The sequence below is a fragment of the Patella vulgata genome, chromosome 6 (genome assembly GCF_932274485.2).
Source record: "Patella vulgata chromosome 6, xgPatVulg1.2, whole genome shotgun sequence".
Taxonomy (NCBI): Eukaryota; Metazoa; Mollusca; class Gastropoda; family Patellidae; genus Patella; species Patella vulgata.
This window is the reverse complement of record NC_065884.2, coordinates 6,863,927-7,152,284: the sequence shown is the minus strand read 5'-3', so window position 1 is coordinate 7,152,284 and position 288,358 is coordinate 6,863,927. Positions and strand designations below refer to the sequence as shown.

General features: G+C 37.8%; 8 protein-coding genes and 5 long non-coding RNA genes across 17 annotated transcripts; 6 read left to right on the top strand and 7 right to left on the bottom strand.

Annotated features, from left to right (window-relative positions):
- Positions 1 to 20,069: 20,069 nt before the first annotated feature.
- Positions 20,070 to 24,196, top strand: LOC126824967 (uncharacterized). Its single transcript, XR_007681683.2, has 3 exons — positions 20,070 to 20,225; positions 22,400 to 22,609; positions 24,044 to 24,196. It is a non-coding gene; the product is annotated as an uncharacterized LOC126824967 (long non-coding RNA).
- Positions 24,197 to 32,625: 8,429 nt separating this feature from the next.
- Positions 32,626 to 35,615, top strand: LOC126824994 (uncharacterized). The gene is made up of 3 exons (XR_007681730.2): positions 32,626 to 32,748; positions 34,210 to 34,419; positions 35,449 to 35,615. It is a non-coding gene; the product is annotated as an uncharacterized LOC126824994 (long non-coding RNA).
- A 2,663-nt stretch (positions 35,616 to 38,278) lies between these two features.
- On the top strand, positions 38,279 to 41,525 carry LOC126824977 (uncharacterized). The gene is made up of 4 exons (XR_007681706.2): positions 38,279 to 38,296; positions 38,752 to 38,881; positions 40,407 to 40,616; positions 41,399 to 41,525. It is a non-coding gene; the product is annotated as an uncharacterized LOC126824977 (long non-coding RNA).
- An 11,781-nt stretch (positions 41,526 to 53,306) lies between these two features.
- Positions 53,307 to 57,086, bottom strand: LOC126824990 (uncharacterized). Its single transcript, XR_007681723.2, has 3 exons — positions 56,926 to 57,086; positions 54,446 to 54,658; positions 53,307 to 53,582 (listed from the first exon to the last, which is right to left on the bottom strand). It is a non-coding gene; the product is annotated as an uncharacterized LOC126824990 (long non-coding RNA).
- A 3,441-nt stretch (positions 57,087 to 60,527) lies between these two features.
- Positions 60,528 to 63,556, bottom strand: LOC126824980 (uncharacterized). Its single transcript, XR_008788584.1, has 3 exons — positions 63,424 to 63,556; positions 61,855 to 62,073; positions 60,528 to 60,773 (listed from the first exon to the last, which is right to left on the bottom strand). It is a non-coding gene; the product is annotated as an uncharacterized LOC126824980 (long non-coding RNA).
- A 1,394-nt stretch (positions 63,557 to 64,950) lies between these two features.
- On the bottom strand, positions 64,951 to 92,646 carry LOC126824937 (battenin). Its single transcript, XM_050554391.2, has 13 exons — positions 91,767 to 92,646; positions 79,324 to 79,391; positions 78,504 to 78,578; positions 77,625 to 77,677; positions 76,724 to 76,758; positions 75,250 to 75,356; positions 72,974 to 73,028; positions 72,512 to 72,654; positions 71,679 to 71,773; positions 70,111 to 70,230; positions 68,294 to 68,404; positions 66,853 to 67,018; positions 64,951 to 65,972 (listed from the first exon to the last, which is right to left on the bottom strand). Exons 3-13 carry the CDS (start codon positions 78,511 to 78,513, stop codon positions 65,911 to 65,913), a joined length of 957 nt encoding a protein of 318 aa, XP_050410348.2. The 5' UTR covers positions 78,514 to 78,578; positions 79,324 to 79,391; positions 91,767 to 92,646; the 3' UTR covers positions 64,951 to 65,910.
- LOC126824949 (putative ankyrin repeat protein RF_0381) lies at positions 86,274 to 90,151 on the top strand. Of its 2 annotated transcripts, none has more exons than XM_050554409.2 (3): positions 86,274 to 86,293; positions 87,857 to 88,093; positions 88,325 to 90,151. In XM_050554409.2, the coding sequence occupies exons 2-3, from the start codon at positions 87,916 to 87,918 to the stop codon at positions 89,128 to 89,130; spliced, it is 984 nt and encodes a 327-aa protein (XP_050410366.2). In that variant the 5' UTR covers positions 86,274 to 86,293; positions 87,857 to 87,915; the 3' UTR covers positions 89,131 to 90,151. The 2 variants fall into 2 exon arrangements, with proteins under 2 accessions (XP_050410366.2, XP_050410367.2); XM_050554410.2 differs by lacking the exon at positions 86,274 to 86,293 and adding an exon at positions 86,310 to 86,399.
- A 20,374-nt stretch (positions 92,647 to 113,020) lies between the features above and the next one.
- LOC126824923 (uncharacterized) lies at positions 113,021 to 130,466 on the bottom strand. Its single transcript, XM_050554373.2, has 5 exons — positions 130,327 to 130,466; positions 123,029 to 123,340; positions 121,970 to 122,095; positions 121,005 to 121,151; positions 113,021 to 119,475 (listed from the first exon to the last, which is right to left on the bottom strand). The coding sequence occupies exons 1-5, from the start codon at positions 130,367 to 130,369 to the stop codon at positions 118,205 to 118,207; spliced, it is 1,899 nt and encodes a 632-aa protein (XP_050410330.1). The 5' UTR covers positions 130,370 to 130,466; the 3' UTR covers positions 113,021 to 118,204.
- Positions 130,467 to 134,266: 3,800 nt separating this feature from the next.
- LOC126824961 (uncharacterized) lies at positions 134,267 to 138,394 on the bottom strand. 2 transcript variants are annotated; one of them, XM_050554424.2, is made up of 5 exons: positions 138,241 to 138,387; positions 137,604 to 137,687; positions 136,494 to 136,761; positions 135,354 to 135,479; positions 134,267 to 134,415 (listed from the first exon to the last, which is right to left on the bottom strand). In XM_050554424.2, the coding sequence occupies exons 1-5, from the start codon at positions 138,243 to 138,245 to the stop codon at positions 134,290 to 134,292; spliced, it is 609 nt and encodes a 202-aa protein (XP_050410381.1). In that variant the 5' UTR covers positions 138,246 to 138,387; the 3' UTR covers positions 134,267 to 134,289. The 2 variants fall into 2 exon arrangements, with proteins under 2 accessions (XP_050410381.1, XP_050410382.1); XM_050554425.2 differs by lacking the exon at positions 137,604 to 137,687 and having other exon boundaries at positions 138,241 to 138,394.
- LOC126824206 (histone-lysine N-methyltransferase KMT5B-A) lies at positions 137,908 to 155,417 on the top strand. The gene is made up of 8 exons (XM_050553391.2): positions 137,908 to 137,984; positions 139,053 to 139,190; positions 141,256 to 141,418; positions 142,844 to 142,956; positions 144,511 to 144,697; positions 145,904 to 146,040; positions 147,037 to 147,203; positions 147,999 to 155,417. Exons 2-8 carry the CDS (start codon positions 139,054 to 139,056, stop codon positions 149,276 to 149,278), a joined length of 2,184 nt encoding a protein of 727 aa, XP_050409348.2. The 5' UTR covers positions 137,908 to 137,984; position 139,053; the 3' UTR covers positions 149,279 to 155,417.
- Positions 155,418 to 158,460: 3,043 nt separating this feature from the next.
- LOC126824926 (protein PIF) lies at positions 158,461 to 177,267 on the bottom strand. 2 transcript variants are annotated; one of them, XM_050554379.2, is made up of 12 exons: positions 177,111 to 177,267; positions 170,355 to 170,451; positions 169,104 to 169,169; positions 168,395 to 168,727; positions 167,030 to 167,233; positions 165,715 to 165,987; positions 164,603 to 164,785; positions 163,418 to 163,567; positions 162,040 to 162,383; positions 161,121 to 161,208; positions 160,424 to 160,503; positions 158,461 to 158,973 (listed from the first exon to the last, which is right to left on the bottom strand). In XM_050554379.2, exons 3-12 carry the CDS (start codon positions 169,162 to 169,164, stop codon positions 158,953 to 158,955), a joined length of 1,737 nt encoding a protein of 578 aa, XP_050410336.2. In that variant the 5' UTR covers positions 169,165 to 169,169; positions 170,355 to 170,451; positions 177,111 to 177,267; the 3' UTR covers positions 158,461 to 158,952. The 2 variants fall into 2 exon arrangements, with proteins under 2 accessions (XP_050410336.2, XP_050410337.2); XM_050554380.2 differs by lacking the exon at positions 177,111 to 177,267 and adding an exon at positions 176,806 to 177,007.
- Positions 177,268 to 180,645: 3,378 nt separating this feature from the next.
- On the bottom strand, positions 180,646 to 210,572 carry LOC130013069 (uncharacterized). Of its 2 annotated transcripts, none has more exons than XM_056101529.1 (8): positions 210,334 to 210,572; positions 199,153 to 199,188; positions 197,720 to 197,995; positions 196,436 to 196,471; positions 195,498 to 195,566; positions 194,376 to 194,666; positions 183,477 to 183,860; positions 180,646 to 182,126 (listed from the first exon to the last, which is right to left on the bottom strand). In XM_056101529.1, exons 2-8 carry the CDS (start codon positions 199,172 to 199,174, stop codon positions 181,753 to 181,755), a joined length of 1,452 nt encoding a protein of 483 aa, XP_055957504.1. In that variant the 5' UTR covers positions 199,175 to 199,188; positions 210,334 to 210,572; the 3' UTR covers positions 180,646 to 181,752. The 2 variants fall into 2 exon arrangements, with proteins under 2 accessions (XP_055957504.1, XP_055957505.1); XM_056101530.1 differs by lacking the exon at positions 210,334 to 210,572 and adding an exon at positions 202,325 to 202,347.
- Positions 210,573 to 269,143: 58,571 nt separating this feature from the next.
- LOC126824911 (dentin sialophosphoprotein-like) lies at positions 269,144 to 274,387 on the top strand. Its single transcript, XM_050554346.2, has one exon. The coding sequence runs from the start codon at positions 269,239 to 269,241 to the stop codon at positions 273,553 to 273,555; it is 4,317 nt and encodes a 1,438-aa protein (XP_050410303.2). The 5' UTR covers positions 269,144 to 269,238; the 3' UTR covers positions 273,556 to 274,387.
- The last annotated feature ends 13,971 nt before the right edge of the window (positions 274,388 to 288,358 follow it).

Here is a 288,358-nt window from a genome sequence, read left to right as displayed (position 1 = left end):
ACAAGGAAAGCTGTCTAGTCGTTCGGATGGGACGAAAAACCGAGGTCCCGTGTACACATTGGCGTGCACGTAAAAGATCCCTTGGCAGTTGGAATTCGATATAAGAGTAGGCCGTAGTGCCGCTGTCCGGGCAAAATTTCCCTCATAGCACACTGTATGGCGTATGCCCGTCTTCTTTAGCCCAGGTTAGGAGCAGAACAGTAGGACGTTAAACCCCATTTCATTTCATTTCGTTAAGTTATTTATATACTCAGCTATAAATTATTCACATCATATTAATTTGATTTAATAAGAAATAAATAACAACATATTTACTGTCTATATTTATTTTTTATTGGTCCGAGTGGTCTTTTGAGTTGGTTTGAGAAACAAAGCTAAATATTGGTCCGAGTGGTTTTACATTATAGATCAATTGGTCCGAGCGGTCTTTGGGTTTGTCCGAGTAACAGAGCTAAAATATATTAGTCCGAGTGGTCTCTGTTTTGGCCCAAGTATAAGAGCTAAATATTTGTCCGAGTGGTCTTACAATATACATTAATTGGTCTAAGTGGTCTCTGTTTTGGTTCAAGTAGTCTCCTTATTGGTCCGATTGGTCTTGGTCCGAGTGGTCATTGGTCCGAGTTGTCTCCATACCTTATCACTACATATAAATAAAGGTTGAATTTGTCAAAGTCTGTCAAAAGTAAATACGGAGCGGGATTATAACTATTAGGCAGTGAAAAATCCAGGCCCCAAAATGTATAAAGTAAAACGAAGTTGTAATCTAGTTACTGTAATCTTATAGTAATTACAGTACTGTAATTGCAGTTGTAATCTAGCTACTTCTCTGTACAAGTGGGCCAACGAAGACGGACACGCCTATTTATATTTCCAATTGAGGGGGTGGGGGTCTATATTGTGTACCCATTCAATGGTATCCACGGTAACTTGTGGTTTTCCATTAAAACAATGATTGATCCAATATTTTATTTTCAAAACATTTAGACACAATAATGCATGAACCCTATCTGGCATAAGCACAGAGAGTCTATAATTACTTGAAGCAGAAAGATAGCCATGAGGCCGAATGGGCGCCAATCAAAATACGCGATTTACAGCGTGAAATAATGAAATGTCAAGTGGTTAAGTTAACCCACAATTCTGGGTTATATCTGACTGACTGTATTTAAAAGTCTTAACAGTAAGTGCCCATTAATAAAGAAAATAAATTTATAATATATAACCATACGTGTCCAGTGGTAGCTATAACAACAAACACGTTATATTTATTTTTAGCCCCTTAGAAATGACATGAATGGTGTTTGACGTTCTGGGGATCACGTGGGTAAGACGCTGGCTCGCTAGCCGGGAGGTCGGGTGTTCGATCCCTACATCGGGCCGAGAAAGTTCATCCAGATTATCCGACGTGGTTTCCCCTTGTCAGTGATGCAGGACGGAGGGCCTGACAAGGGCAGCTGTCTAGTCGTTCGGATGGGACGAAAAACCGAGGCCCCGTGTACAAATTGGCGTGCACGTAAAAGATCCCTTGGCAGTTGGAATTCGATATAAGAGTAGGCCGTAGCGCCGCTGCCCGGGCAAAATTTCCCTCATAGCACACTGTATGGCGTATGCCCGTCTTCATTAGCCCAGTTTAGGAGCAAAACAGTAGGACGTTAAACCACATTTCATTTCATTTCATTTCGTTTAACGTCCTACTGGGCTAATGAAGAAGGGTAGCTTCTTCGTAATCTTCTATTAGCTAGTCAAACCCTTCCTTTCTGAACCTACATAGCCCAGTCGATGCAGCATCGTGGCCCTTCTTATGTCTTTCAAAGTATTAAAGTTCCTTCTTACCTGAACGTGAACGTGAGTGAAATAGTCTGAACCAGTCTATGTCGTGATGTGTAAATCGACACCACGATACCTCTTTTATACGTTTTTAAATTTGTTATGAATGAAACAAATGAAATGAAATGAAATGAAATGGGGTGTAACGTCCTACTGTTCTGCTCTTAAACTGGGCTAATGAAGACGGATGAATGAAACAAGATGTCAGTACCAGATGGGACATTTCAAACAGTGGTGTCAATGAAATCACAAAATATAACCCAAGCACAAAAGATTAGGTGATATGAATATCATTTCATGTCGAAACGTATATCAAAACTGACATACGGGATTCTAAATTGGTTTCATAAACAATATCCAGAGAACAAAACAACTTATAAAACTGTAAGAGACATGACATGAAATCAGTTATTTTAATACGTGTACACGTTGGAGTACACGTAAAAGTATTCTTGACTGTTGGAATTCGCATAAAAAAAGTTCGCTCGATTGACGTATCACCTTTTATCGCTGATAAATATAATGCAAAATCCAAAGTACCATTACCGTTAACAGATCAATGCTTACAGAAGATATGTCGTAGTGCTGTATTCTGGGGGTCGTAGCTTATACCAACACTAACGACGATAAATAGTTAAAATTGTACTTTTAATAAACGCGTTTTTAAAACTGGCTAACGATCACAATAACGAGATCCATTGTGCTATTGGGGAAATTTTGAATTTCAACAGCTAGGGGGTTAATTTTTCGTTCAATCCGAAGAACTAAACGTTGTCCCTTGTCAGGGCCTATGCCATACACCAGTGACAAGGGGGTACCACGCCGGAAAATCCCGATTAGCTTACTTGGCCAAGGAATCTTTTACGTGTACGCCAATGTGTACACTGGCGTTCTGTTTTTCGTCCCTCCCAAACCACTAGACAGCTGTCACTGCAACACTGATAACGTGAAACGACGCCGGAAATTCCCGGGAGCAAACCCACGACCTCCACACTAGGCACAGTTCAAAGCTACTTTAATTTGATTTACAGCATATTTATTTATTTTACGTGTTATTTAGACATTTATCTATTAACTGAGAGAGAGAGAGAGAGAGAGAGGGAGAGAGAGAAAGAGGTCTAACGTTCACTCAGCACAAACTAGGTCATTTCGGGACTAACATACGGTTCAATTTTATTTCCATAATTCGCTTGCCCGTAGGGGTCTTTAGCAGTTGGAGAAAACCGAAGGATCAGGAGAAAACCGACAAGGTTCGACAGGCGACCCTACTCCTTGTCACGTACAACCGGGGAATCTCGAAACCACGCCACTTGAGTCAATGACAGACTTTATGATACAGTGCGCACGTGCTAACTATTCAGCCATCCACCCCCCCCCCCCCTTATCTATTAGCTAACACGCATTTAAAAACTAATGTATTTACCGACCCGCTATCTTGTCTAATATTGGAATGTTTATAACAATTATGTTAAGGAAAGGTTTTGATATGTGTCAATAAAATAAGGGTCACACGGAGAAACGCGCACTTATGATTGATTGATAAACTTGTCTGTCTTTACTACACTAGGATCTGGATAGGATCTGGAAGTGTTGTTATATTTCCGGCGTTTTTGTTGAAATGAGGGATTAGCCAATGAAACGGTTTGTTATGGCGAATTCTTGGCCTTTTGATGCACGGACCTGTGGGTAAACCACTAGAAACGTCAACGCTGATTGATTATTCAATGTCTGACGTCATGATCATGGGGTCAAAAGCCGCTCGTTTGACCCCTGACGTGAACTCGCACTATAACTTGTCAGATCTTCGTGTATTTTAGGCCATCTAAGTATAAAAACAAGCCAACAGTGAGGCTGATGTCCCCCGCCGAAATCCCCCCAAAAAAAGATGACACATATTAATTAATCCCATATTTTTTTTTTCAAAAGTATCAAGCAATCAAACTGATTATCAACTATACACTAAGTTTCATAACTCTCTATCAGATAGAATCAAAGTTATCTTGTCCCAAAGCATCGACCAATGAAATTGCTTAGCTCTGCTTAGCTTTAGCTCGAAATGTTAATCATTGAACTCAGTCAAGACATTTACCTAATGAACATTTACATCAAGTTTAAACATTCCACCTCAATTAAAAGCAGAGTTGTTGTGTTCCAAAGTCTTGAGTGACTTGACCAATCAAATTGCTTATCGTTCCTTACCCTAAGCAAAAAATTCTCATCATCGAACTAGTCAAGGTAATGATATAATTAATCTATACTCAGAGTTTCATTACTCTCGCTTAATTATAACCAAAGTATCAACAAATCAGATTGCTTAGCTCTGCTTACAGTAAGCAGACAATGTTTATCATCGAACTCCACCAAGGCGTTCACCTAATGAATGCCTACACCAAGTTTGAACATTCTACCAAAATTAGAAAGATAGTTATTGTTTTCTAAAGTCACGACCAATCAAATTGCTTATCGCTCTGCTTACTGTGAACAGAAAATGCTCATTATTGAACTTAGTCAAGGTATTGATGTGATAAAACTATACACCAAGTGTCCTCACTCTCACTTAATTAGAACTTAAGTTTTCGTGTCCCAAAGCATCAGCCAATCAAACTGCTTATCTCTGCTTACCCTAAGCAGAAAATAAATTCTCATCTTCAAACTCCATCAGGGCATTGACCTAATAAACACCCACGCAAAGAGTGGACATTCTAGCTCAATTAGAATGCGAGTTATTGTGTTCCAAAGTCTCGAACAATCAAATTGTTTATCGCTCTGTTTACCCTGAGGAGAAAATGCTCATTATCACATTTAGTCAAGGTATTCATGTAATTAAACTATACACCAAACTTCATCCCTCTCACTTAATCAGAACTAACGTTATAATGCCCCAAAGCATCAACCAATCAAATACCCTGAGCCGAAAATGCTCATCTTCGAATTCCATCAAGGCGTTGGCCTAATAAACACCTACACTAAGTTTGAACGTCCTAGGTCAATTAGAAGGGGAGATATTGAGTTCCAAAGTCTCGACGAATCAAATTGCTTATCGTTCTGCTTACCCTGAGCCGAGAATGCTCATTATCGAACTTATTCAAGGTATTGATGTAATGAAACTATACACTAAGTTTCGTCACACTCACTTAATTAGAACTAAAGTGATCGTGTCCCAAAGCATGAACCAATCAAATTGCTTATCTCTGCTTACCCTAAGCAGAAAATGCTCATCTTCGAACTCCGTCAAGGCATTGACCTAATAAACACCTACACCCAAGTTTGAAGATAGCTCAATTAGGAGAGTTATGTGTCCCAAAAAGTGTGACGGACAGACAGACGGACAAACCCATTTTAAGAGTCCCCTGCTTTCTTCGAAGGCGGGGGACAAAAAGCGAAACGAAATATAGATCTGCATTTTAATCAGGTTGTGGCCAATCGAATATTTACTAAGGATCAGTGTGGTCGAAGCAGTAACATGTAGGGATCAAACAGATGTCCAATAGTCCACCACATGATTTCAATATTAGTCACGTTAAGGTTGTCTATATGTACAGGTTGTCTTTCTGTTTTGTGACAGGTGTCTGGGTTGTATTAAATGTTATCAATGCTGGCATTTCACGTCTGCTAAACACAGAAAAATAAAAAATAAGAATGTCAATTTCAATTCAGTTTGACATTTCTGATCGTATAGCCTCCGCGCCAGGTGCTTGATATGTTATTGTTTACATGTACACATTTGTTCAATGTGTACTTGTTGAATTAGAGTATGGGGTGCTCTTCGTATTGAAGAAATGAAATGAAATGAAATAGGGTTTAACGTCTTACTATTCTGCTCCTACTGGGCTAATGAAGACGGGCATACGGCATACAGTGTTCTATGAGGGGAATTTTGCCCGGACAGCTGCACTAAGGCCTACTCTTATATCGAATTCCAACTGTCAAGGGATCTTTTACGTGCACGCCAATGTGTGCACAGGACTTCGGTTTTTCGTCCCATCCGAACGACTAGACAGCTGTTCTTGTCAGGCCCTCCGCCCTGTATTACTGACCAGGGGGAACCATCGTATTGAAGAGGGAGTGGGGGGGGGGGTCAAACAATGTATGTCATAGAGTCCTGTTTCTTAATTGCGACGTTTCGATCCCGGGGTTGGCTAAAAGATGTACCATGTCACTAACATATGGTTTTTAATTTTATTTCAATAATTCTCTTGCGCGTAGGGGTCTTTAGCAGTGGGAGGAAACCGGAGGACCCGGAGAAAACCCACGAGGTTGGAAGATAAAGAGACAAACAAAGATAATGAAAAGGGAAAATGTCAGTCAAATTACTTCATTCTGAGCCGATTCATCGGCATTAGAAAACAGTGTCGTCTCGATTGTCATTGCTACTGTTATTACGGTAATAAACAAAGTCTCGATTATCCACTACTGAATTGATGGTTCGAAAGATGATGATCGGGTAGCTTCAGCTACTGTGACACCATCTGAGACAATTTCTGTCCGCCTTCCACCTGCTTCTTCCATCTTTACAGCTGAACTTCAGGCCATTCTACAGGCTTTGGAGTTCATTCAATCATCATCTCTATTAAAATATATAATCTTTACTGATTCTTTGTCCTCACTACAAGCAATAAACAACAAACAGCTTGATCACCCATTAGTGGCAGACATTTATCGTCTGCTACTATCATACGAGTTAATCAGCAAAGACATTGTCCTTTGCTGGCTCCCCAGTCACATGGATATTAAAGGGAACGATCAAGCAGATTTGGCTGCCAAGTCTGCTCTAGATCTTCCCTTATCCTATTTTTTAATATCATTCACAGATTTTAAATCTGTTATTAACAAATTTATTTATGACCGCTGGCAACGGTCTTGGGATCTTGCAGGCACAAACAAACTTCATCACATCAAGCCTCTCTTAGGAGATTGGCCCAACTCCTACAGAACCAACAGGAGGGATGAAGTTGTTTTGTGTCGCTCTCGCATAGGTCATACTTTTTTAACACATTTTTTCATCTTAAAGCGAGAGCCTCAACCAGAATGTGAACATTGTCATGTTCCTTTGACAGTGAAGCACATTTTGATTGAGTGCAAGCATCTCAAAGATACAAGATTACGGCATTACCGTTGCCAGTCACTTCATCAGTTGTTTGCCCAACCAGGTATATACAGTAAAGCGCTAGATTTTTTAAAAGAGACAAATTTTTATCGAAAATTTTAATTGTATATATTTGATTTTCACCTTCATGTTTTAAATATATATACATAAAGTTTATATTTAGTTTTATTTGATATTTACTGTGATATTTGTTTTTATTTATGTATATATAGATAATGTGATTATTTGTTTCTAGTTTGTCTCGTAACATCATCATATGTTTGGCGCAGTATAGCCCGGTTGGAGCTGACGTGCCATTAAACAACATTTCATTCATTCATTCATTCCACTACTGAATTAAATTAGAAACCTTAGTAATATCCGATGGCAGCGAGAGTTGATTATTGTTTTGGTAAGTTAATAAATCTCTAATTAATAATATACTATTATATAACATTTAAGGCATACAGAAAGACATGCAATAGCTCTTAAACCACAGCCCGGTTTATTTAAAATGTCTGAATTTCGACGTGACCTTAGACTCTCATACTTATCGACATTTATGCATTGACCTATAAGACGTTCTTTCACGAGTGTTCGTTGAACTCCTTGACAACCACTAACAATTGCACGATTTGTAACGTAAAAGTTATGTCTTGGTGATGACTTGGATTGCGCAAGTACAACAAGAGATTGTTAGCAATGTGAAATATTCCTGCAAGAAGCCGTGTCATATGAGAAGTGGTATTAGATGTTCTAGATCAGCTAATCAGGAGGATTGTTTGTGTATTGTACGTGAACTTCTGCAAGAAGCCGTACCAGGGGTTTTAAAACAGTTAATTTGAACGATGGTTTGTGTATAGTATGTGAACTTCTCCTACAAGAAGCTGCAGCCGTTCTAGAGCAGCTAACGAGAACGATGGTTTGTGTATTGTATGTGAACTTCTCCCTCGAAAAGCGGTACCAGTTCTTATAGGACAACACACATACTCTTGTATTACACGTGTCACTGCTTATGCTAGGTTCCCATGCGTTACGACAGGATTGTCCCTAATGAATCCACGCAGTATACGTTTCGATACGAACAACACGATTGCTACGACCGACCACAATATATATGCACCCGATTACTCCGATTAAAACCACGATTTCAATCGTGGTCACCTTAGGAGGACGATGGTTTGTGTATGGAAAAGTCCTCGTATGCCTCGATAGTCGTATACGAATCATTAATATTTCAATATAAAGAGACATTATAGGTCTATGGTTGGTATTTGACCTGATTGTACTATTGTTTTAGGGAGAGAGAGAGAAATGGGGTTTAACGTCCACTCGACACAAACTAGGTCATTTCGGGACTAACATGGTTTAATTTTATTTACATAATTCGCTTGCGCATAGGGGTCTTTAGCAGTGGTAGGAAACCGGAGGACCCGGAGAAAACCCACGAGGTTGGACAGGCGACCCTATTCCTTGTCACGTACAACCGGGGATTCGAAACCACGCCAGTCGACTCAATGACAGACTTTATGATACAGCGCGCGCACGCTAACCATTCAGCCATCCAACCCCCCCTATTGTTTTAGGGTGTTGTAGCTGATCTGTGTGAACGATGTGAATGAAATCTAACTACGTCTTTAGCTGTGATATAAACAATTTAACTAGCAAATTACATCTCGTGCAATTATTATACTAAATATTGTTTGACGGTTAAGTATTCTATAATTATGAGTTGATTACAGAATAAAAGTAGTAATTATTCAATAATCAAATCATATTATAATAAATTGTACTATTATACGCCAGTGTGGTATGACGGAATTTTTGCGCGGACAGCGACGTTAATGCCTACTCTTATATCCAATTCCAACTGTCAAGAGATCCAATGTGTACACAGGACCTCGTTTTTTTGTCCCTGTCAGGTCCTCTCGTTGAACTTTCTAGGCCCAATACCGGGCGCGTGCCCACGATTCCCAGGCACGCGCCCTACCCACTGGGTTTTCCCCAGGCCCTCCAGTTTCCTTCCTCTGCTAAAAACTGCTAGATAAATTGAAACATATGTTAGTCTCGAAATGTCCTAGTTTGTGTCGAGTGACGTTACCCCCCTCTCACTATCTCTCTCTCCCAAAATAAAACGATGACAGGTACTAATTAATTGCACATTTATCGTTTTTAAAATCGAGCAATCAAACTGAATGAATTAAGCAGGGATAAAAGACTTTATATGCACAATTATATTTCATATATATGAGCTTTTAGAGCTATTTTCGTAGGTTTTAAGATTCAATCCTCGTGGGTTTTCTCTGGGTCCTCCCACTGCTCAAGACACCTACGCGCCAGCGAATTATTGAAATACAATTAAACCATATGCTAGTCCCGAAATGACCTAGTGTGTGTCGAGTGGACGTTAAACCCCATCTCTCTCTCTCAGATTAAAAAAATGGTGTTATATCCCATGTAGGTTAAATAGCATGCAAGAGCTAAATCTGCCTATTGCAGGTCTTTCTTTAGGCCAGAATTGCTATCCAAATTATTAATAAGACATTAATTAACTTATCAAGACCATAATCAACCCTCGATCGATGCCAAAGTTAGCCTGCGATATTTACTGCTTAACTTTCATTCATGATTTAATCATGAAATGGATAATCGAGGCTAGGAATTTTATTGTACCGACTTCAGTAATGATGATCGAGGCTAGGCCGAAATTTCAATCCAAAAACTCGGTTCAAGTGGATCAATTTGACTGACATTTTCAGCAAATTGCCTTTACATTATCTATTTTTTATCTATTATAGTGAGAACTGCCAAAGCTTTATCTAATCTCCCATAATGTTAGTTAAAGATACATTATGGGAGATTTTTATAGAGAGTTGGCCATTCTTGCTATAACAGTTCAAAAGTAGATGATGAAAGAAGAATATATTGAAAATTTCAGTCAAATTACTTTATTCTGAACATAGTTATCATCGTTGTAATATTTGACTAGAAATGGTAGCGAAATGCGTCTTCACCTTGGCCGATCGTTTAATTGACAGGCGTTAACTCCACCTACATATCTCGTTTATCAAGTAAAGTTTTCAATGGCATACGGACACGCTCTACAGCGGCCTTGCTAAGTACACTCTATCATTTAGCCTCGATCTAACTGACGTATTTTCATCAGGTTGCCCCATATTTGATTTAATCAATTAGTGAAATCCTTTTTAAATCCGAGCTGCAACCGAGCCATCCGTGGGTCTACAGCGTTGATTTTGGGCTTGTTGTTTAAATCAAGATCTAATTTATAATTTCTATAACATCTGAAGCCTAAATTAAGACTTGCAATAATCAGATTTAGCTCTTGCATAATGTAAGTTAAGTACAAATAAAAATAGGGTACGGTTGATCTTACGTTTTACATCGGATTGTGATGTAGCAAGTTCTGAATGATTAAATATTAGTTTTCAAAAGATTTTAAGACAGTGAAACCCGACCTTTTTTTGCCAACACATGAAAAAATAGCGGCACACCTGGCTAAATATACGTGAAAAATATTTGAGTTTTGCAAAATACTGTGATAGAATACATCCGTAGACAGAGATCAGTCCTAGCCACATAGAATGACTCAAACTAAATATGAACTTATCAGTAGACATCAGTGACAGTGAATAATCAATTGGGATCACGTGGATGTTCGCATCAAAATTTCGCGGCACACTAAGGAAGATCTCGCGGCACATTGGTTGAGAATCATTGGTTTAAGAGAAGGTTGGCCTTAAATTTTGACTTACTGTTTCTATAATAATAATGTTATTTATATAGTCATATTCCACACAAAGAGTATCTTCATGGGTTGTATCTAAAAATGAAAGCAGCGATATTAAGATTTCCAACGCCATCGACAATTTTAATTGCGACCGAATCAAAGAATTATGACTATTTTAATTACATAGCTGTCTTCCAAACACATTCATTAAGAGAGAGAGAGAGAGAGGGAGAGAGAGAGAAAGAGGGGGAGAAAGAGAGAGTTGGGGTTTAACGTCCACTCCGCACAAACTAGGTCATTTTGGGACTAACACAAGGTTCAATTTTCTTTTAATAATTCGCTAACGCGTATGGCTCTTTAGCAGTGGGAGACAATCACGTATAAGCGGTGATTCCAAACCAAGCTACATAACTCAATGACAGACCTTGTGATCAAATGCGATAACCATTCGGCCACCCAACCGCCTAAATTCATTAACACGTGCGTATTTTTATCATATTATATATTTTTTTATTGTTTTTATTTTCACAGATGTGAAACTGGTTTGAAATGTGTGACGTCACCAAACGTGGACAATCGAAGGATTTCACTTTGGACTAGTCCAGGAAAATGTCGCAGTGTCTAAACATAAAGACCGGAATGCAAAAAAATAATAATAATAAAGTGTATGAAATAAAACAAATGCTAATGCGTTATGTCATATTGTAGTCCAACATAGCTAAAGCCTCACCATGACATACTGTGCTCCAGCATCGCTTAAAGGACAATATTGGTGCCAGTCATTATCACATATGTGATAGAACTGGTTCAACACGTTCCAAATATTATTTTTGCACAGAGATCATTGCTACGATAGATGAGTAATCAATGTTTCAACAATAGGAAGTGACGAACGCAAAAGGAAAACACGAGTTATCCCTCTATAAAACTGGCTGAAGTGACGGGTGATAACAGATACATGGGCGAATTTCTGCTCACTAAAAATTCCTTCGAAGATCAAAAGTTGTTATATGAGACTGTAAGAGTATATCTGACAATTCAAAAAAGTAATTGAATGTCATTAGATAAGAGAACACGGGAAAAATAGAAACAGTCCGTACATTCACGGGTGTTTATTCATTCTATACTTATAAAAACATGGTAATGCACGAAGAACACTTACCGCCCCCCCCCCCTCATTGCTCTGGGCTAGTTACGGCCCATAGCTTTAAATAGGGGAGTTAATAAACCACAACAAACATTATATACATAATCTATAATAAGTATGTTTATTTTCTTGCTTTAACACACATAATGCAAGAGCCAAATCTGCCTATTGCAGGTCTTTCTATAGGCCTGAAATGTTATCTTAAAGGAGCTAAATCGCTAACATTTGGGACCTAGAAATCGACAAAAGTTGGTCGCAACGCATATAATACTGTAATATGAATGTATATAAACTGATTTACATTTAATGGTTTCCGCTTTTACTCCAATTTCAAATCAGTTATCTTCGGCGAAATAAGCCAGCAGTCTCAAGCGAGTGCAAATTTCTAGCGTCTGGTTATTCCAGTCTACATACGCCGTTTGACTTGGTGCAATGTGTCTAGCCTTGTCCCTTGAGTCTCTTGATACAACTGGGGCTGAAGCCCATCATGGTACACGATTCGTGTACCAATGGTAAAATGTTTAATTTGTCTTAAATATTGGATATCAAAAGCCCATCTTTTTCCGGTAAGATCACAACATGAATGTTGATTTAATTTTACAAATAAATCGTGTTTTCAATGTTGAAGATTTTGGATGATATTGAGTTAGAGACTTAGCTACTTTAATTATTAATTAGACATTAATTAAATATCTAGACCATATAATCAACTCTCGGTGTCATCGCTGGTCTGCGATACTTACTGGACCTGATCCTCAACGCTCATTGATGATTGAAGCTGAACTCTGATTACAAAAATACCGAAATAATTAAATAAAAAAAAGTTAACGCCCCCAAGCCGCCATACTTGTTTCCAATTTATGAAATAAATATGGCGGACATGGAGGCTTATGACCTGGTAAGGTTAGCCGATCTCACTTCCAGTTAGTTTCTTGTCAGCCAGCTGTACACATCAGGTTTTATTATCTACACACGCTTCACCGATTGCTCTATTTTTTCCCAACAGTATTCCAAATTATTGAAGATTGCAAAATGACTGATCAGGTAAGCCTGTAAATAATTATATGAACTGCGTCTACTACAATATAGCCTAAGCTTTACTTTAAAACAAAAGATGCAAACAGATGGCTTACCCCAACCTGAAATTTTCAACTAAAACATATCACCTACAAACACTATTGTCTTCTTCATATTATTATTATTATTGCCACGTCTTCTTGTGAATATCTCACACATATATGTAAATCACCCATAAAGTTATCGCAGCATAATGTCCAGTGTAATTATAACTAATACTATGCAATAAACAGATAGTTTAGATTAGATTTTCACAGGTCGCCATGTCCGCCATATTTATTTCATAAATTGGAAATAAATATGGCGGCTTGGGGGCGTTAACTTTTGTTAATTTAATTATTTCGGTATTTTTGTAACCGGAGTTCAGCTTTAAATCAAAACGTGGATAATCGAGACTATTTTGTTTAGTAATGATGATCGAGGTTACGCTTAAAATTCAAAAGCCAATATCTCGGTTCAGACTGGATCAATTTAACTGAAATTTTCTGCATATTCCTTTTACATTATCTAGTTATTGAGAATTGCCAGGTCGTTCTATAATCTTCCATAATGTCCCTTTAATGTTATAAGTCCTCTTTAAATATTGTGGTATTTGAATCATTAGTACATCGTTTCTTAGGTTTTCAATAACGGTATTATTCAAAATTAAGTTATATTTATAGCACGGCTTTCATGAGTTAACAGGTTTAAACATCGAGGCCACGTCAGTTGACGCAACCACAGACCCTAGTCCTTGTCACGTACAACCGGGGATTCGAAACCACGCCAGTTGACTCTATGACAGGCTGTATGATACAGCACGCACGTGCTAACCATTCGACCATCCAACCCCCCTTGTTTCAGTATGAAGTTGTCAGTTGTAGTGTGTGTTCTAGTAGCAGTAACATGGGTTGGTAGACCAAGTACCATAGAAACTCATATAAATTACCATTTGTTTCAGTATGAAGTTGTTAGTTGCAGTATGTGCTCTTGTAGCAGTAACATGGGTTGGTAGATCAGAAGGATATGAATGTCATTCCTGTACAACAGAAAGGAAAAGTCGGTGTCCTACTTTACCAGCTGATTGTGAAGCAGTTTCTGATATCTGCGGGTGTTGTGAAAGATGTGCTCGTAAAGATAAGGAGAGATGTGGTGGAGTTTACGATGCGAGGCAACTAATACAGATGATTATAGTAATACCAATACTAAACAAATAAAATGAAATGAAATGGGGTTTAACGTCCTACTGTTTTTCTCCGAACTGGGCTAATGAAGACGGGCATACGCCATACAGTGTGCTATGAGGGAAATTTTGCCCGGACAGCGGCACTACGGCCTACTATTTTATCGAATTCCAACTGTCAAGGGATCTTTTACGTGCACGCCAATGTGCACACGGGACCTCGGTCCTGCATCACTGACAAGGGGGAACCACGCCGGAAAATCTGGATGAACTTTCTAGTCCAATGCAGGGATAGAACACCCGATCTCCGAGCTAGCGGTCTTACCCACTTAGCCTCCGTGACCACAGAAGACAATGAGAAAATGATAGAAAAAAATGGATGATTCATAAAGGATAAAATAATAAGAATAAAAACGTGCAGAATGAATTAAGCAGGGATAAAAGACTTTATATGCACAATTATATTTCATATATATGAGCTTTTAGAGCTATTTTCGTATGTTTTAAGATTCAATCCTCGTGGGTTTTCTCTGGGTCCTCCCACTGCTAAAGACACCTACGCGCCAGCGAATTATTGAAATACAATTAAACCATATGCTAGTCCCGAAATGACCTAGTGTGTGTCGAGTGGACGTTAAACCCCATCTCTCTCTCAGATTAAAAAAATGGTGTTATATCCCATGTAGGTTAAATAGTATGCAAGAGCTAAATCTGCCTATTGCAGGTCTTTCTTTAGGCCAGAATTGCTATCCAAATTATTAATAAGACATTAATTAACTTATCAAGACCATAATCAACCCTCGATCGATGCCAAAGCTAGCCTGCGATATTTACTGCTTAACTTTCATTCATGATTTAATCATGAAATGGATAATCGAGGCTAGGAATTTTATCGTACCGACTTTAGTAATGATGATCGAGGCTAGGCCGAAATTTCAATCCCAAAACTCAGTTCAAGTGGATCAATTTGACTGACATTTTCAGCAAATTGCCTTTACATTATCTAGTTTTTATCTATTATAGTGAGAACTGCCAACGCTTTATCTAATCTCCCATAATGTTAGTTAAAGATACATTATGGGAGATTTTTATAGAGAGTTGGCCATTCTTGCTATAACAGTTCAAAAGTAGATGATGAAAGAAGAATATATTGAAAATTTCAGTCAAATTACTTTATTCTGAACATAGTTATCATCGTTGTAATATTTGACTAGAAATGGTAGCGAAATGAATCTTCACCTTGGCCGATCGTTTAATTGACAGGCGTTAACTCCACCTACATATCTCGATTATCAAGTAAAGTTTTCAATGGCATACTGAAACGCTCTACAGCGGCCTCGCTAAGTACACTCTATCATTTAGCCTCGATCTAACTGACGTATTTTCATCAGGTTGCCCCATATTTGATTTAATTAATTAGTGAAATCCTTTTTAAATCCGCGCTGCAGCCGAGCCATCCGTGGGTCTACAGCGTTGATTTTGGGCTTGTTGTTTAAATCAAGATCTAATTTATAATTTCTATAACATCTGAAGCCTAAATTAAGACTTGCAATAATCAAATTTAGCTCTTGCATAATGTAAGTTAAGTACAAATAAAAATAGGGTACGTATGATCTTACGTTTTACATCGGATTGTGATGTAGCAAGTTCTGAATGATTAAATATTAGTTTTCAAAAGATTAAGACAGTGAATCCCGACCTTTTTTTGCCAACACATGGAAAAATAGCGGCACACCTGGTTAAATATACGTGAAAAATATTTGAGTTTTGCAAAATACTGTGATAGAATACATCCGTAGACAGAGATCAGTCCTAGCCACATAGAATGACTCAAACTAAATATGAACTTATCAGTAGACACCAGTGACAGTGAATAATCAATTGGGATCACGTGGATGTTCGCATCAAAATTTCGCGGCACACTAAGGAAGATCTCGCGGCACATTGGTTGAGAATCATTGGTTCAAGATAAGGTTGGCCTTAAATTTTGACTTACTGTTTCTATAATAATAATGTTATTTATATAGTCATATTCCACACAAAGAGTATCTTCATGGGTTATATCTGAAAATGAAAGCAGCGATATTAAGATTTCCAACGCCATCGACAATTTTAATTGCGACCGAATCAAAGAATTATGACTATTTTAATTACATAGCTGTCTTCCAAACACATTCATTAAGAGAGAGAGAGAGAGAGGGAGAGAGAGAGAGAAACAGAGAGAGAGAAAAAGAGAGAGAGAGAGAGGGAGAGAAAGAGGGGGAGAAACAGAGAGAGAGAAACAGAGAGAGAGAGAAACAGAGAGAGAGGGGGGAGAGAGAGAGAGGGGGGAGAGAAAGAGGGGGAGAAAGAGAGAGAGTTGGGGTTTAACGTCCACTCCGCACAAACTAGGTCATTTTGGGACTAACACAAGTTTCAATTTTCGTTTAATAATTCGCTAACGCGCATGGCTCTTTAGCAGTGGGAGACAATCACGTATAAGCGGTGATTCCAAACCAAGCTACATAACTCAATGACAGACCTTGTGATCAAATGCGATAACCATTCGGCCACCAAACCGCCTAAATTCATTAACACGTGCGTATTTTTATCATATTATATATTTTTTTATTGTTTTTATTTTCACAGATGTGAAACTGGTTTGAAATGTGTGACGTCACCAAACGTTGACAATCGAAGGATTTCACTTTGGACTAGTCCAGGAAAATGTCGCAGTGTCTAAACATAAAGACCGGAATGCAAAAAAATAATAATAATAAAGTGTATGAAATAAAACAAATGCTAATGCGTTATGTCATATTGTAGTCCAACATAGCTAAAGCCTCACCATGACATACTGTGCTCCAGCATCGCTTAAAGGACAATATTGGTGCCAGTCATTATCACATATGTGATAGAACTGGTTCAACACGTTCCAAATATTATTTTTTCACAGAGATCATTGCTACGATAGATGAGTAATCAATGTTTCAACAATAGGAAGTGACGAACGCAAAAGGAAAACACGAGTTATCCCTCTATAAAACTGGCTGAAGTGACGGGTGATAACAGATACATGGGCGAATTTCTGCTCACTAAAAATTCCTTCGAAGATCAAAAGTTGTTATATGAGACTGTAAGACTATATCTGACAATTCAAAAAAGTAATTGAATGTCATTAGATAAGAGAACACGAGAAAAATAGAAAAACAGTCCGTACATTCACGGGTGTTTATTCATTCTATACTTATAAAAACATGGTAATGCACGAAGAACACTTACCCCCCCCCCCCATTGCTCTGGGCTAGTTACGGCCCATAGCTTTAAATAGGGGAGTTAATAAACCACAACAAACATTATATACATAATCTATAATAAGTATGTTTATTTTCTTGCTTAAACACACATAATGCAAGAGCCAAATCTGCCTATTGCAGGTCTTTCTATAGGCCTGAAATGTTATCTTAAAGGAGCTAAATCGCTAACATTTGGGACCTAGAAATCGACAAAAGTGGATCGCAATGCATATAATACTGTAATATGAATGTATATAAACTGATTTACATTCAATGGTTTCCGTTTTTACTCCAATTTCAAATCAGTTATCTTCGGCGAAATAAGCCAGCAGTCTCAAGCGAGTGCAAATTTCTAGCGTCTGGTTATTCCAGTCTACATACGCCGTTTGACTTGGTGCAATGTGTCTAGCCTTGTCCCTTGAGTCTCTTGATACAACTGGGGCTGAAGCGCATCATGGTACACGATTCGTGTACCAATGGTAAAATATTTAATTTGTCTTAAATATTGGATATCAAAAGCCCATCTTTTTCCAGTAAGATCACAACATGAATGTTGATTTAATTTTACAAATAAATCGTGTTTTCAATGTTGAAGATTTTGGATGATATTGAGTTAGAGACTTAGCTACTTTAATTATTAATTAGACATTAATTAAATATCTAGACCATATAATCAACTCTCGATGTCATCGCTGGTCTGCGATACTTACTGGACCTGATCCTCAACGCTCATTGATGATTAAAGCTGAACTCTGATTACAAAAATACCGAAATAATTAAATAAAAAAAAGTTAACGCCCCCAAGCCGCCATACTTGTTTCCAATTTATGAAATAAATATGGCGGACATGGAGGCTTATGACCTGGTAAGGTTAGCCGATCTCACTTCCAGTTAGTTTCTTGTCAGCCAGCTGTACACATCCGGTTTTATTATCTACACACGCTTCACCGATTGCTCTATTTTTTCCCAACAGTATTCCAAATTATTGAAGATTGCAAAATGACTGATCAGGTAAGCCTGTAAATAATTATATGAACTGCGTCTACTACAATATAGCCTAAGCTTTACTTTAAAACAAAAGATGCAAACAGATGGCTTACCCCAACCTGAAATTTTCAACTAAAACATATCACCTACACACACTATTGTCTTCTTCATATTATTATTATTATTGCCACGTCTTCTTGTGAATATCTTACACATATATGTAAATCACCCATAAAGTTATCGCAGCATAATGTCCAGTGTAATTATAACTAATACTATGCAATAAACAGATAGTTTAGATTAGATTTTCACAGGTCGCCATGTCCGCCATATTTATTTCACAAATTGGAAATAAATATGGCGGCTTGGGGGCGTTAACTTTTGTTTATTTAATTATTTCGGTATTTTTGTAACCGGAGTTCAGCTTTAAATCCAAACGTGGATAATCGAGACTATTTTGTTTAGTAATGATGATCGAGGTTACGCTTAAAATTCAAAAGCCAATATCTCGGTTCAGACTGGATCAATTTAACTGAAATTTTCTGCATATTCCTTTTACATTATCTAGTTATTGAGAATTGCCAGGTCGTTCTCTAATCTCGCATAATGTCCCTTTAATGTTATAAGTCCTCTTTAAATATTGTGGTATTTGAATCATTGGTACATCGTTTCTTAGGTTTTCAATAACGGTATTATTCAAAATTAAGTTATATTTATAGCACGGCTTTCATGAGTTAACAGGTTTAAACATCGAGGCCACGTCAGTTGACGCAACCACAGATCTTATTATTCGACTTGCACACGTTAACCATTCAGCCATCCAACCGCCAGGAATTCGAAATAAGAGTAGGCCGCAATTTTTTCGTCATAGCACACTGCATGTTGTGCACCCGTCTCAAATCTCATTTAATTTCATGTACATAGGGGGGGGGGGGGGTCACGTGGCTAAATGGGTAAGACGCTGGCTCGCTAGCCTGGAGGTTGGGTGTTCGGGTGTCCAGATTTTCCAGCGTGGTTTCCCCTTGTCAGTGATGCAGGACGGAGGGCCTGATAAGGACAGCTGTCTAGTCGTTCGGATGGGACGAAAAACCGAGGTCCCGTGTACATATTGGCGTGCACGTAAAAGATCCCTTGGCAGTTGGATTTCGATATAAGAGTAGGCCGTAGCGCTGCTGCCCGGGCAAAATTTCCCTCATAGTACACTGTATGGCGTATGCCCGTCTTCATAAGCCCAGTTTAGGAGCAGAACAGTAGGACGTTAAACCCTATTTCATTTCATTTCATTTCATGTACATAGGCTAAGCCCATTATCCAATCCCATTCAGATACCCTGAATCAAATATGGTTGTTAAAGCCACCAAGCTTATACATATATATACATTTGATATTTGTATATTTAAAGATACTGGTTGTGTTCCTCCATACTGGGACAACGTTGCTGCGATAGATTTTATTTTTGCAGATTTCTTTACTGAGCAGAGAAAGGTTAACTCTATTTTGTGGTAGGAATGACAAACGTGCCGCGTTGACGCATTTCATCCATGTGATGATAATAAAGTAAGACTTTTATTTTATGGCGAATTTATTATTCGAAACGGAAACAGACTCAAAAGTTATCATGTAAAAATGAAATTGTGTCTATATGTTTACAAGAAGTAAACGCGGTGTTCTATATCGCATTAGAATTAGTGTGTGAACAAATTGACTCATGGTTAGTTAAAGGTTGGTCACTCCTTTATGTGTCATCTGTTAATAGTTAACATAATCGAGGTAACCTTTGCTAAATAGTAGATGGCATTAAGCTACATAATTACTCGAATATATGATCAAAAAGATGACACCCATCAATGCATTATATAAATAGAGAACAAATCATACAGACCACATTCAACATTAGTCGATAAAGCTGAAAGCAGGTAAGTGATAATTTTTTTATTGTAATACACAAAATATAACGGTTTATTAAAACCGAATTAAACGGTTCAGTTATTTTTCTGGGGTTCATGTATACTGATGTCCAAAAGAAAGTATACACACTAAAAGTATGACTAAGTTTTGTTTAGATTAAAAACATTTGATAAAGCATTACTGAGTTTGTCTCTTGCGTCCAAACTCAACATTTCTAAGCAAAATAAAAATTTGAAACGAATTGACATTCTACCCAAATACCGTATACCATGGAAAAACGACTTTGGTTGATGCAGCACAAAATGCACAGTGTATACTTTCTTTTGGACATTATTATATTTATTTATATGTGTTTTACAGTCGTGATCTTAAATATTGCCAAATACATTCGTTGTTGTTGTTTTTACTGTTTAATGATCGCTTCCACCGAAGGTGATATCGCAGACAATTTTTATTTTTCATTTTTATTATCTTAGCGCAAGCTCAGGGGCCTTTCCTGTGGGAGGAAACGGAGTATCCGGAGTAAATCCACGAGGTTGATAAGGGCGTCCCTGTCTTAAAGCCACATACGCTCATATCGGGGATCGAAACCACAGCCGCAAGCCAGAGGTGACCGACAAGCTAGAGGTCGAAGCGCGGCACTCTAGACCAGTAGGCAATCCCAACCCCTCAATCCCAAACACATTCATCATGACAATCATATCTTTTATTCCGATGGCTCAATCAGGGTATCACCTCCCAAGAGAAAAATTTATGAGTCCGGGACCGAGTTTTCAAAGCATTCACAAATAATTTTACTCTGTTTTCTATGGAAGCGTATAGGGGTCAATAGCGCGATAGATACTGCAATAATAAGTTGGTAATATGTCAACATATTGTGATTGTTCTGATGATTTTATCTCTGAAAAGACAATATTTCTCTATGCTTGTCTCATTTGGCATCCCACTTTACAATGTAGCACATAGTTCTTATTTTCATATACATATCTGTATTTATGCTACCCTAGTTCTTATTATAATACATTAATTTATTGTCATGTTGTAAACTTTACTTGAAGAATAAATAAATAAATAGATAAATAAAATATATTAATTATTAATACAATATAATGCCATCATTAATTTCTCTATTCCTTGTCTATAAATTTGAAAACAATAACGCAACGACACTATTTCTACAAGTAAAGCATAACATATAATATCATCTATGAATAAGCGTATGTGAGGCAACCTGGACAATAGTTACTTTAGTAACGGAGGGAGAGAGAGAGAGAGAGAGAGAGAGACAGAGAAATGGGGTTTAACGTCCATTCGACACAAACTAGGTCATTTCGGGACTAACGTATGGTTTAATTTTATTTACATAATTTGCTTGCGCGTAGGGGTCTTTAGCAGTGGGAGGAAACCGGAGGACCCGGAGAAAACCCACGAGGTAAGACAGGCGACCATACTCCTTGTCACGTACAACCGGGGATTCGAAACCACGCCAGTCGACTCAATGACAGACTTTATGATACAGCGCGCGCACGCTAACCATTCAGCCATCCACACCCCCCCCCCCCCCCGTAACGGTGTCTGTTCGGACTAGGTCCTCTCATCGTTATTATAATATGAAAATAACGCGTTACACCATCTTGGTTCTAAGGTTAATTGGGAATCCTTACGGTCTGTTTTTCACCGTAATTCTTCTTTGTTTGCCAAAAGTCATCAATAATCGACACGTCTGACACAAATGCATGATAATTCAACACTATTTTCAAGTAGAATTTTCCGATTCAAAAGAACAAACAAATTCGTTTGAATTGGTCTGCCATTATGAAACCTGCGCGGTATCCCCAGCGGTCTCATTCCGTTCTACTCCACTAACCCCTGGGTTAATCGGGGGGGGGGGGGACATTTTCCGGCATGGTTTCCCCTTCCCAGTGGTGTAGGACGGAGGGACTGACAAGGACAGCGGTCTCGTGGTCCGGATGGGACCAATTACCGCGGTCCCGTGTACACATTGGATTGCACGTAAAAGATCCCCTGACAGATGGAATTCGAAATAAGACAAGACCGCTGTCCGGGCAGAATTTCCCTCATAGCACGCTGAATGGCGTATGCCCGTTTTCATTAGTCGTAGCATAACAGTAGGACGTTAAAACCAATTTCTTTTCATTATATAAATTACCGTTTGTTTCAGTATGAAGTTGTTAGTTGTAGTATGTGCTCTAGTAGCAGTAACATGGGTTGGTAGATCAGAAGGATATGTATGTCATCCCTGTACACCAGAAAGGGAAAGTCGGTGTCCTACATTACGAGCTGATTGTGAAACAGTTTCTGATATCTGCGGGTGTTGTAAAAGATGTGCTCTTAAAGAAGACGAGAGATGTGGTAGTGCTTACGATGCGAGGTAACTAGTACAGTTGATTATAGTAATACCAATACTAAACAAATAATATTTATTCAAGTAATTTCCTTATTTTATCTCACTCTCAGGTGTAATGACATCAATTAACGCTACCTAAAGTAATTGTTTCAAGTTTATCTATACTATCGACCAACATTTCACAGAACATTTATCTCACTCTCAGGTGTAATGACATCAATTAACGCTACCTAAAGTAATTGTTTCAAGTTTATCTATATTATCGACCAACATTTCACAGAAAATTTATCCGACATAACTTAAGTTCGCTACACCTTTTTAGAATAGCTTAACCATCTGATCAAAATACAGATCCTTTTTAGTTTCGTTTTGTTTCACTTGTCTTGACTACACTGGGGTCTCTGAAAGAGTTGTTATATATCCCGATTTCTGGTTGATGTGGGGGAATTAGGCAATGAAACGGGTTGTTGCGGCGAGTGGTTGGCGTGCGATGCACGGAACGGTGGGTATCCCACTAGAAACATCAATGCTCATTGGTTAAGCAAATGTCTGATGTCATAGGGTCAAAAGCCATCCGTATGACCTCTGACGCGACCTTCCAATACAACCAGTCAGATCTTTATGTAGTGGAGGTATTCAAAAGTATAAAAAATGAACGAAATATCTGTATTATAATCAGATTGTCATCTTAACATCTGACTCAACAATATCCATGATATTCGAATTAGAGTTCAACATATGGTCCATTTCAATGGATACTGCTGTAGAATTAATTAAAGGGTCCTAATATCGAATATTCAAGTCACAGTACACGAGAGTGTGTACTGTATGGACAAAGGGGTTTCGAGTGTCATTCGTAATAAACAAAGGAAATATACCCCAGAAGACAATGAGGGGGGTTGGATGGATGAATGATTAGCGTGCGCGCGCTGTATAATAAAGTCTGTCTCTGAGTCGACTGGCGTGGTTTCGAATCCCCGGTTGTACGTGGCAAGGAGTAGGGTCGCCTGTCCAACCTCGTGGGTTTTCTCCGGGGCCTCCGGTTTCCTCCCACTGCTAAAGATCCCTACGCGCAAGCGAATTATGTAAATAAAATTAAACCATATGTTAGTCCCGAAATGACCTAGTTTGTGTCGAGTGGACGTTAAACCCCATTTCTTTCTCTCCATAACAACTTGTTGGGTATGAGTACTGCACATTGTATTTCACCTCAATAATGATGACACAGTCTTAACCAAAGTGGTCTTCTGTCTTTGACTGAGTGGACTTCTCTATTGATCTGAGTGGTCTTGGGCGGAGTATGTTAGTCCCGAAATGACCTAGTTTGTGTCGAGTGGACGTTAAACCCCATTTATCTCTCTCTCTCTCTCTTTCTCTCTCTCTCTCTGATTCACCAAAATAATAATAACCCCTAAATTCATTATTTTATTTTACTTATATTTTTTTTTATTTATGCAGATGTGAAACTGGTTTGAAATGTGTGACATCACCAAACGGGGGGAATCTAAGGATTTCACCTTGGATTAGTCGAGGAATTTGTCGCAGAGTCTAACCGTAAAAACTGGGATACGAGAAAAATAAATTGTATTAAATAAAACAAAAGAAAATGTTTGGGTTATTTGTGTCTAACTTGATTTACTAAATATTGTTTGTAACATCGCTTAAATTCCCACCATGCCATATCGCAGTCCAACGCCGCTTAAATCCTCATTATTATATTGTAGTCCAACGCCGCTTGAAGCCGCCATGTCATATTGTAGTCCAACACCGCTTGTCATACTGTAGTCCAACACACCTTAAAGCCGCGCTATGTCATATTGTAGTCCAACACACCTTAAAGCCGAACTATGTCATATTGTAGTCTAACACCGCTTAAAGCCACACTTTCATACTGTAGTCTAACATAGCTTAAAGCCTCACCATGCCATAATGTAGTCCAACATCGCTTAAAGGAATATTATATTCCAACACCTCTTAAAGCCCCACTATACCATATTGTAGTCCAACATCGCTTAAAGCCGCACTATGTCATATTGTAGTCCAACATCGCTTAAAGCCGCACTATGTCAAATTGTAGTCCAACATCGCTTAAAGACTCGCCGTGCCATATTATAGACTAACATCGCTTAACGCTGCACTATGCATAATTATTATGAATCAGTGGACATCATTGTCATCACATTGGTGATTTGTCCAACGAACTCGTCTACGTTTTATTAGTATCAAATAAATAGCAACTACGACAGCAATCTTACAATTTTGGCGATCCGCCATTTTGTACAAGTCACCGGATCGGCGTAATATTCTCGCAAAGCGGTGTACTTTCTCGAGACGACTGCTACGTATGACCATTTGTGATCGGCCTTAAAAAAAAATCGCTGGCGAATTTAAATCGGCGTGATCAGACGAAATAAGGCCCGTAACTCTTCAAAAAGTCCCCCCCCCCCACCCTCTATGTGAAAAAATTGTCGACCATAGGTATACATTGTCCGTCAATTTTACAGCACCCCTAAGAACACTCCCCCCCCCCCTCCTTGCTCTGAGCTAGTTACGGCTCTGGACGAAATAATACGTTCCTCTGCTCATAGCTTTAAATAGGAGTGTTTATAAGCCGCAACAAACATATGAAGTTGAAACGCAAGCTATTCAAAATTTACTATGTAATAAATCCCGTTGGTTGTTAGGTACCTAATCTATAATGAAATATGTTTTTTTTTTCTTGCTTAAACATGCATTATACAAGGGGCAAATCTGCCTATTGCTAGTCTTTCTTTAGGCCTGAAATGTTATCTAAATTATCAATTAGACCACAATCAACTCTCGATGTCACCCCTAGCCTGCGATATTTACTGAACCTGTTGCTCAACGCTCATTATCCAAAAATGTATAATCGAGACATGTTGTTTAGTAATGATAATCGAGATTCCAAATGGATCAATTTAACTGAAATTTTCAGCATATTCCTTTTACATTATCTAGCTATTGAGAATTGCCAGCTCATTCTCTAATCTCCCACAATGCCCATTTTATGTTATAAATATTTCCCCTTTACAATGTATACAGAATAGTTTCTGGCACGTGATATGACATTTATAATGACATTATCAACCTACAAAATTATACATTAACTGTATTTACCATTTTCATTTACAAAGAATGACCATTATAATAATTACGTATTTGATATATTATCTGTTGCTAAGGAGGAGACTTGATTTGTATCACATTTACGTTTATAAAGTAGGACTTTTAATAAATAAATGAATAATAACCAGGTATGTTTTTAAAGGGCATATGGCTCTATTCTTTAGAACCTTAAAGATACAGTATGTAAGATTTAGATAAAGAGCTAGCCATTCTTGCTATAATTACTCTATTGCGAGCGAAGATATCAGACTTTGAATTTTCGACGAGACGCGTGCAGTAATTTCAGCCACCGTACTGGTTGTTCGAAGCTAAGTCTCGCTCCTCCATTTTTAGCTTAAATCAAAATATGGCTGAACTGTTCTAATCTATTTAATATCGGAGAAATCCGACGACATCGAGAGTTGATTATGGCCTGAATAAGTTAATTAATGTCTAATTAATAATTTAGAAAACATTTCAGATCTAAAGAAAGACCTGCAATAGGCAGATTTAGCTCTTGCATAATGTATGTTTAAATAGACTAAAATGGTCTAAATGTATATATGGGCGGGGGGATGGCCGAATGGTTAGCACGTGCGCGCTGTATCATAAGATCTGCCATTGAGTCAACTAGCGTGGTTTGGTTTCCCCGGTTGTATGTGGCAAGGAGTAGGGTCGCCTGTCCAACCTCGTGGGTTTTCTCTGGGTCCTCCGGTTTCCTCCCACTGCTAAAGACGCCTACGCGCAAGCGAATTATTGAAATAAAAATGAACCGTGTGTTAGTCCTAGTTTGTGTCGAGTGGACGTTAAACCCCATTTCTCTCTCTCTCTCTATCTAAACTAATCTCTAAAAACTGGCCAGATCTTCATGTAGTGTAGGCCATCGAAAGTATAAAAAAGCGAAACGAAATATAGATTTGTGGCCAATCGAATATTTACTAAGGATCAATGTGGTCGAAGCGGTGACAATACAGAGATCAAACACATGTCCAATACTGCACATGATGTCAATGTTAGTCACGTTCAGGTTGTCTATATGTTCAGGTTGTCTTTCTGGTTTGTGGCAGGTGTCTGGGTTGTATTAAATGTTATGACAACAAAATAAAAAAAGATATCAATGTTGGCATTTCACGTCTGCTAAACACAGAAGAATAAAAAAATAAGAATGTCAATTTCAATTCAGTTTGACATTTCTGATCGTAGAGCCTGCGCGCCACGTGCTTGATATGTTTATTTTTCACATTCACTTTTGTTCAATGTGTACGTGTTTACTGGGCTAATGAAAACGGGCATACGCCATACATATGGAAGACCAAACAGCTCTTTATTCAGTGTTCTTAATTCTTAGTTCTTAATTCATAGTCCATAATTCCTATTTCTTCATGTGTTGTCGTATTTCGACATTTGTACACTAAAATAAACATTTGTATCTTAAAATCAACATTTTGTCATATCAGATTTGTAAAATGTATTTTTGTTTAATTTAATTCTTTAATTTAAATCTTAGTTCTTAATTCATAGTCCTTAATTATTTCTTCATTTGTTGTATTTTGACATTTGTACACTAAAATAACTCTTATATCGAATTCCAACTGTCAAGGGATATTTTACATGCACGCCAATGTGTACACGGACCCTCGGTTTTTCGTCCCATCCGAACGACTGGACAGCTGTTCTGGTCAGGTCCTCCGTCCTGTATCACTGACAAGGGGGAATCATCGTATTGAAGAGGGGGTGGGGATCAAACAATGCGTGTCATAGAGTCAAGTTTCTTAATTACGACGTTTCGATCCCAGGATCGGCTAGAAAGATGTACCATGTCACGACATAAAGGGCGTTATGTAAGATTCGGATACAAAAAACATAATGAGAAAGGGAAATGTCAGGTCAAATTACTTCATTCTGGGCCGATTCATCGGCATTAAAAAACAGTGTAGTCTCGATTGTCATCGATATTGTTATTACGGTAATAAACAAAGTCTCGATTATCCACTACTGAATTAAATTAGTAACCTCAATCGTATTTAAATCTAAAGCAGCGAGAGTTGATTATTGTTTTGGTAAGTTAATAAATCTCTAATAAATAATTGACTATTTTATAACATTTAAGGCATACAGAAAGACATGCAATAGGTAGGGTTAGCTCTTGAATAATGTCCATTTAAACCACAGCTTGTATTGTATGTGAACGTCTCCTGCAAGAAGCTGCACCGGCCGTTCTAGAGAAGCTAACTTGCACGATGGTTTGTGTATTGTATGTGAACTTCTCCTACAAGAAGCCGTACCAGGGGTTCTAGAGCAGTTAACTTGGACGATGGTTTGTGTATTGTATGTGAACATCTCCTGCAAGAAGCTGCACCCGCCGTTCTAGAGCAGCTAACGAGGAAGATGGTTTGTGTATTGTATGTGAACTTCTCCCTCGAAAAGCGGTACCAGTTGTTCTAGGACAACACACGTACTCTTGTATTACATGTGTCACTGCTTATGCTAGGTTCCCAGTGCCGTGCGATGCGTTACGACAGGATTGTCCCTAATGAATCCACGCAGTTACGTTTCGATACGATCAACACGATTGCTACGACCGACCACAATATATATGCACCACGATTATCCGATTAAAACCACGATTTCAATCGTGGTCACCTTAGGAGGACTATGGTTTAATTTGTGTATGCAAAAGTCCTCGTATACCGCGATAGTCGTATACGAATCATTAATATTTCAATATAAAGAGACATTAGGTCTATGGTTGGTATTTGACCTGATTTTACTATATGTTTTAGGGGGGTGTAGCTGATCTGTGTGAACGATGTGAATGAAATCTAACTACGTCTTTAGCTGTGATATAAACAATAATTTAACTTGCAAATTACATCTCGTGCAATTATTATAATAAATATTGTTTTACAGTTAAGTACTGCACAATTATGAGTTGATTACAGAATAGAAGTAGTAATTATCTAATAATCAAATCATATTATACTAGATTGTACTATCTGATACGTACTGTATAATTATAATCTTATTTAACCCGTTTCACATGCTCCAGTCGCGACCTAAAAGAGTATTTTGTTTCATTAGTTAGTCACAGATATATTTAACATACTATATATGGATACAATAACAAGCATTGCTGCTGCTAATGTAAAATCGCTTCCATAAACAATGATCATTGAGAAGTTAGACGACTGGATATATTTGATTTACATATTTTACAGGGTGGTGAAGGTAACGATCCCTTGGAAAGAACGTGCAATATACATACAAGTAGATTATGAGAGAGAGAGAGAGAGAGAGAGAGAGAGAGAGAGAGAGAGAGATGGGGTTTAACGTCCAATCGACACAGACTAGGTCATTTCGGGACTAACATATGGTTTAATTTTATTTCAATAATCCGCTTGCGCGTAGGGGTCTTTAGAAGTGTTAGGAAACCGGAGGATACAGTGCGCACGTGCTAACCATTCTGCCCCCCCCCCGTAGATTATGACGGTAGATATTCAATAATACAATGTCGATGCCAAGGCCCCAAATTAGTTCGCCAAGTTTTATGAGTACACCTGCTTTCAAAGGTGTGTGTGTGTGTGGGGGGGGGGGGGTAATGATCTAGGCAGTTTTAAAGCGTTTAGTTAGTTTGATAATATCATGTACGATTTCAACGATGAAAGAATTGTCCTCAAAAAAATAGCGGTGTTTCCAGAAAGTATTGTTTGTATGTTTTTATGTTCAAGATCTAATTTATTTATTGTTATTTTTCGTTGAGAGTTGTATAGTGGACAGTGTAAGAAATAATGTTCGCAATCTTCGACACCTTGACCACATAAACAGGATGGATGTTCTGATATATGCATCAAACACTTGTGAAGGTTTAAATCGCTCTTTGAGTTTCGAGGTTTACAATGGATTATCTGTAGATGCCTTTCGTCTATATAGTAGTGGGCATTAGTTTTGATTAAGTGCATGCTTGATTTTAATTTAGTTTTGAATTCGGAAATAGTTTTGGAATATTTTATTGGAAGACTTAGATCATTCCACTGTTTAACAGAAGATGGAAATAAATGATTCTGGTAAAGTAATTTTCTACAGTTTATTTGCTTAATTTGGTTTGAGTTTTCTAGACGGTATGGTTGGTCAGCGGAGACAAGAGGTGGAACTATATCAGTTAGATATTTAGGAACTAGTCCATTTAAAATTTTGTAGAAAAGTATTATTTTATGTTGATAGCGTTTTAATTGAAGCTGGCAACTTCCAGTTTCCGTATAAAGTATATTATGAGAGGTACCACGTGAAAGACCGGTTATAGTACGCAATGCGTCGAGTTGAAGTTTTTCAAGTTGGGTTGATTTATCTTTAGAACAATTATTCCATACACAATCTGCATAATCGAAAATTGGAAGAATGAATGAGTTATATATAGTTTTTAGCGTTTTTCGTTTTAGACGGTATTTAAAACTTCGCAGATAATTTATCAGTTTGCTTATTTTGGACGTAAGGTAATCTACATGTACATCCCAGTTACACGACTTACTGAAAACAAGGCCCAAATGTTTATGCTTTACTTCATCGTTTATATCTGAGTTGTTTAGCGATAATTTAAAGATTTTCTTGGCGTGGTTTCGAATCCCCGGTTGTGCGTGACAAGGAGTAGGGTTGCCTGTCCAACCTCGTAGGTTTTCTCCGGGTCCTCCGGTTTCCTCCCACTGCTAAAGACCCATACGCGCAAGCGAATTATTGAAATAAAATTAAACCATATTTAGTCCGAAATAACCTGGTTTGTGTCGAGTGAACGTTAAACCCCATTTCTCTCTCTCTCGCCTTTATGCCTCCGTCAGACCGGGGTGGCGTCCCTACTGTGCTGCTACGGCGACGGAAAATGGTCCCAGAGCGCGTCGAGATCGTCATTAGCGTCGTAATAGCGTGATGGAAACGCCAGATATCGTGCTGTGGTCTCCGTGATCGCATGTTCAAAACAAACGCAACGGTTATGAGATCTGACCTGAAAAGCTGTGAGGAGGCGACTTTTGCGTCGCTTGCGTGTGGTCGGCACCGTAGAATACAGCAGACTAGCCGTAGATACTTTTGTTCCTGCACATCCAGCATTTCACCCGTTTTTTGGCGACTGCGTGGTCTGCGAGCTACCAAACAATACGACCCGTGCGTGTCAAAACATGTACACCGGGTTGTGAGCTTGGCTTTATCTCGCGAGACGTAGAATTGAGGGATGAGGTTTCTTATCTAATGCTGATCCAACATATGGCGCAGTTGCTCAATGGGGTTAAATTTGGTGCACGACAGAAATAATCTCATCTCAAATAAACATATGTAACAACATCAGATCATATAAAAATATACAGGATGTAGTTTAATTCTTTATATTCAAGTACATTACAGTTGAATTGGTATAAGGGGTGGGTCACGGTGGCTCGCTAGCCTGGGGGTGTGGTGTTCGATCCCTGCATTGCCCGAGAAAGTTCATCCAGATTGTCCGGCGTGATCCCCCCTTGTCATTGATGTAGAACGGAGGGCCTGACAAGGACAGCTGTCTAGTCGTTCGGATGGGACGAAAAACTGAGGTCCCGTGTACACATTGGCGTGCACGTAAAAGATCCCTTGACAGTCGAAAGTACGAAACGAAATATAGATCTGTATTTTAATCAAATTGTTATGTATGGAAGACCTGAAAAGGAAGAAGAAAAGGTTGAGGATGCTGATGAAAACCGTTGGTATTCAAGTAAAGTACAATTTCTATTACGCTTTGTGGGCCGGGGTCAATCATATTGCTTCTCACTTTACTTATGGCAACAATGTTTATTATCGAACTTCATCAAGGGAAAATTCTGGTTATACACCTTGTATCGAAATGAAATGAAATGGGGTTTAACGTCCTACTGTTCTGCTCCTAAACTGGGCTAATGAAGACGGGTATACGCAATACAGTGTGCTATGAGGGAAATTTTGCCCGGGCAGCGGCGCTACGGCCTACTCTTATATCGAATTCCAATTGCCGAGGGATCTTTTTCGTTCACGCCAATATGTACACGGAACCTGTTTTTCGTCCCATCCGAGCCACTAGACAGCTGTCCTTGTCAGGCCCTTTGTCCTGCATCACTGACAAGGGGAAACCACGCCGGAAAATCTGGATGAACTTTCTCGGCCAATGCAGGGATTGAACACTCGACCTCCAGGCTAGCGAGCCAGCGTCTTACCCACTTAGCCACGTGATCCCCCCCCCCCCCCCAAAAAAGGTATATACACACGTACATTTCATATTTGTATATTTAACGATGAGATATTGGGACAACGTTGCAGATTTCTTTACTGAGTAGATAAATATTAACTATAGTTTGTGGCAGGAATGACGCATTTCATCCATGTGATGATAATAAAGTAAGACTTTTATTTTATGGCGAATTTATTATTCGAAACAGAAACAGACTCAAAAGTTATCATGTAAAAATGAAATTATGTCTATAGATATATGTTTACAAGAAGTAAACGGGGGTACAAGAGTTGTATATCACATCCGAATTAGTGTGGGAACATAACTCCCGTCAAAAGACAACACCTAGTCATTCACTTTTTTCTTATTTTGAGAAAACAAAGGAAAACGTAATGAATGAATATTAAACCCCAGTTTTATCAATTGACTTGACTATTGAGTTACTAGGTTTTTCTGTGGCATACTAAGCAAATGAAGGAAGTTGCTAGGTTGTGTCATGGGTGTAACTGCTTTCAAAATCAAAAGATTGGAATATCTAGTACAACAGGAAGCACATATCCTAGTAACTACAAATTTGATAAAAAAAAGTGAGTTACTAGGTGTTGCCTTTTGGCGGGAGATATTGACTCATGGTTAGTAAAAGGTTGGTCATCTGTTAATAGTTCCTACAATAGAGGTAACCTTTACCAAATAGTAGATATCATTAAGCTACTTAATTACTCAAATATAAGATCAAACACTATCAGCATCAATACATTATATAAATAGAGAACAAATCATACAGACCACATTCAACATTAGTCGATAAAGCTGAAAACAGGTAAGTGCATGGCAATTGCTTTATTTTTCGATTTAATACCCAAATTCTAATGGTTTTTAAAACTGAACTACAGTCGTGATCCTAAATGTTGGCAAATACATTTGCCATCTAAAACGTGTGAGAGAGAGAGAGAGAGAGGAATGGGGTTTAACGTCCACTCGACACAAACTAGGTCATTTCGGGACCAACATATGGTTTAATTTTATTTACATAATTCGCTTGCGCGTAGGGGTCTTTAGCAGTGGGAGGACCCGGAGAAAACCCACGAGGTTGGACAGGCGACCCTACTCCTTGCCACGTACAACCGGGGATTGGAAACCACGCCAGTCGACTCAATGACAGACTTTATGATACAGCGCGCGCACGCTAACCATTCAGCCATCCAACCTCCCCATCTAAAACGTATCTGATAGGCCGGTGTCTCAAAGAGGGTATCGCCACCCAGCGGAAGAATTATTTATAAAATTTGATCATGTTGATATTAATGCTCATCATTAGTCAGACATTAAAGATACATTATGGGAGATTAGATAAAGAGCTGACAGTTCTCACTATAATAGTTAAAAACAAGGTACTGTAAAAGGAATTTGCTGAAAATTTCAGTCAAAGTGATCCACTCTGAACCCAGAATTTAGCGATTGAATTTTCGACCCAGCCTCGATCATTAATTATTTAAGTCCGTACGATATAAAAAAAATATTCTCGATTATCCATTTCATGATTTAATCATGATTGAAAGTTATGCAGCAAATCGGATCCTAATCCAGTAAATATCGCCGAGTTGATTATGGTCTGGAGAAGTTAATTAATGTCTAATTAATAATTTAGATAACATTTCGGGCCTAAAGAAAGACCTGCAATAGGCGGATTTAGCTCTTGCGTAATGTATGTTTAATTTCTTCCACAGTAGTCTAAAAACGTTTGGATTATAATTAGTCAGTCATTAATTCCAAGCACTGCAGATTTCTAACAAAGTACATGTATATAGGATAGCTTGCTTTCAAAGCAGAGTTTTGTGTACTCGAACGGTGGGGTGCTTTAATGTATTTATGTTGATATAAACGATCATCTTACTACGGATTAATAAAAAAAGCGATGTCTAGCAGTGTTCATCATCTAAATACATGTTTAAATGTGTACACATTGGATCGATTGACAGTTGGAATTCAATATAAGAGCCGGCCGTAGCGCCGCTGTCCGGGCAAAAATTGCGTCATAGCACACTGTATGATGTATACCTGTCTTCATTAGCCCAGTTGGAGCAGAACAGTGGGACGTTAAACTCAACTTTATTTCATTTCATTTCGTTTCAGTACGAAGTTTGTAATTGTAGTATCAAGTAGCAGTAACAAGGGCTTGTAGATCAAATACCAAGATTAGAAACTTATATTGTTACTACGTATTATATGGGTTGGTAGACCAAGTACCATAGAAACTCATATAAATTACCATTTGTTTCAGTATGAAGTTGTTAGTTGCAGTATGTGCTCTTGTAGCAGTAACATGGGTTGGTAGATCAGAAGGATATGAATGTCATTCCTGTACACCAGAAAGGAAAAGTCGGTGTCCTACTTTACGAGCTGATTGTGAAGCTGTTCCTCCGGTATGTGGTTGTTGTGAAAGATGTGCTCGTAAAGAGAATCAGAGCTGTAGTGGTCTTTACGATCCGAGGTAACTAGTACAGTTGGTTATAGTAACACCAATAATCTTCGTTCAAGTAATTTTCTAATTCTCTCTTTCTCTCTCTCCCTCTCTCTCACTCTCAGGCGTAATGGCATTGCTTGGGTAGAACGAAGCTGATGGGATTGTTGTTAAATATAAAACCATAATAATTAAGTTTCTCAAGTGATATAAATAATGTTAAATAATTTCGTTTTTCCGAATTGATTTTAATTTAGATCTAAATCTTGTGATAATTATTTTCATTGACGTTATTGATTAACGCCACTTTAAGTATTTGTTTGTCGTTTATCTATACTATCGGGGGTTGGGTGGCCAAATGGTTAGCACCTGCGCGCTGTAATATAAGGTCTTTCATTGAGTCAACTGGCTTGGTGTCGATTTCCCGGTTGTACGTGACAAGGAGTAGGGTCGCCTGTCTAACCTCGTAGGTTTTCTCCGGGTCCCATGCGGTTTGACAGGCGACCCAACACCTTGTCACGTATAAGCGGTGATTGAAAACCAAGCCACTTAACTCAATGACAGACCTTGTGATCAAATGCGTTAACCATTCGACCACCCAGCCGCCTAAATTCATTAAGACGTGCGTGTTTATATTATGTTAGTCCGAAATGACCCGGAGAAAACCCACGAGGTTTGACAGGCGACCCTACTCCTTGTCACGTATAAGCCTATATTCATTAAAGACCCAATAACACTCTTGTTGTAACTGAATAATATGTCCCAATCTATAGTCTGGTCAACAAATTGTACTATTTTACAATATTCCTATTAATTGGTGATATAAATTTCATCTTAACACACCTTATTTAAAAAATTGGAAAAATTCAACTAAATGATTTGAAAAGCCTGATTTAATGGATAATCAACACAACAGGTAAGACACTAACACATCTAGTACTTAGAATAAGGCTATTTTTTTATTTTCTGGAGATGTCAAGCCAGCAAGAGTGTTATTGTCCCTTTAAGACGTGCTTGTCTATATTATGTTATATTTTTTATTGTTTTTTATTTACACAGATGTCAAACTGGTTTGAAATGTGTGACGTCACCAAACGTGGACAATCGAAGGATTTCACTTTGGACTAGTCCAGGAAAATGTCGCAGTGTCTAAACATAAAGACCGGAATGCAAAAAAAATAAAAATAAAAAATAAAGTGTATGAAATAAAACAAATGCTAATGCTTTGGGTTATTTGTGTCTAACTTGATTTGCTAAATATTCTTTGTATGGCTGGGTTTATGTCCAAGTTCTACTCCATCGTCGCTTAAATTCCCACCATGTCATATCGTAGTCCAAAGCCCCACTGTCATATTGAAGTCCAACGCCGCTTAAATCGCCACCATTCCATAATGTAGTCCAACGCCGCTTAAAGCCTCGCCATGTCATATTGTAGTCCAACATCGCTTAAAGCTGCACTATGCATAATTATTATGAATCAGGGGACATCATTGTTATCACATGACCTCAAAATGGCTGCCCCTTTAAAGTAGCTAAGTCTGTAACTCAATATCATCCAAAATCTTCGACATTGAAAACACGAATTTTTTTGCAATTTAAATCAGCATTGGTGTTGTGGACTTACCTGGAAAAGATGGCCTTCTGATATCCAATATTTAAGACAAAATAAACATTTTACCATTGGTAAATGAATCGTGTACCATAATGCGTTTCAGCGCCATTTGTAACAATGTGCTCAAAGAATGAGGATAGACATATTCCACAAGTCATGTCAAACGGTGATGCCACATTGTTATTTGGAGAGCATACGCAATATATACTATTGACTGGAATAACCAGACGCTAGAAACTGTCTTTCGGCTGAGACTGCTGGCGTATTTCTGGCGTAATTCTGATGACAATTCACAGTAAAACGGAAACGGTTGAATGTAAAACAGTTTATATAAATTCATATTACATTATTATATATGTTGCGACCCATTTGTGCCAATTTCTAGGCCCAAAATATTAGCGATTTAGCTCCTTTAATGTTATAAATCCTCTTTAAATATTGTGGTAATTTGAATCATTAGTACGTCGTTCCTTAGGTTTTCAATAATGGTTTTATTCAAAATTAAGTTATATTTATAGTACGGCTTTCATTGAGTTAACAGGTTTAAACTCCGAGGCCGTAGGCCGAGGGGTTAAACCTGTTAACGAATGAAGCGTGCTATAAATGACTTGTAACATGACACCTTCTCAACATGCTCGTTGTTATTGCACAGACCCCCCCCCCCACACACACACACACTTCTCTATATGATATCTACTAAAACTAGCGTGAACCAGCAAAAGTGTGTAATAACATTGGAACTGTCTAGTTATTGCACTCCAGCCAGTCTACAAGAGGGAAAACAATAGCATTGGAACTGTCTAGTTATTGCACTCCAGCCAGTCTACAAGAGGGAAAACACTCTGCTTATTCAACGAAAAGCACAAATGAATATTTCCCATCCATGTTACAATTCCCTTTAATGTATCGATGAAACCGATATTTCCACTTTAAAATGTATACAGAATAGTCCCTGGCACGTGTTTAATTTTCTGTGAGTTGTATAACGTGACAACGTAATATGACATTTATAATGACATTATCAACCTACATAATTATATATTAACTGTATTTACTATTTTCATCTACAAAGAATGATCATATAATAATTACGTATTGACAAATTATCTGTTGCTAATGACGACACTTGATGACACTTGATATGTATCACATTTACGTTTATAAAGTAGGACTTTTAATAAAAAAATTAATGATAGTATCATAAATTAATAATAACCAGGTATGTTTTTAAAGGGCATATAGTGGACGAATGGTTAGCACGTGAACGCTGTATCATAAGGTCTGTTATTGAGTCAACTGGCGTGGTTTCGATTCCCTGGTTGTACGTGTCAACGCCTGTCCAACCTCGTGGGTTTTCTCCGGGTCCTCCTGTTTCCTTCCCCTGCTAAAGACCCATATGCGCAAGTGAATTATTGAAATGAAGTTGAACCGTGTGTTAGTCCCAAAATGACCTAGTTTGTGTCGAGTAGACAGTATACTGGTTTTAATCCAAGAAGACTATTGTGAGAAATAAATAATTTCTTACATTAAAATCGGGGTCTCTTTCTTAGCTAATTCTGAAGGTTGTTCAGGCTCGGTTTCGGCAATGGTCCCAGCAATCTTGCCGGGGTCAGCCTCACCCAGTAGTCTTTTCCTTCATACTTTGCCTTTATCTGCACGGCTGTCTGTCTATGTTCAGCTTCTTCTTCAATTCTTCCCACCTAATCTGCTCTGTTCCCACATTCACATTTGTTAACGACCATCTCAGTCTAAACTATCTCTGATACCCTGCGTGCTTGTGCTTCTTAGTCGAATCAATGGGCATGATGATCTACTAATAATTACACGCGTGACTTAAATATTAATAGGACTCCGACTTGTCAATCGAGGGACAAAAATCAACACTTGTCAATGTCGAACTCGAGCCTCTGGATGATATAGGCAATATATCTGTAAACAATACAAGTAGACTATCCGCGGACAGACTGTCTAGAATGTCATTAATCAACTTGAATTAATTGTGTGGTAATCCAAGTCATTTTAATCCCCATTTCCATTCACATTTCCGCTGATCTTATGTATTTTATTTATTTGTGGCAATAGCGCCAGACACGGTCTATCCCGGAGCCGGCGTAGCTATGACATCATGGAAAGCTATTCTTAGAACAGGAAGTCAATCAAATCTGGAGCTTATTACCTCCCTTGATAGAAATGGCTCTCAAATGATTTGAAAAGCTTTACGTGACTTGGATTTAAAAATATTTTCGAACCCTCTGGACAAGTTAAATTGGATTTAATGAATAATTTACACAACAGGTAAACACTAACCAGCAACAGTGACATTGTCTCTTTAATTAAATTTACTATTGTAACTTTTGGATTTGGTCTAAATATTGAATATGATCCCCCAAACAATAGCAATGATAACACTCTTCTACAAACTATTGTATCACCAACCCAAAAGGCAAAATAAAACAGTAGTGCATTTTGTACGTATGAGAAGCAAATTCAGTATTTGCTTTGGTAGGAAGCGCATGTTATTTATTTTTGTCAGTTGATCTTTAGGTTTCAAAAGTATTAATCCGTACCCGGAAATCAACAAACCACTTCACACAACCGGATGGTAATAAAGACCAGTGACAGGTGGCTAACAAAAATATTTTATCCATTCTTTACATACCCCTGGAGGTATAATGATATATAAATAGAACCAGTTATCTTACTCCTGTAATTTTATGCATATTTCATTGGTTTTAAATTACACAAAATAGGAGATGCAATTAGTCTAATTCTTGATAGACCATCACTATAAACGTGTCAAAATCAGCCTCAGTGCAATATATAAACCGAAAATAAATCACACAGACCACAGTGAAGATTAATCTGTAAAACTGAAAGCAGGTAAGTTACAATCTATACTTATAACAATTTATATTGAATTTAAAAAATGTATATGAACTAAAACGGGCCAGCTACTGTCTAGTGATAATTTAAATCTATATATTTCCTTAATAGTGAGGTCCATCTTCATTAGCCTAGTCGGCGCAGAACAGTGGGGCGTTAAACCCCATTTTATTGTCCCCCCGCCTTTCAAAGAAAGCAGGGGACTATTAAAATGGGTTCGTCCGTCCGTCCGTCCGTCACACTTTTTGGGACATAATAACTCTTCTTCTAATTGATCTACAATGTGCAAACTTGGTGCAGGTGTTTATTAGGTCAATGCCTTGGTGGCGTTCGAAGATGAGCATTTTCTGCTTAGGGTAAGCAGAGATAAGGAATTTTTTGTGTTGATGCTTTGGGACACGATAACTTTGGTTCTAATTAGGTGAGAGTGATGAAACTTGGTGTTTAGTTTCATTACATCATATCTTGAGTAAGTCCGATAATGAGAATTTTCTGCTCAGGGTAGGCAGGGCGATAAGCAGTTTTGATTGGACGAGGCTTTGGAACTCAAAAACTCTCACTCTCCTTCTCATTGAGCTAGAACATTCAAACTGGACGTAGGTGTTCGAAGGTGAGCATTTTCTGCTTTGGGGAAAGCAGAGATAAGCAATTTGATTGGTTGATGTTTTGGGACACAATAACTTTAGTTCTAATTAAGTGAGAGTGGTGAAATTTGGTGTATAGTTTTATTACATCAATACCTTGACTTAGTTCGATAATGAGCATGTTTTGCTGCGGGTAAGCAGCGATAAGCAATTTGATTGGTAAAGACTTTGAAAAACAACTCTTTTAATGGAGGTAGAATGTTTAAACTTGATGAAGATGTTCATTAGGTGAATGTCTTGACTGAGTTCAATGATTAACATTTGAGCTAAGGTAAACAGAGCTACGCAATTTCATTGGTCGAGGCTTCGGGACAAAATAACTTTTATTCTATCTGATAGAGAGTAATGAAACTTAGTGTATAGCTGATAATCAGTTCCATTGCTTGATCTTTTGGAAAAAAATTAAATGTTCGATTAATTAATATGTATCATCTATTTATTTTGTAATTTTGGCGGGGAACATCAGTCTCACTGCTGGCTTGTTTCATTTGAACAATGGGAAGTCTGAATGCATATTCATAATATATGCAAAATACCATGTTCGGTACAGTTCCCAACACATGATAAATAGTATGTAACTACATATCATTATTACAGTGAGTTTTAGTATGAAGTTGGTATTATATTATTTGTTTCAGTAGTATGGCGTTATTAGTTGCAGTATGTGCTCTAGTAGCAGTAACATTGATTGGTAGATCAGATACCAAGAAAAGAAACGTATATTGTAACTACGTATTATATATTTGTTCTGTTTGTTTCAGTATGAAGTTGTTAATTGTATTATATGCTCTAGTAGCAGTAACATGGGTGGTAGATGAAATACCAAGACTGTAACTTGTATTGTAACCAGTAACCACGTATTATACGCTTTGTTTCAGTATGAAGTTGTTAATTGTAGCATGTGCTCTAGTAGCAGTAACATTAGTTGGTAGATCCGAAGGATATCTCTGTCCACCATGCACACAGGGGTATAAAAGCGAGTGTTCTACAGCAACACCTGATGATTGTGAACAGGTTCTTGATAATTGTGGATGTTGTGAAATATGTGCTATTAAAGAAAACGAGAGTTGTGGTGGCTACAGTCAAAGGTAATATAACTAGCATTGAAATGAAATAGTGTTTATCGGCCTACCTTTCTGCACCGGCTGGGCTAACGGAGACCAGTTGAGGCCATACAGTCTTATGAGGGCAATGTTGCTAGACTGTAAAATTCCAAATGTACCCGGGAGTCTCAATGTTTCGTCCCTAGACCGACCTTATCGGGCCCAGTGCCTTGTACCGCTGTAAGGGGAAACCGCACCGAACTGAAATGGGGTTTATTGTCATGGCTCAGTCTGTCACGCAACGAAGACCAGCTTAGGCCATACAGTGTGCTATGAGGGCAATGTTACCGGACTGTCAGATTTCAAATGTACCCGTGTTCTCGGTTTTTCTTCACATCCGAACGACAGACCTTAATAGGCCCAGTGTCTTGCACCGCTGACAAGGGGGAACCGCGCCCAAAATACCGAAGAAATTTCTTGGCCAACATCGAAAGGGAACCCGAGACCTCCTTGGTTAGCGAGTCAAAGTTTTGCTTTATAATGGAAGGGATATAAGATCGAAATATTTTAACGACGGGACTCGAAGAAATCGCATCACTTTGATTTGTCTTATTTTCTAATTTAATCGTAGTTTACTGTTTTGATAGTTAACAAAAAAATCAATGTATGCCAGCGCTGAATGCATCAATATACATAAATATTACAATATGATTGACAATTTGTGTGGAAATTTTAAGTACAAGATTGTACTAGCCAGATTATATTCTGTTTTCCATCTAACATCTTAACGACGCACTTGTTTATGTTTTCTATTTGGCTTTATACAGATGTGAAACTGGCTTAACCTGTGTAGAACCAACACCAGAAACTGAACAGGATATGTTTATAGCTATGTACAGTAAGACGGGGACTTGTCTCAGGTCCCGACAATAAATAAATGTACAAAATAACATATTTATATCGTCTTGTGTTGTTATTTTCTATATATTACTAATTGGGTCCAAGTTCAAATCATGGCAGAGTAAAAATTAAATTAAGAGTCTAAGAGCGCCTTACCCACCTAGCCGCCGTGCCCCCCCCCCCGCGTGCCTACAGGCGAAACACCTATAATTATGCGATTATCGATATACTAAATCTGTATCGATTATCGATCTTCAAAACGCTTTACCGACGATTATCGGCAATATCGATATTTTCTTCCATGTCGTGTTATAACTGTTATTAATAGTGAACCTTAGGAGCAGTGGCGTAGCGTCGAGATGTTTTTGAAGGGTGGGGTCTTGAATGCCGAAGATATTTCTATTGTGAGAGTTGGCAGAATTGTTCAATCTGTCCACGACCAGTGGTACTAATAATAATTATTTTTCGTTTCACATAATAAATGTGAAATCGGGAATATATTCTGGTTACAACACTAGTTGATACCTTTTGTACACGTGTGTTCCATAAAAACTCTTCCAGGCTAGCTTTGCTACCCCAGGGCTAAGATTAGGATTAGTTTTGAGTAATCGACATATTACTGCCTCGTTGCGTAACCCGACAATCGGTTGCATGATTTTGAAAAGGGCTAACCCCAATACAAATAAGTGGGCTATGGAATTTAAGATTGTCATGATGATGACCAGCGTCCCGGAAGGCCACCAGAAGCAAACATTCAATAAAACATTATCCGGGTGGATGACATTACCACTCGACATACTGCCAGTGTTGTGGGCATTTCTCGTCAGCGGGTTGAACACATAACCAACGAGTTAGAAATGAGAAAAGTTTATGCAAGTTGGGTGGCCAAAGCTCATGACGTGTGAATCAGAAACGTGTCAAATTCCTGACGTTCCGTGACAATCTGCTCAGTTTTGAAGCATATCCCGATATTTTTGTGGCCAGATTTGGCCCGGTCAGACTTCCACCTGAAGACAATTTCTTCCAGACCGGCATCCAGGCGCTACAACATCGTTGGCAAAGTATGTAGAAAAATAAATGGAAGCTATCGACTTTGTACTGGTCTTTTACAGATAGGCTTAGGACGTTTTAGCCAGCCTTCTCACATCAATTTATACATATTTACATAGTAACACCGTGGTTTTAACTGTCAATAGTATACTCACAACTGTCTGTGGTTTCATAGTACACAGGTAACTAACAGAAAAAACCTTTTCCACCCTGTGGTATCTGTTGTACATGGGTATGATTAAGGAGCAATGAGTGGGAGATAATCTTGGGGTAGATTAAGATAATTAATGGGCCATCGTTAGTGATAGACTACTAGCGATTGACCCGGCCTAGCACTGGCATAGCCATGAACCGGATTTAGCATAACTCCGAAACTGGAAGTAGTACTCTATCATCACCACTTTTGATTCTAGTTGAGTGACACTGGTGAAACTTCGTGTATAGGTTTATTACATCAATACCTAAACAAAGTTTGATGCTGAGTATTTTCTGCTGAGACAAAGTAGAGACTTCAATCTGATTGGTCGAGCCTTTGGCACACAATAACGTTTCTCCTAATTGAGGTAGAATGTTCAAACTTGGTGTAGGAGTCTATTAGGTGAATGCCTTGGCAGAGGCCGATCATGCGCATTTTCCACTAAGCAGAGATAAGCAAGTTGACTTGTTGAGACTTTGGAACATGATAACTTTGGTTCTAATCAGGTGAAAGCGAGAAAAAATAGAAATAGTCCATACATTCACTGTTTTTATTCGTTCTATACTTAATAAAAAAATATGGTAATGCACGGACGTTTTCTATTTTTCCCATTTACTCCTATTTAGTGACAGTCCATATTTATTTTTAATTGTCAGATATCTTCCCACAGTCTTATATAACAACTATTTGTCTTCGAGGGAATTATTAGTGAGCAGAAATTCGCCCGTGTATCTGTTATCACTCGTCACTTCTGTCAGTTATAAAGAGGGATAACTCGTGTTTTTCTTTTGCGTTCGTCACTTCTTCATAACGCATCTGTCGTAGCAATGATCTCTGTGTTAAAATTATATTTGGAACGTATTAAACTAGCTACGAGAACGTAGCTAAAACGTTGAGATATACTGATGTGTTTGTTTTTAGCTACGATTGGATGCCTTTAGTTCCAAGTGGCAAACTCAATTTCTTTATTAATGCATGTTACATCTTTAAAATAAGATGAGTTTATACTATTATGATTAATTAAACTTACAGAGGCCAATGTAGTGGCACAACTGTCGCCTAACTCCAAATATTCGCGTTTAAATTAATGAAGCGTTGTTTTTGTCTGACATTCACCGCCATCAAAATCCATTCATCTGTTAAAATGCTTTAGATTGCCCTTTTGATTGGCTGTTATAAAAGCCTTTTATTTAGCCCCGCCTTCATGATGACAGCGTATCGTTTAAAAAGATGGCGGTCTTAGTAACGGCTTAACGCCTCGATTTAAAAAAACGACGATTTGTACCCGTTTCAGGTAGGATTTTATGCTAAATTGTTGTTGGATGTGGCAGAAATATTATAAATAACAATAATCAATCGTTGTTTTGATTAAAAATATTGTCAATTTTGTTTACAAATGCCGGGTGCGAATCGGTCCCGCATGTGCTACATTGGAGTTAATGGCATCATCTCTTATCTCGAAACACGGAGGGTTGAGAGGTAAGATTTGTTATCTAGTATTAAACCAGTTCTATCACATATGTGATAATGACGGACACCTAATATTGTTCTTTAGAATCCATACATTCACTGTTTTTATTCGTTCTATACTTAATAAAAAAATATGGTAATGCACGGACGTTTTCTATTTTTCCCATTTACTTCTATTTAGTGACAGTCCATATCTATTTTTAATTGTCAGATATCTTCCCACAGTCTCATATAACAACTATTGGTCTTTGAGGGAATTATTAGTGAGCAGAAATTCGCCCGTGTATCTGTTATCACTCGTCACTTCTGTCAGTTATATAGAGGGATAACTCGTGTTTTTCTTTTGCGTTCGTCACTTCTTCATAACGCATCTGTCGTAGCAATGATCTCTGTGTTAAAATTATATTTGGAACGTATTAAACCAGTTCTATCACATATGTAATAATGACGGACACCAACATTGTTCTTTAGAATCCATACATTCACTGTTTTTATTCGTTCTATACTTAATAAAAAAAATATGGTAATGCACGGACGTTTTCTATTTTTCCCATTTACTCCTATTTAGTGACAGTCCATATTTATTTTTAATTGTCAGATATCTTCCCACAGTCTCATATAACAACTATTGGTCTTCGAGGGAATTATTAGTGAGCAGAAATTCGCCCGTGTATCTGTTATCACTCGTCACTTCTGTCAGTTATATAGAGGGATAACTCGTGTTTTCCTTTTGCGTTCGTCACTTCTTCATAACGCATCTGTCGTAGCAATGATCTCTGTGTTAAAATTATATTTGGAACGTATTTAACCAGTTCTATCACATTATGTAATAATGACTTGACACCAATATTTCCCTTTAATGGCACAGAGTTCTGGCCAGCTTTCGTTAGAATCCTTGTAAACCACGTAACAACGTACCAGATTTCGATACCGTGTCGGATTAAAAACTTCATAGAGACGGACTTTCTGGCGTGCCCCCCCCCCACCATCACCTTGATAGGAACAAAGCATAGTCATAGCACACTATGGCGTATATTCATATGCATAATAACCTCAGACAAACCTACTCATCGACAAACCGAGCTCTGACCTAATGTCATTAACACATATCACCAGCGTTCGTTACACTCCTTGTTAAGTACGACCCCCCTGGGGTGTAGGGGGTGATAAGAATATACCCTTCGTATGTCCCGCGTGTCGTAAAAGGCGACTAAAAGGATCCCTGTAATGGGGCAACGTGTTTGCCGTGCGTTGCGACCCGTGTCGGTGGAGAGTGGAATCCTGGTAATTGAGTGGGGATTTGGCTTGCGAGCCCTTTCTCTGCAACACATTACTTTGGCCCATGGTTCACCTAGACGGGAGGTCAGAGTGGCCCACTCTGATCAATCGGCTTTGGTCGTTTTAGCTCTGTAGATTGTACCTTTCCCAGTGTAATGCTTTGTTGTTTATTCACTCAGCAATTATCTACCTTTGTGTCCTTTGTACATTCTACAGGGCGGCGGCTTGGGTCAATCAGGTTAGAAATGTATGTTTTACTTTCTGGCTTGAGTATACCCCTCGTCGAGCCCTGAGGCCAAGCGCAGGTTATCCGCGATAGTCCTCCCCCTGGTAGGCAGGGAAGTAACCTGGGGACGACGAGGGGTGAACTTAAAAAAAAATACTTTCATGGATTCCCCAATCCCCCCACCCCAATAGTTAAAGATATTAATAAATATAAACAGAAACGTCCGAGTTCAGACGACGTTTCGAATATATTTAATAATAATTGTAAAATGACAAAGTCTTGGCCGAGGTTCCTCTTAATTGAGAGTCCCTCAAAAGACCTATCTAAAGTGTCGCCTTTTTTGATAACCAAAGGCATAGCTGGCTTAGCCGGCGAGCCTAAGGCTATCAAAAAACTAAAAAATGGAACACTCTTAATAGAATGTGCCAAAGAGCAGCATGCTACCATGCTTCTTAAATCTTCATCTTTCGCAGACATTCTTATTAAGGTGTCTCCTCATAGGTCTTTAAATTCAAGTAGAGGTGTAATACGTTGCCGGGACCTTGAAGGCAGCAGTGAGGAAGAAATGGTAGAATACCTTTCTTCTCAAGGTGTACAACACGTCAAAAGAATTAGTGTTCGTCGAGGAGATAAGGTGATTCCAACAAGCACCTACATCCTCACATTCAATCGTCCCGACATACCAAAGACTCTCAAGGCAGGTTATTTAAATATACCTGTGGATTCTTACATATCCAATCCTCTTCGTTGCTACAAGTGCCAAAAATTTGGACACAGCAAAACTGTCTGCAGGGGTAAAGACACCTGCGCTCGTTGTGACCATGATGGCCACGAGAGCGCTACCTGCCAGGTTGAGTTTTGTTGTGTGAACTGTAAGGGAAAGCACTTTGCTTATTCCCGTGAATGTCCAATATGGCAAAAAGAGAAAAGAATCCAACAGGTCATGTCTGAGCGAAAGATACCATATTTCGATGCTCGAAAACAGGTAGATTTATCTGCACTGTTTCCCATTGCATCACAAGGGAAATCATTTGCTAGTGCAGTTAAAGTTTCCACCAGATCCATCTCCGTATCAGACAGACATATCCTGGCCAGATAAGCAGAAAATGAAGACTTTGACAACATCAGATCAAAATAAAGGGGTCTCGAGCTCTTCTCAGTCATCTGAGAGCTCGATCCAAACAATTTTGCCCTTGCCTGATAGGGTTCATCTTCCTTGCCCCCAACTGAAGTTATTGGGACCATTCCCAATACTTCCTCCCAGAATGGCAAGGAATCATCTCCATTGGGTAAACCGAAAGCTGCAACTTCTGATCCCAGGTCCACTGGGTCAGGATCGCAGTCATTGGTTATCCCTCCCTCTCAGGAAAAGTATATATTTCAACAAGACAAAAGAAATTAGCAAAGTTGCGTGAAAAGAATAAAAGGGTTCACAAGACCCTATTATTCATTTCAATAAATATGGGGTTGATCTGATGGACGGCATTACCGTAGAGGGGGTCCGTAATGACCCCGTCGGCGGTAAGCCGCCACCAATAAATTATCCCTGACAATGATAAATTCCATTATTCAATGGAATTGTCGTGGTTTAAAACCAAATTTTAATGAAGTTCAATTATTAATTCAAAAATACAATCCTTTAGCTATTTGTTTACAGGAAACTTTCTTAAAGAATTCTGACACTTTGTCTTTTAGACAATTTGTTAGTTACCATCATCACGCAGTTGATGATGGTCGAGTTCATGGGGGCGTTTCTATTGTTCTTAATGGAGATATCCCTCAGAGTCAAGTCACCCTCAACTCGCCTTTACAGGCAGTTGCAGTTAGGGTGACATTCCATATTCTTATAACACTCTGTTCTATATATCTTCCTCTCAGTTTGCATCTGAGCCCCAATGATCTTGATGACCTTGTTGCCCAACTCCCTCTCCCGTTTATAATTACGGGAGATTTCAATGGTCATCATTCACTCTGGGGCAGTCCAGATGATAACAACAGAGGTAAACAAATAGCGGACTTCATTAACCTTAATAATTTGTGTTTATTAAATGATGACTCGCCTACTTACCTACATCCTGCCACAGCTTCTTTTTCTTCCCTAGATCTCACCATTTGCTCTCCGGTTCTTTTTCAGGATTTTACATGGAGAGTAAATGAAGATCTGTGTGGTAGTGACCACTTTCCTATCTTGATTGATAATAATGGTCCCTCTCCGGTCGAAAGGCCCCAGAGGTGGAAGTTGCATAAGGCTGATTGGGCTCTATTTGAATCTTTGTGTCTCTTCTCTTTTGATGCAAAGGAGTTAGAAGATGCAGATGAACCCATGGCCTTATTCACTTCAATTCTACAAGATGTAGCTGAGCAGGCGATTCCAAAAACCACGACTGAACCAAAACGTTTCAATAAACCATGGTATAATGATGATTGCAAATCCGCTCTTAAAGAGCGTGATCGTATCCTGAGACGATTAAAGAACCATCCTTCCATGGAGAATATTGCGTCATACCAAATGGTCCGGGCGAAGGCCCGTAGAACCATACGCCAAGCAAAGAAATCTTCATGGCAAGGTTATGTCTCAAGGATCAATTCCCGTACCACATCTAAATCGGTATGGGATAGGATTAAAGGTAAAAGTAGTGCATTATCAGTAAACCATCTAAATGTTGATAATACCACCTTAACAACATTTCCTGATATTGCTAATTCTCTGGCCAGTACTTTTTCATACAATTCATCATCCAATTTCTCCTCCAATGCCTTTCTAGGCATTAAACAACAGCAGGAGAAAAGGAGACTTAATTTCAAGTCCCGTAATGATGAATGCTATAATGATACTTTTTCCATTGCAGAGCTTCGGGATTCGCTAAAGCGAGCTCGGGACACTGCAACTGGTCCAGATGAAATACACTACCAAATTCTAAAACATCTACCTTTTTCCACTCTCTTAATTTTACTGGATCTTTTTAACCGGATTTGGGTTGATGGGAAATTCCCCCCTTCGTGGCATGAAGCCACAATAATTCCCATCCCAAAACCCGGTAAAGATCATACGAATCCTACCAATTATCGTCCGATCGCTTAAACTAGCTTAGGGGTGATGATTTTCCGTGATCGCGGAAAAAACGCGGAAATCGCGGAATTGTCCACTCAAAACGGAATTTGAAATCTCACACGGAAAAAGACGGAAAAGCCGATATTTGCTGATACTAAACACAAACTCAAAATAGTTTTGCAGTTATCCAAGTATTTTATCTTTTTATTCATAAAAATCGGAAATATTGAATGATATCGCGTGGTTTTGTTACTGTCTATTTTAGTATTTCGCTACTTTCATTTCATCATTTAGGAATCATAATTTTAATCGAAACGAAAACCCGTCTTTCATGTATCCCATTATAAAATTACTCTGTAGTTTAACTTGAATTAAACATTGTAATGTATATATATGTCTTTAAAAAAACTTCTGTCACTTCATAAAAGTAAAAATCGTTTCATTTACTTCTTATTTTACTGCCGGGCTCGTGACTCGTGTTTATCCGCATTAACCACGTGACATCAGAAATATACCGTAGCCTTGTGAATCCAGCCCTTATTCTCGAAGAAACGGTAGTAACTACGAAGATGTCTGGATAAATCGCGACTACACCTAGCAGCTGAGAAACATGACTTCGTCTGCTAAAAAGATGAAACGAGCTCACAAGATGTAATTTTCTGTTATTTAATTCGGGAAACAGGTTTAAAGAATAACTAGTCATTGAACATTACAAGTCATTCACAATTCAACATTTGTTATCATTGGTTTAAAATGATCCGTTTTGTAATAAAAGGCATTTTAAGATGTTTTATTCATTTATTCATAAAATAACATTTTATCTCGAAAAAACGGAATATGGTCAGCTCTGAAACGGAAAATAACGGAATTAAAAATACTTAAAACGGAATTTGCTATTTTCTGAAACGGAAAATCATCACCCCTACTAGCTGTATTTGCAAAACCATGGAGAGATTGATCAATCGAAGGCTTGTTTGGTACCTTGAGTCCAACAACCTCATTACAGACCTCCAATGTGGATTTCGGTCCCAAAGGAGCACTCTTGATCATCTCGTTAGATTTGAAACGTTTGTCAGGGACGCTTTCATCTAGAAGCAACATTTAGTTGCAATATTTTTTGATCTGGAGAAAGCATATGATACAACGTGGAAACACGGTATTATGCGCGACCTCCATAACCTCGGCCTACGAGGTCGCGTACCTATCTTCATTAAAAATTTCCTGGAAGATAGGTCATTTAAGGTACGACTGGGATCAATATTCTCTGACCCATTTCCTCAGGAAATGGGGGTTCCACAGGGAAGTATTTTATCCCCAACTCTTTTTGCGATAAAAATTAATACTATCCCAGCGTGCCTTAAACCAGATACAAACGGCGCTCCTTATGTTGATGACTTTCAGATGTGCTATGGTTCTACAGACATGCGGATAGTCGAACGTAAGTTGCAGCTTTGTTTGAATTCACTTCAACAATGGGCAACCGAAAATAGATTTCGTTTTTCGAAATCCAAGACTGTCTGCATGCATTTCTGTCAGAAACGAGTTTTGCATCCAGATCCAGAACTTTATTTGGATGGCAACCGCCTTCCAGTTGTGGATGAAACCAAATTTCTGGGGCTGATATTTGATAAGAAATTGTCATTTATCCCCCACATTAAAAACCTAAAAAAGAAATGTCTGAAAGCCCTCAACATATTGAGAGTCTTATCAAATACTGACTGGGGAGCAGACCGTAAAGTCTTGTTCAAATTATATCAATCTTTAATAAGATCAAAACTCGATTATGGGTGTATTGTGTATGGGTCTGCCCGCGAGTCTTATCTCAAAGAGCTCGACACTATACACAGCCAGGGACTTAGAATCAGTTTAGGAGCATTTCGTACATCTCCAGTGGAAAGTTTATACGTCGAGGCGCACGAGCTCTCATTGAACAACAGACGTGATAAGCTTGCTCTGCAGTATGCTACGAAAATTGCATCACTTCCAAATCATATTTCATATAATGCCATATTTAGACCTTATCATGAGCATTTATATCTGCGAAAGACTAAGGTTATTCCATCATTCGGTATTCGCATACAACCCCTCATGTCGGAGGCTGGTATCAGCCTTGACAGTATTGCGAATACCCCTTTCTTTAGGTCTCCGCCGTGGGCTATATCTCTCCCAAAGATCGATTTCGATCTTACTCAACATAAGAAGAGAGATACTAGCTCGACGGTGTTCCAATCTCTTTTTAGAGAGCTAAGGTCTAAATATGGTGATTATGCTCCTATTTACACAGATGGCTCTAAAGATGGTGATCGGGTGGCTTCGGCTACAGTGACGCCAACTGAGACCATTTCTGTATGTCTTCCACCTGCTGCTTCAATATTTACAGCTGAGCTCCGGGCCATTCTTCAGGCTTTGGAGTTCATTCAATCATCACATTTACTACAGCACAGGATCAATTCCCGTACCACATCTAAATCGGTATGGGATAGGATTCGTAGGATTAAAGGTAAAAGTAGTGCATTATCAGTAAACCATCTAAATGTTGATAATACCACCTTAACAACATTTCCTGATATTGCTAATACCATATTTAGACCTTATCATGAGCATTTATATCTGCGAAAGACTAAGGTTATTCCATCATTCGGTATTCGCATACAACCCCTCATGTCGGAGGCTGGTATCAGCCTTGACAGTATTGCGAATACCCCTTTCTTTAGGTCTCCGCCGTGGGCTATATCTCTCCCAAAGATCGATTTCGATCTTACTCAACATAAGAAGAGAAATACTAGCTCGACGGTGTTCCAATCTCTTTTTAGAGAGCTAAGGTCTAAATATGGTGATTATGCTCCTATTTACACAGATGGCTCTAAAGATGGTGATCGGGTGGCTTCGGCTACAGTGACGCCAACTGAGACCATTTCTGTATGTCTTCCACCTGCTGCTTCAATATTTACAGCTGAGCTCCGGGCCATTCTTCAGGCTTTGGAGTTCATTCAATCATCACATTTACTACAGCACACCATCTTTACTGATTCTCTGTCCTCGCTTCAAGCAATTAACAATAAACAGCTTGAACACCCATTAGTAGCAGATGTTTATCGTCTGCTACTATCTTACGAGTTGAACAGCAAGGACATTGTCTTTTGCTGGCTCCCCAGTCACGTTGATATAAGGGGGAATGATCAAGCAGATTTTGCTGCCAAAGCTGCTTTAGATCTTCCCCAATCACCCTTTTTAATACCATATAAAGATTATAAAGCATGTATAAATCATTTTATTTATGACCGCTGGCAACGGTCTTGGGATCTTGCAGGCACAAATAAACTTCATCATATCAAGCCTCTCTTAGGAGACTGGCCAAGCTCCTATAGAACCAACAGGAGGGATGAAGTTGTTTTGTGTCGCTCTCGCATTGGTCATACTTTTTTAACTCACTTTTTCATCTTGAAACGAGAGCCTCAACCAGAATGTGAACACTGTCATGTTCCTGTGACGGTGAAGCACATTTTGATCGAGTGCAAGTATCTTGGAAATATTAGATCTAAATTTTACCGTTGCCAGACATTACATCATTTAATTGCTCAACCGGAGCTATATTGTGAGATTCTAAACTTTTTAAAAGAGACAAAATTTTATTACAAGTTTTAACTGTATATATATATGTATCCTATCTTCTTTCATTTTAATTGTTTATATTCATAAAGTATTTGATATTTATTTTTAACTTTGTATATTATCTGTGATATTTGTTTTTATTTATGGATATAAATATATTTCTGTGATTTCCTTTATTTTGTCTTGACTTTTTCACCATATGTTTGGCGCAATATAGCCCGGTTGGAGCTGACGTGCCATAAAACCACATTTCATTCATTCATTCATTGTTAAGTACGAAACAACTTGTAGAAGACGTGACTGAAAGCTAAAATGTGTAGTTTTTAACGAAGGTATGGACAGATTTCATTCAAATCCAGCCAGATCATCCCCAATCTACATGTATGGAAATTTAAATATTTTAAGTTTTTTTGCATGGGTTCCTCGGGATAGTCCGGTGAAGTTTTCCCATGTCAGTGGTGCAGACAGGACGGAGGTCCCGTGTATGCCTTGACGTTCACGTTAAAGAACACTTGACAGAATTCGAGTAAGAGTTTGACTCGTAGCGCATTGCATGGCGTAAAGCATGTCTTCGTTAGCTCATGTTTATATGTTGTTTGGTTTTGTTTTTGAGTCTAATTCCAAATTCATATACTGGGACATTCGACATATTTTATTTAAACAACATGATGCAATATAAATGAAATGAAATGAAATGGGGTTTAACTTCCTATGATTCTGCGCCGACGGGGCTAATGAAGACAGACATACTGTGTATTATGAGGGAAACTGCCCTAACACCGGCGCTACGGCCTACTCTTATATCGAATTCCAACCGCCAAGGGATCTTTTACGTGCACCACCAATGATCCGAACGACTAGACAGCTGTCCTTGTAAGGCTCTCCGCCCTGCACCACTCACAACGGGGAACCACGCTGGAAAATCCCAATGAATTGTCTCGGCCAACAACGGAACAATAGAATTTAATTTATTTAGTTTATCTATTTTACATGCGTATCCTAGAGATACAGTATACACTTAATTTTTTTATTTCTTTGTTCTTCTATCCGAGTCTTTACGATTAGGATCTGGTACAGGTTCCGATGTTCATGAAACGAGTTCTCTGCCACCAAGCGTTATATGATTCTGTCGGTGGTGGTGGTGGTGTTGTAAAACCATCTGGATATCGTACTGTTGGAAATCGTCTTGGTCCCGATGGTTTCACGCAGGTCAAACCAGTTTCACATCTGTAAGAAAAACATGAAATAAACACTCACGTCTTTATGATTTTGTATGGTGGACAGACTGGTTTGGATTTCGGGCTAAAATAAAATTGTCTATTTCATTGGGTTTTATTTGTTGATCAATGGGGATGCGACTATGCCCTTAGAATTTTTGCATCTAGATAAAGTAAGTGTTGTGATATAACCGTTGTGATATGTCTATTTCATTGGATTTTATTTGTTGATCAATGGGGATGCGACTATGCCCTTAGAATTTTTGCATCTAGATAAAGTAAGTGTTGTGATATAACCGATTTTATATAATATCGACTCAGGACTTATTTAAATGGTCAGAGACTTCTTTGATTTGTGGCTAAAATAATATTTACGATTTCATTGAGTTTTATACGTTGATTTATTATGTGTGATGACCGTCAGACTTCATTGAAATTTATAATAAAGCTAGTTTGGTGATTTCCAACAGTAAACAAAATTAGTTAACAGGCCAACCTTCGCTTAATCCCTCCAAATAAAATAAATCAATCGTGTAGAGATGAAACTACATTAAAGATGCATTATGTAAAAGCCAAATCTACCTTTTGCGGGTCTTTATCTTGGCTCCAAATGTTATATAAACTATTATGGATAATTGAGATTAGGCTCGATTTTCAAGTATCGTTGCTACGATAATAAACAATGTACGCTACATCTTCAAACAGTCATAATCTTGCTCAGAATAAAGTAATTTGAATGAAATTTACAATATATTCATCATTCATTATCGAATTTAGCACTATCATTGCAAGAAAGGTCAGCTCGTTATCCAATTCTTGCATAATGCATCTTTAAGCTCTATTGGGTAAAATATGTTGATCATATTGTTTTACCTTTGACTATAATCGCCACAACTCCGGTTTTCTTTAATAGCGCATTTGGTACAACATCTACAGTAGTCTAGAACTTGTTCACAGTCATCAGTTGCGGGTACAGGACGACACCGACTTCTCTCTGTGTCCGTGCATGGAGAACAGGTGAATCCTTCTGATCTACCAACCAATGTTACTGCTACTAGAGCACATACTACAATTAACAACTTCATACTGAAACAAACAGTATAATACATGGTTACAAGACTTGGTGTCAGGGTGTTTTGGTAGCTACCAATAGAATAGTTAAAAGTAGGACGTTAATTTCATTTCATTTCGGAGCAGAACAGTTCAACGTTAAAACTCATTTCATTTCGGAGCAGAACAGTACGACGCTAAAACCCATTTTATTTCAGAGTCGAACAGTAGGACGTTAAACACCATTTCATTTCATTTCTCTCACTAATAATGTTATTGATCTACCGACCCACTTACATCTATCTATCGCAACCAGCAAAAACGAACGACTATTTATATGGTATCCGATTGCGGAAATCCATATTAGCTTGGTCCAAATCAGAATAATCCGGCAAAACTTTAACTGAAAACACATACTATGCAAATGGTAAATCTTCCTATTTGCAGGTCTTTCTTTCGGTCTGAAGTTGTATATGAACTATTAATTAGGCATTTATTAACATGAAAAAATCTCAATCACCTCTACATGCCATCTTATTTGTCGGATTTTTACTGAATTTGAATCCGATCTGCTGCTCAACGCTCATTAAAATCATCTAAAAATGGATAATCCAGAATATGTTGAGTTTTTTTTTTATCGTACCGACTTACGTATTGATGATCGAGCCTAAAGTTCAATCGCTAGTTTCTCGGTTCAGGGTGGATCAATTTGACTGAAATTGTCAGCAAATTCCCTTTACATTATCTAGTTGTTAACTATTATAGTGAGAACTGCCAGCTCTTTATCTTATCTTTCATATATAATGTAATAAATTTCAAACGACTAGGAAAAATCAAATTAACGACCCAAATTGCATAATATACATAGCATAAATTAATTCACTGTTCTGGTATTTGCTATCAAAATGTGTCCTTGTCTGGCAAATCTCACAAAATCTTAAGTACTCTTAGATGTATTAAAGATCTCTTCCCGCGTACAAACTGGGTGATTTGATGATATATTTAGACTAAAAACATATTCAAAGTAATTAACCTATTAAATATTTGCTTCAAATCATTGTATTCGCGTGGAAATACGCCACGATATAAAAACCAAATCATTTTCAAAAGCCATGTTTATCATGTAACTTGATTGTAGGAGGGTCCATTTCAGTATGTATTTGTCGTTACGTACTGTCCATTTGCCATACATATGGAAATCTAAATAAATTCTTGGATTATTTTCTGCCAAGTTATTTTCCTCCATTTAATTTCAGTTGTAAGTTTAAACCCCTCAATGTTCCCAAATGCGCCTAACCATTCGATCAAGAAATAACAACCGCTTCCTTAGTCAAGCTGTCAGACAATAAGCCGTAGGGTTGCCAGTTAGTGATACCCTGACATTTATAGCCAGTGCTTGGCTCACGGGTGTTTTTCTAGTAAGGTTGGGTGTCTCTACTTTTCATTTATACCAAATTTGCCACACTTTTATCGGAAATAACTACCCTATAAATACTTTCGTGAGAATGTATCTTTAAGGGGTATTTAAAATATGATGGCCCATACATTAAAATTGGTTGAAACAACTCGTAAGATAAATTGTTTTAGGTACCAAATATATTTCGCCAGTACTTGAAACATATTTTCAAATCGGTGGTTATAACATGAAATGAAGGGGGATCTAACGTCCGGCTGTTCTGCTCCGATTGGGCTAACGAAGACGGGCATACGCCAAACTGTGCTATGAGGTCATTTTGCCCGGGCAGCGGCAATATGGTCTACTCTTATATCAGAATCCAACTGCCAAGGGAGATAATGTGTACACGGGACCTCGGTTTTTAACTTATCGGAACGACTAACGATGGTTATATATTAAGAATCTCAACTCTAGAGGGAATATAGCTTTAAATCAATTTTTATAATTATAGAAATGAAATGAAATGGGGGTTTAACGTCCTACTGTTCTGCTCCTATACTGGGCTAATGAAGACGGGCATACGCCATACAGTGTGCTATGAGGGAAATTTTGCCCGGGCAGCGGCACTATCGCCTACTCTTATATCGAATTCGAACTGCCAAGGGATCTTTTACGCGCATTCCAATGTATACACGGGACCTCGGTTTTTCGTCTCATCCGAAGGACTAGACAGCTGTCCTTGTCAGGCCCTCCGTTCTGCACCACTGACAAGGGGAACCAGGTCGGAAAATCCAGATGAACTTTCTCGGCCAATGCAGGGATCGAACACCCGACCTCCAGGCTAGCGAGCCAGCGTCTTAACCACCTAGCCACCGTGGCTCCCTTATAATTATAGACTGTCACTTACCTTTTATTAATACAGATTAATCTTGTCTGTAGTCTGTATGATTTGTTCTCTATATATACAGTATTGATGCTGATCTTGCTTGGTTCGTTCCTGGTCCCGGAGCTTTACGTCCACTTCTACAATGTATTAATACTGATCTTGCTTTATTATATACAGCATATATATATGACACATTGATGGTGGTGGTTTATTAAATATTAGCCAAATTATATCCCCTAACACCATTAAACCATATCATGAAATAATACTATTAATCTGTGCTGTGGCCTGTATGCTTATTAGCCCAATTATATCTCCGAGGTGCTAGATATTAACACCATTTAAAATCATAAAATATATTATAAATCTGTGCTATGGTCTATATGCAGTTTTGTCCATTTGTATAATGCATTGAGAGTGATATTGACAGATGGGAATGGTGTATGAAATAGTATCCCAATTATATAAAATATTACCATTTAATATATCATCAAATTACGATAGTAGTGGGTCTATTAATACCGGTGTAGGCATATGATTGGTGGTAATTTAAATTGCTTTCTTTCAATCAGGTGGCGTCAACTCACTGAAAATAAATTATTACTCCTTTTGTGGTATAAAGTAACAACATTAAAAATTTTACCAGTTTCCCTCGTAGCACTCTGTATGGCGTATTAGCCCAAAACCCATTTCATTTCATTTCTTCTTTTTTTTTTACCCTCGTTTAGTTTTAGTTTGTTTAATGTCATCCATGCTGGTGTACGATTTGTGGATTCGTCTACTAGAGTGGGGTTGATAACGTCAACTATTTCCGGTTGACCATTACATATTGGGTTATATATCTTAGATACGACGAGAACCAGGCAAGTGATGTTAAGTCAATAGAGTTACACACCGGGCGCTATCCAAAGATGCTGATAGTTAAAAATCTTGGATATCTAACGAACGAACTCTGTCTGCCATACCGCAAATAAACAACATCATAAGCCGCATGCACTTCCAAATGCGGTCTTTATCCAAAATTAGGAACTACCTGAATCCAGGTGCTCTAAAAACTGTTATCAACGCCTTGGTCATTTCACACTTAGACTATGCAAATTCACTTTTATCTGGAGCACCAGAAGCAGTTCTTGATGGACTTCAAATCGCTCAAAATAACGCTGCAAGACTTGTCACAAGAACCTCAAAATATGATCACACCTCATTGTATATGAAGCAGCTACACTGGATACCGGTGAGAGCCAGAATAAAATTTAAAATTCTCGTCAACACCTATAAATCAGTAATAACCAAAACAGCTCCTAATTATATGGTGGAAATGTTTAATGTGTACACCACTGGCCGAACTAATCTTCGTTCAGGACGTGACAAACCCCTACTAGCTGTTCCACGCTTTCAGCACCAGGTGGGCGAGTTTTCATTTTCCGTTAGGGGTGCCAAACTTTGGAATGAACTACCCAGAAACATCAGAGAGTGTACCCAACTATCTCAGTTTAAATCTAAACTGAAGACTCATATGTTTAGTAACTCATATAAATAGAATCATGTGCCTACCATTGTCTAGATATGACTGTACAGCGCTTAGAAATAACTATTGTTATAATGTAGCGCTTTAAAAATGAAATTATAATAATAATAATAATAGGTCAAGCAGGATTAAAGAAACGATTCTACCATCATCAACAGCACGTCTAAGATAACTAGTTATATATACGGAGAAAGAGAGAGAGAGATTGGGTTTAACGTCCACTCAACTCAAATTATGTCATTTCAGGACTAACATGGTTCAATTTTCAATTTTATTTCAATAATTCGCTTGTGCGTGGGGGTCTTTAGCAGTGGGAGGAACCCGGAGAAAACTTACGAGGTTGGACAGGCTACCAGTTGACTCAATGACAGACCTTATTACACAGCGCGCAATCGCTAACCATTCGGCATCCACCACCCCACGCCTCCACCACCACACCTAACGTCCATTTGATACAAACTGGATTAGTTCGGAACTAACATGGCGCAATTTTATTTCAATACTTCGGTTGCGAGAAAGGATATTTCGAAGTGAGAAGAAATTAAAGGACACTGAGAAAACACCAGAAAAGACACTTTGGGGCGAAACAACGCCACCTGACTCAATGACAGATTTTTTGATCTAAAGCCTACGGGTTAAACCATTCGACCATCAGACCCCCCCCCCCCCCCCGCTTCTCTCTCTCTAAGTTATAAAAGAGTTCATCTTACGTAAGGGTGTTCGGTTGGCCTAACGGTCTGGAGTGTTGCGCTTGCCTTCCCGACCGGTCGTGGTTTGGTGATAGACGGTGCCTTCGCAACATCGTGTTTTTACTCCGGTTTCCTTTCACAGAAAAAAAAACCCCTGCACATGCGCTAAATATACTATTTTAACACAATTTGCCTGCGATATCCCCTTCCTTGGACGCGGACCTTAAGCCTTATGAACAACAACAACAACAACAACAGTACAATAAGTGAACAAATCCAATCGTAAATAAATAAACGGAATTGATTCACAACCATCAGTAGGAGACCATTTTCTCCTCATTGTTTACTTTTATCACCTACTCTCGCCAACATATCTTCATATAAATGACGTCATACTGTCCTGCTCCTACTGGGCTAATGAAGGCGGGAATACGCCATACAGTGTACTATGGGGAAAATTGTGCCCGGGCAGCAGCACTATAACCTACTCTGATATCGAATTCCAACTGCCAAAGGATATTTAACACGCCTCTGTTTTTGTTCCATCAGAACGACTAGACAGTTGTCCTGCACCACTGACAAGTGGAAACCTCACAGGAAAATCCCGATGAACATCTTCATAAAATGGATTGGCTTATAGGGGAAAATTAGCACAATTAATATTTCGTTAATTGTCTAAAAGAAATACAGATGGTGGAGTGAAATTAATAGAACGCAATGTAAACTTTAAATGGCAATATTTTTTGGGATAAAAGTGCGTTTGATTTGATTTTATCGTATACTGTAGGTTTAACTTCTTTTATTGACATTTAAAAATTGAACATATTAACACAAGGACAAATTTATGGATACACAATTACTGAGTTTAAAGGCTCAATACCACTCTTGTTGTATCTGAATAATATGTCCCAATCTTTATTCTGGTCAAAAAATTGTACTATTTTACAATATTTCAATTAATTGATGATACAAATTTCATCTTAACACACCTTATTTAAAATTTTTGAAAAATTCATCATAATGGTATGAAACGTCTAACGTAAACCTTTTCAAATGAAACTTCGATTTAAAAATATTTTCGAACCCTCTGGACAAGTAAAATAGGATGTAATGGATAATTTACACAACAGGTAGGACACTTAAACATCTTGTACTTAGATAGAGATATCATTTATTTTCTGGAGCTTTCAAGCCAGCAAGAGTGTTATTGTCCCTTTAATACTAAGCGACGTTTCGACGGGGATACTCTCGTGTTTATCATTAAACACAAGAGTATCGCGACGTTTCGACGCACAAGAGTATCCTCGTCGAAACGTCGCTTAGTATTAAACTCAGTAATTGTACCGTGTGTAGGTTTAACCATCATTCTGTCGTTTTGTTGAGTTATAAATAAATAAAGAGGAATATTGGATTCTGTGCATTTCAAAGATTTGATGCACTTTTATTTTTTACTTTAAACACATTGGGGTCCAGGGCGTCTGTTCCTATTTGTAGATCCAGGACGTCGGTTTCTATTTTGAGGCCTAGGACGTCGGTTTCTGTTTCGGGTACCACTGGGTTCTGTACAGGTTCCCCGGTAGTGTTTATCTGTGGGCCAAACCAACTGTCTTTCCTCGCCGGCATCATTTGTACACACCAAACCACGCCCACATCTATCAACACAATGAACGTATTTTACTCAATTAGAGAGAGTGAGGGGGAAATGGGGTTGAACATCCACTCGACACAAACTAGGTCATTTCGGGACTAACATATGGTTTTTAATTTTATTTCAATAATTTGCTTGCGCGTAGGAGTCTTTAGCAGTGGGAGGAAACCGGGGGACCTACAATCTCGCCAACAATCACGTGCCCTAACCTTATTTACATCCCAGTGCCGCTGCCCGGGCAAAATTTCCCTCATAGCACACTGCATGGCGTATGACCGTCTTCATTAGCCCAGTATAGGAGCAGAACAGTAGGACGTTAAACCCCATTTCATTTCATTTCTATTTACATCTCGGCGACCCTGACGAAAAATGAGCTAGCCTTAACAAATAGATTTAGCTCAAATTAAGGGTAGACCGTACACCGCCGCTATCGGGGCAAATTGTCTCTTATGGCATACTGCATGCCGTATGCCCGTCTTCATTAGCCTAGTCGGTGCATTTCAATTGAATAATTAAGCATACACTTTCTCATGGGCTCGTCATAGGTCAGTTTGCACCCTCGACATTGCCCATCTTTTTCTCTTGGCGTCATTATTCTACTTTATTTAGTAACTCATCTATTCGTTCATTGTACTTTTCGATTCACCCCAGCCTCCATTATATTCGTTCTGTCCTTCTGTCAAATTTGATTATGAAGTACTAGCAGGATACCCGGCTTCGCTCGGGGGTCATAACTCCGAAACCGGAAGTGGTAGACTAACGCCACCTGGCCTATGTTACTCCCCGGTCCGAACTACCCCAATACCCCAAATTTCAGACTCGGGGCAGACCTAGTGTAGCCGCCAACACCGAACAGACCGGCTTCGCTCGGGGGTCATAACTCCGAAACCGGAAGTGGTAGACTAACGCCACCTGGCCTATGTTACTCCCCGGTCCGAGCTACCCCTATACCCCAAATTTCAGACTCGGGGCAGACCTAGTGTAGCCGCCAACCCCGAACAGACAGACAGACAGACAAACGACAGTCACAAATATATAGATAGATGATATTTTTCTCGAATTCATTGTAGTTTGCATATATTTACCTGACAGTACGCGCTGAACAAGTGGCACCAACTTCACCAGTACATTCTTCACAGCATCCACAATAGGGCATACCACGTTCACAGCCCCCAAATGATGACTCCTCAGGACATTGTACATTGTCACAATTTGGGGTACACGTCGGTAAATTCAGATAACTTCTTCCTTCTGAATAGTGTACAGCGAGTACAACGATGGCGATTAATAAAAGCTTCATTATTCTGCAACAGATATAAAAATTATTTGTTTTCATGAAGGGTATTTTTTTCATAAATGTATGAGGGGTTGGGTGGCCGAATGGTTAACACGTGCGCGTTGCATTATAAGGCCTCTCACAAAGTCATTGGTTTGGATTCCCTGCTTGTACGCGAAAAGGATTAGGGTCACCTGTCCAACCTCGTGGGTTTTCTCTGGGTCTTCCGCTTTCTTACCACGGCTAAAGACCCCTACGCGCAAGCGAATTATTGAAATAAAATTGAACCATATTTTAGTCTCGAAATGACCTAAGTTTGTGTCAAGTGGACGTTAAACCCCCTCTCTCTCAATTCAGATGATTTTAAATTCATTTTGATTTATATTCACTATCTTATAAATAAAATGTAATGGGGTTTAAAATCCTACTTTTCTGCTCCGACTGGGCGGATGAAGACACGCAAACGGCGTGCTACGAGGGAATTTTTGACTGAAGCGGCGCTACGGCCTACTCGAATTCCAACTCCCAATGAATACACGGCGGAAAAACTCCGATGAACTATCTCGGCCAACATCGGGATCGATCACGGGATCTCCAGGTTAGCGAGCCAACCTCTTACTCACTGAGTCACCGCGAACAGAGGCTATAAATTAATTTTGAAATTATAAATTAATTTTTAAATTATAAATTAATTTTGAAATTATAAAATAATTTTGAAATTATAAATTTTGAAATTATAAATTGATTTTGAAATTATAAATTAATTTTGAAATTATAAATTAATTTTGAAATTATAAATTAATTTTGAAATTATAAAATAATTTTGAAATTATAAAATAATTTTGAAATTATAAATTTTGAAATTATAAATTGATTTTGAAATTATAAATTAATTTTGAAATTATAAATTAATTTTGAAATTATATATTAATTTTGAAATTATAAATTAATTTTGAAATTATAAATTAATTTTGAAATTATAAATTAATTTTGAAATTATAAATTAATTTTGAAATTATAAATTTTGAAATTATAAATTAATTTTGAAATTATAAATTAATTTTTATAAATTTTGAAATTATAAATTTTGAAATTATAAATTTTGAAATTATTAATTTTGTAATTATAAATTTTGAAATAATAGATTAATTTTTGAAATAATAAATTGAAGATCAAAGATTAAAATATAAACTTAATTCAAAATGAACTTATAATATTTTGAAATTCAAAATTAAAATTTGAACTTAGTCTTTAGAATTAAAAAGAATTAACTTTAAGACCAAAAATTAAAAATAATAATTGCAAAAAAAACAAAAAACAAACAAGAAATGATTCTTATTTTAGCTTCTGTAGAGTACTAAATTAGTATTCTACTCACCTAGGTATATTTCAGTAGCTGCGACTCCACACTCAATCATCTAATGGAGAGAAAAGAATTCTTCTGTCCTTATATATACTTTAGTACGATATAAATTTAATTTAAAAAAATAATACATTAAGGGTGTATTTTTGTTAATAGCCTTAATGATAGCAATTTGCATCTGATTGTTTGGAAATAAAATTAAATATATTTAATTTCACAATATTAAAATAGTGTTTGCAGTTGTGAAAAATTATAAATGCGTAGGATTGGAGGCGCCTTTTTGTCTCAGTTTAAAGTTTGCAACCCATCAACCATATTGGGTTTCGGTATCATTAAAACGTCAAATGCTATTAAAATAATTATTTATGTGTTAATAGCCATGCAATAACATTTAATGTTATTCATTTCGTCCAGTTTGATGCTGGGTTTACTTATTTTTTGATTGCACAATGATAATATTGCATCAGATCAAAACTAAATTTACAGCTCAAGCGAGGTCACCAATAAATTCGACTGTAATCCCTCTTTCAATATAGCCCTTCGGTTGGGTCTAAATGTTAAGGCCGACAGCAGATTTGGTCAAAGGTTACGAGATGCATACAGGGCTAGTCAGCAATCACCCTATTTACATCTTACGACTTGATGAAATCTATAGTTGTATTAAGATTTTGTATGAAGGGGTAAAAGGTGGCAATTCCCCAATGGTTTATCGGGATTTTCCGACGTGGTTTCCCCTTGTCAGTGGTGCAAGACGGAGGGTCTGACAAGGACAGCTGTCTAGTCGTTCGGATGGCACGACAAACCGAGGTCCCGTGTATACATTTGCGTGCACGTAAAAGATCCATTGGCAGTTGGAATTCGATATAAGAGTAGGCCATAATGCTGCTGCCCGGGCGAAAGTTTCCCTCATAGCACACTGTATGGCGTATGCTCGTCTTCATTATCCCAGTCGAAGCAGAACAGTTGGACGTTAAACCCCATTTCATTTCATTTCACTATCAAACCAAGGATACTGGATACCCAATAACCATCAAGACTCTTCGGTTTTTAAGAGCTTCAGAATTGATTTATTGAATATTTTATTAAATGTATCATAATCCTCATCTTGTTGTCTTATCGGCTAAATATGGGGGATCACGTGGCTAAGTGGGTAAGACGCTGGCTCGCTAGCCTGGAGGTCGGGTGTTCGATCCCTGCATTGGCCGAGAAAGTTCATCCAGATTTTCCAGCGTCAGGAGGGAGGGCCTGACAAGGACAGCTGTCTAGTCGTTCGGATGGGACGAAAAACTTAGGTCCCGTGTACACATTGGCGTGCACGTAAAAGATCCCTTGGCAGTTGGAATTCGATATAAGAGTAGGCCGTAGTGCCGCTGCCCGGGCAAAATTTCCCTCATAGCACACTGTATGGCGTATGCCCGTCTTCATTAGCCCAGTTTAGGAGTAGAACAGTAGGACGTTAAACCCCATTTCATTTCATTTATCGGCTAAAAATTAATGATGTCCAATTGTTATAAATATATTATATATTTCATCTTGTTAATTCCTTATAGTGTTTTATTAAATTATCATAAATCACAAATAAAAACCTCAGAAATGAATTCGGAAATATTATAACAGTAACATACAACAAACCTTTATTGCTAAGAATAGTGATTTTTCTAGAATAACAAGTCGAATTAATAGTAAATGTACGGATTGTCAAACATTGATTATTTTTAGAAAGAATATTTTATCCTGTCATAAATAAAATAAAAATAAAAATGTCACGCAGTTTGAATTTTCCGATTATTAAATTCATCTAATGTTTTAAGGGCAGCAAAAGAAAATGTCAGTAATACCATGGAATATAAGGTCGGTTTGACCAACAGATCGATATTTATATAAACCAATCTGATTAATATACAGATCTATATTTCGTTTCGTTTTTTTTATACTTTCAATGGCCTACACTACATGAAGATCTGACAAGTTGTAGTGATAGGTCGCGTCAGAGGTCATACGAGCGGCTTTTGACCCTATGACGTCAGACATTTGATTAACCAATCAGCATTGATGTTTCTTATGGATTACCCACAGACCGTTTCATTGGTTTATCCCTAACACCATCCAGAACACGTCAATGATAACAACTCTTCCAGATCCTAGTGTAGTAAAGACAAGTAAAACGAAATTTTGATCTATAAAAAAAGGAAACGAAATAGGATCTGTGTTTTAATCAGATTGGTTATAAACATTTCATGGTTACAGTTTCGATATCAAAAAAGATGAGTAGGAGATTTTATTTATCACCCAATTATGTCTTATGGCACATGGGGTTACAGTTTACTTGTATGAGCGACCATACGACAGTATGATTATAAACATTCCGTGGTATGACGTAGCCCATGGCACATGAGGTTAAAGTTTACAAAAATTGCCACGCTTCTTCTTTCAAGGCGCGGGTTTAGATATATTTGTCTTCAACTTTTTTATAAAACACTGTTGTAATAGCTATACAGGATGTTAATCATGTTTTAAAACAGTGGTAAATAAAGATGTTTCAAGAGCAGTTCCTAAACAAATTCCTGAAACAGAAAATAAATAAATTTATCAGGGGAGGAAGATCTATTAATTAGTACATATCAAATCATTGGATATAAACTTAGAATGGGTCTAACCAAAGAGAGAGAGAGAGAGAGAGAGAGAGAGAGAGAGAGAGGGCGGGGTTTAACGTCCACTCGACACAAAATACTTCATTTCGGGATTAACATATGGTTTATTTTTATTTCATTAATTCGCTTGAGCGTGGGGGGTCTTTAGCAGTGGGGGGGGGGGGGGACTAAGGCGCCGGAGAAAACCGACGTGATTGGACAGGCGACCCTATTTCGGGACTAACATATGGTTCAATTTTAATTCAATAATTCTTTTGCCCGTAAGGGTCTATAGATGTGGGGGAAAACTGAGGCCCCGGAGAAAACCGACGTGGTAGGATAGGCGACCCTATTCCTTGTCACGTACAACCTGGGAATCTAAACCACGCCATTTGACTTAATGACATATCTTATGATACAACGCGCACGCGCTAACCATTCGGCCACTACACCCCCATGTTGGTTATAAATGTGTGGTATAAGTATATCGATTATAAAAGTGTGGTATAAGCGTATTGTTTATAAAAGTATGGTATAAGTGAATTGTTTATAAAAGTGTGGTATAAGTGTATTGTTTATAAAAGTGGTATAAGTGTATTTTTAATAAAAGTGTGGTATAAGTGTATTGGTTATAAAAGTGTGGTATAAGTGTGTTGGTTATAAAAGTGTGGTATACGTGTATTGTTTATAAAAGTGTGCTATAAGTGTATGGGTTATAAAAGTGGGGTATAAGTGAGTTGTTTATAAAAGTGTGGTATAAGTCTGTTGGTTATAGATGCATGGTATATTGATTATAAAGGTGTGATATACGAACCTAACGTAATAAATAAAGCTGTAATATTAATACATAGTTCTCTATCAGCTGTGGGATATTTATCACTGTGTAATATCTGATAGAATATATTCACATAGGATGCTCCACCCAACAAACCAACAAATATCATCAACGCGGGTAAAACAGTTACCGGTAGAAACTTCCACTGAAATATTCATCAAATTGAAAATGAGAATTTCACTACTAGCTTAAGTGCTTGATAAAACCAGAGAAACCTAGTAATAAAAATGCTTGGAATCTCCAGTGGTCTCATTCCACTCCACTCCACTAACTCCTGGGATCATCCATGGGAGAGAGGTTGGGGTATAGTGAAGTAGAACGGAATGAGACCACTGGAGATTCCGAGGATCAGTAATAAACAGTAATTGTTATTTCATAGAATTGTGACCTTTGTATTTCAACTTTAATTACTCAATGCCAATAAAAATGAACACGATTACAAGATAAGTGTGAACTTTGTCCATAGAAGGGGAGTGGTATCAGGTGGTTTTGAAATCGGATGTCACTGATCAACCGTCAATACGTATAAGTGAAGGTTAAATATTGAGTAAATCTTTTAGACAATCCTTTAGAATCATGTTTGAGAAATACATTTTTAACGTAGTGTGGACAAGAAGGAAATCGTGTCATGGTTAACGGTGATGGTATTTGACTAAGCAAAGATAGGGGTTATATACTTACCCTTTCACAGTTTACATGCATAGTAGTGACGGTTTTCGTGTATGGAGCAGTGCATTATTACGCTTACATAATTTACGTGCATAGTAGTGACCGGTCTCGTATATGAGGTAGAGGATGCTGGTTGTTTCATAGTTTAGTAGTGATTATTCTCGTGTACAAGCAGAGGATGGTGGCGCTGTCATTGTACATGCATAGTAGTGACGGGTATCGTGTACGAGGTACCATAGACTTGCTCTTTCTTAGTGAACTTAATGATTCTCGCGCACAGGCAGTGGCGGGCTCGTCATATGGGACGCTAACGTGTACACAGGACTTCGGTCTTTCGTTCCATCTCAACGACTAGACAGCTGTCAGTTCGGTGGAGATAGGACAATGAAATGAAATGAAATGGGATTTAACTTCCTATTGCTCTGCTCCGGTTGGGATAGTGAAGACGGGCATACGCCATACAGTGTGCTATGAGGGGAAGTTTTGCCCAGGCAGCAGCACTATAGCCTACTCTTATATCGAATTGCAACTGCCAAGGGATCTTTTACATACACGTCAATGTGTATACGGGATCTCGGTTTTTCGTCCCCCGCGAACGATTAGACAACTATCTTCGTCTGGCACCACAGTAGGTCAAAGAACAATTAAATATATTTACATAGTTGTTTAATAGGAATAGGGCGGTGTTTGTGTGATGTGGTGTAGGGGTGTTGGGGTGGAACGCCACAGAAATAAATGTCAAGAAACTTACATGGACATCAAATATCCATAAAATCATATTAATAAGTTGTAGAAGTGTTAAAACATATACACGTTTTATGGTAAACATCTGAACTGATGATCGGGATACAAACACGCCGGCCTGAAATTATACAGGTTTAATATTAAGGACGAAAGTCGAAAATAAATAAAGGATAAGCTTAAGACAAGAGAAAGAGAGAGAGAGGGTGGGGGGGGTTAACGTCCACTCGACACAAACTAGGTCATAACGGAACTAACACATGGTTCAATTTTATTTTAATAATTCGCTTGCGCTTAGGGGTCTTGAGCAGTGGGAGGAAACCGGAGAAAACCCACCAGGTTTGACAGGCGACCCTACTCCTTTTCACGTATAACCAGGGAATCGAAACCCCGCCAGTTGCCTCAATGACAGACCGTATGATACAGAGCGCACGTGCTAAGCATTCGGCCATTCCCCCCCCCCCTCCCAATCTTAAGACAAGTGTCCTCGTAATAAATATATACCCGAAAGAATGCGTCATACTTTTCAAACACAATTTCATATTTTGAAAATTTGTGTGAGCGTAGTTTGTTATTTTAATAATTTCCGTAGACGTTCGTGTGACTGGCTATCTTGGGGTTTTATGCCAATCTGGGGATCACGTGGCTAAGTGGGTAAGATGCTAGCTCGCTAGCCTGGAGGTCGGGTGTTCGATCCCTGCACTGGCCGAGAAAGTTCATCCAGATTTTCCGGCGTGGTTTCCCTTGTCAGTGATGCAGGACGGAGGGCCTGACAAGGAAAGCTGTCTAGTCGTTCGGATGGGACGAAAAACCGAGGTCCCGTGTACACATTGGCGTGCACGTAAAAGATCCCTTGGCAGTTGGAATTCGATATAAGAGTAGGCCGTAGTGCCGCTGTCCGGGCAAAATTTCCCTCATAGCACACTGTATGGCGTATGCCCGTCTTCATTAGCCCAGGTTAGGAGGAGCAGAACAGTAGGACGTTAAACTCCATTTCATTTCATTTCATTTCATTTTATGCCAATCTGAACGAACGACAGACCCACCCTACCTGCAGAGAAGTGACTCTGACACAGTGAATAGCCATGGTAATATGACGTTATCTAGCTACCATTTATTTTTCGAACGTTAGTTACGTACAGTTTTATGCGTGTCAGGAAAGTTTGAACTCTAACCTCTAGGTTTACATGGTAAAGGCCATAGTCATGTGTTATTGTAGAGTTATCTATTAGCTTTCTATACCCTAACCCCACTCCATTACATGTATACTAATGTCAATCCGATATTGCAAACCAGTGTACAGTTATTACAAGTCCATTGTTAACACATTTACTGAATGAAATTACAGGCGCGCGAGAGAAAAGTGTGGTTTAAGTTCCAATCAATACAAACTATGTCATTTTGGGCTAACATCTGGTTCGATTTTATTTCAATATTTCGCCTGTGCGTAGGGATAATTAGCATTGTGAGGCGACCAGAGGGCGCGGAGAAAAAACTTGAGGTTATGCACACGACCCTAGTTATTGTCACGTACAATACAAGTGAGGGATCGAAACTCGCCACTTGAATCAATGGCAGACCTGATGATTTAAGGCGCGCGCGTTAAACCATTCACACACCCAACCCCCATTTATTGATCATAAGTTAACAATGCGTGCATTGTTTTAGATAAAACGGGGGATCACGTGGCTAAGTGGGTAAGACGCTGGCTCGCTAGCCTGGAGGTCGGGTGTTCGATCCATGCATTGTCTGAGAAAGTTCATCCAGATTTTCCGGCGTGGTTCTCCCTTGTCATTTTTTTTAGATAAAACGTATCTTGCTTAATACCTGGTAACATAACTGTAAAGCAGCATAAAGTTCTGGGCAACCCACGTGATATTCGGATTTATGTCTCACTTTAGCCGCACACCCTCTTGCGACATATTCAAATACATACACGGCACACAACTAAAACAAAAAGATCCGAATATATAGCAGCATATAGCTAAATCAAACATCCGAAATATATAACAGCACATAACTAAAAACAGTTTCAAAGAAATACACAACGCATAGCTAAAACACAAATATACACACATCACCAAGCTAAAATAAACATATCCAAATATATATACACAGCAGCTAAAATAAACAAAGATATACACAACACATAGCTAAAAATACAAATATATCCACAACATAGCTAAAAATACAAATCTATCCATAACATAGCTAAAAATACACCAATATATACAAGAGATAGTTAAAAAATACAACTATATACACCACACAAAGCTAAAAATACAACTATATACATCACACAAAGCTAATAAATATAACTATATTCACAACACATAGCTAAAATGAAATGTTGTTTAATGGCACGTCAGCTCCAACCGGGCTATATTGCGCCAAACATATGTTGAATCTAACGAGACAAATTAAAACAATATCACATAATTGAATTTATATATGTAAATAAAAACAAATATCACAGAAAATATATGTAATTAAAAATAAATATAACAAATCTTTTACATATATAAATATTTAAAACGATATACATGATTAAATATATACAATTAAAATTGAGAATAAAAGTTTGTCTCTTTTAAAAATGTTAGCACTTTATCATATAACTCCGGTTGAGCAAATAGCTGACGTAATGACTGGCAACGGTAGTATTTAGATCTAATATATTTGAGATGTTTGCACTCAATCAAGATGTGTCTCACTGTCAAAGGAACATGACAGTGAACACATTCCGGTTAAGGCTCTCGCTTCAAAATGAAAATATGAGTTAAAAAAGTATGACCAATGCGAGAGCGACACAAAACAACTTCATCTCTCCTGTTAGACCTGTAGGAGCTTAGCCATTCTCCAAGGAGACGCTTTATGTGATGAAGTTTGTTTGTGCCTGCAAGATCCCAAGACCGTTGCCAGCGGTCATAAATAAAATTATTTATACAGGATTTAAAATCCGTGTATGGCGTTAAAAATTCGAATAAGGGAAGATCTAAGGCAGACTTGGCAGCCAAATCTGCTTGATCATTCCCTTTTATATCCATGTGACTGGGGAGCCAGCAAAGGACAATGTCCTTGCTGATGAACTCGTTTGATAGTAACAGACCATAAATGTCTGCTACTAATGGGTGTTCAAGCTGTTTATTATTTATTGCTTGTAGTGACAACACATAGCTAAAAAAAAATACAAATATATTCACATAAAGCTATAAAAACAAATATATTGACATCACATAGCTACAAATAGAAATATATTCCCAACACAGTTACGCACCACACATAGCTAAAAATACAAATTTATTCACAACACATAGCTAAAAATACAAAAAAAATATTCACAAAACATAGCTAAATTATACAAATATATAAATCAATAATAGCTGATATCTTACGTTAAATCCCATCCATAATATAAGTTTTAAACATCTCCATATTCTCTGACATGATGATTCTACATCATACTCACCATTAATCTCATAATCTGAAACTAAACATTGACATTTATACAGAAATCATAATAATGCTCTAACATGACTGAAATTATAATAAAATATTTTCCATAAACTGACTACCGAATTTGCCCAGTCGACTCTAAATTATGGCTACTCGTTATGGTTGATTGAGCTTGACTTTTATTCTTTTTACCCTAATCACGCGAAACACTAACTTAATCAAATGAATGTTCGAGGGAGAAAGGTGCATCTGTCGTTATTTAATGTTAACTGGGTGTTACATATAGAAATATACAAGATCGTTATTTGGATGTTCCATAAAGAACAAGCGTCTGACATTACGTGTCACTAATTGGATGTCCATAAGGAACAAGAACCTGTCATTACTTATAGCTAATTGGATGTTCCAGAAAGAACAAGAATGGAATGATCCAAGAAGGACCAGCATCCGCCGTTACTTATAGCCACTCGGATGTTTCAAAAAGAACAAGCATCTGCCGTTACGTGTCGTTAATTGGATGTTTCAGAGAGGAGAGAACAAGCAGCTATCGCTACTTTTCGCTATTTGGATGTTCCAGAGAGAACAATCATCTGTCGTTAATTCTCGCAAACGGAATGTTCCAGTACATGCCGTTATGAATCGCTAACTGGATGTTCCAGAGAGAAAAAACACCTGCCATTCCTTATTACTAATAAAAGTCAATTTCAGAACACTTAACCCTATTTGTTGCATCTCATATATATTAAAGATATCATAATGTAATGAAACAAACCGTTTTCTAATATTGGTGTCCTTTCGCTATCTTCTTCATTATTAACAAATATTTCTACTGGCTGTTCTTTCTCCGTCTTTATAACAATAAAATAAGCTAACCAGTAGACTAGAACAACGGGTGTTGTTAATAAGAATGCGTATCTGAAGTAAACAACATTATAAATCTATATTTATATATATACATGTTGCAATGCACGAAAATCTCGGTCTGCAATGACTTGAAATGAAATGAACTGGGGTATAACGTCCTATTGTTCGGCGCCGACGAGTCTTCAAAGTGGGAGAGAGAGAGAGGGGGGGGGTAACGTCCGCTCGACACAAAGTAGTTCATTTCGGGACTAACATATGGTTCAATTTTATTTCAGGCGACCCTATTCCTTGTCACGTACAACTGGGGAATCGAAACCAGGAAGTAACATTTGGAAGTTTTCAGACTTAAAACTAAATTAAGGAATATTACTTGGTGAGTGTATGTAGATCCTTCGTTTTATCTTCTCCGTTACCAACACTACAACCTGAATGAAATACAGAAGAAATGAAAAACTATAATGAAATATATAATTATACAACCAAAGATAGTTTTGTAAATTTTATTATGATGTCAACCTTCTAAGAATGTCTGTCCAACCTCGTGGGTTTTCTCCGGGTTCTCCGGTTTCCTCCCACTGCTAAAGACCCCTACGCGCAAGCGAATTATTGAAATAAAATTAAACTATATGTTAGTCCTGAAATGACCTAGTTTGTGTCGAGTGGACGTTAAATCCCATTTCTCTCGCTCTCCCTTCTAAGAATGTAATCATCTACCATTGAAAAAAGTAAGGTATGTTTTACCCTTTTCTTAAAGTATTGCATGACTTACTACTTACTAATTGTGTTCAATTGCGCTACATTTCTTATTTCTTAACTTCTGGTGAAACCATATGGATTAAGACCAGTAATTTCCTCCACCTTGACTTCAATGTTCATTCTATGACATTTTTGGACTTATAACAATTTGAACAATCCGATGATCTTAACCTTTATAACCACAACATTCTAAATCTGATTAAATCACAGATCCTATTTTGTTTCGTTTTTTATAGTTCAAAATTTTGGTTTACTTGTCTTTACTACACTAGGATCTGGAATAGTTGTTATATGACAGGCGTGAGGGATTAGCCAATGAAACCATCTGTTACGGCGATGTCTTGGCGTGCCATGCACGGAATTGTGGGTAAACCACTAGAAACGTCAACGCTGATTGATTTAGGGTCAAAAGCCGCTCGTGCGACCCCTGACGCGACCTTCCAGTACAACAGGTCAGATCTTCATGCAATGTAGTGTAGGTCATCGAAAGTATAAAAAAACGAAACGAAATATAGATCTGTCTTTTAATCAGATTGCAACATTCCCTGCCAGAAATAATTTTACGTTCCGACATTAGTTTTAACTGTTCAAGCAAACCTAAAGCCAAGCCCACAACCCTCAGTGTGCGTGCTACCACGGGCAGTCTACGGGGGAAATTTAGTAAGCATGTTGATACTTACGCGTCACATGCGTGTGTTCGGCACCGTAGAAAGTCGCAGACTGACCGTAGAGACTTTTGGACCTGCATATACAAATTTTTACCCTGATTCTTGCTACCAAACCCAACGACCCGTGCGTGTCAAAACATGTACGATGTGTTGCGAGCTATCCTTACGATTGTTTACTTTATCCCGGCAGAACAGGGGGATAGTAAATCCCAATTCATTAGTAAGTTTTTAATCTGGTGCAGTATTTTATAGATACCAAACCAATCCCAATACATTCATTAGTAACGATTTAACCTGGCGCAGTTATTTATAGATATCAAGAGAGGGAGAGAGAAATGGGGTTTAACGTTCACTCGTCAAAAACTAGGTCATTTCGGGACTAACACATGGTTTCAATTTTATTTCAATAATTCGCTTGCGCGTAGGGGTCTTTAGCAGTGACAGGAAACTGGAGGACCCGTAGAAAACCCACGAGGTTGGACAGGCGACCCTATTCCTTGTCACGTACAACCGGGGAATCGAAACCACAACAGTTGACTCAATGACAGCGGACGTGCTAACCATTCGGCCATCTACCTCCCCCCCCTCTTATAGATAGATATCCATTAGTAGTAATTGTTTAACCTGGTGCTGTATTTTATAGATATCAAACCAATTCATTAGTAAGTGTTTAACCTGGTGTTGTATTTTATAGATATCAAACCAATTCATTAGTAAGTGTTTAACCTGGTGTTGTATTTTATAGATATCAAACCAATTCATTAGTAAGTGTTTAACCTGGTGTTGTATTTTATAGATATCAAACCAATTCATTAGTAAGTGTTTAACCTGGTGTTGTATTTTATAGATATCAAACCAATTCATTAGTAAGTGTTTAACCTGGTGTTGTATTTTATAGATATCAAACCAATTCATTAGTAAGTGTTTAACCTGGTGTTGTATTTTATAGATATCAAACCAATTCATTAGTAAGTGTTTAACCTGGTGCTGTATTTTATAGATATCAAACCAATTCATTAGTAAGTGTTTAACCTGGTGCTGTATTTTATAGATATCAAACCAATTCATTAGTAAGTGTTTAACCTGGTGCTGTATTTTATAGATATCAAACCAATTCATTAGTAAGTGTTTAACCTGGTGCAGTATTTTATAGATATCAAACCAATTCATTAGTAATTAGTTAACCTGGTGCAGTATTTTATAGATATCAAACCAATCTTACCAAATATAATATAAATAGTAGAACCCAGGAGACCCGCCATTCCTGTTCCACTTGACCATGCATTCACAAGATGACTGGGGAATTTGGACAGAAAACCCAGAGTAACACTGAAAAATTATATAAAAAACAATATTTTGAAATGCAGCTCTTTTCTTTCGAATAGAGGATTTATAAGTCAAATCCTAATAAATTATGAAATGAATGGCATAGGGTTTAACGTCCTGTTTTGGTGGCCACGATGGCTAAGTGGGTAAGGCGCTCACGCGCTAGCCTGGAGGTCACGGGTTCGCTTCCGGTGTTGGCCGAGATGTTCATCGGGAACTTCCGGCGTGGTTTTTCTTTGTCTGTAGTGCAGGACGGAGGGACTGACAAGGACATTTGTGTAGTCCTTCGGATGCCACGAAAAATCGAGGCCCCGTGTATGTATTGACGTGCACGTTAAAGATTCCTTATCAGTTGGAATTCGATATAAGAGTAGGCCGTAGTGCCACTGTCCTGGCTAAATTTCCCTCGTAGCGCACTATGGCGTATCTCCGTCTTCATTAGCCCAGTGTTAGCAGACCAGTAGGACGTTAAACCCCATTTCATTTCATTTCATTTTCAACTGGGCAAATGACGACGGGCATACGTTATGTAGTGTGCTACATCGAAATTCCAACTGTCAAGGGGTATTTTACGTGCACACCAACGTGTACACGGGGTCTCTGACCCCTGACCCCTGACCCGACCGAACGACTAGACATTATACTCATCATTATACTATACAGTTTACCCTTCAGAGAGAGAGAGAGAGAGAGAGAGAGAGAGAGAGAGAGAGAGAGAGAGAAATGGGGTTTAACGTCCACTCCACACAAACTAGGTCATTTCGGGACTAACATATGGTTTAATTTTATTTACATAATTCGCTTGCGCGTAGGGCTCTTTAGCAGTGGGAGGAAACCGGAGGACCCGGAGAAAACCCACGAGGTTGGACAGGCGACCCTAGAGAGAGAGAGAGAGAGAGAGGGGGGGTCGCCTGTCTAACCTCGTGGGCTTTCTCCGGATCCTTGGGTTTCTTCCCACTGCAAAAGACCCCTACGCGCAAGCGAATTATTGAACTAATATATATCCATGTGTTAGTCCAGAAATGACTTTGTTAAATGTCGAGTGGACGTTATAAACCCCATTTCTCTATAATGATATCTGGATTTCTGATTAAAGGACAATATTGGTGCCAGTCATTATCACAGTCTCACACAACAACTTTTGGTCTTCGAAGGAATTATTAGTGAACAGAAATTCGGCCGTGTATCTGTTATCGTGTTTTCCTTTGGCGTTCGTCACTTCCGATTCAGGAAACCTGTATTACTCAGCTAATGTGTTTAACCATCTCTATCACATATGTGATAATGACTGGCACCAATATTGTCCTTTAAAGTGGTATTGAATCCACAGCAAAGATATATCTATTCGCTTATATGATTATATCACTTACTTTTCACCGAATGCTGCACTGCTCCCCACAACAACCTATTTAAAATAATATATATGTGATAACTGAAACCTAAATTCGTGTAATAATATTAATATCGCTGTAACAATATTTTGTCGTTGACTAATTACTGGTTCCAACTTCATAAACAAGAAACATAGTACGTAAATCAACGGAAATGTGTGGCAACTTGATACCACGTGACTTCTTCATCGTCAACCATACATCATATCCTCTCTTATTTACGAAACTGCACCAACATAGGTGGAATGTATTTTGTTGACCAAATTAGGTAATACTCCCTGCCGGTATGCAAGGTATGGGGCATGTTTATACCATATTTGGGATTTAGTACTTTGGTCAGTCTATGACGTAAAGCAGTTAGGGGTGTAGGCATCTATAAAAGAGATTAAGGCGGTCACCCTCAAGTAAATGAAGTGTACACTTCCTCTGAAGTGTTCATTTCTAACATATTTCTCACTTTAGAAACACTTCCAAAGACACTTCGGTTGAAGTGTTTACTAAACTTCACCTAAGTGTTCACTTCACCGACACTTCTAAAAGATTGTCTGTTTCGACCGCATTTCATTTCGTTGTCATTTTCAAACCGAGATCCATTCTTCGAGGAGTCACGATGGGGCAGCGTGTAAGGGGCTTTACCATAACCAGTTCGATCCCTTTGTTGATCAAGAAAATCCTTTGAAGTTTTCCAGCTGGCAAAGGAACAACTGGTAATCGTTTGGACCCACATACACCCCGCAGTGTCGAATTAAAACAAGACCTTGACGGTTGGAATTCGATGAAGATTTGGCGGAAACGTCTCTGTCCGGACAAAAATCCCCTCGTGTCTCATTAGCCCGGTTGTTAAGGTTGTTTACCAAACAAATAAAATAATTGTACTCACAATACAGGCCAGAGCAAACCAAAAATTAGAAGCAAAAGCAACACCGAACAATCCTTAAACCATATAAATATGAAAATAGAATATAGACAAATAAATACAAATACCGTTTGTACGTGACAAGGAGTAGGCTAGTCTATCCAACCTCGTTGGTTTCCTTCTGGTCCTCAGGTTTCCTACCACTGCTACAGACCCCTACGCACAAGCGATTAATTGAAATAAAATTGAACCATACGTTAGTCCCGAAATGACCTAGTTTGTGTCGAGCGGACGTTAAACCCCATCTCTCTCTCTCTCTCTCTCTTTGTCTCTCTCCCAATTCGGGATTAACAATTAACATGGTATATTTATTACAAATGTATGCATTGGCTTTTGGAAGTTGGGAATCTCAGGGAAAACCCATGATGTTAGCATTGCGGCTTTATCCTGTCCGGGATTGAACCCCACGGGAAACTGACCTTGTGGTCTACAGCGCATGGTTAACAGACTAGTTAGAAGGGCGTGGTTATTTGTATTACACGTATAACAGACTAGGGGCAGGGCGGGTTTATGTGTATTATTTATTTAACAGACTAGGGGAAGGGCGGGGTTATTTGTATTATACGTATAACAGACCAGGGGAAGGGCGGGGTTATTTGTATTATACGTATAACAGACCAGGGGAAGGGCGGGGTTATTTGTATTATACGTATAACAGACCAGGGGAAGGGCGGGGTTATTTGTATTACACGTATAACAGACTAGGGGAAGAGCGGGGTTATATATATATATATATACATAACAGACTAAGGGGAGAGTGGAGTGGGTGGGTGGGGATTTTTATTCCATATTAGGGGGTGGGCGGAGTTATATTTATTATTTTCAACACATTGAATAAATTACCGATTAACATGAGGCATCCATTGACGATAAATCTGATTTTAAATGACGTCTTCAATAATACAAACGTATTTAAAGCTGAAAGAGAAACACAAATACTTAAAAATGATTGTTTATAAAATGAAATGGGGTTTAACGTCCTACTGTTCTGCTCCGACTAGGCTAATGAAGAGGGGCATATGTAAAACAGTGTAATACGGGGGAAATTTTTCAAGGGCAGCGGCACTTTGGTCTACTCTTATATCGAATTCCAACTGCCAAGGGATCTTTTACGTGGACGTCAATGTATACACGCGACCTCGCTAGTTCGGATGATGCGAAAAACCGAGGTCCCATGTACACATTGGCGTGCACGTAAAAGAACCTTTGAATATTGGAATTCGAAATAAGAGTAGGCCGTACTGCCGCTGTCCGGCAAAATTTCCTTCATCGCACACTGTATGGCGCATGCTCGTCTTCATCGAAATAAGAGTGGGCAGTGCTGCTGCGGTCCGGGAAAAAAATTCCCTCATAGCACACTGTATGGCACATGTCCGTCTTCATTAGCCCAATCGGTGCAGAACAGTAGGACATTAAACCCCGTTTTATTTTATTTCAATGAAATAATATCTTGAATCTAAGGAAAATATTTATGACTCCATGGTAGTCCCCAGTTTAATGGTAATTACAATATTCCTTCAGCAAGGACGAACAAGGCTTATAAACCATATATTTCGAAACGTTAATTCTACATTAAATGGCAGTTTCAAAATTTGATATTTAATTTAGACTAATTCATAAGTTCTATTATATTCGTTTACTGTAAAATAAAAATAATGATTACCTTTGACTAAAACAGCTAGAGCTACATTAGCAGCAAATACCAAACCAACAAAATTCGATTTACCAAAACTAGAAATGGAATAATATAAATCCTTATTTTATGATCAGTAGTGGAATACCGCGTTTTATCAGTGAAATAAAAGTGTTATTCCACTGGCTAGCAGTAGTGCATGTTGTTTTTACCTAAAATGATTGTAAAATCATAAAATAAATAGAACATTTGTCGTTTTGTCGTGAATAATATGTTTTATTTCATCTCTAAGCAAGAAAACGTTTATATTTTCACGAATGCTTCTCGATGAAATAAAATATGTTATTCACTCTAAAACGACAAATATCCTCTATATATTATAACATTAGTGAGACACCACTAAACTCTAACAGAGGTGGGAGCCACGGTAGCCTGGGGGTCGGGTGTTCGATTTCCTGCATTGGCCGAGAAAAATTCATCGGGATTTTCCGACGTGGTTTCCCCTTGTCAGTGGTGCATGCACGTAAAAGATCCCTTGACAGTTGGAATTCGATATAAGAGTAGACGATAGCGCCGCTGTCCGGGCAAAATTTCCCTCATAGCAAACTGTATGGCGTATGCCCGTCTTCATTAGCCCAGTTCGGAGCAGAACAGTAGGATGTTAAACCCCATTTCATTTATACACTGTAAAACTTTTTCCGTAAAATTTACGGACAAATGGCTGGCAGCTAGGTTGCCAACCAATGTACGTAAAAATTACGACACACCGTAAATATATTTTTACGAACATGTCGTAAAAATTACGTCCAAAGATTGGCAACCTAGCTGCCAGCCATTTGTTCGTAAATTTTACGGAAAATGTTTTACAGCTGTAAAAAACTTATGGTATGATAAGCATCAAAAAGACATTTACTTAAGATTTAAAACAGAATTTAATTATTCAAAACAATATAAGATACAATTAATTCCTCAAAAATGCTTTTACATGATAGTTTAAGATATAATAAAAGACCTGAAAATACTGGAAATTGGAGATTACTGTCAGTAAGTAAAGCTAACAACTGCCTTAAAAAAAAAAAAACCTGTCAACCACAAATTCATATTTTTAACACATTTGATCAAGAGCAGATTTGATATTACAATATGGAGAATGTTTAGAGATCTAACATATTCTTTGGCTGTCAAGCAGTTTGGTGGTATACTTCAACAAAAACAAAGCTCCTTTCATAATTCTTCATTAATAATAATGAACATTTGTACATGGAATAGTGACGACTTTAAAAAAAAAAAAGAGAATTTGTTGCCCTATTAACAAGGGAAATAACTCTCCAAAATATTTATCAAGTTCTCACAAGACAAGCAAACAAAAATTCCCAGCAATTAAAAAATGTATGTGAAAATTTACATGGATGTATCAAATAATGGGTAGCAACAAAATATAAATTTAACAATAATGAAATTATCCATTCAAATTCTTGTACATGTAACATTTACATTATAATATTCAAATGAATTTTTTTTATAGTAGAACAACAACATTCTGAATCTATTCTACAAATATATAATCAGTGTGTTACAATAGAATTATCCTCAAATCTTTTTCTAAAATCTTAACCAAGGTGTTGTAATATTTACCTCAAATCTATTATTTAAAACATCAACAACATGAAAGTAAATTATAACAGTAAAACATGATCTAATGAAATAATGAAATCATTCAAATTTTTGGAATTAATGAATTTGCATTCTAAATGTTTAAATGAACAATTTAAAATCTAACAATTATTGAACCCCAAAAGTATCATGACTTTAAAACAAGAACAGCATCAATGCAGAATTCCTATTATTCCACCTTAAATGTACAGCTTGTTTCAATGATTAGCTTAATCTCTGTTTGAAAATGTATATCATTAAATTTTCCACAATAACTCTGCCTAAGCATGTACATTCCTTAGTGAGAATGGCATAAATTGATTCAGTCTCGTAGATAAAAATTTAGATGGAACTCGACTACTGACAAAGTTAATGAACCAGTCCCAAAATGAAATGTGTAGATGAGAGTTACACAATTTTAATGTTTATGCAACACGGCCGCATATTTAGAGACAAAATGAACTGAGGAAAATTTTTCAAATGTACCAAATTGTTGATGGACAAATTAAATGACCAAAAGATTTTTCCATTAAAGTAAACGGACATCTTATCAAAAGTACAATAAGAAGATCAAGTTTAATTAAGAAGATTCATTAAAAAGATTTCTTGCAGTGCGTTTAAAGTCTCATTTACAAAGTATCACTCATAAAAGGGTTGTGGCTCGGTCCCTTATCACCTATTTTATACACACTATGTGCTGGTGTATAAAAACTAACCATAAACTCAATAGGCCTATCCCTAAAGTTTGCATGCATGAACATTATTGCATCATAGGTTGCAACGATACATATCACAGTATTTCTTCTTGGACGTGTTTCCAGCTCCCTAGCCACTGCTTTTCCATCTGACGTTTTTGATTCAAAATGTTCCTATATCCGTGATTTGTGGTTCGCCGGAGGGGAATGTACTTTCAGCGGGACACATGTTTCATTGCCGAAAGCCATCTTTTCTCCTTCTTGTCACATGAACTACAGGGGAGTATTCTGCATCGGATGAAAATGGACAGTTAAAATATCTGTACCATGTTAACCAAACCGTGGTCCAGAATTTAAAGCACCTTGAACCAAAATGTGGCATCTATACCGTCGTATACCTTCTCACAGTACCGGTATATTGTTGCTATTGTTGTAACTGTACTTCGTCCATTTAAAGTTTGACAGTTTAGTGATTAGTTATACCACTTTTTGGCACACTCGAGTCTTCCTCTTTTTCATGATTTCTGTGCGTTATCTGGGTTAATTTCAAAAATGCACCTGCAAAACAAATATTCTCAATCAGGTTGTTTCTTATGACATCCATTTCAAAAGAACACATTTTAATTAAGGAAAAGGGAGCTAAATGTGCGAGAAAATGAAGTTTCATGTCCACAAACAGGAGACTAAAGAGAGAGAGAGAGAAATGGGGTTTAACGTCCACTCGACACAAACTAGGTCATTTCAGGACTAACATATGGTTTTAATTTTATCTCAATAATTCGCTTGCGCGTAGGGGTCTTTAGCAGTGGGAGGAAACCGGAGGACCCGGAGAAAAACCCACGAGGTTGGACAGGCGACCCTACTCCTTGCCACGTACAACCGGGGATTCGAAACCACGCCAGTTGACTCAATGACAGACTTTATGGTACAGCGCGCACGTGCTAACCATTCAGCCATCCAACCCCCCCAGCAGACTAAACATATCACAAATACTATCAGTGTATACTGGAATAACCAGACTGCCATTCAATTTGGACATATTTCGCCGAGCATAACTGATTACAAATTACACTAAAAACAGAAACGACTGAATGTAAATCAGTTTATAGACATTCATAATAGATTATTATCGTTGCGACCCATTGTGTTCATTTCTCGGGGCCAAAGAATACAGATTTAGCTCCTTTAAGTTAGGTTGAACTTTTCTGATCATGATTCATATTGGTAGTAGCTGTAACTAACGTAACACCCATTGCTTTCCGGGTTAAAACCCATGCTTTCTTCTATCGTTACCGCATCTTGGGTTTCTGATCAGATTTTTGGACTAAGCAGTGGCGACTCTGCACCTATGACAGGTAAATCTAAAAGCAGACTAAAATAGGATTCACCTGTTGCTAATAAGACCTACCCCAAGGTTCAAGCTGGGAGAGAGAAATGGGATTTAACATCCACACACAACACGAACTAGGTCATTTTTGGACTAATAAACATAGAATTTTATTTCAATAATCGCTTTAACCGTAGGTCTTTTATAAACAGTGGGAGGAAAACGAACGACCCAGAAAAATGAACACGGTTAGTCAGGCAATCTTACTCCTTTCAACGCCACTTGACTCAAAGACATAGGCTTCATTCTGACCTAACTAAGGCCCATGTTAGACCATGGATCTTATATAAGCTCCATGGTTAGACCATTCGTCCAACCACCCCTCAAATTTCAAGGTCCAAGCAGTGGGCAGGAAGTGTTGGTTTTCATTAACAATGCGCTCAACTCCCAAAATTATTATCTTCAGTAAGTTCAATCTTATAATTTTTCTTTACCGGTAGGGCCTACCTTTGAAAAAATTTTACTAACCCAGAGAAAGGCTGGGTAGCCCACTCTATAGATGACAGGAATGACACTCAAGGATGCAATAAGCTGTGCCTAAAAAAATTAGTAAAATAAAAAATTAAAGATCATTATCCAGACAATGCATTGACAATTCAATAAATTCTTAATAATGGTTTTCAGTGGTAGGCCTAGCCTACAGACCTGAGACTATGAACTTAATGAAGCCCAGAAATGTTAGCCCTTCATAGTTCATATATTTTTTTTCTATATCAATGTTATTATTATGTCATCCGAGTAGCCTCAACTAGAACTGAAGCCTCCAAAAACAATGCGAAAAAATATTAGGCCTAGCACTAACACCAGAGTGTATTTTTACTCTGTGCTAACACTAACACTGTGACAGTGTATGTGAGTATCATGTATGTCCATTTGTCTAGAAGTAGAAGAGTCTATTCCTACTATTTCATAAATCAGTTACCGTACATTTTTACGAATGCTAAGAATCAATCTATGTCAAACAAAGATGTGTCCCTACTGTATACTTACCTAAAACTGCAATGTTTGGTATTGACTGTAGTGTTCAACTATTGTGCTCGATGTTGAGGGATTCCTCTTTGCCGCTAACTAACGGTCTTCGCAGTAATGGCGCCCAGGAAGACCGATGACGTCACTTTAATTTAAACACCCGTATGTCATATTTACGGACGAAATTCTGTATTTCTTAAATATTAACAGACTCGTGTCTGTAATCAGGATAACAGACCTGCGCTGTAGGCGTTTTACAGAAACAAGTCTGTAAAAATTACAGAAAAGGCTTACAGTGTAGAACTAAACTACATCCTGTATATTTTTATAAGATCTGGTGTTGTTACATATGTTTATTTGAGATTATTTCTGTCGTGCACCAAACCTAAACTTTAAAATAATTTAAGAAAAGTAGCATTTTCAATCGCGAGGAGCTAAAATTAAAATTTGTGCTTTAATTTGGCATTCAGCACATCCATGTACTTCATACTTCGAGAATAGATCTCTGCCCTAAATGGTCGCCATATCTAAAAAAAAAAATAGTATCCTGTTTTGTAATGCGGTTCTAGTCCGTTTCACTCTGTCCTACACACAGAGATTAAATAAAACGTTTTTCAATTTTATTGGATGGAAGCAGAATGAATATGTCGGTCAACTATAGCTTATTGTCTGTTCTCAAGCTGAGCTAACTGTAGAAGGCAGCCTAAGTTTAGTATTTTAGTTTTCATTTACATGGACAGGAAAATATGTAGACACGTTCAAATAAAAAGAATATGCGGGATTATCTTAGGGATATGTCATATGGGTCTAGGCATTCGAATGGGGTGTTAAACTGATATACAATTTGCTTGGGGGTAGTGGTCTTTAGCGGTGCGAGGAAAACGGAGGACCCGAAGAAAACCCTCGAGGTTAAACAAGCGACCCTACTCCTTGTCACTTAACCAGAGAATCGAAATCACGCCAGTTGAATAAATGACAGACCTTATGATTCAACGCGCACTATAAAAAACGATACGAAATGGGAACCTGTGTTTTAATCAAATTGAGTATAGATGTAATTAAAAGTAATGAAAAATAACCCTACCTATCTGCTATCGTACTGGCTGCTGAATTTACTATAACATACGGTAAATTGTTGATGGTTCCCAGTAGAAATAACCCGAGCTGTAATATAAAACAAATTCACAAGTTGTTTGTATTACAAAAACATATACGAACTTCGATTTTGTTAAACGAATACCGTCTTCATTAGCCCATAGTCGTTTGGATGGGACGAAAAGACCGAGGTCTCGTGTATACATTGGTGTGCACGCAAAAGATCCCTTGGTAGTTGGATTTCGATATAAGAGTAGGCCTGGGAAAAATTTCCGTCATAGCACACTGTATGGCGTATGCCCGTCTTCATTAGCCCAACTGGAGCAGAACAGTAGGACGTTAAACCCCATTCACCTCATTTCATTTCATTAGCCCAATCGGTGCTGAAAATTAGGAATTTAAAACCCCATTTCATTTCGTTAAACGAACAATGCGACATTCTTGAAATGAAATGGGGTTTAAAGTCCTACTTCTCTACGTCCACTGGGCTAATTAAGATCGGCATACACATTTTGAGCCATGAGAAAAATTGTGCCCACTCGTTACAAACTAGATCATTTAGGGACAGGCATATAGTTCAATTTTATTTCAATAATTCGCTTGCGCGCAGGGGTCTTTAGGAGTGGGAAGAAAACGGAGGAAAACGGAGGACCCGGGGAAAACCCACGAGGTTGGAAAGGCAACCCTACTCCTTGTCACATACAACCGGGGAATCGAAACATCGCCACTTGACTCAATGACAGGCCTTATGATGCAACGCGCACGCGTTAACCACTAGACCATCCAACCCCCTGACATTATGATACGTTTACTGTATGGTTATATATACGATACAATTTAGGGAGAAGAAGTTGTCCTTACAGTGGGCTATATATGTCAAGGTTATTGTTACTTGCACACAAAGACAAACCACACGAGAGGAACATTTTAGGATAACTCCTATAACACATAGTTTTAGTTATCCGTATAACTGTCAAAATGTGTAATATAAATGATGGGCGTAAGCATAGTTGTAGAATATTTTGTCGGATATGGCACACCATACAATTAATTTATAAACTAGGTTACGACGCGGTCGATTGCGCTGAAAGATTTGAAGTGTATTTGTAATGTAGCAGGCTATTGGATAGATCAAAATGAATAGCCAATCAGCAGTGGTGTTATAAAAAGGGGTGTGTTGTAACTGCGGCGTTGTCTCTGGGTGAGTGTATGTTTTACTGTGAAACTAATATTCATTTTATAACCGATTTGAGATGAGATGATGAACTGAGGTAGATTGCACATCGAATGATAAACAGCATGGTGATGTATGTCCAGTAATAGTATAGTTAGGTCCTAGTAGTAATAGTATATCACACGCTGGCAGGTTGACGACAGAAGATGCATATAGATTTCTTCTAACTTTGAAGATGATGACCTCTAGTGTGATGTCACATCATACCGCGCCAGTGACACTAGCATTGTTTGGATCAGACGTAGTAACACAAACTGATCCGTCCTTGATGCTTTTTACTCATTTCACGCCTTCGCGTACAATGGTATGTACCATTTATACTATGGATTTGAGGAAATCTTTCATGAATTTCGCAAAAGTTCTTAATTTGGCAAAAAGTTTAAATTTTTCAACGCTTTCTTTGGATTTTAGAACAATTTCTAATCCCTGGAAGTTTAATATTTGCTGGTTGATCTTATATGGAATAAATATATGTGCTCCAATATTCAAATTGTCATAATATATACTATTTGATATTATAGAGACATTATATAGGCCTACCCTAATGATTAAAGGTGTAACACAGCGGTGCTAATTATGGAAGACCAAACAGCTCCTTATTCAGTGTTCTTAAATTTTAAAGGAGCTAAGTCGCCAATATTTGGGACCTAGAAGTTGACACAAATGAGTCGCAACGCATACAATAATGTAATATGAATGTATATGAATTGATTTACATTCAATCGTTTCTGTTTTTACTGTAGTTTCTAATCAGTTAGGTTCGGCGACATACGCCAGTATTCTCAATCGAATTTCAATCTCTAGCTTCTGGTTATTCCAGTCTACGCTGATAGCATTTATTGGGCATGCTCTCCAGATAAAAATATAGCGTTAACGTTTGACATGACTTGTGGAATATGCCTAGCCTCGTTTTTCGAGTCTCTTATTACAAATAGCGCTGAAACGAATTATGGTACACGATTCGTGTACCAATTGTAAAATGTTTATTTTTTCTTTAAATATTTGATATCAGAAGGCCATCTTTTCCCGGTAAGATCACAAGATCAATGTTGATTTAAACCGACAAATAAATCGTGTTTTGGATGATATTGAGTTAGAGATTTAGCTACTTTAGTTCTTAATTCATAGTCCTTAATTCTTTTTTCTTCATTTGTTGTCGTATTTCGACATATGTATACTAAAATTAACTTTTGTATCTTAAAGTCAATATTTGTTTTACAAACCAGACATATGTCATATCAGATTTGTAAATTGTATCTTTTTTAATTTATTTGTATTTTAATATAATGATCAAATTTCTTTTAGAAAATGAAAAAAATCTTAATTATATACATTTCATTAAAAAAATTTACATGTATTTACATTTCATCAAAAAAACATACAGTAAACCAAAACTCGAACAACAAATTTCCAAAAACTAATTTCCATTTTCATGTCCCGATTTATTTCTTTATTAATTCAACCAAAAACGTTTTGAGTAATTATACGATATTATTTTATCATTAAGTTGTAAATAATTTTATCATACAGAACAGAACAAGACAAGACATCAGAAGACTTACATAAAGATAGAGAACCTGAGGAAACAGATGGAAACATTGAAAACAAGGCAAGATGAAGATTCCAAACGAATGTTGAAGGACAAGAAAAGGAGAGAACATGAACTAGAAACATACAAAAAACAAACTAAAGAGAAAGAAGCTCTGACAAAGAAGAGAATAGATGATTTGGAGACATGTAATAAAACTCTTACTCTAAATGAAGAAGGTAGGTTGATATTTATTTCAAATATTTTACGTCATACACACATCGTCACACTTCAAAGTCATAAAACCCATCATCAAACTTTAAACTTATTACGTCATATATCTATCGTCATTGAGGTCAGAACAAGTATAACCAACTTTACAGTGTTTCTAGTTAGAAATGAAATGAAATGAAATGGGGTTGAACGAGATATTGTTCTGCAGTCGTATTGTATTGTATTGTATATTACAGATACCCTTCAGCGACAACAACAATTATCATTTGATGCCTGTCTACATGGTACATTGTCTAACATAAAACACATGGTGAACGAAGATATTAAAGCCAGAGACATTAAGGATAGGACACCGTTATTTAGATATTGTGAATCACGTGTAAGTGTTGTGGATAAAATACAATATCTGGTCAGTCACCAGGCTGACATGAACCATAAAGACAGTAATAATAATACCATATTACACTGGGCATGTGGGTTCAGTACTTTATCTACAGTGCAATATCTAGCTCATGATTTACACATGGATGTTAATGCAGCAGGTCATAACAAGGAGACACAGTTATTTCACTGTTGTCAATCAAGTGTAAGTCCTGTAGATAAAATACAATATCTAGTCAGTCATCAGGCTAATATTAACGCTAGAGACAGTATTAATATTACCATCTTACACTTGGCATGGATGTTTGGTACTTTACCTACAGTGCAATATCTAGTTGATGAATTACACATGAATGTTAATACAGCAGGTTATAACAACCTGACACCGTTATTTTACTGTTTTAAATCAAGTGTAAGTCCTGTAGATAAAATACAATATCTAGTCAGTCATCAGGCCGATATTAACGCTAGAGACGGTAATAATAATACCATGTTACACGCGGCATATGGTACTTTATCAACAGTACAATATCTAGTTTATTGTTTACATCTAGATGTACCAGTTAAGAATAAACGTGGTGAAACAGTTCTAGATTATTGTAGATGGTCAGACACTGAATTAAAAGAAAAGATAACATATTTCAAGAACAACTACAACTGACGTGTTTCGGTATGTCACGTCACGTCACGCCTTGTCACATCTGCATTCATGTTACATCATAAATTGTTGAGTATAATGTGGAAAAACCTGTCATTTTAAAGTCTTAATAAACCGGAAGTAATACTTCATGACCGAAATTTTTTGTATTGTTAGGTCATCATACATTTAAGGGTCATGGAAAGATTAGGGCACCATCTAGATGGTGAAAAGTAGAACAAACTTTAAAATGAAACCGGAAGTAAACAAAATAAAAATTCAAAACTCGGCTCCCTAAGGATTATTGCCATTTTGAGTAGATCCAATACAAAAAAAGTTTTCAAAAATCGGAATTAAAATGGCGGCTGAATATCGATTTGAATGTTTTGGGGAAAATCCAATATGGCGACCATGCGGTTGAATATGTTACAGAACAAGGTCTTTGAAAATGAAAGATAATATCTGGGGCAAACACCACCGTATGTCATTTTTTGTCTATTTTTGAAATGGGGAGAACTATTCATTCCGGAAGCCGTCACAAAATGCCATGTTGAAGGCCTCGATGTGTTCCTTATTCCTACTAAGGTTCAACTTGATACCTCAAATAGTGACGGAGATATGCCATCTTGAATGTCGAAAAATGATGAAGAAAACTATCGCAAAACTTTGATGCTAGTATTAATCGAGTGAACTTCCGAATTTCTAAAAATCGTCAGTCAAAGCCTATATGGGATTCGTCCAAAGAATCTAAAAATGAAAACCCGAAAAAGATCCGTTGAGAAATAACCGAGATATGGGCAATCTAAGATTATTTTTTGTCCCATGCGTAAAACACTTCCTGTTCGTCAAAAATGGCCCAATTTATATTTATTAAATAGATCCGCGGAGGTCAAACAACATCAACAGTTAAAACTACAGATGACGTATTTGTACTTTATCTACAGGACTAATACTGTGTATATATTTATTGTTTATGTTGCTGTTTAATTTATTCAAAATGTTTCCAATATTTTATTGTATATATTTATTTTTAATAAATACTACCCTTGACAAAAACTCGTCTTTATTTCTTATACGTCCACATTCATAACGTAAAAGTAATTATGCCGTCGCCCCCATATGTGTGTGGAGGTGCATGTGTTTTTGTGTCTCTAACAGGCCGCAATTCTTAAGGAAACGTCTTGAAATTTTGCATACTCATTACTTATACCCTAAGGATAACTATTAAATTTAGTGCATGCAGAGCCTCGCCCAATTTTTGTGTTTATTGTCCACAGGCTGCAATTCTGAATGATCATCTTGATACTTGGCGTTTTTATTTTTTATTCTGTCAGGGCAAAAATTCCCTCATACCACACTCTACGGCGTATGCCCGTCTTCCTTCATTAGCCCCGTCGGTACAGCAAAGCAGAGGCGTGTGAGGGCCCCCAAAGTGCAGAGTTGGCAAATTTTTGTTTCTGCATCACATGCTAGCATCAATCTGACGTATATATATGAGCCATGACATAACATATCTTGACCGAGGAATTATGATTAAGTCACGAAGATAGGAACATGAACATATGTTAGCAACAATCAAGAACGAAACGACCTACGTGCAAAGAAAAAAGCTAGCATCAACTTGGATTTGTGTTTCTTACAAAGGGTACTTACCATGCTTCATTCGATTCTGTTCGCTAATAAGGGAGACGTAGCACTTAAGAGTAAACGGACACAACCCCAAGAGCGAGAAGGTTTCGACCCCGGTGTACAAAGTGTACTTTAAGCATATCTATATATTATTTTGTCGGTTATGGCACACCATACCACTGATAATGCCCATCTTCATTCTCACGCAAGTCGGACTACAAAGGAAGACAACTCTGTTTGGGAGATTGCGTCTTCATTGGCCCAGTGGGTTCAGCAAAGTAGGACGTTAAACCCCATGTATTTATTTTTTATTTCTCTACAATAGCTGTCACGAAACCTTATGAAAAGAATCAATTCTTTGTATCTGTGGGGGTGGGGCTTGGGATCGTGGTGGCCTGTCATTGAGTCAACTGGCGGGTTTCCATTCCTCGGTTGTACGTGACAAAGAGTAGGGTCGCCTGTCCAACCTCGTGGGTTTTCCCCGGGTCCCCCAGTTTCCTCCCAATGCTAAAGACCCCTACGCACAAGCGAGTTATTGAAATAACATTGAACCATATTAGTCCCGAACTGACATAGTTTCTGTCGGCCACCCGACAGGATCGCCTGTTTAACTGCGAAAAAAACACCCTTACTTGCAATTTTCTTGGAATAAACTTGTATCATATAGTAGTCCAGAAGTGACCCCTCTCTCTCTCTCTCTCTCCCTCTCTCAGCGGGGGGGGTGGGGTCGAATGGTTAGCACGTGTGTGCTGTATCATAAGGCCTGTCATTGAGTCAACTGGCGTGGTTTCGAATCCCCGGTTGTACGTGACAAGAAGTAGGATCGCCTGTCCAACCTCGTGGGATTTCTCCGGGTCCTCCGGTTTCCTCCCAATGCTAAAGACCCCTACGCGCAATCGAATTATTGAAATAAAATTAAAAACCATGTTAGTCCCGAAATGACCTTGTTTGCGTCCAGTGAACGTTAAATCCCATCTCTCTCTCTCTCTCTCTCGGCCGACAAAGGGGTGTAAGATAATAACTAAACCTACCCAATTTCGTGTATTACCCATATCTTCTAAATACACTGTTATCTATTTTGGTATTATACTGTATATACAAAGAACACGGGTATTGTTGATACCACCCAACTGAACAATAACAATGTCCTCCACTGTGATAAAAAAAAATTAACTTGAACAGAGCACTAATAAGCTGTATATATACTCCAAACTACTGTATCGAGAATCTTAAACGGTTACACCAAACAAAAATATGTGAATCACACAGTAAATATTATTAAAAGTAAATGTTAGAATCCCCGCACAACAACAACACAACAGAATTGGTGTAGAGTTAAGATTTTTTAATGATTATAACATTTCGGGTTGTAATACCCTTTTTTATCTTCCCGATCCAGTCAGTACCCACACAGATTTACCAGTCTGTCCAGCTATAGTTACTCTAGCAAGGGAGTTTTTCCGTTCCTTCACGTCTCCAGTTATTAAAAGTACGTTAAAAAGCCATAATTTAAATGCGAACCGATCAATATTGAACTATATATAACTCTTCTTCTCGTATCCAGTTATTAAAAGTATATGAAAGTTAAATAGCCACAATTTAAATAGTTATAATTTAAATGCGAATCGATTGATATTGCCCTATATATAAAGTTTTACACCACACAAAAAAATAGGCCTATGCATTGCACTTCAAATGTTACTAAAAGTATGTTAAATAACCCAATGCGAATCGATTAATATTGCACTATATAACTCCACACTGGTCTATCTAGAATGATATCTTAAATATTATGAAAAATAAGTTAAATCGAGATAAGTATATCATCCAGACGTAAACAGTGAATCAGTAGCTGCCCCGCCATATCACATGGGCTTCTATTTTTCAGTTCGGTTCTACTCCCCAAAAACAAAATCTAAATAACAACAACACAAGGTTCAAAGTGTAAACAAGGGTGGTAATTCTAATGTTACATCTTGATTATCAAGTTACTTTATTAGTTATTATACAAACGATTGACATCATTAATTTTAGCCAGATAAATATGATCAAATAATATCAATAATGAAAAACGCCCCCAGATGTTTACACGTATTTAAAGGGAGTTATCTCCCTTAATAATTTATCGCTCTTGCATACTTTTTTGTTTATTTTGAAACGTAACAGTTACGTTTCAAAATAAACAAAAAGTATGCAAGAGTGGTAAAATATAATATGTGATATATATGAAGTTGACATTGATAATGGGTAAGCGTATACTTAAAATAGGTAAAAAAAAACCCAGGTAAATCAATTAATTGCGCAAGTACAGCTGACATCTTGTGAACTTACGAACGGTTCGAAATTAGTAAATTTATCAATTACGCGATTAATGGGATAAAATAGCTTTGCCTTTAACTTTACTGTTAATGAGTACTATTACCAAGAAAATAAATATTATTTTCTTTTATATAATACCATACTTATCATAATCTAGGTCTGCAACAATAATTATTAAAGAAAACCCAAATATTGCATCATATGTCCCATGGAATACGTACGATATGGTTAACCTGTTTTAAAATGAAAGTTAAAAACTCCATATTATGTCATCGATAGCTGGCGACATTATTTGTATCACATTGTACGTGCAATCTAATTGTAATATCCCCTAGATAACCGTCAAGTTGAGGGGATCACGTGGCTAAGTGGGTAAGACGCTGGCTCGCTAGTCTGGAGGTCGGGTGTTCGATCCCTGTATTGGCCGAGAAAGTTCATCCAGATTTTCCGGCGTGGTTCCCTCTTGTCAGTGATGCAGGACGGAGGGCCTGACAAGGACAGCTGTCTAGTCCTTCGGATGAGACGAAAAACCGAGGTCCCGTGTATACATTAGAATGCACGTAAAAGATCCCTTGGCAGTTGGAATTCGATATAAGAGTAGGCGATAGTGCCGCTGCCCGGGCAAAATTTCCCTCATAGCACACTGTATGGCGTATGCCCGTCTTAATTAGCCCAGTATAGGAGCAGAACAGTAGGACGTTAAACCCCATTTCATTTCATTTCATTTCATTTCATGTCCATCTTTCCAGCACATTTAACGAAATCAATAATAAAAAAAACCCAGGAAAAACACGAATGAATGGGCACCTAGCATAATGCAGGCTGTCGATACTGCCATGTCAATTTTGCATTGGGCTAAATAATTGGCCCATGACGTCATTGAATTATTGACGTCATTTGAAGAAACGGGGGGAGGAGACGTGTATTGGAATGGCACAGATGGATGGGGCTACTTTATTCTTAACAGCTCAAGAAATCTTTCAACACAACGAGACTGCTAAAAGGTGTGTATTACAATTTTAATTGAAAGGTCTTTTGTTTTTTGTTTTGTTTAGTTCATTGACACTGCATTGGCGTATCAACTTATATTATACCTTTCTAAATAATATGACTTTTGTTTTAGCCAACAGAAATTATTACACGAAATCTTATCAAAGAGAGCCGATATAGAATTTGATTATCTGAGTTCTCTAGCAGAGTGGCAGAAACATTATGAATCTTTAATTAATTCAGAAGGTACGATTCTTCTATTATATTTCATGGTTCCTAGACTAATATTTACTGTAGTTGATTAAAGTAAACACAAGGTAGTGATAGAGAGAGAGAAAAGAGAGAGAGAGAGAGAGAGAGAGGGGGGGGGGTAACGTCCACTCGACACAACCAGGTAATTTCGGGACTAACATATGGTTCAATTCAATAATTTTATTTCAATAATTCGCTTGCACGCAGGGTCTTAGCAGTGGGAGGACTCGTGGAAAACCACGAGGTTGGACACGCGACCTCATTCCTTGTCACGTACAACCGGGGATTCGAAACCACGCCAGTTGACTCAATGACAGACCTTATAATACAGCGCGCACGCACTAACCATTCGGCATCCACCACCACCCCACCCCCACCCCCAAACACAAGCTAGGGGCCGATGGAAATAAAATGAAATGGGGTTTAAATCCCTACTTTTCTGCTCCGACTGGGCTATTGAAGACGGAAAACAATTACTGTATTTTTTAATCGGAGCTACGTTTATACCTTGATTCTGTAGATAATTTTTGTGTTTCAATTCCAAAATTCAAATGCATTATGTAAACTGTAGATATTAAAGAGTTCATCGGGATTTTCCGGCGTAGTTTCCCCTTGTCAGTGAACAGCTGTCTAGTCGTTAGGATGGGGTGCAAAACCGAAGTCCTGTGTACAGATTGCCGTGCACGTAAAAGATCCCTTGAGAGTTGGAATTCGATATGAGTAGGCCGTAGTGCTGCTGTCCGGGCGAAATGTCCCTCATCGTACACTGTATGGCGTATGCCCGTCTTTATTAGCCCAGTCGGAGTAGTGCAGCAGGACATTAAAGCCCATTTCTTTTCATTTCGTTTATTATCGTAGCAACGGTACTTGTCAACCGAGACTAAGTGTGGATTATCCATTTTATCGTTAAATTTTAAAATCTGGCGGATGTTTAAATCCATTTAAATCTCAGCCGATGGTCTAGAAAGTTGATTATGGGCTTGTCATGTGAATAAATGTCTAAATAATAGTTTATATAACATTTGAAGTTAACATAAAGATCTGCTTCAGGCAGGTTTAGCTCATACATAATGGGGGGGTCACGTGGCTAAGTGGGTAAGACGCTGGCTCGCTAGCCTGGAGGTCGGGTGTTCGATCCCTGCATTGGCCGAGAAAGTTCATCCAGATTTTCCGGCGTGGTTCCCCCTTGTCAGTGAAGCAGGACGGAGGGCCTGACAAGGACAGCTGTCTAGTCCTTCGGGTGAGACGAAAAACCGAGGTCCCGTGTATACATTGGAATGCACGTAAAAGATCCCTTGGCAGTTGGAATTCGATATAAGAGTAGGCGATAGTGTCGCTGCCCGGGCAAAATTTCCCTCATAGCACACTGTATGGCGTATGCCCGTCTTCATTAGCCCAGTATAGGAGCAGAACAGTAGGACGTTAAACCCCATTTCATTTCATTTCATTTCATACATAATGCACCTTTAATATACATGTAATTCCTATTCGTTTGTTGTTTTTTTTTATTTCTATACAGAATTTGTATATACCGGAGAAATACGCGATGTATTTTTACTGTTATCAAGGGAATCTGAAAGTGCGGCAAATATACATCATAATATATTTAATAAAATATACACGGGAGGGTGTAATGTGCTGAAAACAGCCATCAGGTTAGTTATATATATTTAATAAAATATACCAAGGGCTGGAGGGGGGGGGGGTAATGTGCTGAAAGTTGTAAGATAAAATAAGATAAGATTTTATTGTATCATTGCATACACAGTTTAAACAAAAGTTGATCATACAATTATAACATAACATCTGGGGTGATCCTTTATGGATGTATAAAGTTGTATATTCAATAAAATAAACAAGGGGGCAGAGGGCGGGGGGGAACAGCCATCGGGTTAGTTATTATTTATTTATTTCACTAATGGCATAATATACAAGGGTGGTGTAAATTGTTGAAAAGAGCCACCCCAGGTGAGCCCAGGGTCAAATTATCCAGACGCAATTCGCCAGAGCCCCAAATTCGCGACGCACCCAAATTCGTCCGGGTCATGCTCGTTAATTTGATAGCACATATGTAGGGGTGAAGCGTGGCAACGCAGCGTGATTCGCGCGCGCCAACGTCGATGGCCTAAATCATTCACGGAGTCATGCTGGTTAATTTGATACCACATGTTGTGGAAGTGGACCGTGATGGGCGCATACATACATACATACATACATAATACTTTGATTTTATTTGTATAGATAAAATGTTATACATATTATTATATTTATACTCTAGTGTTACTAGTATGATACTCATATGAAATGTTATACATATTATTATATTTATACTCTAGCGCTACTAGTGATGCTCATATGAAATCTAAAATACAGAAAAAGGCCGATACAGTTCTATCTGAATTCAATACCATCGAGAAAAAACATTCTGAACTTCTGCAGAAGCTGAAAACGGCAAAACAGGTACATTTTATTATTGTTCTGACTCGGGTGTGGTGTGCTACATTCGGTCTGTATCTCATTCAGAATGGTTCATTTTTGATAAAAAAAATCACGGAATTGTTTGTTTTTAGGATTCTGTTGGATGAGTTTTATTCAACGCCAAGAGAATTTGTGTGTGCTGAAATGGTGCGAGAGAGAGAGAGAGAGAGAGAGAGAGAGAGAGGGGTTAACGTCCACTCGACACCAACTAGGTCATTTCGGGACTAACATATGGTTCAATTTTATTTCAATAATTCGCTTGCGCATAGGTGTCTTTAGAAGTGGGAGGAAACCGGAGGACCCGGAGAAAACCCACGAGGTTGGACAGGCGACCCTGCTCCTTGTCACGTACAACCTGGGAATCGAAACCACGCCAGTTGACTCAATGACAGACCTTATGATACAACACACACGCGCTAACCAATCGGCCATCCAACCCCCCGAAGTTAAATGGGGTTTAACATTTTACTGTTCTGCTCCCACATGAAGACGGGCATGCGCCATACAGTGTGCTGTACAATGGGGACAATTTTGCCCGGACAGCGGCACTACGGCCTACTCTTATATGGAATTTCAACTGACAAGAGTTCTTTTACATACACGCCAATGTGCACACGGGACCTCGATTTTTCGTACCATCCTAAGGACTAAAGAGATTATGTGATAATACAATGTGCTGTACCTGATCATAACGGATACATAACCGCATCAAATTTAACTCATCGCAATGTCCTTTTAATTCTGCTAGGCAACACTCATAATAATTAACAAATTGGGGCAATCTAATTAAAATATAGATCTATATTTCGTTTCGTTTTTTATACTTTCGATGGCCTACACTACATGTAGATCTAACAAGTTATAGTGGGAGTTCACATTCTATGACGTCAGGTACCAAGCCAGCGACATTTGACCCGATTACGTCATTCATTTGATTAACCAATTAGCCACCGCCATCTATTTTTTTTATCTACTTTTGCTTTGTTTTGATTTCTATTGCCGCTAATGTCTACCCACCGTTCCGCGCAAAAAAGGTCAAACGCTCGATTCGACAGACCAATTGATTGGCTGAACCCTCATTTCAAGCAGAACACGAGTTAAATAAAAATGCGTCCAGATCCAAGTGTAGTAAAGACAAGTAAAATCGAAATTTTGAACTATAAAAACGAAACGAAATTGGATCTGTGTTTTAATCAGAATGACATTGGGGGAATATCTTGTGACTTTTGGCCAGATCAACTCCAGATAATCAGTTCTACAAGCATCCTATTCCTACCAAGACTAGCTGACCTTAGCCTTAGCGAATTGACCCCAACTCCAATGCAATAAGCAATAATCACTCATAAGTCAAAAAGTACATTTGAGCAGAAAGACGGGAAGACCGAGATTCCGGTTAGTTCAAAGAGAAATGAAATGAAATGAAATGGGGGTTAATGTTCTCTCCCGGCTGGGCTAATGGTGACGGGTATATGTCATACAATGTGCTATGAGGGACATTTTGCCCCAGGCAGCGGCACTATGGTCTACTCTTATATCGAATTGCAGCTGCCAAGGGATCTTTTACTTGAACGTCAATGTAGACACTGGACCTCGGCTTTTCATCCTTTAATGAACAACTAGACAGCTGTCATTTTCAGGCCCTCCTCCCTGTACCATTGACAAGGGGACACCATATCGGAAAACAGTTTAAAGAGAGTGGTTATATTTATATTTTTAGAACAAGAACTATGCTGTAGCTGCCAAGAAAGATGTCGAGGAACAAGTTCGCGGCCAAAAGAGATATGGTACAGTTCCTTTAACTACCTCGAAAATAGAATCATTAAAAGAAAGACTGGTTACTCTAGACCAAAATGTAGAAACACATAATAATAACGTTATCCAGGCGGAAACGGTCCTGTCCAGATTTCTCAACTCGAATGGCAAGGTAGATAATGTCGAATTAAATATTTAATGCGGTGGTTGCTATGTTTTTTTAACTTAAACAGGACTTATGTAAGTGCTAAATCTGCCTATTGCAGGTCTTTCTTTGGGCCTAAATTGTTATCTAAACTATTAATAATTAGATATTTATTAACATGAAAAGTCTTTAATAAACTCTCTAGGGCATTGATTACAAAGGTTTGGCCATTTTTTTAAATTTTTTTTTTAAATATTTTTATTCAGGTTGTGTGAATGGGATTGGATAACAGGCTTAGCCTATGTAAAACCCCTCTCCCTAAATAATTTGTATATATATTATTAATGCAAAATGGGTGCATATACATAGTTATAATTGCAAATACATACTTACTATATAAATATAATACAATGGGTGAAAATGTACAGTATATATAGTAGTTAATAATTATACATATACAACCATAGTAAGAATTGTTTAATAATAGACAACATTATACATAAAATAGACGATAAAATATTATTTGATCGAGATTAAAATCTGTTTGACATATCTATAATGACCAGTACGTTGGTTACGATCAATGCACACATCATATCAAAACTACAACCATTGATAACTTCACACAAAATAAAGAGATAGAGAAATGGGGTTTAACGTCCACTCGACACAAACTAGGTCATTTCGGGACTAACATATGGTTTAATTTTATTTCAATAATTCACTTGCGCATAGGTGTCTTTAGCAGTGGGAGGAAACCGGAGGACCCAGAGAAAACCCACGAGGTTGACAGGCGACCCTACACCTTGTCACGTACAACCGGGGATTCGAAACCACGCCAGTCGACTCAATGAGAGACTTTATGATACAGCGCGCGCACGCTAACCATTCAGCCATCCAACCCCCCTTCACACAAAATAAAGTAATTTGAATACAGTTTTCAATAGACATTTTGTAATATTTATTTTTAAAATATTATAGCGAGAACGGACAGCTCTTTATCTAAATCTTACATAATCCCTTTTTAACTTGTGTAAAAAAAAGTCATAGTGTATCTTTTCTATTAAAAGATTAAACGCCTTTAGGTCACGAAATGAAATGAAATGAAATGGGGTTTAACGTCCTACTGTTCTGCTCCTATGCTGGGCTAATGAAGACGGGCATACGCCATACAGTGTGCTATGGGGGAAATTTTGCCCGGGCATCGGCACTACGGCCTACTCTTATATCGAATTCCAACTGCCAAAGGATCTTTTACGTGCATTCTAATGTATACACGGGACCTCGGTTTTTCGTCTCATCCGAAGGACTAGACAGCTGTCCTTGTCAGGCCCTCCGTCCTGCATCACTGACAAGGGGGAACCACGCCGGAAAATGTGGATGAACTTTCTCGGCCAATGTAGGGATCGAACACCCGACCCCCAGGCTAGCGAGCCAGCGTCTTACCAACTTAGCCACGTGATCCCCGCCTTTAGGTCACTGCCCTGATAATAGCATGAGAGATGCTAATTGTAGGTCGGTTGAGGAGGTTCGGGAATTTCCTGAGTTCACAATGGCCTCTTTATATAAATGAGTATTTTTGGTGAATACTAACCCTAACCCTTTCGATGGCCTACACTACTTGAAGATCTGACCAGTTGTACTCGAGGGTCGTGTCAAGGGTCGTACGAGCGGCTTTTGACCCTATGACGTCAGACATTGGTTAATCAATCAGCGTTGGCATTTCTAGTGGTTTACTGTTTCATTGGCTTATCCCGCACTTCAACCAAACGCCAGTAATATAACAATTTTTCCAGATTCTAGTGTAGTAAAGACATGTAAAACGAAATGTTGATTGAACTATAAGAAAACGAAACGAAATATAGATCTGTTATTTAATGAAATTGATGGTAATATATCTATTTTATTATGTTTTATTAGAAACTAGCAGTCATAGTTAAAGATCTGGAGGATGTATCAGCCAATTATCTTGATACATCAATTCAATCTTTACAAAATACTTTATCAGTTTTCCGCGAACAAGAAGATGTTATTATCAGGTAATAATCCATTATAACTAGAGTTAAAATGAAATCGAAATGAAAGAAATGAAATGACGTTTGACGCTATACTGTTCTGCTCCGACAGGGTTAATGAGACGGGGATACGCCATACAGTGTGCAATGAGGGATGAGGGAAATTTTGCCCGGGCAGTGGGACTATGACCTCTTGTTATATCGAATTCCAACAGCCAAGGGATATTTTACGTGCATGCCAATTAGGGGGTCTCGGTTTTTCGTTCCATCCGAACGACTATAGACAGCTGTCTGTGTCAGACTCCCCGTCCTGCACCAATGACATGGGGAAACCATGCCGGAAAATTTGGATGAACTTTCTCGGCCAATGCAGGGATCGAACACCCGACCTCCAGGCTAGCGAGCCAGCGTCTTACCCACTTAGCCACCGTGGCCCCCTTACAATGATATCATAGGAAGTACACTGTATACAACTCTTCATTAGCCCAGTCGGAGCAGAACAGTAGGACGTTAAACCCCATTTCATTTCATTAATAACATTGTTGCACTCGGATAGTTTTTAGAGGTGAAAACATGGAATTGAATGGGGGGGGGGGGGCATCTCACCTATGAAGACGAGCCTACGCTACCTGACTACGACGCCGTGGACTACCCTTTTCTATATATGTCTAACGGTCAGGGGGTCTTTAACTTTTCGCTAATGACATTCACAAGATCTCGGCTAAACGTTTTTCCTTCCCAGGCCCTGAAAAGGGGAAGATCCCAAGTATCTGTTCGGCCAACATCGGGATCGACTTAGAGGCCGGGGAATCTTCCGAGCAGTGATCGAAGAAAAATAATACAAATCAATGCGCGTAGGGGAACTACTGTGTTCTGATATTCGCACGCCATATTGGAAATGCTAGCATGCAAGACTGGAGTTGGTTATTAACTGAATTTGCATCCGTCTTTTTATATTGTATTTCTAGGAATGAAAAACAGAAAATATTGTTCAAGAGTGATCAACTTTTATCAAGAGTTAAGACATTTAAAGGGCATTGTTTGGATAAAGTGAAATCGAAAGTAGCAACTCAGATATCATCCGCTGATTTATCCATCCGGGTAAGTACCCCATCTTCTGATTTGTATCGTTACCATCCTCATTATGTGTCAGTCTGTTGGCTAGCGAGCGCCCAAAACTGTTAGTTTGTGTGTGTGGGGGGGGGGGGGGGCATCAGCGCTACCATTTATTTGCAAATATCTGGTTTGGTCTATTTCTTAGGAGTAAACCCCTGGAACGCCATTTTGCCTTGCCACGCTCGTTTCGATGGAACTGGTGTATGAACGATAAAATTGCTTCACCTTGCTCGAAGGCTATATGGTATGATCTCCCCGTTACCCATCAGCTCCTACAGGGTATGAGTTAAATTTTCACGCCAAATTATTATGTTAAAATTGTAGCAAGTTCAACCATTTCTCGATGTGCAAAATGATGGAGAGACAACACGTGATATGACAGGAGATGGTCAAGTGTCACATGGTCTACCGGACGGGTGAGTAGCTAGGAGGTCAAATCTAAATATATATTAAGGCCACATCCAGATTTCGTTAAGGTCACAAGATGTAAACAGGGCTAGGACGCGTGATTGCTGCCAAGGATTTTGGGGTAGGGTTAGGGCACGTGGGGGTTAGGGCTAGGGCTATATTTCGTGTTAGGGTTAGTGCTAGCCCTGTTTACATCCCGTGACCTTTGACCAAATCTGCAGGTGGCCTGAATATATAGACCTAACCGTGCCTATAGATAGAGTATAAATACCCGAATGAGTAAAATAAAAGTCATCTTTTAACGTAGTCCATTTTAAAGGATATTTACGAATTAAGGCATCGGTTACATTTTATTCGAGAGAGAGAGAGAGAGAGAGAGAGAGAGAGAGAGAGTGAGAGAGCGATAAATGGGGTTTAACGTCCACTCGACACAAACTAGGTCATTTCGGGACTAACATATGGTTTAATTTTTATTTCAATAATTCGATTGCGCGTAGGGGTCTTTAGCAGTGGGAGGAAACCGGAGGACCCAGAGAAAACCCATTAGGTTGGACAGGCGACCCTACTCCTTGTCACGTACAACCGGGGATTCGAAACCACGTCAGTTGACTCAATGACAGGTCCTATGATACAGCGCGCACGTGCTAACCATTCGGTCATCCCTCCCCCCATTTTATTCGAAGATAAACCCTTACCAACGAAATCAATGGCGTTGCCGAGATTTTGTAATGCTCGGTGCCAACATCATGATTGTATGCCCCCCCCCCCCCCGCCACCTCCCCATGTTTCAAATATATAGGGTCTAGTACTCAGAAATGTGAGAAAGTAAAATATTCTAGATATGATGTTAAAAATTATGAATTAAACTTTTTGTTCAAATTAAGTAGGGCATCTTGTACAAATTTTTAAAAAAAACCCTTAATCTTATTTTCACTTTTCGTCTGGGTTCCCAGCCCCCTCCGACCGCAAGACCCCCTACCCACAATAACACCCCCCCCCCCCCCCCGCCCTGATGAAATGGATGTCCGTGACCATCGCTCCCTCTGCTCCCTTTGTATGCACCACTGTCAAAGATCTAAGTAATAAATCAAAAAAATTACAAAAGCTTGTAATAATTAGATTAAATAATATCTATCGCCCGCCAGTTTCTCGTCTAATACTGAGGCTAATTATGACGTCATCCTATTATTTAAAAATATTAATTGTATCTATTGATAGGCACGCCCGGTTTGTTAGTAAGTAAATATATTTTATTACGTTTAAATTTTGGATACGGTTTCTCTTGATTAGTTAGGCTATCGCCATAATTCTATTTGAAAACAATCTGGTGTTCTGTATTTGAAAGGGGCGTTGGATGGTCTAGTGGTTAACGCGTGCGCGTTGTATCATAAGGTCTGTCATTGAGTCAAGTAGCGTGGTTTCGATTACTGTGCCACCGTGTGGGTTTTCTCTGCGTCGTCCATTTTCCTTCCAATGCTAACGAAATAACGCTCAGGCATATTTATGAAATAAAAATGTACCATATCCCGAAACGATCCAATTCTGTCTTTCTCGCTTTTCTTTATGTTTTCTGTACTTTTGAGTTATTATTTTTTTCCATACAGAAGTTCTGGTCCATCTGCTTCTACGGCCATGTTTCCACCATCCCGACACCTCAAATCTACTCATTCTACACCGGTTAATGTTGGAGACGATAGACGGCACCCATCAACACACCCCGTCCACACAACACACCCCGTCCACACAACGCACACTGTAGACGCCCTTTATTCCGAGGCTCCGACGCGTCCAGGTACCACAGACACCGTGGAAGCGTTTTACACGGGTTCTGATGATTCTATAGAAGATAGAAAGGCGAGACGAGAAGCCAAGAGATATAACAGATATAAAGAAATACCAGATACACCGTGGATAGATCCAACTATTAAATCATCAAGTAAGTTATCACACATAAATCATACTCTTTTACCACACTCTTCCATCATTAATCACACTCATTTATCACACTCTTCCATCATTAATCACACTCATTTATCACACTCTTCCATCATTAATCACACTCATTTATTACACTCCTCCATCATTAATCACACTCATTTATCACACTACTCCATCTTTAATCACACTCATTTATCACACTACTCCATCTTTAATCACACTCTTGATTCACACTCCTCCATCATTAATCACACTTATTTATCACACTGCTCCATCATTAATCACACTCATTTATCACACTCCTCCATCATTAATCACACTCATTTATCACACTACTCCATCTTTAATCACACTCATTTATCACACTCCTCCATCTTTAATCACACTCCCCCATCATTTATCACACTCATTTATCACACTCCTCCATTATTAATCACACTCATTTATCACACTACTCCATATCACACTCATTTATCACATTCCTTCATCTTTTACTTCTCTATCATTTATTACACTCATTTTTATCACTCATTTATCACGCCCTTTATTAAACTGCTTTATTACACTGCTTTATCACGCCCTTTATTACACTCCTTTACCACGCCTTTCTCACGCCCTTTATTACACTCCTTTACCACGCCCTTTATTACACTGCTTTCTCACGCCCTTTATGACACTCCTTTACCACGCCTTTATCACGCCCTTTAATTACAGCCCTTTATCATGCCCTTTAATTACACGCCTTTAGCACACCCTTTAATCACACTCCTTTATCAGCCCCTATAATTACAGTTCTTCCTTTATTGCGCTCTTTAATCACAGCACTGCTATATCACGTCCTTTAATTACATTCCTTTATTACACTCCTTTATCACGCCGGTCAGGATTTTGTTATTAAGATGTAATATATTTACAGGACAGAGTCTGAGTAGTATCGAGTCCATTGATTGGATAGAAGAACAAGTAGCGCCATATAAAGAAGAGATGAGGTCACAGGCTAGAGATTTCTGTATGCCTGAAGATTGTTCCGAGGAAAGCGATCAAGGTAATATAGATGTCACGCCATTGTAAATTTGAGATGGGATTTAACGTCAATTAAACGGGAGGGAGTTTCGGGACTATCAATAATTTGCTTGTGTGCAGGGGACCTTTAGAAGTTGGAGGGATTCTGAATATCCGGAGAAGCCCTCTAGGGTAGGGAGGCAACACGACCCTTTGTTACTTACTATAGATAGGCGGCCTTATAATCTACAACACATGCATTAATCCACGCAGGCAAACAAAAATTCCAGATTTTTTAAAACGAGTTTGAGTGAATAATAAAAATCCTCGATTCGAAAGATTCTTTAAATTGTTTGAAGAGATGGGTATCTACAGGTCACAACTCTATTGAATACAATTACTGCTTATCTGTCTACATTTAAAGATACTTTCCCACAAAAGTATTTATCGGGTGGTTATTTCCAATATAAGTATGGCAATTTTGGTATGTATGGCAAGTAGAGACACCCGATCTTATTTCAAAAATACTGGTTTCCTTGATAAACACCCATTGAGCGCGCACAGGACAAAAATGAGAGAGTGTCACTAAATGGCAGTCTAAGGATTAAGGGCTGTCTCCTCGAGTGACGTCAAAGGTTGCACGCGTTGGTTGTCTGACCTCTTTGCGTTAGGGAGCGCTTGATGTGTATTATGATAAATTTGATGGTGAGCGGACGTGGAAAAAGTGAGAGAAAATGTCCTAGCGATTACAGTGTTTTGAGAGGGATTTGAAGCAAATGCTTTTATAGATTAATTAGTTTGAATATTGTTTTAGTCCAAATATATCATCAAATCACCCAGTTTTTACGCGGGAAGGTATCGTCAAAAATTTTAAAATTTTACGCCCATAGATTGTATTTAATAGATAGTTTCAGTACAATTACAAAACAAATCGCGTAACGATACCCACACTACCACTGAGAAACGTCAACCAGTTTTGAGAGCGAGAGAGAAATGGGGTTTAACGTCCACTCGACACAAACTAGGTCATTTCGGGACTAACATATGGTTTAATTTTATTTCAATAATTCGCTTGCACGTAGGGGTCTTTAGCAATGGGAGGAAACCGGGGGACCCGGAGAAAACCCACGAGGTTGGACAGGCGACCCTACTCCTTGTCACGTACAACCGGGGATTCGAAACCACGCCAGTTGACTAAATGACAGACTTTATGATACAGTGCGCACGTGAAAACCAGTGTATTAGCAGTGTAATAAAGGGCGCGATAAAATAGTTATGAATGAGTGATAAAAATGAGTGTGATAAATGATAGAGGAGTAAATGGTGAAGGAGTGTGATAAATGAGTGTGATTAAAGATGGAGTAGTGTGATAAAAAAAAGTTTTATTTATGAGTGTGATAAAGTTAACTTACTTGATGATTTATGATACAGCGCGCACGTGCTAACCCCCCCCCCCCCCCAACCCGTTTTGAAAAACACCGAGATTCAAATGTAGGTAATCACATCAATACTATTGACCCACATTTTCTTATTTTTGTTTTACTTTTATTTTATTTTTTTGTAACAGAAATTTGCACATCAAAGACCCGTATTAAGAAAATATGCGATGATACCACGTCGACATCAGAGGATGAATGTGACGTGGTTGACGACGATAGTGTTGAGGAAGACGTGAAGAATGATGAAGTATTTATTGATGATTTTACTAATGTCCAGGATGTTACTCATCGTCGTAACACAAAAGTCATAGCACGCTTTGATTACACAGCGAGGAAACCAGGAGAACTTAGTTTTAAGAAAGGTAATATTAAATGAGCTAAATCTCTATGGATCGCAACGCATATAATATAATTAGTGTGCCAATTTTAACATTTTCATTGTGTCTTAAGGGAGCTAAATCGCTACTATTTGGGTCCTAGAAATTGACACAAATGGGTTGCAATATAACACTATGGGGTCTATATACTGTGGAAGTTACCTAATTTCTGTAGAGAGAGAGATAGAGAGAGAGAGAGAGAGAGAGAGAGAGAGAGAGAGAGATAAATGGGGTTTAACGTCCACTCGACACAAACTAGGTCATTTCGGGACTAACATATGGTTTAATTTTATTTCAATAATTCGCTTGCGCGTAGGGGTCTTTAGCAGTGGGAGGAAACCGGAGGACCCGAAGAAAACCCACGAGGTTGGATTCTGTAGAGAGGTTCTGGTTAATGTTTCGTCGTCGTTAGCTAGTACCGCTGACAACAAGAAATAGGCTAACAACACTGGTGGTCTAAAGTCGGGCAATGACATCATAGTCTGATAATCCAAATATGGTAATCCCATGTGTTAGAATCGCGGTTAGCCGCCATCCGAGGTGCCCATATAAGTATACTGTGTTGAAATCCAGGATAGCGTCTGTGCAGCTGACCAATCCGATAAAGGAGGTACATGGTCAATTTCCCGGGGCTCGATACATGACTCATGCACGTAACCTCTTTATAACGAACGTGCGCGGTCGAATTTCCTTTGGATATCATTGGGAAGCTGGGAACACCACAGCCTCCTGGGCTGAAAGGCTGGGAAATAAACATCTTTCGAATTAGAGCACCCCGTTAAGTCGTAGGACTTAGGGGGTACATCAGTAAACTTGTCCTACGAAATGGTGGGGTAAAGAGAATGATGTTAATCGTAATCTTGTAAACACAAACTGGGGAAAGAGAACTTATATGTAGCTTATATTAATGTCGTAGATGTGTGTCTAGTTTCCTGTATTATGGATGTTGTAAAGATATAAAAAACATAGTTAACGTAAAAAGTGTTCCAGTCTTAATTTAACATTGGAAATAGTTATCACAACGTGAAGTCGAATAAAGGCCTAGACGATAGTGTCACCCTAGTATCACGGGCCGTATCACAAAGGGGAGGTAATTCATAATTGATCTATTTAACGACACCGTAGTGTCACAGCAATGCATATAATTATGTAATCTGAATGTATATAGACTGATTTACATTCATACTTTTTAGGTTTTTACTCTAATTTCAAATTCGTTATGTTCGGCGAAATAAGCCAGAAGTCTCAGTCGAATGGCAATCTCGAGCGTCTGGTTATTCCAGTCTATTGCGCATGCTCTACAGATAAAATATTGCGTCACCATTTGAAATGACTTGTGGAATATGTCTAGCCTCGTTTTTCTTCTTCCTTGTTACAAATGGCGCTGAAATGCATTATGGTACACGATTCGTGTACCAATGGTAAAATGTTTATTTTGTCTTAAATATTGGATATCAGAAGCCCGTCTTTTCCCGGTAACATCACAACATCAATGTTGATTTAAATTGACAAATAATTCGTGTTTTCAATGCAGAAGATTTTGGATGATATATTGAGTTAGAGACTTACCTACTTTAAATATTGGATATAAGAAGCCCATCAATGTTGATTTAAATTGACCAGTGTTTGCAAAGTCAAAGCCCCAAACATTCATAACTTCGCCCAGAATAAATTGAAATTTTCAAAATATTCCTTTTTATCACACCCATTTATCACACTCCTCCATCATTAATCACACTCATTTATCACACTACTCCATCATTAATCACACTCATTTATCACACTACTCCATCTTTAATCACACTCATTTATCACACTCCTCCATCATTTATCACACTCCTCCATCATTTACTCCTCTATCATTTATCACACTCATTTATAACTCCTTTATCACGCCCTTTAATAACACTCCTTATCACACCTTTTAACAAGACTTCTTTATCGCATTCCTTTATTATCCTCTTTAATTACAATCCTTTATAACGCCCTTTAACAAGACTCCCTTATCGCGCCCTTTAATTACACTCCTTTATCGCTCAGGACGACCAGCTCCGTGGCTATTTCATTTATTGTTTCTCATTTTACCCAACAGGCCAGATAATCAAACAGAAGCTTGGTAAGGATGAATATGGCTTCTCCTACGGATGGACGCGAGCTAGTAAATTTGTACACAAACAACATGGCTACTACCCATCAGAATTAGTTACTTCAACTCCCATATCAGACTACAGAATGCCTTGAATAACTACCCATCAGAATTAGTTACTATAGAATGCCTTGAATAACTACCAATCAGAATTAGTTACTACAGAATGCCTTGAATAACTACCCATCAGAATTAGTTACTACAGAATGCCTTGAATAACCACCATCACTACACATCAGAATTAGTTACTTCAACTCTCATAGCAGACTACAGAATACCTTGAATAAACTACCCATCAGATTTAGTTACATCAGCCCCCATAGCAGATCGGGGAATGCCTTGAATATAAAGAGTGTGTGTCTTGTTTTATTTATTGTTTTATTATGTTGTCTCTGTTTTGTTGTGCTGTTGTCTTCTAGTTTATCAAATTATTATTGTGTATCATATTATTGATTCATTATGGTGTCTCTGTGTTGCTGTGCGGTTGTCTTCTGGTTTATCAAATTATTATTTTTTTTATTATTTTGTCTATGAATTGTTGTGTGATTGTAGTAGTTTATCAAATTATTATTTTGTTATTCTTTTATTATTGTATCTGTGTTTTGCTGTGTGATTGTCGTCTAGTTGCTCAAAATATTATTATGTATCATATTGTATTGGTTTATTTTGTTGTCCCTGTTTATCTTCTAGTTTATCAAATGATTATTATGTGTGGTTGTCTTCTAGTGTATCAAATTATTATCATAATATTGTTTTATTATTTTGTCTATAACAATAATATAATAATGAATTTATATAGCGCCTCTCATCTAGAACTGTTCTACTTGATGCCTCTGAGCTGCACTGTCACGTTTGGTATTCACGGTTAAATAAGTGAGTCTTCAAGCATGAATTAAAGGACTCTGTGATTTGTTGTGTGGTCGTCTAATAGTTTATCCTGTATTACATTAATTGTAGCATACGAGGCGTCCAGAATGAGGATTTAACGTACGACAAGATAATTTTGAAACGCGATAGTTTAGATCATTCTGGCCTATGTTGGTTATTATTAATTGATAGGGGATCAAGTAATGTTGTTTGTTGTAAAGGATTTCACGAGGTATCCAGTGTGGACACTGGCTTTTATGTATTGGAAAGGTTCCAAGTTGTTATTCGTTGGAAGGCATCAAGTATTGTTTTTGTTCTTATTCATTGGGAGGGTATTAACTATGGATACTTGTTGATATTCATCGAGAAGGCTATCAAGTATTGTTATGCATTGGGAAGACATCAAGTATCGTTATTGGGTGTTATTGGAAAGGTGTCAAGTTGTCATTCGTTGGAAGGCATCGAGTATTGTTATTGGTTGTTATTCATTGGGAGGGTATTAACTATAGATATTCGATGATATTCATCGAGGAGGCTATTAAGTATTGTTATTCGTTGTTATCCACTGGAGGGGTGTAAAGTATTGTTATTGGAGAGATGCCAAGTATGTTTACTGGCTATTATTTATTGGGAAGGTGCTAAATTGTTATTCATGGGAAGGCCGTCGAGTATTGTTATTCGTTGTTATGACATCAAGTAATATTGATAGTATCAAGTATTGTTATTCGTTGTTATGGCATCAAGAAATATTGATAGTATCAAGTATTGTTATTCATTGGTTGTGATTGGTTGTTATTCATGGGGAAGGTATGAAATATTATTCGTTGTTATTCATTAATATGTTGTCAAGTATTGTTATTGGTTGCTATTCATCGGAAGAGTATTACGTATTTTTACCCGTTTTCTTTTCTTTATAATGTATTCATCGTTATCCGTAATCACCATCACCATGGTATAACCTTGTTTAAACCACAGTAGTCACCGTCATAATTGTTACCATGGACAATGACATACAGTCGTACAGCCCTGTCCAATCACCACAGTAGCCACCATGGTTACCATGGACAATACCATTACAGTCGTACGGCCCTGTCCAATCACCACAGTAGTCACTATGGTTACCATGGACAATACCATTACATTCGTTCAGCCATGTCCAATCACCACAGTAGTCACCGTCATCAACACCCCTACCATTATTGTACATAATGATTTTATTCAAAAATATCATAAAATTATAATTATTCGATACCATTAAATAGGAAAATGGCGGGTCGTTATGTTTATTCCCTGTCTTTCTCCTAAAAATATAAATTAAAATATTAATACATAACGTGGTACATTTATAGTTATCGTTGTTTTTTTTTTTTTATCATTAATATTTTTTAAAACACATCAATTAAGAAAATATTTAATATTTTTTAAAACAAATTTATGAATATATTAATATTTGTTATTTATAAATATGATTAATATTTTTGTAAACACATTTTAGTTTCCAGTATTGATATAAATTCTATATTTTTGTAAATTGAACTCTATATTTTTTGTAAATTGAATTCTATATTTTTGTAAACTGAATTCTATATTTTTGTAAATTAATTTCTATTGTTTTGTAAATTCAATTCTATATTTTTTGTAAATTCAATTCTATATTTTTGTTAAATTAAATTCTATATTGTTGTAAATTAAATTCTATATTTTTCTTTAATAAATTTAAATTGTTGCACATGTATTTTGAATTTTATATTTTTGTTAAATTAAATTCTATATTTTTGTAAATTCAATTCTCTATTTTTTATTGACATCTTCAAGTATAAATAATTAATTTTTTTTTAACAAAATAGGCCCATTGTCCTGCTATTATTTTCAAATTGGATTAGATATAAATATTTTATTTGCTTATTATCGGCCTTCAAACCGAGATCTGCAAGGGTGTACATGGCAATACTGCTACTATTGAAGGTGGTTCGATGGGTATGGCGCTGGAAATGAAATGAAACGGCGGTTTACCGTCCTACTGTTATGCTCCGACTGGGATAATGAAGACAGGCACATGCCATACAGTGTGCTATGAGTGAAATTTTTCCTGGATAGTGGCACTACGGCTTACTCTTATATCAAATTCCAACTACAAAGGGTTCTTTTACGTGCACCCCAATGTGTACAAAAGACCTCGGTTTTTAATCCCAACCGAACGACTATACTTTGTCCCTTGCCAGGTCCTCCATTCTGCACCACTGACAATTGGGAACTACGCCGGAAATTCCAGATAAACATTCTCGGCCAACGCAGGAATCGAACTCGTCAAACTCCAGTCTGTTTTCCAGTCTGAGCTAGGCACTGGAGGTCCTGGGTTCGAACTCGATTTTGCTCCAAAACATGTACAAGGTTGACTTATGTAAATTTTGAAATGCACATACTGGAAGTAGCATATTAGTAAACGTGTACGGATCCGTGGTACATGTCACTGTAACAATCCACAGAATATGGCAAAATGTAAATTCAAACACTCTCCATCCATTTTAGTACAAAAAGTCAACAAAAATCAGCGTACAGAACAAGAGTGGTGGGGATTAGAGATATTGAGTATAATGGATGGGGGGGGGGGAGATGGGGTTAACGTCCACTCGGCACAAACTAGGTCATATCGGGACTAACACATGGTTCAATTTTATTTCAACAATGAGCTTGCGCGTAGGGGTCTGTAGCAGTGAGAGGAAACCAGAGTACCCCGCCCGAGAAAACTAACGAGGTTGGGCAGACGACCCTACACTTTCTCACGTACAACCGGCGCATCGAAACGACGCCAATTTGACCGAATGACAGACCTTATGTTATGATTCAACTTGCATGCGCTAACCTTTCGGCCATCCAACCCAACTGTCTATTAGTATTACTGGGGTACAAGGATAGCTGTCTAGTTGTTCGGATGGGACCCCCACCCCCACCTTTGAATAAAAGGAATTATATTCGTGTAGTAACTCTTTGTCTCCGTCCTATTAGTCATGATGACTGACTTAACAACATAAAATAATATAATGCACCAAATACTTCCTTTAATATATATAATAAGCTAATACTGTTTGAATATACAAAAAAACACCTGTACAATGACTTATAATAATATACAAATATACCTATATTAAACATATACACGTCATGATTGATAAACAAAGAATCAAGGTTGTCTCCCTTGGCTAAGATCGTCCTCAATCCTATAGCGGGAGTTAAAAAAAAATAATTCACACCAATCACAGACACAAGCAAGCTTAGATGCACCCCTATCCCCCCACCAATGCATTAGATGTCTACCTTGACTAAGACCCTCCTCGAAAATTAATTCACAACAACCATAGACAAAAGTTTAAATCTCTTTTCCCAAATAAAATATAAGGGTGAATCAAGTTGTCTCAATGGCTAAGCCCTCCTCCCCACCCCCCACCAATAAATATATAGCACTAAATCATTTGTTTATAACTTTTACATGATTCGAGTTTGGATGTTTAAAACAAACTCGCAACTTTGGGGTCAAAAGCTACTGCCCTGACAATGCTATTCTCCCGGGCACACAGTACATAAGACCAGGTATCAATTTTGTTATACTGACCATCAACATATTATTAGAACAGAACACATACAATTCAAATTCTTGAAAAAAAATAATGTCAGCAGGACCATCTAGAACAGGACTGTCCAGAGTAGAGCTATCCAGAACAGGGCTTTCACAGCAGAGCTATCCAGAGCAGGACTGTCCGGAGCAGCGTCTGGCATTGTGCTTTATGTTTTTAAATCAATATTCTGAACTTACTGATGTAATCAACTTTAATGGTCAAACTCAGCTAAAAATATGGACTTTTTTTTTTTCAAATCCACTATTTACAGCACAATGTTGCTGAATTTGTCCACTTTTTAGTATTTTGATGAATGGACCATTTAGGATTGATTCATCCTCGGTATCCGAGTTGTATCATTCCGTATGGAGTAGAACTGAACGATACCACAGTGGTATCATTCTGCCTGGAGTAGAATGGGGTGATACCACAGTGGTCTCATTCCGAATGGAGTAGAACTGAGCGATACCACAGTGGTATCATTCTGCCTCAAGTAGAATTGGGTGATACCACAGTGGTCTCATTCCGAATGGAGTAGAACTGAGCGATACCACAGTGGTATCATTCTGCCTCGATTAGAATGGGGTGATACCACAGTGGTCTCATTCCGAATGGAGTAGAACTGAGCGATACCACAGTGGTATCATTCTGCCTCGAGTAGAATGGGGTGATACCACTGTGGTCTCATTCCGAATGGAGTATAACGAAGCGATACCACTGGGGCTAACAAGGATGGGATTGATTCTGTCAGATTTTTTATTGCAATTAACCCTTCTTTAACCAAGCAAATAAAACCCCACCAAAGATGTATTAAGACCACTAATTATGGAACAGTAAAATTATAAAAGTAGGAAATGAAAGTAGAAAATGTTGTGAAGGAGTGATTGAGTTTTCTATAACGAAAACATGTAAAATATTCTACTATAAAAAAAAACTTTATACATACACAAATGTCTTACAATCTTAGTCATGAAATGTTTGTATGAATGGAATTAATACTAATGACTATAGTTAGCATTAATTTCATGACATAATTAAATGTTGTAATTGAACTTTGCATTTATTTCATGTAAACTTGTCCGTAGTACGGGGCCCTTATTCACAAAAACTTAAACTAAGATACAATCGAAATTTTAAGAAATACTGCAATTCAATTGGCTGACCAGTAAAATCAATTTGCATATATCCAATTTGCATATTGGTCAGCCAATCAAAATGCAGTATTTCTTAAAATTTCGATTGTATCTTAGTTTAAGTTTTCGTGAATAAGGGCCCGGATACAATCGGCAATACTAGAACAATCAGCAATAAATTCATGGCACAATAATTTCATGTTCTACTGTAGCCTCCTTATCGACTATAAATTCTTCCAATGGCATTTACATGTAGTCATTCAATCTGATTAAAACATAGATCTATATTTCGTTTCGTTTTTTTTATACTTTCGATGGAATTTTGAACTATAAAAAACGAAACGAGAGAGAGAGAGAGAAATGGGGTTTAACGTCCACTCGACACAAACTAGGTCATTTCGGGACCAACATATGGTTTTTAATTTTGTTTACATAATTCGCTTGCGCGTAGGGGTCTTTAGCAGTGGGAGGAAACCAGAGGACCCGGAGAAAACCCACGAGGTTGGACAGGCGACCCTACTCCTTGCCACGTACAACCGAGGATTCGAAACCACGCCAGTCGACTCAATGACAGACTTTATGATACAGCGCGCGCACGCTAACCATTCAGCCATCCAACCCCCCAAAAACAAAACGAAATAGGATCTGTGGGTACACTTGCATAATGCATGTTCAATTAGATTTTAAATCCAAGAATAGTACACTTGCATATTGTATGTATATGAGATTTTAAATCCAAGAACAGTACACTTGCATTATGCATGTTTAAGTAGATTTTAATTTAAGTACGGTATTACGGTATAAATGTAAATAAGACAGGCCATCACAATATATTCCAAGAAGAATAGTTTCATGTAATGTTATATACATAATTATAATATACACAATTGTAATTTGATTTTTATAAAACATTTATAAAAAAAATGAATTTTTATGACCGTATACTCCAAGTTTTGTCTTTAAGACAAACAGCGGTCAAAGACAGGCATAATGGCCGAATTGGAAACCATGCTCCAAGACAATTCTAAATTTTTCTTTGACAAATTGATTTAGTCTGTGTATAAATTAGTTACGTTTTCCAAAACATCTGAGTGACTAGGATAAGATGCTGCAAGAATTCTCTTGTTTCGGAGCCAATCTGTACCCAAAATGAATTTGTCTATGTTAAAGGGCACATAAGATGGGCGAGAAAACGTTTTGGTACCCATAGCCAATGGTTACTATATCCACTTTACGGCAAGTTCACACCAATCTGATTATAAAATTAATACAGCTATCTACACTAAAGTCGCAAAAAGATACCAACTATAAAAACGACTTTGCCAATTATCGAAAACACTCTTAATCCCCTCAGACGGCAGTGACATCACAGTGACCAATATGCGTATTTGGAATGTTTATTCCTAAATTACCTACATACAGCTGGCATACGTATTCATTAATGCCTGACTGATTCCTTAATCCCCTAATTAAATAAAAGAAATTGACTACAGAATAAGTGGATATAGTAACCATTGGCTGTATGTACTGAAAAGTCTTCTCGCCCATTTTATGTGCCCTTTAAATTTAAAAGGAAAAAGATTGTTCTAGTTTGCAAAAAATTCTGAGTGAATATAATGAGATGCTAATGAACTACACGTGTTCATATGAATTTTTGACTGATACACTTGGAGCAATCTGATTATAATACAAATCTATATTTCGTTTCGTTTTTTTTTTTTATAACTTCAATGGCCTACACTACATGAAGATCTGACCAGTTGTACTGGGAGGTCGCGTCAGGGGGTCATACGAGTGGCTTTTGACCCTATGATGTCAGACATTGATTAACCAATCAGCGTTGACTTATTTTGACTGATACACTTGGAGTGTACTGAACATGTTAACATAGAAATAACTTCTATGATCACAGAAACATACAAATAATGGATCTATTTACATCTACGAGCGTACATTACAGTTAGAAAAACAAAAACTTCTAATGTCCACCCCTGATCAAATCAAGATCATTTCTGGGCCCTGTTTCACAAAAACTTAAGCTAAAATCACTAAAATAGATTTTAAGTAAAATCAAAATGAAATTTTAAATTTTATGCCTTTCACGAAGTTCGATTCTAACTTAAATGCAATTTTAATAGATTTTAGTATGCTTAAAATTGTTTTGTGAAACTCATCTATCTTAAGTGAGGACGAAATTTTAGTTTAAGACGATTTAAGAAGATTTAAGTTTTATTGAAACACTGCCCCGATTTCTATGAAATGCGTAGAACTATCATAGGAAGCACTGTATGACAAGATTCTCAGACACTCTATTCACAAAAAATTAAAAATGCATTATGTAAGATGTCGATAAAGTGCGGGCCATTCTTGCTATACTAGTTGAAAAATAGACTCAAATATTAAAATCAAATCATTTAATAGCGATCATTTTTCAATCCGTTTAAATCTCTGTCATCCAGTGATCTAGAAAGTTTATTACAGACTTGACTTGTGATGTAAATAGATGTCTGACACAAACTAGGTCATTTCGGGACTAACATATGGTTTAATTTTATTTCAATAATTCGTTTGCACGTAGGGGTCTTTAGCAGTGGGAGGAAACCGGAAGACCCAGAGAAAACCCACGAGGTTGGACAGGCGACCCTACTCCTTGTCACGTACAACCAGGGATTTGAAACCACGCCAGTTGACTTAATGACAGGCCTTATGATACAGCGCGCACATGCTAACCATTCGGCCATCCAACCCCCTCTAATTTATATAACATAAAAATAAATAAATACAACAATTCTATAGATAACAATTACCGTATTTCTATTAAAGCTATGTTTCAACAATGATTCTCTTGTCTTTATCAAGCACAACGATAACGACAAGAGAATCATTGTTGAAACATAGCTTTAATAGAAATACAGTAATTGGTATCTATAGAACTGTTGTGTTTATTTTAATGTGTTCAATTACTAAATACCATTCAAACAGTATAATTTATATAACATTTGAAGCCAAAATAAAAACTTGCTATAGGCACAAGATTTAACTCTTACATAATGCATCTTTAACCTGTAATTATAATACATCAACATAATGCATCTTTAACCTGTAATTATAATACATCAACATAATGCATCTTTAACCTGTAATTATAATACATCAACATAATGCATCTTTAACCTGTAATTATAATACATCAACATAATGCATCTTTAAATCGTAACTATTTTAAGAATACTGATTATTCATTGGCTGGGCACTACAATCATAGCATAGATTTTAGCTCTTGACCAATGAAAAAGCTACTTTCTTAAAATATTTCAGTTTAAGTTTTCTTGCATCTGCTTCTCTTCATCTGCATGGTATTTTATACCAAATAAGGGCACTATGAAGATCTAAAAAATTCTAAATATTTTTGAATTCCAATAAAAAAACGGATGGTTCATTGTCATCTGAAAATTTTGTAATGTACGACACGTCTTGATTAACGTAAAACAATTCTTCCCTCGCGTACCTGTAACGCCCCTCGTCCTAAAGATCCTGTATCACTATCACTAGATCTGGGCACTTCTGAAACGGGACCAGGGGTACTTCTCTCGGGTTTGATCACGATTTGACCACCTTTGACCTCTAAATGACCTTTTATGGGTGGGCTAACAGCAGACGTACCAGTAGAACTTGAACTATCAGATCTCAAAAAGATTTTTCCACCACATACGGCAAGATGGCCGCTTGCTGCTGGGATGACATCTGTATCTTGATTGGCCAACGTCTCATCAGCGGACCTATTTGCAGATGAATCAAGGGCAGCTTGTGGGGGTGTTTCTGTGACCGGAGTTTCAGAGGTTGATGGCGTATTTGATGTTTCGTCAGTGGAGGTGCTGGGTCGATTCAGATGTTTAACAGCGCCCTCTACACACATGAAGATGTTAGATGGTGGAGGTGAGACTGAATGGTTGTCATGAGAACTACTTGAAGCACTAGGTCTAGGGGAGATAACTCTAGGTGTATTATTGTCATGTGATGAAGTTGATGAACATGAAGGGGGTGGGGGAGTGAGTATATGTCCTACAGAATTGTCTATGTTAGTCAAGGATATATTAGCACTATTTGCGTTAATGTTAGAATGACTAGCACGCACTGCACCTACAGCTCCTTCGACACTCGTAAAAATGTTTGAAGACTGAGCACGATTTTCAGGGACAGTTTGAATGGAATTAGATGATTGATGCTGAATTTGCATAAGATTTGCAGTAGCGACGGTGGAAGATAGATCGTGACGACTGGTGTTAGTGGCAGTCTCTACAGTAGTTTTTGGGTTTCTATCAATAGTACTATAGGCGGGAGGCGGAGAATCACGGACTTCTAATTCAACGCCAACTACTTCAGCATACGAAGGCGGCGCCTCCATCAATCCACCAAATTCAGAATTAGGTACGTATTGAACGCCGTTATTAACATTCACGATGATGTTACCATAATGCGAGTTAGAACCTACGGGAAGAAAGGCCTCGTGTTCTGACGGTCGACCGTGCTGCGAGCCTGATTGGTGTCGTCTGTGTCTCTCCAAGGCTCTAGCGACTCGTCTAGCGCGAAGTCTTTTCATTTTAACACGAAATACTATGATAACTATAAATGAAATGAAGATGACTAAGGCCACAGTACAACCAATCACAATATAGACCGTTGTTTTCAACCAATTAAAATGGTCGGCATCTGGATCAAGTGGAGTAGGGGACACAAGTGTCACATCATCTGTAATATAAACAATAAGAACATATTTTAAGTAACAATCACACAAGATGTCACAATAAGGGATCCGACGAGAATTTTAGGAACAATTCTTACTTGTCAATGATTGCATGTGTGAGAAATGAAATGGGGTTTATTGTTGCACTGTTCTGTTCCGACGGGGCTAATGAAGATGGGCATATGCCATAAGTGTACTGTTCTGCTTCGACTGGGCTAATGAAGATGGCCATATGCCATACACAATATTATGAGGGAAATTTTGCCTGGGCGGCACTATGGCCTACTCTTATATCGAATTCAAACTGTAAACGGATCTATTACGTGCACACCAATGTATACACGGGACCTTGTTTTTTTGTAATATCCTAACGACAGTTGTCCTTGTCCAATCTAATTAAAATATAGATCTATATTTCGTTTCGTTTTTTATGCTTTCGACATGTAGATCTAACAAGTTATAGTGGGAGTTCACGTTCTATGATGTCAGGTACCAAGCAAGCGACATTTGACCCGATTACGTCAGTCATTCGATTAACCAATTAGCGACCACCATGTATTTTTTATCTACTTATGCTTTGTTTTGATTTCTATTGCCGCTAATGTCTACCCACAATTCCGCGCAAAAAAGGTCAAGCGCTCGATTCGACAGACCATTTGATTGGCTGACCCCTCATTTCAAGCAGAACACGAGTTAAATAACAACGCTTCCAGATCCAAGTGTAGTAAAGACAAGTAAAAACAAAATTTTGAACTATTAAAACTAAACGAAATTGGATCTGTGTTTTAACCAGATTGGTCCTTGTTAGGTCCTTAGCAGTTGGAAATCGATATAAGAGTAGGCCATAGGACCACTTCACTCATAGCACACTGTCTATATTTGCCCAGTCAGAGCAGAACAGTAGGATGTTAAACCCCATTTCATTTCTCTGAGTGAAGAGTTATTGTTGTTCTTAAGTGTTTAACGTCTGCTTCCACCAAAGGGAGGAAGCCGGAGTACCCGGAGTAAACCGCCACATACGCTCACACCAGGGATCGAAACCACAAAGCATGCCAGAGGTGACCCGCCAACTAGAGGTCGAAGCGTGACATTCTAGACCACTAGGCCATCCTAACCCCCCAGGAAGAGTTATAACTGTTAATAGGTTTTAAAACGTGGGAACTATTAACTGTTATAACTCTTCTAACAGTAATACAAAATGGTTTCATGTTTATCTATATTTTTATGTACTTGTAGACTGTAGTGTAATCAAGCTCTTTGTCGTTAAATATAGTTAACTATAATCACAAACTCCTTTAATAATTAATAACAATTAATTAAGTATGACTTCATATTGTACATTTATATATATATATATATAGACCCCCCAGTTTACTTAATGTCATTGTGCTTGATAACGATAGAGTATACATGTGTATAATAAACCAGTGATTGTTTTCCCATATAACTGTGTTAGTTCTGTAATGTCTCCAATCGCTAAATGCCACTAAAGGTTTATGTATTAGCTTGAAACCATGACGTAGAACCCACTTACCTATTTTCGGATCCTCCATGTGGATTAATCGACAACTGTCGTTTAATTCATCCGAATAATCTCCGCAATCATCAGAACCATCACATAAAAATAAATGATCTATACATTGACCGTTGCGACACCGAAACTTTGATTCACAGACGGATCCTGAAACAAGCACAGTAATACTGTAAAACTGATATGCTAAAGACAGAGAGAGAGAGAGAGAGTGGGAGGGTTTAAAGTCCATTTGACACAAACTAGGTCATTTTGGGACTAACATATAGTTTAATTTTATTTCAATAATTCGCTTGCGTGTAGGGGTCTTTAGCAGTGGTAGAAAACCGGAGGATCCGGAGAAAACCCACAAGGTTTGGAAAGGCGACACTACTCCAGTTGACTCACAGGCCTTGTGATACAGCGCGCACATGCTAACTATTCGGCCATCCAATCGCCCATGGTTGTCAATATTTACATGTATCAAGCTAGTTTTAAAGGGTTAACATAGAATCAATTTAAGGCCACAAAAAAAATATATTCTGGTTTTCAGATATAGCCTCATCATAAAAAATGGGCCGTGTGACATGTTTTTATTTCTCCAGTAGACTGTTTTATATTTCCCGAGAACTATTTCTGTGAGAGAGATGACTGAAAGTACCGTTGGCACAGACTTTGATTCAAATCGCCAGCAGAATCCATGCTTTGACAATGAGTACGGTATCGATGCCATGTTATAGTCGCCAATACGGCATTAAAAAAACATGTTAATCTGTATGATGTCACAGAATTATTTGGCCGCTATTTCAAAATCTTATTTATTTTCTCTGTGTCTTATTTAGAGTTTATAATAATTTAGTGGTTTCATAGAAATGAAAAAACAGCCAGATTTTGACAAAATAAGAACAAAAGAAAACAAAAACTGCTCTCCCGCAGGATTCTCTGGGAACCGAGATATTATTTTTGTGTGAGTAAATATTGTTACAAACTTGGACAATCTTTTTCATCTGATTGGTCGGTACAATGAGGAATTCCATCACATCTATATCGTAGAAATATACAATTATCTCCTGTCATACATCTAAATCTTGTATGCCCACATGACGGACTGATAGCTGAAATATAAAATATACAATTATCTCCTGTCATACATCTAAATCTTGTATGTCCACACGATGGACTGATGGCTGAAATATAAAATATACAGTTATCTCCCTTATCACTCTAAAAAAAAGACAGAAATGGGGTTTAACGTCTACTCGATACAAACTAGGTCATTTCGGAACTAACATTTATAAGGTTCAATTTCATTTCAAAATTTGCTTGTGCTTAGGGGTCTTTGGCGGTGAGAGGGAACTGGAGGAGTCCCAGAGGAAAAACCAAGAGGTTGGAAAGGCAACCCAACTCCTTGTCACGTTCAATCAGGGAATCGAAACAACACCAGTTGACTTAATGACAGGCCTTATGATACAGTGCGCATGTGCCAAGCCCCCTCTAGACTAATGAAGATTGGCATACACAATATAGTGTGCTATGACTATGAGGGAAAACTTGCCCGAACAGTTGAGCTACGGCCTACCAGTTGACTCAATGACAGACCTTATGATACAACGCGCACATGCTAATCATTCGGCCATCTAACCCCGCTCTAGACTAATGAAGATTGGCATACACAATATAGTGTGCTATGAGGGGAATCTTGTCTACGGCCTACGCTTATTTCAAATTCAAACTGTGAAGGATTCTTTTACATGCACACTAACATGTACACAGGACCTCAAGTTTTTGTCCCACCCTAACGACTAGAATCAACCTCTGAATTTAGTCACATTTTACAAGGGTGGCTCCAGGATTTTCAGAAAGGTGGGGGTGGGGGGGTGCTGCCCCCACTTGGGAGTGCGAAGCCCGGCCCTCGGTGGGCGGACTGACGGACAATCAACGACGGGGATCACTACCATTTTTAAATATTTTTGTTCTTCTATCACGCAAATTGTTCGCCACCACAAAGGTGCCCCCCCCCACCTTGGATCCGCACCTGTTTTACTTACATTTCCTAGCAACATGAAGGATTAATTTGTTGACTGTTTCTGTATTGTCGTACGTTATCAACACACATTTATAGATACCGGCATCCGACCTGTGTAATTTAATAATATGAAACGATGAAGTCACATTATTCTCACGATGTTGGTAGAAGTTCTGTTTGTGGTCGTCGGTACTGAGGCTCTGTCGCGTCCAGAATATATTTTTGGGAGGGTGACGAAGGTTTCTAGCCTGACATTTAACTGTTAGAACGTCTCCCTCAATACCATCTACAGACTGAGGCGTTATTATTAATTCACTCACGCTACATATCGGCTCTGAAAAAAAAACAAGCCAACAGTGAGGCTGATGTCCCCCGCCGAAATTGCAAAATAAATAGATGACACATATTAATTAATCGCACATTTATTTTTTTCACTAAGTTTCATCACTCTCTATCAGATAGAATCAAGATTATCTTGTCCCAAACCATCGACAAATGAAATCGATTAGCTCTGCTTAGCTTCAGCTCGAAATGTTAATTATTGAACTCAGTCAAGACATTCACCTAATGAACATCTACATATACATCAAGTTTAAACATTCACCTAATAGACACCTATGCCAAGTTTGAACATTCTACCTCAATTAGAAGGAGAGTTATTGTGTTCCAAAGTTTCTACCAATCAAATTGCTTATCACTCTGCTTACCCTCAGCAAAAAATGTTCATTATCAAACTTAGTTAAGGTATTCATATAATAAATCTATACACCAAGTTTCATCAATCTCACTTAATTAGAACTAAAGTTATCGTGTCCCAAAGCATCAACCAATCAAATTGCTTATCTCTGCTTACCCTAAGCGGAAAATGCTCATCTTCAAACTCCATCAAGGCATTGACCTAATCAACACATACACCAAGTTTGAACATTCTAGCTCAATTAGGAAGAGAGTTATCGTGCCCCAAAGTATCAACCAATCAAATTGCTTATCTCTGCTTACCCTAAGCGGAAAATGCTCATCTTCGAACTCCATCAAGGCATTGACCTAATAAACACATACACCAAGTTTGAACATTCTAGCTCAATTAAAAGTTATCGTGTCCCAAAGCATCAACCAATCAAATTGCTTATCTCTGCTTACCCTAAGCGGAAAATGCTCATCTTCGAACTCCATCAAGGCATTGACCTAATCAACACATACACCAAGTTTGAACGTTCTAGCCCAATTAGGAAGAGAGTTATCGTGTCCCAAAGCATCAACCAATCAAATTGCTTATCTCTGCTTACCCTAAGCGGAAAATGCTCATCTTCGAACTCCATCAAGGCATTGACCTAATAAACACATACACCAAGTTTGAACATTCTAGCTCAATTAGGAAGAGAGTTATTGTGTCCCAAAAAGTGTGACGGACAGACAGACGGACAGACAGACGGACAGACAGACAGACAGACAGACAGACGGACGAACCCATTTTAATAGTCCCCTGCTTTCTTCGAAAGGCGGGGGACAAAAAAAAAATCCAATAAATATTGTGAGTATGGGTAATATTTTTATATCCGTGACAAATCAAAACCAATTTCGTGGAACAATTCAAAAGATATTTTGTTGGGGGGTTTTTTTCAGAGAGAGAAATGGGGTTTATTAACGTCCACTTGACACAAACTAGGTCATTTCTGGACTAACACATACATGTAGTTCAATTTTATTTCATTAATTCGCTTGCGCGTTGGGGTCTTCAGCAGTGGGAGGAAACCGGAGGACCCGGAGAAAACCCACAAGGTTGGACAGGCGACCCTACTCCTTGTCACGTACAACCGGGGAATCGAAATCCCCGCCAGTTGACTCAATGACAGACTGTATGATACAGCATGCACATGCTAACCCTTCGGCCATCCAACCCCCTTGTTTGTTTTCAATCTGAATCTTTATACCAGTGGTTCTCAACCTCTTTTTGGTAGCGGCACACCTTGGAACACATGAAACAATACCGGCACACCTGGCTAAATATATATGAAAAATATTTGAATTTTGCAAAATAAAAACATAACAAGTCATAGATTGCATACAACCGTAGACACAGACTAGTCATAGACACATCGAATGGCTCAAACTAAATGAAGAAAAACACAGCTATGAACTGACCAGTAGACACCAGTGAATACTCAATTAGGATCATGTGGTTTTTCGCATTTTCTTAGTGTGCCGTTCAAAATTTTGCGGCACACTTAGGCAGATTATGCGGCACACCCATGTGCCGCTCCAAACTGGTTGAGAACCACTGCTTTATACAATAGATATCACGACAACCACCTACCCATTAGTCAAAGAACAGATCTCGGTAGAGTTTGTGCTTACCCAATTGTCAGAATATTATTTCCGACCGAAAATTTGAAAAGCCAGTCAGATGTTTATCCAGCCTGACATGGTGTAAGACAAACATTTGAAAGTTATTTCCTGACTTGATTGTGACCCAAGGCTTGCATGCAGGTGTCTTTAGTAGAGGGAGGAAACCAAAGAAAACCCATGAGGTTATACTGGCGACTCTACTCCTTGTCATGTACAAGCAGGAAATTGAAACCGGCACTTGACTCAATAACAGACCTTATGATCCAATGGGGATACGTTAAACCATTCAGCCACCCAACCCCAGTGAATGGATACATGGGCGTTCGGATTGACTGGGCCGATGGAGAGAGAGAGAGAGAGAAATGGGGTTTAACGTCCACTCGACACAAACTAGGTCATTTCGGGACTAACATATGGTTTAATTTTATTAACATAATTCGCTTGCGCGTAGGGGTCTTTAGCAGTGGGAGGAAACCGGAGGACCCGGAGAAAACCCACGAGGTTGGACAGGCGACCCTACTCCTTGCCACGTACAACCGGGGATTCAAAACCACGCCAGTAGACTGAATGACAGACTTTATGATACAGCGCGCGCACGCTAACCATTCAGCCATCCAACCCCCCCTGGGCTGATGGTATATGTCCACTTGAAAATGTGAGTCTATAAAAAGGTGTTGATCTTTTCAATCGGGCCTAATTCTTGTAGTAGAATAACCTAGAATAACAATGGACACCGCACATGCTAGCTTCTGTCTGTAACTATATAGACTAATAGCAAATTGTAATTACACTGGGCCTTTAATTACAGTATCAAGTTCTTTGAAATGAAAATGAAATGAAATGGGGTTTAACGTCCTACTATTCTGCTCCAAACTTGGCAAATGAAGATGGGCATACGCCATACAGTGTGCTTTGAGAGAAAATCAGGATAAACTTTCTCAGCCAATGCAGGGATTGAACACTCAACCTTCAGCCTAGCCACTGTGACCAGTGACCTCCTATCATGTTTTTCAATTCAAAAGAGGGGATTTAAGGACTGACACAGAAAGAGAAAGAGAGAAATCGAGTTTAACATCCAGTTGACGCAAACCATGTCATTTTGGGACTAACATATTGTTCAATTTTATTTCAATAATTCGCATCTGCGTAGGGGTCTTTTAGCAGTGGGAAGAAATCAGAGTACCAGAAAAAAAAAACACGAGGTTGGACAGGCGACCCTACTCATTGTCACGTTTAACCAGGGAATCAAAACCATGTCAGTTGACTCAATGACAGACCTTATGATACAACGCGCATGTGCTAACCATTCAGCATCCCAATACCCCTTCAACCGGGGAATCGAAACCACGCCAGTTGACTCAATGACAGACCTTATGATACAACATGCAAGCGCTAACTCAGCCCCCAATACAGTGAGCTTTCTTGTATAGGCCCTACTTGCCATATTGCATTAAGATGACAAATCAAAGCTATCTGTAGCTTAACGGTCAGCAATGTTTTCAAATCTAAACCAGTTTAAATTCAATGTCTGGATCACAAACAATACATTTAGGTTTAGAGTAAAAAGTGCAGCTTAAGGGCCTTACAATTTGTTTTTGCATTAAAAGTTTGTGAATTTTTATATGTAGGCCTACAGTTGAGTGATTTTTTAAAAAAAATGTCTCAGTCTGTGTTGCAAATTCAACTAATTCAAGTATTATTATTTAATTTTGGGTCTCATCAATTCTAAATCTGATAATGTGTGTATTCTTTTTGTTCCAGTAAAGAATTTTAATGAGATGAGATGTTAATTGCATCAAAACGTCCATTAAGGACAGCATGCATACATGTACATACATGATGTACAGTACATAACACATGTGTACATGAATGAAATTGAATATCTAAAATGTTTTTCACTTTCAGCTACAATGTCAATAATAAGAGACATGTAAAATAAAATACACTGACATTAGCGTGTACCAAGCTCAAGGGCAGTTAACTCTGTTTGGCTTAATATTTGGTCCAAAAACTGGTTATGATTTTAAGCGGAAAAGTAGCTATCGAATTACAGGGCTGGCCACGAATAAATTGATGGCGAGCAGATGACTGCTCACGCAAATTTAGGTTTGGGCGAGCAAGGCGAGCAATAAAAATTGCTCACGCAAAATGTTGTTTGCGTGAGCACACATTTTGTAACATTGTTTCAATTTAAAATCATAAGAAAATTGCTATTCCTGGCACAAAGTTTGCAGTAAACATGTGTGACCATCGCTTTCTGTTTTTGACAGTCATACGTACTCTTCTTTAATAAAACCAATTTCCGTATGGATTTCTTCACCCCACGAAATAAATGTGGATAGGGCAATCAGGTTGCCTTTGGCCATTATTACGCTTAGATTGAAAATTATACGACTGCACAATGGAATAAAAACCGAAGTTCTGATAAAATAGGAAATACCGATAAATATTAGTTTGAAACGTGTTCATTTAGCGTGAATGCCTAATGCCGGATGTAAACATTCTTTACTTTAGACTCGATTATCACGTGTTTGTTACTGGTGTTCGTAGGAAAACCAGTTATGACGTTCAGGTCTAAAGTGTATTTTTAGTAACACAAGTTGCGAGTAACTTTATTAGCCAATCAAATTTCAGGAGGAAATGCCGCGTGCAGCTGGGTGAATCTCAGTTTTGACAGACGAATTTATGACGTTATTGACATTGTTGGGTTAGTTTCGGCAAAAAACTTGTCAATATTTTAATTATTTTTGCAGGGTTTTCTTAAAATTTTGCGCGAGCAACGAACTTTTGTTGGTGGGTGGTGTAACTTGGCGGGAGATGTTCGGGAGAATGTTGGGCCCGTATCTGGTGAGTGGAACGATTTATTCTAGAATTTTAAAAAGTTCAAATATTTTCCATTTCTTTACGTAAGAATATTCCAACATAATTTAACGATTTAATGACACTTTAGAGAATATTCTATTCATAAAAAATTACAAACCGAATTGTCATGGACGTAATCATGCGTTAAATTGAGAATAAGGAAAACAATCAACAAATAACGGTACATGGCGATAAACCGGAAGTGGAATATCAATAATGGAAGCCTATGGCGAGCGCTGTAGCTATTTGTTTTCATTCCGTAAAAATGTGCTTATTCTGTCTTTTTTTTTACATAGATCGGTTACAACATGACTTAGAAAATAAAACTACCCATGTTTATAATATATTAATGGTAAAATTTTAGCCGACATTATTCGATCTGTAGAAAATGGACCGAAACCGACCCGAAGAAACGACATAAATAAAACAGATAGGCTAACGCACGTTTTTAAAAGCAGAATTTGTATTTACAAAGAATAATTCACATAGAAACTAAAGTGAAATGTTTGGCCAATTTATTATCACTGATATATATGACATAATGTCATGCGATATTGCGAGTAGGCTGTCTTTTTTAAATTTCAAAAATAATGTTTGTCACTATAGTAAGTAGACTTAGTAGTATCAGATTAGGTGGGTATGAAAACTAATCCTTTGTGCTGGTTTGTTTAGTTTATTTAATTTTATTTGTTTTTTCTATTTTACGATAGACTCTGAAGCAGAGGCCTCATGCGTTCAGTGACCAGACTATCTGTCATATCAAAAATTATTACCTCAACTAGTTGATAAACAAAAAGAAACAGCTAGCAAAAAACAATTGTTGTTTGAAACTTTTCAAATATTATTATATAATACCATATATTGTTATTATTTTATATATATAAAAAATATCTATTTATTTATTTATTATTATATAATACCATGTATTGTTATCATTTTATATAAATAACCAATATCTATTTATTTTATTTATTTATTTATTAAGAATTAAATTGAATTTAATTGAATATTTCGTAGGATGAAATCTTAAAAGCCTTGTTGTAATTTTACTATTTTATATCTATTTTCAGGTACGCCTACTGGTATAACAAATCAGTTGCATTAGAAACAAATTTTACTTTCTTACAATTTCATGTTTCATAATTGTACATTTTTTTCTTTCTTTTTTTTCAATTAAAAAAAATTGTTAACTTTAAATAAATCATATTAACAGTATTATGTGTTTAGATTCAGTTTCCAAGGAGTAGGGTCAACTGCCCAACCTCATGGATTTTCTCTGCGGAATCCCCACTGCTAAAGACCCTTGCCGACAAGGAAATTATTGAATTAAAACAGTGGTGTATGTTAGTCCCAAAATGACCTAGTCTGAGTGAAGTGGAGTTAAAACCCTCTCTCCGCATCCTTCTTTCTATTTCTCCATATATCTTCTTTTCCCCTGCTTGAAATGCATATTTTAGGATTTGTGTGATGGGAGCAAATGTTTAAAAAGGAGAAATAGCAAATAATCGTCAAATTTAAGCCTAACCCTGTTCATTGGTAACCACTTTTCCTGAAAAAAGGGGTCTTATTTGTTATCTGAATGATTGTGAATTTAATAAGGATAAAGGAGCAACCAAACTGTTATTCTACCAAGTTTCATGTTAATTCATTGAAAAATAATTTGTTTACATTGCACTGAAGTCAAATTACCACTTTTTGGACCAGATTTCAAACCGAAAAAACAAAATCAATAAAAATTGAATAATAAAAAAAGTATAAGTCCGATTCTAAAAATTTAAACGGTTTTGAAATTCTAATGTTTGGGCAATTATTTCTGCCATGTTTCAAAGCAATTGCTCAAAAAATAAAATTTGGTTGGTACATGCTACTGACATTGAACAATTGTCATAAAAACAAAGTACATGATATTAATTTATTATGCAGCTATTTTATTCACCCATCCATCATTCTAGAAAATGACAGCTCTACTAAGTTCGACCGAGTGTCGGTGTTTGATGAAGATCAAAGAGAACGGGTGAAACTGATCCCTGCTTCTGCTGAAAAGGCAAGTTCTCTGACCTCAATAAAACGATTACTGAAAATATGTATATTTTGACTTTCAAGTGAATTTACCTGATATTAATAATAATACACAAACAATAAAACCCTTTCTCATCCTACAATCATTTCTACAGAGTGATTAATCTTTGTTGATAGATAAATCTACAGAATTCTTTCACTGAACACCCCATTAAAAACACTGTACAGCAGCGCCATCTAGTCAAAGATGGGGACCGGTTTGTAAACTGTTAGTTCAAGGGACCATTCATTTATCGAGATAGCTTTTTATCTTCCTTTATGCGCATAACCGTTTGTCGCGGTTTGTCTCGGTCATCTTTGAAGGTAAAATGGTAGGCATACATAATAATTAAAAATACATTATGCAAGAGCTAAATCTGCCTATTGCAGGTCTTTCTTTAGGCCTGAAATGTTTTCTAAATTATTAATTAGACATTAATTAAAGATACATTATGGGAGATTTTTTATAGAGAGTTGGCCATTCTTGCTATAACCGTTCAAAAGAAGATGATGAAAGAAGAATATATTGAAAATTTCAGTCAAATTACTTTATTCTGAACATAGTTATCATCGTTGTAATATTTGACTAGAAATGGTAGCGAAATACGTCTTCACCTTGGCCTATCGTTTGATTGACAGGCGTTAACTCCACCTACATATCTCGATTATCAAGTAAAGTTTTCAATGTCATACGGAAACGTTTTACAGCGGACTCGCTAAGTACACTCTATCATTTAGCCTCGATCTAACTGACGTATTTTCATCAGGGTGCGCCATTATTTGATTTAATCAATAAGTGAAATCCTATTTAAATCCGAGCTGTAGCCGAGCCATCCGTGGGTCTACAGAGTTGGTTTTGGGCTTGTTGTTTAAATAAAGATCTAATTTATAATTTCTATAACATCTGAAGCCTAAATTAAGACTTGCAATAATCAGATTTTGCTCTTGCATAATGTATGTTTAACTTATATCCAGGCCATAATCAACTCTCGATGTCATCGGATTTCTCCGATATTAAATAGATTAGAACAGTTCAGCCATATTTTGATTTAAGCTAAAAATGGAGGAGCGAGACTTAGCTTCGAACAACCAGTACGGTGGTTGAAATTATTGCACACGTCTTGTCAAATCTTCAAAATGCTAATATTTTCGCTCGCAATAGAGTAATTTGAATGCAATTTTTAAATTATCCATATTTTACATTATCTATTTTCGAACTATTATAGCAAGAATGGCCAGCTCTTTATCTAAATCTTACATACTGTATTTTTAATATATTAAATATACATCATTTACCGATCAATAATTTAAAATAATATTTTATGCATGAATAACCCATAAACAATAATTGATTCAATGAACATACGTAATTTTGCACAGTATTGAAGATATTGCAATAAATTACCAACAACGAAAGATATTTTAATAGATATTCAACATATGAAAAATACAAAATTTAAGTGATCTCATAAAAAAAAATGACAAAATTATGGATAATTGAAATATCAAAAAATATCAACACAAGTCGATAATGTAAAAAAAGAACGAAGCTTTGTCATAATTTTTTTTTTACTTTATCGACGAAGAGTTGATATAATTTGATATAAAAAAAGACGGGTAGATTTTATTTATCACTCAACCCTTTCTTAAACGCACAAATAAATAAATACAATTTTTTGGTATACATTAAAAACGATAACTCCTAGGAGATATCGCTCAGTAGAATATGAAAGTTATCACACAAAGGATATCTACTGTTCTTATTGGGTGATAAATGTAGTTTAATGGTCGAGTGCGGATATTAAGTAATATATTGATATTGTAGAGTGGACTAGCACGTACGAGGGCAATATCTATAATACTGTATATTACGCAGTGTCTTGCACGAGACCATATCTGCGATATCACGCCTGACAAGGACAGCTGTCTAGTCCTTCGGATGAGACGAAAAACCGAGGTCCCGTGTATACATTGGAATGCACGTAAAAGATCTCTTGGCAGTTGGAATTCGATATAAGAGTAGGCGATAGTGCCGCTGCCCGGGCAAATTTCCCTCATAGCACACTGTATGGCGTATGCCCATCTTCATTAGCCCAGGTTAGGAGCAGAACGGTAGGACGTTAAACCCCATTTCATTTCATTTCATTTCTGCGATATCACTTCGTTGGAAGCGGACGTTAAATAAAGCTATTTCACACAGGAAACCACTAAACAACTTAAAATACAGACACTATCCAGCACTACATAAAATGTACGCCGCCATTGAATCAACAGGTAATAAGCCCTTTGGTCAAAATTTCAATTATCCATAATTTTGTCAAATTATTATGAACATTGAAATAATAGGTATGATGTTTCGAATATGAATATTTATATAACATAGCTTTCCTTTCTTGTTGGTCACTTCTTGCAGTACCATCGCGGTAAAAGATAAAAGTCAAGGCCAACTGTTGATTTCTTCAGGGGTCGCGAAGTGTAAATAGGGTTAGGGCACGTGATTGTTGACGAGATTGTGGAATTGGGTTACGGGTAGGTCTGTTAGGGTTAGCGCTAACTCTGTTTACATCTCGCGACGCTACATCGGGTTGATCGCAGATTTTTCTATTTGAAGTATACTATTTGATCTTAAATTAAGATTGAACTTTTGTTATGGCCACGTTGGAGCTCTAAGTGATGCAGCAGGGGACGTTGAACGACGGGCAATTGTAGACATTTTCACCGAACTGGAAGATTATTATTTTAATATATAATAAGATACGGCCCGTCATATAAACCTAACGACAGATGAGCGGTTACACCTACTTGGAGCTTTTGTGTTTTAACTGTGATATTTACATTCGCGAATGGTATAATAAAATGTAGCTTAGATTTGGATACACAGCCAAAAAATACTTGTTCAGTGAAAACTTATATACTGTGACGAATAAAAACAGTCAAAGTTAGATAACCATGCTGTAAATGATAATTTTTATTTTATTTTTTACGCCTTGTCTCATCTCATACCCGCTGTTGTATCCACGGTATAAAACAATATTCCTCGTTTATATTTCATGCATGGTGCATCTCTGACAGCTGATGGGACTATATATCACCCACGGTCGCTCAGTGAGCATGGCGCTGGTTCACTAATCAGGGGGTCCCGGATAGAAAGTACCTCGGGATTTTCAGGTTTGTTTTTCCTTGAGAAGGAACATCGACTAGTCCTACGGATCGTAAAAAAACAACCTGTCGTTCGGATTGAGCGAAAACAATAACTAGTCGTTCGGATTTTACCAAAGACCGAGGTCTCGTGTACACGAGGTGGCGTGAACGTAAAAGAATCCTTGACATTTTGAATTCGACGAAGGGGGAAACACTGCTGTCCCAGGCCCGTGAAAAAATTGTCGACCATAAAAACAATAGATATACATTGTCCGTCAGTTTTACAGCACCCCCTGAGAACACTTTCTGTCCCGCCCTCGTTGCCCTAAGCTAGTTACGACCCTGCGCTGTCCGAGTAAAATTTCACCCATAGCACACCTGTATGACGTATGTCCGTCTCCATCAGCCCAGTTGGTACATAAACGTAGTGCAAAAGGCTGGGTTAGTAAGACGTTGGCTCGTTAACCTGGAGGTCCCCTGTTCGATCCAGGTATCCGCCGAGACAATTCATCGGAATTTACCGACTGGTTTACCCTTGTCAGTGGTGCAAGACAGAGGACCTGACAAGCGGAAACGGATAGTCGTTGGGATGGGACGAAAAACCGCGGTCCCGTGTACATATTGGCATACCCGTAAAAGACCACTTAGCAGTTGGAATTCGATATAAGAGTAGGCCTTAGCGTAAATTTTCCTCATAGTAAACCGAGGTCCCGTGTACGTTAAAGATCCCTTGACAGTTGGAATTCGATAGAAGAGTAAGCCGTATTGCCGCTGTCCGGGCAAAATTTCTCTCTTAGCACACTGTATGGCGTATGCCCGTCTTCATTAGACCAGTAGGACGTAAAACCCCATGTCATTGTTTATTTTTATTATTATTTATTTTAACAAAAGATCCATATAAGCCCCGGTTATCAAGGAATTTTCTTGAATGTCCAGTTTTTTCATCAGATCTTCTGCTATTTGTTGTCCCTCCTCCGTAGTTTGATTTTCTTTCATGACCACCTGAAAGGGTAATGGATGGGATACAATTTAATTCTAATGTAATCAATTTCAATAACAAACTAGGTAATTCCGGGAAAGACATACGGTTCAATTTTATTTCAATAATTCGCTTGCGCGTATTATAGCGGTCTTAAGCAGTGGGAGGAAACCGACGGACCCGGAGAAAACCCACGAGGTTGAAGAGAGAGAGAGAGAGAGAGAGAGAGGGGGGGGGTTAATGTCCACTCGACACAGAATAGGTTATTTCACGACTAACACATGGTTCAATTTTATTTCAATAATTCGCTTGCGCGTAGGGGTCTTTTGCAGTGGGAGGAAACCGGAGGACCAGGAGAAAACCAACGAGGTTGAACAGGCGACCCTACTCCATGTCACGTACAACCGGGGGAATCAATACCCCGCCCATGCGGTTGGACATCTTATTCATTGAGCCACTGTGACAATGGTCTAGCAGATGAAATGAAATGGGGTTTAACGTCCTATTTTTCTCCACTAACCGGCATAATAAAGACAGACATACACTATAGAGTGTGTTATGGGGGAATTTTGCCCGGACAGCGGCGCTACGGTCTATTTCAAATGCTAATTGGCAACCTCGATGTTTCGTCACATCGGAATGGCAAGGTGCTGTTTCTTACCAGGTCCAACCATTCCACCTCATGGACAAGGGGAAACAAGCCAGAAAATTCACAGGAACGTTCTCGACCAACACCATTACCCAACCCGGGAACTCCTGGTTAGCGGAGCTAGAGCTTAACTCACTGATATGGGATGTTGGATCATACCAATCAAATGGCGTGATTTCGATTCCGCGCGTGTACGTGACAAGGAGTAGGGTCATCAGTCCAACCTCGTGGGTTATCTCTGGTTTCCTCCCTCTGCTAAAGTCAAAAGCTTTGTAGCTGAGAGCGGGAATAACAAAATACAAAGATGTCAACCTCTAATTCCATGAAACTGCCGAGGCCTTCTACATCATCAACATGAATTCTCGTTTGATCCACTAAAAACAAAAACCGTTTTTTCTTCACTACGCCTTTAATACCATAAGCTTTTCCTAGGGTAACCTGTCACAAAGAAAAACAATTACAAAATTCCAGTTTAATACCGAGGGTAAAAACTACACAACTCTACACAAACTAGGTGACTTTGGGACTAACACACGCTTTTGCGTAGGGGTCTTTAGCATTGGGGGAAACCGAAGGATCCCGAGGGAACCCACAAGGTGGGACAGGCGACCCTACTTCTCACGTACAACTGGGGAATCGAAACCTTATGTTGCGGCGCGCACGCGCTAACCATTCTGCCATCCAACCCCCTAGCAATTATGTCAATCTGTTTCACAGAGAATTACGAGTCTCGTATAAAATCTCTGTCATAGATGACTGCCTTAACACGGGCTCGTCACAGCACGCGGTGTGAATCATTGGCTGAATGGCGCGTGCATTGTGTACATAAGACATAACTGCTTCGGAGAGAATGCTGCATTTTAGTCATTTTAATACCCATTTACACTAAATCGGAAATAATTTTTAACTACAAATACGTCAAACGCCTTTATTTATTTTTCCAATATATACAAAAAATGTTTTAGAATTTAATTTGTCGCAGGAAAAAAGTTAATATTTCTAGCTCATTAAGCCGCATCAATGTCATCCTTATCAGTGATTGTCGCGGCCAAGCAAATATTCACTGCGGATCAGTGTGCAATTATGTATGTTTAATTATATACATTTAACACCCAATAACAGTAGATATCACGTCATTTAACACCCAATAACAGTAGATATCACGTCATTTAACACCCAATATCAGTATATATTACGTCATTTAACACCCAATAACAGTAGATATCACATTTAACACCCAATAACAGTAGATATCACGTCATCGTGGCGCCCTAAATAGACTAAAGAATAAGCTTGGCTTTTGTAACATTGTTAGAGTTCGACATAAACGGGAACACTATCAAGGCCTTTATTGTCTAACCGAAATGGTAAATGTTCCATAGCGTCCATTATATATATATAGAACACGCACCTGTTGGATGTATCATGATATTTTAAATTTATTACACGTACCTTTAAACTTTCCGGGTCTTCTATTGTTGTGATATGATATTCCGAAAATTTAGGTCCCGTTTGATCCGGGCGATTATAAAATATCAACATTGATTTCTCATTTTGGAGTTGTCTGAGTTTTAATCGTCCAGTGGTTGCATTAAAAAACGTATCTTCTTGAACAATTAAAACCCCATCACTGCCACTCACTTCTTTAGCTTTTCGCTTCATGTTCTCCAAATCACCTACCTTGGCTTTAATCTCTACATTAGATGGCATCTTCACAGATCTAGGAGAGACGAAAACGATATTTTTTAAGCAATATTTTATTCATTTGAAAATGAAATGGGGAACAGGCTTAATAGATCTATGTTGACTGAATGAAATGGGGTTTAACGTCCTACTATTCTGCTCCTATACTGGGCTAATGAAGACGGACATACGCCATACAGTGTGCTATGAGGGAAATTTTGCCCGGGCAGCGGCACTATCGCCTACTCTTATATCGAATTCCAACTGCCAAGGGATCTTTTACGTGCATTCCAATGTATACACGGGACCTCGGTTTTTCGTCTCATCCGAAGGATTAGACAGCTGTCCTTGTCAGGCCCTCCGTTCTGCACCACTGACAAGGGGAAACCACGTCGGAAAACTATGTTGCCTACTCTCCAGAAAATAATATAATACATAATATATAGCATAAGCAACGTGTTTAATTTTCTTTTCTTTTTTAATTTCTACATCCCTCACATTTTCTAAAGAAGGCTATAACGACCTATTTTTGTCACAAATTCCATCAAATAAAAAATAAAATGATGGGCTATGCTAATTGGCTATTTCGTGTTTGGGGCCATAATTTAATATTTTTGACCGCTCGGAATTCGATGTATATCGTACCCGTTAACTTATAGGTTTTATTATAAAAACCAATTTTTATAAAAAATGATAAAAAAAATTAATTTATGAAATGGCTGATTAAGTTATATAAATACCTTTAATTTTCGTTAACATATAGCTCGCAAATTAATTAATATGAAATTAGAGAAACAAAGACAACATAAGTATTTTTTTAAAATATTTAAATACTAAATATATATATATATTTTTATAAAATATATTTATTTGACTTACGTTACGTCTCTGGTAGATCTAAATCTGAGGTGCGTTAATTTCAGGGCCGTCAACAGTGAACGAACACCTTTGCTGTTCATGCGCCTTTAGGAAATAATATACATATTACTGCGCGAAAAGAATTTGGTTTCGCCAAAATACACATAATCGTGAAAGTCACTGAAAACAGCCACAAATTAAATTCTTTTACTCATGTACAAGATTTAGAACAAATTTTCTATATCAACATTAGAAATCTATTTCAAAATCATTCAAAATTTGGTCAAATATTTACCGCACTACTTTCTCCCCGTTGTGTTGACAGTTTTTAGCAGCGGCCATATTGTTTCCAATTTCTACAAATGCATCAATTTTATCGAGGGTTTTGTGCAAAGATTTCAGGTAATTTCAAATATGGATGACCTACATCGATACATGAACGTATAAAGAATCATAATTCAGTCCAAATATGGGTATTTTCTGTTTAGATTATCTTGACTGAGCTGTCCAAACAGTATTTATATTGCACGGGTGATTGTCTTGATTCTTTCGCGTAGGTTACCGAAGCAATGGGCCATTGACATTTGAAAGCCATCGAAAATTATTTGCGACTAATATTACTAGGCGTGTAAAATAAAGATTATTTATGACTGCCTACCGCATATATTTTCATAATTCACTTGGGTAAATTTGGAGAATGCTAACTGTAAAATCAACTTATTTCTGTTGATTTGCAAACTAGACTTTTTGGGGGGAACTTCGATTAAAAGAAAGGGAGAACGGAAGCTCGAGAGCCAGCCTGCTTGACCTACATTTTGCCTTGACTGGGGTAATAATAATTTTTCGCAGCCGGTTTTCAGAAAAGAGCAGTGTCATAAGTACATTGATCTTAGAATACCAGAACTTTTAATTAATTTTAAAAGCAGTTTTAAAACAAATATGAAGCCTTTTAAAACCGTACACAGAGCCTTTCTTCTGATAAATTTCCAAGAAATTAAAAGTAGAACTAGAGAAGGAAGTGCAACGGTACTGAAAACGCTACAATATAAATAATTTATCAAATTATACAGATTTATCTTATCAGGTTTTCGCTAATTGCTTTAGACATATTTGTACCTCACACTAAAGCTAGTAGGCTAGTTATTAAAGTTAGTAGCCTACTGTAGTAGACTGGACAAAATGTTATATGATAAAATATTTGTCCACCACAAGACAAAGTCACCTATTTTTGTCTTTATTTAGATCAAAATCTGCTCATATTAAAATTTCAGAAAAATTACTTATTTCTTGGTGACGTGAGGCAACCCGGGTAATAAACAAGTTTCTGATCAAAGCTGATCATTTGAATTTGTGTCACACACCTCATTATTATTAGTGATTTTTAAAAATGTACTTCTTTCATGTGCAGTTATCTCCCTTGGATCAATTCTGCTTACATTTTTAATTTACAAATATGAATTATCTTTTCAGCATGTCAGGGTCGTACAGTTCCCGATTTACTCCGTCTACGGGAATGACATGTAAAGAACTGTCAGAAAATGATGACTTAGCAACAAGTTTAGTTCTGGACCCATATTTAGGGTTCCAAACCCACAAGATGAATCTGAGGTAAGAGTTGTCCCCCCTGTTCGTTGTCTTTTTATTTGTCAATGATAGAAAATATTTTTAAAACAGCCCACATGGCATAGCAATGCTTCCCTGGCATATCGCATACCATTAAAAATTGTGATGCCCATCTTTTGATGGACTCGTTTATCAAATTTCAACTATTAGTATCAGAATTGTAATGGGTTTTACATTACTGCAGCGTGGGTGTACACCATGTTGTGTGTCTCTAAGAGTTGGTGCTGTACGTGGCCGAATGGTTAGCCTAACGTGTGCACGTTGGATCAGAAATTCACACGAATCTCCGAATCTGATTCACGCAAGGATTCTCGCAAGAGCTTACCTTTAGATTCGCGTAAAGTTTTTCTTAATTTTTCTTATGAGAATCCTCTTAGATTCTCGCAAAAAATGACGAATTTCTAGCCCTGGAAGTTCTGTCATTGAGTCAAGTGGCATGGTTTTGACAGAGTAAGGACGTGACAGAGTAGGGTCGCCTGTCCAACCTCATGGGTTTTCTCCAAGTAATCTGGTTTCCGCAATGCTAAAGACACATACGTGCAAGCAAATTATCAAAATAAAATTGAACTGTTAGTCCCGAAATGACCTAGTTTGTGTCAAGCAGATGTTAAACCTCATTTCTCTCTCTCTCTCTCTTGCCTCTAGAGTCAAAGGTAAATTTTGTCTTGAAAGCTACACTATAACCATCTCTTATTTTGATTGCCAACTATCAATGGATCTTTAACATACATGGGGACTGCCAATGGTATATTCGGATCCACTGTTTTCTGTCCCATCCGAATGACTAGAGGCTAAACACTTCTCTATTGCGGTGGCTAGGTGGTTAAGACGCTGGCTCGCTAGCCTGGAGGTTGGGTGTTCGATCCCTGCAATGGCCGAGAAAGTTCATCCCGATTTTCCGACGCGGTTTCCCCTTGTCAGTGGTGCAGAACGGAGGGCCTGGCAAGGACAGCTGTTTAGTCCTTCGGATGAGACGGAAAACCGAGGTCCTGTGTATATATTGGAATGCACGTAAAAGATCCCCTGGCAGTTGGAATTCAATATAAGAGTAAGCGATAGTGCCGCTGCCCGGGCAAAATTTCCCTCATAGCACACTGTATGGTGTATGCCCGTCTTCATTAGCCCAGTATAGGAGCAGAACAGTAGGACGTTAAACCCCATTTCATTTCATTTCTTTTCTCTATTGCCATTTCCAACAGAAACAAGGCTTTTAATGTTTTAACCAATTTCAGTGGTTTTATGTATATCATTTTCTATGGCACAATATAGCCTGGATACACCATCGTGGCTAAGTGTGTAATATGCTGACTCACTATACTGGAGGTCGAGGGTTTGATCCTGTTGTTGGGTGGGGATCACGTTGGCTAAGTGGGTAAGGCGCTGGCTCGCTAGCCTGGAGGTCGGGTGTTCGATCCCTGCATTGGACGAGAAAGTTCATCCAGATTTTCCGGCGTGGTTTTCCCTTGTCAGTGATGCAGGACGGAGGGGCTGACAAGGAAAGTTGTCTAGTCGTTCGGATGGGACGAAAAACCGAGGTCCCGTGTACACATTGGCGTGCACGTAAAAGATCACTTGGCAGTTGGAATTCGATATAAGAGTAGGCCGTAGTGCGGCTGTCCGGGCAAAATTTCCCTCATAGCACACTGTATGGCGTATACCCGTCTTCATTAACCCAGTTATGAGCAAAATAGTAGGACGTTAAACCCCATTTCATTTCATTTTTTCTGTTGTTGGCTAAAAAAGTTCATGAAGATTTTCCGACATGGTTTCCCAATGTCAGTGGTGCAGGAGGAAGGACCTGAAAGAACAACTGTCTATTGTACACATTGCCATACACATAAGAGATCCCTTGGCAGTTAAAATTCGATATAAGGGTAGGCCTTAGCGCCATTGTCCAGACAAAATTTCCCTCATAATACACTGTATGGTGCATGCCCGTCTTTATTAGCCCAGTTCGGACATTAAGCCCCATTTAATTTAATTTATTTAACACTGTTTCATTCATTTTGCCAAATCTGCAATTGATCAATAATACTTTTTTATTTTGCAGACACCGTCCATTAAAAAGTAAGAAAGAACTGAAGGGTGTGGTAGAAGATTTTATAAAGCATCAGAATTACGAGAAAAGTTACAGAGCCTTGATTGGTGTCGAATGTTGTAAATCATCGTACATCATCAAATCAAAATTTCAGCAAAAAACATTTAAAGAACATGTAAGTTTGTAAATCCTTCAGGGAGCCACGGTGGCTAAGTGGGTAAGATGCTGGGTCACAACGCAAGATTGGTGGTGGCTGGTTACGATCCCAGTGTTGGCCAAGATGGTTCATCTGGATTTTCCGGTTTGGTTTCCCTTTGTCAGTGGTGCAGAAGGGAGGGCCTGACAATGACAGCTGTCTAGTCGTTCAGATGGGACGAAAAACTGAGGACCTGTGTACACATATTGGTGTGCACGTAAAAGATCCTGAGGCAGTTGGAATTGGCAAGGACAGCTGTCTAGTCCTTCGGATGAAACGAAAAACCGAGGTCCTGTGTATACATTGAGGCACCTAAAAGATCCCTTGGCTGTTGGAATTCGATATAAGAGTAGGCGATGGTGCCGCTGTCCAGGCAAAATTTCCCTCATAGCACACTGTATGGCATATACCCATCGTCATTAGCCCAGTTGGAGCAGAACAGTAGGACGTTAAACCCCATTTCATTTCATTTCTGTAAACCCTAAATTGCAAGTAATTCAGAAAGGACAGGTATTTCTTGACTTAGATACATACTTAGGTATGTTTTTTGCCAGTCTGAATTAAAATACAGCTATCGAAATTTTCATTTTCTTTTCTTATGTTTTCTATGGCCTCCAAATGTGTGGACCAACACAGGTGAACATTGACTGAAAGACATATTAATGTTTAAATTTATGGTATTTTTTCTTTTGCCACCCTGAAGAATTGTAGAATTCATTAGCCAATCACCACTCATATCGAGAAATCACATGATTGTATGAAGACATGGTCGCCGCCATGTGTAATCATGTGCCGCGAAATTTTGAACGGCACGCTAAGAAAATGTAAAAAAAACATGTGATCCCAATTGAATATTCACTTGTGTCTACTGATAAGTTCATAGCTGTGTTTTTCTTTATTTAGTTTGAGTCATTCTATGTGTCTATGACTATAGTCTCTGTGTACGGTTGTATTCCGTCTGACTTAAAATGTTTTTATTTTGCAAAATTCAGAAACTTTTCATATATATTTAGCCAGGTGTGTCAGTGTGCGTTGGCAAACAAAGGTTGAGAACCACTGAGATAATGTGTCTACCGCTTTAGTGTTTGTTATCTGTCTAGATATCAGTACATACCTCTCCTAAAATTCAGGTTAAAATATATACTATAGCACATTCTTATGGAAGAACAGTTACTGATTTATTTAGGCGACATTTCGAAGAGTATTCTCTCAACGTTTTCAAGCAAGTACAATAACAAATGTGTAGGGCAATTATATATAGACAAGCAATAACAACAAATCAGAAAGCATGCATACATAAATCAGTAAATGTTTTTCCATAAGTATGTGTCATAGTTTATTGCTCTATCCAGTTATTAAATCTAAAGGATTAAAATCGTTAAAATATATATTGTTTTATTTTAGGTTTATAGATATTTCCGTATGTTTGATGTCCATGCCGGTTTTAAATTAATGCAGTGCAACAGATACTCATCTGAAGGTCAGATCGGAGGAAAAATCTGTTCAACCAAAGCTTGGTAAGTTGCCAGCATTAGACAACTCTAATAGTTATACTTCCACAAGAGGTTTCACCCTCGTATAGTTTGACATGTTGCGAGTTTTGCGACATTTGGACGTTGCCTGATTACTTTACAATTCCCAAACTTATAGCTACAGTATGTTATCTACAGACACGTGAACAGTAGCGTCCAAAGAGAAGTTGTGACATAGCGACCTCCACGGAAACCTTGACATTAAACGAACCTTTAACTTTGCAACTCGATTATCACAGGTAGACATTTTAGTTTGAAAGCGTGACGATCGAGGAATGTGATAGGCTCACAAGCTGGGCTTTTACCCAATCGAAATTAGTGCCGAAATATGCAGGGTATTACGTGAAGGCCTTGATAAGATGTACGTATTTAAAGCAAGATCAAGAATTCTATTGAAGATGATATTTTGAGGGATTGAATGGCAGAGTGGAAGGGAAATGAAATGGGGTTTAATGTCCAACTTTTCTGCACAGATCGATCTAATAATGATGGCTAAAGACCCCTACGCGCAAGCGAATTATTGACATGAAATTAAACAATATGTTTGTCACGACATGACCTAGTTTGTGTTAAGTGGACGTTAAACCCCATTTCTCTCTCTATTTGAATAGGGGATCACATGGCTAAGTGGGTAAGACGCTGGCTCGCTAGCCTGGATGTCGGGTGTTTGATCCCTGCATTGGCCGAGAAAGTTCATCCAGATTTTCCGGCGTGGTTCCCCCTTGTCAGTGATGCTGGACGGAGGGCCTGGCAAGGACAGCTGTCTAGTCCTTCGGATAATACGAAAAACCGAGGTCCCGTGTATACATTGAGGCACCTAAAAGATCCCTTGGCTGTTGGAATTCGATATAAGAGTAGGCGATGGTGCCGCTGCCCAGGCTTAATTTCCCTCATAGCACACTGTATGGCGTATGCCCGTCTTCATTAGCCCAGCATAGGAGCAGAACAGTGGGACGTTAAACCCCATTTTATTTCTATTTGAATAAGTATATTCCACATTTTAGTCCCAAACTGATGGTTCCGATAGTTTATGGTATGTGGACATGAAACCATTTTTGGCCCTGTACCAATAACTGTTGTTAATCTGTTTTAAAGATACATTATGTAAGATTTAGATAAAGAGATGACCATTCTTGCTATAATTGCTCAAAAATAGACAATGTAAAATGAAAATATTTAAATTTTCAATCAAATTACTCTGTTCTGAGCCCAGTTATCACTGTTTGTAGTTTTGACAAGATGTGTGCATTGTGGTAATTAACCAGGGCACTGGTATATACAAGACTTAGCCTCACTTTCCTATCTTTAAATTAAAATTTTAAATGGCAAACTGTTCTAATCTGGTTAAAATCTCGATTATCAACATCGAGAGTTGATTATGGTATGGATACATGTATGTTAATTAATGTCTAATTAATATTAGATAACATTTCAGGCCTAAAAAAAGACCTACAAATAGGCAGATTTAGCTCTTGCATAATGTATGTTTAATATAAAATATCTTTTTCAATTGTTGAATAATTGTTGTTTTATTTTCAGGAAAAGGAATGATAAGATTCCTATGTTGGTAGGATGTATTGCAGAATTAACACCAGCAGAGGAAGCTTCATATCTTAAACCTGGGAAAAATGATTTTAGTGTGATGTTTTCCTGCCGTAAAAACTGTGCCCAGCTTTGGTTAGGTCCAGCAGCCTTTATAAATCATGATTGTAGACCTAATTGTAAGGTAATTAGCACATGTATACCTGAACATGTATAATGATAAATATCCCAAACCTGAACATGTATAATGATACATATCCCAAACCTGAACATGTATAATGATACATATCCCAAACCTGAACATGTATATTGTTAAGTAAAATTAAGTCAGATCAAAGGTTAAATACTGAATATAAAATGCCCCACAAGGGGAAACTACTGGAGTAGACTGGAACAACCAGACGCCAGAGACTGCCATTCAATTTTCTCTCTTCACGTATTTGGCCAAACAGGACTGATTAGAAATTACAGTAAAAACAGAAATGATTGAATGTAAATCAGTTCATATACATTCATATTGCATTAATGTATGCGTTGTGACCCATTTGTGTCCATTTCTATGTGTCAAAGAATAGCGATTTACATGTAGCTCCTTTAAACATACATTATGCAAGAGCTAAATCTGTCTATTGCAGTTCTTTCTTTAGGCCTGAAATGTTATCTAAATTATCAATTACACATTAATTAACTCATCCAAACCATAATCAACTCTTGATGTCATCTGATGTGTCGGATTTTCACTGGGTTGGAACGCTCATTGATGATTAAATCAAAAAAATGAATAATCGAGACTGTGTTTTTTATAGTACCAACTTTAGTAATTATGATCAAGGCTAGGTACCAACTTTAGTAATTATGATCAAGGCTAGGCGTATAATTCAATCGCTAAATTCTCGGTTCATAGTGGATCAATTTGACTGAAATTTTCAGCCAACTGCCTTTACATAATCTAGATTTTAACTATTATAGAGAGAATTGTCAGATCTTTATCTAATCTCCCAAAATGTATCTTTAAAGGGACAATAACATACTTGCCGGCTTGACAGCCCCAGAAAATAAAAAATAGCCTTATTCTAAGTACTAGATGTTTAAGTGTCTTACTTGTTGTGTAAATTATCCATTAAATCCTGTTTTACTTGTCCCGAGGGTTCCAAAATATTTTTAAATCCAAGTCACATTTGAAAAGGTTTACGTTAGGCTTTTCAAATCATTTAGTTGAATTTTTCCAATGTTTTAAATTAGGTGTGTTAAGATGAAATTTGTATCATCAATTAATTGGAATATTGTAAAATAGTACAAATTGTTGACTAGAATAAAGATTGGGACATATTATTCAGTTACAACAAGAGTGGTATTGAGCCTTTAAGTAATGTTTTTATTATATTTGTAGTTTGTATCAACTGGTCGAGACACGGCTTGTGTTAAAGCATTAAGAGATATTGATGAAGGAGAAGAAATAACTTGTCTTTATGGTGAAGATTTTTTTGGTGATAAAAATTCTTACTGTGAATGTGAAACATGTGAAAGGTAAAATATAATTTTATTTCTGCAAAATGAAAGTAAACAGTGTTTCTGACATGATCATGTAAATTGAAAATCCTGATGAACTTTCTCGACAAATGCATGGATCGTCGAACACGCAACCTCTAGGCTAGCGAGCCAGCGTCTTACCCACTTTTAACCATGGCTCCTGTTATAGAGTTACTGCGGTTAATTATTGAGCTGTTTATATGACGCAGCAGTGTCTTAGAAAAAGGATAACTTTATTTCTATGGTTGTACTGTACATTTATCATGGACATTCGTTAATTAATAAAAATTACTGATGAGAAAGGATAACTTTATTTCTATGGTTGTACTGTACATTTATCATGGACATTCGTTAATTAATAAAAATTACTGATGAGAAATTTGCATCTAAAAAATTTTGTTGGTCTTTTAAAAATACCTTTATTTCTCCCTAACTTTTTTCCATATGAAAGTTTTACTGTAAGCAGGCCTTACAGTACCTATAGCCCCATTCTGATTAAAACACAGATCCTATTTTGTTCCGTTTTTATTGTTCAAAAATTCGTTTTACTTGTCTTTACTACACTAGGATCTGGAAGAGTTGTTATATAATTTAACGTCTGGTTGATCTGAGGTTGATGGTCTGTTACGGCGTGTTCTTGGTGTGCGGTGCACAAAACTGTGGCTAGCCCACTTAACACATCAATGCTGATTGGTTAATCAAATGTCTGATGTCATAGGGTCAAAAGCCGCTGGTATGACCGTTGACTTGACCTCCCTCTACAACTGGCAAGATCTTCATGTAGTGGAGGCCATCGAAAGTATGAAAAAAACGAAATGAAATATAGATCTGTCAGCTCCACAAACGCAGTCAGTGTTGCGGGACGGAGGGCCTGACAAGGACAGCTGTCTAGTCGTTCAGATGGGACGGAAAAAAACAAGGGTACCCAAAATCTTAATCAGACCCGAATTTTGTCATGTATTTTGTGTCTTACATGACTTGTTTGTATTGTAGACGACAGGTGGGAGCATTTCAACCCCAGAATAAACTTCAGCTGATCACAGACCCAAGTGAAGATAGGGGATATAAATTACGTGATACCGATGATCGTCTTAACAGAATTAAAACTCAACCCGAATTAAAACAACCAAATATTAACGGCTTTATGTGTTCTGCTAATGGTAAGATGCATATATTGAAAATTTAATTCACGTTGCTTTATTCTGAGTGAAGATATTAGCCTTTGAAGGTTTGACAAGATATGTGCACTGATTGTAACCACCGTACTGGTTGTTAAAGCTTAGCCTCGCTTTACCCTGATTATGGTCTTGTCATGTTAATAAATGTCTAATTAATAGTTTAGATAACATTTCAGGCCTAAAGAAAGACTGGCAATAGGCAGATTTAGTTCTTGTATAATATATGTTTAAGCTGCTGATTATGAAAACATTAGTACAAAATGATTCAATTCCATCAACAATTTGTCAACAATCAGCATCCACTGCATTGGACATACATGTTTAAAACCTAAATCTCAGTTCAAAATATTGTTAACTAGCTGGATTGGTCAATCTCTCTCTCTCTCCGTTATTGACCCCTATTTATTGAATATCCTCACCTCTCAGGACACTTTCCAGCGTGGTTTCCCCATGTCAGTAATGCAGGACGAGGACCTGACAAGGACAGCTATCTAGTCGCTCGGATGGGATGAAAAACCGAGGTCCCTTTTACACATTGGCGTGCATGTAAAAGATCCCTTGGCAGTTGGAATTCGATATAAGGGTAGGCCGTAGAGCCGCTGCTCGGGCAAAATTTCCCTCATAGCACACTGTATGGCGTATGCCCGTCTTCATTAGCCCAGTTTAGGAGCAGAACAGTAGGACGTTAAACCCCATCTCATTTCATTTCATTTCTCAGGACACTTTATAAAAATACAGTTATTACAAAACTAATAATGAATATTTCTTGTCTTACAGAATCCTGGGACAGTCGAGCGAAATATTTGGAAACGGCAGCTCACCTATTAAAGGCAGCTGAATTAAAACGTAGAGGAATCACAAGATATGATGCAGAAATCATTCTAGCCCAGGGATTGGAATTACCTGATCCGAAAGTCGTTCTGGAACGAGAACTTCCTTATTCCATAGATGAAAAAACAAACACGTTTCATTTGGGTAAAGTCCCCAGGGATGATGGAAACTCTTTTTCATCTGGTTCAGAAGTACCTCCAGAAGAAATACCATCAACTGACGATCCTCCGTATATATCAAGAGAAGGTCTAGACAAAAAATCTTTATCATCAAGCCAACTCAGGAATCCACAAGTCTTTCATAAAGTGACCAATAAGCAGGGAAACAACGGTTATAAAAAAAGGGGCAGAAAAAAGAAAAATCGAGAACGAAAGGGTCAGATGAATGTCCTCGCAGCTTACAATAAAAACAAAATTGAGCGATGCTCGTATCTTGATCCGTTTCCAGCAACGCCTAAATTTTTAGCTAAATCAAAATTACGAAAAGAATCTCCAAAGCCAGTCCGTTATAGTCCTAGATTCCGGAAAGGAAGTTATTCAGATGTTGGTGGTCCTGAAGAACTACTACCAGTAGCCAAAAATTATAATTTATCCAAAGAATTTGACCAAGTGACTGAAAAATCATCCAAGTCATCCTCCCCGCCTCATTTGGAAACTGTTAGTGATATTCATACGAGTCCTTTAATTGATGCTAATCACAACTTCCAGGATATGCCCGTTCTTGAGGCTAACGTGACGCGAACTGACACCTCAAGCAGTCGTGAAAAGTTGCCGAAGTTAGACCTAGTGAAGCAGGTGGTGCCGAACGGCAAACATATGTTACATACGGAACGATACGAGTCCTACTGTGATCACACATCGCGAGCCAAAGTGCCAAAACTAACAATTAAAATCAGGAAAGATCCTATAATACAACAGGAAATAGCCAATCGAAGTTTCCGGTCTCAGAGTGTTCATTTTAAATTTTGTGACGACATCGATGACTCAAAGTCGCCGTACATATCTTCAGCCAAGCATTACATCACAAATAACAATAAGACTGAATTACCCAACAACAAAATCAAAAATGGCAAATCATCGTTTATTAAAACTGGCAAGTTTTACTCGATTGAACATTCAATGCCTAATTTATATCCCATAAACAAGTCACATCCGGGTCCAACTAAGCTACGAATTAAATACGGGAGTGATTCCATCAGTATACCTCTACCTCCTAAAATATTGTGATAAACTTTGTCTTGATATTGACGTGACTCACATGATTAACTTATTTCTAGAAAATTCCTCAGGATTTCCTCTTACTGACATGAGATGCGAGCAGTTTTAACCGGGGAAGGTTTATCAAGATTTTCTGGCATGGTTTCCCCCTCGCTGACCGGAGGTCTGGGGTTCAATCCGTTTTAGCCGAGAAACTTTATCATGATTTTCTGGCATGGTTTTCCCTCGCTGACAGAAGGTCCGGCGTTCAATCCGTTTTAGCCGAGAAAGTTGATCAAGATTTTCTGGCATGGTTTCCCCTCACTGACAGGAGGTCAGGGGTTCAATCTGTTTTAGCTGAAAAACTTGATCATGATTTTCAGTTGTTGTTATGCCTATGAATAATGATGACACAACATACTGGCATGGACGTAAAAGAACCCTGGACTGTTGTGGACTGACTAGGCACACCTACCTTCCTTGTCAGTGGAGCCGGACAGAAGGCCTTACAATGAACAGTGTCTAGTCGTATGGATGAGCCAAAAAATCAGGTCCTAAATACACATTGGCTTGTACGTAATAGAAGAAAGAACCATGGACTGTTGTGAATCGACTAGGCACACATAACTTGTCAGTGGTACAGGACAGAGGGCCTTACAATAATCAGTGTCTAGTCATTCGGATAAGACAAGAAATCAGGTCCTGTGTAGATATTGACATAAAGAACCCTTGACTGTTGTGGATCGACTAAGCACACTTACCTTGTTACCTCCACAGACACAATCACATACTAAACTTAGGCTGTCTGTCTACAGTTAGCTCCGTCTGAGAACAGACACTAAGCTATTTGACCGACATTTTAAGTCCTAAATCAGCAATTTTAGTCGAAAACAGTAAGCATACTTCGAGAATTTCGGAAAATATTGATTCTGCTTCCATTAAATGAAAATTGAAAAGGGTTTTTTTGGTCTTGGTGTGTTTGACAGATGTAAAACGGAATAAAACCGCATTACAAAATAGTATTCCAATTTTTTTATATGGCAGCCATTCAGGTCAGAGATATATTCTCGAAGTATGTAGTAATATCTGTGTGCAGAATGACATAATCACTGACAAATCTTGTCCCAGAGAGCATGACAATAACAGTATCTAGTCACTTAGATGGTAAGGAATCATTTATGTAAAAGAACTCGTCGACAGTTGGAATTCGAAATAAGGGGTAAGCTGTAGCGCCGCTGTTCAGGCAAAATTACCCTCACAGCACACTGTATGGCAAATGCCTGTCTTCATCAGCCCAGTCAGTGCAGAAAAGTAGGACGTTAAACCCTGTTTTATTTATTTCTAGTTAACTTCACCAGTGTATAACGTAATAAGGGATGATATAGGTGGCACTGTTTAATAATACACAGTTCTATAGAATACAGTTTACTATTTATAACTAAGCAACATTTCACTTACTGAGCAATGTTGCAATTACTGTTTATAACTAAGAAATGTTTGAAATACTGTTTATAACTAAGCAACGTTTGAAATACTGTTTAAAACTGAGCAACATTTCACTTACTATTTATAACTAAGCAATGTTTCAATTACTGGTTATAACTAAGCAACGTTTCAATTACTGAGCACTGTTGCAATTACTATTTATAACTAAGCAACTTTTCAATTACTGATCAACATTTCAATTACTGTTTATAACTAAGCATCGTTTCAATTACTTAGTAAGGTTGCAATTACTATATATAACTAAGCAACGTTTCAATTACTGGGTAAAGTTGCAAGTACTGTTTATAACTGAGCAAAATTTAATTACTGTTTATAACTAAGCAACGTCATTTATAACTGAGCAACGTTTCAATTACTGAGCACTGTTGCAATTACTATTTATAACTAAGCAACTTTTCAATTACTGATCAACATTTCAATTACTGTTTATAACTAAGCATTGTTTCAATTACTGAGTAAGGTTGCAATTACTATATATAACTAAGCAACGTTTCAATTACTGGGTAAAGTTGCAAGTACTGTTTCTAACTTAGCAAAATTTAATTACTGTTTCTAACTAAGCAACGTCATTTATAACTGAGCAACGTTTCAATTTCTGTTTATAACTGAGCAACGTTTCAATTACTGTTTATAACTAAGCAACGCTTGAAATACTGTTTATGACTGAGCAACGTTTCAATTACTAAGCAACATTTCAATTACTATTTATGACTAAGCAACGTTTCAATTACTGAGTAACATTACTGAGTAACGTTTCAATTACTGTTTACTACTAAGCAACGTTTCAATTACAATTTATAACTGAGCAACAATTAGACCAATCTTCTCTCTGGTCTTTATCAAGCAATCATTTAGTAAACTTTAACACATACTTATTGAAAATATCTACTTATTTCAATAAATAAATAAGTAGATATTTTCCATAAGTATGTGTTTATAGTTTATTTATCTACCCAGTTACTAAACGCTACTCAAAGAAAAAAAAACCATTTATTAATTAAACTGGAATACACACAGGTCACAATATCATGGAATACTGAGCAATGTTGTTTGATAAAAAGGGAGCCATGGTGGCTAAGTGAGTAAGACGCTGGCTCGATAATCTGGAGTTTTCGTGTTCGATCCCGGTTCCCCTTGTCAGTGATGCAGGACGGAGGGCCTGGTAAGGACAGCTGTCTAGTCATTTGGATGGGACAAAAAAAACAAACAGATCCTGTGTACACATAGGCATGATCGTCTTCAATAGTCAATATTCCAGTTGAAGCAGAACAGTAGAATGTTATACACCATTTCATTTCAAATTATTGTTGTATAAAGGATTAGTGAGGGTTAATCCAAACGCTGCTTATTTGGACCTGTGTATGTCCGGGCCCCGAATTCACAAAGCATTCTCAGACTTAAGTTAAGAATTTAGGCAACTTTCAATCACTGTTTATGAGAAATATCTTTGATCCAGAAACACAAAACTTTACACATAGTTTCTTTTTGATGTATTTGATACAGTAAAACAACAAAAGTTTTATAAAAGGCTATATTTTAGTTAAATTAAGGTGAACAATTTTGAGTAAATTTGAGTAACTTAGTCTGAGAATGCTTTGGGAACTCGGGGCCAGTTCAATTGACCTTTTAATGAAGTTATTACACTAAGCCTTAGTTTATCGAAATTAAATTGTGAAAGTCCAAGAAAGATAAGTTAATAAAAAAAATCTAGGGTATGACAGCAGTGTGTTTTATTATTTAGGGTATTTTAGGGTAAATATATTTGTTTACAATTAGAGAAACTGAGATTGAAGTCGTAAGGGGAATGGGGATTTGGAGGGCATACAATTAAAGATTTTTTTTTTCAAGTGAAGTTTCTGTATGTACACGTACATGTATAGTTTAAAGGAAGAATACTTGAAAAAAATGAAATTATATTTGATTAATTTATTATTGAACATTTCTTGTTAAAATGTTAAAGTTTTATTTTTGTAAGAATTTTGAGATGTGGAGTAAAAATTATTCTTGTATCGTCATCATAATTTCTATGTCCAGTCATGTATTTATACATATATACTACAAGTATTCACAGCGAAAACCTGGCCCCAAGTTCATAAAACATGGGGGGTTGGATGGCTGAATGGTTAGCGTGTGCGCGCTGTATCATAAAGTCTGTCATTGAGTCGACTGCCGTGGTTTCGAATCCCCGGTTGTACGTGACAAGGAGTAGGGTCGCCTGTCCAACCTCGTGGGTTTTCTCCGGGTCCCCCGGTTTCCTCCCACTGCTAAAGACCCCTATGCGCAAGCGAATTATTGAAATAAAATTAAAAAAACATATGTTAGTCCCGAAATGACCTAGTTTGTGTCGAGTGGACGTTAAACCCCATTTCTCTCTCTCTCTCATAAAACATTCTCGGACTTAAACATACATTATGGGAGATTCAGATAACGAGCTAGTCATTCTTGCTACAATAGTTCGAAAATGACTTTATTTCGAGCGAAGATATTAGCCTTTGAAGGTTTGACAAGGCGTGTGCAATAATTTCGACCACCGTACCGTTTGTTCGAAGCTAAGACTCGCTCCTCCATTTTTAAATTAAATCAAAATATGGCTGAACTGTTCTAATCTATTTAATATCAGAGAAATCTGATGCCATCGAGAGTTGATTGTGGCCTGGATCAGTTAATTAATGTCTAATTAATAATTTAGAAAACATTTCAGACCTAAAGAAAGACCTGCAATAGGCAGATTTAGCTCTTGCATAATGTATTTTTAAGTTAAAGAATTTACTCAAAATGGTTCGCTTTATGTTAACTAAAATATAGCCGTTATTAAAACATCTGTTGTTTTAATGTATCAAATACATCAATAAGAAACAATGTGCTAAGTTTTGTGTTTCTAGATCAAAGATATTTCTCATAAACAGTGATTGAAAGTTGAGTTAATTCTTGACTCTAAGTCTCGGGATACTTTGTGAACTCGGGGCCATACATCTGTGTCGACTGTGGCTATCATTTTAGAATTGGCTTAATTTTAGGCGTACTTAGTTTTTCAAAGAATTTTTCAAAGATAACTGTTTTATTTTTTCAATTTTATGAGAGGACCAGTTTCATTACTATCATGCACTAGTAAGTTTTTGAGAAGTTGATTCCTAATTAATTTAAGTTTGAATTTATATTTTCTGTTTGTCCTCCCGTAAATAATTTCTTAAAGCTATATCCCTTCAAGCATGATCAGGTCATCTATTCGACCCACTGAACTTATTTTGTTTGGAAGAAAAATATTTTTAATGTCCAGGACAAATTGCCTTATTAAACCCATCAGTACACTTTCACGAGGGGGTGGGGGTGAATAAAACCAGAATAATATACCGAAGTTAGTTTTTACAGACCGTAGCGGGGTTGGGTGGTTGAAGGTCTGTCATTGAGTCAAGTGGAGTGGTTTCGATTCCCTGCTTGTACGTGACAAGAATGTCAAACCTTGTGGGTTTTCCGGCGTGGTTCCCCCTTGTCAGTGATGCAGGACGGAGGGCCTGACAAGGACAGCTGTCTAGTCCTTCGGATGAGACGAGATACCGAGGTCCCGTGTATATATTGGAATGCATGTAAAAGATCCCCTGGGAGTTGGAATTCGATATAAGAGTAGGCGATAGTGCCGCTGCCCGGGCAAAATTTCCCTCATAGCACACTGTATGGCGTATGCCCGTCTTCATTAGCCCAGGTTAGGAGCAGAACAGTAGGACGTTAAACCCCATTTCATTTCATTTCATTTTGTGGGTTTTCTCCAGGTTTTCCGGTTTCCTCCCACAGCTATAGACCCCAACGCACAAGTGAATTATTGAAATACAATTGAACCTATGTTAGTCGCGAAATGACCTAGTTTGTGTCCTGTGAAAGTTAACCCTCTCTCTGTCTCTCTTTAATGGGAGTTTTTTTTTCTAATCTATAAATATAGGTTAGGATCTCGACTGAGGGGGAAATAGATTTTTAAGTATCTTTTCAAAGAAGGTAAATTATTGAATTTAAACTTATTCTCGATCATTAATATCAAATTAAAGTCTCTGAACATCATTTGATACTTTCCGGTTAATTCAAACGACGCATGGAGGCTTTAAGTACTGGTAAACATTTCATTTATCTGTAGGATATTTTGTTTTGTAGCTTAATGAATTGCAATCTGATTAAAACACAGATCCTATTTCGTTTCGTTTTTTATAGTTCAAAATTTCGTTTTAGGATCTGGAAGAGTTGTTATATAACAGGCTTTCTAGTTGATGTAAGGAATAAGCTAATGAAACGGTCTGTTACGGCGAGTTCTTGGCGTGCTCTGCGCGGAACTGTGGGTAAACCCCAAGAAATGTCAACGCTGATTGATTAATCAATGTCTGACGCCATGGGGTCAAAAGCCGCTCGTATGACCCCTTACGCGACCTCCCAGTATAACTAGTCAGATCTGCATGTACTGTAGGCCATCGAAAGTATAAAAAACGAAACAAAACATAGATCTGTATTTTGCTCAGATTGAATGAATTGAAAGTAGCATGACTTGAAAATGATATTTTCCTTCTATAGTTCTGTTATTATGTTGAATGTTAAAATGACATGAATTTATTGTTAAAAATTTAAATTAATAACTTTACTGTTTAAACTATAAACATGGTTTTTCGTGTACACGACAAAAACACGCTGGTATTGTTTGTTCTGTGTTTAATATAATATGGTATGGAATTTTTTGAAAGATTCATCCGAAACTTGTCAAATAAAAAGTTTATTCTTTGAGTCTTGCAGGGGTATACCAGCAAGTAGTTGGTTCCGGGTTTCATCAAATCTCCGCATACCATAGTAACTGATAGTTCCTTTATGAACGGTCTCTGATCGGACGCTGTCCTTTCAGCGTTCCTGGCCGTCCATATTTTAATAAGCTTAAAAGCTGGAACATGAAAATATCCCTCTTCACTATGGTGCGTAGAGATTTGATGATGTCTGGGACGTCCTAAAGGAACTTTGCACACCATTGAGTTATCCCTAACTCGTCCACAATGTCCTATTATACATACTGTATCTACCGCACACAGGTATTGGCATTAACACTGTCCGCGCGTGCCAAGCTCCGATATAACCAGTCTCGGTTACCCAGAACCTCCTAGTCTTCAACATACGGAGGTTCGTAGAATATTTTTCTGGATGATAGAGACTACGATATAACTAGTCAAATCGGACATGCTTGGGTTTGTTCTGGGTCAGATTGACAACCGTTCCCAAAATACGATGGTTTGTAAGCTGCCTGTTTGGGGGGGAGGGTGGGGTCAATTGGTTAACGTTTGCATGTTGGATCATAAAGCCTGACGCCTGTCATTGACAACCCATCCCCAAATACGAAGGCTTGTAAGCTGCCGGGTGGGGTGCCTGTCATTGACAACCCTTCCCCAAATACGAAGGCTTGTAAGTTGTTGTGTGTGTGTGTGTGTGTGTGTGTGTGGGGGGGGGGGGGGTCAGATGTTTAACGTTTGCGTGTTGGCCCATAAAGTCTGTCATTGAGTCAAGTAGCGTGGTTTAGATTCCTCGGTTGTACGTGTCACGGAGTTGGGTCGCCTGCCTAACCTCCTGGGTTTCCTACAAATGCTACAACCCCCTACGCGCATGCGTTATATTGAATTAAATTGAATCGTATGTTAGTCCCAAATATACCTAGTTTGTGTCGAGTGGTTTTACCTGCCCCCCCCCCCCCTTCTCTCTCTCTCCTTCTCTCTTGGCAATATCTTTTTTCGAATCAATGAATACTTCAGGTTTATACATGGTCCAGAATTCTTGCAGTTTAGTCACCTGAAAAAGTAGGCTTCTGAACTCACTTGAGTTTAGTTGTTAATTTCACTTCTAGCCTGGTAACTAAGCAACCGCATGGTATTGTATACTATTATATAAATAAGGTTCCTGGTAATAAACCTATTGTACCTGAAATGTTTTCCTGTGAATAGAATAAAACCCCTGACAAGCTAGAACCTGACTCACAGACTTGTTCCGTTCGTTCTACGATGTATACCACGGTATCTCTTGGGTACGATTGAATCGGGAATCACGTGGCTAAGTGGGTAAGACGCTGGCTCGCTAGCCTGGAGGTCGGGTGTTCGATCCCTGCATTGGCTGAGAAAGTTCATCCTGATTTTCCGGCGTGGTTTCCCCTTGTCAGTGATGCAGGACGGAGGGCCTGACAAGGACAGCTGTCTAGTCGTTCGGATGGGACGAAAAACCGAGGTCCCGTGTACACATTGGCGTGCACGTAAAAGATCCCTTGGCAGTTGGAATTCGATATAAGAGTTGGCAGTAGCGCCGCTGCCCGGGCAAAATTTCCCTCATAGCACACTGTATGGCGTATGCCCGTCTTCATTAGCCCAGGTTAGGAGCAGAACAGTAGGACTTTAAACCCCCTTTCATTTCATTTCACGATTGAATCGGATTAAAACACAGGTCCTATTTCGTTTTTATGCTTCAAAATTTCGTTTTGCTTGTCTTTACTGGTGAAGGCCACCAAGAGCATAAAAAAAAAGAAACGAAATATAGATACGGCCTTTACTGATGTTCTCTACAATCACTGACAAGGATGACATCGATGCGACTTAATGAGCCACAAATATTAACTTTTTTCCACCGACATATTATGTATTAGAAATATAAATAAAGACGTTCGACGTATTGTAGATAAAAATTATTTCCTATTTTTTGTAAATGGGTATTAAAAAGTCACCATTCTGCCCCACAGGCACTTGAGGGGATTAAAATAAAACTTCTTAGTAAGATACTATAATATATTGTCAAGCAGTAGTAAGAAGTTTTATTTTAATCCCTTCAAGTGCCTGTGTTCTGCCCGAACCAGTAACGTCTTATGTAAACAATGCACAGGCCATTGGGCCAATGATTGACGCCCCGTGATGAGACGTCACATGTTGAAGGTAGTCATCTTTTACAGAGATATAAGAAGAAATGAAATGGGGTTTAACGTCCTACTGTTCTGCTCCGAATTAGGCTAATGAAGACGAACAAACACCATCCAGTGTGCTATGAGGGACATTTTGCCCGGACAGCGGCACTACGGCCTACTCATATCGAATTGCAACTGTTAAGGGATCTTTTACGTGCACGCCAATGTGTACACGTGACCTTGGTTTTTCGGCCCATCCTAACGACTATACAACTGTCCTTGTCAGGCCTTCCGTCCTGCATCACTGACAAGGGAGAACCACGTCGGGAAATCTGGATGAACTTTCTCGGCCAAGGCAGGGATCGAACACTCGACGTCCAGGCTAGCGAGCCAACGTCTTACCCACTTAGCGACTCGCGTAATCCTCTGTGAAACAGATTGTGATGTTCGCAGCATCAGCTCTTTAATAATATTCAATAAACGCATATGGCTGAAAGGGAGATAGATGGCCGAATGGTTAACACGTGCGCGCTGTATTAAAAGGTCTGTCAATGAGCCAGCTGGTGTGGTTTCGAATCCACGGTTGTATGTGACAAGGAGTAGGGTCGCCTGTCCAACCTCGTGGGTTTTCTCCGGTTTCCCTCCATTGTGCTAAAGACCCCTATTGAAATAAAATTAAACCATATGTTAGTCCCAAAATGACCTAGTTTGTGTCGAGTGGACGTTACCCCCCCCCCCCCTCACCCCCCCCTCCCTCTCTCTCTCTGTTAACAAAATCGAAACAGTTTAAGTTAGGACAGACCAACTCATCTTTAAAATGTAATTTTTAATGTTTATTCACTCACAGTCTAATTACATACGAACTATTAAAATACCCAGAAAATAGAATAAAGATATCTTTTAAATTAGAATAAAGCCATCTTATGTCTTCAGGAAGTTTTGTAAAATAAATCCTAAATGTATATTGTATTCTAACTGCATACACAGAAAATAGAATAAAGATATCTTTTAAATTAGAATAAAGCCATCTTATGTCTTAACAGAAGTTTGGTAAAGTAAATCCTAAATGTATATTGAATTCTTTCAAAAATAGTTATAAGACTAAAGTTGTATCAAAATAGATCGGTCGATCCTTGAATCCTTAACGGAATCATAAACGAAATACGATCTATGTTTTAATCAAATTGAATGAATTGCTAATCATTGTATATATATCCGTGTGCAGATTATTTTATATATTATATATATATATAAAAGATATAAATAAAAGTTTCCATGTCGAGGTCAGTCCTATTCCATCACTTTAACACATGGATACGGTGATCTGAAATGATACAGCATTAAAATTAGCGGCTTCAGGAAATAAATCAAATCCTTATACGGCATTTAGTAATTGAACATATAATATAAAAGCACAAATATATATGGAAAACAATCAGTGGTTTTATTTCACAATACGTTTCAACAAATTCCTCTTGTCATTCCCAAGTAGTAATGATAGTATATATAATAGTAAGAAATCAAATTATACTGTCATTACTTACTTGAGAACGACAAAAAGAACTTGTTTTTATATTCAGTCAATTATTATTTCTGGTAGGGGATGTCCGAAATGAAATGTAATGGGGTTTAACGTCCTACTGTTCTCCCCCGACTGGGCTAATGAAGACGGGCATATGCCATACAGTGTGCTATGAGAGAAATTTTGCCCGGGCAGCGGTACTAGTACTACGACCTACTCTTATGTCGAATTTTAACTGTCAAGGGATCTTTTATGTGCACGCCAATGTATACACGCCAATGTTTTTCGTCACATCCGAACGACTACACAGTTGTCATTGTCAGGCCTTCGGTTCTGTACCAATCTAATTAAAATATAGATCTATATTTCGTTTCGTTTTTTATACTTTCGATGGCCTACACCAAGTGTAGTAAAGACAAGAAAAATCGAAATTTTGAACTATCAAAACGAAACGAAATTGGATCTGTGTTTTAATCAGAGATTGGTTCTGCACCACTGACAAGGGGAAACCAGGTCGGATATTCCCGACGAACTTTCTCGGGCAATGCTGGGATCGAACACGCGACCTTCAGGCTAGCGAACCTGCTTCTTACCCACCGTGGCTCTCAGGGAATGTCGGATAATATCGATAAATATTTGGAGATCTCTCAACTTCGATTTAAATTCGTCTTTACATTAATGTTCACCATTACATCAAAACTAATCCGCTTTTTTCTGATCATGCACAGTTTCCCAACCATCTTGATAAATCGACGATTTTTATTATATTGTATCAAAACTATGGAACTATTTACTTGTGTTTCTCAAACTTCACAATGTTTGGAAACTTTCAAATCAAAACTAAAATCTCATCTGTCAGAGGTGCATAAACATATTTTCCCAGGGGGTGGGGTACGCCATTATAAAATCAGCTCACTCAAAATCAATTACTACCCCCAGTTAGGTCGACATGTAGTTAGTAAGTATAGAATTATGCAATTTTTAAACGACTTATTTGAATATTGATTTGTAGGCCTCATTTTGGTTTGACTGAATGTGTAAGAGACTCCCACAAGCCGGTCCCTTTAACAGGAAAAAACGGCCCACTAGGCAAACAAGTCGGCCCCGGACTAAGCTCGGTGGAGGTGGGGGGGGGGAGCTGAACAAACCTGCACCAGGGGTGTGTACTATTTAGATGCAATGCACACAATATAAAATATATAATCCTAATTATTATTATTACTACCGCGATATATTTTAAATGATAACTTACGTAATCAATCCATCCACGGAAATCGGAGAATCCCGTGCCATGTCCCAACTGGAAGGCACACTGTGATCTCATTATCTGACCTAAAACAGATGAAAATTTTATATATTTATTTTTCATTCTAACCGCATTCTGATTAAAATACAGATCTATATATATTTCGTTTCGATGGCCTCTACTACATGAAGATCTGGCCAGTTATAGTGGGAGACCGCTTCATTGGCTAATCCCTCGCATCAAACAGATCACGGGTTATATAACAACTCTTCTAGATACTGGACAACATTATACAAACACAAACGTTACCAAGCTCCAAGTAGAGAGGTTTTCAAATCTTCAGGGAATCAATTGTATATTATGCAACTGATGTATAAGACTGAATTACAACAGTGTTCAAGTAGGGTCGCATGTCCAACCTCGTGGGTTTTCTCCGGGTCCTCCGGTTTCCTCCCACTGCTAAAGATCCCTACGCGCATGTGAATTATGGAAATAAAATTGAACCATATGTTAGTCCCGAAATGACCTAGTTTGTGTCGTGTGGACGTTAAACCCCATTTCTCTCTCTCTCTCTCTTTCAACAGAGTTCACCTTGGCGTATCTATGACAATAACAGTATCCCGTGTTTTTGCAAGCGGTAAGCACAGTCTGTGCCACGACACCCGCCACTGCTATAACCACAAAGAAATATTTGTATACTTACCCTGAACTGCTGATGTGGCTTTGTTTGTACCAACTATACCATTAAACGTACCATGGTTAAACTGATAAACTACGTCTTTCCAGCTTGCCTATAATACAACAGACAGAACGAAATGGGATGGGATTTAATGGTCTAGTGTGTTGTTCCGACTGACCTAATATAGGCGAGCATACGCCACACAGTGTGCTATCAGGGACATCTTGCCCAGATAGCCTACTTATTTCGAATTTCAACTGCCAAGGGTTCTTTTACGTATACGTCAATAGGTACACGCGACCTCTGTTTGTCGTCCCGTCCGAACTACAATACGTTGTCCCTTGTCCCCTGCACCACTGACAAGAGGGGGACCACGCCTGACAATCCCGATTAACTTTCTCGGCCATCACGGGAATGGAACACGGTATTTCCAGGCTAGCGAGCTAACGTCATACTCGCTTATCCACAGCAGCAGACAAAATGAAGCATCTTCCTAATACGCAAGTTTGATACAACAACAGAAACAAAACAGGCCGACGAAATTACTAATTAATAGGATCGAAATAACTACATTTTGGTGTGTACTGTCTATATTTAAAACCATTAAATCATATGGTAGTCTGTGTCGATTGGACGTTAACCCCCCCCCCACCCTCTCTCTCTCTCTCTCTCTCTCTCTCTCTACTTATTGTGGGCCTAGTATATACTCATAGTCTATAATTTGTTTTTGTTCATAACTTACCACTGACTCACGACTCATTTTACTAAATGTTTTCGCTTGATTCTCAAGGCTGAATTGAGTTTCGTGACTCTTATTTGCAATCACTATTGGCGCATCCTCCCCACCCCCCCTCTCTCTCTCTCTCTCTCTCTCTCTCCCTCCCTACTTATTGTGGGCTTAGTATATACTCATAGTCTATAATTTGTTTTGTTCATAACTTACCACTGACTCACGACTCATTTTACTAAATGTTTTCGCTTGATTCTCAAGGCTGAATTGAGTTTCGTGACCCTTATTTGCAATCACTATTGGCGCATCCTCCCCACAATCACCATTGGTAACGACAGCCTCCGTAACGCTCACATCATCTGGGAATTGAGGTTTGTAAGAGACTTTGATGGTGAGCTTATTTCTGAAGTCTACGTTGGCCAATCGAAGTATCTTGATGTTGCTCTTACCATCGAAGTACGCATGACCATTCTTTATGACGGCACCATAGTTGTCGTACTCTCCTGGCTCGGCTGTGTTGAAATCAATGTCGACAATTGGCTTGCATGTGGCTGGAACTAGATCAAGTTTAAAATAAGAAGAAAGCCTTTAACCCCCCCACCCCAACAAAAAACCCTTAAAAAAAAACACATTTTAATTTCTACCTCAGTTAAACCAACAATTTTCCAATTAAAGGGGAATTAGGTAATATAAAAGTTAATAAAATAAAAACCGTAAAGAGAATATGCTGACCATTTCAGTCAAATTACTTCACTCTTAGCCGAGAAAACTGAATTTCAAAACCACTGTAGCCTTGATTGTCATTGTTACCGTTGTTACGATAACAAACAAAGTCTCGATTATCAATTTTTGCGTTTAACCATCAACGGATGTTGAACAGCAGATCGGATTCAAATCCAATGAAAATCGGACAGATAAGATGGCATCGAGAGTTGATTATGGTTTTTTCATGTTAATAATTAATAATTTATATAACATTTCAGGCCTATTGAAAGACCTGCAATAGGCAGATTTAGCTCTTGTATGTTAAATGTAGTCTACCACGTGACCAGATACAATATGAGTAGGTTTCACTGTCTATATGTAATCAAATTGACAAGATATTGTCTATACCACATGACAAAATATATATATCATGTGAAAAGATACAGTATATAGCACGTTACAAGACACAGTATATAGCACGTGACAAGATGCAGTATATAGCACGTGACAAGATACAGTCTATAGCAAGTGACAAGATACAGTCTATACCACGTGCCGTGATTAGTCCATACCATGTGGTTCTCGCTATTTCATGATCTAAGTATCGTTTAATGGTCGAGAGCGAAACATTAAGTAATATATTGTAACAACAAGAGGCCCGAGTGTTTTTACAATATATTACGTAATGTCTCGCTCTCGACCATTAAACGACTTAATATACAGACACTCCGCGCGTGCATTTACAGTGAAATACGTCACGTGAGTCCAATATTTCACTAGTATAAATAATGTACGATTGGCAAGTTGCCCGTACGATTATTTGAAATAATGACACGCCAACATCAAAGGGTGACGTCACATCTCTATTTTAATTGCACATATTCACCTGAACATGAGGTTTTAGAGGCAGTATCACATCGACACAATCCAGGGTTATACGTTGTTCCCGGTGGACATGGCATTTTATGTACTCGTTGGCCATCAACCCAATCATAGTGACATGGATCATTCACTCTCGCCTTGTAATTACATACATCTAAAAATATAACAATAATTTACCAACTTAAAAAATACAAAATATAATTGACATATGGCTTTGTAAATATGTTGCCACGGAAATTAATTTATTAAATTAAAACATTAACTCAAACAAAAAGTTATTACTAATGTAGTATCATGCAGCTGGACTTTAGTGGTTTTTCCCCCACTTTTATTCCATAAGACAGTTACAGGGGGATCCGGGCCTTAACGTTTCATTCCATAAGATGGTTCCAGTGGGATCCGGACATTAAAATTTTATTCCATAAGACGGTTCGAGTGGGATCCCGGCCATAACCTTTTATTCCATAAGACGGTTCGAGTGGGATCCGGACCTTAAAATTTTATTCCATAAGACGGTTCCAGTGGGACCATAGCCTTAATCTTTTATTCCATAAGACGGTTCCAGTGGGACCATAGCCTTAATCTTTTATTCCAAAAGACGGTTGGAATTCAAAACAAGAGTAGGCCGTAGTGCCGCTGTCTGGGCACAATTTGTTTCATACGCATGCCCTTCTTCTTTAACCCAGTATAGGAGCAGAACAGTTGGACGTTAAACACATTTCATTTCGTTTCATTTAAAGTCCAATGATAAGTCTATAAAACTACCCGTCTTCATTAGCCCAGTCGAAACAGACCAATAGGGCGTTAAACTGCAAGTTCAAAATATTACTGTTGACTCACAAGACGTTACATAATCAATCACCAAAATATATCAAAGATCTCATTCGTTCATATAAATCCACAAGAACTCTTAGATTCACTAATAAACAATTTCTGTGTCAACCATCAGTGAATCTTGAAATTACAAAATGATCTTTCTCGTTCTCTGTTCCTATTTTATGGAATTCATTGCCTTACAACATTAGAACCATTGACTCCCTCGATGCATTTAAATCTCAGCTAATGACGTTTACAGACGCGATTCCATAGTTCAATAGAGAAAACTTTAGTATTATTTCGCCCCATATCATTATTATTATTATATTATTATTATTATCATTATTTCCTTCCATAAAACTAGTAAACTTACGTTCAGTGATGCCGCCTGTTCCACTTGATACGCAGGTAAGGTCTATGACACAATTATTGTAGGAGGAGTAGGAGAATCCTGTAGGGCATCTCTTTACATGGGACACGCCATTAACACATTTATAATACTGGGCACAGTTTCCTGTCGTTTTATAAGATTTCACACCAAGTGTTTTACATCGATCTAAAATAACAGAGAAATCAGTCCTATAATATTAAAAACAGTATAGAACCATTCCGATAATATCAAAAACAATACAACCAGTCACGCCGATAATATTAAAAACAGAACAGCCAGACTGATGATATTAAAAACAAAACGAATAATATTAAAAAGAGAACAGCCATACCGATAATATTAGAATTAAAAACAGAACAGTCAGACTGACAATATTTAAAACAGAACAGCCAGGCCGATAATATTAAGAACTGAACAGCCAGACCGATACTATTAAAAAGAGAACCGCCAGGCCGAAAATTTTAAAAAAGAGAGCTGCCAGGCCGATAATTTTTAAAAATAGAGCTGCCAGGCCGATACTATTAAACCTCCATATCATGTTAAGGATTCTCTTAACTTGCATTTTACTTAGAATGCAGAATATAATTCCCAAACCAAACTCATAATTATTTTTTCTTCTGATTATTTTCGTCCATTTTAATGTTCGAAAGAATAGAGCTATACACCCTTTAAATATGAAAATCAAAGAATATAGCCACACGCCCTTTAAATATGGAAACCTAAGAATAGAACGACACACCCTATAAATACCCTTTAATTATGGAAATCAAAGAATAGAGCGAAACGCCCTTTAAATAAGGAATACCAAAGACTACGCCCTTTAAATATGGAAGATAAAGAATAGAGGTACATACCCTTTAAATATGAAAACTAAAGATTACGGAAATACGGATATCAAAGAATAAAGCGAAATAATAGAGCATAACACCCTTTAAATATGGAAACCAAAGAATAGAGCGAAACACCCTTTAAATACGGAAACCAAAAAATAGAGCGATACGCCCTTTAAATATGCAAGAAAAAGAATAGAGCGATACGCCCTTTAAATATGGAAATTAAAGAATAGAGCGAAATATCCTGAAAATACAACTCACCGTTAGCACATGCTACCTTTCCAGCATAATTACACGTCAGCTTGTCTTGGTCCCAGAAAGTTCCAAATGGACATTGTTTTACGTGGAACCTCAGCAAACGTTGATTATTCTTAAATTCACATTGGATGAATTTATCACATTCCTCGTGGGGGTTGTATCCAATACCGTTCCTCATCTTACAACCGTCACATGGTCCGGGGTTGTAGGGGGTGGTTGGAGCAGGAGTAGTTGTTGTTGTCGTCGTCGTTGTTGTCGTTGTTGTTGTTGTTGTAGCTTTAAAAATAATTGAAACAATTGTGTTTGAATAGTAGTGGGGTTGGGTGGCCTGACGGTCAACGCGTGCGCGTTGCATCACAAGGTCTGTCTTTGAGTCAAGTGGCGTGGTTTCGATTCCCCACTTCTACGTGACAAGGAGTATGGTCACCAACCTCGTGGATTCTCCCCCCCCCCCGTCCTCTTGTTTTCTCCCACCATAGAGGTGAATTATTGAAATACAATTGAACCATGTGGTAGTCCCGAAATGAACTAGTTTGTGCAGAATGGACGTTAACACCCCCCCCCTCTCTCTCTCTCTCTCCCTAACAAATTTGACGCCCATTTGTTTTAATCGGTTATGGAATTTAACACTAACGCCAAACCAGTTTAATATTTAGGGATATTGTTTTAGCCAATAAATAAACCACGTTGTTCGTCTGTGCCATGTTTAGTTAAAATTTTAAAAAGTTAATATTTGGAACTAAAATAGTGCTGGAAAGAGCAATTATGTACTTTTTGTTCCTAAATTAGCCCTTGTCCTGAATAAATTCGCGGCAGAATCTTTAACAGATGTTTTAAAAGCACAGGATCGGGACCAAATTAACAATAAACATCGTGAGCATTATTTCAGGACCGAATTAACAATAAGCATCGTGAGCACTATATCAGGACCAAATTAACAATAAGCATCATCGAATTAACAATAAGCATCACGAGCATTACATCAGGACCGAATTAACGATAAGCATCATGAGCATTATTTCATGGCTGAATTAAAAATAGGCATTGTGAACATTATTTCATGGCTGAATTAACAATAAGCATCGTGAGCATTATTCCAGGACCAAATTAACAATAAGTATCGTGGGCATTACATCAGGATCGAATTAACAATAAGCACCATGAACATTATCTCAGGACCAAATTAACAATAAGCATCATTATCATTATCTCAGGACCGAATTAACAATAAGTATCACGAGCATTATACCAGGACCAAATTAACAATAAGCATAATGAACATTATTTCAAATCCAACGTAAAAGCAGATTAAACTTACTTGGACACATTTTTAAGTTGGCAACTATTGCAGCAAGGTCATCGAAGTCTTCAATTTCAAAAGATTGTTCCGGCTTGGACGCGATTCCATCCAATTCTGTTGTGTCTATTTTTGTGCCGACACCAATAGCAAACATATTGATATTCAAGTCCTTGGCAAGTTCCGCTTGTCTTTGTGTTTCTTCCTGGTCTTTAGATGCTCCATCTAAAATACAAAAACAAAACAACCTAATCAAACAACAACAACAACAATTCATTGCTCAATATTTACAATACGAAGTATTTGCAAGGAAGCTATCACCCGTGATTTGAACAATTAAAGATACAATATGGGAGATTAGATAAAGAGCTGGTAGTTCTCACTATAATAGTTAAAAACTAGATAATGTAAAGACAATTTGCTGAAAATTTCAGTCAAATTGATGCACAACGAACCGAGAATTTGGCGATTGAAATTTCGGCCTAGCCTAGATGATTATTACTAAAGTCGGTACGATAAAAAACATAGATAGTCTCGATTATCTATTTTTATGATTAAATCATGAATGAAAGTTGAACTGCAAATCGGATCCTAATCCAGTAAATATCGCAAGCTAGCGATGACATCGAGAGTTGATTATGGTCTGGAGAAGTTAATTGATGTCTAATTAATAGTTCATAATAACATTCAGGCCTAAAGAAAGGCCTGCAATAATCAGATTTAGCTCTTGCATAATGTATGTTCAAGTAAATAGTTACATACTGTATGGTTCTGGAATAAGGTGTTTAACAAGCTATCGTGGCTTAATGGTAAATGGAAGAAAAGGTATAAAAGTATATATATTTATTTATATATATATATATATATATATATATATATATATATATATATATATATATATATATATATATATATATATATATATATAACAATCAATTTTCGGAGGACGTGGAATCGTCGAGAGATGATCTTCCACACTTTAGAAGTTTGGTTTCGAATCCCCGGTCGTACGTGACAAGGAGTAGGGTCGCCTGTCCAACCTCGTGGGTTTTCTCCGGGTCCTCCGGTTTCCTCCCACTGCTAAAGACCCTTACGCGCAAGCGAATTATTGTAATAAAATTAAACCATATGTTAGTCCCGAAATGACCTAGTTTGTGTCGAGTGGACGTTAAACCCCATTTCTCTCTCTCTCACACACTTTGGAAGTCCAATACAAACTTCAGTCAGACCATGAGCAACCATTAGAATGAAATTGTCTAGATTCTAGAAAGCCAGCCACCCCGGCTCAGAACCAAACGTTTGATAATACTTGGTATCCTTTTGGGCTTAACAAATTGATTTTTTGTTTTTGCTACACCAATTTGTTTTTGTTAAAGTCTACTTTACCTGTAATCACTATACCAATACGTGGCGTGTCTTCACGAGTTCGTAACAACTGCGCCATCTTTGCAATCCCCAGATCAGTTCTGGTGCCATCCTGTGGATGAACCAGATCACCGATTTTACTCTCCAGGTCTTCAACATCTCGAGACAGTGGGATAACATCGCCAATATCAGAACTATACACAACCACGCCGAATTGAAAATCGGTTGTGTCCTCTGCCAGCTTGGCAACAAAATGTTTCAACGAATTTCTCACTTTTTCGAAATCGTCTGGGTCGATACTATCTGAACCATCAACAACCGCCACAATGTCCAGCTTACACACAACATCTTCGGCTGTAATATAGTTATAGAATAATATCGGTTAAAGATGCATGATGTATGGTTCGGATAAAGCGACGGTGCTTCTTGTTATTATAGTTCAAAAGTAGATAATGAAAAATGAATATGTTGAAAATTTCATCCAAAGTTATGATAGTTTGAAGGTTTGACAAGTAGCCCCGATCGCCAAGTACCATTTTATCGTTAAGTAATTCACCCCCATCCCTCTTCACCCAATAGCACACTGCATGGCATGCATACACGTTATCATTAGTACAAGACGCTAAACCCTATCGTACGTTCGTTGCTTAACGTCCGCTTCCACCCAGGGTGATATCGCAGACAATTTTTTTTAAAACCCCATTTCATTTGATTTCTTTTATAGTCTTACCTGAAAGAGTTGTATGGTAGGATATCAAGGCCAACACGGTTAGTAAAATAAACTCCTTCATCTTGACTGAAAGTAAGCAAACAGGCTAGTGAAGTTTTATAAGGTTCTAATGATGACGTTATTAAGGATTGTTGAACCCTATTTTGTTGTGGCTCGGTGTTCAGTTCCATATTAATGCCCGGAAGACAATAGTGCATTGCTCTACGGTCTGTCGGACGGTTTTCTCAAATTGCCAACAGAATGAAAAAGTATTGGAAAAACGGCAATGAAAATTAAACATTTTAAGTACCAACACAACAAGGCAATTAATTCCGTGTTCTAATTAGCGATTAATAAAATATTATTCAATCGCTAAATGCTATTATAACTATATTTTACAATTACCAAACGCTGTTAGGCCAAATTGAATTTCTATTCTTTCGAACAACATAATTATTAAGTATTCCGACTCCGATTTCTTCACGAAAGTAAAATATTCTAAAAACAAAACGTACTTTCTTTTTCTTCTAGAATATTTTCAAATAGCTTTTAAATTTGAACATAGCATGACACACAATAAAGAACTAAAAACTAAACTGGTAAATATATAATCAGCAGATTAATCACAGTCCATTCATTCAGGGGTTGGGTGGGGTTGCCTCAGGTGGTCTTGGGGTGTCAAGCTTCGACCTCTAGTTGGTCGGCCATCTCTGGCTTACGGTCGTGATTTCAATCCCTGGTATGAGACTGTGGGCCTTCTCAACCTCGAGGGTTTACTCCGGGTACTCTGGTGTCCTCCCACAGGAAAGACATTGAGTGGTCTAGTAGAGTGACACAGTTCGACCTCTAGCTGGTCGGCCACCTCTCTGGCTTACGGTCGTGGTTTCAATGTGGTTTGTGCGCCTTCCCAACCTTGTGGATTTACTTCGGGTATTCCGGTTTCCCCCCACTGGAAAGACCCCTGCATGTTCGCTAAGACAATAAAATAAGGCATCTTGTCTGTGGGAACGTTAAACACTAATAGAAAAAAAACAACAATCCATTCAATGAGGCTAACAATAATTAAACATGAAACCAAATGGTCTCTGATTCGACCTCGGTCTCGACCGAAATAATTCTTTCGGGATTTGCCTGTTTATGTTAATAAATGTCTAAATAATAATGTATTAGCCTATAACAGTTCCAGCTAATACTACCTACATTAGCAAGATGTTGCTCTTACAGAATACACCTTTACAGATATATCAATGAAATACTATAAAATATTCTTACCTCTGTTGGTGTCCAGGTAATGATCCGATTCTAGATAAACTCAAGTTGCTTCAATCACTATTTATATATAATACTATCCTGTTATAAATCAACCGAGCTAAATAAAAAAATATATAAAATCACATAAAATATATGGTTCTCCAACAAATATGTTTGCCATGCATTCCGAAGTTTGTGTTTATTTTTTTAAATTCAAAAAGATTAGAGTCATATATTTTAATTAAATCGACAAGCCACGTTTTCCCGCTCTTTAATTTTATGTTTGATCAACGTTTGATAAAAAATAGATCCTGGTTTTGTGTATTTTTTAAAATTTTTTACAGGGACATAAAATTCAAAGTTAATAATTGTGTAATAAAAAAAACAAACAAATCGAACATTTTGTTTATGTCTTAGAACAGAAAATAAAGAGACAATCAATGAGAGAGAGAGAGAGAGAGAGAGAGAGAGAAAGAGAGAGAGAGTCTTCATTAGCCCAGTCGGAGCAGAACAGTAAAGAGAAAATAGAACACACGCCAGTTGACTCAATGACAGATCTAATGATACAACGCGCACACGCTAACCATTCGGCCATCCACCCCCCCCCCCCCAGAGAGAGAGAGAGAGAGAGAGAGAGACTTGTGTAACGGGAGAGAGAGTCTTCATTAGCCCAGTCGGAGCAGAACAGTAAAGAGAGAATCGAACCTATGCCAGTTGACTCAATGACAGACCTAATGATACAACGTGCATACACTAACCATTCGGCCATCCAACCCCCGAGGTGTGGAAGGGTATCGCTGCCAATATTAAATGCTCTGCTAAAATGTCTTTTCTATTGATTACATGTAAAAGTACAATGTACAAAGTCTTAACACCGGTAATGATAAAGTCAAATTACCTCTTAAGACCAAAGTTAAATGTAAAACGTCAAATGCAATGTGTCAAATGTCAAATGTTTTATTGCAAAATGCTGTTGTGGCGTTTCTACTTTTGACATTTCCCTCATCACATTTTACATTTGCGTTCTGCCGCATTTCATTTTCCTTCGCGCTTTCTACATAACATCTTACGCAGAGCACCAAGTTTGATATGCAAATATAGATTATCACGTGACTTAAAAAATACGGAAACGAGGCCGAGATCAATATGACACACTATAAGCCAGCACACTATAAGATATTTACATTGTCTGCGATATCATCTCGGTGAAAGCGGACGTTAAATAAAGCTATTTCACACACACAAGATATTTACCCCACGATATTGAGGCAATCAACATGGCAACCTATAAGAAATTCATAGGACGACCTTGCCTGCAATAAAATCATGTGATTGGTATAGTTAATCCGAGCCTTTGGCAAATAACATAAATTGACAGTATAGTCTATATTTAACAACTAGGTTACTGTCGGACAGCGACACATTTCTTTCGACAAAACATGGAAGACTTTTCTTTCTCTAAAGTACGTAATTATGAATGTGCCAGAAAATAACCGATAGATTCAAAGAGCCATAGAAACATACTTTCCAGTGATGTATAACACGATAACTGGAATTTCGTATTAAGACCCATATCTTTGACACTTTAAACCCTCGGCACCGACCCCACACCCTCTCTCTAAATTTTAGTACAGGCTAATTAACTGTAATCCATTTTTTTTAAAAAAGTATAATTATTGTACCCAACAAATAATGAATATACATGTAGGCTACTTAAAGAGAGGAAAGAGTATACATTAACGTGCTTTTCACTGATATGTAACATGATATCGTGAATATCGTATTATGACTCGTATTTTGACATTGCATACCCTTCCCCTATCCGTAATCATGGTGATATAGTTTAGTACCATCCAAATTTGATCGTTATTTCTTATAGTGTGCCAGGTTGATTTCCCTTTATCGTGTGCTGACTTAAAGTTGCCAGGTTGATCCCGGCCTCGTTTCCGTATATGTTAATAAGTCACGTGATATCCTACATTTGCATATCATCGTTAGTGTTCAGCGTAAGATGCTATGTAGAAAGCGTGAAGATCAAATGAAATGCGGCAGAACCCAAATGTAAAATGTAATGAGGGAAATGTAAAATGTAGACACGCCCCAAAAAAAAGCATTTTCCAATCAAACATTTGTCATTTGACACATTACATTTGACGTTTTACATTTAACTTTGGCCTTAGAGGTATTTTGACTTCATCATTGCCGGTTTTTGGACATTGTACTTATAACATATAATCAATGGAAAAGACATTTTAGCAGAGCATTAATATTGGCAGCGATACCCTTCCATACCGAGGGAGAGAGAGAGAGAGAGACAGAGAGAGAGAGACTTGTGTAACGTTGTGTAAGAAACGGTGGAGGGGGGGGGGGGTCATTAGTGTTTATTATGCCGAATAAAGTACCTACAAGAAAACCGCTCAACACCAAAGGAAATTTCAGACAGACGTTTTATATATTTACCTATACATAACATGCTCACGAAATACAAATACAGGTGCTCGGTGCAACACGTGACAATCTACGTCACCTGGGTATATATTTTAAGGAAATATGTAAGATTTATAAGCCAGACATATAGGAATAAAGCTCTGAATCTTTATTTGAGGGTATCGTGTTGATATATTGCAGTATTGTCACATTATAAGGACATCAAAAGATTCATTGTGTAACTTTATGAATTTAATATTGACTTAAAAATTCTGTCTGAGACCACCAGGAGACCTAAGTACTTAGTGATAAGGACGAGTCAAATAATCGATTTATGATTTTAACATTAGAAAAACCCATTAACCGTTTTATACGGGTACAAACAAATAAAGACACGTGGTAGAAATCAAGAGATTCGCGATATCTGAATGGCAGGAAGGAGTGGGGGGGGGGGGTGTATCGCGTTCGCTTTAGACATTGAGTCATCAGGTGGGCTTTAGTTGATAATAGTGACAAGGAGTAGAGAGAAAGAGAGAAATGAGGTTTTTAACGTCCACTCGACACAAACTAGGTTATTTCGGGACAGCCCCCATGCCACTTACTCATACCCGTCAGTCAATGGTCACCCGAGTCACGCCCATTACCTGAGACATACCCGTCCCCCAATGGTTTTACGTGGTTCATTTTTATTTCAACAATTCGCTTGCGCGTAAGGGTCATTAGCAAGGGGAGGAAAAACGGGGACACGGGAAGAATCACGATTTTGGACGTACAAGCGGTGGATCGAAACTACACCATGCGACTCAATGAGAGACCCTGTGCTTTCACGCGCACGCGTTAAACCACTAGACAACCTAACCCTAAAAACAACAAGGAATAGCGGTTTTCTCTGGGTCCCACAGTTTTCTCATACTGCTAGTCCCAAAATGTCATGTGTTGCGTTTTCGCCTTAATGCTCCCTGGTCCCTAGGCTCGTCTCCGCCTTAAAGCGCACAGATCAAAAGAATAACAGAACCAATGATAAAGTCGCCGAATGGATTAACGTGGGTTGGATAGCTGAATGGTTAGCGTGCGCGCGCTGTATCATAAAGTCTGTCATTGAGTCGACTGGCGTGGTTTCGAATCCCCGGTTGTACGTGGCAAGGAGTAGGATCGCCTGTCCAACCTTGTGGGTTTTCTCCGGGTCCTCCGGTCTCCTCCCACTGCTAAAGACCCCTACGCGCAAGCGAATTATCGAAATAAAATTAAACCATATGTTAGTCCCGAAATGACCTAGTTTAAGTCGAGTGGACGTTAAACCCCATCTCTCTCTCTCTCTCTCTCTCTCTCTCTCTCTCTCTCTGTCATTGAATCAACTCCCAGTGACAAGGAGAAGGCTCGACTGTCCAACCTCGTGGAGTTTCTCCGGTTCCCCCGCTTTAATCCTTCTGAAGGGTTACACCACAGGGCAATGTATAGTGGGTTTTATAAATTATTAGAAGTCAGTATGGGTGAACGTCGGATGGTCTTCGGGTGAACCTCTGGTGATCTTAGGCTGAAGAGTGAGTCTTGGATGAACCTCTGGAAACAGGTGATCGTCGAGTGAAGAGTGAGTCTTAGGCAAGTCTCAGGTAAAGGGTGATTAGTCTTGGGGGAGTTTCGAGAAACGGTTGATGTTCCGGTGACGAATGAGTCTTTAATGAACCGCGGGAAACAGGCGATCTTCGGGTTAAGATTGAGTCTTGAATGCACCGTCGAAAACGGCCGATCTGCGGGCAAAGAGTGAGTCTTGAATGAACCTCTAGATATTGCCGTCTTGGGGTGAAGAGTGATTCTTATATGAGTCTGGGGTACCGGTGATATTTCGGTAGAAGATTGAATCTCGATTCGAGCTTCGGGCGCCAGGTGAGCTTCGGCAGCCAGGTAATCTTCGGGGGACGAGTAAACCTTGTGTAAACAATTGAGTAACGGGTGACCTTTGGGTGTCGGGTATGAGTAAGTTTCATGGGTTGTCCCTTATTTTATTGACAACAAATTTTATGATTCTCACGAGTCACCGGTAAAACAATTAGTGTAGACATATTTCCGAATATTCATTATCATTAAGGTCTTGCTACCAATTTAATTATTCTGTGATATAATTTCTAATAATAGGTTAAGAATACTCTACTAAGCTACGAGATGTGCGGTGCAGCTTTTTACTTCCAAGTATACTCGCAAAATTTAGGCCTATTCATACTTTTAGCCTAAATAAACATCGGCAATCAAAAGTCATTAAAATTCATTAAAATAAAAGCACAGGATAGCCTAAAAACTGCCAATGAATCCGAGCTATCAAACGAGAATGGGACCCAATTTATATGGCTAATTCTCAAATAAAATGAAATGGAGTTTAACGTCCTACTGTTCTGCTCCGAACTTGGCTAATGAAGACGGCCCAAATGAATAAGACTACAAACCACCACTGCCCACTTAAAATAGACCTTATATATAATGCAAACATACCGATAACTGTTGGATTTCCCTTTAGCACCCTTTGACCGGGAAAAACTGGAAGACTTGTGTATGCATTCAAACACTAAACTCTAAAGACTGGATGGCCTGCGCTAATTATACGTCACTCTCTTTCTGTCTTGCATATAGAGACGTGACGTAGGAACACGCATGACGTCATTTAGATCATGTTATCCAGTCTAATTCAAACACCTATATTTTGGAAACGCGACTAGCCAACAGTTGCGCTTATATGTTACATGTAATGACTCAAGAAGCAAACATCCCCATTTTAGACTGCTACATAAGCACACGGAGAGAGAGAAATGGGGTTTAACGTCCAATCGACACAAACTCGGTCATTATTGCTTCTATGGGATTGTTATATCTTGGTGCGAATGCATTCACTCAGCCTTTCATATTAGAGTTACATTTGTTTTAGTTTAGTAAGCTAGAGAGAGAGAAATGGGGTTTAACGCCCACTCGACACAAACTAGGTCATTTCCGGACTAACACATGTCTCAATTGTATTAAATTAATTCTCTTGCGCGTAAGGATCTTTAGCAGTTGGAGGAAACCGGGGGACCCGGCGAAAACCCACGAGGATGGAAAGGCGACCCTACTCCTTGTCACGTACAACCGGGGAATCGAAACCCACCCTAGTTGACTCAATGACAGACCTTTTGATCAAACGCACACGCGTATGCGGTCCAACGGTAAGTCTTGTTTCCATGGGGTAGCTATATCTTGGTGCGAATGCATTCGCTCATCCTTTCATATTAGAGTTACGGTACATTTGTTTTAGTTTAGTAAGCTTACGCGAAATATTTTATTTATTTGAATAATATCCTCAAGTGACGAAAGAAATGCATATCTTTATCATAGTTTTGCATTCAGAAAACCAGATGAGAAGCCAACCAATATTCAGAAAATGGCTATTAGATACGGACGAAGCATATAGTCTTTCTTTTGTAAACACTGAACCACGGTGGCTAAGTGAGTAGGACAATGGCTCTCTAACTTTGAGGTTCAGTGTTCGATCCATGTGTTGACCGAGAAAGTTAATCGATATATTCCGGCGTGGTTCCGCCTTTTCAGTGGTGCAGTATGGAAGGCCTGGCATGGGACAACACATAACAACACATAATCGTTCGGATAGGATGGAAAACTGAGGTCCCGTGTATACATTGGCGTGCTCGTAAAAGAACCCTTGACAATTGAAATTCGATATAAATAGGCCGTAGCGCCGCTGTCCGGGCAAAATTTGCCCCATAGCACTAGCACACTGTATGACGTATGTCCGTCTTCATTAACCCAGTCGGACCAGAACAATAGGACGTTAAGCCCCATTTCATTTCATTTCACATTCCTTTCGTTTTCCCTTCTCATTTCCCTTCTCGTTCCATTCTCATTACTTTCTCTTTCCACATTCATTCCATTCCCATTCCTTTCTCTTTCCATTCTCTTTCCACATTCATTCCAGCCCCATTCCTTTCTCTTTCCATTCTCTTTCCACATTCATTCCTTTCTATTTCCATTCCCATTTCTTTCTCTTTCCATTCCCATTCCCTACCTTCGAATGTTTAGTAATGTTGAGTGTGACTCGACTGAGTAGTCGTGCGATTGACTGGGTGGTTGTGGTGATGGTGGTTGTGGTGATGAACGAATATTCTTTAGATCATAAGGTCTGTCATCGAATCAAGTGGTGTGGTTTCCATCCCAAGCTTTTACGTGACCAGGAGTGGAGTCGCCTGTCAGATCTCATGGGGTTTTCTCCGGGTAGCATGGTTTCTTTCCACAGCTAAAAACTCTTATTATTAAAAATAAATAAAAAAACATAGCAACATGTCATAATGATAATAATAATAATAACTAGACCTGATTTCACTGTAAAGCTTTAAGTGACGTCATGTCTCGTACCAATAAATATCCCAAAATATCAGAGCTTTGTTCAAGAAAGAACAGTTTTCGTGCCTGTCAGGAATCTCAAAGAAAGAAGAAAGTTATTCCTTTACACTGCAACTTGATGCTTATTTTCTCTCTAATTTAAATTATGTTATTTTTATTGACATTTAAATTATAGTGTTGCAATTTCCTTTTATTGTCATGACTACTAAAATCATGAGAATAGACACATTAATATTCAAAATAGTTGCATATTTAAATATAAGAAACCCAGTAATGACGGTTGCGTCAGGTCGCGGACCTCTTGCGACAGGTGTCAAGTTCGTTAACGCTATTTGTTGTGATATAAATAACATTGATCTAATAGTAACTAATGCTAATTTATTCAAATAAAATGGCATATTGTCTGTAAATATCGTTAACACATCTATTAAAGTCATTGTCTTGATTGACAGATTGTAATAGACCTTTCCCGCTAATAATATATTCCAGTGATCATTAATTTCGCATTACTTCACCAACATTGAAATTTTTAAAGGGCGATACTATTATTCTTCTGAACCTTAAATCAGGCGAAAAGAGAGACAGGGGCAGAGAAATGGGGTTTAATGTCCACACGACACAAACTAGGTCATTTCGGGACTAACATATGTTTCAATTTTATTTCAATAATTTACATAGGGGTCTTTAACAGTGGGAGGAAACCGGAGAACCCGGAGAAATCCCATGAGGTTGGACAGGCGATCCTACTCCTTGTCACGTACAACCGGGGAATCGAAAGCACGCCAGTTGATTCAATGACAGACCTTATGATACAACGCACACGCGCTAACCATTCGGCCACCCAACCCCACTAAAAAGGCGAAAATAAGTCTAAATGCCAGTTTAATGTAATTTGAATGTACATAAAGTGATTCACATTTAATATTTTTTAAAATTATGTTCGAAGAAATATGTAAACATTCCAAAATTGAACGACATTCGTTTGGTCCTGTGAAGTCCATTGTATTCGGATTATTATTATTTTCTGTGTTCATTACAAATGACGCTCGAAACCATAGAGTATACGACACAGTATACTGTTTTTAAAATGTTTCTAGTATTCTCAAAATTGAATATTAGGATTCCACATTTTCACGATAAGACAACAACAATATTGGATATAAATGGACCAATATTCAATTTTAATTCATGATTTAAGTTTGAATATTATGGAGACATTAACTGAGGGGCTTGGTTCCTTTAATGTAGATGGATTTCGCGTGGGGTATAGCTGATATTGCATATCAGTGATTGGTTACGGAACAGGTCTATCAATCATTTGTATTATTACAAAATGTTCTATTGTTCCATCTGGCGGCTTTTGAATTGAGTGTTCGTGTGATTAACATGTGGGAGCAGCACTGTAATGATTAACCTACAAATTTATGATAAGGTTTAAGGGCGTAGGTTGAGAGAGAGAGAGAGATAGATGGGGTTTAACGTCCACTCAACACAAACTAGGTCATTTCGGGACTAACACACGGTTCATTCATTTTTATTTCAATAATTCGCTTGCGCGTAGGGGTCTTTAGCAGTGGGAGGAAACCGGATGAATCGGAGAAAACCTACGAGGTTGGACAGGCGACCTTACTCCTTGTCACGTACAACCAGGGAATCGAAACCCCGCCAGTTGACTCAATGACAGACCGTATGATACAGCGCGCGTGCTACCCCCCCCCCCCCCCCCCTGGTTGAAATAGAGATCACTAGTAGTTGAAGTTAAGTAATGTACGCTCGTAATTTACTAAAATTACACAAAATTGTCAAACTGTCCATTTAAGAGAAATACACGAAACACTATTTGATGAGAAAATTCACAGAAACAGAATCGAACTTCTTCTTTCGAAAAGTCACAACACATCATGAAAATAGTTATAGACAGAGATGCTACTAATGTAATATTATTATTATTATTATTATTTGAAGTTGTATATCATCATTTTACAAACATTGGGAGCCACGGTGGCTAAGTGGGTAAGACGCGGGCTTGCTAGCCTGAAGGTCGCGTGTTCGATCCCTGCATTCGCCGAGAAAGTCTGGCAAAGGTCGAAAAACCGAGGTTCCGAGTACACATTAGCGTGCACGTAAGAGATCCCTTGGCAGTTGGAATTCAATATAAGAGTAGACCGCACTGCCACTGTCTAGACGGCGTATGCCCGTCTTCATTAGCCCAGTCAGAGCAGAACAGTAGGACGTTAAACCCCATATCATTTCATTACATTTTATTTCCATGTCTTTATTGTTATCATTGCTATATAATACTGTAGTACTATAAGACTTCTTTCTTGTTGTGTGTTTTTCTTCGTGGTCGTAACAGGACTACAGCATAAAATAGTTTTACAACTTTATTGCTAAGCTGTAATGGCTGTGCAGGTTCCTCGTTCTCAATGATATTAATAATGGCTGCTAGGAATTTCTGAATAAGCTCTGATCCAACTCGCTCTACCCCCTAATTTCTGCAGGTCTTAGATAACCTTGACGTTAATTTCCATCCCATATATGGAATAAACCTCTTTATTTCACACAACTAAGATGCGAAACATTACCTATTTTGGTCTACCAACCATACGTCAATTAACAGCCAGAATTTGATGGATATTTTGACAATGATTATGATTTAACCAAAATATTACTGTTTTTTTATATGTATAACTATATAGTTACGTTCATTAAGTATATGTGATTTGACTCTATAGACAAAGTGAAGCAACCATTTTGCAAAGAACCAAAATTGTCTCAAAGACCAAAGTGTTACAAAAGTTGTTTGTGTTATTCTTATGGATGATTTGAAATTGCAATGTGTAAGTATTTTCTTGTACCATTCCACAAATTTTTCTCAATCTTTAAACAGCATTAACAGACCCCTCACCACATTCCTCGCCGTAGCCCTTGTCCTGCGAAAATGATTCTTACAACCCAATGCATGACATATGCCCATCATCATTAGACAAGTTTGATTTCCATGACGTTGTAGTGGTTGGATATCGGTTTTATCCGGTTCAGTGTTTTGTCTAACACCATGACAGTAGTGACTGGTGACGGGGTATGCTAACCCTTTCAAAAACAACAAGTAGCGTGTTCGTTCGCCCCCCCTCCCCCCAGAGAGAGAGAGACACACACACACACACAGAGAGAGAGAGAGAGCACAGTACAGTACAGAACATAAGCACAAGTACATAAGCTTGCACACATGGGTATTTAGTAGAGGGACCTTCCAAGAGAAGACACACAGGGGTTGGCAGGTGACATTACTCATTCATTGACACGATGTACAAGCCTGGACCCTAAACCACATCACTTGGCTCCACGACAGACCTTATGATCTAAAGCTTCCAAATAGAGAAGCAAAGCTGTAACATCTTGTGCCCTTACTTACCCACAACTCTTACTTAGGATTTGAATTAAAATAAAGTCGGATACAATCCCATACCAACACAAACAAAACAAAATGAACAAAACAACAGAATAGTTCTATGTCATATTTATTATATAAATGTAAGAGGGTACAAAATAACATGTAAAAATGATTATTTAAAGCGGCATAAGATTAGATAAATAGCTAGCATTTCTCGCTATAATATTTTAAAAAATGATAATGAAAAGAGAATATGTTTAAAATTTTAGTCAAATTACTTCACTCTGAGCCAAGCTATAGGCGATACAATTATAGCATCGATTGTCATTACTAGTATTGTGACGATAATAATCAAAGTCTTGATTATCCAGTTTACGGTAACCACAAAACATATTTAAATCTACTAAATATCCCATCGAGAGTTGATTATGGTCTTGGTAAGTTAGTTAATGTCTGATTAATAATTTATACAAAAGGCCAGCAATAGTCGATGTGACTCTTACATAATGCATGTTTAATAAAAAAAAAGAACAAAAAACAACAAAAACAACAACAACAAAAAAAAAACAAGAAAAAAACCACTATTGTACGATTATAGAAAGATCTGCAATATGCAGACTTAACTCTAGCATAATGTATGTTCAATAAATAACTCAAACCATTCCATTTTTCATGATCAAAATCGTGACGAGGATACGATTAAAGGGAGATAACCAAAACAAAACAAAAATAAGCAATAAGACAACAAAATAATTCTATGTCATATTAATTATATGCATGTATATATGAAAAATAAAACAGCTTTTTTTGTTATCTTTATATTCTATACACCGGCTTGCAATATAAACATACTTTTTCTTCTTTTGGTTGTTTTTGTCTATTTTTCTCTAAATTCATTTATGTTTACTTTTTATCACAACATATATATCTACAGATAACCTCGTTGCTCTGTTATAGTGATGGGATTAGTTATTACACTGTAACTGTTCATTACAACTGTCATCCCTGTAATATGATGGGATTATTCACCATATAATTACAGAGAAGTGATATATTTTTTTTTTTTTTTTTTTTAAAAATGTTTAATTTTTTTATGTTTTTTTTTACAGGAGGACTGCTATCCTGGAAAAAAATGGGACAAAGTATCGATAACTCATTTCGCTGTTACTCAAGTAACTAAAATGTTTCGGTTGAAGATATGTACTTCTCTGCAATGTTCTATTCAACATTCCCCCACTTCCGTTTTGTTGAACCATTTATCCTGGCTTGAAGATGTTCTGATGCGTCATGGTTTATGGTCTTAAGGGCTTCAATTATTCTGGGCAAAGCATTTTGTCCACGATGACCAAGTATTTCCACAAGTTTTTCAGCACCATTTTCATCACTTGTATGCGTTCCTTCTTTCTCAATTTGTTGCTTGTCTTTATCATCTATAATATGGTGTTGATACATTGTGTCCTTTATGAGATCTAGATCCAGCGTGAATTGTTCCACCAAGTATTCGTGTTCATCCTTCCAAATTAAATAATGGCAAGGCTCCATTTTACCCCTATGTACCTTATCATACTGGATAAATCCACCTATAACGTGACCTGAAACAGACAGACAGGTGTAGCTATTAGTTTAAATCATTACACTCATATATTCCCCAGTTTCCTGTACCCTCGATGGAATGGGCGGTGATAAACTTGAAAATAATATACATGCCAAATTTATGAAATAAATTGGGGTTTAACGTCCAACTATTTTGCTTTGCCAATTTATCAACTGACAATAGTGAATTGTAGGATTAATAGAATCATTCCTTAAAAAGTTTATAGATTCAACTGATAATAGTGGATTGTAGGATTAATATAATTATTCCTTAAAAAGGTAGGACTGTTTATAGATTCCATGTGTTTTAAGTCTATATCTTAACATATACAGAATATATATCTATCGCTCATATTCAATCCATTCTGTAACACTAACAGGAGAAATCATGTATAAAGAAGGCTGAGCAATGGATTGATATAAAAACTACTTTTACTGTTTGTTTTTTCGATACGCATAAAGCAATTCGTTTTTCGATATACGGATATGAATATCCAGAAAGAGGACTCCAGGGATGGATATAGAGAATAGGTGAGAAACAGATTCCATTGAATCAGTTTGAAAAGTCATGACCGTACCATATAAGGTATACATTCTACTTTGTAAACTATCGACAATGTAAAGTACACTGTACACAATACATGGTGTAAAGAAGCTGATTTGAAACATTGAAAAATGTATTTTGAAACATGACACAGGAGCGGAAACAGAGGGGAGGGTTTGGGGGGTCGACCCCCCCCTCCCCCCCCTGCTCAGCTACATAAATTTTTTTGTAAATCAACACTTTTTATGAGAAAAGTTTATCGGCCGTGTGCTTTATCCTTTATCGTCAGATGTGGGACAGGATGGGCACTCAAAGCACGAGATAATGATATAGACATTATGTGATATCACATTAATGCTTTGCATCCATGAAATTGAATCACAATGTCATTGTATTAATTAATTCATAATAAAATTGACGTCAAACGAGGTGTTGAATTTCTCTGTTTAAAAAGCTCAATGTGTATGTATATACGCCAAATGACGATAAAGACCATGTGGGAGGGGGGGGGGGAGATACAATGTCTCAGGAACCTGGCAAACCCCCTCCTGCAAAAATTCCTGGATCCGCCCATGTGACAGGTTGCCAGACAACGAAACATACACACCCACAGCAGCTAAGTCGTCCGGGATTCGTCAAGGGTTGTGGAATATGTCTATCTTTTGTCGGTAATGACCAAACGTGTCTGTGATTGTGTGATTAGTTGTCACTGCTGCTTTCCTGGTCACTTTCAAACAAATGAGATAAAACGATAATCACGTTAAAACAAACCCTTCAACTTGCTCACACTGTCTAATTAAATTACCTGTATATGAACTGCCCATTCCCCATCTCCGTTTTGTTAAACCATTTATCCTGTCTTGTAGATATGTTGCTGCGTCATGGTTTATGGACTCAAGAGCCGCAATTATTCTTGGTAATACATTTTTTCCGCGATAGCCAAGTATTTCCACAAGTTTTATAGCACCATGTCTATCACTTTTACATACTCTTTCTTTCTCAATTTGTTGTTTGTCAGTTTCATCTATAATATGGTGATGAAACATTGTGTCCTGTATGAGATCTAAATCAGGCGTGAATTGTTCAAACAAGTATTTTGTCGCTCTGATCCAAATACGTAAATCTTCAATTCTCATTCTACCCCTCATTACCCAATCAATACGCCGACCAATGTCTCTTGTAAACTGACCTGAAAAAGAGAGAAAGGTATTACTAATGGTTTAAATCATTACAGTTTTCAATCCCTTAAAGTGATCGTCGCATATTGTCAAAGAAAGACAAAAGATAATTATTTCTATATCTATTGCAAATCACTATCACCGGTAGCGATAAACTTGAAAATAATATATTTGCGAATTTCCTAACGGATAATAGTGATTTGTAGGATTAATAAAATTGTTCGTTAAAAAGGTGGTAATGTTTATAGAATCCATGTGTTTTAATTCTTTATTTTACCATATAACGAACATATAACTATCGCTCATAAATAACTATAAACAACGTAGCTCGTTTTTCGTAATTCAGATGTGAATCTAAAACCAAATCCATACTTATGGAAAGGATATGTTGACATTATTACTTGCATTATTTAAAAGAATTATGAACCTTTTCCGGTGACCTTTAATTGTCGTTATTGCCGAATATCGAAATGCAAGCTACCCGTTGTTCGATAATCGGTGACTATCTTTACATTTCTGGTAACGTTATACTTCCATATTTCATTAGCCGGGCGGTGCAGAAAAGTAGAAAATTAAAACCCATTTAAATTATTTCATTTCTGTAATATATAACATGTCATACTATTTATATCATTTCTGTAATATGTAACATGTACTATGTACATGATTGACCAAGTAGCACTGCCAAAGTACAGCTAAACATTGTCAGCTTTTACACTATTTTCGTACAGGGAGAGCCATTTTGACGGGAAGTTCGATTGCCACAAAATTCAAACTAAATTGTATATAAATTTCACACAGTGCTCAATAAATAAAACAAGGGCCATAACTCTAAAAGCAATTGACGGAAATTGCTAAAATTTAATAGACTTCTTCGTTTTACTATTCAAATGATGCACAGATCGGAGAACGTTCACAGGGTTCAACAAAGTGATACAAATGTATCTAGAAGCAAACGAAGGAAATTGCTGAATTGCACTAGACTTCTTCGTTTCAAGGGTTCAACAAAGTCAAACAAGGGCCATAACTCTAGACGTAGTTAACCGAACTTGCTGAAATTCAATAGGTTCTTTCGTTTCGCTAATCTAAATAAAATATATGGCTTTCATACAGATTAATGGATAACAGAGCGTGCAAAGGGTCTACATAGTGAAATAAAGGCCAAAACTTCTAGACGTAATTAACGGAAATTGCTGAAATTCAATAGGCGCCTTCCCTTCACGAATTCAAATAATGCGTATCCATCGCATACAGATCGGATGATAATGTTTGTCGTTAGAGTGTTCACAAGGTGCAATAAATTCAAACAAGGGACATAACGAAATTAACGAAAATTACTGAAATTAAATAGGCTTCTTCGTCCTATTAATGTACACAAGGTGCAATAAATTCAAACAAGGGACACAACGAAAATTACTGAAATTAAATAGGCTTCTTCGTCCTATTAATGTACATAACATGTGTCAAATTTCAAAACAATCAGCTCATAAATGTAGTCTGTAGAGTGTTCACAAGAAAGTGTGAACGACGGACCGACAGACGACGGCAATATACGACAACATTTCCATGCGGGCGTGTAGGCTTCTTCGTTTCACTAATTTCAATAATGCATATAAATTCCATACAAATCGGATGATAACTTTTGTCGTTAGAGCGTTCACAGGGTTCAACAAAGTCAAACGAGCCATAACCCTAGCCGTAATTGACGGAAATTGCTGAAATTCAATAGGCTTCTTGATGTCACTCATCTAAATAATGCATATGAATTTCATACAGATCCCATTATAACTATTATTGTTAGAGCGTTCACAGGGTTCAACAAAGTGAAACAAGGGTCATAATGTGCAAGTAAATTATAATGGTGATAAAGTAGTGAATTGTTTGTATTTCATTCTTTGAATATTTCATTCGTTCATTCATTCATTTATTTAAACATTTCTATTATTTATGTTGCTATTAATCCTTCGTTATTAATTAAACGTTATTGTTTTATTTTACTGTAATTTCTTTTATATTTAAATCTTTCCTTACCTAATGACAGACGGTTGACAGCTGACACATAGTTTAATTACTACCTTATTGTTTTATTTTACTGTAATTTCTTTTATATTTTAATCTTTCCTCTTTAATTGTTATTAGTAACCTTGCTATATATTGTCAATTCCTAAGATACCATTTTATTATAAATACCGATTTGTACATTTACAAAGCATTCTAGGTTTCATCCCGTTTCCAGGACAGTTACTCTGTTTGCCGAACGGGCTGTTCTCCGTATACGATGTTAAATGTTATCCGGTAATAAATAGTCTCAAGCATAGTTCCGGTCTCTAGTTATCAATAAAAAGATGCATCATGTAAGATCCAAATCTGCCTATTGCAGATCTTTCTTTTGGTTTCAAATATTAGATAAATTATTATTTAGACATATTCACATGTCATGCCTATAATCACTCTCTCGGATGGGCGAGATTTCAATGGCTTTGAACAACCGCAAGAGGTTAACGGTTGTCAAGTACCGTTGCTAAGATGACAAATGATCTTTTTAAATGAATAAAATATTATCCTTAAATGAAATTTAGAAGTAGAGGTATAATATCCATAATAACACAACTTTATGGATTTACAACTTCTTGGTTTATTACATGCAACGTTTCAATACTCTTACAGGTATCTTTATCAAACAATGATCAATAATGAATAACAACCTACATTTATAGTACATTCATGAGTAAGACAATAAAAACATAAAATTAATTAATGGTTATAACAACAACATTTCCCTTTGAAACTGACTTCACGATCTCTCTTATTAACAGGTAAAACGGGGACTGAAGCCACCACCAAGGCTTAATAATCATACTATCAAAACATCAATAAATTATTAGTGTCTTTGAGTAAGACAATAAAAACATAACATTAATTAATGGTTATAACAACACCAGTTCCTTTTGAAACTGACTTCACGATCTCTCTTATTACCAGATACAACGGGGACTGAAGCGAAGTTTTTGTATTATGGTGATGTGGACTTAGTAAAGAGTCGTGCCAATATGTTGAGGGGAAAACCTTATGGAATAAACGAACAATTCCCCCCTATTGTTGAACAAGAAAGGAAGAAATTGTACCCTGTAATGAAGAATTTGCGAATAAGTGGTCAGAAAGTAAAATTGGTAAGAGATAAACTATTTGTTAATAATCAACTCTATGATATTACTAAACACAATGCTACACAGTTTGACCAAAGACCTTCAATCAGATATGATAAAGAACCGGTACGAAATCCTCCACAAGCCACATTTACTCATAATCCGATTAGACCATGGGAAACCAACAACAGAAACACAAGTACTGCTACTAGTAGTTCCGGTAGACCTTCAGCGAAACGCCACGCACACTTCAGTTCAAGTTCGGAAACATCTCCAATGCGGGCATGGGTAATCTCGGGGAGTGGACTCTCTATATTAGCTTGGAATGTAGGCAAAGGACTGAGAAAAAAGCTCATGGAACCAGCTTTCATCTACATTGTTTGTGAACATGACATTTTGTGTTTGTTTGAAGCCTGGATTAGTGAAGATGATGTGATAGAATTAACGGACTATACAGTGTACAAATATGTTAGAGACAAAGGGAGGGGTGGGGGAACTGTTATATTTATTAGAAATAAAATTATATCTGCATGTGAAATCCATATGAATATATTAGACTGCATTGTACTTATAAATGTATCATCCCCAAGTCCAGTAAACAACCCGCTTGCTATATTTGCATGTTATTTCCCCCCTTCCAACAGTGTTTTCTATGAGAGAAATGACATTAAATTGTTTTCTTGCCTAGAAGAAGAGATCAGTAAAGTTTCTAATTCACATACTATTATTACTGTTGGTGATCTTAATAGTCGTACATCTATTGAATATGATTTTGTGGCCTATGATAAACTAAATGAAACAGCGGATGAGCTATTATCTAATATAATTGTTTATAACCCTGATAATTATCATGTTTTGAAATTGAGAAACAACATGGATAAAACTATAAATAGTTTTGGTAGAGAATTATTAAATATGTGTAAGGCAACTGGTTTAAGAATAATAAACGGAAGATATTTGTCTGACAAGAACGGTTCTTATACATTTAATAGTGTTAAAGGATCAAGTTTAATCGATTATTCATTGATGCACTATGACCAATTTAATTTGATACAAAGTTTTGAATCTGGTCAGTTTAATGAGTTTTCAGACCACTCACCACTTTGTATCAAGCTGAACTTCAATCTGAATAGCTCGGACGTTAGTAGTATTAATCGTCATAGTGTTATACTCAAAACTAAAGTTGTTCAGAAATGGGATCATCATAGGTGTAGTGAACTAATAAATCAGTTGAGCATATATCAGCCTGTTTTAATTGATAGTTGTACGCTAAATGACCGGTCGAAAACTTCAATAGATAATAATGTTGACGAATTCTCCCGGACCCTTATGGAAATAATATCACCCTTCTGTATAAATAAAATAGAAAGTTCAACATATTATTTAAATAAAACTAGGTGTAATAAACTTAAAGTACGACCCTGGTTCAATGAAATTTGTACTTCCCATTATAAACTTTACAAAAATGCCTTGAGTAATTTTAATAAAAATAAATCTCTTGAAAATAGATTAATTTTATCGTACACAAAATGTTCATATAAAAAATTACAAATTAAACTTAAACGCAGATATATGGCACGAGAAGGCAATCGTATTAATTTTCTACGGAAAGACAACCCAGCCATGTTTTATAAACTTTTCAAGAAGAGTAAGAACTTGATGGACCCTTCGGTTACTATAGATAACTTCTATGAACATTTTAGTAACTTGGATTTAAATATAACACATAATATTGATCATGATGTAAACGAATTCTTATCTCAATTTGATAATCAGACACTTTCTGAAAACGAAGTAAAGGATGACCTTGATGTTGGCCTTAATGGGCCAATTACTTATCACTAGATTTATAAAGCCATCAAGAACTTAAAAAAGAACAAATCTTGTGGAATTGATGGAATTATTAATGAAGTATTTATTTATTGTTCACAACAACTTGTACCCGTTTTAAACATTTTATTCAATAATATTTTAGAATCTGGTTGTTTCCCAGCTACTTGGTGTATTGGTGTAATAGTGCCTGTTTTCAAAAAGGGCGATTCCAGTAACCCTGACAATTATAGAGGAATTACCCTTGTTAGCTGCTTGAGCAAATTATTCACTGGCATATTAAACAACAGATTATTAGAATATGACAAATCACATTGTAGTATTATTCATTCCCAGTTTGGTTTCAGAAAAGGTTTATCAACTACAGATGCTATTTTTATTCTAAATACGTTGATCAACCGAATTTTAAAACATAAAAAAACGCCTTTATTGCTGTTTTGTTGACTATTCAAAAGCCTTTGACTTAATCACACGAGTAAATCTATAGTATAAACTAATTCAGGAAGGCATAAAAGGAAACATTTTAAAATTGATACGTTCTCTATATGATCAGGTAAAATGTTGTGTTAAACTACATGGTGATTTGTCGAACTTTTTAAATTGTAATTCAGGTCTATTTCAAGGCGAAATTTTAAGTCCCATATTATTTTCATTTTAAATTAATGATATTGAAAACCATTTGTACTCTGAAAATTGTCCATCCATTCCATTCGATACCATGAACCTTTTTCTTTTAATGTTTTCGGAAACGCCCGAGGGTTTACAACAGTTGCTTGACTCATTATGTAAATATACTTGTAAATGGAACCTCACTGTAAATACGAAAAAAACTAAAATTGTTGTTTTTAGAAATGGGGGGAAATTATCAGAAAATGAAAAATGGTTTTATAATGGTAATGAATTAGAAATTAATCTTTAAGAGGCATTTAGTAACTGGGTAGAGCAATACACAAAAAACACATACTTATGGAAAAACAGCTATTTATTTATTTGGGCGACGTTTCGAAGAGTATTCTCTCAATGTTATCAAGCTAATACAGTAATACAAGAATTATGAGATGAATATATACAGAAAACTTGTATTACTGTATTAGCTTGATAACGTTGAGAGAATACTCTTCGAAACGTCGCCCAAATAAATAAGTAGCTGTTTTTCCATAAGTATGTGTTTTTTGTGAATTAGAAATTGTTGACACTTTTAACTATTTAGGATTGATTTTAAACTATAATGGTAAATTTTTGAAAACCCAGAAACATGTAGCTGATCAGGGCAGGAAAGCTTTATTCTCTGTATTATGAGTATGTAATGATAACTTTTTTAACATTGAAACTAAATTGTCAGTATTTGATACTTATGTCGGAAGCATTTTATCATATGGTGCAGAAATATGGGGATTTCATAAAGCCGCTAATGTGGAGAAAGTTCAATCAAATTTTTATAAGCGAATACTAGAATTTTGAATTAGGTCGATTCCCCTTACATGTAATGAGAAAACTCAGAATTTTTAAATATTGGACAAAACTACTAAATACTGATAATAAGATTTTAAAATGTTGTTTACAGGACCAGGTATCTAATAAAAGTCAATGGATTACAAATATAAGGAATGAATTATTTCAAATAGGTCTAGGCTATATTTGGGAAAATAGAGAATTCTGTAACTCATCATATTTCAAATCCATTAAGCATAAAATTTTAGATATTTTTAAACAATTATGTATAGAACATATTTGTAATTCATCAAAGGGTTTCTTTTATCAGCATTACATTTCAAATTTTAACTTGCAATATTATTTGTCCAAATCCATACCATATAAATATGCTAATTGTATTTCAAAAATCCGTTTATCTGCCCATAACTTATTTATAGAAACCGGTAGATACAACAGTGTTGCTAAAAATAAAAGGTTTTGTAAATTTTGCGATAATGATGATATTGAAGATGAGTACCATTTTGTATTAATATGTAAAAAATATAAAGATATTCGTTTCAATTATATTAAGCCATATTATAGAATTAATCCAAGTGTATATAAATTTATTCAACTTCTGACTGTACATAATATTAAGGAATTGACAAACCTAGGAAAATATCTATCAATAGCTTTTGAATTGAGAAATAAATCTCTCCAAAATCTAACGATATAAATTGACATCTTAAATACTTGTAAAAAAATGAAATTGTCTTCTCTCCCGAAAATAACAACCTTGTAAATAATTTCACATTTGCATGTATATATGTTCTGTATATTGTACTGTATCTGATGGGCAGTTAGCCCAAGGAATAAAGAACTGAACTGAACTGAACTGACTTCACGATCTCTCTTATTACCAGATACAACGGGGACTGAAGCCACCACCATGGCTTAATAATCATACTGTCAATACCCCTTACTATCAAAACATCAATAAATTATTAGTGTCTTTGATTATGTCTTTTAATGATATGGTAATTTAACTAATGTGTATAAGCATAATCAATAAGGGTGATTACTCTCTCCTCCTTCCTTATGATCATAATTTTATAACTTAATATTCAAACCATTTCCCTATGTTTAAACTACAATAACAACCTTTATTTAATCATTTAGCATTTTTTAACTATGTAACTATTAATAATGAAATATATTGTTAACTATTGACTATTTGTGAGGGTGGGTCCCAATCTTCCTGCATTATATTAATAAGTCATTCCATGCATTCGATATTGCTCGACCATTATCTTTATTCATTTTAGGTTTATGTCTTCGTATTTCTAAGGCTTCCCACAAAACTCTCTTTTTCCATACTTTAATGTTCTTAGTTTTATCCCATTCTATGTTATGGGTAGGATTTTCTATGATGTGTTCGGCTACTGCAGATTTATTGGGTTCCAGACGTCTAGTTGCTGCTTTATGTTCTTTAAGTCTCACTGATAACGGGCGGCACGTTTCCCCTATGTACATGGATTTGCAACTGCATAGGATCTGGTACACTATGCCTTTCGGGTCCACATTTGGTATTTTTGTTCTCCCATTGGCGTTGATCAGTGATTTTAATGGTACTCCTCCACTAAATGTTACATCTTTTTGCAATCTGGTCAGTAATCTTTTAATCTTATGACTTCTTGGGCCTATAAATGGAATGTTGATATGGATAGGGGCTTTTTCTTTACCAGTCACGTCGGGGACTTTATTCAGTTTTTCCGTTGTACTGCTAATAACTTTTTTCACAAATTCTAATGGGTAGTTGTTGTATTGGGTTAGGGTTTCAGTGATGTGTTTAATTTCTTCTTCAATTTTATCATCGGTGCAAATATTATGAGCCCTTCTGGTTAATATTGACACTATTCCCGCCTTGGTTGTTGTTGGGTGGGCAGATGCGAAGTTAATATATTGATCTGTATGCGTCGGTTTTCTATACACTCTTGTCGTTACTTTATCATCATTTCTGTCAATTAGGATATCTAAAAAGGGTAGCTGTTTATTATTTTCTTCTTCAACTGTAAATTGTATTCTTGGATGTATGGAGTTGAGGTGGTGGAGTAGTAGTTGGTGGTTTTCCTCTTCCTTCATTACAGCCAACACATCGTCCACTTTTCTAAGTCAAATGCTAGGTTGGATTGGGGATGTTATTAGGGCATTTTCTTCGAAGGCTGTCATATAGATTTCAGTGATAACCGGACTTATTGGTGACCCCATTGGTAACCCATGGATTTGTTCAAATATTTCATCTTTCCATGTAAAGTATGTGGATTTAATACACAATTGTAACAATTTCATTATATCCAATGCCCAACGCCAAACGACAAAATCATATGTTGGTGATGGGTGGTGGTTGATTTGTGTTACTCGAGCTATTCACCGATTAGTCCAGTCAATTTATGAAGCAAGGGGGTCAACCCACCAAAGGATGCAAGAAAAGGTTTATAGATGGAAAGTCCAAAATTATAAGGCTAAAGTTCAGTTTTTTTAGACAGTCATCAATTTTTAAGATTAACACATACAACCGACGCCATGCATTAGGTTGTTAGGGTCAAACCTTTATATATGGCATGATGTTCCTAGATGTCCGGTGATACCTTGAACCATTTTCGGTGATATCTTTACCCCAGAAACATGCTGCACAGAATCCAAACATTTAAAGGGACATAACTTTGCACTGTTTTATCACAAAATAACAATTTTGGTCTCTAGATTAATGTATGTTTTTGGGGTCATTCTTCTATTTGAAGAAATGCTCAGTGGCGTTACATGGTTCCTGATACCATTTTCGTGGAATCTCCTACCCCAAAACATCTTGACAAGAACCCAAATTTGTAACTCTGCACTTATCACTTACTGGCATATTTTGGTATGTACATGTTTTAACTTTTAGGATCCCTACCCCCAATAACCTGATGTCAGATGAGTGAAGCAAGACAAGCAAATAGATGTCCAAGAAATTATTTACCAATTTGTTCTTCATAGAATGAAGCATGCTGGCGTCTCTATGATTTCTAAGGTGCATTTCATTAACGGAGCAACTTTTGCTAAAATAAGCGCCACTCTCTGTTTGCTGGGGTATACAATGTTATTGTTTGCATTACATTTAATGTTATACATTCATAGAACCTCAAGGTAAGGTCAGTAGCGGATCTAGAAGCTGGCAATGTGGGGTGGTGGGGGTCCAAACATATGGCGCCATCCATAATGCGCCCCGGTAGAACATAGATTGTATTGCACGACTGTTCTCCCTCGTTATCTAGCGAGAGGATAGCAATTTAATCAAAGTTGACATTAAGTTCATGTCATATTATGATTTTCATAGATTTTGTTACTAGTTACTAATATTTTGTGAATCCTGTGAGCAGTGGCTTTAACACTGAGTAAAACGACGGGGAGACAATTTGGAAAATTTCAGTCAATATCCCGGCTTTTGAGATAATTGCTAGGAGCAAATTATTGTGAACGAGAGGATCAGAATTGACAGTCAATGGGACAGAATCTCGAGATCTGCCCGTCAATTCCACCTGTTTTGTCGCCCAATGATCCACGTACTACCATAACTTGGCGATTCACTATAACCGTGAATATGATAGTTGTCAGATAATATGAGACCACAGAGGAATAGAAGAATGATGCCATAAGCGTCGTGGGCGCGAAAAAAGAATATCAGATAACAACATATAATATAAAACTGAGCTTTTAATTATTTGGGACTCGGTCAAATTTTAGTCAATTTCCTTGCATTGAACGAGAAGATAAGAAATGGGACAGAATCTTGAGGTCTGTCTGTCAATTCCGCCTCTTGTGTGACAGGACAACTGTACAGTCTGTCATCTCACGACCCACTGACTACTGGTACTACTTGGGGGTCGAGAGTCGATCATGGTCTTGACAGGTTAATAAAAGTCTAATTAATAATTTATATATCACTTAAGGCCAAAACAAAGACCCGCAATGGGAAGATTTGGCTCTTGAATAAGGTATATTTAAGTAAATAAATTTGGATGGATATTAACTGTCTTTCAAAAATAAGAGAGTTTATTAATGAATTTGCTGATGTTTTTTATTTTAAACTAAACTCACCATTCTCCAGTCGATCTACAACAGATTTGTAACCACATTCCTTTAAGCATTGTATACATATATCATAGACATCACCACGATCTAATAAAGTGAACAGTAAAATCTTTGTAGCATTTCCCCTTCCTTCACGTTCGTATATAATACGACAAGTATCTATGTCTGTCTTGTTGAATACACCTTTCTGATATAATATCTCACACAGTTGTATAGGTTCTCTAATGTTGTTCACCAGATAATCAAAATTACTCTCTATCTTCCTTTCGCTAGCGCTTGGCATTTTTCTGCGTTGTACTGAAATTATAGATCCATGTTATTGTTTATATATTAAACAGGTTTTACAAAGATCAGACACGATCCCCGTAACAGTTTTTTTTATTTAATATCTGTATCACTACACAACTGAAATAGAACATTGCCATTCTAAAATTATTATATTGAAACAGATGCCAACTATTTAGGCTCCTAGAATACAAACAAAATATAATATGTGCCACACGGGACTTTCTGAATGTCCAATCAAACACTCCCCCCGATATTTGCACAGAACTAAGACGAAGTTTTATAAAGTTTATTTTACAAAGAATTAACCAGCTTTATTAATTAATAAAATGAGGGGGTAACGGTGGCTGAGTGGGTAAGACACTGGTTCCCCCTTGTCAGTTCAGTGATGCCTGACAAGGACAGCTGTCTAGTCGGTCGGATGGTACGGAAACCCGAGGTCCCGTGTACACATTGGAGTGCACATAAAAGTTCCCTTGACAATTGGACATTGTGCAAAGTTTCCCCCATAGCACACTGTATGAAATGAGGGGGTAACGGTGGCTGAGTGGGTAAGACACTGGTTCCCCCTTGTCAGTTCAGTGATGCCTGACAAGGACAGCTGTCTAGTCGGTCGGATGGTACGGAAACCCGAGGTCCCGTGTACACATTGGAGTGCACATAAAAGTTCCCTTGACAATTGGACATTGTGCAAAGTTTCCCCCATAGCACACTGTATGACGTATGTCTGTATGTCTTCATTGGCCCAGTTCGGAGCAGTAGGAGGTTAAACCCCATTTCATTAAATAAAATGACTGCAGCTACTCGTTTACGATCCATTTAAGTATCATAACTTGTATTTACCTTGTGGCTTGGGTGGTGTGGGTGGCGTGGTTGGTGACGGTACCGTAATATTCGTTATAGTTCTTGGGACTGAAATAAGAGATCAAAAGTTTGTTTATTTTAAGTAGCCTAACTTGTATTTACCTCCTAGATACCACCAGAGTTTGTATCCTTGGTTCAAATGTACAACAGGTCTATATTTAGAATACCACCATTCATGGTTCAAATATATACATGGTTTGCGTTTAAAGTATCACTAGAGTTTGTCTACATCGCTGTGGTCAAATATACAGCAGAATTACATCAAGCTGATTAGAACACAGATTCTATTTCGTTTCGTTTTTTCTAGTTCTAAATTTCGTTTTACTTGTCTTCACAACACTAGGATCTGGAAGAGATGTTATATAACAGGCGTTCTAGTTGATGTGAGGAATTAGCGAATGAAACGGTATGTTACGGCGAGTTCTTGGCGTGCTTGATAAATGATTGATAAATCATTGTCTGACGTTATAGGGTCGAAAGCCGCTCGTATGACCCTGACGCGACCTCCCAGTACAACTGGTCAGATCTTCATGTAGTGTAGTCCAACCAAAGTATAAAAATACGAAATGAAATTTTAATCAGATTGTCATTACATTGAACATACCACTATATTCGCGGTACAAATATGCACCGGAAATACATTTAAAATACCACCAGAGTTTGTCTATATATTCATGGTTAAAATATACATTGAAAATACCACCAGAGTAAGTCTATATTCATGGTTAAATTATAGCTAGATCTACATTGAACATACCACTAGGGATTGTTTTTATTCGTAGTTCAAATATATGGACCAGATCTATACTTAAAATACCACCAGTGTGTATATATTCGTAGTGTTCACATTTCAAACCTACTGAACTCTAGGTCAATATTTAGAATTTGTTAACAGTATATAAAACGTTCAAACCTACCGATTTCGGGGATTTCTACAGCAGCACTTCCGGTACCTGAAACAATATTGGTCAGTTTTAATCGGGAAAAAATACTTGATAGGATGCGCTCTCGCCGTTTTCATTTCGCCATGTCAATACTGGTACATGCGTCGAAATTGAAACCACGTCTTTTGAGTCAATGGCATTCCTTATAATCTTAGATCACGCCTTAGATTTCAATGGATTTGAACAGCCGCAAGATGTTAACGGTTGTCAAGTACCATTGCTAAGATGATAAACGGTCTTTTTAAATGAATAAAATATTGTTTAAAGACAAGAAAAGTTGATAAACGATCTACGCTTTATCTTCATACAGTCATGTAACTTCACCCAGAATAAAGAAATTTCAATAATTTTTTTTTCAATATAATATTTTTACATTATAAATCTTTGAAGTGTGTCAAGATCCCTATTAACTACCCAATATCTTTAATATAGATCCCTATTAACTATCCAATACCCAGGATCTTGAACATACATCCCTATTAATTACCCAATACCCAATATCTTTAACATAGATCCCTATTAATTACACAATATCTTTAATATAGACCCCTATTAACTACCTAATACCTTTAATATAGACACCTATTAACTACCTAATACCTTTAATATAGACACCTATTAATTACCCATACAGTTACCCATACTTAAAAAGCCTCACAATAGTGCATTTGTTATAGCTGCTGAAGCGAAAAAAGTATAAATTTTAATAATCAAAATATTGAACTATTGAAACTTAGAATTACAAGGTAATTTGTTTTTTCACCCTGATGAGACACCTTTGTCACAAATACTTTGTTTTAACCGTTATTTTTTATTGATACAGGACTTGTTTCTTTAAAACCATTGCAATGTATGTATAGTCTCAGAATGGAACTTATTGCACTTGATGTCATTTGGGAAACAAAATGGTCAGATATATCCTGGACATCTATTAGAATTACATTTATTAAGGTTTGCCTAGAATAAAATGATATTTATTTCCATGTTCATGTTTCAAGCTGAATATCTCGTGAATATCTAGATCCATCGTCGTTATTCAACAGAAAACTAAAACATTAAAGAATATCACTATTTACTTAATTTTCCGCATTGGCATTCAAAATATATAAAACAAAGGCTCCCAGACTGAAATCCTGAACAAATTATCTGAGTATGAATATGCATATGGAGAATAGCAGAGGAACCCGCTCCCTCAACCACTGCCCAACTTACGCACCCATATAAAACCACTGGGACTCGTGTAATACATGTACATACCTGTGATCGTCTGAACCAATCCTGTATATCCCAGGTCACTCAAACATTGGATAAATTTATCAAAATGATCCTGACTGCCTTTTATATAGCTTATTAATAGGGATACACCATCCTCTGGTTTCTGAGTGGCTGTTTTTAATATCTTCTTCAATTGATAATCATGAACAGCAAAACGTTCATGTAATTTATGTGCCACAATCCCAATTTGGTCAGCAAGTGTAGTTCGCAGCAATCCGCTATGTGCCGTTAAAATGGACAGGTGGTTTGGCAGGTGAACTAAATTGAAAGACGGATTGTCATTTATTAAAGGCGAAACATAATAAAATAAAAACAAAGTCAAATCGGGGGTTATATATATATTAAAATTTGATTAAATAATACGCTTGTGAGTGGGAAAAAACCAGAGGACCATAAAAAACCAGCAGGTTGTGTAGGCGACCATACTCCTCGTCAGGTACAAGCTGAGAATTGATACCATGCCAGTTGACTCAATTACAGACCTTATGATCTATAGTGCGCCCGTGCGAGCATTCTTCTACCAGACCAAATATAAATACAGACTATATCAATCATCAATCACTCCCACCATTAATTATCTTAGTTAAAAACTGGTTTATATCAAGCAATTTGTGCTTTTCTGATCATTTAAAGTTTACATTAAAGAGACATAATGTAAAAGCTAAATCTGCAGGTCATTAACGAGACATTATGCATGAGCTAAATCTGCCTATTGCAGGTCTTTCTTTAGGCCTTAAATGTTATATAAATTATTAATTTGGACACTAGCATGACTAGCATGGATGGCTCCGATATTAAGTAAAATAGAACATTTCGGCCATTTAATGTTATATAAATTATTAATTAGACACTAACATGACAAGGCCATAATCAATTCTGGATGAATTCGGATGGCTCCGATTTTAAGTAGAATAGAACAGTTCGGTCATTTAATGATTTAATTTAAAACTGGAGAAGCAAGATTAAGCCTCAAATACCAGCACCGGTTAAGATACCAGTCAATAAGATAATGAAAAATCAATGCACACATCTTGTAAAGACTACACCTTTTTCAAACCACACGAGACTTAGTGTTCGCTTCTACGTCATGCATAATTTATAATTCACTTGAAATAGATGATTTGAACCAGTTATTATATTATGACGTCAACTACATTATCATGACTTACTGATTTTACAATGGTTAATCAATGAAAACAAATTATTCTGATTATCTTGTAATTACGAGTTAACTATTTCGGAGTTAGGAGTTAATATCTCGTAATTCTGTTAATGATTTTACACTGCTAAATTGAACATAAATACATATGTTTGCACTAAATTATTTTATACTAAATCGGTACTACTCTTCTGGTAAATACTCACGTCACAGGAAGGTTGATATGATATATTTAGTTTATCGCATATATATTTACCTGGTTTCACACATTCCGTCATTTTCTTCTCTTTATCTGTGTATGAAAAATAATATAAACATTATTTTACTTACAGAAAATAATGAAATTGGGTTAGCATCATACTTTCAGCGTCACCCGGGCTAATGAAGACAGACATACGCAATGCAACGTGTAATGTACTCTTATTTCGAATTTAAACTGTCAACGAAGGGTCCTTTTACCTGCATGCCAATGTGTACACGGGACCTTGGCGTTTCTTCCAATCTGAACGACTAGACCAGGCCCCCCGTTCCTGCACCACTGACAAGAGGAAACCAGACCACACCATATCCTTGTACCGCACCCGCCATTTCAGTTCTTTTTGCACGATATAATCAAGAATTCTACTGACGTTGACAAAATGATGGTCTGCTGTATGCTATATAGATAAACAAGCGGCTGGGTTTATATGTTTCACAGTAAAGACAACCACTCCGCCATTTTACATTGTAAGGACAGTTAATAGAATACAGCTGATTGATTATATTTGGACACAGTACAACATTTATTTATCCATGAACTTTAAAATATGGTACCATATCGTTTAGGGCCCAAAATCAATGAACAAAGAAAAACATATTATATAATTACAATGCGATAGTAAATAGTAATGGCCGATTCACAAATGATAAGACAATAATAAAAAAAAAATATGTTTAGAACGGACGATCGTTCAGTTTGGACTGTTCACGTATTTCACCGAACATAATTGATTAGAAATTTAAAAAAAAATGATTATAAATCACTTTATATACACTCATATTACATTAATATGTGCTTTTAGACCAATTGATGGTTCCAAAAAATAGAGTCATACACTGGGTGTGGGCGTGGCATGCCTATCTTCTTATACCCGTCATCAGTCGCCATGTTTGTTCTACAAATTGAAAACAAGTATGGTGACTGCTTGGGGTGTTATCTATTTCTTTTTATTTAATTATTGTCACAGTTTTATAATCGGAGTTCAGCTTTAAGTTAGGTTTCCTTCAAGGTAATTAGAAGGGTATCTCTGGTTGGTCAGCATTAACCAAGTATTGTTGTGTGCATATTGTCTATTTGTTTTGTTATATTTTATATTTTATCATTGCTTGGTAATGACTAGAGAAGTCTGTAGTAAACAGGTAATTGTATTCCACAGAATTGTGACTTGTATATATTTAAGCTACCCGTCCGCCTAGTAGGAGTAGGGTCGCCTGTCCAACCTCGTGGGTTTTCTCCGGGTCTTCCGGTTTCCCCCCACTGCTAAAGACCCCTACGCGCAAGCGAATTATTGAAATAAAGTTGAACCATGTGTTAGTCCCGAAATGACCTAGTTTGTGTCGAGTGGACGTTAAACCCCATTTCTCTCTATCTCACCGCCTAGTAGTAATAAGATATCAGTTTCCTAGCTATTAGTTTTATTTATCAAATAGTATAGTACGGTTTCTATTTCCTTGATTCGTCATACAAGTAATGTTATTTACTGAGCATGAGATATATATATGATTTGATCCAGAAAGATTGCATTATGAATATTTCTATGTTTGAATTATATAGTCAATGGTATTACTGTTTATTAAGTCCGTTTGTTGATTTAAACAATATTTTTATTCAAATAAGTTGGATATTGTATACATACACTGTCAAAAGGTATAAGGATTCAAAAACAAGCCAAAGGCTTATATTAATTCGTCTCCTTATTTAATAAATATACTACAAATACAATTGTAATATGTACACTTCACATATAAAAAAACATTTAATAATATGGTATTTTCTATTTACTATTAATCGTGCATGCAAGCAATTTAATAGTTTGTGTCACTTACAGTACCTTACCATTTCATAAGTCCGTTTGTTAAAATGTATTGTTCTACCAATGATAGACCACGCCCTTAACGTTCCCAAATATAAACACTAGGTCAAGCCTTGGACTTAATCCTAAGAATTTTGAATATAATTTAGTATGTCTGAGAGCACTTTCAAGATATTTATCATTGGAATTTAATAATAATACAGTGTATGCCTGCTGTAGAAGTTTATATTTCTGATTCTTGATCTTTAATGCAAATTATCTCTGTACACAAAATGTAAATGTATAATATAGAAGGCTGAGATGCCAATGTTTTATATATTGTGTTGAACAGGTTCCTGGATTGCGAGATATTCCCTAGTAGTTTGTTTTGTTCTCTCGTTTAATCAATATTGTAGGAACACGATCGCATGAGAAACGATTTCAAATGAAGTCAAACAATCAAAGGGTAACGCGTCACAGTCAAACTTGCTTAGTATTGTTTTGCATGTTGGTATACTGAAGAAATATGTTTTTTTGTTTTTCTAATACATCCCGCTGGTTGTCTAGAATATAACTAAAGCACAACACAATTTACTGAGAGAGAGAGAGAGAGAGAGAGAGAGAGAGAGTACATCCGGCTTTCATGTAGTTGTCTTGGACTGTCAGATGTGATGTGTGCCAACATGTTACTTAGACCAATGTTTCCAGCAATTGTTTCACAAATAATAAAACTGTCATTGTGTGTAGACATTTCCAATTAATGACAACTCTCAAATCCTATGATTGTGTTAGTCGACAGTCAAAGCATACATGGTGTGATTGGCATTTGTTAATTTCATAGGTGTCGCCAGTCTGAACATTAGTGTCGTTAATATGTTGTAAATAAAGATTGTAATTTGATCTAGTGAGTATAAACTGAACTCATGTGTAACAATATACTCTGTACAGGTAAAACTGTAGTTAAAGGGACAATAACACTCTTGCTGGCTTGACAGCTCCAGAAAATAACAAATAGCCTTATTCTAAGTACTGGATGTATAAGTGTGTCTTACCTGTTGTGTAAATTATCCATTAAATCCTATTCTACTTGTCGAGAGGGTTCAAAAATATTTTTAAATCCAAGTCACATTTGAAAAGCTTTGCGTCAGGCTTTTCAAATCATTTAGTTGATTTTTTTTCAATTTTTTAAATTAGGTGTGTTAAGATGAAATTTGTATCATCAATCAATTGGAATATTGTAAAATAGTACAATTTGTTGACCAGAATAAAGATTGGGACATATTATTCAGTTACAACAAGAGTGGTATTGAGCCTTTAATGAATCAAACACCGATACATACCCTACATGTATACACTATAGTATAGAAACTTCCTTACTTGATGGGGCACGGCACGTAATAAATCCAACTTCAGTTGTTATATCTTTACAAGACGATGTTAGGAAAATGAACGAATTAAAAACAAATGGAGTAGTTAAATGGTTGCCTGTATCTCAAGTATGATGCTGGTATATATCCAACACTGTCGCTGATACACGAACTTGGCGTTTCTATTTAAATACTTCCGTGAATATCGTCATAATAGAATATCTATAAATATCCACATATAAACCCGTGATGATTTTATTCCTGTATGTTAGATAGAGATAGAGATGGGTTTTAACGTCCACTCGACACAAACTAGGTCATTATGGAACTAAAATTTGGTTCAATTTTATTTAAAAAATTCGCTTGTGCGTAGGGGTCTTTAGCAGTTAAAGGAAACCGGAGGACCCGGAGAAAATCCACAAGGTTGGACAGGCGACCTACTCCTTGTCACGTACAACCGAGGAATCGAAACCAATGACAGACCTTATGATACAACACGCACGCGCTAACCATTAGCCCCCCCCCCTCATTCCTGAATGCACCTTTAGAAGGAATGACAATGGTTTGAACACCAAATGATTTTACTAACTGTTATCAAAATGTAAATTTGAAGAAGCCACAAACCTAAATGTTTGGAAAAATAAATTTCCAAATATTTATTATCTTACAGTATGAAGAAATGGTTTTGATATGTACAGAGATCTCAAACATATCAATATCTTACAGCATGGAGAAATGGTTTTGATATGTACAGAGATCTCAAACATATCAATATCTTACAGCATGAAGAAATGGTTTTGATATGTATGGAGACCTCACACATATTGATTTTAACATCGAACATAATTTTATACCAAGGCAAGATTAGTTAAAATTAGTAAAACTGTTGATAATTTATGTACTGTTTGTAAACAAAGCAAACTGAAGATATTATTCATGTCTAGGTATATCAATATTAATTACACTCATTAAAGATAAGCTGAAATAAATATTATTAACTACCATATCTATGTGGTATTCAATTTCGAAATACGAACATCCCATATAAACTATGCAACTATAGATGTTTTATTTGGTTATATAGATACATTATGATAAATAAATGTGTTTATTGTATAGATATGCATGGTAAAGTTATTAAAGACAGATCTAGCAGATACATCATTTCACATTAAGCATTATTATAACACTATAAATAGCAACTTTACTAAAGAATTCATATGGACTTTCGTGTTTAAAAAATAAAATCAAACGGAACAACTACACTTGATTTATGAACGATTAAGATATTTTGAGATAATTATGTATTGTATATTAAAAGGAAATTATTTTAATATTATACATGAATTATTTTAATGTTTTATCTTACATTTATGAAAAGAAAACAAAAGATATATGTAAAATCCAAAATCCATTATAAAAATGGTTTTAACAGCATCCATTTTATTATGCTTTTTAAAATATTTATTTTTATATTTTAATCAACATTGATATTGGCTGTATACTGTATATAAAACATGTATTACAAACTATGCACATCAGACAAACTAACACAAAATTCACCAAAGTGTTCATTTCATATTAGGCTCATCGTGTTATCAGTGCACATTACGTATATTATGGCGGGGGAAAGCGGCAAAAACCTAATGTTATGTAGAAATGTCTAATTCAAAACACACATGTAACATAATAATGCCATACCAAATACTTAAAACGTCTAATGCAAAAAACAAAATACAAGAAACCCCTTATACAAAATACCTCATTCGTCTATTGCAAAAGACAAAATACAAGAAACCTCTAATACAAAATACATATAACCTCTTATGCACAATTGATTTTACAATCTGAAACATCTACCATAAGCATTAGATGACATATCTCGTTGTCATTACTTACGTTTCTCCACTGAATTATCTTTATTTAGGTCAATGTCAAGGTCGAACTATTTTCTAATCGACACAATGATTTCTCCCAAACGAAGGGAGCTAACTCTAGTTTATTGTTCTCGTCATGGCTGTCGAAATTATCAGCGAACTCAAATGACTGATAACAAATTTAGCTTATAAACTTGAAAGTAGGCAATCCATTGAGTATGTTGCAAGAGAATTAGACATGGTGTCTGGTATCTTGTCAGAGGTATCGGTGGAGTTTGAAGATTCTCAAATAGACCATGCCATGCAATGTTTGTCTTCTGCATCTGATCTTGTGAATACCATGCTTCAAGTTGAAGTTCAACAACAAGCGCAAGGAGAATCTTTTGGAGTACAACCAACTTATGTGTACGGGAAAACGGGCAGGCCAAAGAACCAACTTATGTGTACGGGAAAACGGGCAGGCCAAAGACTGAAATACCATTGAGCCAGCTGGAATTTTTGATAGAGTGTAATTTCAAGCAGAAAGATATTGCCGAACTTTTTGGAATTAGTGTCAGAACCTTGAGGACAAGGCTTTCAGAGTATGGCATCAAATATGGAATAAATTCAGTACAATATCTGATGAAGAACTGGATGTAAAAACTGAGCAGATATTAATAAACCATCCAGATGTTGGCTATAGATCTGTGAGGGCACACTTACTTAGTGATGGAGACAATGTTCAAGAAATAAGGGTTCGTGAATCTGTGAGAAGAGTGGATTTAGAAGGGTGTATATTGCGGCATCTGACCATTTTGAAACCAAACCGACGCAAATGTAATGTGAGAGCGCCAAACTCCTTATGGCATATTGATGGCTACCATAAGCTCATCAGGTAAGTCTGCCAAAACTTCTATCACCAGTATTTCCATTGTATGCTCACCCTGTGACTGGGTTTGATAGACAACTCGGTTAAGGCTTTAGTAGAGTTCACGTATTTTTTACTAGTTACATTACACACCAATAGACCAATGGTATTGCTGGAGGATAAGTCTGATAAACCTTTAGCTTCAAGTCCAATTCAGAATATTTTCTTGAGCTCCACAATGATAAATACTCTGCAGAGGGCGCTTGGGAGTCAGGTATGTTTACCTGATGCCATTCTGCAATTGGGTTTGTTACCTCTCCATTTTTTTTGGTAGTTATATTTCTTTCATGTAGGCCCTACTGTTATGTTAATTACAAATGGGCTATAGGCAAAAGCCTGTTGATATTCATTAAATTTAAATTTTTCTTCATGGAGTTAATATGTAAAAGTCTGTTTATTAACAGATCAAATTATACTATTCAAAAAAAGTAGGGGATATTTGATTTTGGGGGCATAATACTAAAATATGCATATGACTACGAAAAAAGTCACTATAGAACCTAACAGAAGAAACATTTCCGGTTACATGTGACGCCCAAACGCACCAATAGCTCCCGCATGGAATGCAGGTGATGCTTGGGATCATCATGGGGGTCCAACCCAAGATTTGCACGACTCTGACTTTGAATGTTACAGTCATTGTGGCATTGAATTCCAGGGTGGAAACATCAGTTTAATTGTTTTAGTGACCAGAAAACAAATTTTGATATGCGTCGGCTTACCCAAAATGAAAGGTTACGTGCCCTTGGCATGCTACAGATCGGCACAACACAGGCGGTTGTGGCGCGGACGATGAATGTTTCTCAGTCTGTCATAAGCAGGCTATGGTCCAGATACCGTGATACACAATCTGTACAGGACAGACCACGCTCAGGTCGACCAAGGGCGACAACTCAAGCCCAGGATCGATTTATCCGTACCTTGGCCTTGAGAAATCGTGTCATCACAGCAAATCAGATCAGCGCTCGTCTTCAAACAGACACTGGTGTGAGAGTGAGTGGCCAGACGATTCGGAATCGACTGCATAGGGGTCACCTTCGCGCCCGACGTCCTCGCGTGATCCCTTGTTTGAGAGATCATAACATTCAGGCAAGACGTCGTTGGTGTAGGGATCGTCAACACTGGGATAATCGACGCTGGAGCAATGTGATGTTTTCAGATGAGTCAAGGTTCACTGTTGATTTTTTGGACAGACGTAGGAGGGTGTGGCGTCGTCGAAACGAGCGCTTCCAAGACGTTAACGTCATCAGACATGATCGATTTGGGGGTGGTTCTGTTATGGTGTGGGGAGGCATCACTGTTGCTGGAAGAACGGCTTTACATGTTGTTGCAGGGCGTGTTACAGGCCAGTACTACCGGGACAACATCTTGGCAGTCCATGTTGTGCCGTTCGCACGACGTCATGGCCGCCGTTTCATCTTCCAGGATGACAACGCAAGATGTCACAGGGCCAGGATCGTTACAGGTTACCTCCAACAACAGAACATCAGCACATTACCTTGGCCAGCACTGAGTCCCGACCTCTCCCCCATCGAGCATGTCTGGGACATGCTTGGACAGAGGTTACGTCAACGTCAACAACGTCCTGCCAATGTCCAAGAACTTGCTGCTGCGTTGCAACAGGAATGGGACAATCTGGACCAAAATGACCTTAGACGTCTCATTAGGAGTATGCCACGTCGGATCAATGCTTGTTTGGCAAACAGAGGAGGATTTACCCGTTACTGACTTGGTTGTGATGCTGTGGTAACTTTGCTGTTTGACCCCGGGTATCATTTTACCCTTATAATGGTCAGTCTGTGCCTTACTTAGTCTAACGATCATTTGGAATAAATCGATGAATGTGAACTTCATTTCATTTTGTCATTTGTTTCTTCGTCAGTTTCATTAGGTGACTTTAATAACACTTAAAAATCAAATATCCCCTACTTTTTTTGAATAGTATATATTGTTACAGAGTGTGACTATTTAGATTTGTAATTAGATTTTTATGTTTACTTTTTGCAGTAGGAGAATGGTTATCCATGGTGGAATAGACAGTTTCTCCAGATTACCTGTATATTTAACAGTTTCTGATAATAACAGGTCTGAGACTGTGGTTCAGAGTTTTATGGAAGCTGTCCCAGTGTATGGTATTCCGCAAAGAGTTAGATCTGACAAAGGCGGTGAAAATGTTCTTGTTGCCAAATTTATGGTTGAACAAAAGGGAGTAGGAAGAGGCAGCCATATAACTGGACGCAGCATTCACAACCAAAGGTTTGTGTTTATACTGTAGATTATGACATTACACAAGTCAAAAAACTTTATTTTTCTCATAGCTCCACTATGATCGATATGTGGCGGTTATTGCTAGCCAGACAGGGCATGCCCACCCTTCTGGAAAACCTGATGCCCTTCTGCGACTGGGTTTGTCAACCCGACATCACTTTCAGAGAGTCCACATAGTTAATATTGTCTGTTAGGTATTTTTATTGACTACCAGCTTTACAAAATATTTAAAACATAATATAGCCTACACTCTAAAGGTCAACTTGATGAAATTAATAGTCATGTCAAATTTGTCCCTATAGCTTAATTTCAAGATTGAAGCAAAATTTCATGTTATTAAAAACAAACAGAGAAATATTTAGCTGTTACTGATAGTGATGTTAGTACTGTAAAAGTTTATTATTTCCAGTAAATGTATTTTATCTTTTCAGAATTGAGCGATTTTGGCGAGATGTGTGGACAGGCTGCATTGGATTATTTTATAATTTATTTTGCTCAATGGAGAACCAAGGTATTCTAATACCTACTGATGAACTACATCTTTATGCCCTGCACTATGTTTTTTTACCAAGAATTCAGAACCACCTTGATTTTTTTAGAAATGCCTTTTTGAGACGGCCATTGAGAACTGGCCATATGTGACCGACCACAGCTAAATGAGTCAGAATGCGCGCGAATCAATAATGAGAAAGACAAAATAAGTGAAAATATTGATTTTGATCAAAATTGAGATTTTCACAAAAATGAGTCTATAAATATACTATCTATCGACACAAAAGATCAAAATAGCAATAAAACATTTTAAAACACCTGTATTTGAACTTTTTGTAAGAGTACCGTATTCTTAAATCTGTCCTATTTCTTAAAATTCTCGGCTAATTTAGTTATTTTTTTTCCCTCGCAGCGGGACGACCGGTCATTCCTCTTGCATAATAATTGGCATCGTTGTAAAGCGGTGCATCTCTAGTTTACGAATATGATCAAAATACTGTCGATGAAATCATTTTGAACGGATACCATCGAGTTTTACCCCCCCCCCCCAAACAAAAAATATAAATAAACTCAACCTGTTGCCCAGACAAAGCCAAATGTTACATCAAAGCCAAATGCACGAAAGTGAACGTAAACATTTCTTGACTATGAAATTGACATTTCTATAGGGACTCATATTTTGATAACGTCAAGGTACCTGAAAATAATAATAGACCTATCGTACACGCAAAATCTTATTTTAATTCACGTGTTAAATGAACACGCGTACAGCTGTGGTGGCTTCTTTGATGAATATCCAATCAATAATCTTAATCTCCTGACCACTAGCTGACACTAAGGTGCTAATTAATTGATGAGATTAATCTCACCAAAGTTATAATATACACAACAGACTACAAATGTATAGATTGTTCTTCAGTATAACACTATCATGTGAATATTATGCCGTATGTGTTGTGGGTGTTTTTATACGAATTGGGTGCATTTATTACGGTTTTCATCGTCAGCACCCTTGAAATCCTAAATAAAAAATATATTAAACGACAAAATAGCAAATAAATTGCGGAAATAGTCGGATCAAATTTTTACTACGATTTTCATCTTCAGCACCCCTGAAAACCCATGGAAAGATATATTCAACGACAAAACAGCAGATAAATGGCCTGGTTGCTATGTGATTTTGTTTTAGAACATACCAAATCTTTGACATGCTTTTTCTCAAAACTTACTTTTGTGAGTTGGGTAGCTTCTAATGGACACAGCTCAGTCAATGTTTAAGAACAATAACTCAATTTTCAAAATTTCCTCATTGTGACTCAGTATGCTATGGGGGGGGGGGGGCACATATACTGGTTTCTATTCGTCTAAAATTGATAAAAAAAACCCCCTAAATTTCTTATTTGATATTTCTATGGGTAGACCAAAGGGGCGTTGCAAGCTAGTGTCCTTCTGTGAAGTATGGCTCTACACGTCATCATAATTGTCATGCACTTGTATCTTCCCTCATTTATAGTGGATGTTATTGAAGTACTATTCGTCGTGGGTTTTTTTTCTACACCGATATAAGTTTGCAATAACTGAGTGGGATTATATAAACTTTAATGTTATCTATGTATAGTTAATTCACAATGCATAATATTTATATCTGTGTATATTTTTGTGTTTCAGTAAACTCTTTACTTTCGCCTTTAATAGGTTAGGAGCAGAACAGTAGGACGTTAAACCCCATTTCATTTCATTTCATCTTTAATACATTTTTTCTAAATTGAGGACTTCCTCGATCGATTTTCCTAGACACTTAAAAACTACGCGCTCCAATACTAGTAAAATAATTCTTCATCCACTATTATGATCAATATTACCGCAATAATCACATAACATTAATAGTTCTAGATATTATGTGAATATTATTCCAAGTATTTCCCGATGTTCTTAAAGTTAAATGAATTGTTGAAATAACCAAACCATTCATGGGAGACAACCATACAAAAGTGTTATGCATCAGTAAACAGACCGACGACAACAATACAATATTATATTGTTAGTTGTTTATAAAAGTTCAACTGTATATCGATAGAGTAGCTACATATCAAATGTTGACTAAATACGGAGGAGAGGGGGGGGGGTATGGGGACGCCCCGAAAAGTCATTTAATCAACCAAAACAATGCTGGTGTGAAGATATTTATCGCCATTCATTAGAGAACTACAATCATATTTATGACTAGATACAATGTAACTTATATATGGCTATACACACCATGTTAGCCTATTTGATATACCAACCTAAAAATAACAACGCAGTAGCAATGGCTACTTTAGTTTCATGTCACCCGTACAGAATAGCAGCCCAGCGTCAAATCCCTGTTGACAGTTATTCAAATAACGACCAAGTCACTTATTTATTCAATTATAACCTCAGATTATCTAAACTTTAGATTTAAAAGGTTCAAGAAATATTCAAGACAAAATCTACCTGAGTTTATCTTCCGCCTTTAGCCGGTTCTATTTCTATTTATAGATGAGGGCGCTGTCGTCACACCTGGCCACAGATCACGAATGATTTCCCGATCGACTTTAATGTTAATTCTCGTCTCTTAGACCGACTCTAACTGTTACCCAAATTTTCGTTGGATAAAACGCTTTCTATCACAGACGGGGTAACATGTAGCAACCTCTTGCCCAAAAACACGTATGAGGTTCACCATGGAAAACTTGAGATACACAAACTGAAAGTAGAGACCGTTAAACATACATTTCAACCTAACCAACCTCTTAACTCCTGTAGCCTTCCGCCTCAAAATCATGAATATTAACCAAACCTTGACTGAAAATGTATATTCAAACCATGCAAAAAGGGGAGAGGGAGGCAAAAAATAAATAATTGTTGAGCCGGATCCTATATATGGGTGAAATTTCAGGTATCAGCAAAAAGCCTTTTTATTTGCAACATACTGGTGAAACAAAAATCAAAATTAAAGAATAACTGCAAAAAATTTTTGTGATCAGGTCATGAACAATGTACATGTAGTATCTGTCTTTTAATGGTATTACTTACGGGTGGCCCGGAGCTGCATGTGTGGCGCTCGGAACCGAAAATGACACAACTCCGAAACCAGAAGTCCAAAGCCACCAGATTGAGGTTATTCCCTGATCCGAGCTACCCCTATATACCAGACTTCAGCCTCAGGACAGCCCTGCTGTTGCCACCAAACCCGAACATACAGACAGACACACGACAGTAACAAATATTAGTATATATAGCTTACATAGTGATGGACTGTGTAGAAGTTTCATAGATAACAGCAGAATCCCCGTACCTGTCATATACCAAATGTAAGCTTATGAATTAAAAATATCGCAGTCTATAAATTATTTCATAAAATCATAATACAGAATCATTCATTCTGCACACACTTCATTTCATAAATAAAACAAGTCACATATCAAACATTCATGTATTTTAAAGTTAAATAGTGGAAATGTGTCGTACCAGTTTGTGGAAATGAGGATCAACAATCAAGTCATCGAATCAGTAAAATAAAGAGTGGGGGCAAATACGGATTCATATCTTTTAATAAAATGCGCCACCCAAAAAAAGTCAATTAGTGTCAGAGGATGGACGAGGCGTGACCGTACTAGGGAATAAACAAGACTAAATACCAAACTAAGAGTTCAGTTTATATAATACAAGATATACAACAATTCTTTTTAAGTACGTGCACTGGACCATTATGAAGTTGCTGCCGTCATCTAAACAGGTCCATCCGTCGGCAATACCATATATCATACCATTCATCGGCAACGACAAATATACCATTCCCAGAAGACACGGTCCATGCATCGAAGATACTATTTACCGGCGATTACTCATAGACGATACCATTAATAGGCGATACTAACCAGCTACGATGCCACTGATAGACGATACCAATCACATAATATAGGTCCTCCATCGGCCATACCATCTTGTCTACGATATCACGCTAGGTGGAAGTGGACGTAATACCTCAGAAACGAACGAAGCTATACCATATATCGGCGATACCATTCATCAACAAATATTCATCGACGATATCATTCACCCATAGGCAATACCATTCACCGGCGATACATTCATCGGCGTTAACAATAGTGATGGAACTAAAGTGATCACTAGCATGTCACCCATCGTTGATTAAAATATTCTACACTCAACATCTATTAATAGGTACCCAAATCGTGCCTGGAAAATTAGAAGAGGATTTTTTTTGCCCCTGTTTGAAAATGTGCCAACACTAATGATATTGTATTTAGGATGCATGACATTGAACAAACTACATAATCTTAATCTACTAGTTGTAATTTGAAATGAATGAATAAATGAAATAGTTTTTTTTAACAACCTGGTTGTCTGGTTAATTGCAAGGTTAATCATAACAACAGATTTTGATGCATCTCCACAATAATTATTCATAGATTGGTCCACATTAGTCTGGTCTATTAAAAACTTATCACATTGTTTGGGTTTATCCCAGCTACTCCTAGGTGATGCATGTCTTACCACATGGAAGTCAGCATTCAAACTGTACACTTTCTTTGAAGCCTGAAAATATTTGTACCTACTTATGGTCACAAATATCATGTAAGACACAAGGTACAATTTTATGGATACACAAGTATTGAGTTTAATACAAGCAAAAGATACATGTATGTGAAAAGTAGACAAATATATATACAGAATATGTGCATGCAACAAAAGTAACAATCGAATACAATTAAAACTGAACATCTTTGATTAAGGGGTCATTTACAACTAAACCAACACAATGTAAACTCCAACAGGCATTACAGGGGGAAACTCTATTATCTATAAATCAGTGTATTAACACTATAAATGGGCAACCCTTAACCTGAGCTATAGATGAATAATAATTTAAGGGGAAGTGTATATGTGTGGGCGGGGTAATGAGTGAGCAAAGGTGACCCCTGATACAAGAGAAACCATAAATATACTATTCAAAAAAAGTAGGGGATATTTGATTTTGGGGGCATAATACTAAAATATGCACATGACTACGAAAAAAGTCACTATAGAACCTAACAGAAGAAACATTTCCAGTTACATGTGACGCCCAAACGCACCAATAGCTACCGCATGGAATGCAGGTGATGCTTGGGATCATCATGGGGGTCCAACCCAAGATTTGCACGACTCTGACTTTGAATGTTACAGTCATTGTGGCATTGAATTCCAGGGTGGAAACATCAGTTTAATTGTTTTAGTGACCAGAAAACAAATTTTGATATGCGTCGGCTTACCCAAAATGAAAGGTTACGTGCCCTTGGCATGCTACAGATCGGCACAACACAGGCGGTTGTGGCGCGGACGATAAATGTTTCTCAGTCTGTCATAAGCAGGCTATGGTCCAGATACCGTGATACACAATCTGTACAGGACAGACCACGCTCAGGGCGACAACTCAAGCCCAGGATCGATTTATCCGTACCTTGGCCTTGAGAAATCGTGTCATCACAGCAAATCAGATCAGCGCTCGTCTTCAAACAGACACTGGTGTGAGAGTGAGTGGCCAGACGATTCGGAATCGACTGCATAGGGGTCACCTTCGCGCCCGACGTCCTCGCGTGATCCCTTGTTTGAGAGATCATCACATACAGGCAAGACGTCGTTGGTGTAGGGATCGTCAACACTGGGATAATCGACGCTGGAGCAATGTGATGTTTTCAGATGAGTCAAGGTTCACTGTTGATTTTTTGGACAGACGTAGGAGGGTGTGGCGTCGTCGAAACGAGCGCTTCCAAGACGTTAACGTCATCAGACATGATCGATTTGGGGGTGGTTCTGTTATGGTGTGGGGAGGCATCACTGTTGCTGGAAGAACGGCTTTACATGTTGTTGCAGGGCGTGTTACAGTCCAGTACTACCGGGAAAACATCTTGGCAGTCCATGTTGTGCCGTTCGCACGACGTCATGGCCGCCGTTTCATCTTCCAGGATGACAACGCAAGATGTCACAGGGCCAGGATCGTTACAGGTTACCTCCAACAACAGAACATCACCTTGGCCAGCACTGGGACATGCTTGGACAGAGGTTACGTCAACGTCAACAACGTCCTGCCAATGTCCAAGAACTTGCTGCTGCGTTGCAACAGGAATGGGACAATCTGGACCAAAATGACCTTAGACGTCTCATTAGGAGTATGCCACGTCGGATCAATGCTTGTTTGGCAAACAGAGGAGGATTTAATCGTTACTGACTTGGTTGTGATGCTGTGGTAACTTGCTGTTTGACCCCGGGTATCATTTTACCCTTATAATGGTCAGTCTGTGCCTTACTTAGTCTAACGATCATTTGGAATAAATCGATGAATGTGAACTTCATTTCATTTTGTCATTTGTTTCTTCGTCAGTTTCATTAGGTGACTTTAATAACACTTAAAAATCAAATATCCCCTACTTTTTTTGAATAGTATATATTAATTCAATAAACTGAAAGTCATAAAATGTTACCCGTGTGGCATTATGAGTCACAATAAGGAAATTTTGAAAATTGAGTTGCGTCCCTGATAAACCCAGATCTGAGACCAAACACTGATTTATCCACACAAATACAAAATTATTTTCACTGAGATTTCACAAATCATACAAGAATATGTAATCAAAATTTATCCATGATGATCTTGATGATGTTAACTTTACATAACATACATAGTAAGGCGAAAATCACATTTATACTCAAGAGCTTTTTGTTGCAGCTATACAGACGCAGTGAAAAGTTGCTCCTTTACAATAACGTCTACAGGTGATGGCTCATTTGGCATATTGTCGGGAATTGAAGGGATAATATTGTCAGTTGGTGTCTGCTGATGGAAGGAAATTATAATGAGTCCTTAAAGGCACCCATAGTATATTCATATTTAACGCGATAGCTAATCTGGTGTTGCCCTCATACAAAAAGGGGGGGGGGGTGGATGGCTGAATGGTTAGCGTGCGCGCGCTGTATCATAAAGTCTGTCATTGAGTCGACTGGCATGGTTTCGAATCCCCGGTTGTACGTGACAAGGAGTAGGGTCGCCTGTCCAACCTCGTGGGTTTTCTCCGGGTCCTCCGGTTTCCTCCCACTGCTAAAGACCCCTATGCGCAAGCGAATTATTGAATTAAAATAAAAACCATATGTTAGTCCCGAAATGACCTAGTTTGTGTCGAGTGGACGTTAAACCCCATTTCTCTCTCTCTCTCTCATACAAAAAGGCGGAACCACGAGAGAAACTATCGCTGTCAAATGTTTTAATGGCTAACTGCAGGGGATCTGTAATCCTCTCAGACTTTATTGATTTATGCAAGGCGTTAAAAAGAGACGGGGTTTTATTAATATTATTATAAACATCTCTTTATACGACTTAATCTAGTGAAGATACAAACTCGGTACGAGATGTCTTAACTATACGTTTTTTCGGTGCTATATATCTGCTTTTCAATGTTTTGTATGGATCTTCGTTGTTGTTATTCTCTGGAGATGCAGTTGCTGCCGCTGAAATCTCCTAGTATTCTGCCTATACAAGTGTTGTGGTACCATCCGAACACAGCGAGCATTGAATCATAACCTAACTTTTTATCGAGTCTGTTGCTAATAAGAGAGCGGGCATTCTACAGTAACGATATACATGCAGTGGGATATCTAACGCTAACGTACAAGATATTTGGGACGAACATGGAAATTGTGTTACACATGAATTGTTAATACAGGTTGTCAAATGTTCTCGTGATTCCAATGGTTTGAATGATCTAGAGCAATAACGTTTCTTTTTGCACCATTATGTTGCCGTAGCAGAAGCCACAACCCCAGGCGATTCTATTTTAGTTGCATTACATTCGTGAATATGAATCGGTATGGCGGTATTTGAAGAATTATATACTTTCATAAGTGATGCGAGCGTCCGACTTCCTCTGTCAATAACTTCATTTCTTGTAAGAATATCTTTGTCCGCTTGAATATTCAATAAAAAAGATGTTAAGATATCGCAAGAACTATTTTCCGAATTACCCGAAGCAATGACATACCTATCAAATGCCAGATGAACTATCTGAACAAAGAATCCATCGTGTTTTTGAAAACTGAAATTGTAAGATACTTGTACCGATTCCAAACCTGGAATATCTGGACATCTTTGTCGAAGAAGTTTCTGGAAATAATATATTGTATCTTCCGATAATACCTGTTTCTTATCTTTCATTTCATTAATCTCATTAACCAAAGGGGCTGGTATTTTCAAGCGAACTCGTTTCATTTAATTCCGAACTTTTAATCATATGCATGCTTCACTTAAAGATTCCGTCTTACGTTTTAGACCCTTCTGGTCAGTTTTATTGGTTGACCCTTTACGTCTGCCTACGACTTATTTTCTTTTAATGATACTAACCTTTTCTGTGGTGTCCGACTAGGTATGGCTCGAGTACATCTCTGTCCAGGAACTAAATAAATCGTATAATAGCGAATCTTCTTGAGAAACCAATGGCACATGGTTGCTGATATATTTGCAGATAATCATAGATTTATTGTACTTTTCTGCTGCAGATAATTTATGTTTTCTCTCACCAACATAATCACTTTCAATTTATTTCTCAGCTAAATTTATATTATTAAAATGTTTGAGTTTGTGGCATCTGCATTGTCTGAATTCGGCAGTGGTTGATCAAGAACATGAGAACTATCTGATTTCGGATGTGAAGAACTAGCATTGGGGACATTTATGTAGAATTGACTTAAAAGCCATCGGTTGGGGAGGTCAGATGAATCAATCGAATCTTTAACAACCGAGTTGACCAACATAGGATGACAGCAAGGAAGGTAAATCTGCTGGTAAAACGAACAGTCGTAGCTACCTAAACCTGTAAGATAGATGCGTGATCCATCCTTAATACGGAATAAATCAGTTGTTTTAGTAGGATATCATAATTGATATGTCGTCCTTGTTAATGTATTCCTGTTCTAATAATTTTACGGCTGTCATAGAACAACTAGCATACGCTAGTTTCAATTCTGGGAATTTCATGTCGCTTACAGTACAGAACGTCATTTTTGCATTAAATTCATCTTGATGTATTTTAGAATAGTGAATCTCTTCAAAGTTTAATAATGAGCTTACTACCTGATCCAGTGATGTGTATAGAGACGACACGGCGTTTTTAAAATGCAAATTGAAAGATTCAATGCAATTATCCTCGATCATTAAGTTGTTCATATTTCGCCCATCTTTCCAGACATTCGCCCCAGTTGGCTCTAAAGTTATCTTTGAAATTTTTAGGCAAAAATTTATTTTCCAATAGAGCGTTGTAAATTGCAGAAAAGGCAGATAGATCACGGGTGTTTAAAGATACATTATGGGAGATTTTAATAGAGAGTTGGCCATTCTTGCTATAACAGTTCAAAAATAGATGATGAAAGAAGAATATATTGAAAATTTCAGTCAAATTACTTTATTCTGAACAAAGTTATCACTATTGTAATTTTTTACTAGAAATAGGAGTCAACTCTCCCTTCACCGTCTCCGAGAATGGACGATTGTTTGATTGACAGGCGTTAATTCCACCTTCATAATCTCGGTTATCAAGTAACGTTTTCAATGGCTGTGGTTTGAGACGGGGTTGCAATTCAATTCGTATCACATTTATTTTTACTATAAATTAAAAATAAGACTTTTAATATATAGATAAGAAGCGAAAGTTTGAAAGGAATGGACCAAATCAATGAGGCATAATTATAGCCGACTTCTTGTTAGCCTGTGTGTAGTCTTGTACTGTAACTGGTAGTGGTACGTAACTCCCGAACAGTGATCCAATGGAGCTGCAATTCAACTGGGGTGATGTTAGCTGCGATGTTTATCAATTTCTATAATTTTTCTGTAAACGCAAGTGACAAAAGAGCGTATAATACCGACACCCAAACTCTCAGTTTAACCACAACTAAACATAATATCAAGGCCGTATATATCAAACTTTCAGTCAAATTGACTGACATGCGGCCTCGCTTCGTACAATCTATCATTTAGCCTCGATCCAAAATATTTCCGGGAGTATGACGTCCGCTTACGACGCCATTTAAAAATTTAATCAATCAACGAAATCCTGTTTAAATCCAAGCCGAATCCAAGCCATCCGTGGGTCTACAGAGTTGATTTTGTGCTTGTTGTGTAAATAAAGATCTTATTTATAATTTCTATGACATCTGTAGCCTAAATAAAGACTTGCAATAATCAGATTTAGCTCTTGCATAATGTATGTTTTAAGGGCCAACATTTTGAACATAAGTTCAACCTGGAATACTTTTTGGTCCGAATATGCCCCTCATGGGGGCCATCTTGAATATTGTAATTTCCCCAAGGGTGCCCGGGAGGCGTCATCAGGATTCCGAATCTATATATATTGAAAATATATGATCCGCCAAAAAACATGAGGTGGACTATATTTCCACATCAAGGCTTAAAATGTGGTTTGGCAACTGGACTAATAAGATGCTATTATATGTTTGCTAAATCTGACATTTGTCTAGACAGAAAATAGATATGTTCTATTTCGTGGTCGGGTGTGAGATTTATTTGCACGGTGGCCCCCTTTGACCTTTATTGGTTCAACAATGCATTAACCCTTTCCGCCTCATCAGAAAGGCTGTTTTCTAATTTTGTAAAACAAAATTTCAACATCCTTGCTAATAACAAAGTTTGCCTTTTCGTTGGGGAGCGTTTTCGCGTGCGTCACAAAACATTGGACAGCTTTGCCCTAGACACACTCAATTTGTGGACTGACTGTAGAAAATCATTTTGTTTGTTAGTTAGACGTCGCATTTCCGGTATATACTTTAATGTCTGGTCACTACGTAAGTTTATTTTTTAATTTTCGTTAACAAATTTTCAAATTGCACTGTAGTTCACCAAAGTATCTTCGGTTAGACCGGCTTGATTTTGGGCGGACTCTGATACCAATATATTTGCAAAGATTTGAATGTTTTAATTTAATTGCCCTGTATCTGGAGTAAAGTTCTCAATAATGTCTTCTACGTTTTTCCACGAACCATATTCGGTCCCAACCGCAAGCAAGAGTTCTACTTCTGGTCGCGTTTTATTCTCAATGGTTAATCAAGAATGTTCCGGATTCTTCCTTGTTTGTACCGTAGAGGGTTTAAGAAGATTCCTTTCAGTTTACTCGCTGCCCCTTTGAGTTGGAAGCCAACAGAAAATCAAGGATTATCGTATCAAAAGGTTTAATTACAGAGGTAAAAAAGGATAATACAATACATCGTGGCTTGGATGCAAAATGTTGTACAAATCATAACACGTAAAACGAACGTATGGTAAAGTAAAATTTAACACGTAATAATTGTGACACACGAAAAACGAAATAATCACGACACTCCTCACTTAAAAGACGTGTCTTGTGTCTTTTACTACTGTCACTTTAAACTGGTAAGTTTGTCTATGGTCGAAACAAGAACACTAATTCACTTGTTGGTCTTGTAAAAAGTTTACGAACACCATTCAGCGTTGGCTTTACAGGGTTTTTGTCCTCGTACACTTGAATGATAGCTTCGCGAACTACTCCATCTGTACTCGTGTTGACACTGACGATTCGACCTTTCGGCCACTGTCCTCGAACACATGCTTTATCGGCTATTAGAACGATGTCGTCCACTTGTAGATTCGGGATATCCTTGGTCCATTTTCTACGGTACTGTTGTTCTTGAACAAATTCTCTTCTCCATCTTGTCCAGAATTGGTCAAGAAGGTATTGCGTCCTTCTCCATTCACGTTGACAGTAAAGATCAGGCTTTACAAATTCGCCAGGAGCTGGCAAATAGGGACGAGTTTTCATCGTTAGTATTGATGAAGGAGAAAGAGGTAGTGGTTCACTGGGGTCATTAGGTATACCAGTGATAGGTCTGCTGTTAATGATAGCAGCTGCTTCGGTCATAAGTGTGACCAGTAGATCGTGGGTTAATTGGACTCTTCCGAGACATGCTAGCATTCCTTCAAACACCCTACGTATGCTACCAATCTGCCTTTCCCACGAGCCCCCAAAGTGAGAGGCATGGGGAGGATTCATCTTCCACTCTATCTGGTTTTCAGAAAAGAATTTCTTGACTTCACCATCTTTTATTTCCTTAAGACATTCAGCTAACTCAGCTTTAGCACCCACAAAATTGGTGCCTTGATCAGATCTCAGGACTGCAACAGGACCCCGTATGGCGAGGAAACGTCTAAGAGCACAAATGAAGGCGGATGTGCTCATGGAATCGACCACCTCTATATGGACCGCCCGGGATGACATACATGTAAAGATGATTAACCACCTCTTAGAACTTGCAGCTCCTCCTCTGGTTTTTCTGGTAACCACCTCCCAGGGTCCAAAGGCATCCAAACCAACATTGGTGAATGGTGGTGAGCTGCTGAGTCTATCAGTTGGAAGATCAGCCATTTTAGGAGTCTCAGTGGGACGTCGAAGAAAGTTGCACCTCAGACAGTTGTGTATGTAGTTACGAACCAGTTGGGAACCGGCAATTATCCAAAATCCCATTTGTCTAACTTTGCCGTGTGTTATCAGTCGACCCTGGTGTTGAACCATTTCATGATAATGACGGATGATCAAAGTTGTCACATGGTATCTCTTTGGAACTATGACTGGGTGTTTTTCAGAAAATTCGAATGGTGCATTTCTTAGTCGACCACCTGCTCGAAGGAGACCATTTGTGTGGATGAAGGGGTCCAACTGGTGCAAGAAAAGTCCTCTGAGTTGGCGTTTGCCGGTAATCTGTTTCTCTTTCAGTGTTGCTATTTCTTTATTGTATTCATGAATCTGTACATGTTTTAAAATAAAGACTTCAGATTCTCTCATCAGCTGTGGTGTAACTTCAAATTTGTGATGTTGTTGAAACCATGTAGCAGAAAGCCTCAGTAGTGTTATGGCTCTCAGAAGTTTGTACCAACTCTCAAAATGATCGAAGTAGTTGCACCAGTGACATTTAGTAGTAACTCCATGTTGAATGTCTGTTTTCCTAACTCGAGCCTCTGGTCGAATTTCTACATCCTCCTCTATTAAAGGGAATTCGTGACTTGCCTGGTCTGGTTCGATTAAAGACTTAGGTCCACTAAACCACTGACACTTCAGGAGGTTTGCGATGGTACTTCCACGTGTAGCTATGTCTGCAGGGTTCTCATTAGATTCGACATACTTCCAGTCAGAGGTATTTGTTAAGGACCTAATTATCTCGACTCGGTTAGCAACAAACTGGTAGAATCTACGAGCATCATTAGAAATGTAGCCAAGGACTACCTTCGAATCGCTGTAGTAGGTCGTTCTTGAAACTTCGAGTTCTAGATGCTTCTTGATATCTTTAACCATATTGACTAACATAACAGAGGCACACAGCTCCATTCTGGGAATGGTTATTTGACGATGTGGTCGTACTTTAGCAGCCCCTTTAACTAATGACAGGTGGACATCACCATTGGCGTTTTTCAGGCGTAGGTAGACCACGGATCCAATGGCATCACAACTTGCGTCAGCGAAACCATGTAACTCGATATCAACAGGGATACCAAAGTCTGGTGGGGTAAAGCATCGTGAAACAGCTATTTTGTTCATATTTTTAAAGTCACTAGTCCAAGTTGACCATTGCTTGTAGTAATCATCTGTTAACGGATCATCCCAATCCAGGCGTACACCATTATCCTTATGTGAGTGGATGAGTTTATGCAGGAAGTTTCTCCCCACTATGATGTATGGGGCGAGGAACCCAAGAGGATCGAAGATAGAATGAATCGTGGACAGTACACCACGTTTTGTATATGGTCTGTCAGCATCTAATACTTGGAAGGAAAAGACGTCTTCCTCCAAATCCCAATATACTCCTAAGGAGGTTTGAGCAGGAAGTTTATCTTTGGTAAAATTGAGGTCCTTGACATTACTGGCTCTATCTTCCTGGGGAAAGGCTTTAATAACTTCATGGACATTAGATACCACTTTATGTAGTCTTAACTTGTGCTCGGCTAACATGGACTGTGCTGATGAAATTAACTGTATAGCCTTTTCAGGGGTTGTAGATGAATAGATACCATCGTCAACATAAAAGTCTTCATTGACAAACTTAAAGGCTTCAACTCCATACTTTTCTTTGCCCAATTTAGCTGAGAGTTTTAAACCATAACTGGCTACAGTTGGACTTGATGTATTACCGAAGATATGGACATTCATTCGGTACTCAATGACAGGTAAGGCAGGATTGTTTTCTTTAAACCATAAAAATCTCATGAAATCACGATGTTCAGGATTTACGTGAAAACTGTGGAACATTTGTTCAACATCACACATTATTCCAACTTCATACTGTCGGAATCTTATCAAACGACCATGCAAATTGTTTATCAGGTTAGGACCTTGATATAACTGGGTGTTCAAGGAAGTTCCAGCGTATTCAGCAGCAGAGTCAAAGACTACTCTGATTTGTGACTTCTTGCGCGGATGATAGACTCCGAAGTGTGACAAGTAAAAGACTTTACCACGAGTTGTTTGAAGTTCGGCTTCTGGGACAGGTGAGGCATGTCCCCTGTGTAATATTTTCTCCATAAATTGTAGATAATCGTCTTTCATTTGTCTGTCTCTCTCAAACCTTCTTGTGAGACTATTGAGTCTTTTCTCAGCCTGCTGTCTGTTGTTAGGCAGTATGACGTCACTATATTTAAAGGGGAGGGGAGCTTCCCAATTGCCAAGGGCATTTTTATGGAATCCATTTTCCATAATATCCCAAAATTTTAAGTCTTCTTGGGATAGACCAAATTCGTTATCTGTAGCAGTCATAAAGAATTCGTCTCTTGAAAGATGTTTTGTAATTTCAGGGCTGGAATGTTTCATATTCATTGGAGTGATTTGGTCCTTTAATACTAACTCGTTGGCGCAGGGCTCAATGACGTGTTGAACGCCGACTGCAGTCTTGCAGGTCTTTATATGTATGTTACCACCTTGTCGCTCCAAACATACATTGCCAGAGACGGTCCATCCTAGATCTAGAAGCTGTGCCCAGGGAGCACCAACCGGACCATTAATAGATTTGCGAACTTTTAACAAGTCATTTCCATCTCTTCCAATGAGGAGTGAAATAGGTGCTGACGGATCTATTTCTGGAACATTGTTGGTAATTTCTTTGAGATGAGGAAATTTCTCAATAAGTGCAGGACTTGGTATTTCGTTCTTGTCTCCTGGTATGTTATCCGTCTCAATGACAGTTGGTAGATTGAAAACACCACCATTTAACGATTTGATGACTAGACCGTTTGCTCGTCTACCAAAACATGTGTCTTTACCATGACATGTTTCTAAAGTATACTGGTAACTTTCACCACTAACTTGCAGCCTGTCAAATAATTCAGATGTCCCAAGGGTGTGATTCGATTGATCATCTAACGTGACATATGTGCGTAACACTAACGAAGGGTCATCTTTGTGGTAGATATCCGCCAGCACTATTTTACCACATGATCTGCCAAAGGATTCGCCACCACATATCTGGGTGCATGAAGTGGAAACTGAAGTGTCTACTGCAGCAGTCGTCTCCCCACCTTCCTTTGTATCACCAACCGACTCCCCACTTTGCTTCGGAGGTATGGTTTCCGAAACATCCTTTCGTCCTTCTCTGTAATTGTGCATGACTGCACGATGTCTGCCACCGCATTTGCTACACTTAATTACTGCAGAACATTGACTTGTTTGATGTCCCTCAGATAAGCATTGAAAACATAAACCTGCTTTCTTCACAATGTTTGACTTTTCATCGTGTGATTTTGACCTGAAGTATCTACATTCTGATAAAGTATGAGGCTCTTTCTCAGAATCAGGGTGTAGGATGCATTTATTGGCTGGTTTAGAAAGTGTCTGTGTAGGTTTCTGGGGTGAAGGTTTGATGTCTGTCCTCAAAGATTTTGAGCTTGGTCTATTTTGGAATAATGAGGTCGATTTATTGGCTAAAGTGTCATTAGGAACCAACGCTGGGTGGTTCTGTAATAATGATATTTCCTTCATGACCTCAACAAACTTTGTGAAAGGGGGGTAATCTTCAAAGGGATTACAGTTAAGATATTTTATAAGTTTATGTTCCCATTTGGTTCTTATAGGCTTTGGCATATTTGAAACCATAGACTTCATGAAATATGATGAGTTGAGTACCTCTAAGCCTTTTAGAAAGGGTATTTGAGAGGCAATATCTTCACATTTGTCGTAAAATCTCTGCAGGGCATCTCGATCATCAGTTCTAAAGTGTGACGCCTTCACCAAGCCTTCCAATAGTGTACCAACAACCTTTGAATTGTGACCAAATCTCTCTTTCATACACTCCCACAGTGATTCAAGTTTGACAGCAGGATCATTATGAACTCGTTTGCGGAAAGTGTTTACAAGATCTTTCGGTTTGCCAGAAGTATATTTTAGCATGTAGTTGATTTCCTGTTCAGGTGTACAACTGGCTTCAGATATCAAGGTCTTAAAAGACTGTTTCCATGGGACAAATAATGCTGAGTCACCGTTAAAAACATCTGGCTCACATTTTGGAAGCGCTTGTTTGCATAGTGAAGCCACCAGTCTCTCATTGATATCTTGTTGTGACAATTGCTGTACAGGAACTAAGTTGGCAGAATTGAATACAGGAACAAAGGGTTTGGACATAGGGTCTATTCCTGTGAGGTTTTGTGATAGCTGTGGGGGTTCATCAGATGTAACTTGAGGTTGAGCAATTCCATCATTATTAGTCTCAGGGAGATTGTCTACCCAATTTTGAGTATTTGAGTGTCTATTATCGTCATCATGAACTTGAATCAAGGATTCATTATCAATTATGGAATTATGCTCACTGTAAACACTTGCACTCGCTTCAGCAATTGCCAGTTCTTGTTCACCTCTTAAAAGTTCCAGTTGTGATTCACATATTATTTTCTGTTTGTTATATTCAGCTTCCTCTAATTTTCGCTTCAATTCCAGCTCTTTGATCTTTTTGTCAAATTCGTATTTTGCTTTAATTTTGGCAAGATTTGATAGTGCTTCTAAACCTTTGGTTGACGAATTCTTCGACTTTCTGGAGCTTATAGACTGTTTATCTAAATTAACTGCTGCAGCCTGTGCTTTATTTGACTGATTAGAATTATTCTCAACACCTTGGTTAATTTTTGGTGACACTATAACTGGACCCTCACTTGATTGTAGTGTTGCATCATTGGTAGATTTTGCTGGCAAATTACGAATTTGACCCTCATTGTTTAGTGGGACAACTTGTTGACCTACATTGTCAGTTTGTTTGGCCATGCTTCTGGTTTGAATTCCGTCAGTTTTGGATGTAGAATCCATTTTTGTAACGGCTGTGTCGGTAGACGACATTTATTTACTTTTATTTGATTTTTATTGTGGTCTGTGTCTAACCACGACGTTTAAATGACCCTTTTTTACTGTTCCGGATTCTTCCTTGTTTGTACCGTAGAGGGTTTAAGAAGATTCCTTTCAGTTTACTCGCTGCCCCTTTGAGTTGGAAGCCAACAGAAAATCAAGGATTATCGTATCAAAAGGTTTAATTACAGAGGTAAAAAAGGATAATACAATACATCGTGGCTTGGATGCAAAATGTTGTACAAATCATAACACGTAAAACGAACGTATGGTAAAGTAAAATTTAACACGTAATAATTGTGACACACGAAAAACGAAATAATCACGACAAAGAAGTAGCCTGATTATAAAGTTATTTAACATAATTGTCTAGTACACCTACTATTAAAGGGTATTCTATAATAAACATATTCCCAATTTTCCCCAATGCTGGATAAGAGTTTGTATACTAAGTACAAATATCAATTGGCCATACCCGGTTTCTCAATAACGAAAGCGATTGTAAACTGGGCAAAACACATTTTTTTTTAATAATTCTCAGAATTCTACCCAAAATCAATGAGCCAAATCATAAAATAAAGAAGAGGAATCTAAGGCAGACAAAAGGTGCAAAAAACAATTTTCAATGATTCTACAAAATAAAAGAAATACAAATGCGGAAGAAATTGTAAACTAAGCAAAAAAGACCAATTGAGCAAAAAAAGAAAAAAAAAAGTTTTTTCAATAACTCTCTCAATTCTTTATAATCGAGTCATAGAACAACCAATCGGAAGAGATTGTACACTAAGTAAAAAGATCAATTGAGCAAAAAACGGTTTCTCAACAATTATCAGAATTTTATCAAATTTAAATCATAGAAAAATGGCAAATGAAACTGTATGACTTTTGTATTTAGCTTATTCAAAAATATCCCTATTCTTAATGGGCTAACAAACTGAGGTCTACAAGCTTGTATTAATTACACTTTTTAAAGCACATAAAAGAACACAGACATGCTTATGTGAACATTCACCGCGTGGCAAATGAACAAAACCTTATATTGGTTATTCTGACTCATTCAACAGAGCAGTATGAATGGGAAATAACTCATATGGGCTTCGACCGCCTATGATATGTTAATTTAATTCCCGGTGTCTATAATTCTCCTTAAACTGCAAATGACGAACGCTAAAAAATAGGGATAATGCGACTTGATGATCGGAATTCCTTTATATCCGGCCAATTTTTTCTTTTGCTGTAAAAATTAGAACTACTGGAAATTTCACAACGAAGCGAAGAAATGCCATGTGCTGGCATTTAAAATATACGCCTTCTCGTAATATCAGCACATGTCATTTCTTTGTCTCGTTGTAAATTTTCCGGTAGTTCTAAGTTTTACAGCAGAATAAAAATATACATGTACGCGGGAATTAAAGGAATCCCGATCATCAAGACGCATTATCCCTAATTTCTTTGCGTTCGCCATTCGCCGTTTTTGGCAAATCACAGACACCGTTGATTTCCCCTGGTTTAACCCGTGTGGTCGAAGGGCGTGTGAACACAAAGTGATAGTGTTATCAATAAAGTAACGGAAGTGGTATACAACTGTACAATCTGTTTACAAACTGGATCAAAAGGAACAAGATAACCGATGTGATTTGATTCTCTACAATAATATTAAAAACAAACGATTAGCTTTATGTTATTTTCTTACATCAAAAAGAATACTTGTCATGATTCAGACTGGTAGACCAACAATGGAACTCAAATTAATCCACAAAGAGATAAAATAAGCTCATCAATTTAGAATAAGTCATGGGCCAACTATATATTTTCCCAAAATAAAACTTAATAACAAATCTATAGAATTCTATAGAACCAATTCCTATAGAAAAAAATGTAGTAACCCAATTCCCAAACTATAGACTACTAGAGTATTCTTTCCTATACAATAATGCAGAATTTCCCATAGGAATAATCACTATACAAAATCTATGGAATGATACAAGAATTCCGCCAAACCCAAATTCTGTAGAATCCTATATATAATTTTATCCTATAGAATATGGGACTACACAACCCCCATAGAATATGGGACAAAAGCCCCCCCCCCCCCCCCCCCCGTTAAGTGAACGCCAATGAGTACACGGGGTTTGGATGTTACATCTCACCTGAACGACTAGACGCTGTTTCTTGCCAGCTGCAACGTAGAAAGTTATAACTAAGGCCAAGGGCACTATTAATATGAATTACCCCCCTTTGACCATCTCGATAAGACAACCTGCGACCCCAGTGATCCAAATGAAATAAAATGGGGTTTAACGCCCTACTGTTCTGTGCCAACTGAAAACGGGCATACACTGTGCAATGAGGGAAATTTGCCCAGACAGCGGGGCTACCACATGCTCTTATATCGAATTACATCTCATGAACTTGACGGCATTTACAGTTGGCCTTAATAGTTAGACCTAACCAGCTAATTAATCCAATAATTAGCTCACAGACAGAAATTTCTTAAAGATCCCCCCACCCAAGGCACAGCCCCTGTTAGTGCTAGTAGCGGGCTAAGAAGTCGAATGGCACTTTCACAGAAATGTATTACCCCCCAAAGGCAGGGTAAATTTAAGCGGGTCAGGAAAGGTAATACTGTCAAGATGACACGATGCATTCAGTTTAGACAGATCGGGTTGACATGTACGCAACCTGAGATATTAATTGGCTAAATAAATGACAGGAATCGATCGACGTATCGGACATAAGGTTGTGTGCCCTATTAATTGATATTAACATAACCAGATCATTAGCCAGGAATCACTGTACAGCGCAGTGGACGCTTACGGCTAGCCCCCGGATCCATTCACTTTTTAATTGTCTGCCTGTTTGTGTTTTCCTGAGTATGATGTCTTGTCCGTGTATTTGTTTTTGTGTAAATTTTGTGTGGTGCAGCCCCCCTGCACTTACTATTAACGTATCCGACATAAGGCTGTGTGACCTAATCGAGAGTAAAATAACAGAAATTGTGTTGTAAGCTCCCGGGGTTGATTTACATTTGGGAATTGTAAAAGATAGAGTATAAATCTTAATATTGGTTCATGTTTCCTTTCACGTAAGTGTCTGATAGTTTCGGATGCGCCGGACCTCCCCCCCCCCCCGGACACTGAATTGTGTTCTAACTCGACGTTTATCTAACGGGTAATACTAGCAACTACAACAGCCATAATATTGCATATGTAACTAAATAACGTGTCTCCCGTAACATACTCAACGGGGGGTTGGGATGGCCTAGTGGTCTAGAGTGCCGCGCTTCGACCTCTAGCTGGCCGGTCACCTCTGACTTGCCGCTGTGGTTTCGATCCCTGATGTGAGCGTATGTGGCTCGGAGATAGGTGCGCCTTCTCTACCTGGTGGTTTTACGCCGGGTACTCCAGTTTCCTCCCACAGAAAGGTTAATGAAAATGAAAAATAAGATGTGTCTGCGATATCACCTTTGGTGGAAGCAGACGTTAAACACTGGGAATAACAACACACCTGATTCTTGAAATTGGCGGCGCAGGCTTTTACATCATTGGTCACTTGCAAACACAATATACCATCATGGAAACTACGTGTCCATTTTTCTAAGAATTAGCTATATGGGGAAAGGGACTCTCTTGTGACCGGAGATGAGCAGCAACATCTATGACCCAAAATGGATACTGGGGCAACTATAATTATGCCAAACTCTTATTTTCAGTCCATACAGATCATCACGTCTTATTTATATATTAGATAATGTTAGCATACATGTTTTAAAAAGATGACTGAGCTCCTTGGAAGACGTATTTAAAGATACGTTATGACAGTTCTCACTAAAATAGTTAAAAACTAGATAATGTAAAGGCATTTACTAAATTACTAAAGTATGTACGATAAAAAAACAAAGTCTCGATCATCCATTTCGTGATTAAATTATGAATGAAAATCGAGCAGCAAATGGGATCATAATTCGGTAAATATCGCAAGCTAGCGATGCCATCGAGGGTTGATTATGTTCTGGATAAGTTAATTAATAATTTAGATAACATTTCAGGCCTAAAGAAAGACCTGCAATAGACAGATTTAGCGCTTGCATAATGTTTTTTTTTAAAGTTAATAAATGTCTAATTAATAATTTAGATAACGATTCAGGCCTAAAAAGAAAGACCTTTAACTCTTGCATAATGTATGTTTAAATGTATATTCTCACATGAGTATTAAATTACAGTGCAGTCCTGAAATGTCCCATTTCTTCAAAGGCTTTAGTAATCTAACACATGTCCCAAATAATATTTATCTGTCGATCTTTTTTCAAATTCCTTTCTGGGCTTAATTCAGCCCCCACCACCAACCCATCCACCACTGCACTCGAGCACAAACCATGATACTTTTGTTACACCTTGAGTCGACGGCAAGTTCTGAATCTGGACACTCCCTTTTCCCATCCCATAGTGATTAATTTGTTCGCCCACTATACAATTCGAATCCTCTTGATCATTTTTAAAGGGACACGTTTTCCAGTCCTAAACAACCTGGATGTTCTATAATACCCAGAAACACAATGAACAAACGGAAGGTATCAAACTCTGTCAATAAGCAGAACTTTATAGATTTTTTGTGTGAACAACTTGAAGAGAGAGAAGGCGAGAGAGAGAGAGAGAGGAATGGGGTTTAACGTCCACTCGACACAAACTAGGTCAGTTCGGGACTAACATGGTTTAATTTTTTTTCAATAATTCGCTTTGCGTGTAGGGGTCTTTGGCAGTGGGAGGAAACCGGAGGACCCGGAGAAAACACAAAAGGTTGGACAGGCGACCTACTCCTTGTTAGGTACAACCGGGGATTCGAAACCACGCCAGTTGACTCAATGACAGGCTTTATGATACAGCGCGCACGTGCTAACCATTCGGCCATCCAACCCCCCGTGAACAACTTGAAGACAATAATGTGAAAACATTGAAGGCGAGTGGCGATGCCGATATGCACACTAACTAGACAGGACTCGAACGCGCTCTGTCAATACCCATGTGGTTGGGAAGTACACGGAGTGCGTGGATCTACTGTTGCATCTTGCAAAGCCACAGATGCCAACCTGGCGTTTAGGTCTGACAAGGTTACACAGCTTGATAATAAACTCAAAGTTGGTTGTAGGTACATCAATTTGAGATCGAGAACGTGACGACGTCATGGGGTTGATTTATGATAAATTCTGACTATACATTCTGACCTCACAGGGGTCACGGTTCTCTCTGTAATACATTCATAAGTTGTAAACTGAATATTAAAGAAGTGAATTTATACAAGTTATGTAGAGGATGTTCCCACGAACACAACGGTACCAAGAAACCTGTTGCAATTTGTTCTAGGTCGCCCTAAAGTCAACAGGACTAAAGCAGTTATAATGTTATATCACAATTCAACAAGTTCAAAATTATAAAACCTGATAACCCCAAATTTTAACCATCAACCATGTATAGGTCATTACACTAATGTATACACTAAGAAGACCGATCTATGCCAAGAACCTGGCCCGGAGTTCGCAAGGCATTCTCAGACCTAAGTTAGGAATTTCCTTTCAATCACTGTTTATGAGAAATAACTTTGACCTAGAAAGACGAAACTTTGTACACAGATTCATATTGATGTAATTGATACATCAAAACGACAAAAGTTACTTCTTTCGTAACCAGGTTACCAACTAATTGAAGTTAAAGATACATTGTGGGAGATAAGATAATGGGCTGGCACCTCTCACTATAATAGTTAAAAAAATAGATAATGTACAGGGAATTTGCTGAAAATTTCAGTCAAATTGATCCACTCTGAACCGAGATTTTAGCGATTGAATTTTCGGCCTAGCCTCGATCATCATTGCTAAAGTGGGTGCTATAAAAAAAACAGTCTCGATTATACAGTTCATGATTAAATTATGAATGGAAGTCGAACAGCAAATCGGTACCTAATCCAATAAACATCGCAGGCTAGCGATGCCATCGAGAATTGATTATGGTCTAGATAAGTTAATTAATGTCTAATTAATAATTAGATAACATTTCAGGCCTAAATAAAGACCTGCAACAGGCAGATTTAGCTCTTGTATAATGTATGTTTAATATATATATATATATATATATATTTTAGTTAAAATAAGGTGAAATATTTTGAGTAAATTCTTAACTAAAGTCTGAGAATGCTTTGTGAACTCGCGACCTTTATAATATTATAAAATCACATTCTATGCAAAGTGACTTTGCCAACCAACTTTTAAAATATTGAAGTTAATATATTCGGTCATATTTAATCGGGGTAAACAAAATGACGATAATTCATACATGCAATCATAAATTCTAAAACTAAAATTCATTTATTCATTTATTCTAAATTTGAACTTAGATCCCCAGAATATACTCGTCAATAAATTATATATTAAGGTGTTTTAGACATGTGATGATTTGTAGACTGTTTAAGAATCACATTATTGTATTTTGTCAAACAGGACAATCTTTCGTAAACACTAAAATTTATGGATATTTATGACTTCTTATTTTACTACATACAACGTTTCCATACTCTTACAAGTATTTTTATCAAACAGTAGGGAATCTTGTATTATTTATTAATTGGTCTGAAAGAATTAGGAGAACCTGCCGATGCTCCTTCCTGTATAATAGAATATGACTGCAATCTTTCCATTTGATGCCCGTACCATGCATTGGAAAAGTATTCTCTATTGCTTAAGAAAATCAGAAATTATATAATTTTATCGTGTGAAGCGTGGTCATTTCCTCTGACCCCATACTGTTACAAATTGTTTGACACCGGTAATGCTAAAGGCTTCTTTTACCACAGTAAAAGATGAAATGACCTTTATGGTCAAAACCAATATACCTTTTTTAGTAGATGTCATATCCTAATCTTTTTTAACAACGCAAGATTACTTCTGTTGCAATTTATTTTTTTGTTGTCTTAAAACATGTCCGAGCAGGCCATTTAGATTAAATAGTAAAGAATTCAGTTTTAATGTAACCATTGTAACTAACGTGTAACAAAGGTAAAACAAACCTCAAAATCACCATTACATATTGATCCACCAATTAGTCCGGAGAGAACGGTCACCTTTTTTCTCATTTTACACCTCCGCGCACTATTTTATGCAGGTATGAATCATTCTTTACACAGAGGTACTTTTAACATCTTTCTTTTTGTCCTTATTTTCTTTTTAAACAAACAAACAAACAAACAGTTTATTTATAACAATAAGGCGACAGCCTACAGTACACATACAATAAATCTGAAAGATAATGCCATAAGTGATATCAAATGTTCATATTCAGTTACAAGTTACTTTCTATATTGATGATACATGTGTTTAACGAAAGTAAAACATATCTCAACAAAATTAAAACTCATGAGATTGGAAACACAAAATATGCTTATTGTTAACGATATTAACAATTTAAATCATACTATTTTAGTTAAAATATTCACAATAAATAGAGTAACTGCTGAGCATTATTTGTCTTAATTTTATACCTATCGGTATAAACAAATCTTAAAATTGTTTAGGAATTAAATTTACAGGAAATGAAAAGTTAGTGTCGGTGCATAATTAACTTTCCTCGAGTTCATCACTATCAGTGATTAAGCGGGCCTGCCAAGCGAATATATACAGCGGATTAGTTTGGGGCTGTTAATTATAAAAATATAACATTTTTAAAACTTGTTCATGCCTTAGAAATCTTAACTCAAATCTGAAAAACAAAACAATGTCCACGATACTGGTTCAAGACAACAGACTGCACTATCAAGACGCAACGAATAGAAAGTGCAGTGTTCGGGTGTCATGTCCACAGAAATATATTTCCAAGATGGCGGACTTATGACGTCGTGGTAAAAGACGTCATTGCTATCCTATTCAATATCTATATGCTGTTTTAACATAATTTAATTAATTCTATATTTCGTCGATATCTTTTTTATCCCCAGCATCAGGACCAGTACCACTGTCTCTGTCTTCAGCACCATCCCCCAAAACATGAGAAGCTATTTTTTGTGGATTCAAAATCCACCTCATCAAAATCTATAAAACTATTTATTCCCTCTTCATCACTCGATATGTTACTTCTTAAATCATCGTCATCGTCAACAATGTCTTCATCATCAACATATTCTTCGTTTATAAAATTATTGATGTCAGAATCTTCGTGGAACATGTTACTTTCTTTGTAGTCATCGTCGTCTTCGTCAAAGTGTTCATCGTAATTTATAAAATTATCTTTGCTATAATAATCGTGTGACATTTTACTTTCTTCATAATCATCGTGATCTATATCACCATATTCTTCAGACTCTACGTCATTATCATCGTCGTCGACTTCATCTACAGCACTCTTGGAGACCTGCCCGGCCTTATGATAGATATATCCTCTTTCAACATATTCGTTAAAGGGCATGATCCTAGCGCCACTTTCGTCATCCCCCTCATCGTCGTCTTCGTAGTCGTCACTATCATTATCGTCGTAGACATCATCCAAACCATCCATTACATATCTAACAGGACTAATGTCCCCTCTTTCTACAAATGCTTTACTAATTTCACCGCCCTTTTCCTTTAACTCGTCATCATCATCGTCATCATCATCATCATCGTCATCTTTACTAAGATTTTCACGATCATCGTCATGCTCAACATCGGATTCATACTCATAGTAATCCTCCTGAGCATCATCTGCCCCAAGGTATCCAAGCAACCGAAAAGTCATAGGTTTAGGTCTAGCAGAAGATGACTGCAGCAGGGTGAAAAGCAGAAGTAGAAATAAAAATGGCGCCGTACACTTTGTCATTCTTCACAAAATATCCAAAGCTTTCTAGAATTTGTTTTAAAAGTATTTACAAGTATTGTTCTGGATTCAAAACTTGTGTTTTAGTTTCCGTGGTGACTGCAACAGTCCTATCTTACACAAACGTGTCGTTATTTCGTTTCGTTTAACAGAGTTAAATATTCGTTTATTTGGACGCTCACCTAGTTTTATAGACACACAAACAGAAAAAGAAGAAAAACGAAATCTGTCTTCTAAAGAATTAAAAAGAACCAATTCTTTATTATATTGTATTTTACCGTCCAGTCATTAATCATATAATTTTTCTATTGACGATAAAAAGGACAAGTGGACATGATTATATTTTTTTGTGGGGAAAGGCCGCCATCACGACACAATGCATCATCATTTTTATACATTACGGATAGAGAACGGTGACTGACAGGTGAGATGAACGACCGGCTTTATTTTTAATACATCTCTTCACGTCTATTATTTGCAAAAGGTTAAACTCGGATTTGTTTAACGTTTGACCATGACCGCAGTTATATGAAATGACATGAATTGAAATGGAGTCCGTCGATTCGTCGTCAGATGCGTGTCCACTCTCTAGAGGCGATACTTTTTGACGAATCTTTTTCATACTTTAGGATAATGGTTTTTATGATTCAATTTGACCTTATGAAAGGTGGAGCCGCGGTGTTGCAGTGAGTAAGACCCTGGCTCGCTAGTTTGGCTAGCTTGAAGGTCGCTGGTTCGATCCCGGTGTTGGCCGAGAACGTTAATCGGGATTTTCAGGCGTGGTTTCCCCTTGTCAGTGGTACAGGATGGAGGGCCAGGCATGTGCCAGCGTATAGTCGTTCGGATGGGACGAAAAAATCGGGGTCGCTGCGTGTACACATTGGCGTGCATGTAAAAGATCCCTTGGCAGTTGGAATTCGATATAAGAGTAAGCCATAGTGCCGCTATCCGGGAAAAATTTCCTTCATAGCACACCGTATGGCGTATGCCGGTCTTCATTAGCCTAGTCGAAGGAGAACAATAGGACGTCAAACCCAATTTCATTTCATTTCATTATGAAAAGCGTGAATGCAGTCTCTGGCTGTCTTTTTCTTTCGAGACAGCTGCGGTGTGGGCGTATTTCCATACTTTGCCTGACTGTCTTTACATATGTAAACTGTCTTCATTTCTCACGTTTAGATATTCATCTACGTCATACTTCGAGAATAGATCTCTGCTCTAAATGACCACCATATCCATCAACCAGTATATTGTCTTTTATTGCGGTCCCACTTCGGTTCACATCTGTTATAAACAAAAAGACTAATTAAACCTTTTCAATTTTATTAAGTAAAAGTAGAAAATATATTTGTCATAAGTCTCGAAATATAATTTTCGACTAAAATCGTCGATTTAGGACTTTAAGAGGAGCCAACTGTAGACAGACAGCTACAGTTTAGAATATATCACGGTGGCATGCACTTAGAGTTTGCCCCGGGCACCACCAAACCTTTACATTAACACTTTAATATTTTCGTTATTTTATATTTTAATTGATATGTTAAGTAACTTTATATAACAGAAATGCAGATTTTTAAAAGTAGCTAAGTCTCTAACTCAATATCATCCAAATTCTTCAACATTGAAAACACGAATTATTTGTCAATTTAAATCAACATTGATGTTGTGATCTTACCTGGAAAGATGGGCTTCTGATATCCAATATTCAAGACAAAATAAACATTTTACCATTGGTACACGATTCGTGTACCATAATGATTTTCAGCATCATTTGTAACAAGGACTCGAAAAAAGAGGCTAGGCATAATTATTCCACAAGTCATGTCAAATGGTGACGTCATATTCTTATCTGGAGAACATGCGCAATAAATACTATCGGTGTAGACTGGAATAACAAGACGCTAGAGATTGATCGAGACTTCTGGCTGAATATAACTGATTAGAAATTACAGCAAAAACAGAAACGATTGAATGCAAATCAGTTTATATACATTCATATTACATTATTATATGCGTTGCAACCCATTTGTGTCAATTTCTAGATCCCAAATATTAGCGACTTAGCTCCTTTAAATAGATACTCTTGGCAATACGTGCTACGTTGCGTAAACGTACATGTAGTGTTAGAGTTTTGGCCGATTTTTGTTCCGGGTTCCGGCGTACGTATGAGTTCCGATTTTCACCATTGGGGAGCTCTTTTTCGGTGATTAAATACCAGTCTTTATCATGATTAAAACCACATCAAATATACACCTTCGTTTTCTAGGATACACATAGATTCATTAAAAAACGCTACGGCACAACATTTCAGCGTATAATGGTGGGAAATACGGACCTTTTCCGTGTGAAAGCTGTTTGATACGTGTGCTGTGTCAGTATGCCGCATTATTGTATGCGAACTACACACAAAGTAATGACGTCACATAAAAAATCTATATGGAACACGCGATACGGACCAGGAATTTCTGCTTGCCAAATGGCTATTTAAAAGCGTCTTCCCGTGTACGAACTGTGAAAATTGATCATATTATATTTCGTCTAAAACATATTAAAACTAATTCATCGATCAAAAGTTTGCATCGAAACCACCCCAAGATATTTTAATTAAAGAGAACTACTTTATGTTAATCTAGGATGGTCAGATGTCTATACCGAAGTGGTGTAGTGTCAATTCGCGAGAACCGAACAATTCTGAATATTATGGGGCGCGGACCTCTAAATAGGGTTTGAACAAGGGGTGGCGGACTCCCGGACCAACCGGCCTTCCCACTGGATCTGCGCCTTTAAATGGGCGTGGACCCAGTTTCAAAGGTGTTATTAACGGGGTGCATGGTGTAGCTTCAATTTGATAAATTGACATCCTCTGGCATGAGTCATGGATTTATGAGTTTTCATTATATAAATCAGAGAAATGAAATGGGGTTTAACGTCCTACTGTTCTGCTCCGACCAGGCTAATGAAGACGTGCATACGTCATACAGTGCGCTATGAGGGACATTTTACGCGAACAGCGGCACTAAATCGTACTCTTATATCGAATTCTAACTTCCAACGTTAATATCCACACGATACCTCAGTTTTTCGTACCATCCAAGCGACTATAAAGGCGTCCTTGTCAGGCCCTTCGTCCTGTACCACAAGAGGAAACCACGCAGAAAAATCCTGGTGAACATTTTCGGAGTGAACCCGCGACCTCCAGGCTAGCGAGCCAGCATGTTAGTCACTTAACTACCTTGGCTCCCTATAAATGAAATGAAATGAAATGAAATGGGGTTTAACGTCCTACTGTTCTGCTCCTAACCTGGGCTAATGAAGACGAGCATACGTCATACAGTGTGCTATGAGGGGAATTCCAACTACCAAGGGATCTTTTACGTGCACGCCAATGTGTTGACGGGACCTCGGTTTTTCGTCCCATCCAAACGACTAGAAAGGCGTCCTTGTAAGGCCATTCGTCCTGTACCACTGAAAAGGGGAAACCACACCGAACAATCCCGATGAACCTTTACGACCAACACCGGGGGCGAACCCGCGACCTCCAGGTTAGCGAGCCAGCATGTTACTCGCTTAGCTACCTAGAAGTCAGGAAGGTAGATTCTTTATATAATATCATTCTTCTGTCATCTCCCTTGGATTGATCTAAACCAGGGAGGTCGATTTTGTCATATAATATCCATCTTCTTTCATTTCCATTATGGGCTCTCTATAAATGGAACACTGTATACATCACGCCAAGAATGTATTCATTATAATGAAATGACAAATAGGTGTTTTAATAACCACTATAAAATGACATATAGGTATTTTAATAACAACAAGCAAATGACACATAAGTATTTTAATAAAGAAAAGCAAATGCAGTTTAGTGTGTGACTACAACAAATCATCCGTGTAGCACTGTGTGCTTTATTGCTTAAGGAGATCACAGAGGCTAAGTGGGTAAGGCGCTGGCTCGCTAGCCTGGAGGTTGGGTGTTCGATCCCTGCATTGGCCGAGAAAGTTCATCCAGATTTTCCGGCGTGGTTCCCCCTTCGATATAAGAGTGGGCCGTTGTGCCGCTGCCCGGGCAAACTTTTCCTCATAGCACACCGTATGACGTATGCCTGTTTCTATTAGCCCAGTCGGAGCATAACAGTAAGACGTTAAACCCCATTTCATTTCACTTCTCACGGAAAAACGCAAAGATTGTTTCCAGAGCGAATTTTTGCGAACAGTTCCCGAGAATGATTATCATTAGCCAATCAGAGTGCGAGGTAAAAAGTCATACATGTGACGGGGGGGGGGGGCAAATGGTTAGCACGTGCGCGCGCTGTATCATAAGGCCTTTCATTGGGTCAACTGGCGTGGTTTCGAATCCCCGGTTGTACGTGACAAGAAGTAGGGTTGCCTGTCCAACCTCGTGGGTTTTCTCCGGGTCCTCCAGTTTCCTCCCACTGCTAAAGACCCCTACGCGCAAGCGAATTAATGAAATAAAATCAAACCATACGTTAGTCCCGAAATGACCTAGTTTTTGTCGAGTGGACGTTTGGTTTATTCCCACGAAGGCGCAGTTATTGACCGTAACGGATTAAAGGAGGTCGTTTTCGACGCCTTCGTGGGAATCCAGCTCCTAGGGATTAAACTGGATTAAAAATGTAACAATGGTGTTATAAATTGTTATGATAAGAATTTGCTCTTTCATGATCACTAATATGACTAATTAACTAACATTTTAACATGTTTGGCATAGGACTTTAAGAAATAAAAACAAATTCATTTAATTTCGCCAAAGAAGACACCCTGTCTAAATAGTCGACTAAAGTTAATTCCTCTTCTTCGTGTCTTCTTTTTAATTCCTGGAACTGGCTTTGGGCATATACTTATGTCTCTTCTTGGTGGTTCATGTCCCACGGCATACTGTGCAATTCTAATTTCATTAATATTTTGCTCTTGTTGTAAAAATGCGATCATTTCAAAAACATTTGGGTGAGCTTTAACAACTAGCTTGTTGACCATTGAATGCCATCCTTCCAGAGTAAACTCTACTTGAATGATTTGGTGATATTCATCAATAGTTGCCAGTTGGTGAATAAAATTCAGAGTGAACATAAATTCATAAAATCTTTAACACCGTTAATTGGGTCCTATTAAGAACATGCCTCTCTTCAAACGAAAGCCGACAAGTCGATATCTGCGCCTTCGTGGGAAGGATTAATTTTGGTCACGCTCTGTAACGGCGCCTTCGTGGGAATACACCGGACGTTTAACCCATTTCTCCCTCTTTCTCTTTCATACATGTGACGTATCTATGGCAGGTGACTCAAGGCGGCTTCGTTATGCCAGGTGACAGGACAAGAAGAGCACTTTCTTATGGAAATTTCAGTGTGAATGATGATCCGCGCGAAAAATCACAGAGGTTGCAGTTCGCGGTCGCGGTCGCGTTCGGGTTCAGTATAAATAACATTTTATTGCATATAACCGTCTTCACTATCCCACTTGCAGCAGACAGATTGGATATAAACCCATTTCAATTTTGATATCAGAATGAAATGTTATAATTTATGTATGTATATGATATTTTATATTTTATGTATGTATATGATATTTTATATTTTAATTATGTATATTATATTTATTATATTTTATAATTTAATTATGTATATTTTATTTATTATATTTTATAATTTAATTATGTATATTGTATATTATATTTTTTAAATTTAAACTTACATTATGCAAGAGCTAAATCTGTCTATTGTAGGTCTTTCTTTGGGCCTGAAATGTTATCTAAATTATTAATTATGCATTAATTAACCTATCCAGAGCATTATCAACTCTAGATGGCATCGCTAGCCTGCGATCTGTAGTGGATTATGAGCCGATTTACGACATAACTTCCTTCACGATTAAACGATTAAATGGATAATCGAGACTATGCTGTTTATCGTACTGACTTTAGTCATGAATAACGAGGCTAGGTGGAAATTTCATGCGCTTAGTTCTGGGTTCATAGTGGATCAATTTGAATGAAATTTTCAGAAAATTGCCTTTACTTTATCTAGTTTTTATGTATTATAATGAGAACTGCCAACTCGTTATCGAATCTCCCATAATGTATCTTTAATTATGTATATTATATTTTATAATTTAATTATGTATATTATATGTATGTATATTATGTATATTATATTTTATAATTTAATTATGTATATTATATGTATGTATATTATGTATATTATATTTTATAATTTAATTATGCATATTATACTTTATAATTTCATGATGTATATTATACTTTATAATTTCATGATGTATATTATATTTTATAATTTAATTTTGTATATTATATGTATGTATATTATGTATATTATATTTTATAATTTAATTATGTATATTATATATGTATATTATTTATATTATGAGCCGATTTCGACTGAGTTAAAGATGATGACTCGGTGTGTTGATTAAATCTCCCTTTTCACTCGATTGGATACGTTAAATTAATCGAGTATCTTCAAGTCTCTGTATTGGATCCTCTATACTTGAACAACCAATCCGCACCTGATGGGGTATAGCTATGAATTTATAGTTCATTTAATAATAACCCAATATCTCTATTCTGTATTTAATAATACACAATATCTCTATCTATCCTGTGTTTAATAATAAACCAATATCTTTATTCTGTATTTAATAATAAACCGATATTTTGTATTTAGATTTATTAATAAACCAGTATCTCTATTCTGTATTTGATCATTTTTAATTAAATACCAGGTAATTAGGGAATGAAGGAATTTGTTCAGGTAAATCTCTTTCAGATCTAAATTTATAATGATGGCTGATCATCATCTGAACTATATCACGACAATATGCACAGGTCAATTTATCCTGATCTCACGTGCTTCTTTATTTCACGGGGTCAAAGGATATTAAGTCTTTTGTTGTGGTGTTTTATGATTGATAAGATGTTTCTTGTTATGTTTTGTCAGCCGCGATGAATCACATCAGCCTTTTTACTGAATGTTATTATTATTTATTGTAGACACAGAGACATAAACTGATCATGAACTCCGGCGTGGTTCCCCCTTGTCAGTGATGCAGGATGGAGGACCTGACAAGGACAGCTGTCTAGTCCTTCGGATGAGACGAAAAACCGAGGTCTCGTGTATACATTGGAATGCACGTAAAAGATCCCTTGGCAGTTGGAATTCGATATAAGAGTAGGCGATAGTGCCGCTGCCCGGGCAAGATTTCCCTCATAGCACACTGTATGACGTATGCCCGTCTTCATTAGCCCAGGTTAGGAGCAGAACAGTAGGACGTTAAACCCCATTTCATTTCATTTCATTTCATTTCTGATCATGAACTAACCACGTTCATCTATAAACTTGAATCACCTTTACTCAAACGGGTGGTTGGATGGCCGATTGGTTAGCACGTGTGTGCTGTATCATAAGACCTGTCATTGAGTCAACTGGCGTGGTTTCGAATCCCCGGTTGTACGTGACAAGGAGTAGGGTCGCCTGTCCAACCTCGTGGGTTTTCTCTGGGTCCTCCGGTTTCCTCCCACTGCTAAAGAGCACTATTGAAATAAAATTAAACCATATGTTAGTCCCGAAATGACCTAGAAATGGGCGTGGATCTGCCCCTGGGGTCGGGCATGCACCAAAAACAATAGGGACTATCCTTAGGGTATACGTAATAAGTATGTAAAGTTTCAAGATGATCACGTAAGAATTGTGGCCTGTAGGCGACACACAGACACACACACACATACATACATACACACACACAGACAGGGGCGACGGCAATATACGTCCGACGTATAATAACTTATTACAACTAAATATTTGTTTTCGTGGATAAAAATGCAGTTTTTGCCAAAATTACTTTACGTCCGGTGGTAATGAAAATGTTAAATTAGTTTTATGGCATTAGACATCACATGGTGCAAAGGTTATGAAAATCAACTAATAAAAACCCTTTTATTGGCCAAAAACCTTGAACGGTGACTTCTAGAAAATCTTCTCTTTCTCCGCAACTGACCATAGGAATTTTATTAATATGTTGATTTAAACCAAAATTTAAAATTATTAAAACAAATAAAAATAACTCTTGGTTGAAACAAATATTGATTCTAAAAGTTTAAAATGCAATTTTTGGCAAAATGGCGTCACTTCCGGTGTCAATTTTAAACTATAATCAATTTGATATGACACATATTTGCTTTTAGAATCAAATGCTGTGACTTTTATGAAAATCGGATGATAATTTACTATTTTACAGGCAAAATAACGAAAACAGTGACTTAAGCAAATTTGCTTATTTCTAGGCAACTGCATGTATTAAAAACTAAATTTAACAAACATTTTCTTCATATGACTTATAGCTACAAGTTTAAAAAAGTGATAATGAACTATTTGAAAATCTGAAAAGCCTGCATGGGTTCTAAATAGCTCACTTTTACATATTTTTTCACCTCTTATCGAATTATCCCGAAAATGAAATCGAAATGAAAAAATGGGTTCACACGTTTGTGCGCCTTTAAATAAAATCAATATATTTGCTTTCAAAAAGTGGTTACGAACTGTCAAATTTGTAGTTTTTGGTAAAATTACGCCACATCTGGTGCTGAAAAGAAACTCTATCGTTAACAAAAAAATGACAATTGAGAAAACGGAGCATATGAACTTTGTTTTATACAAATCGAACAATAAATAATTAATCTAGGACTGAAAAACAGTTTTTGGTAAAAATTTTAAAAATGTGGCGCCTAATATCTACGAACATTAGCCGAAAATCACAAATCTGAAGTAGCGTAGCTATGTGCCCTGTCTCCGGCTATGCCAAAATGTATCTCGAAAGTCAAAATCCAACGATTATTGTTAAAATTACTGCAATATTTTTAAAAACGACAGCTTCGGTGATTTCGGACATTTCGCATTGTCGCAGACTGCTCAAAATAGCTTTATCCTCTAAGTCACACCCACTTTCCCAGTAACACCGAAGCAATCGTAACGATGCGACAAGCAGTTGCCGAGATCTAATCAAAATGGAAAAAGAATAATAATAATAAGAAGAAGAATACTCTTTAACAAAAACAATAGTGTTTTACACAAGCTACGCAGTGTGAAATCCTAATCAAACAAAAAAACCCCCCCAAAACACAATAAAAAACAGAGTGTGTTAAAATGACAAACACTGTCGTATTATATTAATATAATAAAGTAAAACGGATGAAAAAATACAGTTTATGTTATACAAACTCACATACACATTCTTCTACTTAACAACATTAGAGATCAAGCTATATATGAAATTGAAAATAAAATACTAGATAATCGAGATTAAATTCCTTTTGGCATATCTATCAACTGGTGATAAAAATAAAATTAAATGAAATGGGGTTTAACGTTATAAACTTAAGGACTTGGTTGCAGATATTATTATTATCTTCGAGACTGTAGACTGTTGGCCCGAACAGGAGACAGTTTATGTTTTTAAAATCAAATTGTAATTTGTCAGGGGTTCATTTCGTGCATTTAAAGCAAAGAGCAGCGCAGGAGATAGTGGTCAGGATCTTCAAATATATGAAGGCAGAGACATGCGGAACTGCCAGTAACATGTCTTGGAAATTTGTGACCCTGCAGATCGGAGCAACGGAGTATTAAGTTTGTGGATTATTTGGATCTTCTGCTGACCGTTATAGTAAAACGATGGATGTTTTATTTCAATTTTAGAGAGGCGGTCTCAAAATATTTTAAGAGTTCTTGAGTTTCTTGCAGGGGTACTGAGTTTATTCCACTCTCTTATACTGGATGGGATAAATGATTTAGAAATAATTTCAGTACGACATTGGATTTCTTTTACTTTATCTACTCCGTGTCACGTACAAGCGGGGAATCGCAACCACTCCACTTGACAGACCTTGTGTTCGACGCAACGCACACGTGTTAACCATTAGCCCCACTGGAAATAATAAGCAAATTAGTATGTTTAAAGCGGGTTAATTACGGTAGATTATTATGACTGGCACAAGTTAATTCTCTCTTTAAACCTCAGGTATCTCTTTGATTGGTAATGATAAATTAGTTCCCACCCCTCTCCAATATTATGAGTAGACCTATCCATGAACAACATTGTCGTTCGGACGACACCAAAAACTGAGGCCCCATGTAAACATTGGCGTGCATTTAAAGACCGCTTGACAGTCGAAATTTATAATAAGAGTAAGGGAAAATGGGGCAAGTTGATCCTCGGAGCACGTCGAGCCACGCCTCACCAGCCTGTATGAGTAAAGTTGCACGAATAAATGACAGTTGCTGGTGTAAGGGTGTGTGAAGATGCTGGGGCATAAACTTCACCTAGGGGCAAGTTGTGCAATTTTCGAAGGGACAAATTGAGACACGACAGAACTTTCCCTGTTTATTTATCTGATGTTTTTATGTGATACTGACATTTAAACCATTTTGGAGCCACGGGTTCACTCCCTGTGTTGGCCGAGAAAGTTGCTCCGGATTTTACCGGCGTGGTTTCACCTTGTCAGTGGTGCAGGACGGCGAGCCTGACAAAGAAAGAGAGAGAAATGGGGTTTAACGTCCACTCGACACAAACTAGGTCATTTCGGGACTAACATATGGTTTAATTTTATTTCAATAATTCGCTTGCGCGTAGGGGTCTTTAGCAGTGGGAGGAAACCGGACGACCAGAGCCTGACAAGGACAACTGTCTAATCCTTCGTATGGTACGAAAAACGAGGTCCCTGTGTAGGTAAAAGATCCCTTGGCAGTTTGAATTCGATAGAAGATATAGACCGTATATAGCGCCTAAGGCCTGGTAAAATTCATTAGCCCATCTGGAGAAGAACAGTGGGACGCTAAACCCCATTTCATAGTTTTGGGCTGGATAATGCTTGTTAATGATGAACAACTTCTTAAACTATATAGAAAGAAAAATATGGATTCTTTGGACTAAAGGGCAATTTTTGTGGTAAGTGGCACAATTTACCCACTCTCCGGTTTTTTCGATATTCAAATTTGAATCTAAAAAAAAGCATATTTGATGGATGTATATCTACAGAATACCTCCAAAACACATTTGATTAAATAAGTTTTCTAAAACGAACTAAAGATAAATCAGCATGCCTGAGCAGTGGATTCACATACAAATACTCTTTCTCCTTGCTTTTGGATATTGGTGAATGTCGAAAAACGGGCTATTCGTTTTTCGATATTCAAACTTGAATCTCGAAAAAGCAGATTTAATGGATGTATATCTAGAGAATGTCCCCAAAACACATTTGATTAAATAAGTAATCTAAAACGAAGTAAAGATATCAACAATTAGGATATCTCAGCACACATAATTTACACAAAAACGGACAAGACACAATACGCAGAAATCACAAACCAACGAACAAGAGTCCACTACGCTGTACAGTCCCATGCCTGTAGTGATACAGACTTACTCAAATTTGAAGACAATCTGTAATATAACCCAGAGAAACGATTGTGTAATGATTGAGTCATGATCTGCTATATGATACAAGAAATATGAATACAAACATACTGAAGTAAACATTATCTATACAAGTAACCGTATCTATGAAATGTATAAAAAAAACACAGGCAAATCAAAAAAACTGAAAGTTGTAAGTTAAGTGAGAAAACATTATCAGTATTCAGTAGAATCGAGGTATTGAATATAGTTAGGACATATTTTCAATTTACCACAAAAACGGAGTAAAAAACAGACAATACGGGACCCTGTTTCACAAAAACTTACATCTCCTTAAAATCGTCTTAAACTAAAATTTCATCCTAACTTCAACCGCTTAATTCTCGGTTCATAGTGGATCAATTTTCAGCAAATCGCCTTAACATTATCTAGTTTACATTATCAAGTGAGAACTTTCAACTCGTTATCTAATCTCCCATAATGTATCTTTAAGTTAAATTTTTTATCTTAACTGAAAATAGAGGCGTTTCACAAAACTATTTTAGAGACAATTTTAACTAAAAGCAATTTTAACTTAAGACTAGCGTCACCCTCTCCTAACTTAAAATCACGACATTAACAAACACTGATTAGGGCTACGTAAGTTGTTCGATCTATTACCATATGATTCAAGTATAAATTATACTGTTTTCAAATAATTAACAAGGTGAAAAAAACACCAAAAGAAAATCTGAACTCACTTTATATTTAATGGGGAGCCACGGTGGCTAGGTGGTTAAGAAGCTAGCCTGGAGGTCACGTGTTCGATCCCTGCATTGGTCGAGAAAGTTCATTGGGATTTTCCGACGTGGTTTCCCCTTGTCAGTGGTGCAGAACAGAGGGTCTGACAAGGACAGCTGTCTAGTCCTTCGGATGAGACAAAAAAATGCACGTAAAAAATCCCTTGGAGTCGGAATTCGATATAAGAGTAGGCGATAGTGCCGCTGCCCGGGCAAAATTTCCTTCATAGCACACTGTATGGCGCATGCCCGTCTTCATTAGCCCAGTATAGGAGCAGAACAGTAGGACGTTAAACCCCATTTCATTTCATTTATATTTAATGTCATGGAAAGAAAAGCACTCTTATTTATAAAAACAATATCTTCGATTAACATGGCCAATTTCTTGGTATTAGAAGGCCCAGACATGCTATATGCAAAGTAATTACTCATGGTTTTGGGGTTATGATGATTTGTCCAAAGATAAATCTATAATCTCAGATATGTTTATTGAAAAATTTTATAGATCTTATTTGAAATTAAATTTTAATATCCCAAGTTTATTATTATTTTTTAACGAGGCTTACGTTAATAACACAACATAAAATAGAGAAGTTTCAGAAGCCAAAAATATTTCATTTTGGGAAAAAAATCATTTTAATTGATTAAGATAGATAGCCATTATCCAACAAAAATGAGATGAAATGGGGTTTAACGTCCTACTATTCTGCTCCGAACTGGGATAATGAAGATGGGAATACGTCATACAGTGTGCTATGAGGGAAATTTTGCCCGGACAGCGGCACTACGACCTACTCTTATATCGAATTCCAATTGTCAAGGGATCTTTTACGGGCACGCCAATGTGAACACGGGATCTCGTTTTTTTTCCCATCCGAACGACTAGACAGCTGTACATGTGAGGCCCTCCATCCTGCAACACTGACAAGGGGGAACCACGCCGGAAAATCTGTATGAACTTTCTCGGCCAATGCAGGGATCGAACACCCGAACATTGACTACTTGCTGGATTAGTTTCAAAGTTGTTAAATACTTTTAATATTCGACAATAATTTACAGTCTAGATTAGTCATTTGGGTCACAAATGCTTGTGACAATTTTCAATAGTTTCTGTTATCCAAACTACCATAAAACTACGAAATTCAAGCGATTAATATAGTTTAACGATACACATTCTTTACATTGAAGCCTGCGCGTAAACCAAATGCAAAGGTCACGAATCAAATGCCAAGTTCAAGGACAACCCACCGATACGTTTCGAAACGAATAATAGGCAATAAACTCATTTATTTCACCTCTCTACGATTGTCTGGTCATATGAAAACATTGCTACAACGTATGAATCTCCCCCCATTGATATTGTACCCGTCAGTTCAACCTGTCAACAGTTTTCAGTTTATTTGCTTACACCGAAAGTGCCCGGATCGAAAATATGTACTGCGCGGGCGCAAGCAATTTTAACTAAAGTCTATTAAAATTGTATTTTAAGTTTACAGCCAATCTTCATGAAACGCATAAAATTTAAAATCTATTTTAGTGATTTTACCTTAAGTTTTTGTGAAACGGGGCCCTGAATACAAAGAATCAAATGAGAAAATGTAAACCGTCTCGAAAGACAGCCGTCTGATGACTAAATGACGTGACGTAAAAGGCGGTAATGACGTCAAGGTTAAAAAATGTAATAAAAACACAATAAAAAGAGCGATAATCCAGATAAGATAAAGTCAAATGGTTAATAAACTATCGATTTAGGATCTAATCGGAATTATTCAGCTATGTAATTGCTCAAAATACAATACGTAAAATCCTACAAGAAATGCAAAACAGGGGTATTTACATAAGGGCATAAATAAGGGCGATAATCCAGATAAGATTAGGAAACTACAGAAAATTTAAAATAAATATTAAATTGAACCATTATCCAATATGTAGTCGGTAATGTACGTATAAGAAATGTCAAACTTGGTATGTTGAAGAAATGGAAGTTTAGAAATTTCTTTTAAAATGCGTAATTGTGTACCGCCTTTGGCAGCGCACTTAAGTACCGCCTTTGGCAGTGCACTTCAAATAAAAAGATTTTATTCTGGGAAGAAATAGTTATTTATCGTTACTTATTGTCAAAAGTCGTAATGCATGAGAATACAATACACTATATAGCGTGGTTTCTGGTATGTTACTGTTTCGTATTTTTCGGGTGTTTATTGTCCATTTAACCTTTCTTGAATTATCCATTAGAATATCTTGACGCTGATAAGCATGGGTAAATGAACTATAAACCCCTCTTAATACGTAACAGGAAGTGTTTATCTCCTAAATGTATTAAATAAGTTTTCTAAAACGAACTATAGATAACATAATTGAGGATGTCTGAGCAGTGGATTCACATAAAAAAAGCTCTTTCTACTTGTTTTTTAATATTGGGGAATCTCGGAAAACGAGTCTACTCTTTTTTCTATATTCTAACTTGAATCACGAAAAAGTAGATTTGATGGATGTATCTCCTGAATGTCTCCAAAACACACATCGTATCATATGTTACACAGTCTATTCTTCCATCGAACTTTAGCTGTCAAGGGTCCCTTTCTTTGCACGCCACTGTTATCATCCCATCCGAATGTGCGACATCTACCCTTGTCAGGCACTCCGTCTTGCTCCACCTGTGTCACATGTTTTCCTGTGTTTTATTGCAATAACACTCTTGCTGGCTTGACAGCTCCAGAACATAAATAATAGTCTTATTCTAAGTACAAGATGTTTAAGTGTCCTTCCTACCTGTTATGCAAATTATCCATTACATTGTACATCCCATTTTACGTGTCCAGAGGGTTCGAAAATACTTTTAAATCCAAGTCACATTTGAAAAGGTTTACGTTAGGCTTTTCAAATCATTTAGTTGAATTTTTCCAATTTTTTTAATTAGGTGTGTTAAGATGAAATTTGTATCATCAATTAATTGGAATATTGTAAAATAGTACAATTTGTTGACCAGAATAAAGATTGGGACATATTATTCAGTTACAACAAGAGTGGTATTGAGTCTTGAAAGCAGGAAATTTGAAAAAAAACCTGTTGACTCCAAATTTAATTAAGATCACTGAGTGTAAACATAAACTTTGATGATTGGGTAATAAGGGACAGCTACTGGATTTCTGAATGAAGAGTTGATTTGGTTGTATGTTATTAGATTAATATCATTGGGCAGGGTTCCCGCGGTCCTTGAAAATCCTTGAAAATCCTTGAATATCCTTAAATTTAAAATTTCATTTTCGAGGTCTTGAATATCCTTGAATTTTGCGGAAATAGGAAAATATCCTTGAATTTCAGTTGAGATCCTTAATTTTGTTTCAAATGTCTTCAATTCCTTTTAAATATGAGATTATAACGATAGTTGGTAATGTTTTGGTTATTTTTAAGATGAAAAATTGTAACTTTAGGCTAAAAAATGTCCTTGAAAATCCTTGAATTTGACGTATATTTATCCTTGAATATCCTTGAAAAAATGTTTGACGAAGCCGCAGGAACCCTGTTGGGGATAGGGCGAGGGGGAGGGGCAGCACCCGCGTAACACGTATTTAAATACTCTTCAAATTGTGGTGTTCTCATTGATAAAACGTGTGTATCTTGTAACACTACAGATGGCGATCCAATGCCCCCCCCCCCCCCCACGTACACAAAAGTTTATCTGTACTGGTACTTTACCCCCACAAGAGAGAAAGAGAGAGATTTTATAACTGCAAATGTTATGTTTATTCGTATAATAGACGTTATTCAGAGAGAGAGATAGGGAGAAACGGGGTTTAATGTCAGACCTTATGATGCAACGCGCACGCGTTAACCAATTTCCCCCCGCCCCACCACCATCCACCCCACCCCATTTGAGTATTAAAGAATGGAACAATATGAATGGTGGGAATTCACCGGAATCTCAAGTTCACTTCCGCAGCGAAAAAACACAAATCGAAATGGCCAGGTTTGGGTTTTGTAGGCATAGGGTCTTCTAGGGCCAACGGGCTGGTGCGTGTCCGACCTGTGTGTTTTGAAAGGTGTCTTGCGAAGGCAGGTAAATCTGCTTGATGCCGACGAGTAGAGTTTGCGTGTGTGTGTCAGGGGTGTCACAAAGCGGTCGGTGGTTGTGGCTGCAATGAGGATCTACCCCATTCCCCAACATCTGCCTCAACGCATGTGGTTCCCCCCGTTGCCAATCGTGGGTAACCTGTTCATTCATAACTTAAAAGATACAAAGCATAAATCAGGTCCTTTAACAAGTTGATGACTTATCCTGGGCTGACGTTGTACATGTTTATATGATTATTATATGATAATTGCCCACGGTGTGTGGACATAGTTGTCATACGTCAGTTAGTTATATTACTAATAACAGAAACTTTGAAGATGCCTTCTTGATGATACAGTTGGACGAAAAACATAATTCAAGCTCTCTCTCTCTCTCTCTCTCTCTCTCTCTCTCTCTCGTCAGGTATGCGTCAGGCGTTATTGCTGTGCGAGAGCCGTCGTTGCTCGATGCGTTGGGCGATGGCTCACTAACCAGGAGGTCCTGGGATCAATCCTCGAGATTTTCCAGCGTGCCCCCCCCCCCTTTCTTTTGTCACTGGTGTTGGAAATGAAATGAAATGAAATGGGGTTTAACATCCTACTTTTCTGCTCCTATACTGGGCTAATGAAGGCGGGCATACGCCATACAATGTGCTATGAGGGAAATTTTGCCCGGGCAGCGGCACTATCCCCTACTCTTATATCGAATTCCAACTGCCAAGGGATCATTTACGTGCATTTCAATGTATACACGGGACCTCGGTTTTTCGTCTCATCCGAAGGACTAGACAGCTGTCCTTGTCAGGCCCTCCGTTCTGCACCACTGCACTGGTGTAGGACGAAGGGTTTGGCGATGAACAATTTCTAATCGTTCTGGTGGGGGTGATTAAACCGAGGTCCAGTGTATACATAGGTGAGAACGCAAAGAAGGCTGTTATTAGTTGCACTGTTTCAATGGCATTTAGTAATTGAACTGGAGTACACAGGTCACAACTCTATGGAATACATATACTGCTTATTACTGAGCGCTGTTTCGGCTAGGCTTCTCTAGTCATTATCAAGCAATGATAAAATATGAAAATATAACAGGACAATATATACATGTACACAACAATGTTTAGTTAATGCTGACCTGGTTGGTCGCTCAGTAATTTAAGCAGTAATTGTATTGCAGTTCGAGACAAAGTAGGTTAATATGCCGCTCCCCGGGCAAAATTCCTTATCCCCACCTTCATTATTCCAGTTACGACAAAGTAGCTAAAAACGTTCATATAGATTGATGTGTTTGTTTTTAGCTACGATTGAATGGCATTTGTCTTTATTAATTTCTTTATTAATTTGTGTAACATCTAAAAAATAAGACCATTCTATACTATTATCATCACTCATAAAACACACCTGGCCCGATGCAGTAGAACAACTTTCATTTAACAGGAAATATTTAATCAAGCTGAGCTTTAACAGACATGGAACGTCGTACATGTTCTCTACTTGCGATTTTCCCTTTGTCTAAGTCGCACAGTTTGATTGGCTATTGTTCACGTCATATATTTAGCCTCGAGACACGCAGGGTCAAGATATGAGGTTTCTTATCTATTATTGTCCCAGGTAATGGCATTTCGTTTCCTTAAACCATCATTCACGAAACATAATGTTGTAAAATAGAAGCGTGTACACATTGGTGTGCACGTAAAAGAACCCTTGTCACATGTAGCGCCGTGGCCCGGGTAACATTTACGTCATAGGGCACTGTATAGCGAATGCCCGTCTTCATTAGCCCTAATGGAGCAGAACAGCAGGACGTTCAACTCCATTTCATTTGTAACTGAACAATGAATGTCAGCATTTAAACGCCCAATGTAAATATACCTGACACAATTTTACGATAACATAGCAACCATTGTTCGTTCATCTCGTTTTTGTTTCCAAAAATTCACGTCTTGTCTTAAACTTACCGCAGCTGGGAATGGACACTCAACGATATTTTTTTCCCACATTATCAAAATGTTGATCCATCGAGATAAAATGGCAATTGATCGAGATAAAAAGTCAATCCATCGAGATACTTTGGGAAAATTAAAATAATTGGATGTCTTTCCACGCCATGATACAATAGGGGGGTTGGGTGGCCGAATGGTTAGCACGTGCGCGCTGTATCATACGGCCTGTCATTGAGTCAACTGGCCGGGTTTCGATTCCCCGGTTGTTCGTGACAAGGAGTAGGGTCGCCTGTCCAACCTCGTGGGTTTTCTCCGGGTCCCCCAGTTTCCTCCCACTGCCAAAGACCCCAACGCGCAAGCGAATTATTGAAATAAAATTGAACCATGTGTTAGTCCCGAAATGACCTTGTTTGTGTCGAGTGGACGTTAAACCACATTTCTCTCTCTCTCCCTCTCTTTTCTCTCTCTCTCTCTCTCTCTCTCCTCCCCCCCTCTCTCTCTCTCTTATTGAAATTACATGTAGCTATTTCTCTGATTGTTCTGCAGGACACAACACAAATCAGACCATCTTGAGTTGATCTATGTACTAACAAATAGTTTAGAGAAAAAAAAACCTTGTTGGTGACGTCATATCGTGCAGTGCATACCCACAACTGTCAATCACGCAAAGAAATAAACGAGTTTTAAATGAAAATAGAATTTATAGCTGTCTGTGAAATAATTTATCAATTCCGTTTTGCTTTTGCTAAAATTTGACTTTTATTATTTTTCAACCCAGATAACAACAAAGAAAAGGGCCAAATTGTGCACGTTTGATTTTTAAGTTATTTACAGATATATTATGTAAGTTTTAGATAAATCGCTAGTCGTTCTTACTATAAAAGTTCTAAAATAGGTAATGTAAAATGAATATTTTGAAAATTTCATTCAAATGAGCTTATTCTGGGTGTGTTATCACTGTTTGTTGTTTTGACAAGCTGTGTGTATTGTTTGTTTATTATAGTAACAATGATACATATTATTCGAGACTTAGCCTCGCTTCACCAGTTTTAAATTAAGTCATTAAATGGCCGATGCGTTCTAATCTACTTCAATTTGGAGCCATCCGATGGCCTGGAAACTTTATTATGGACTTGTCATGTTAATAAATGTTTAAATAATAGTTTATATAACATTTGAAGCCAAAATAATAACCCGCAATAGGAAGATTTAGCTCTTATATAATGTATCGTCAAAGAAAAAGTTCTCGTCGACCATCAGAGTATCGCTATGCCTGTAATTCTATTTTCAGGGTGGTGTATCGGCGAATCTGGGTAGTTTTTGACATCGGTTATACCCTTATGTAGGAGTTCAGCTAAACAAGCTTTCATGTAATGTGGGGGGGGGGGGGGCGTGCGTTAAGGTAAAGGTCAAGGTTGGCGCTAGCTCTGTTAATATCTCGAGAATTTGACGAACCCCTAGCTCTAAATCCAACCCTTAGTAAGAACCATACTAATGTGGCTCTCACCCAAGGGCCTCAAATTTATTCTTTTTTCTTCAGAAACCAAAATATCAGAATACCACAAGCGACACCGAAGGAAGACCATCAGCGCCACCGACACCAAAAAACAGCGAAATCAACTTTGTACATAAACCTGATGTATTGCATGTATTTTTAATAAAACTAGGAAATATCACGAACCAAATTTTCATCATCCTATATCAGTGCTTATGTGGAGACTTATCCTCTCCCCCAAATTCTTAAACACAACAATCCACATAATGACGTCATATGCACTATATATATATAGAGAGAGAAATGGGGTTTAACGTCCACTCGACACAACTAGGTCATTTCGGGACTAACATATGGTTTAATTTTATTTCAATAATTCGCTTGCGCATAGGGGTCTTTAGCAGTGGGAGGACCCGGAGAAAACCCACGAGGTTGGACAGGCGACCCTACTCCTTGTCACGTACAACCGGGGATTCGAAACCACGCCAGTCGACTCAATGACAGACTTTATGATACAGCGCGCGCACGCTAACCATTCAGCCATCCAACCCCCCATATATGTACTATATGTGCAGACCCGTCTCCGATCTAGCGTTCGCCGTAATGAGGATTAAATCAAGTCTTACATATCTTCTCCACACGACGGGAATACGCCTTTAATGTGGTGGGGGAGAGGCAATTTGGCCAAGACAGCGGCACTACGGCCTACTCTTATATCAAATCCAAACTGCCAAGGGATCGTTTACGTGTAGTCCAATGTGTACACGGGACCTCGGTTTTCCTTCCCATCCAAGCCACTAGACAACTATTCTTGCCAGGTCATCTGTCCTGCGTCACTAACAAGGGGAAAGCGTACTGGACAATCCCGAAGAACACTCTCAACCAACAACAGGAGCGAACCCATAACCTCCTGGCTAGTGAGTCAGCGTCTTAACCGAGACACATATCTAAAGTTCTAGGCGTGAAACTCACCAACGCGATGAACAGTTATCCCAAGGTCCCGTTGGGTAAAATTCATCAACCATGGCAGTCCCATTATTCAACCAATTTAATACAAGTAGGTCTACATGTATGGCATAGTTTGTGTCAAGTGACCCCCCCCCCTTCTTTCTCTTACCCCCTCTCTCTCTCTCTTTCTCTCTCTCTTTCTCTCTCTCTCCCTCTCTTGGATACTACCGCATATACACTTGTCGTGGCATTGTAATACAAACAGTAACAATTATTGGGCATTATTGAAAAAAATAAATAAAAAGAAAATATTGTTACCAGTTTTTCTTTGTTGAATACATAGTAAATTCTCAATAATTGCTTGAAACTGGAAGAGTAGGAGGGTGCACATAACTGAAAAACTATAGACAAACTTCATTAGACATGGGCTAGTTCTAACATTTATTAACAGCGCCATGGAAAACGCACCACTTAGTTTTTCGTATAACAAAATGATCCTGTAAACATATCTTATTTATTTTGCTTCTTATTGTGAACAATATTCAAATGGGAACACATCAATAACAACACATTTGTACACTTATGGATGTTTAATCTGTAATCAACGTTACAAAGTCAGAGGGGTCAAAACCCAAAGTACGACACAGATGTCAGTAGCGCGTGTGTCCTCCACGGGCTTTTACGCACGCTGTGCAGCGACGTCGCATGGAATTCACCAATGTTTGAAAGAAGGCCAGGGGCAAATTGTTCCATTCTTGGACCAGAGCAGCGTCTAAAGCAGCAATGGTGTGCATCTGTGGTCTCCGATACAGACGACGTCCAATCTCTTCCCAGACATGTTCTATCGGTGCCATGTCCGGAGACATGGCTGGCCAGTCCATGACATTGATGTTGTTAGCAGCCAGGTAGCCCATACTGAAACGGGCGGTATGCGGACGTGCATTATCCTGTTGGAAGTGCTGAAGTTGTGGGTGCGCTCGAAACATTGGAACAACAATTGGTTGCAAGACATCATCACGGTAGGCTACATCATTAACGCGACCCCTGCAAATGTGTAGGGCGGTCCGGTGATGAAATGTGAAGCCTCCCCACACCATTACACTTCCCCCACCCCATCGATTCGTTTCGGAGACGCAGCAGTCTGCAAGACGTTCCCCAAGATGTCTCCACACACGTTGACGGCCACCAGCGTGATAAAGATGAAAGCGACTCTCATCACTGAAGAGCACACTTTGCCAGTCTACTCTTCTCCATGTCTGGTGTCCTTGAGCCCATATCAAACGCCGCTGACGGTGGTGATCCCTGAGGATAGCTCCAACATAAGGTCGTCGTGCACTGAGTCCTACTTCTCTTAGACGACTTCTTACTGGTCCCGGTCTTCCGACGACTGCTGCACATGTTTGCGTCGCTGGGCGGAATCTGTCACGCAGATGAGTGACCCGGATGTAGCGGTCTTGAGCCTGGGTTGTAACGCGTTGTGAACCAGGACGTTGACGGTCACGTGTTGATCCAGTAACTCGAACACGTTCCACCAACCTTACAATAGTGGACTGATGACAATTGAAGTGTCTGGCAATAGCACGTGTAGACATGCCAGCCCGGGACATTCCCATGGCTTCATTCCGTTGATTTTCAGTAGGTCTCGGCATCTCTAGCTCGATTCTTTCACACGTCCAACAACAAATTACGACAGATTGACGTTTCACAGTTCATGTACCGCACATTAAGTTGAAAACATGCTTTTAAAGGGCTCACACACAATGCTGCACGTGAATATTGGGTTCTTCATGTGCATCTCGTGCAATTTTTTTTAATTTTTTTTTGCACACGGGCCGATATTTTTTGCGTTTGGGAGCATTGTGTGAAACAATAGTTCATAGTATTGCATAATATTATACATACAAAACGACCTAGTAATAAAATATTTGGGAAAAAAAGTGATGCGTTTTCCATGGGTATAATGGCTGAACGGAGTGTTTGCGAAAAATATCTGCTCATTTGTTTGTTGTTTTTTTTTCTTTTGCAGAAATTCGATTACAATTCAAGCAAACAAATAACACAAAAGCTATTATCTATTCTATGCTAGGGTTTATTTTTTTTCATTTTGCCAGAACGTGTATAAACAATCAAAGATGGCGGCCAATTACCATCCATTCCGGGTACATGAAATCAAGACAAATTCTTACCTGCTGGTCCCAGTCGTGGGGTTTCTTGTAATTATAAGTATTTCACAAACGGAGTAGCGCCGAACTAACAATAATTAAACATGATTTCAGAAAAATTAAGACAGATTCATTAGATTGCTGTATTACAGGACAGTTTTATAACGCACCGAAATTTGTTCCTTGTCCGCCATTATATAAATAGCACATCCGGTGTAATTGTTTTGAATCTGAATTAGTCTCTATCATCCAGAACGAATACTATGAGGATCAGGGTGACCGAGACTAAATCTGACTAGTTTGATTTAAACGAAAAGAATTATTAATATACATAGAAGCAATATCGATGCTAAATTAAATACATGGTATTATATTTTTGTACAAATTTACAAACCTGTTGTCTTGTATTCTGTGACCATTATATTTTTCGAAAAAATAACTGCTGAAGCATTCGGTTGATGCTAACTTTACTACAGGGCTAAATTAACGGACGTTCAGATATCAAAGAAAGAATTTGTCGCACAGAATAAAATATAGCTAACTTGGAGTTTTACTCATTTTCTTTCCAATGCACATTGAGTCAAATTTTTTTAAAACACCGGGGTGTCTAAATTCATATGTACACACACTATATATTCCTTTGATCTACCAGTTTATTGGACCAATACAAAAACAACCAGATATTTTAACTATACCGACAGCTTAACACCAATTAGCATTCAAGTCTGTCTGGGTATTGTCTGGGTTTTAAATTATCACGAATTCTCGTGTTTGTGACTTCATTTTAACGAATCAGTTGATTAATTAATACTCATACCATTCCTGTGAAGAACATGTATGGAGTTTATTTTAAAAAGAAAAAAAAAATGTTGACGGTACAAATTACTTGTGTTAATGGTATGGAAAAAATACCTGGCCCAAGTTCACAAAGCATTCTCAAACTTAAGTTAAGAATTTACTCAAAATTTGTTTGCCTTATTTTAACTAAAACATAGCCATTTATAAAATTTTTGTTGTTTTAATGTATAAAATACATCAATAAGTTTGTGTTTCTCAAAAACAATTGTTGAAAGTTGACTAAATTCTTAGCTTAATGTCTGAGAATGCTTTGTGAACTTGGGGGCCAGCGCCCTTATTCACGAAAACTTAAACTAAGTTACAACCGAAATTTTAAGAAATACTGCAACTTCATTGGATATATGCAAATTGATTTTACTGGTCAGCCAATCGAATTGCAGTATTTCTTAAAATTTCGATTGTATCTTAGTTTAAGTTTTCGTGAATAAGGGCCCAGATGTTATAAATCTATACAAGTTTGTGTTAATGCAATGCAAAACAACACAAACTTGTGTAGATTAGTTTTAGCACAAGTCCTTGTATTGAACTCCAACACAAGTTCTTTTCAGTACAGAAGTTTCAAATTGCTGAAGGAGAACTTTATGTATAGAAAGGTCGCCAAAGCCACCATAGTTAAAATTCATGATATATTTGTAGTACTACGCAAACTATTATTTAAAGATAAGATTAAACTTCACATTCTGAGTGATTTTAATGGGTTTTTTTATGACCGATATATAACTATAGTACAATGTATATATCAACATAAATACTTATTAATTCATTTTTTAGGAAAACAATTGATTTATCATTTTTTTAATTTATCTTATGTCTCGCTTTTAGTCTACACATAACGTAAGGTTCAACAGAAACACTATTTGATTTTAAATTGCGCTTCTTATTTTACGTCGCACAGTCGTTCGGATGGTACGAAAAGTCTGCGCCTAGTATATATATATTGGCGTGTAACTAAAAGACGCATTGGCAGTTGTAATTCGATATACGAGTAGAACGCACTGTTGTTTTCCGGGTAAAATGTCCATTGGTGTATTGTCAGAGGTTCAAATTAAAGGTATAATTTGAAATCACCACTGTCTTAAACTATTTATATATAACCTATTGAAAATAAAATATACAAACTATTCATCACTATTCATTCATAATATAAAGTAGATCCAGATTTTCCGGCGTGGTTCCCTCTTGTCAGTGATGCAGGATGGAGGGCCTGACAATGGCAGCTGTCTATTCGTTCGGATGGGACGAAAAAGCGAGGTCCAGTGTACACATTGGCATGCACGTAAAAGATACCTTGACAGTTACAATTCGATATAAGTGTGGGCCGTAGTGCCGGTCCAGGCAAAATTTCACTCATAGCACACTGTATGGCGTACGCCTGTCTTCATTAGCCCAGTTCGGAGCAGAACAGTAGGACGTTATACCCTATTTCATTTCATTTCAGTTAAAATATTTATATACATAAATATAAAAGTTTATTTATAAAAAAATATAAAAAATGATCTAGCTCTCAGTTAAACATATAAGTAAAATTCAAGTATTAGAGAAAAAACACTAAAAATTAAAATTTTGGCTAGTACTTTCATCGTTATCAAACGAATCGTCAGGCCATTTTACTATGATGTTACAATAACGTTACGTCATAACAGAGGAAAATGACTATGTAAAATATAAGAACTAAAACGAAACAACATTAATTAAACATCAAACATACTTAAAATAATCACCCCTTAGCATTCAACATTGGGTTATATTTAGAGATAAAGTTGCTTTCTTTTGTTTCCAAGAGATCATTATCACTAATATTGAGCTAGTACAAAGGAAAAATCTTGAATTGACAAATATCCAAATGTTCGTCGCTCACCGGCAAGACTCTATTTCTTGTGAGTTTTATATTAGAACGATGTTGGTTAATTCGTAAATTCAGCTGATCAGTAGTTTTTCCAATGTACTTGCCATTACAACCATTACATATTAATAATTAAATTACATATTTCGATTTGCAATTAATATTTTGTTTTACATAGAATTTATCATCTTTAATAATTTGGAGAAATGTTCCTTCTAATATATCGGAACATGTCATACATCGTAGGTCCCTACACTTAGATACACGGGGTACCGAAATATCAGAATCAAACTTTGATGATATTAATATTCTTCTAAGATTTTGAGGTTGTGTTAGACTATTTATAATTTTTGAATTATTTAGGATAAATAGTCTAACACAACCTCAAATATCCAGAAATATTAGCACAACCGTAAAGCTGCACTACTTTGTTTCACGGTAAACAATGAAAAGATAAAAGGTATGCCGACAAAAACTGATATATATATAAACATAAATATACAAGTTTTTGAAAAAAGAACTACTTTATTTGTCGATTACTAGCACTTTCGCTTATTTTATTAAAAAACTCTTCAGATAATCAACATTTTTGTAGATCCAGGCCGGAGAATGGAAATTCGACACAAAAACTAAAAAAAGATAAAAATGATCCAACAGTAGTCAATTTAAGTAGTGTTACGTTAAACAAATTTCATTGCTCCATAAAGGCTTCAAGTTCACCCCTACACCACGTAGTGACACATGTACTTTAAAGTGTGAGCTGTCAAACTTTTGTAGAAAATTAAGACTACAACATCATTTTCATAAAGACGACTCCAATTTAGATGAATCAAGACAATCAGAACCAGAATATTTAGCACGGAACAAATCTACTTTCACACCAAGTGCTGGACACTTTATTATCATAAAAAAAGCTGACAAGGGTGGTGCTATAGTGATTATGGATACCTCATTTTATCAAGAGAACATATCAAAAATGGTTTCTAACAAGGTTTATTACGTAGAATCTTCACTAAAAGCTAACGATATGATTCTACGAAAAATTCAAAACTTTATTGGTGCACATACAAACATACTTCACAGAGAAGAAGATTACTTGTGTAATTTTCAACCTTCCACTGCCTATTTTTATGGATATTTGGCAATCCATAAAAGCAAGGCTATTCAAGAAGCTGTTACAATTATAAAAAAACTGAGTTATTAACATTCGCCATCCGCGTGATTTAACCTTTAGGGCAATTGTTGAGGGGGGGGGGGGTCAACTAATAGTACTCTTAACGCTTAAAACCATTTTGCACCAAAGTCAAAAGCTCCTTTCGCGACGACATAGATTTTCTTCGTCATCTACCGGAAGAGGTTGAACCAGGAAGCACACTAATAAGCTTCGACGTGATCAACCTCTACAACAACATAGATAGGAATCTAGGATTGAAAGCGATTGAATATTGGATAGAAAGCGATTGGATATTGGATTGACACCTGAGTTACTATCAAAACGCTTCACCAAATCATTTATCCTGGAAGCTTTGGACTTAGTTGTGTCTAACAATATTTTTTATTTCGACAATAATTATTATTCACAGATTAAAGGTGTGGCCATGAGTACTAAATTTGGCTCCACCTATGCAACTTTAACTTTAGGATATTTAGAAGAGATTTGGTATGAGAGCGTTGCTATTGAGTTTGATAGAGAATTCAGTGACATGATAAAAAACACCGTGGTTTCGCTTCCTGGATGACTGCGTTACAATACTTAAAGCAGAAATGAACAGTTATCTCCAAATTACATAAATTATTGAATGAGTTGGACACTAATATCACATTCACTATAGATTGTAGCCCAACATCATTAAACTTTTTGTACGTAACCATTAATCTGTTACCAAAGGGGGTGATTGAAACGGATCTCTATTACAAACAAACATATACCCACCAATATCTAAACTTTCACTTTTGTCAGCCTTCTCATACCAAACGGAACATTCCATATAATTTAGCTAGAAGAATGTACCATTGTTTATACTAGAGGAATTAAAATCATTCTTATTGAAACAAGAATATCCTCTAGGTCTCATAGAAGATGCAACGATTTGGGCCTTAAGTCTCGATCAGACAAAATTAAGACCACCAAGAACACATCCAGCATGCGAAAATCTAAATGTTGCTTTAGTCACAACATTTAACCCTTCACAAGAAGATGGGAAGTCTTTGATAAATAATAATTTACAGATCCTAAAGAATAGTGAAGTTATGTTAAAAAAAAATTGTCTAAAACTAAGATTATTAACAGTCTTAAACAGCCACGAAATGTAGCTAAATTATTAACATCTTTAAAATTTGATAGTAGTCCAGATACACCGGTGGTAAGTGAATGTAGAGAAATAAATTGCAAGACCTGTAAAATAATAATTAAGGACTCCTCAATCCAAATCACCGACAACAAATTCTTTCATATTAAGCAACCCATGAACTGTGAAACCAGTTATGTAATGTATGTGATTGTTTGTTCGGGCTGTAATAGACGGTACATTGGAAAAACTATAAGTATGCTAAAGACAAGGATGAACCTCCATATACTCAATCCACATTATAGGATGACCTCCCTTAGTGGACATATAGATGTTTGTGGTGGTTGCAAATTTATCTGTTTTCCGATGCACAAGCTTAATAGCAATAATAATGATTTATTAGAAGCCTAAGAGGCATATTTATTGACAAATATTGGCCAGCTCTAAAGGCAAAATTGTAGTAATTTCATTGCAACGACTGTATTTCGGAATAACGGTTACCTCGCAAATACCATATTGATGAATAAAAGTTACCCCGATTTATTGATACAGATTGTTCTTAACCCCAACCCTAACCACGACCTAATCTTTTTCGTTATTACCTAAATACTGTTTTATTGATACAGATTGTTCTTAACCCCAACCCTAACCACGACCTAATCTTTTTCGTTATTACCTAAATACTGTTTTTATGAATACAGATTATTCATAACCCTAACCACGATGTAATTTTGTTTCATTATTACCTAAACCCTAACCCTAACTAAACACTACTGTGGTTATGAACCCCTTTCATAGAATAATACGGAGCCACGGCGGCCCCGTAATTAAGACGTTATCTTGCAAACCTGAAGGTCTCGTGTTGGATCCCTGTGTTTGTCGAGAAAGTTCATCGGGATTGTTCGGCGTGGTTTTCTCCTTATCAGTGGTGCAGGACCGAGGGTCTGGCAAGAAACAACTTATAGTCGTTCTGAGGGAACGAAAAACCGAGACCGCGTGTACCATGTACCAGGAGTCGGGGTATACATCAATTAGACTGGTTAGGAAGATGAAACCAGGCAGTGTAGTATAGGTGACCTTTATTACGTAACAGCTGATGCACAAGTGATATATTCAAGGATGAGTTACCCGAAATAACTTTTGTGGGCATGCACGTACATGTCATGCAATTGAACCAATCAATGCATAACACCGTGAACACATTAACGGGGACGTAAAATATCCCTTGGCAGTTGTAATTTGATATAAGAGGAGGCTGTAGCGCGGTTGCCCCGGCAAATTTCACCCATAGCACACTAAATGGCGTATACCCGTCTTCATTAGCTCCGTCGGAGTAGAACAGTAGGATGTTATACCCGTTTCATCTTATTTCAGGATAATACAATATTTGGAAATATACTGAGCGCCATGGAAAACACATCACTTTTTTTCCCAAATATTTTATTACTAGGTGGTTTTGTATGTATAATATTATGCAATACTATGAACTATTGTTTTACACAATGCTCCCAAACGCAAAAAATATCGACCCGTGTGCGCAAAAAAAAATTGCACGAGATGCACATGGAAAAACCCAATATTCACGTGCAGCATTGTGTGTGAGCCCTTTAAAAGCATATTTTCAACTTAATGTGCAGTACATGAACTGTGAAACGTCAATCTGTCGTAATTTGTTGTTGGACGTGTGAAGGAATCGAGCTAGAGATGCCGAGACTTACTGAAAATCAACGGATTGAAGCCATGGGAATGTCCCGGGCTGGCATGTCTACACGTGCTATTGCCAGACACTTCAATTGTCATCAGTCCATTATTGTAAGGTTGGTGGAACGTGCTCGAGTTACTGGATCAACACGCGACCGTCAACGTCCTGGTCCACAAGGCGTTACAACCCAGGCTCAAGACAGCTACATCCGGGTCACTCATCTGCGTGACAGATTCCGCCCAGCGACTCGAACAACTGCAGCAGTCGTAGGAAGACAAGGACCAGTAAGTGCCAACACCGTAAGACGTCGTCTAAGAGAAGAAAGACTCCGTGCACGACGACCTTATGTTGGAGCTATCCTTAGGGATCATGACCGTCAGCGGCGTTTGATATGGGCTCAAGGACACCAGACATGGAGAAGAGTAGACTGGGAAATGTGCTCTTCAGTGATGAGAATCGCGTTCATCTTTATCACGCTGATGGCCGTCAACGTGTGTGCAGACGTCTTGGGGAACGTCTTGCAGACTGCTGCGTCTTCGAAACGAATCGATGGGGTGGGGGAAGTGTAATGGTCGGGGGAGGCTTCACATTTCATTACCGGACCACCCTACACAGTTGCAATGCTCGCGTTAATGCTGTAGCCTACCGTGATGATGTCTTGCAACCAATTGTTGTTCCGATGTTTCGAGCGCACCCACAACTTCAGCACTTCCAACAGGATAATGCACGTCCGCATACCGCCCGTTTTAGTATGGACTACCTGGCTGCTAACAACATCAATGTCTTGGACTGGCCAGCCTTGTCGCCGGACATGGCACCGATAGAACATGTCTGGGATGAGATTAGACGCCGTCTGTATCGGAGACCACAGATACACACCATTGCTGCTTTAGAAGCTGCTCTTGTCCAAGAATGGAACAATGTGCCCCAGGCCTTCTTTCAAACATTGGTAAATTCCATGCGACGTCGCTGCACAGCGTGCGTAAGAGTCCGTGGAGGACACACGCGCTACTGACATCTGTGTCGTACTTTTGGTTTTGACCCCTCTGACTTTGTACCCTTGATTAGAGATTAAACATCCATAAGTGTACAAATGTGTTGTTATTGATGTGTTCTCATTTGAATAGTGTTCACAATAAGAAGCAAAATAAATAAGATATGTTTACAGGATCATTTTGTTATACGATAAACTAAGTGATGCGTTTTCCATGGCGCTCAGTGCAAGCGAATTATTGAAATAAAATTAAACCATATGTTAGTCCCGAAATGACCTAGTTTTTGTCGACTGGACGTTAAACCCCATATGTGTGTGTGTGTGTGTGTGTGTGTCTCTCTCTCTCTCTCTCTCTCTCTAATAAATATGGTCATGTCGACCTCGATATGCAGTAGTTCAGTCTACATTCATTATGTGATTACATGTATTTCCTCAGCGGTACATTATAATGGACAAGTCCATCAAGCGTTCGGAGCCACGGTAGCTAAGTGGGGTAAGACGCTGGCTCGCTAGCTTGAAGGCCGCGTGTTCATCGGGCTATTTCGGCGTGGGTTCCGCTTGTCAGTGCTGCAGGGCGAGGGCCTGACAAGACCAGCTGTCTAGTCGTTCGGGTGGGACGACAAACCCAGGTCCAGTGCATATAAAAGATCCCCTGGCAGTTGGAATTCGATATAGGAGTAGGCCATAGTACCGCTGTCCGGGCACAATTTCTCTCATAGCACCCTGTATGGCATATGCCCGTCTTCATTAGCCCAGTCGAAGCAGAACAGTAGGACGTTAAACCCCATTTCATTTCATTTTATTTCCACTAAACATTTGGCAATATAGTGACATCGACTACATAAAGTAATATAAAATATGTAATACTGTATATATTGTAAACGGACGGATTTTGTTTTAAATGTTAGAATATTAGTATTACTCATAATGTCCGTTATTGAGTTAAGCTGTACCGATCCGACACCGATCCTGTACATGACAAGTTGTAGGGTCGCTTGCCCAACCTCGCGGGTTTTCTTTGGGTTCTTCACTTTCCCCCACAGCTAAAAACCATGTGTTAGTCCCTAAAATGATCAACGCATGGGACTCATACCCATATGGTTCCACTTTTTCAAGATGCCGTGTGTTATACACGGGACAGGTTATGCTTGCTAGTCCTAGAGCATCCGATGACACTAACAATTGGTGGAGTTCACATTTACTTTCTATCGGGTACCTATTTTACCGCAATTTACATCAATATTATCACAACCGATTATAATTTTTATTAATATTATCATCATCAATATCATTATCATTATTATTGCTGTTATTGTTATTATTATTATCATTATTATTATTATTATTGCTGTTATTATTATTATTATTATTATGATCATTATGTTCATTGTTATTATTATTATTATTATTATTATTATCATCAATATCATGATCATTATTATTTCTGTTATTATTATTATTATCATTATCATTATTATTGGTATTTGTTATTGTCTTCTAATATTCAACCACTTGAGTAAAGTATCATGCATGCATGGTGTAAGCCTACCCTTTCACACGCATGTCGCTTATTTTGATGTCGGATTGTTGATATAAATGGAAAGTAAGGCGCCAAGAATTGCTACTGTTATAAAAAAAAATAAGTGGTGACAGGATTCATGTCATATATAATTTTTATATAAAAGTCACGACAAACTTGTCACAGTACAGCCAACGCTTTAAAGGGACAATAGTTGGTTTTAACTTCTCGTCAATACAACATTTTTTCGGTCATTTTGAGACTAACTTTCGTGTTTCCGGGGTATGTGGGGAGGGGGGGGGCTTGATTACGAGACTAACTTTCGTTTTCCTTTTGGTCATGGATGTGAAATTAAATGGGGTTTAACGCCGTACTGTTCTGCTCCTACTGGGCTAATGAAGACGGGGTCACGGATGCAATGATATTGTGGAGTGCGCGGCAAATCATAACGTCTGTTTTTGATTCGAGTGGCTTGGTTTCGATTCCCCGCTTGTAGGTGACAAGGATTAGGGTCGCCTGTTAAACCTCGTGGGTTTTCTCCATGTCATCCGGTTTTCTCTCACTGCTAAATAAAGACTCCTTAATGAAATTAATGAAATAAAATTGAACCATATGTTAGTCCCGAAGGACATATCAAGTAGGTATAAGAACCGATCCAACAAATACAAACATTGTCTGCGATATCAACTCGGCGCAAGCGGACGGAAAATACAACTAACTGACACAAAATACCAACAACAACCCAAGGTTAATGCAGATGTAATATCACACGATATACCAACATAACATAGATCATAATAGCGAACGGCATGGGGGCGGAAACGAAGTACCCGTTCTACTTGGTTCTAGGACATAAAGCATGGACTTCATTTGACCAATACAAGTACATGAAATGGTGTTGTTTGTGTTTGGTGGACGTTAAACCCCATTTCGCTCTTTCTTTGTTATCCAGAAGGTTTCTCCAATCTACATCGAATTCCAATTGTCCAGTATTCTATTGTGTGCTAGTCAATCTGCACATGCGTGGACCTCGAACAGTCCTTAGCCGAGTCTGAAATGAAATGAAATTGAATGAAATGGGGTTTAACGTCACACTGTTCTACTCCGAACTGGGCTAATGAAGACGGGCATACGCCATACAGTGTGCTATGAGGGAAAGTTTGCCCGGACAGCGGTACTACAGCCTACTCTTACATCGAATTCCAACTGTCAATTTGTACACGGGTTTTTCGTCCCATCCGAATTTACTGACAGGTGGAACCACGCCGGAATATCGGGATGAACTTTCTCGGCCAATGCAGGCATCGAACAGTCGACCCCACTAAGCCGAGTCTGAAAGATTGGGCAATCCTTTCCCTGACAAATAGAAACAGGGTTTCCAAAATCCCAATAGTTCTTCTCGACACACTAGCAAAGATATAAATTCGGAAACATATTATATTCAAAATGCATAAGAGTGGGTCGAAAACGTCTAAATTAAACGAGCCGTAATTTAGAATTTTAAACACGTGCATGTATATTACGGCAATGACGTGATGAATTGGTGTTTTAGAATTGCGCACGCTATAACTTCAGCATGCAACGCTAATCGGGAGTGAAATTGCACCAAAACTAAACTAAAGTTTGACACCCATCGAAGCATTAATGCTCCTTTTAAATGAGCAAGCCTTGATTTGTTATCCACATTTAATATTTTAGATCTACATGAAGAATCCAGGGGAAGAATGATCTAAGTCACATTTTTGTCTTATCGTATAAAAGGCAAAACAGGCTTTTGGACGAGAATGTTTGACGCAAACAAAACAACAAGTGGGTTTAATTACAGCTTCAAAATGATGTTTAACACGAACCATAATTACCGGTACAACAACTGACTTCCACTTTTCCGCCAAATTAATGTCAAATAAAAAGTACCATGAACGTATCTGTGCGGGAGGCCATTTCAGAAGGGCCTTGGTACGATGCGACTCCGATCGTTTTTACACGAAATTGATTGTTCCACAGAAAGCTTATACAATTTGCTACCAGATGGCGCCATTAACTGGGGTTCATTGAAAAAGTGACTCAGATCGTTCTTCCTCGGGGCTCTTCACATGTTCGGCTAGTCATGAGATAAAAACTAGGCGGTAGATAAGTGTTGACTTTAAACGGGGGGTAAAAAGTCTTCTTTTCTGCACCAAGCGGGTCAATGAAAATGGGCAAAAGCTATATACTGTATGGTATTAGGAACAATTTGTCCAGACAATTGCTTTTCGTCGAATTCCAACGGCGTACGCCAACGTAAAAACGAAGACAAATGAAACCACGTTGGATAATCCCCAGGGCAGTTCAATGGCTTCTGAAACCAATAAAATTCCGAACATTAAATCGAAACAGAAATTTAATCGTTTAGATTTTGCCCTATCAGATATCAGTATTTTACATGGGACGTAAATAAAATAAATCAACTACTATTTAGAGAATAGTACGGTGATCTATAGGCCATTGATTTATATTGATCAGCCTTTAATCTTCGGACGTCAACACATCAGATTTGATCAATTTTATATTTTCATCTTTTTTTGTTAAAGTCACAGAGGTCAAAACCCCCATATAAATGTCCGACTAGGCATATTTGAGAGATGTCATTAAAACAAACCTCGGGCTTTTATGATTTGTTCTCGTCAGTCGTATATAGCACAACGTGATGCAGTATTCCAGTTCTTAAAATAAACACCAAAAGTAAAACGATATGACGGCTGTGACAACCGGAATATACCTACATTTTATAGACACGCGCGTCTTACTTAATAAACCAATTACATTGGACTTCTCATGTCACGAGCAAATCTCACGTTCTATAAAAAATGAAATTCTGAGATTTAATTGGCTGTTATTTCAACTGTTTGATGTATTGTCGTGCCCTTTTGGGCAGCTTTCCATATTTGGGTATATATGATGACGTTGTAGATATTTCGAAAATTCTGTATAAATAAGAGAGGGCTATGCAATACATTTAGTGAACCCGGGAGCGAGCGGTAACTGTCGGCTTTCGCTCAAGTGTGGAGAAGTTCCCTGTTTTTCGAATTTGTAGTAATTTATTTGGGGAAGTCCCGCGCAGAATTCAACAAAGATGGCTGACATGAAGCTTGTGTGTTTGATTCTGTTCAGTGCTCTTCTGGCTTTCGTTGCAACCAGACCGTTGGATGATGGAGAGGATACAAGTAAAACTGATCAATGGATTAATGAATTTGTTGGCACAGGTGAACTGGGAAAATCAAAGATTAGAGATATTGCTTCAAGTATTGCGAATCGGTTGAATTCGGAGAGATCAGTGCTGGGTTTAGATGGGAATAAGAAAGGAGCTGGTGACGACACCGCCCATGCTGAGAACGACTTGCATTTAAAAAGTTCAGTACTGGGTGTAGATGTAGACGGAAAGAACGGAGATGATATTAATGAAATTTTCGTTGATTTTTTCGATGACTCTGACGAGGATGGAGATTTCGACAGTGATGGTGATAATGAAATCATTTATGCTGGCGATGATGATCGTGAAGATGAGGACGATGACGGTGATAGCGATGGTGGCGACAGCGATGACGGTAGAGATGGTGGCGATGATGGCGATAACTCTGACGATGGAGATGATGGTGACGATGGCGACAGCGATGGTAACGACGATGGTAACGACGATGGTGGCGATGATGACGATAACGATGATGGTAGCGATAGTAGAGATGGCGACGATGGTAGAGATGGCGACGATGATGGTAGTGATGATAACGATAGCGATGATGGTAGGGATGATGGCGGTAACGATAGTGGTAGCAATGCCGATAATGATGGTGATAGAGATGGTGACGATGATGAAGATAACTACGACAGTACCGATGATGGCGATAACGATGATGATAGAGATGGTAGCGATAGTAGAGATGGTGACGATGACGGCGATAACGATGATAGTAGCGATGATGGCGATAACGATGACAGTGGCGATGATGGCGATAACGATGGTGATAGACATGGTAGCGATAGTAGAGATGGCGACGACGATGATGATGGTAGTGATGATGACGACAACGATGATGGTAGTAATGATGGCGACAACGATGATGGTAGTGATGGTGGCGATAACGACGATGATAGAGATGGTGACGATGATGACGATAATGATGATAGTAGCGATGGTGGTGATAACGATGATGATAGAGATGGTGACGATGATGACGATAACGATAACAGTAGCGATGATGACGATAACGATGACAGTAGCGATAGTGACGACAACGATGACAGTAGCGATGATGGCGATAACGATGACAGTAGCGATGGTGATGATAACGATGATGATAGAGATGGTAGCGATAGTAGAGATGGCGATAACGATGACAGTAGCGATGATGACGATAACGATGACAGTAGCGATGATGAAGACAACGATGACAGTAGCGATGATAGCGATAACGATGACAGTAGCGATGATGGCGATAACGATGATGATACAGATGGTAGCGATAGTGGAGATGGCGATAACGATGACAGTAGTGATGATAACGATAACGATGACAGTAGCGATGATAGCGATAACGATGACAGTAGCGATGATGACGATAACGATAGTAGAGACGGCGACGATGATGATAGTAGTGATGAAGATGATAGCGATGATAGCGATGATGATAGAAATGATGACGATGGTGATGGTAATGGCGACGATGGTAATGGCGATGATTATGATGAAGAAGATGGGGGTGTCCAACGTGTGCGTAATCAAGTTGAAAATATCGCAACAAATATTGCGGATATACTTAATTTAAAAGGACACGAAACAATCAACGCGAACAAAGCTGGGCCCACTGATACAGACACTCTGATCACAGGCGATGAAGCTGCAGCCACGGCCGCTGATGATCTGGATCAAATCGCCACTGCAATAAACGCAGCTATGGAAGCCAGAGATGGTGACAATGATGACGATAACGATGATGATAGAGATGATGGCGATGATGATAGTAGCGATGGTGATGACGATAACGATGATAGTAGCGATGACGATGACGATAACGATGATAGTGGCGATGATGATGATAACGATGATAGTAGCGATGATGATGACGATAACGATGATAGTAGCGACGATGATGATAACGATAATAGTAGCGATGATGATGACGATAATGATGATAGTAGCGATGAAGATGACGATAACGATAATAATAGCGATGATGATGACGATAACGATGATAGTGGTGATGATGATGATGATAGTAGCGATGATGATGACGATAAGGATGATAGTAGCGATGGAGATGACGATAACGATAATAGTAGCGATGATGATGATGACGATAACGATGATAGTAGTGATGGAGATGACGATAACGATGATAGTGGCGATGATGATGATAACGATAACTATGATAGTAGCGATGGAGATGATGATGACGATAATGATGATAGTAGCGATGGAGATGATGATGACGATAATGATGATAGTAGTGATGGAGATGACGACAACGATAATAGTAGCGATGATGACGATGACGATAACGATGATAGTAGCGATGGGGATGACGATAACGATGATAGTGGCGATGATGATGATAACGATAACTATGATAGTAGCGATGGAGATGATGATGACGATAATGATGATAGTAGCGATGGAGATGATGATGACGATACTGATGATAGTAGCGATGAAGATGACGATAACGATAATAGTAGCGATGATGATGACGACAATGATGATAGTAGCGATGGAGATTACGATAACGATGATAGTAGCGATGATGATGACGATAGCGATAATAGTAGCGATGATGATGACGACAATGATGATAGTAGCGATGGAGATGACGATAACGATAATAGTAGCGATGATGATGACGATAACGACGATAGTAGCTATGATGATGACGATAATGATGATAGTAGCGATGGAGATGACGATAACGATAATAGTAGCGATGATGATGACGATAGCGATAATAGCAGTGATGATGATGACGATAACAGTAGCGATGATGATGACGATAATGATGATAGTAGCGATGGAGATGATGATAACGATGATAGTAGCAATGATAGTAGCGATGGAGATGACGATAACGATAATAGTAGCGATGATGATGACGATAATGATGATAGTAGCGATGGAGATGATGATAACGATGATAGTAGCGATGATGATGACGACAATGATGATAGTAGCGATGGAGATGACGATAACGATAATAGTAGCGATGATGATGACGATAACGACGATAGTAGCGATGGAGATGATGATAACGATGATAGTAGCAATGATAGTAGCGATGGAGATGACGATAACGATAATAGTAGCGATGATGATGACAATAACGATGATAGTAGCGATGATGATGATGATGATGATGATGATGATGATGATAGCGATAATAGTAGCGATGATGATGACGATAATGATGATAGTAGCGATGATGATGATGACGATAGCGATGATGATGATGACGATAGTAATAGCGATGATGATAATGATGATGATAGTGACGATGATAATGTTAACGATAATGATGATGGTAAAGATGGCGATGATAGAGATGGTGGCAATGATGACGATAACGATGATGGTGGAGATGGTGGCGATGATAATAGAGGTGGCGACGATGATGATAACGGTAATGATGATGATGACGACGACGATGATGATGATGACGATGATGATGATAGCGATAGTAGGGATGACGATGATGGCGACGATGATGATGACGATAGAGATGGTGGCAATGATGATGATAACGATGATAGTAGAGATGGTGACGATGATAGTAGAGATGGCGACTCTGATGATAACGACGATGACGATGATGATGATGATAGCGATAGTAGGGATAACGATGATGGCGACGATGATGATAACGATGATAGTAGAGATGGTGACGATGATAGTAGAGGTGGCGACTCTGATGATAACGAGGACGACGATGATGATGATGATGATGATAACCGTGTGCGCAAACAAATTAACAAAATCGCGACGAATATTGCGGATAAACTTTATTCCAGCAAAACTGTGGTCGCGGACAATGTAGCTACAACCAAAACCGCAGATACGTCGTTGATCGCTGGGAATAAAGCTGCACTCACGGCCAATGATGATCTGGCTAAAATTGCAGCTGCTATGACCACAGCGATCAAGGCCACTGATAACGTGCACAAACTTCTTAACGATAGACCAAGTGTCGCTACTAACGAAGTTGTACCCAAAGCTGTAGAAACTGTTATCCCAAGCGGCGGAGCTGCAACCAAAACCACAGACCCTGCAAGCACGGCTAATCATGCTTTGGCCGAAATCACAGCTGCTATGAACACAGCTATTCAAGCCACTGATATTGTGAAGCAAGCCATTGATGCAGCAATCCTAACCAACGAGGCCGGAAGCAAAAGTTCGGATAGGAGGTGAAAACTCTATGGGAATCGAATTGTATTAGGATATCTATTTAAAATATATTCCAGTCTTCGATTGGTGTTTTCTTTGACTTTTATAATATTGTGGAAAGGAGTGATTGTTGACAGTTATTATAGAGAAAATCATACAAATGTTTGGTTTGGTAAAACGTATAGTGCTAGCTGATATTGCTATTGGTGCCATTTCGCTGAAATGTATAGAATATCTTTCAGATAAACAAATTCCCTGTATTAAATTAATTCTGGATGTATATACGGAAACATTACAAATCAGAGATATCTTAAAAAAAACCTTCAATTTGATATCATGTTCATATCTTACAGAAGATAATATGGTAACTTGGATAGCTATTTTGACAGCATTATAAATTTAAACAGTCTTTATCCAAAGAAGTGTCTCTCCGATAATTTTTCTAAAATAAATTTAACTAAATATCGGAAGAGTAACTTCCATCGGTTGCTTTGGAATATCGGAAAGGTATCCGGGGTTTTTTTCTGCTTTAGATTTATGTCAAGATATCTATTCTCGTGTTTCATAATAATATGATACAAAAAAGTGAGATAAAGTATTTTGAATTTTAAACCAAAAATTATTTTCGATATGTTCCATTTGTATCAAAGAGATATTTTGTATAATATTTTATAATATATAATGTCTATAATCTAAATGACAAACGTGGCTGGTCCACACTTTATTGTCATCATTATTAAATTTGAAATGTCCAATAAAGTATGTTAAATGATTTATGACAGTGTGAAAAGCAATATGTTTGAATTAACATCTGAGCACCAATATTGAAATAAAAGCAATCTACTTAAAGATTTCACAGCTGATTTTTTTTTTTTTTACTTTATCGATTTTGCCTCAAAATTCCAAAACTAGATTGTAACGTGGCATTGGATTAGAGAAGGCCGTCCTTTTTTTCAAGGGGATTAGATGGCCGAGAGGTTAGCGCGTGCGTGCTGTATCATAAAGCCTGTCAATAAGTCAAGTGGTGTGTTTCGATTCCCTGGATGTACGTGACAAGGAGTAGGGTCGCCTATGCAACTTCGTGGGTTTTCTCCGGTTTCCTTCCACTCCTAAAGACTCCTACGCGCAATCGAATTATTGAAATAAAATTGAACCATGTGTTAGTCCCGAAATGACCCAGTTTGAGTCGAGTGGACATTAACCCCCCCCCCCCTCTCTCTCTTGGATTGTTACTTTTGTTGCATATTCTATATATATTTGTCTACTATTCACATATAGAGCAGGAGCCCAGAGGGTTAACCTAGCTATGTAATTGCCAGACAGTTGTAGTGATTGAGTATCCCTGACCAGAGTTATCAAATTTCCAGACCAAAGCTATGTTAGATTAGCTCAAATCCGTACAACCTAAACCAGCCTTGGAGTTGTTCAGTATCACCACAGGAATCATGAATGACCACTGCCAGACAGTTTGTGCCGTGGGTTGCCCCTAACAGACACGCCCAAAATAACACGACCCCCAACTAGGATAGATTAGTCGGCACTGTTCCTGTGGTCCAAAAAATTAAAAATTGTGCCAGGATGCGTAGAATACTAATACCTAGCACATATGGAAGAGGCGATAAACTGCGGTTGTAGGAAAAAAATTATTTTTCAAAAAACGCATTTTTAGCCCCATAAAATGTTTTTTGCCAAAAAATCAACTTCTTGCAATCGCAGTTTATCGCCTCTTCCATACTTGCTAGGTATTAGTATCCTACGCATCCTGGCTAAAAATCTAATTTTTTAGAACACGGGAACAGTGCCTGCGAAGCTAGCCTAGTTGGGGGCGTGGCATTTTGGGGCGTGTCTGTTAGGGGTAACCCACCACACAAACTGTCTGGCAGTGTTCATTCATGACTCCTGTGGTGGTACTGAACAACTCCAAAGCTGTTTTAGGTGGTACAGATTTCAGCTAATCTAGCCTAGCTTTGGTCTAAATATTAGATAACTCTTGTCAGGGATACTCCACCACTACAAATGTCTGCTAATTACATAGCTCTGTCAGGGGTACTCCAACACTGGAAATGTCTGTCAGAGTGTTTTTGTAATACCTGAAGATGTACGGTACACTGCAGTAAGATTTTCGTGTGGTACACTTTTTAGCTAATTTAGCCTAGTTGGGGATCATGGCATTTAGGGCGTGGAAAAACCACACCCACCACCAGAAACCCGGCAGACTTACATTCTGATGATACCAGATATACATACATTGATACCATATAGGAGAAAATTGGTACACTTTTCAGCTAGGTTGACCCCCTGGGCTCCAGGTCTAATATCTACAATATGCTTTTTTGGCATAAACTGGCGACTGTCCCACAAGCCGACATCGATCTTTCCTACGATGTAGTAGACCTGTTCACCAACATCCCAATTGCTCAGACACTCCAAATACCCAGAACATCAATGACCTCAAGACCCCACTGAACACTTACCTTTCACTTATAATATCATTCAACTGTTACGTCACTGTATAACTGCTCCTTACTTTAGATGGGGTGATGAATATTATCAACAAAGTCATGGTCTGCCTATGGTTAACCCACTGTCCTCACTACTGTCAGAAGTATTCATGACCAGTTTTGAAACTGATGCATTACAGACCTCCCCAATTAAATCCCTTTGCTGGTACCGCAAGGTTGATGATGCATCTGTAGTCCCCAATCAAAACGACAACCCAGAAACGCTACTCCAACGTCTGAACAGTCGACAAACTAGGATAAAATTCACAAAGGAGAACGAAACGGATGACATTCTCCTAGTGACTAAAACTGACAACAAATTCTCCACAACTTTTTATAGGAAATCAACTCACACTGATCAATATATTCACTTTAATCACTCGCATCAAATTAAGAAATCCATCATCAACACTTCAACGAGAACGTAGCTAAAAACGCTGAGATATACTGATGTGCTTGTTTTTAGCTACGATTGGGTGCCTTTAGTGCCAATGTAGTGGCACAAATATCGCTTAACTCCAAATATTCGCTTTTAAATTAATGAAGCGTTGTTTTTATCCGACATACACCGTCATATTCTCCCGTTTAAAAATGGCGTTCCTAGTAACGGCTTAACGCCTCGAGTTTAAATACGATGATTTATATCCGTTACAGGTAGGATTATATGCTTAATTGTAGTTGGATGTGGCAGAAATATTATAAATAACAATAAACAATCGTTGTTTTGATGAGTAATATTTTCAATTGGGCTTGGCTACGTGGAACTATAGCACCATCTGTTATCTCGAAACACGGGGGGTTGAGAGATGAAGTTTAACCAGACGCGCCACCAAGATATGTGACGAAGAAAATTTACCTGGGGAATTAGAGCGCTTAAAGAACGTATTCAGAAATAATAACTGGTTAACTGGAACGCCAAAGACTGACATCTCTGACACCAGAATAACCATCCCGTTTCACGGCAAAATCTCATACCAGGTTAGAAGGTTGATGAAACAAGAAGTGGACAAAATGACAAAAAAAAACCCAACAAAAAAAACAAACAAACCAATGTTGTTATTTTTTCTGTGTAGGTCTTCATAGTATCGGAGACCATATTTTGACGGGTAGCCATTCTGCGATAATATTCCAACTTTCGGTAAATTGGGACGAAATGCAGATTTTCATTCAGTAGTAGTGTTTGCTGTCAATATGTACGTTTTCGGTGGCGCAGATTCCATTCCTGACATTTACAACCTTGTAAAATGATTACATATTTAGCGTATTTCTAAGATGGCGGGATGACCACTGAGCTAATATTGATTTTCCTGGGAAAGAAAAGCATATTCATTCGGTCTCCTGGCATGAGGGCAAAGAGAGCGTATCGGCAGCTTGGGGCTTGCGTCATTAAGTGGGGCAAGAAATTGACACGCGCCAATCATGCTCCTGCTACGAATTCAACCTTCATTATGGTAGAACGGTGATATATCTAAACGTTTTTTTTTTAAATCGGAAAACAAAAATTGTGACCTCTAGAGAATCCACAAGCTAAAGATGCGATTTTACGACCAATTAGGGGCCATAATCCATGAAGTTACGTTCGGATGTGTGTGATTATCAAAAGGAGCCAAGATCGTTATGATAAAAATATATATTTTAAGTTTCATCCAAATCGGATAATAACTGTGGCTTCTGGAGATTCAACAACCTTGATATACCATATTTTTACACTATTTGCGTCAGTTTTAGTCCGATTTTCACAAAATTCCAACTCAACCATCATTAGGGTGTAACGGTGATATACTAAACCGTTTTTTGTAAATCGGATACCAATTGTGACCTCCAGAGGGACCACAAGTTAACCAGCGGCTGCCAGGCAGGATACGCCCACATTTTCGAGAGATGGATAGAGAACAAGCTAAAAAGAAAGTGATTTTTTCTACAATCAAGGGCCATAATTCAGGAAATTACAATTCGATATGCGCAAATATCAAAAGTACCGAGATCTTTGGGTTATAAACAAACAAACAAAATCGGATCAAAATTGTGACCTCTGTAGGGTCCACAACCTTGATATACCATATTTTTACGCTATTTGAGAACGAGGGGCAGCCATTTTGTCTGTCAGTTTTGGTATGATTTTCACGGAATACGAACTCAGCCGTCCTTAGGGTGTAACGGTGATATAATAATACGTTTTTTAAAATCGGATAAACATTATGACCTCTATAGGGTCCACAAGCTAAAAAAGTGATTTTTCGTACAATCAAGGGCCATAATTCAGGAAATTACAATTCGATATGCGCAAATATAGAAAGGAACCACGATCTTTGGGTTATAAACTTACATTTCAAGTTTCAACAAAATCAGATAAAAATTGTGACTCTATAGGGTCTACAACCTTGATATACCATATTTTTACGCTATTTGAGAACGAAGGGCGGCCATTTTGCCTGTGAATTTTGGGCTGAATTTCACGAAATTCGAACTCAGCCATCCTTAGGGTGTAACGGTGATATAATAATACGATTTTTTAAATCGGATAAAAATTATGACCTTTATAGGGTCCACAAGCTAAAAACGCGATTTTTCGTACAATCAGGGACCATAATTCAGGAAGTTACGGTCCGATATGCGCGAATATCGAAAGAAACCGAGATCTTCGTGTTATAAACTTATATTTCAAGTTTGAACAAAATCGGATAAAAATTGTGACCTCTATAGGGTCCACAATCTTGATATACCATATTTTTTAGGCTATTTGAGAACGAAGAGCGGCCTTTTTTCTGTCAGTTTTGGTTCGATTTTCACGAAATTCGACCTCAGTCGTCCTTGTGGTGTAACGGTGATATAATAATACGGTTTTTTAAATCGGATAAAAATTATGACCTCTATAGGGTCCACAAGCTAAAAACGCAATTTTTCGTACAATCCGGGGCCATAATTCAGGAAGTTAGGTTCCGATATGTGCGAATATCGAAAGGAACCGAGATCTTTGGGTTATAAGCATACATTTCAAGTTTAAACCAAATCGGATAAAAATTGTGACCTCTACAGTGTTCACAAGCTAAAAACGTGATTTTTCGTACAATTAGGGCCCATAATCCATGAAGTTACAGTCCGATACATGCCAATATCGAAAGGAACCGAGATCTTAGGGTGATAAACCTATATTTAAAGTTTCGTTAATCATCCATAAATAATACACTGAAAAGATGGTTACGAGTGTCGACCATAACATCCGAGCATATGTGAGTAAAAAATAGGTTACGTGCCCTTGTTTTGAAAGTAGTCTCGCTTAACCAATCTACCGACCATTCTACGTTTGATTGACAGGCCGAGATAATCAAGCCTACTTTTTTACGAAACACACCAGAAAGCTGGAACAAGAAATTGAATTTAGAGACACGCACGTTGGGCAACACAACAATTGTTTTAAGAACCCTGTAAAAGTAAAATGAAACTATTGCTAGTAGCATGTTCTTACCCAACGCAAGTATTTCAGAGATATTATTTGTACTAAACCAAAAGATGCCACTCCTAACGGCAGAGTTAATGATAAAGCAATTTAAAAAATAAAACGAACGTAATTTCTAAAGCTGCTGTAATAACCAATAAGCTAAATATTACTGCTATTCAGAATCGTCAACAATATATTTTTTACGGCTGTAATAGTTGATAGATGTGTAGAGAATTGCACGTGCGATGGCTATTTATAGTATCATAGACTCTACGGCTGAGTATTATTTTACTGCGTAGTAAGCGAGAAATCACTTCTGATCAAGCCACTGAAGCGTGTACATTCCCCGTGTCGAGACCAACTTTCTGTACGGAAAATTTTTGGTGCACGGGTTACCATACATCTGGACGTTGCAAGATCACTTTACAAATCCCGAATTTATTGCTACGTTATCTACAGACACCTGAACAGTACCGTACAATCAGAGGTTGAAACATAGCGACCATCACGGAAACCTTTGACACTGAACGAACCTTGAACTTTGCAACTCGATTATCACAGGTAGACATTTTGGCTGGAAAGCGCGAGACTTGGTATTCCCGATGATTGAGGAATCTGATAGGCTCACAGGCTGGGTTAATACCCGATCGAAATAAGTGCCGAAATATGCGCGAAGGCCTTGATAAGATGTACGTAGTTAAAGCGAGATCAAGCCTTCTATTGAAGATGCATGTAGCCTGGCGGCAAGGTGGTTGAAAATAATGGGGACGTGGCTGTAAATGAAATACTTGATAGGAAGCCTTCGTGACCAGCGAATGAGCATATTGAATGCTGTTGCGTTGGAAACATAAACTATTTCACCACTACGTGGCCGGCTAGTTTGACATCACTGCAATCAGTTCTTTCTGTGGTGATGGCAGTGATGACCGATGACGTCGTCGATTAAGTGGTGATATAGATTGTTTTTCCAACGCAACAGCATTCTTCTTAACGACTCTTTCCACACACAGCTTGGGTGTCAGGTCAGCTGATAATATAATCTGTGTCACCCAGGCTTCTTACAGCAGGTATATTACTATTTCATTTGCGGTCCTTGATTTTATCTCTTTGTATATAGCTTTATATTTAAACGGCCAAAGATAATTAAATCAGAAAAAGCGGATAATCGAGACTATGCTGTTTATATTAATGATTTTAGTAATGATAACCGAGACTATGCAAACATTTCACCGGCTTCTTTCTAGGCTCATAGTGGATCAATTTGACTGAAATTTTCAGCAAATTACCTTTACACTATCTAGTTTTTAACTATTATAGCGAGAACTGCCATCTCTTTATCTTATCTCCCATAATGTATCTTTAATATCATACATTCATGTTCTACGTTTTAATTTATTAATTACTTTTTCAAAAGTTGAAAGTCTCGCATGTTTAACCATCGTTAGTTTTGTATCTATAACTGACAGACAACGTATACTGAAAGTCTCGAAGGCGCCATCCAGTCATAAAATCAGACATGAAATGAAATGAAATGGGATTTAACGTCGTACTGTTCTGTTCCGAACTGGGCTAATGAGGACGGGCATACGTCATTCAGTGTGTTATGAAGGAAATTTTGTCGGGAATACGACCTACTATTATATCGAATTCCAACTGTCAAGGGATCATTTACGTGCACGCCAATGTGTACACGGCACCTCGGTTTTTCGTTTCATCCGAACAACTAGACAACTGTTCTTGTCAGGCCCTCCGTGCTGCATCACTGAAATGGGGAGGGGGGGGGGGCACGCCGGAAAATCCGGAGGAACTTTCTCGGCCAATGCAAGGATCGAACAACAACAATACGATCACCCAATTGAATATGCTATTTTCCGGGAAACTCGATATCGACTCAGTGATCAACTCGGATGGAGAATTTTCATCTTTGGATAATATTCCAAACGGGTAAAACACGGAATTGGCTTCCAGGTGCATGCTACAAGCTAATACGTAGCAAAATTGGATTTATAAACCTTTAAAGTAATGCGTTTTGAAAACGTCCTGCCACAAACTGTGGCCATCTTGGAAATGTGCTAAATGGGTGAACATACCATCATTTAACGCAGTTGTAAATGGCAGAAATCAAAGCTGTGTCTCGAAAACATATTATTAACATAAAACACGACTATTTAATCAATATCAGCACATCGTCCCATTTTCCAACCAAAATTGGTCACTATCTTGGAAATATGCAACATAGTTGAACGAACATGTGATCATTTACTCAGTTGTAAATGTCAGAAATGGAATTTGTGCCACTGAAAACATTAACACCGAACACAACCACTTAATCAAAATCATCACATCGTCCGATTATCCGCCAAAAAATGGTCGCCATCTTTAAAATATCTTCATGATAGTTGTCCATTCGACACAAACTAGGTCATTTCGGGACTAACATGTCAGTGGGAGGAAACCGGAGGACCCGGAGAAAACCCACGAGGTTGGACAGGCGAACCTACTACTTGTCATGTAAAAACCTGGAAATCGGAACCACGCCAGCTGACTCAATGACAGACCCCATAATATAACGCGCACACGCTAACCATTCGGCGATCCAATCCCTTAGATCTTGATAAGAAAGTGCTGAACATTAAGCTGTCATTTACAGAAATAAAATGAAAAGAAATGGGGTTTAACGTCCTACTGTTCTGCTCCTATACTAGGCTAATGAAGACGGGCATACGCCATACAGTGTGCTATGAGGGAAATTTTGCCCGGGCAGCGGCACTATCGCCTACTCTTATAACGGAGGGCCTGACAAGGACAGCTGTATAGTCCTCCGGATGAGGCGAAAAACCGAGGTCCCGTGTATATTTTGGAATGCACGTAAAAGATCCCCTGGCAGTTGGAATTCGATATAAGAGTAGGCGATAGTGCCGCTGCCCGGGCAACATTTCCCTCATAGCACACTGTATGGCATATGCCCGTCTTCATTAGCCCAGTATAGGAGCAGAACAGTAGGACGTTAAATCCCATTTCATTTCGTTTCATTCCATTTATATGGGCGTTTTCTCATTGCCCAGTAATGCACCGGAATTTATATTCAAAGTTTGACCGTAAACAAAAAGTGTTAGAAATCCTTGAAATGTGCAAAATAACTATTTATTGCTGAAAAATAACATTCGTAGCTGTAATTCAACCACAAATTCCAATTACTATCATTTAAATGTCAACACTAGTGCAATTAAATCTCACAAAACAGATTTTTTTAATTTTTATTTTTAAAAAAGAGTCGGGTGAGGTGTTTATAGCCCCTCTTAATGGAATGGCAAAGTGAATTTGTTTTAGAAGAACTTGGATTTTGCTTTCTACATGAAGGAAATGCAAGAATTTAATGTTTCAAAGATGAAAAAAAAAAATGTTTGTCCTGGGTAAAACAGTGACAAAATTGAGCCAACCGCTGTTTTGAACATTTTTTTACAAACCCCTCTGCTGTACATATTAGCACAGTGTTCCTAATTTTCATATTTCTTTTCAAATTTAACTGTTTTTAGTTTTCCTGTAGTCTATATCTTATATGCATTTTCTGAGAATTTACTATTTATATCTTCAAACCTAATTAAGACAGGGGGTGGGGGTGGGTAGCCTGTCATTGATTCAACTGGCGTGGTTTCGAATCACCGGTTGTACGTGACAAGGAGTAGGGTCGCCTGTCCAACCTCGTGGGTTTTCTCCGGGTCCTCCGGTTTCCTCCCACTGCTAAAGACCCCTACGCGCAAGCGAATTATTGAAATAAAATTAAACCATATGTTAGTCTCGAAATGACCTAGTTTGTGTCGAGTGGACGTTAAATCCCATTTCTCTCTCCCTCTCCCTCTCTCTCTCTCTCAAAACTAAGGCATATCAGTAACAGTAGTCATGAAAGGTTTAATTTCCACATCACATGATTTTAGACACAAATTTGTGAAATTACAATACGGTTCACATTATCTATCCTTTCTAAGACGTAGGGGGCCAATCGGAGTTTGGGGGGGGGGGGGGTCTGGATCAATCCATGGGGTGGGGGTGGGGGTTGGCGGGAGATCTGGTATGGTGAATGTGAAAACCTTTGAAATCAGTGCAGTTTCTCTTTCGTTGGGTGAAGCTCAGTCGGTCCACGGCAGCATAGTGAACGTAGACGGGTAATTACTCGTGCTAGTTTCATGGGCGGGCGAATCGCGGCAGAATGTTATCGGCCTCTTCGTGATCGGTGCATGTTTGACATTTGGGGGAATTCTAGAGGAGGACACGCAAGTATTGGAACCCTTGACGGTTTCTAATACCCGGTGCTTTCTCCTTTGGATGAATTTCACATTTGATGTTTCCCTGCAAAGACGTTGTGTCTTACCCAAAAACTGGACCAAACCTATTTTTGTGGCTTCTTCTGGCAAGTTTCTTAGGAAACACTAAGACTTGTCTAAGTGGACGTTAAACCCCAGGAACGAACGAACGAATTCGGCATATGCTGTTCTTCATTTTAGTTTTCAAAAAATAGTTTTTGTTTTTTGTTTTGTTTTTTTGTTTTTTCTTGAAATAGGTTTTTTTTTTCAACAAATAGCTCCTTTTCAACAAGTAGTCCCCTTTTCAATAAATACTTTCTTTTTAAGCAAATAGCCTCTTTTTAAACGAATACATTTTTTTCATCAAATAGTTCCTTTTTTAACAAATAGTTCCTTTTTCAACAAATAGTGTTCTAATTTTAACAAATAATTTATTTTTCAACAAATAATTTATTTTTCAACAAATAATTTATTTTTTAACAAATAATTTATTTTTCAACAAATAATTTATTTTTCAACAAATACTTTTTTCAACAAAGAGTTCTTGGTGAGCAATAGATTTTAGGCAAGGATACAGATTTCCCGAACGTTTTGGCTTTTTTTATAGGAAATCTGCCATGTACTGTAGTTTAAAAACGAATGTCGGGGGTTTTTGATTGTCGTTTTGGTGTGGTTTTTGCTATGAGTGTTAGAATTTTCTGTCATTTATATTCTCGCGACAACCAGACACTTGCCACACTGTCAATCCAAATTTAAATATTTTAATATTTAAAAACATTGACAACAAAACTTTAAAATTAAAAAAAGTTGATTGTCATGGAAATATTTTAATTGCTCACGATACGCTAACATGTATGTTAAATAGAGAATAAAACCTGAAGTGCTTTTGATTTATTTCACCGAGTCTGTAGTTCATTAGATTTCCTAGACGGGAAGCTTAACGGTTCTGAGAGAGAGAGAGAGAGAGAGAGAGAGAGAGAGTTTAACGGCCACTCGACACAAACTAGGTTATTTCGGGACTAACATATGGTTTAATTTTCTTTCAATGATTCGCTTGCGCGTAGGGGTCTTTAGCAGTGGGGGGAAACCAGAGGACCCGGAGAAAACCCACGAGGTTGGACAGGCGACCCTACTCCTTGTCACGTACAACCGGGGATTCGAAACCACGCCAGTTGACTCAATGACTTAACGGTTGTGATAGAAAAGAAAGACAAATCTGAAACATAGAGACCTCAGTTAACTTCGTTAAAACTTGTTGGAAATAGAAACTTTTCTCAATATATAAAGCCGCCATTAAATAAATAGTTGTGCGATGTAAGAGATTTTGTTTTAAGATATAAAAGTTGGGGGGGGGGGGGGTCAGACCGAATGGTTAGCGTGTGCGCGTTGTATCATAAGGTCTGTCATTGTGGCGTAGTTTCGATTGTCCGGTTGTACGTGACAGGGAGTAGGCTTGCCTGTCCAACCTCGTAGGTTTCCTCCGGGTCCTCCGGTTTCCTTCCACTGCGAAAGGCCCTTCAAAGACGACCACCTGCTGCGAGTGGGGAGGGGTATAGTAAGAGGGTTGGGTTGGGGTAGTGTTACGGGGTGGATGAAGAATAACCATAAATATATCCTCTTAGATGTAAATTATACATGTATTTCTGTAGTTACTTTCATTTCCAATAAGGAAAAAACAGATAGTCCAAAATGGAGAAAGCAAATAGCTCAGTATGGAGAAAGCAACTAGAAAAAGATATCCATAACATACCTTCAGAGTTCACAAAATTCTGTTCATTAATAATTCTTTTAGAACGACCGTCCTGCTTAGGTTTGGGAGAAGAGTGAAATTTTAATTTAATTCAATTCAATTAACTAAATTTAATTCAATTATTTGAATTGAATTTAATTATTTGAATTGAATTTAAATATTTAAATTGAATTAAAATTCATAATTCAATTTAATTCAATTTAATTCAATTTAATTCAATTTAATTCAAAATGCAAAATGCAAAATTCAATTCAATTCAATTCAATTCAATTCAATTCAATTTAAAATTTAATTTATAAAATACTTATTACGCTTCCTCATACACATGGCAATGAGTAACAAATGTGTAAACAATAAACAAAATTATAACAATAACAGAGCAGTCAGACCGTTCGCTGTGTGATAGAGTAAATTATAACTTAAATTATATTTAACATTAATTGTGAATTATTATGTATTTAAAATTATGTATACATTTTATTATTAATGCACATATTTATTCGTATAATAAACGTTAATCAAACCTCAAGCTTGATGGACTACTTGTAACATAATTTTATTGTTTTAATTACTTCAACGTCTGGAGATTTATAATAAATATGTTTTATCTAGTCGTGTCTCGCAGGTCAATTATGGCCGGAAATCATTCTATTTAAATTTATGTTTGTTTTTTAACATAATATTATGTGTTTTAGCTGTATAGAATGATTTGTGACACTTTAATAACTAAACTATTATTATTATTGTTATTTTTATTATTAATAATATTTAAAGATACATTATGAAAGATTTATATAAAGAGCTAGCCATTCTTTCTATAATAGTTCGAAATAGATAATGTAAAATAAATAATTTGAAAATTCAAATTACTCTATTGCGAGCGACGATATTAGCCTTTGAAAGTTTGACAAGACGTGTGCTAAGTCTTTCTCCTCCATTTTTAGTTTAAATCAAAATATGGCGGAACTGTTCTAATATATTTAATATCGGGGAAATACGATGTGATCGAGAGTTGAATATGGCCTCGATAAGTTATTTAATGTCTAATTAATAATTTAGAAAACATTTCAGGGCTAAAGAAAGACCTGCAATAGGCACATTTAGCTCTTGCATAATGTATGTTCAAGTTTATTCAAACCGTACTCTTATAATTAACAATAAGACCATACCTGGCCCAGCAGTCTAGTCTAAAGCTAGTATGTTAATTGCTTAAAAAGTTAATCTTAAGACGTTCTAAATCAGACCTGGTTACCAACATGTTACAGTCAATCTGCCAAATCAGCCGGGGGACACGGTGGATAAGTGGGTACGACGCTGGTTCTCTAATATGGAGGTCGGGTTTTCGATTCCTGCATTGGCAGAGAAAGTTCATCCAGATTTTCCGGCGTGGTCCCCCCTTGTCAGTGATGCAGGGCTGGGGGCCTGACAAGGACAGCTGTCTAGTCATTGGCGTGCACGTAAAATATCCCTTGACAGTTGGAATTCGATATGGCGTATGCCCGTCTTCCTTAGCCCAGTCGGAGAAGAACAGTAGGACGTTAAATACCATTTCATTTCATGAAAACGACTAGTATGATAAACCATAATTTTGAGAGAGAGAGAGAGAGAGAGAGAGAGAGAGAGAGAGAGAGAGAGAGTTTAACGTCCACTCGACACAGACTAGGTCATTTCGGGACTAACTTACGTTTTAATTTTATTTCAATAATTCGCTTGCAAGTATCAGTCTTTAGGAGTGGATGGAAACCCTAGGCCTCGGAGAAAACCCCCGAGGTTGTAATGGCAACCCTACTCCTTTTCGCGTACAAACGGGAATTCGAAACCACACCAGCTGACTCAATGACAGGCCTTATGATACAGCGCGCACGTGCTAATCATTCGGCCACCCAACACCTTCATAATTATAACAAAAGTTGATAGCACAGCATATTTCACAGATGTTGAAATACAGAAATTATAAAAGTGGTTAGAGAGAAATGGGATTATTTGGCAAAAATTGTTTGTTTTCAGAGAAGTAATATATTAATGATGCCATTTCATTGTTCATTTTCATTCAAGTTAGTCCTAATGTTATTGCTAACTAATCTGGTTAAAACACAGATCCTATTTCGTTTTTTTTTTGTATAGATCAAAATTTCGTTTTACTTGTCTTTACTAGTTGTTATATAACCCGTGTTTTGGTTGATGTAAGGGATTAGCCAATGGAACGGTCTGTTACAGCGAGTTCTTGGCATACGATGCACGGAACTGTGGGTATTCCACTAGAAACATCAACGCTGATTGGTTAATCAATTGTGTGACGGCATAGGGCCAAAAGCCGTTTGTACGACCCCTGACGTGACCTTCCACAATAACCGGTCAGATCTTCATGTAGCGTAGGCCATCGCAAGTATAAAAAAACGAAACGAAATATAGATCTGTATTGATAAATACTGGACGTTAGAAAAACTAGAAGTTTAGAGGTGTGAATTCTCTCCTCTGATATAACCATCTTTGGGTGATTCTTCAATTCTTTAATATACCGGAACTATAATGTACATATATCGTCATAAAGTACTGACTGGCCAGTTACTGCACTTAGTAAAGGGGGGGGGGGGGTTATACAGAGCGCGAACGCGAACGCGAACGGGGCTTTTCGTCCTGAAATGCTCTAGTCATTTTTAGAGGCCCCGTTCATACAGAGCGCGAACCCGAACCCGAACAAATATTGGTTCGCGCGAACAACCGCCTTGATTGCCTCCCGAGCGAATTTTTCAGAAGTTCGCCGGACCTTTTCCCCAATTAACCACCAATTAGCACGAATAGAAACCACTAGGCCTGATCGTTCCCAATACTGTGC

Coding starts and splice junctions, on each gene's coding strand:
- LOC126824937 (XM_050554391.2), bottom strand. Junction 70,231..71,678: donor TATTATGGATGGGATTTAAC/GTAAGATATCAG, acceptor TTTTTGTTTTAG/TTGTGTGCCGTGTATGTATT. Junction 67,019..68,293: donor TATGGATATTTGATGTCCAT/GTAAGTTTCTTG, acceptor TGAATATTTCAG/TGGAAGTTTCTACCGGTAAC.
- LOC126824949 (XM_050554409.2), top strand. CDS start 87,916: ATGGAAACATTGAAAACAAGGCAAGATGAAGATTCCAAACGAATGTTG. Junction 88,094..88,324: donor TCTTACTCTAAATGAAGAAG/GTAGGTTGATAT, acceptor TGTATATTACAG/ATACCCTTCAGCGACAACAA.
- LOC126824923 (XM_050554373.2), bottom strand. CDS start 130,369: ATGAGAAAGGGTTTTATTGTTTGTGTATTATTATTAATATCAG. Junction 122,096..123,028: donor CCTTCATGTTGCTAGGAAAT/GTAAGTAAAACA, acceptor TTTATATTTCAG/CTATCAGTCCGTCATGTGGG. Junction 121,152..121,969: donor AGATGAAAAAGATTGTCCAA/GTTTGTAACAAT, acceptor TGCTTGTTTCAG/GATCCGTCTGTGAATCAAAG.
- LOC126824961 (XM_050554424.2), bottom strand. Junction 136,762..137,603: donor AGATCTACCAGAGACGTAAC/GTAAGTCAAATA, acceptor CGTCTCTCCTAG/ATCTGTGAAGATGCCATCTA. Junction 134,416..135,353: donor GCAGTTTCATGGAATTAGAG/GTTGACATCTTT, acceptor TTACCCTTTCAG/GTGGTCATGAAAGAAAATCA.
- LOC126824206 (XM_050553391.2), top strand. CDS start 139,054: ATGTCAGGGTCGTACAGTTCCCGATTTACTCCGTCTACGGGAATGACA. Junction 144,698..145,903: donor ATTGTAGACCTAATTGTAAG/GTAATTAGCACA, acceptor TTATATTTGTAG/TTTGTATCAACTGGTCGAGA. Junction 146,041..147,036: donor GAATGTGAAACATGTGAAAG/GTAAAATATAAT, acceptor TTTGTATTGTAG/ACGACAGGTGGGAGCATTTC.
- LOC126824926 (XM_050554379.2), bottom strand. CDS start 169,164: ATGAAGGAGTTTATTTTACTAACCGTGTTGGCCTTGATATCCTACCAT. Junction 167,234..168,394: donor TATTGGTATAGTGATTACAG/GTAAAGTAGACT, acceptor TTTGTATTTTAG/ATGGAGCATCTAAAGACCAG. Junction 165,988..167,029: donor CAACTTAAAAATGTGTCCAA/GTAAGTTTAATC, acceptor TTATTTTTAAAG/CTACAACAACAACAACAACG.
- LOC130013069 (XM_056101529.1), bottom strand. CDS start 199,174: ATGACGGAATGTGTGAAACCAG. Junction 197,996..199,152: donor GACGGAATGTGTGAAACCAG/GTAAATATATAT, acceptor CTTTCAATTTAG/TTCACCTGCCAAACCACCTG. Junction 195,567..196,435: donor TGTAGAAATCCCCGAAATCG/GTAGGTTTGAAC, acceptor CTCTTATTTCAG/TCCCAAGAACTATAACGAAT.
- LOC126824911 (XM_050554346.2), top strand. CDS start 269,239: ATGGCTGACATGAAGCTTGTGTGTTTGATTCTGTTCAGTGCTCTTCTG.